Raw genomic sequence first — 275,525 nt, 5'->3', positions numbered from 1 at the left:
AGCGTTGCAGGAATTAGGTGTTCAGCAGAGGGATGACACAAGGGGAAAAAAAATCTACTAATTACATAAACCGAATAAATAAATAAATATGTTAGTTCTATTGTAGTATGTGGCAATTCTCAGAGTAGACTCGTGCACTGTAGGCTTACAGCTTGTATGTTTGTGATGTGGAACTCAACATGTTATTTTTTTCAGAGAAACATGGGAACAAATGGAACATTTAAAAAAAAATGTATTCGTGTATCTGGGATCTCAGTTTATTTTCTCAATTGTAGCAGAGTTGAGTAAATTAAAGCTTTGCAACCCACTTTAATTACCGACTGAGTGGCTTAGCACCCCTGAAGCTAAAATTACCCCTCTGTCTTTGGGGAAGCCAGCACCATTCTGTAAGAAGCTGGTTGGTCCAGGAGTGACAGGAACCTGAAGAAGAGCTTCCCAAAGGCACGGAAAGAACAAAATTGGCTTCTGTAATGAATCAGACAGACACGTTCGAAATGAGACTTTGTGGCAAAAAGAACCAGTTTTGTAGAAGTGGTTAAGGTACAGACTACAAACTGGGCCAATGTGAATTCTAGTTCTGCCTTAGGCATGAAAGATATCTGGGTGACTTTGAGCCAATCATGAGGAGACTGTGAGTTCTAATCCCGCCTTACCTGTTAATGCCAACTGGATGACTTTGGGTCAATCATCAGGAGACCGTGAGTTCTAATCCCGCCTTACCTGTTAATGCCAACTGGATGATTTTGGGTCAATCATCAGTAGACTGTTATTCTAATCTTGCCTTAGGCAGGAAAGCCGACTGGGTGACTTTGGGCCAATCATCAGGAGACTGTGAATTTTAGTCCCACCTTAAACATAAAAGCCAACTGGGTGACTGCAGAATTCAGAATTTCCTTGACCTTCCTTTACGCAGTTATGTAGCCCAGCCAAAGAGTTGCATCTCTTCTTGGGAGCATGCCAGTGCCGTAATGCGACCTTATGAATTTGGATTCCTTGGAGTCAGAGAAGGCACCTGGGCCAACAAGTTGCAGGGCTCAGGGTTTGGCAGTCCATCTGCCGCATTGGGCAGAAAATACGGTGTGGAAAGAGTCAGGTGACCAGGGGTCTGATCCTGGCAGAGGCCCAGGCCCAGGGCACATTGGCAGCTTTGGAGAGCCAAGATGAAACTCTCGGCTTGTTGTCTCCAGAAGCACCAGATCCAACACCCATAACTGGCTTACTTGAGAATGGGCATCACAGCTGGCCCTGTGTAGGAGCAACGTGACAACCTAAGATGTGCTTTGATGTGTTCTTGCTTCCTGCTCTGCTCCAGGATTAGAATAGAATAGAATAGAATAGAATAGAATAGAATAGAATAGAATAGAATAGAATAGAATAGAATAGAATAGAATAGAATAGAATAGAATAGAACAGAACAGAATAGAGCTGGAAGGGACCTTGGAGGTCTTCTAGTCCAGCCTCCTGATCAAGCAGGAGAACCTATAGCATCTCAGATAGGTGAATGACCAGTCTCCTCTTAAAAAATCTCCAGTGATGGAACGCCTACAATTTCTTTCAAGGTTGCTGAAATTTGAATCGTCTGCATTTGAGAACTTCTTTCCCTAGCTTTGGTTGATGCACATTCAGTGGTTGACCCCATACAGGCAGTCTGTCAAGCTTGAAGCTCGCTTTGCTGAAGTAACAATTGTTGCTTCTTCGCTTGCCAATGAACTTGGCAGAGGAGGATGGGAAATTGGAATGCAGGCTACAGAGATAAAGAAGGCTGACCGTGAGAATCAAGGACGATTCACCAGGTGTCTGACCCGACTCAGAGACATTTTCTCATAACAATATAATTGCACCTAATTGGGCAATGTGACCTATTCATAGATGGGAGGGGAAATTCTATTCTTTTACTATAGGGGTTGGGCTGGGAATTTGATAGAACTGATTTTGTTTTCATATGTGCCAAAATAATGTACTCAATAAAGTTTTACTTTAAGAGATCGAAATGTCTCAAAGGTGTTGCTTGGTTGGGTTCATCAATCGGAACCTTGACATAGTCCTTGTTTAGCCACTGCCTCATTTAGCGACTATTTTACCATCACAACGGTGATGAAAAAGCAACTTGATGACCAGTCCTCACATTTACAACCTCTGTAGGCCTTTAATTGCCAAGAAAAGATTATTACATTTTCACTTAGTGACCCATTGACTTAGCCCAAATTGCAGTTGCTAAATGTGGACCAGCTGAAATTAAATCTCACAACCTGCTAAGCCACAAAAGAACATGAGTATCAATAAAGCAGACTATTTGTAGCTCAGGGTTGAAATGAAGCATCCTTGGTGCTCTCTGAGCTTGGTTGTTTTCTTGCAGATGTTTCATTACCCAAACTAGGAAACATCATCACAGTGCTAATAAGCATTGAGGTTTGCTTTCAGTTTATAGACAGTAGCTTGCCCTGCTGGGGTTGATGGAGGCCTAGTTTTTCTCCTTGTAGTTTGCATTTCTTCATCAGCCAACACCCAGATAAGCAAGGATTAACACCAGACAAAGAAGCAAAAAAACAATAATCGAAGAACTACCAAGGAGGAAAACTACACTTCCATCAATTCCAGCATGGCAAGCTGCTGTCTATAGCAGGGAGAAAACCCACACTCTCTCGCACTGATGATGTTACCTAGTTTGGGTAATGAGACGTCTGCAAGAAACCCACCGAGCTCAGAGAGCACCAACGACCCCTCAAGAACCTAATGGGCGAAGTATAGCATGTCCTACCAACCTTTTTATCAGGTCTTCGAGAATCTCTTTGTTGCCTCCCCCCATCTTCATGCATGCCTCCCCTCTTAAGCCACTCTGCGGATGAAGCTCCCTTGTTTTGGGCTGTAACCGCCACCAAAGCCATTCCACCCGGCAGTAGCTCAAAGGACATTATCAGCAGAGTGGGAACCGAAATGCAAGCATCTTCCTGGCAATCCTTTCCTTCACGGCGGGAGGTCTGATTCATCATCGGCTGCTTTTGTGTTTCGAGGGTTTGATGCTCTGCAAAGAACAGCTGGCTTCTCTAACTTAGGGATCAACTTTGAAGAGCTCAGGGCTGTTAATTTTACCCTGGGACAGGCGTCTCTTGCTGGAAGAGCAGGTGCTGAAAGCCCTTTGCAGACAATGAGGTGTCCTTCCACGACTTCTTAGTTAATAAAAGGAGCAGTTAGGGCAAAGAGATGGGGGGGAGGGGGGGGGTCAGGTTGTTTCCACTTCAGTCTGGGGAAAAGCAGGAGAAAGAAAGAAGAAAGACCAACATTTCCTGTTAGATGTTTTGTGCCAGCCATGGCAGTTACCCAAAAAGGTCATCAGATGGAAGCAAAGAGGCTTCTTTGCTTCCACTGATGAGTCAGGGGTCCCAGGCCCCTGCAGCCCCATTGGAGAGAGTGTTTTATGGTTAGGGAGGGGCCGAGACCCCCCATAAATACCTCTGCTCAGGGGCTGCTCTTTGCTTCTTGTTCTTTCTCTCTTGCATGCATTCTCTCTCTATCATACAAGCATGGATGCCTCCATGCCATATAGCTCTTTCTATATAATCTATCGATGAATAAAGCTTCATAATGATTGCATCTCTGCATCCTGCCTCTTTTACTTGGAAGCACCTTAACGACCCATCGATCTCTCGTGAGAGCTGCTTACATTTCCAACAATATATTTGCAGATAAAGCGAACAAGGAAGCGTTGCAAACCTCTGTCCGTACGCACTCGCTCTGCTAGCCAGAGTTGTGAGTAGCTGCCTTCGTTTGTGTTTCACTTTTTTGGTTTATATGAGAGTCAAAATAGTGAAAGAATCTCTCTCGTGCTCATCTTAAAACACGTTGTGCCTAAGTACAACATGCTTAGCCTGAAGTTGCATAAGAGATTGAATGTAGACGTTCCCAGAAGAGAATGTTTGTAGTTCAGGGTTTAACTGTGGGGTCCTTGGGGCTCTCTGGGCTGGGTTGTGGTTTTTTTTTTTTTTTTGCTGACGTTTCATCCCCAAAACTAAGTAACACCACCAGTGCACTAATCAGCACTGTATCTTACCATTGTCAGTGCACTGACGATGTTACCAAGCTGGGTAATGAAATGTCTGCAAGAGAAGAATCGAGTTGGGAGAGCACCAAGGAGCCCACAATGTAGAATTTGTACAGATAGTCCTCGAACATATGACTGTAACAGAACCAGCCTTTTTTGTAGCGGTCATTAGATTTAGATTTTAGATTTTATTAGATTTATATACCGCCCTTTCCCGAAGGACTCAGGGCGGTTTACAGGGCATTTTAAAATCACATCAATATAAAATACAAAGTAAAAAGAGAATTAAAAGATTAAATTATCCCTGGAAATAAAACCCCAGTTAAAATTCTCAGCCTGGGTCAGAGAGCTCAAAGAGCCAAGTCTTCAGGTCCCGGCGGAATGAGCATAGGTCAGGGGCAGTCCTGAGCTCCACGGGCAGCTGGTTCCAGAGGGCAGGCGCACCCACAGAAAAGGCCCTGGGTGTTGTTGTTAGTTGCGAAGTCGTGTCCGACCCATCGTGACCCTATGGACAACGTTCCTCCAGGCTTTCCTGTCCTCTACCATCTTCTGGAGTCCATTTAAGCTCACACCTACTGCTTCAGTGACTCCATCCAGCCACCTCATTCTCTGTCGTCCCCTTCTTCTATTGCCCTCAATCTTTCCCAGCATTAGGCTCTTCTCCAGTGAGTCCTTCCTCCTCATTAGGTGGCCAAAGGATTTGAGTTTTAGCTTCAGGATCTGGCCTTCTAAAGAGCAGTCAGGGTTGATCTCCTCTAGGACTGACCGGTTTGATCGCCTTGCAGTCCAAGGGACTCGCAGGAGTCTTCTCCAGCACCAGAGTTCAAAGGCCTCAATTCTTTGGCGCTCAGCCTTTCTTATGGTCCAACTTTCACTGCCATACATTGCAACTGGGAAGACCATAGCCTTGACTATACGCACTTTTGTTGACAGGCTTCCTGGGTGTTATCCGCCGGCAATCTTTTACCGCCGGCACCCTGAGAAGACCCTCCCTCTGCGAGCGCACTGGACGAAGGGAACTTGATGCTGGCAACAGGTGTTCCCTCAAATATCCCGGACCCAAGCCATTTAGGGCTTTATAGGTCATCACCAGCACCTTGAATCTCTTTGAATCACTTTGAATGGCTTGCTATGAGCAGAGTTTTGTCGAAAACTAGAAACAAGTGCAGTTTTCAGAAAACTGTTGTCAAAGGCAGTCACATGACCACAGGATGCTACAAAGGGCCATACAGCTGTCTCCGTTGCTGAGGGCACAAAGTTGGGTCATGTGACTGCAGAAGGGACTCAACTGTCGGAACTTTGGGTCGTAAGAATCCTTTTTTGGGGTCAGCTGTAAGTTCTAATGGAGATTACCTGCATTTAGTTGTACTGCGTTTCATGTTGAGTTTTGGCATAATTGTCTGGACATTTATAATCAAGTTGGGCCTCCACTAAATCCGGGTTTTCTTCATTACGTATGATCTAGTACCCACTGATTATATCTGCACAACCCTTTAACCTGGTTACTGGATCTAGGTGTCAACATTACAAACGAATTTGGCCGAAGCCATTTTCCCTTCATTTCCGGTTGCCACAGATTTGGGAGGAATATTTTTTTAGCTTAGTCAAAACAATAAATTGTTCTATGGCAGACATGTCAAACTTGCGACGTCACGTCAGTCACGCAACGTGTCGGAACCATGACATCGGGACAGTTTTGCCATTGCCGGCAATGGGGTGGGCGCGGCTTCCATGTGTTGTGTCCAGCTCGTGGGCCAGAAGTTTGACACCCCTGGTCTATGGGAACCAAGGTCATTGCTGATTGCATTTTGGCGGGCTAAGACTTCTGTGAGAAAGCCCCCACAAGTAGTTAATTGGGGGATGTGGTTTATGACACATCATTGGGGTGGGAAGTTCAACTTTGTAACAATGCAACCTGGGGACGCGGTGGCTCAGTGGGTTAGGACGCTGAGCTTGTCGATCAGAAGGTTGGAAGTTTGGCGGGTCGAATCCCGAGTGCCGCATAGCAGAGTGAGCGCCTGTTACTCGTCCCAGCTTCTGCCAACCTAGCAGTTCGAAAGCATGTAAAAATGCAAGTAGAAAAATAGGGACCACTACAGTGGGAAGGTAACAGTGTTCCGTGCGCCTTTGGCGTCTAGTCATGCTGGCCACATGACCACGGAGACGTCCTCGGACAAGCGGGAGGGCCCACTTGACCAAACAGACTCTTGTCCTTACAGGTAGTCCTCGCCTTACAACAGTTCATTTAGTGACCGCTCCAAGTTACAGTGGCACTAAAAAAAAAGCAATTCATGACCACTTTTCGCAGTTACGACCTTTGCAGCATCCCCAGGGTCACGTGATCGTAATTCAGATTCTTGGTAATTGGTTCAAACTTATTATGACCACTGCAGTGCCTCGGGATCACGTGACTCCCTTTGCGACCAGCAAAAGTCAACGGGGGGGGGGGGGAAGCCGGATTCACTTTACAACCAACTGATCACTTGACATCTGTGGCAAGAAAGGTCACAAAATGGGGGCAATTAAGCTGACTTTGTAATAATGCCGCTTAGGGGTGTGTGTGTGAAAGCCCTAATAAGCAGGCATATACATAGAATGAAGGCTACTGCTAAGCTTGTAAGCCGCCCTGAGTCTTCGGAGAAGGGCGGGATATAAATGGAATTAAAATAAAATAAATAAAATAAAAGCACCGAGGTCTCGCTTAGCAACCGAAACGTTGGGCTCCAAAAAGTCGAGGACTACCTGTATGTATATATATATATATATATATATATATGACGGGCTTTTCGAAGGAGAAGAAGCCCCTCATCAGGAAAGTCTTCTGCACATGTTCAGGAGCACCGCCTACCACCCAGTGAAGCCCGGGCTTTCTCTCCGGAGTGCCTCCCCCCCCCCCGCCCCGGCGTTTGGCCGCTGATCGGGATTGCCGAATGGGGGAGACCCACAACGAGGCCCGCAAGCCGGGGTGGGGGTGGGGGGAGAGGCAAGAGGCGGTCCCCGCCAGCCGAGAGGGCTTCCCTCCGGGAAGGAAGCGAAGCCCGGGTGTGTGTGTGTGTGTGTGTGTGTGGAAGAGGCGAGGCCAGGAGGATCTGGGAGGATCTCTAGCGCAGCGTTTCCCAACCTTAGGAACTTGAAGATGCGTGGACTTCAACTCCCAGAATTCCCCAGCCAGCATAGCTGGCTGGGGAATTCTGGGAGTTGAAGTCCACGCATCTTCAAGTTCCTAAGGTTGGGAAACGCTGCTCTAGCGGGTCATCCTCTGGGGGGGCTTTTGCTGCAACCTTCTCTTCTCTTCCACCCAACCCCCCCCCCCGCAGCTCGGTTGTCCCCGCCCCTGGGCTGCACGCAAGGCTCCGGAGGAGGCCCTTTGCGCGCCAGCCCCCCGGATGCATGACTTCATCCTTCCGCCCGGGTTTCCTTTATGATGTAGGGCTGTCCCAAGCGCTCGGCTCAGACGCTGGTCGAGGCTGTTGGACGCCGCACGCCGCTTCCCACCCCACCCCGCCCGCCCGCCCCGGCTGAACCGTGCCGCCTCTCGGAGCCGCCCGCCCTCCCCGCCCTCCTCCTTCGCCAGCCTTCCTCGTCTCCAAGCCGGGCACCCGCACCCGCCGCCGCCGCCGCCGCTTTTTTTGCGCCGCCGACACCACCATGTCTGAGATCCTGCCTTACAACGACGACAAAGTGGCCCGCTATGGCGCCGACTCGGAGGTGGGCGACATCTCCTTCAGCTGCCGCCTCCAGGACACCAACTCCTGGGGCAACCAGTCCAAGCGGCCCCCCAAATTAGGACAGATCGGACGAGCCAAGCGAGGTGAGCCGCGCGTCCGCCGGGACATCGCCGCGAGCAGCCCCCCCTCCCCAAATCCTTGTCCGCCGTCGCAGGAGGAAGGGGGGGGGAGGGAAAGCCAGGCATTTCAGCGCCCTGATCCGCGACTCTTGGGGGGGGGAAACAGACGTGCTTTCTCCCCTCACCCCCCCCCTCCGGTAGCTCCCCTGGCTGAGGTCCCCCTCGCCCCCCACCCTTGGCTGCCGCTGTAATTTTCCCACCCGCAGGTGGATCCTGCCGCAGAAAAGCGGGGAGGGCCGGCCAGCTGGATGGCTTTGTGTGTGTGTGTGTGTGTGTGTGTGTGTGTGCGTCTCTCTCCCACCCACCCCCCAGACCCCCTCAAGGCGCCCGCGTTGAGATCCCCACGACGATCGGGGCTGCTGCCCACCAGGCCTCTTTGGCGCAGGAATCTCGGCGCCCTTCCCAAAAGACGCCCAGCCGCCCGTTCCCCAGCCGCGGCTCACTTGAGCGCTCCGACCGCCTCTCTGCCTCAGCCGCCCCGCTTCCCGCACCGCCCTGGCCTTTTGGAGGGGCTTGACGGCCAGCGGGGATTCCGTCGGCGGGAGGCGACTCGTGTGCTGAGCCTCTGGGAGCCGGGACCCCCAAAGTTGCCCATCCAACCTTCCATCCCCTCCTTCCCTCCCCCTCCCCCCCAGCTCCCAGGGCCAAGAGGCCGAGGGGTGGGGCGGGAGGAAAACCCGGCGCCTCCCGTCCTGACGGCGCCCGTTGGGTTTGTCCTTCCTCCCCCTGCAGTGGTCATCGAAGACGATCGAATAGACGAGGTGCTGAAGGGCATGGCTGGAAAATCGCCGTCCGGGGTATAAAGTGGGCAAAACCGCAGCGCCTGCACCAGCTGCAGCGGATCCCCCGAATTTTTAAGCACTTTTGGCTGTGCATGTTTGTTGGGATTGTGGACAACCAGAAAAAGCACGGAAGAAGATGAGGCTGCTGGCAACACCTTCCACCTCCAACGCGACCCCGGCCCGAAGAGGGAACTGATGGGGGCCGTCATCTCCCCCTCCTCCTCCTCCTCCTCCTCCGCCTTCCACGGAGCGCCGCGGGACGCCCAGACCTTGTCATCCCACGTTGTCCTCGCCCGTTGCCAGACGGGACGATGCCCAATCCCGGAGTTCAAACGACCCTTCTAGGGGGGGAGAAAAAAAAAGAGAGAGAGGCCTCCTTTTTTGGCGGGAGTGGGGGGGGAAGGAAGGGCCGGCGTTGAATGGCGCTCTTGCGCCTTGAGGAGCTGTCCATTTCAGCACCGCCGCCGCCCGGCCCGCCGAGCCCTTCGCGCCTGCAAATGGGGGAGCCGTTCATTTCAGCACCCGCCCCGCTTGGATGCACTGCCTGCGGAACCGTCCACCGCAGCGACTAGGCTATGTTGTCTTGTCCCTAGCATCTTGCCCCTTTTCTCCCTCCCCTCTTCCCCCCCACCCCGACACAGACACACACACACACACACACACACATACACACACAAACACAAAGACACTCTTCCGGTTCACAACAGCAGCAGTTGCGTCCCCCCTCTTTGGTCTTGGGTGACCCCCATGCCACGATATGACGGTGCTGAGCCACAGGATCGCCTAGTGCTCTTAATTTTTTTTTTTAAAAAAAGGGGGGGGTCTCCTTTAGCAATGCACTTTACGCCTTTCACTTTGGGAGGAGGGGTGGTGGTGGCTGCATAGCTGACATCTTGCATAGGCATAGATACCCAGATTAACAAAGACCAGATCCACCCTGTACTCTAAATATAATAATAGGTTTCATCGTGTTTGTATGATAGTTTGCCACTCGATACACACTGATAACTGCTTCATTAGTCTTCACTCCTTTATCCCTTATTCCCCACCTGTAAAAATTAAAAAAAGAAAAGAAAATCTGTTTGCAAAATACCAGCAGTTTGGAAGCAAACTCAAAGCCAGCAGTGCTGAGTGGAAGAAGACACACACACAAAAAAAGATTCTGATTTGGATGGACTATAGTATAAAAGACAGTGATTATTTTGCTGTCAAGAGACATTTTTGCTCCATCTTTTTTGCATGAGCTTCCTGGTCTTGGTGCCACGTCTTGGTGCCACTGGTCATCCCACTATGGCACGCTTCTTTTTAACAGAAAACTCTTCATATTTGTATTTTTATATCTGAATATTTGTTAACAACAATCTGCTAATGTCTAATGTCAAAACGTTGCATCAAAAGATTGTTTGTATTTTTTCTCCATAAAAGGAAAGGCAGACAAGATTTATATGGTGGGTTTCTCATAGGAAGGCAGAAATATTGAAAAAGTTGGCTCTTTTAATTATATCAGTATTGAACAGGACTTACTGAATGTGTTTTGCACTCATTGTTGACAAGAAATGTATTTAATGAATCTTATACTGTGGTCATGGCTTAGTTGATGGACTTTGATGAATTTAGAAAAAAAATTGCACTGTTTATGAATGTGTTCAGATAACTTGCTGGTTATATGATGCCTCTTTCTTAAGAGGGGATATTCAGAGCTGTTTTTAATTTTGTACTTTAATTTATTTTTTTTTTAAGAAGCTTATTGTCTGTTGTGCATGGAAAAAAAATCTTTTCAAGAATATACAATGACATTTTATGAAGACAAGCAAAAAAAAATAAAAGAAAAAAAATGTCATGACATTCTAGGAATGACCCATTGTAAATTTTAATGCCATTTTTCACTGTATTGGTGAACAAAACTCAATGAATAAATACATACATGTATTAAAATGGAAGCATCTGGGTTTGAATCTCTTGTTGACAAGGATCTAGGATGATCTGGAGGCCAGTTGGTAGCGGTGCAAAAAATCCTACAGCAATTCCTCCAGAAATAAGGAATCTCACGGAGCTGGTCTGGCTGACAACTCTGCTAAACTCTTAGCCTTTCAAGACGATTGCTCGGGTACCTCTGTCTTTATCTCCTCTTGGGCAAACTGTTTGGGCTGTAGGAAATGCGGAAAGAGATCCAGAGGTGGGGTGTTTCTTTTTTCTCCCCCCCCCGGGAGGTGGGGAGCACGGTATCTCAGCAAAAGCAAGCTAAAATCCCTGCAGTTGTTTGATTGGAATGGCAAACAGTAAATGACCTAGTTTTTTTCCTTGACAGACAGAAATAGACATTCGGGCTGTTGAGCAGCTTGTAGAAGTTAAATAATTTAACGGAACCTCTCAAAGGACTCGCCCTTTCCTGCCTTTGGGAAAAGGGAGAGATCAATCTGAAAGAAGAAGGCAAAGGGGTGAAGCATGGAGGCCACCCTGGTGGGGCATCTTGGCACGCTGTGGATGCTTGAGAAAGAGGAACCCTACTGGATTCCGGGTTGTTTTTCTACTCAAGAAGGTGAATGGTATAAAGAATGGTCATCTCCAGGACCAAGAGCTGCAGTGGAAGTACAGCACACCTCAGGGTGTAGGGAGAAGCAGAAGGAATGTTTTGTAAACCTCTGGGAAGTGCTGGCACGGAGGGGAAGGATGAGCCGAAGAGAGCTGCCTGTTTGTGTTTTATTTAACTCACCTCAGAAGGAATCTAATTTTCGGTTGCTCTCAGACTGCATGGCATGGATCAGAGGAAGGCTGCGACCGTTTTGTTTTCCTCGCTTGACTCAGAAACATTAGGCTGCAGATTTTCAATATAATGGAGTCCTGCCTGTGGGGTTTATCTCTCTTCCCCCTCCGCACCCCCCCCCCGTTCCCAATAAAACAGAATGAACCATACCCTCTTTATGGGTTGGGCAAACGGCAGGGATTCCTACTGTTATTGCACTGAAGTTGACCTGCCTCTCGTGTTCAGGGTCAGCACACATTCAAAAAAGCTGACCAGATCCTTCTGCGGAGACCCTGCTGGGACACAACAAAACAAGAGAGTCAACACAGAGAAACAAAACAGTATTTTGAGCAAGAGATACTCGTAAAGGATTAGGCTAACCCCCACAAAGGCACATTTGCTTGTGCAAACCAACGTGGAATGCACTAATGATGCGTATGATGCTTCATCCATCGTTAGAGGGGTATAGAACACACTGACTCACATAGATACATAATTCATACACCGAATCCTCTCCAAAGAATCCCAAATAAATCCGCCGCCCCCACCCTTGGGTGCAAGTACACTAAACATAAAGGGTTATTTCTTTCCTCTACGAAAGATCTGCCTCGTTCAGAAAAAAAAGTAATGGGAAGAGAAAGGGAGAAAGAAGGAAGAGGAGTACATATTCTTTGGAACTTATAGCAGGAGAATTGATGGGGAAGGGAAATTGTCTAGGTTTTTTAAAGACCGTGTTATGGAATTCCACGCCATGCCGAACTCTTGAATGGGGCCCTACCGAAGCCCCAGCTAACTTTGCACAGAGTGTGTTTTGCCATCAAATCTTTCTCTTCGTCTCCTCCAAAAGCAGCATTTAATGAAATGTTATCTCCTGGTGTGCAAATCCCACTAACATCTTCCTGGTCTCTTCTCTAGAGACAGCCACATCTGGGGGGGGTTTGTTTGTTTTTTTTAAACTTCTACTTTTATTTTATTCAAAAGAAAGTTAAAATACAAAACTCCGAAAAATTAAAAACAAAACAACAGCAAACCCCACAAAACAATCAAGACATTAGAAAGTGCATTGAAAAGAAAACAACAACAACACATATATGCATGGTATCTCCCCCATTTGAATTCTGATTAATGCATTACTGCAATATTGGTCCCCACTCCTTGTGAAAGAGCCCCCCCCCTTTTTAAACTAGCAAATCTCTTTGCAAATTATTGACCTGCCTTCTATACAGTATATTAATAATGAAATACCGTATTTTCCGGCGTATAAGACGACTGGGCGTATAAGACGACCCCCCAACTTTTGAGGTGATTTTCATGGGTTAAAAAGTCGTCTTATACGCCGGAAAATACGGTAGTTTATGGGAAGAACAATACTTATAAAAAAACACCATAAGGTTAATGTTTCAAAATTCTCTGTTAACAAACTGTGGTTAGGATCCGCTCATAGAAAATTTGCCTTGGCATCTTATCCATCCCAAATCCATCCCAAAAGTTAAGAGTAATTCATTCTGGATCAAATATGAGATAGCCAACTCTTACTAGTGTCACTCCATCACTCGGTGCTTTGTAGGAACAGGTTTGTTAACTTTTCCAAACATTTTCTTTTCCTGGGCACAAGGTTGCCATCATTGCTTCTTGTCTTGCTTTCTGGTGGTTTGGAAAATAGGTTGACACACCCCCCCCTGCTTTTCATTGCAGCAGCCCCTGAAATATTGGAACGCTGCTACTGAGGGCTCTCTTGGGATTTCTTTAAAGTTTCAAGGTGATAGGGAGCGCAGCTACTATTTTTTGATTCATTCTTTTTCCTATCACTTTGCTGGTTCTTACAGCTGCCCTCCCGAAAATTCTCAATCAAAGGTTTGCTTGTTGAGAATTTCTCCCAGGTTGTAATCAGTGGTGGGATTCAAATAGGTGAAGAACCGTCTGGATGCCGCTTCCGGAAGTCCATTCTGGGCCTGGGCAACAAAGAATTAGCTACCGGTTCTGCCGAACTGGTGCAAACTGGCTGAATCCCACCACAGGGAGGAAGGAAGGAAGGAAGGAAGAAGGAAGGAAGGAAGGAAGGAAGGAAGGAAGGAAGGAAGGAAGGAAGGAAGGAAGAGAGGCAGGGAGGGAGGCAGTGGTGGGATTCAAATAGGTGAAGAACCGGTTCTCTGTGTGGATGCCGCTTCCGGAAGTCCGTTCTGGGCCTGGGCAACAAAGAATTAGCTACTGGTTCTGCCGAACTGGTGCAAACTGGCTGAATCCCACCACAGGGAGGAAGGAAGGAAGGAAGGAAGGAAGGAAGGAAGGAAGGAAGGAAGGAAGGAAGGAAGGAAGGAAGGAAGGAAGGAAGGAAAGAAGGAAGGAAGGAAGGAAGGAAGGAAGGAAGGAAGGAAGGAGTGGTGGGATTCAAATAGGTGAAGAACCGGTTCTCTGTGTGGATGCCACTTCCGAAAGTCCGTTCTGGGCCTGGGCAACAAAGAATTAGCTACCAGTTCTGCCGCAAGTGGTGCAAACTGGCTGAATCCCACCACTGGATGTAATACTCAAGCCGGGAGCAACAAAAGTTGTGGATTCCTTTGGCGATACAAACAGGATGCTCTTTTCAATTCTTGGAACTCCTTCATGTGAGGTCAAAGGAAAAATCCTACCCTCCACAAGAATTTAATTATTAATCTTTGTAGAGAGGGGAAGGAAGCAATACGGTCCCACTAACCATATGTTTACGAATTAACCAAATGTGAGGCTTCCACAGTATGAACAGTTCATAAACTAGCTGAGCAGGCAGGCAGCACACATAAAACTCTAGAAGCCTATTCACAAAGCTCACCCAATGGAACATGTGGAAATCAACTGGTGTAAGTGTGCGGTATGAACACAGCCATTGAGAATGGGAAAAGTCTTTCTCAACCACGTCATCTTGAAGATGTGAGGACTTCAACTCCCAGAATTCCCTAAGCCAGCCATGGGGAATTGCTGGGGAATTCTGGGAATTGAAGTCCACACATCTACAAGTTGCCAAGGTTGAGAAACACTGTGTTAAATCAGTACTTGATAGCTGCATTTGAGGGGCTGCCCCAAAGAAGAAAGGGTCAACATTTTCCAAAGCACGAGAAGGCAAGACAAGAAATAATGAATGGAAACTAATGAAGGAGAGAAGCAATCCGGAATTAAGGAGAAACTTCCTAACAGTGAGGGCAATTAACCCGTGGAGTAGCTTGCCTTCAGAGGTCGTGGGTGCTCCATCACTGGAGCCATTTAAGAAGAAACAGGACAGCCATTTGTCTGAAATGGTATAGGGTCTCCTGCTTGAATAGGGGGTTGGACCAGAAGACCCCCAAGGTCCCTTGTTGCTCTGTTCTATTCTACATACTTTCTCACAGTCACTTTCCATTTATCTTTGAAAGTTTCACTGTGACTTCAGAATACTCAAACTAGAGCTTCTCCTTGGAGCACTCTATTAATAAGGGCGTTCTTGAAACCATCATGATCCAGGTTTAGCTCTTGGAGAAATTAATGCTACTCTCCATCTGGCCACATAACCAGTTCAACAGCACTTAGGAAATCACATCTTTTGTGAAGTTGTTCAGCTTTTCTAGAAGGCTTCCAGTGAAAATCCAGCAAAAAGAAAGAGATACGAGGCTGCCCCCCATGAAGGCAACGGAATCTAGAAGTTGAATTTTCAAGTCCCACTGCAGCTGGTTTCAGACCTAAAATGATGTTGGGGTGGGGGAGGCTGAAAGTCACATGCTTCCAGCAGTTCTCTTTGCAGCTGCATGGAAGCAATGGACTGAGTTGATCTCTCTCTCTCTCAGTGCAGAGAAGAGCAACAAAGTGGATTAGGGGACTGGAGGCTAAAAACATACAAAGAAAGGTTGCAAGAATTGGGTTTGTCTACTAAAAAGAAGGAGTAGGGGTGACATGATAGCAGTCTTCAAATATCTGAGGGGCTGCCACAAAGAAGAGGGGGGGGGTCAACCTATACTCCAAAACACAAGAAGCAATGGATGGAAACTAATCCAAGAGAGAAGCAACCTGGAACTAAGGAGAAATTTCCTGACAGTGAGAATAATTAACCAGTGGAACAGCTTGCCTCCAGAAGTTGTGAGTTTCTTAACTTTGGGACACTACAAGATAAGGGAGACCTCATAGCACTAACTAGGGAAGACCTCATAGCAGTGCTCCAATATTTGAGGGGCTCCTCCAAAGATGAGCAGCTCAAACGATTTTCCAAAGCACCAAAAGAGAAGACAAGAAACAATGGCTAGAAACTAACCAAGGAGAGAAGCAACCCAGAACGACGGAGAACGTTCCCCAACGGCGAGAGAGCGATCAACCAATGGAACAGGTTGCCGTCAGAAGTTGTGGGTGCCCCATCACTGGAGGTTTTTAAGAAGAGATTGGACGACCATTTTGTCTGAAATGGTATATCGTTTCCTGCCTGAGCAGGGGGTTGGACTAGAAGGCCTCCAAGGTCCCTTTCAACTCTGTTATTCTCTCTTCCCTCCCTTTAATTTCCACCCCCCCTTTCCTCCACCTACTTTTTCTTCTTCACCTTCTTCCCTGACTTTGCAACCTTCATTTCTTCACCGATGGGGTAGCAGATGTCTGAATTGCTTTTAAAGATGACACTAAGGCACACACATCCTTGATTTAAGCCCCAGACTTTTTATACTTGACAATTTCTGGGAACATTTTGCATCAGTTGCAATAGAACAATGTGCTCTTCCTTCATTACTTTAAAAGTGGCTGTACCATTGTGTTTGCATCTTTTTTAAAAAAGAAAAATAGACATTTTCTTTGAGTCTGTGACATATATAAAAGACTTTCATGTGTTTCTCCTTCTGCTGGTAGCTCCCATGAGCCCATACCTTCAAACTAACAATTCTCATTATTTGGGGTAACTTTCATTGGTTAAATTCACACAATATGTTTAACCCGCTTACTACATTACACAAATGCAATCTAAGCAGGGTTAACCCTAACCGAGATTCGTGTGTTGTAGGAGTGCATCTGCGAAGACAGCCATTGTGTATAACCAGGTGGAGCTTTTTGTTGTTGTTGTTATTGTTGTTTTTCCTACAACTCTGCCTTGGCATTTAGCAACTGCCTGGACAAGTTCCTGCAGTTTTCTTGGCAAAATTTTGCAAGTGGTTTGCCACTGTCTTCTTCTTGGGGCAGTGAGAGAGTGACTGGCTCAAGATAATCTAGCTGGCTTTGTGCATAAGGCAGGACTAGAACTCATGGATCCCACTTTGTAGCCTGCTGACTTAACCCAGAGGTCCCCCAACCTTTTGGGCACTAGGGACCGGTTCCGTGGAGAGAGGTTTTTCCGCGGACCGGAGGGTGCATGGTTTTGTGTGCTGCCTGCATCCTGCAAATGGGGCTTCGCTTGTTTGTGTGGACCGGTTGCTGGCATGCTGTGCCAGATCCTGGTCCATGGACTGAGGAGGGGGGGTTGGGTACCCCTGACTTAACATCTACACTAAATCGGTTCATAGAATTACAGCCACAAGCCATACGGGTGTTTTTTATTTATTTACTTTCATATCAGACACATAATGTTGTTGTTAGTTGCGAAGTCGTGTCCAACCCATCGCGACCCCATGGACAACGTTCCTCCAGGCCTTCCTGTCCTCTACCATCTTCTGGAGTCCATTTAGGCTCACACCTACTGCTTCAGTAACTCTATCCAGCCACCTCATTCTCCCCTTCTTCTCTTGCCCTCAACCTTTCCCAGCATTAGGCTCTTCTCCAGGGAGTCCTTCCTTCTCATTAGGTGGCCAAAGGATTTGAGTTTCAACTTCAGGATCTGGCCTTCTAAAGAGCAGTCAGGGTAGATCTCCTCTAGGACTGACCGGTTTGAACGCCTTGCAGTCCAAGGGACACATAATATTCCCGTAGAATGCTTGCCTTCACTTCCTGTGGATCCTAACAGCCCTAGAACTTTTGGGTTGATCTCACCCCGCGTGCTAACATCTAGCCTGACCAAATCAGTCAGGGAGGGTTAGCCGGTTAAGACAACTATATCATTTGCATATGAAGTATAAAGTTCACAGTTTCCCCCGTCTCAAAAGTACCAGTCAGCCTGGCAACGAGAGAGGGAGATGCTGAGAGTGACAATGTAAATATCTCCAGAACTAAAAGCACCCACTAACTCTGTCATTAGCTCATGTTATTTTACTAGTGCTTGCTTTAGGATTAATAAAGGATAAAGGGAGGCAGTTTGTCTAGTGATTAGGTAGAGGGTTAGAAAGCTGGAAAGCATAAATTCAAGGCTCACTTTAGCCATGAAAGCCAGCTGGGTGACCTGAGGCCAGCCTACCTCACCAGGTTGTTGTCGTGGATAAAATATGAGGAGGAAAATGGATATGTTAGATATGTTCACTGCCTGGAGCTATTGGTAAGAATGCTCAAGGCAGGATATCAATACAGGTAGTCCACTATTGACAATAGTTCGTTTCCTGACCGTTCAAAGTTACAACGGCATAGAAAAAAGTGACTTAATGATCGTTTTTCACCCTTAACGACCGTGGCAGCATCCCCGTGGTCACATGATCAAAACTGAGACACATGGCAGCTGACTCATATTAATGACCGTTCCAGTCTCCCGGGATCACACGATCCTCTTTTTGCGGCCTTCCGACAAGCCAAGCCAATGGGGAAGCCAGATTCACTTAACAACCGGCTTACTAACTTATCAACTGCAGTGATTCGCTTAACCACGGTGGCAGGAAAGGTCATAAAATGGGGCATAACTCACAGAGCCAATGTCTGAATTTGGGCATCAAGCTCGATTGTGGTCGTAAGTCAAGGACTACCTATAAATTAAAAAAAATTAGAGGGATAGTGGCTCTACTGTTAGGCAACCATACTCTCTTCCCCCTCTGCCCCCCCCCAACCCAGTGTCTCCACCACCCACGAATCTTTCATCTCTTTTCCTTCAATTCCTTCGATTTCCCATCTGGGGAAGAGAAGCTTGCCTTTGTGAGCCAATGCATTGTGGTCTTAGCCAGGCTCCCATCAGTGAAGCCAAGGGCAAGTCCAAGCAGAGGACTTAAAGGAAAAGCAGAAAAGGTCTGTTGTGTACGGGGTTCTTTGCAGCAAGCAGGAGACGAGGCGAGAGAGTTCAGGCAGGAACACGCTTTATTGAATGACAGGAACTGAACTGTTAACCAAGGCTTCTATGCAGCTATTTATACTGCTGGCCACTAGGCGGCAGCCAATAGGTTTGAAGGAGCCTGTTGCCGCCCTACAGCCAACCAATGGTGGTCCTGGAGACTGCTTGTCTGAGGAGCTGGCGACCGTTACTCAACTCCCTGATTAAGCAATCTCCCACAGCCATCAACACACGTGGTACAGTTCAAGTAAAACAGGCCCAATACATTACAGGTCAACACCATTCCCCCAAGTCAGAAAAGCTGAGCGAGGCAAGGGCGCAAACCTCGCCCTCTCTAAATCAATGCAACGTCTTGCGAAAGGGCCACCAGCCAGCAGCGCCACCACCGCAGGAGCGGAGCAGAGAGGGATGCTGACAGATCAGCTGTGGCTTCCCGCAGTTCCCATGCTGCGGTTTGAATATCTGTCTAGATTCCTCACTGAGTTTGAACTGACAGTAATGAGACTTCGACCATATTTCACACACACACACACACACACACACACACACAAAAGGAGGGAGGGAAGGAGAGCATAGTCCTTTACCTTCTCGGCATCCTCGCTTAAGTAAAATGGTTGCAACAGATCAAGGAGAAGCGGCGGTGAAAGGGAAGAAAAAAATAGCCCACTCTTTTAAGAAAACTTACAGAATATGGATGAACAGAGTTGGAAGGGACCGTAGAGGTTGTCTAGTCCAATCCCCTCTCCAAGCAGGAAACCTGATCCCATTTCAGACCAATAGCTGTTCAATTTCATCTTAAAAGTCTCCAGGGTTGGAGCATCCACAACTTCTGGAGTCAAGTAGTTCCACTGATTAATTGTTCTGTCAGGGAATTTCTCCTTCGTTCTAGGTTGCTTTTTTTCCCTTGATTCATTTCCATCCGTTGCTTCTGGTCCTGCCTTCTGGTGTTTTGGAGAATAGCTTGGCTCCCTCTTCTTTGTGGCAGCCCCTGAGATATTGGAAGACTGTTAATCGTGTCACCCCTCCTCCTTCTTTTCATTAAACTAGACATACCCAATTCCAGCAACCGTTCCTTATATGTTTTAGCCTCCAGTCCCCTGATCATCTTTGTTGCTCTTCTCTGCACTCTTTCTAGAGTCTCAACATCTTTTCTGTAGAGCTTTCACCCTATTTAGAGTGGAGAGATGTCCATCTCAACCATTTCCTTTTGGTCCTTCACCAGGTTTTTTTTACAGGGTCAGTGTGAGGCTACTTGTCCTGGATCTTAATTCTCACATGTTATTTTTCTGTAATCCCTCTGGCTTGAAAGTTATAAAACAGGGGTCTTCAAACGTGGCCCTTTTATGACTTGTGGACTTCAACTGCCTGGCTGAGGCATTCTGGCAGTTGAAGTCCACAAGTCATAAAAGGGCCACGTTTGAAGACCCCTGTTGTAAGACAATCGCTGTGTCCCCATCCTAGATATAATCAGGTCAATTAAAAGCCAGCAGATGTCCTTGCATAGTAGGGTTATCCATCAAGGGATAGGGATTGATCTGGATTAGGAGTGGGGCAGCGTCTTTTAGATGAACTCTGTCTAGAAAATTTGAGGTTGCAGGTATTCTGCAAATTGCTCCAAATGGGTAAATGTAATTACCGGACAAAGTAGATTGTGTGAATGTAGCTACCATAATACTGTATGTAGAAATGTCCTTTCTTGCAACTGTCACTCCCAGCCTTTGTGGCTTCTCCTATAACCAACTTCCCTCTAAAGTAGAGGTGTCCAGGTTTGGCAATCCTATGACCCGTGAACTTCGGTTCCCAAAATTACCTAGTCAGCATTGCTGGCTGGGGAATTCTGGGAGCTGAAGTCCACATTTCTTAAAAGTTGCCATGGCTGGACACCCCTGCTCTGGAAGAAAGTCTGGGATTTTTTTTCCCCCTGGATATTGCAAACTTCTCTCATTCTTGTTGTTATTTGGGGTACAAACTGTGTGGAGATGATTTCCAGGTAGCAACAATCAAAACAAAAAGCCTCAGGAAATATTTGAAAACCATAATAACCACAGAAGCCCTCCAGTAATGGGAAGGGTTATGACAATTTAATCACCCCTAATTTTCAGCTGTCCCCATTTTCTTGCAAGCCCACTAGCTGAGAACAACCAATAGATCAAATCTACTTTGCCCACCCCCCCACCCCAAGCTGTCCATACTATGCTAGATAGAACAAGTTTAATTGGCTCACCCACAGAGCTAAGCCATCATGCTTTTACTTGGGTTTTGCTAGGCACAATGTGTAGACATTGCCATGCTGGGTTGGAAATATGATTTCTGGCAGGGATACAACATAAAAATAAGGCTTGCAAACTACAAGCGTTCCCTTTCTGGTCTCTAGAGTCTTCTCCAAGTAGGACCAAAAATTCAGCATTATTTTATTTTATTTTTAAAAAAAATCACACATTTGATTGGCAGGGTTAGGCAGCATAATAAACCGGAAACCTTGCAGAGATTTTGTAGAAAGTGTACTTTTTTCCTTCCTTATAAATCTTCAGTCCTTTTAAAACTGTACCCACTTAGATCCCTGACTCGGTTTGTTTTTGACACTGTTCCTGTTGACAAGCTGTTAAAATCCAAGATGGGCCCTTAAGCTAACAAAGTGATGCTTCCGGTCTTATGGCTCCATATTATGTACCCGCTAGATTATAATGGCTTGTTTGACAAAGTATTTTTTGGAAATCAAACCACAGCTTAGTATGATGTCTAAGCTTTAGCCGTAGAATTTAAAAAAAAGGATCCTGGGATTCTTACAAAGAAAAAGGTATTCGTAAATTAGTATTCTCTTCCTAAGAAAAGTGAGTCATGGGCCACCATAGGGAAAAGAGGCTGCTGAACAAAGTTGGCTGGCTAACAACGCGGCATATTTGAAGCTTGAAGCAGTTGCCTCAAATCCATCACAAGCTGTTCTGACAGCTCCAGATAGATTCTGAGCTGTGTTGAGTTCAAAGGGGTCTTTTCAAGCTTCCAGAATGGACAAAGAATCCCATTTTTGAATTTGAAAGAAAAAAAAGAAAATCTAAATCAGAAACGGGGCGTTTGAAGATGGAAACGTTTCAAACATTATAAATTTAAAATATTTGCCGTACCTCCTGACAGTTTACAGGTCTTGCACGTAGAAAAGTCTAATTTGAACACCGGGGGAAAAAAATCTTCTCTTAAATCCTGTGTGTTGCATCCAGTAAGCACAAGTGGAGAAATGTACCACATCGTTGGATGTGACCTCAGAGGCCATCTAGTCCAGCCCTATTCAATGCTGGGAGGAAACAGGAGGCATTCTCTAAAGCCCCTGAAAGCAGGACAAGAAACAGTAGATGGAAAGTAATCAAGGAGGGAAGCCAACCTAGAATTTACTAACAGTGAGAACAACTAATCAGCAGAACAGCTTGCCTTCAAAGGTTATAGGTGCTCCATCACTGGAGGCTTTTTAAGAAGAGTTTGGACAATCGTTTATCTGAAATGGTATAGGGGTTGGACTAGAAGACCGCCATTCTATTATTCCCAGGGCTTTTTTTCTCATAGAACGCTCAGAACGGAGTTCCGGCACCTTTTTTGGATGGAACCTTGTAGGGTAGGCAAGGCGGGTTGTATGACGTGTGTGAGTTCCGGCACCTTTTTCTTTTAGAAAAAAAGCACTGATTATTCCTATCTGACTGTATGTTCCTCAAATCTTTGTGCATGTAGAAAATTAGCAGTTCTTCAAATGACAAGAAACAATGGATGGAAAGTGAACAGAGAGAGAACCCAACCAAGAACTAAGGAGAAATTTACTAACAGTGAGAAACAATCAACCAGTGGAACGTCTTCAGAAGTTGTGGGTGCTTTTAAGAAAGGACCGGACAACCATTTGTCTAAAATGATATAGGATCTCCTGCTTGAGCAGGGGGTTGGACTAGAAGACCTCTGCGGTCCCTTCCAACTCTGTCATTCTGTTACATGTATTTGGAGGACTGAAAACTGAGCGTTGGGTTGGAGACGTTTGACTTATGGTAACTTTATTTATTTTTATTATTTTATTATTTAAATTTATATACAGTACCGCCCTATTCCCGTAGGACTCAACTTTCCCAGAAGAAATACAATCTACAGGGAGTTTTCAATTTACAACCGTTGAAAGTTATAATGGCACTAAAAAACGGCTTACGATCAACCCTCATACCATGGTAGCAGCAATTTCTGCAGTCACATGATCTAAATTCGGGCACTTCACAAGCGGAATATATTTACAACCATCTTAGCATCCCGGGTTTATGTGTTCACCTTTTGAGATCTTCCCAGCCAGCTTCCGACAAGGAAAGTCAAGGGGGGAGGGGATGGATTCACATAACGACCAAGCGAGTCACTTATCAACTGCACTGATTCACTTAACAACGGTGGCAAAAAAGAGTGACCGAGAATTAAAGGTCTTTTCCGTTCAAGCAGTATAATGTCACCATTTGTGTTTCAAAGGCAAAAAGGGGTCTCAATTGTCACACAAACCCTCCATAGCCACTGCCAGGTTTCATCAGGTCAAAAATGTTGTGTCATTCACTTTTTTTGTTTATTGGGGATGGTGAATTTCATACTTGGGCAGGCACTTTTTCACCCATTAAGGCATTCAGACATATCTAGTTCAGGATATGTACTGTAGATGCAGGGGTAGGCAACCTCGGCTCTTTTATGACTCGTGGACTTCAACTCCCAGAATTCCTGAGCCAGCCACACTGAGGGAAAAGGGAGAGGTTTCCAAGCTGAGCCAAGCTGGCACAGGAATTCTGGGAGTTGAAGTCCACGAGTCATAAAAGAGCCAAGGTTGCCTACCCCTGGCCTAGGGGTATGAATGCCTGTTGACACTTTCTCATGTTTCTGGAAACTGGCTAGAAAAATCTGCTCCTGGGAAGGCAGATTTTGCCCTCTTATCTGGACTTTACAAGAACATCCAGTTTGTTCCTGGGTGACATCAGAAGCTAGAAAATAATTATCTAAGGAGTCTCAACATGGCTTAAAGGACGGGAGACCGATGCTTCAATTTGAATGCCCCCCAAATGTAAAAACACCTTTCTCTGTCTTTCCTTGCAGCTGGAAAATTAGTCTCTAGGGATGAAGGAGAACCCAAGGGTATCTTTCTTCAGCTGGAGCTTTCCAGATGTGGTAAACTATCTACCTCACCATAGTCATATTTGCCATAGTCTTCCAGTTCTGGAAGACCTCCGCTGAAGAAAGGTTCTCTTGGGTTCGTCTTCATCCTTAGAGACTAGTTTTCTAGCTGCAAGGAGAGACAGAGGGAAGTGCCTTTATACTGTGGGTCCCAAAGGTGCTTTTTCAAAAGGCAACTGGACTTCGTTTTTCCTTGAAGACGTTTCCTTGAAGAACTAAAGAAGCTTCTTGGATGAGAAGCAAAATATCGTCAGTTGACTTTTGAAAAAGCACCATTGGGAGATAACTGAGAGTCTCCATAGACCTTTAAAATGGGGGGGCGGCGTTCAAGTCCAAACATCTGTCTCCCATCCCTTAAGGCTGTGTTTCCAAACCTTAGCCATTTTAAGGTCTGTGGACTTCAACTCCCAGAATTCCCCAGTCATGCTGCTTGGGGAATTCTGGGAGTTGAAGTCCATGGGCCTTAAAATGGCTGAGGTTGAAAAACACTGCCTTAAGCTGAGGTTTTGCTGCTTGCTTGTCAGTTTCCTCAAGTAGCTCATCCTTAGAGGGAGTTCCTCAAAATCCCATTGCGCCTTCCATGGACATACAGCCCCACAGAGAACTGGACTTTCCCAGAGGTGGGATTCAGCCAGTTCGCACCAGTTTGGCAGAACCGGTAGCTACTTTTTTTTCTTGCCCAGACCCAGAATGGACTTCCGGAAGTGGCACCCACACAAGAGAACTGGTTGTTCACATATTTGAATCCCGCCACTGGACCTGCCCCAAGTTCTTCTTCAGCAATTTTCCATCCACGCTCTCACACCAGAGTGAGGAAAAAAATAAATAAATTCATCCACGTCTTTGAACAAGTCCTTGGCTTTTGTTGCCAAAAGAGCGGGGGGGGGGAAATCCCTGGAGAGCGTATAGAAACAAATCAACTTAATTATCTTCAACTGTTTCCAGAATGGCAGTTGAGAAATGAGGTATTTATTTTCTCCCCCAGCCTGGATAAGGGGGGGGGGAAAGGTATAAATCTGGGTCATGAGTGACACTAATAGGGCTATGCACGCAAATCCTGATTTAAAGAAAAGAAAAAGAAAATGTTACCAAAAAGCAAAAAAAAAGGGCTCTTGTAATGCAGAGTTAATGAAAATAGAACGATGCCTCACAGTTCTGATCAAGCTGGTGTGTGGGTAGGTGGGCCTTTCACACCTTCTGCGGATGGAAGAAAACAGGCATTAGAATAAATAAAGGTGGAGGAAGGGAGCTGAAGGCCTGACAGACAGCTGCAAATGTTGTGCTTTCCCACATTTCTTTCTTCGTTTATCAAATTTGTCAAGCTGCCCATCTCGCAACAAGCCACTGGAATCTTAGCATACGCAGCACTGACTATCACCAGTCCTCAACTTAACAGCAATTTGTTTGGTGACTGTTCGAAGCTGCAACGGCTACAACCGTTGCAGCATTCCCCTCAGGATCACATGATCAAACTTCAGACGCTTGGCAACTGATTCATATTTATGACGGTTGCCAAGCGTCCTGGGGAACCTTCTGACAAGCAAAATCCACGGGGAAGACAAATTCGCTTAACAACCCCGTGACTAAATTTAACGGCTGCAGGGATTCACTTAACAAATGTGGCAAGGAAAGACGTAGAACGGGGCAAAACTCAAGTTCACCACTTTCTCCCTGAGCAACGTGAATTTTCGGCTCAATTGCGGTTGTACGTTGAGGACTACTTGCACCGAGACCATCTACTGCTTAGCCTAAGGAGTTTTTACTTTGCTAGTCATAGCGGTGGCGCTCATCTCCATTACAAGGCCATTGAGCCAATGCTGTCCGAAGACATTTCTGCAGTCGTGTGGCCAGCAAGAGGTCACAGAGCCCTGTTATTACCTTCCCACTGAAGTGGTACCTACTTATCTACTTGCATCCAGTGGCGGGATTCAGCCGGTTCGCACCTCTTTGGGAGAACCAGTGGCTAATTTTTTTGTTGCCCAGGTCCAGAATGGACTTCTGGAAGCGGCATCCACAGAGAACCGGTTGTTCACACTTTTGAATCCCACCACTGCTTGCTTCTGTATGCTATTGAGCTGCTAGGCTGACAGGACTTGAAGCGAGGATGGGAACTCACCTCGTTGTGTGGAGCTTGGGTCTTGAACCGGGCTGCCTGCTTTCCAGCCGTCAAGCCCAGCGTCTTAACCACTCAGCCGCCATGGCACCCTGGGCTAAGCCTAGGAATGCATGTTAAAACAGCGCCTTCAAATTATTCGAGATTTCAAATCCATCTCTCCTCTGATTCACAACATTCCCGGCCAAGCTCTGCTGTTATTGTTTAGTCACTGAGTCATGTCTGACTCTTTGCGACCCCCATGGACTCACAGCTCACCAGCCCTCCCCGTCTCCCATTGTCTCCTGGAGTTGGCCCAAACCCGTGTTCTTTGCGTAGTCCGTGACCACAATTGATCCTCAAATTCCTGTTGCTAAGCAAGACATTGATGTGAACTTGAGTTTTGCCCTATTTTACGACTGTTCTTGCCATAGTTGTTAAATGAAGTTGCTAAGTTAGTAACTCGGTGTGTTACGTGAATCTGGCTTCCCCATTGTCTTTTGTTTGTCAGAAAGTTGCAAAACGGGATCGCGTGACCCTGGGACACAGCGACCGTCATAAATAAATACGAACCAGTGGCCAAGCATCTGAATTTTGATCACGTGACCACGGGGATGCTGCAACGGTCATAGGTGTGAAAAACTGTCATGTCACGTTTTTTCAGTGCCGTTGTAATTTCAAATGGTCACTAAGTGAGCATTTGTAAGTCCAGGACTCCCTGTAGTGGCTCTTACACTGTTGCTCAAGGCCATACCTGCCCTCTCTCTTTCTTATTTCTCTATCATCCGTCCATCCATCCATCCATCCATTTATCCATCCATCCACTATAAGGACAGTTGTTTTCGAATGGAAACACTGCAGCCAAATTCTGTCAACATACTACATCTGATCATTCAACTAGCCCCTTTTCTCTGGGGCCTCCATGTCCGGGGTGTGTGTGTGTGTGTGTTTTCAAAAAAATCAAGGTGGCAGGTATGATTATGCAATCACAGCCCTGTGTCTTCTTACACACAGCTGCCATCTTGAATTTTTTTTGACTTTTGCTGCCAATGACCCTATATTTTCCGCTACAACCCACATCAAAAAGATGCTGAGACTCTAGAAAGAGTGCAGAGAAGAGCAACAAAAATTATTAGTGGACTGGAGGCTAAGACATATGAAGAACGGTTGCTAGAATTGGGTATGTCTAGTTCAGGGGTAGGCAACCTCGGCTCTTTTATGACTCATGGACTTCAACTCCCAGAATTCCTGAGTCAGCTATGTCAGCTATGTCAGCTATGCTGACTCAGGAATTCTGGGATTTGAAGTCCATGAGTCATAAAAGAGCCGAGGTTGCCTACCCCTGGTCTAGTTGAATGAAAAGAAGGACTAGCATTGTCTAAGGGTCTAAGCAATATCTTAGGGGTTGTCACAAAGAAGGGGGGGGGGCGTTCCACCTATTCTCCAAAGCACCTGGAGGCAGAACAAGAACCAATGAATAGAAACTCATCAAGGAGAGAAGCAACCTAGAACTAAGGAGAAACTTCCTGACAGTTGGAACAATTAACCAGTGGAACGGGTGGCTCCCAGACATTGTGAATGCTCCAACACTGGAGGTTTTTAAGAAGAGATTGGACAATGATTTGTTTAAATGGCCCTAGGGTCTCCTGCTTGAGCAGTGGGTTGGACTAGAAGACCTCCAAGGTCCCTTCCAACTCTGTTATTCTGCACCTAATCCAAACGTACTAAGACCTGCAAAGTCTGAAGTTAATATTGATCCTGAAGCGTTGAGTAACGCAGCTGCTGTGTCTTTAACCAGGCTGATAAAACATATTGTATTGCATATGGCTGTCTTTTTTACTCACAATAACTTCTGTTTAGTTGTTCCACAAGAAAAAAAAAAGGTTTACTTCTATAATTCGTGGCAACCCTGCTCCCAGTGAACCTCCTTCAGAGGCAGTGGGATCTGTACCGAAATTTGACACCGTTCAATCACGATGGACAGGCTTCCAAGAGACATTGATGATAACAATGAGCCTTGGTGGAGCAGTGGGCTAATGCCTCCTTAAGTAACACCAGCTGCCTGCAATTAGTGCAGGTTCGAGTCCCACCAGGCTCAAGGTTGACTCAGCCTTCCATCCTTCCGAGGTAGGTAAAATGAGGACCCAGATTGTTGGGGGCAATAAGCTGACTTTGTAATAATGCCGCTTGGGGGGTGTGTGAAAGCCCTAATAAGCAGGCATATACATAGAATGAAGGCTACTGCTAAGCTTGTAAGACGCCCTGAGTCTTCGGAGAAGGGCGGGATATAAATGGATTTTTTTAAAAAAGTGCTGAACGGTCACTGATTTTAAAGCAAGTTTCATTATATTTTTAATGGACATTTTATGAAACAATATCCATTTTAGCCACAGAAAATGTGACGTGCGGGCGTTCTGTGAAATCCAGAATGAACACCTGGGACATTGTGGGCTATTCAACACTTGAAAATAAAGTTCATTTAGCGTCCGTTCCAAATTACGACAGCACTTGAATAAAGTGACTAATGACCATTTTTTCAGAGTTACAACCTTTGCAGCATTCCCAAAATCTTGTGATCAAAATTCAGAGGCTTGCTAACCGACTCATATTTATGACGGTTGCAACGTTTCCGGGGACACGTGACCCCCTTTTGCGACCTTCTGACAAGCGAAGTCAAGGGGGAAGCCAGATTCACTTAACAGCGGTGTTATCAACTTAACAACTGTTGTGATTCATTTAACAACTGTGGCAAGAAACGCTGCAAAAGGGGGCAAAACTCACTTAACGAATGTCTCACTTAACAGAAATTTTGGGCTGAATTGCGGTCGTAAGTCAAGGACTGCCTGTACAAATACAATTCCTTAAGGTTATTAAAATTTATTTATTTATTTTATTTATTAATGGGACTTATATCCCGCCCTATCTCCCGAAGGACTCAGGGCGGCTAACAACAATAACATATAATAAGTATAGAAATTAAGATAAAATTAAAATTAAAGTCATCTGTGCAATAAATTAAAATTAAAAATTAAAAATAAATTAAAAATTGTAAACATAATTAAAATGCCTGTCAGTCCAGGTCAGCCAGGTGGAAAAGGAGTGTTTTGAGGCTGCGGCGAAAGGACTGGAGATCTTGGGCCATCCGAAGCTCAGGGGGGAGCTGGTTCCATAGGACTGGATGTTACTTTACATATGCATTTGTCTATTATCCCATCTTTATTGTTTTTAGAAATAACTGAAGGTGGCATTTTTTTTACAAGGTGGTTAATATATCCAGTACAACTTCTTCCTATTTTCCCCCACAGCAACAACAACCCTGTGAGGTAGGTTGGGCTGAGACAGTGTCTGGCCCATAATCACCCAGCCAGCTTTCATCGATAAGGCGGGATTAGAGCTCACCATCTCCTGGGGATTGGCCCAAAGTCACCCAACCGGCTTTCATGGAAAAGGCGGGATTAGAACTCAGTTCACCATCTCCTGGGGATTGGCCCAAAGTCACCCAACCGACTTTCATGGAAAAGGCAAGATTTGAATTTGTGGTCTCCCGCTTTTTTCTAGCCTGCTGACTTAATCACTGGACCAAACTGGCTCTATTGCTAAGCACATTTGATTTGTGCTTCTTAGATTGTAAGCCGGCCTGAGTCTTCGGAGAAGGGCGGGATATAAATGGGATTAAAATAAAAATAAAATAAATATGTCTCCTCTAGCTTTCTCCTTGTTACTTCTTGCTGCTAATAATTGGCTGTTAATGCAGGGAGCCTTCTGCCTAGTAAATCCTTCCGCAGCTTCTTTGAGTTTGCCCCAAACCACACTTAGGAATACAACTGCGCTGAATTCTTTAAAACAAGCCAGACAGTAAATCGCATCTGACATGCCTTAAGACTGCAGCTATGAAAAAGCTAGGCTGTTTTTTAGGCTCACCGAGCATCTAATTGGCTTGTGAAAAGTTCCTTATGCAACTGTCCATTTCTGGTTTAGGTCCCAGCTCTTGACAACAGCGGCTGCCTTGGTGCAGAGTGAATTCAGAGTGGCTATACTTAGTCAAGGCCATGGTCTTCCCAGTTGCAATGTATGGCAGTGAAAGTTGGACCATAAGAAAGGCTGAGCGCCAAAGAATTGAGGCCTTTGAACTATGGTGCTGGAGAAGACTCCTGCGAGTCCCTTGGACTGCAAGGCAATCAAACCGGTCAGTCCTAGAGATCAACCCTGACTGCTCTTTAGAAGGCCAGATCCTGAAGCTAAAACTCAAATACTTTGGCCACCTAATGAGGAGGAAGGACTCACTGGAGAAGAGCCTAATGCTGGGAAAGATCGAGGGCAATAGAAGAAGGGGACGACCTAGAATGAGGTGGCTGGATGGAGTCACTGAAGCAGTAGGCGTGAGCTTAAATGGACTCCAGAAGATGGTAGAAGACAGGAAGGCCTGGAGGAACATTGTCCATAGGGTCGCGATGGGTCGGACACGACTTCGCAACTAACAACAACAACAACAACATACTTAGAAACTCAAGGGAAGTAAAATTTATTTTTATTTTTTATTTTTTGTAACAAGAAGAGATCTTTTCACAGTGCCAGTACATGTTCCTGTTCTTTCCTTTGTGGCAACACACAAAACAGGGCAAACATGCATGGATCCTGTTCCTAAGCCGCCCAGCGTGACCTCTGGACGAGACGGGTGACACGTCAATCTAACACAGGTAGTCCTCGGCTTACGTCCACAATTGAGCCCTAATGTTTCTCTTGCTAAGTGAGACCATTGTTAAGTGAATTTGCCCCATTTTAAGAAACTTTCTTGCCACGGTGGTTAAGTGAATTGCAAAAGAGGGTCATGTGACACACACACACCCCCGGGACGCTGCAGCCGTCATAAATATGAGTCAGTGGCCAAGCATTTGAATTTTGATGACGTGACCATAGGGATGCTGCAATGGTTGTGTGAAAAATGGTCATAAGTCACTTTTCCCCCCAATACTGTTAAAGCTTTGATGAACTGGTGTAAATTGAGGACTACTTGAAAATAGAAGATTAGATATTAAGAATAGGAACGCCTCCTTTGTTAAGCCCAGGGCTCAGCAACCTGAAACAATGAAAGAGCCATTCGGAACCGGTTCCCTCACAAAAGGAAAAACTGGGAGCCACAAAAAATGTGTGCACAGGCGCGTACATGCGCGCATGCGCAGAACAGGGTTTGACTGAAGAGTGGAGCCAAGGCGAGATATGCACCTACCCTGCATATTTGAATTGATTGGTTGAAATTTTTTAGTCCCACTTTTTCTTTTTTTGGACTGCACATGGCAGAGGACTGGGAGCCGCAGGAGACGGCTGAAAGAGCCACATGCGGCTCCGGAGCCGCAGGTTGCAGACCTGTGGTTAAGCCCAACCATGGAATCATAGACTTGGGAGGGATATTGAAAGTTTTCTATCTAGTCCAACCCTCATGGAACTGTGTTTGCATTTCAGTTTTTCCCCTTCAGCTGTTTAACACAGACCAGCCTGAGTTCAAACAAAATTGGCGTTTTATTGGTTTGTCTGTATTCCACTTTTAGTATTTGATTGATTTGACTTCAGACCTTTATGGATTTCCTCACCCCTTGTTTTTTCAATTTAAAAGATTATTGAGGTGGAGATACAGTGTTTGTTTCTGCAGAATTGGCAATAACGTTTTTAAAGAGGCATTTATTGTTTCAGGAATTGAGGTTTTAAACAGTCCTACGTTTCCCAGAATGTACTGCACCTGGATTTTTTTTTCTCCATAAATGTCTCCCCCCTACCCCGCCGCCCAAATATCTATACCTTGAATATAACATTCCCAGTTCGTGTTACTTTTTTTTCATAATCTTTTAAATCTGTGGATCGTCCTGACGATCGTGTAGTTTCACCTCTGCATATTTTATGTAATTGGGAAGATTGCTATGTACTTGCCAAACATTTGCTCACAGTTGTGTGTTGTAGCCTTTTAGTTTGTTTGTATTCACTGTTTTTTTGGATTCTGCTCCTCTTTGTAGAATTTTGGTGTTTTAATTTAATTGTCCCACCTTTCTTTTTATATTTCTTATTCAATTCCAAAGTTCTCCCATACATTCCTTTTTTTTATTTCTGGGGTATTCTGTTATTCATGCATAACCCACACTATTTTGTACTGGTTAGAAGTGTTTTATTTTATTGAGCACAGTTTTAAAAATATTTGATTCAATTTCAGCACCATCCAATTCCAAAACAACTCTTTTTATTATTCACAGTCAGCCCACCCCCACCCCCACCCCCAAATAGCTTTGTATGAAAAACATTGCAAACTAAGATTCCAGAATAAACTATATAAGGGCGGCATATATTTTTTTCCTTCATTTTCTCAGTTTGGTGTTTATGCTTTTCTTTGTCTTCCAAAAGCAGAGAGGAAAATAATTTCACACGCAACTGCATTTTTTCTGGAAACTATTTTGCACAAAAATGTGGAGGAATACAACTGAAGAGGTTTTAGATTTCCTTCAAACATATTTTCTTCTTATGCAACACTTTTTTTAGCCTCCAGAGGAAAGTTTTATTGAGAGGTGGGCTCACTTTGTACCCAGTTTCTCTTTTAGGAAGTAGAAACCTGTAGTCTTTTTTTTTAAATGTAGAAACCTTAGTCCTTATGCAGTTTTCGTAATGTATATGTTGTTTTCCTTTGATTTAGCACCATCCAGGCATTTTTGGACTACAGTTCCCAGAATTCAACACAACTGGGCAATTCTGAGAGTTGCCATTGGAACATTTGAAGGATTCCAGGTTGATCCCATCAAATCTGCATCATCACATCTGTTCATTGTATTTTTATCATGCCATTTCTCTGATCTTTTTGGATTCACTCCAGGCGGCTGGATGCTGTTTATATTGGTCTTGACATAAAATCAAAGCTAATGGACAGTGACTGGACAAAGCCCACAAAATTAATCTACAAGAAGGCTAATCTTGAAGGCTAATCCCAAATCCAAGTTTCCTCCCCATTCTAGCTGGCTAGGACCTCTTAAGCCATTAAACCACAAGGAATGGATTTCGTCGTATGCAAACGTGAATATGAAAATAGTTCCACTGGATTAAAAAAAAATAGAAGCATGTAAAATGTGCTGTGACATCAACCGAAGACTTCAAAACACATTCCTTGGAAAAGCACCATGATCCAAGATGGTCCATTTGGGGGAAGCAGTTCAAGGTTTTGGGGCAGTCAGTGTCATATTTTTTCCCCCTCATTGCAACTTGCAATGTGTCCATTCTGAGAACGAGCAGCAGAAGCAAAAACAGGATTTATCGAGGAAGAAAGACCAAAGGTCAGATCTTACTCAAAACCCTCCATTAATACGTCTACTGCAGGGGTAGGCAACCTTGGCTCTTTTATGACTCGTGGACTTCAACTCCCAGAATTCCTGAGCCAGCATGGAACTATTTTCATATTCATGTTTGCATAGGACGAAATCCGCTCCTGGTGGTTTAATGGTTTAAGAGGTCCTGGCCAGCTAGAATGGGGAGGAAACGTGGATTTGGGATAAGATTAGCCTTCCTGTAGATTAATTTTAATTTAATAAGAGCCTTGGTGGAGCAGTGGGCTAATGCCTCCTTAAGTAACACCAGCTGCCTGCAATTAGTGCAGGTTCGCATCCCACCAGGCTCAAGGTTGACTCAGCCTTCCATCCTTCTGAGGTAGGTAAAATGAGGACCCAGATTATTGGGGGCAATAAGCTGACTTTGTAATAATGCCACTTGGGGGGGGGGCGAAAGCCCTAATAAGCAGGCATATACATAGAATGAAGGCTATTGCTAAGCACATTGATTTGTGCTTTAGATTGTAAGCCGCCCTGAGTCTTCGGAGAAGGGCGGGATATAAATGGGATATAAATGGGATTAAAATTTTGTGGGCTTTGTCCAGTCACTGTCCATTAGCTTTGATTTTCTGTCAAGAGCAATATAAACAGCATCCAGCCGCGTGGAGTGATTCCAAAAAGATCAGAGGAATGGCAGGATAAAAATACAATGAACAGATGTGATGATGCAGATTTGATGGGATCAACCTGGAATCCTTAAAATGATTCAATAGCAACTCCCAGAATTGGCTGGCTCAGGAATTCTGGGAGTTGAAGTCCACGAGTCATAAAAGAGCCGAGGTTGCCTACCCCTGGTTAAGGTGCCGGCTTAGAAACCAGGAGACGGTGAGGTCTAGTCTGCTTCAGGCATGAAAACCAACTGGCTGACTTTGAGCCAATCACCGGGAGACAGTGAGTTTCACTTGTCACTGATCACAAGTGGCTTACATTGAGTGCTGGAGCCCTCAAAAATCTTCTTCTGTTGCCTCCTCTTCAGCGGCTGAATATGAGGGGAAACATCTTCAAGCAGCTGTTAGCACTCTAAAGCGTGAGGGGAAAAATGCTATTTCTAGGATATCTTCTCATGCATAACGCTTGGATGCTTCTCCTGTTCTCCTTTATGCATGAAGATGGGTTGGGGAAGGACAAGAGATAAGATGGCAGTCATATGGTAGACCTATTTCCTTTTTTTTTCCCTCACAAAGACACCCCCTTGAAGTAGGTTCATGTGAGGGAGATCCCACAGCCGGGACTGTACTTCAGATCACCCTGGCCGTGGTCGGGTCCCTAATCCCTACTTTTTAAAAATTATTTAAAAATCGTTTACAGCTAGTCTTCAACTTACAACATCCATTTAGTGGCTGTTCGAAAACGACATTGGAAAAAAGTGACTGATGACCATTTTTCACACTTAACGACCGCTGCAGCATCCCCAGGTGAACAAAATCCGGATGCTTGGCAACTGGAATGTATTTATGACAGTTGCAGCGTCCCAGGGCCACGTGGTCCCCTTTTGTGTTGTGATTCAGTGTCAGCCTGTGCTCCCAGCAGCTGAGTCCGATGAATCTAAGGAGGAGGAGGAGGAGGAGGGGTTTGGAGAGCCTTTGGTGTCAGAGGGAGGCTCTGATGCACTGCAGGACTCTCAGACTGGCCCCTCCAGTCATGTTCCTCATGAGGCTCAGCTGTGTGAGTACGAGGTGTCGGACTCAGAAGAGTCACAGCTGAATCTGTTCAGAGACGCTAGAAGCAGAAGGCAATCCAGCAGAGCAGAGCAGAGCAGAGAAAATCAATGAGGCAACTCAGTGAGAGGAGGAGAAGGCAGTGAGAAGCCACGCCTTGGGACTGATAATAAAAGGGGAAGGTGTGGGCGGGGCTGGTTGCTGAAGGCAACATTCTAAGAGAATCCTGGTCTGTTCTTGCTACTTCTGTTTAACTCTTCTTTGTTGACTCTTGTTTGATATTTTGAATCATTTATTGAAGGAAATAGTCTGTTGCTTTTTTGTTTGAACTGTAAATAAATTTGGGTTGGGTTTTTCCAGCCTATTGACTGTAAAAAGGAAAAAGGGGTTGTCCCTGACACAAACAGGGCCGGTCGTAGGCTGGAACAGATCATTTTGCGACCTTCTGATTGACTTAAGCACCGTGTTACTAACTTAACAACTGCAGAACAGCGGTAGCAAGCGGGGTCGTATAATGGGGCAAAACTCACTTAACAACTGTCTCGCTTACAAACAGAAATGTTGGCATCAATTGTGGCCGTAAGTCGAGGACTGCTCGTTTGGAAACAGGAAACCTTTCTCCTTTCGTCTCAGGTTCTCCTTCCTCAGGATGCAACCTGAGCATCCCTCTATATTTTAGCAACGCTATATTTCATTGGGGAAAAAAAAACTCACGGCACATTAACAACTTCAACCATTCAGGTATACCAAATATGCATAGTAGAAAATCAATGGCGGAGTTCCAGTTTCAGGTTGCAGAATTAATCTGAGATACTTCAACGGTGGGTGGAAAGGCCACTGCCTCCCAGAGGCATTAGGACTACAATCCCCATCGCTCCCAGCCATTTGAAAGGCACTGAGTTGGAGAAAATTGCTTAAAGAAGCCGGCAGAGAGGACTTCAGTGGCCGGATTCTCACAATAGGTGACGTCCGTGTTAAAATGGGGTTCAGCAGTTCAAGAGTTGTACAGTAAGATGGCAACTAGATTTTGTTTTACTCTTTGTAGAAAATAATTTTTTTAAAAAAAATAACAAAACAAAACCCAAACACCTCACTCCCAGAGGTTGTACAGGCCTCACACACCCTTGATCAGGGGTCTTCAAACGTGGCCCTTTTATGACTTGTGGACTTCAACTCCCAGCGTGCCTGACTGAGGAATTCTGGGAGTTGAAGTCCACAAGTCATAAAAGGGCCAAGTTTGAAGACCCCTGCCCTTGATAGACAGGTTGAGGGTTCCTCCCCAGAAGAACCAGAACAGTGATGACCCTCTAAAATGATCTCTCATTGGAGATCTGGATGGTCTCCTCGTTCATGATTTTTTTCAAAAGGTCTGTGAAAACAGAGGTGGCCGAGAAGAGCCTTGAAGACACTTAATGATTCAAAGCACAGCGGCAAGATTTTTTTTTAAAAAAAAGCCCAAACTCTTCCGTTTCTAATTCCTTCCTTCCCTGCTTTCACCAAATCGGTTCACAACTCTTAAAATATGAGCTTGGTGGGGTGGAAGGGAAGAAAAATGACTTTCCGCAACCAAGTTGGCAGCAGAAAGCGTTCCCATCCAATTCCCCTGAGAACAGGCCACTCCCTTGCCAATTGAAGAGGAGGCTTGATTATTATTATTATTTTAAAAAGAGTATTTAAAATGCAGGGAATTACCCCAGGTGACCTAGAGCAGCGGTCTCCAGCCTCGGCAGCTTTAAGACTTGTGGACTTCAACTCCCAGAATTCTGGGAGTTGAAGTCCACGAGTCTGAAAGTTACCGAGGTTGGAGACCCCTGCTCAAAGCCACTCCCACTTTCCTTTACATCCTGTGCGAACTGAGTTTGCTGTATTGCAACCGTACCTGGTTAAGTTCACCCAGGATGTAAAAGGCTTTGAGCAGGGGTCACCAACCTTGGCAACATGGCTGGCTGAGGAATTCTGGGAGTTGAAGTCCACAAGTCTGAAAGTTGCCGAGGTTGGAGACCCCTGCTCAAAGCCACTCCCACTTTCCTTTACATCCTGTGCGAACTGAGTTTGCTGTATTGCAACCGTACCTGGTTAGGTTCACCCAGGATGTAAAAGGCTTTGAGCAGGGGTCACCAACCTTGGCAACATGGCTGGCTGAGGAATTCTGGGAGTTGAAGTCCACGAGTGTGAAAGTTGCCGAGGTTGGAGACCCCTGCTCAAAGCCACTCCCACTTTCCTTTACATCCTGTGCGAACTGAGTTTGCTGTATTGCAACCGTACCTGGTTAGGTTCACCCAGGATGTAAAAGGCTTTGAGCAGGGGTCACCAACCTTGGCAACATGGCTGGCTGAGGAATTCTGGGAGATGCACCAGTTGTAAAAATTGCTGAGGTTGGAGACCTCTGCCCTAGAGGAGGTATCTTGGTGCGGCCCTTTGAGACTTTTGCCCCACAAGCAGCTCTTTTCCTCGAGGTATTCAGAGCTGAATGTTGAAGAGGTAATTCTCGCAATCTGGCTCCTGAAGGAGGCACACAGGGCTGGGAGGCGAGGGATGCCGATGGAGGGTCTGCCCCAGGGCTATGTCAGAGGGGGTCATCTCCCCACCTTTCTTCATGACGTAGAGGAAATAGTGAAAGTCCTTTCCGTAACTGACATGTTGGATGGACCAGTTGTAGGCACGCTGGGCGTAGTGGCGCTTGCGGAAATGTGGCTGGGCGAAAGTGATGGAGATGAACTTTCCTTGGGGTTGCAAGACTCGGGAGACCTGGGAGAAAATAGGAAAAAGTTACAGAGAAGTCCGGCCCAGGCTAGAATTAACTACTCTGAAGTTAACTGGGTTTGGCATGCAGGTAATCCTTGGTCTACAACCTGTTAAGCTTTGTTGGTGCAACAATTATTGCTTCTTAGCTTGTCAATAAACTTGGGGGGGAGGATGGAGAAATGGAACGCAGGCTACAGAGATAAGGAAGGCAGACCATGAGAATCAAGGATGATTCGCCAGATGTCGGACCAGACTCAGAGACATTTTCTCAAAGCAATATATTTCCACCTAATTGGGCAATGTGACCTGTTCAAGGATGGGAAGGGGAATTCTATACATTTACTATAGGGGTTTGGCTTGGGGTTTGCCAGAGCGGCTTTTGCTTTCATACATGCTGAAATGATGTACTCAGTAAAGTTCTACATTAAGAGATCAGAATATCTCAAAGGTGTTTCCTTGCTTGGGTGCGTCAGTCAGAACCTTGACGCAACTGAGCCCCAAATTTCTGTTGTTGAGCACGTTAAGTGAGTTTTGCCCCATTTTACGAACTTTCTTGACATGGTTGTTAAGTGAATCAAGGCAGTTGTTAAGTTAGTAACAGTGTTATGAAATGAATCTGGCTTCCCCATTGACCTCGCTTGTTTGAAGGTCGCAAAGGGAAATCACATGAACCTGGGACACTGCAATTGTCACGAGTTAGTTGCCAAGCATCCAAATTTTGATCATGTGACCCTGGAGAGGTTGCGATGGGTGATAAGTGTGAAAAGCAGTCATAAGTTACTTCTTTCAGTGCCGTTGTAGCTTCGGTCACTAAATGAATGGTTGCAAGTCAAGGGCCACCTGAGTAACATCTCTGTTGTTTCCTTCCCACACACCTCAGCTGCTCCCTGTGCTGTCATTTGAAATTTCCCACTTGGGCTGTTCTGCAATTTCTCTCTCTGTGTCCTCAGTTTGTGTCCTCTCTCTCAAGGCCCCAGTTTGGTACATTGGCTGACTACAGAGATGCTGGAACAGTCGTAAGTCTGAAAAATGGTCGTAAGTCACTATTTTCAGGGCTGCTCTATCTTCGTACGGTCATTAAAGAAATGGTTGTAGGTCGAGAACTACCTGTAAAATTGGAAGCAATTCACCTTGGTGGTTATTGTGGTCATAAATTGAGGACTCCTTGTATTTTATTGCTTTTGAAAAATGTTCACAGGGCTTGGAAGGTTTAAAGAGCACTATCATCTTGACAGAGAACTTTGCTCATTACGACACAAAAATAAACCTTCACAATCATCCCCAGATTTAAAGTGACAATAAAGATTCTATTCTATTCTATTCTATTCTATTCTGTTCTGTTCTATTCTATGCTATGCTATGCTACTCTGTTCTGTTCTAATTTCTACATTTTTTTCTGTTCTATTCTATTCTATTCTGTTCTATTCTATTCTTATTTCTACATTCTTTTCTTTTCTTTTCTATTCTATCCTATCCTGTTCTGTTCTATTCTGTTCTTATTTCTATATTCTGTTCAGTTCTGTCCTATCCTGTTCTTATTTCTATATTCTGTTCTGTCCTATCCTATCCTATCCTATCCTATTATTTCTCTGTTCTATTCTATTCTATTCTATTCTATTCTATTCTATTCTATTCTATTCTATTCTATTCTATTCTATCCTATTCTGTTCTATTCTGTTCTTATTTCTATATTCTGTTCTGTCCTGTCCTATCCTATCCCGTTCTTATTTCTATATTCTGTTCTGTCCTATCCTATCCTATCCTATCCTATTCTATCCTATCCTATCCTATCCTATCCTATCCTATTATTTTTCTGTTCTATTCTACTCTGTTCTGTTCTAATTTCTACATTTTTTTTATTCTATTCTATTCTATCCTGTTCTGTTCTATTCTGTTCTTATTTCTATATTCTGTTCTGTCCTGTCCTATCCTATCCCGTTCTTATTTCTATATTCTGTTCTGTCCTATCCTATCCTATCCTATCCTATCCTATCCTATCCTATCCTATCCTATCCTATCCTATTATTTTTCTGTTCTATTCTACTCTGTTCTGTTCTAATTTCTACATTTTTTTCTGTTCTGTTCTGTTCTATTCTTATTTCTACATTCTTTTCTGTTCTATTCTGTTCTGTTCTATTCTCTTCCATTCTGTTCTTATTTCTATATTCTGTTCTGTTCTGTCCTATCCTAACCTTATTTCTATATTCTGTTCTGTCCTATCCTATTATTTCTCTGTTCTGTTCTTAATTCTATTCTATTCTATTCTATTCTATTCTATTCTATTCTATTCTATTCCTATTCTATTCCATTCCATTCTATTCTATTCTATTCTATTCTATTCTATTCTATTCTATTCTATTCTATTCTATTCTATTCTATTCTATTCTATTCTATTCTATTCTATTCTATTCCTATTTCTCTGTTCTAGTCTATGACAGAGGCCAAAGGGATGTTTAGCTCTTAACATTCAGTCAAAGCAACAGAGGCAAGCTTTTTCTATGGCAGAAATGCTACAAGGGCTATCGGTAACGGAGACAGCTTGTCTTGGATGGAGATTTTTAAAAAATGACTGCTTCACACACCACACCCTTCTGCTGCTTTCTGGGTTAACTTCAACTTAATGTCATCGAATTATCAATGCTTCCACTCGGCTGGCTTCACCCAGCATGCTAGCATGGCTAGAACTAAGCAAACTGGGGACGTAGGACTAGGCCAGCTGCTAAATCCTTACCCGATTTGATTAAAATGTCTGGCGTCAACCTTGTTGGTCCCGGAGCACCCTGGGGTGATGCTTAATCCAGGACTGGAAAATCGGGGGGGGGGGGGAGAGAGAGGCTTCTCCAACCCCTCCCACCTTCCCACCCCCACACTGCAATCTGAACATATTTGGAAGGTGTCAGACCAGGAACAGTTAAGAGTTGTGGGTGCTTCTAAGGCAGACTTTTTAGAACTCCTGACAAGTTCACCCCACAACTGCACTCTAATAAGGCAAGTCTGGAGACTACCTCTTTCTCCTTTCTCTGCCTCGCTCGGTAAAGGCAGGCATAATCCGCACAACTCTGTGTACTAATGATCCTCCTGTGGAGGTGGTTAGCAGCGTCAAGTTTCAAGGTGTGCAGCTAAGGAGTAGGCTGGCTTCGTCGCTCAACAGCGAGACGCTGGTGAAACGGGCACAGCAGCGCCTGTATTTTCTGCGTCGCATGAGAAAAGCACATCTTCTTTCCCCTCTCCTGACCATTTACAACAGAGGGATGATCGAGAGTATCCATTCATATTGCACTATTGTCTGGTTTGGAAGCGTCACTGCTTCAGACCGGAAGGCGGGGCAGAGTGCTGAGGACAGCTGAAAAGATCATTGGCAGTTCCCTCCCTTCCATCCAGGACGTGGCACAGAAGCGGGGTCCGCAAGATTGTCTGGGATGCTACACATCCTTTTCATGACCTGTTTCCCTTGTTCCCTTCTGGGAGGAGGGGGCTCCGTGGTATCCGAAGCAGAACATCCAGATTCAGTCACAGCTTTGTTCCATACAGCATCAGCCTTATGAACTCTCAAGCTTCCTCTTTCCATTACGTATTCGTGATTAATATTTACATGTATATATGTATATATGTAATAGAGATGCGGTGGCTCAGTGGGTTAGGACGCTGAGCTTGTCGATCAGAAGGTTGGCAGTTTGGTGGGTCGAATCCCGAGTGCCGCATAACAGAGTGAGCGCCTGTTACTTGTCCCAGCTTCTGCCAGCCTAGCAGTTCGAAAGCACGTAAAAATGCAAGTAGAAAAATAGGGACCACTACCGTGGGAAGGTAACAGCATTCCGTGCGCCTTTGGCGTCTAGTCATGCCGGACACATGACCACGGAGATGTCCTCGGACAGCGCTGGCTCTTCGGCTTTGAAACGGAGATGAGCACCGGCCCCTAGAGTCGGAAATGACTAGCACGCATGTGCAGGGGAACCTTTACCTTTACCTATGTATATATGTAATAGGGACGTGGTGGCTCAGTTGGTTAGGACGCTGAGCTTGTCGATCAGAAGGTCGGCAGTTTGGCGGGTCGAATCCCGAGCGCCGCGTAACAGAGTGAGCGCCTGTTACTCATCCCAGCTTCTGCCAACCTAGCAGTTTGAAAGCACGTAAAAATGCAAGTAGAAAAATAGGGACCACTACAGTGGGAAGGTAACAGCGTTCCGTGCGCCTTTGGCGTCTAGTCATGCCGGCCACATGACCACGGAGATGTCCTCGGACAAGCGCTGGCTCTTTGGCTTTGAAACGGAGATGAGCACCGGCCCCTAGAGTCGGAAACGACTAGCACGCATGTGTGGGGGAACCTTTACCTTTACCTTTTTATGTACATATGTATACATATATGTATATAGCATGAATATATGTGTGTTATATATGTGTATAAACAGAATTTCATTTTTAATGTGGGCCAGTGCTCATAGTAAAAACGACAATAAAGTTCATCTTATCTTATCTTATCTTATCTTGTCTTGTCTTGTCTTGTCTTGTCTTGCCTTGCCTTGCCTTACCCTACCCTGTCCTGTCCTATCCTATCCTATCCTATCCTATCCTATCCTATCCTATCCTATCCTATCCTATCCTATCCTATCCTATCCTCTTGCAGCTAAATAGCAAGGATGAAGATTGCTGGAGGTTTTCTTCCTTGATATAGGTAGTCCTCGATTTACAGCATTCGTTTAGTGACCGTTCAAAGTCACAAAGGCACTGAAACGAGTGACTTGCGACCGATTCTCACACTTAAGACCACTGCAGCCTCCCTTTAGTCATGCGATCAAAATTCAGGCGCTTGGCAAACTGACTCGCATTGATGACGGTTGGTCATGTGGTCACCCTTTGCAACCTTCCCACCTAGCTACTGACAAGCAAGAGCCAATGGGGGAAAGCCAAATTTGCTTAATGACCAGATGGCTGACTTAACAACTGCAGTGGACTGACTTTAACAACGGTGGCTAAAAAGATCGTTAAGAGAGAAGCTCCAAAAGGAACTGAAGCGCAGGCTTGAAGGAGAGAAGAGTTGGTAGAAGAAAACTGCATCGGAGTTTGATCTGATCTTGCACGTGCTCCAGACAAGCCTTGCTAGATCTCTTACAGTATTAGTTTCCCTCTTAGATCTCATCTTACTCAGGCCTAACTACTGCTTCCTCGGCTCACCCTGACTCTTTGAATCCTAATACTTTTCTGCAAGACTAATTGTCATGCCGGCCTTTGCTACTGTTCTGTACCAGCCTGCTACCGGCCCTGCAGAAAAGGCAGGGACAACCCCTTTACAACCGGCAAGAGGCTGGAATTACGCCTGCCAAATTTATAGCTACAAAAACAAACAAGACACCAACCAAGAAACAGGAGCTTTAAGAAACATGAACCACCCGAGCGGTTGCCTTCAGCAAACCAGCCCTCCCAGACATTCCCCTTATATAGAGTTCAGGTCGTGGCTTCTCTCTGCCTCCTTCCGAGAAGCCCCATTGCCTTCCTCTGTTTACTCCTAATTGACTGCCTCCTGCGTCGGGCGTCCTTGAACAGGGCCAGCTGTGGGTCATCTTCATCCACACTGTCAGGCTCACACAGCTGGGTCTCCGTGGTGACCAAATGGGAGGGGCCTGGCTGAGGGCTATCATCAGCAAGATCTTCAACCCCCTCAGCAAGGTCTTCAACACCCCCCTCCTCCTCTGAGTTGTCCGACCCAACTGTCGAACCCACAGGCTGACCCTGAATCACAACAGCTTTGCTCTGGCGAGTTCTTAATAAACTGTAAACACCATTTTAAAAACAGGTGTTTTGGTCTCTCTCTCTCTCTCTCTCTCTCTCTCCCTCTCCCTCTCTTTAATTGGATATATACCATTAAACTGTGGTCTCTCCCCAGATCAGGGATGGGCAGCCCTTTTTAGCTTGGGGCGATTTTTTTTTATCTGGGACAGTGGACAGTGGTTCGATGATGTCTCCTTGCCTACATGAGCAATAGATCCATCTAGTGTTTAAAGGGAGTTCAGGACATGGATTTGTCTGTGTTGGTCATTGAAGAGATGGGATAAAAGAGTACTGAGGCCTTTGAACCTTGGTGTTATACAATAAAACAGGGGTCTTCAAACTTGATGGCTTTTAAGACTTGTGAACTTCAACTCCCAGAATTCTGGGAGTTGAAGTCCACAAGTCTTAAAGTCACCACGTTTGAAGACCCTTGCAATAGGATATCATGGAAAAACAGCACAAGTAGTTTAGTGACTGCTCACAGTGGGACTGATGGCCCTTTTTCACACTTACGACTGTTGCCGCATCCTCATGGCCACGTGATTTACAATCAGATGCTTGCCCACTGGTTCATATGTATGACGGCTGCAGTGTCCCGGGATCATGTGACCCTCTTTTGCGACCTCCTGACAAGCAAAGTCAATGGGGAAGCCAGATTCCCTTAACAGCCGAGTTACTAACTTAAGAACTACAGTGATTCACTTTACCACCGTGGAAAGAAAGGTCATAAAATGGGACCAAACCCTCTTAACATCTGTCTTGCTTAGCAATGGAAACGTTGGGCTCCGTTGTGATCTGGAGTCAAAGATCACCTGGACACGGACCACAGAACAAATTAATACAGAATTTTCCTTCATGCATTCACTCTAATAAACTATTCACTGTAAAGTGGAAGCAAAAACAGATTTCTGAGTTATTTGCTCTCTGCATGAGAATAGCAACATATCTCAAAACCAGCCGAAGAGCTTGTTTTCCGTGCAGAACACCATCTGTTGCATTAAATTGAGGGGACCTACTTGAATCTAACCCACAAGCCTACTGTTTGGATACGCCCACTGAAGGATTAAAAATGGGGCTGTGGGTGTAAAACGTGCCTGTAGGCCAGAAGGCCCACATCAGTTTCTGTACCACATCCAGGTAGTCCTCGACTTACGACTTGGTGGCTGTCCAAAGCTACTTATGATCCAGTTCTGAAGTTCCAATTGCTGGGCACCCCACTGTGGTCATGTGCCTGCATGCCGGGTGCTCAGCAACCTGCATTTATGGCCATTTGCAGCACCGCATAATAACGTGGCCTCCTTTTATGACAGTTTTGCCCAAAACCCGGCGTTTTACTTCTGGTTTTCAGCAAAACCAGCCCGTAGTAAACAATGGGTTTGCTTAACAACTGCTGCATAAAAGGTTGTTTAGTCAGGCCGGTCATGCAGGTGATCCATTTTTGTGACCATCATGACTTGTGACCGTAATGGACAGACTTCATTAAGGTCATAAGTCGAAGGACTACCCTGTACCTTTTGGGCACCAGGGACCAGTTCCACAGAGAGAGGTTTTTTTCGTGGATGGGAGGGTACGTGGTTTTGTGTGCTGTTTTGTGTGCTGGGGCTTTGCTTATTTGTGCAGACTGGTTGCTGGCATGCTGCGGACCGGTACCAGTCCACGGACCGGGGATTGGGTGAAAGCTTTGCCCATTGCCACAATCACTCCTGGTGGTAGAAGCTGAAGTCCAAAAAACATCTGGAGAAGATCAAGACTCAGATTAACAGAATAACAGAGTTGGAAGGGACCTTGGAGGTCTTCTAGTCAAACCCCCTGCTCATGCAGGAAACCCTAAATGACTCTTTAGCATGGGCATTCCTAATAGGCATCAAAGGCGGAGGGGGGGGGGAGAGAAACAACATTTTCTAAGAGCTTCAGACACAATGCAGAGTTTCCCTTTGGTCAGAGGGCACCTACAGCTCATCTACAAATGAATCTCTTCTGCCTGAAACAAAGTAAGCCTGTGAAGAGCACCTGGTCAAATCCTGGAGCAGGCAGGCATTCTTGAGTTTAAATTCCAAAGGAAGAGTTTGCTGGAAATTTTTGTTCTTTTGCATTCCCTGGGATCAGTGTTGTGGGGATGGAAACAGATCAACCTAAACTGCAATTGTTAAGTTAGTCACACGGCTGTTCCATGAATCTGGCTTCCCCCTTAAACTTTGCTTGTCAGAAGGTCGCAAAATGGGAATCACACGTGACTCTGGTACACACTGCACACGTCATAGGTAAGAACCGATTGCCCAGCATCCGAATTTTGACCGCGTAGCCGTGGAGGAGGCTGCAATAGTTTGCATGAAGAACTTTTGTAACTCCAAATAGTCACTAAACAAATGGCTGTTAAGTCGAAAAACTACTTGGTAGTTTTTCTCCGAGAACGTATCTCCTGCTTAGATTGCCCAAATCCTTGTCCTTTACTTCACCCTTGTTTTCTTCTTCTTTTCTGACACTTTGTTAACACCCACCCCTACATTTTTCTTCTTTGCTCCCATATGTTCGAGATATTTTGATGGCAATTTGTGACTCGGAGCTTATCCTCCGATAATACGCAGTGCAAGGTTTTATTTAGGTTGCTGCAGAGATCCTGGGCTTAACGCTGCCTTCTATTGCTCCATTAGCAGGAAACAGTAAATTGTTTCCCTTCTTTCGTGTTTGTTTTTATAACCCTGGTTGAAAAGAGCCATCGAAAGATGAAAACAGTCAACCCATCACTTCAGGTGTCCAGTTCAGGATACAGACCCGGTGATAAACGTTCAGTGCTTATCTGTGTTTCATGCTGTTGTATAGAGCTACAAGGGGGAAGACACCTCTAAAGGATCCACACAGCAAAATGCAAGTAGTATATTTTCAAAAAAAAGGAGTTTTCAATCAGGTAAGTGTTAATAAACAATAGATGTACTTGAGGGCTATCTTCCTGGAGTTCCGTAGCATTCGGTGTGAAAAATACATTTTGTCCCACATTTAACACGGTGGATTAGCACAGCAGTTCTTTTAACTGTTTGACCCAGTTACCCCTTTTTCTAGTCTAAATGTCATTATCACTCCACCCCCCCCTTAAAAAAAACAGGCTGTGTGGTTTTACAGGGAGTGCAGAATTATTAGGCAAGTTGTATTTTTGAGGGTTAATTTTATTATTGAACAACAACCATGTTCTCAATGAACCCAAAAAACTCATTAATATCAAAGCTGAATATTTTTGGAAGTAGTTTTTAGTTTGTTTTTAGTTATAGCTATTTTAGGGGGATATCTGTGTGTGCAGGTGACTATTACTGTGCATAATTATTAGGCAACTTAACAAAAAACAAATATATACCCATTTCAATTATTTATTTTTACCAGTGAAACCAATATAACATCTCAACATTCACAAATATACATTTCTGACATTCAAAAACATAAGAAAAACAAATCAGTGACCAATATAGCCACCTTTCTTTGCAAGGACACTCAAAAGCCTGCCATCCATGGATTCTGACAGTGTTTTGATCTGTTCACCATCAACATTGCGTGCAGCAGCAACCACAGCCTCCCAGACACTGTTCAGAGAGGTGTACTGTTTTCCCTCCTTGTAAATCTCACATTTGATGATGGACCACAGGTTCTCAATGGGGTTCAGATCAGGTGAACAAGGAGGCCATGTCATTAGATTTTCTTCTTTTATACCCTTTCTTGCCAGCCACGCTGTGGAGTACTTGGACGCGTGTGATGGAGCATTGTCCTGCATGAAAATCATGTTTTTCTTGAAGGATGCAGACTTCTTCCTGTACCACTGCTTGAAGAAGGTGTCTTCCAGAAACTGGCAGTAGGACTGGGAGTTGAGCTTGACTCCATCCTCAACCCGAAAAGGCCCCACAAGCTCATCTTTGATGATACCAGCCCAAACCAGTACACCTCCACCTTGCTGGCGTCTGAGTCGGACTGGAGCTCTCTGCCCTTTACCAATCCAGCCACGGGCCCATCCATCTGGCCCATCAAGACTCACTCTCATTTCATCAGTCCATAAAACCTTAGAAAAATCAGTCTTGAGATATTTCTTGGCCCAGTCTTGACGTTTCAGCTTGTGTGTCTTGTTCAGTGGTGGTCGTCTTTCAGCCTTTCTTACCTTGGCCATGTCTCTGAGTATTGCACACCTTGTGCTTTTGGGCACTCCAGTGATGTTGCAGCTCTGAAATATGGCCAAACTGGTGGCAAGTGGCATCTTGGCAGCTGCACGCTTGACTTTTCTCAGTTCATGGGCAGTTATTTTGCGCCTTGGTTTCTCCACACGCTTCTTGCGACCCTGTTGACTATTTTGAATGAAACGCTTGATTGTTCGATGATCACGCTTCAGAAGCTTTGCAATTTTAAGAGTGCTGCATCCCTCTGCAAGATATCTCACTATTTTTGACTTTTCTGAGCCTGTCAAGTCCTTCTTTTGACCCATTTTGCCAAAGGAAAGGAAGTTGCCTAATAATTATGCACACCTGATACAGGGTGTTGATGTCATTAGACCACACCCCTTCTCATTACAGAGATGCACATCACCTAATATGCTTAATTGGTAGTAGGCTTTCGAGCCTATACAGCTTGGAGTAAGACAACATGCATAAAGAGGATGATGTGGTCAAAATACTCATTTGCCTAATAATTCTGCACTCCCTGTACACACAAGCGTCTCAGTGGCAGCAGAACCAAACTGGACTCCTAACTAAGCAATACGATATCTTTTATTTCATTTTTAATTATATGATAATCAATATTTGAGAGTCAGTTTGGTGTAGGGATTAAGGTGCTGAGCTAGAAACCAGGAAACTGTGAATTTTAATCCTGCTTTAGGCATAAAAGCCGGTTGGGTGACTTTGGGCCAATCACCAGGAGTTTGGGAGTTCGAGTCCCAGTTTAGGCATGAAAGGCTGGGTTCTTGTTCAGCAGCACACATTTTTGGGGGGTTCCTTGATGTGGGTGTGAAAATAACATAGGCAAGCACTTAAAAATGGTAAAACTGGGCTATTTTAGTCCTTTTGACAAATTATTAAAATCTACCATGACAGAACAGGAGGTAGTCGCTTGACCTGCTAAGACAGTTGCTGAGTAAAATTTGCCCCGTTTTATGACCTTTCTTGCCACCGTGGTTAAGCGAATCACTGCAGCGGTTAATTCAGTAACACGGTTGCTAAGTGAACCTGTCTCCTCCATTGACCTTGCTTATCAGAAGGTCGCAAAAGGGGAATCATATGTTCCCGGGACGCCGCAAACATCCTAAACACATCAGTGGCCTAGCATTCAACTTTTGATCACGGGACCACGAGGATGCTGCAAGAGTCGTAAGTGTGAAAAATGGCCGCAAGTCACTTTTTTCAGTGTTGTAAATAGGAATGATCACCCAGTGAATGGTGGTTAACTCAAGGGCTACTTGTCTCAGAGGGAATGAATGCACAGTCCTAGCCAGTGGGTTTCTGCACGTTCCTGGAAAGACTTGAAAATCGTTCTGGGAGGATACAGTGATTTGCATAAGATTAAAGGTAATATGGTCTCACCCAGTCTCATACCCAGTGAATACAGGAAGTCCTCAGGATCTCACCAATTCCCTTACAACAATTCAAAGTTATGATGGCCACAGAGAACGAAAGCTCTACGGCAGGGGTCCTCAACCGTGGATTTGTGGACTTCAACTCCTAGAATTCCTCAGCCAGCAAAGCTGGCTGAGGAATTCTCAGCGTTGAAGTCCACAAATCTTAAAGTTGCCACGGTTGAGGACCCCTGCTCTACGGCCTTTAAAGCTGCTTCTCATAAAAGGTGGCGCAACCTGCACGCGGTCATGTCAGGCGGATCAGCTTTAAGGCATTTCCATGGCCATGTGACCAAAATTTGTGAGGTTTTTTTAAAAATTATTATTATTGATTTCTAGCCCCCCCAAAAAGCCCCCTCCACCCATTCAAACAAATGGATTTGCTTAGTGCACTGTGAAAAAAAGGCTGGAAAATTACAGCCAGTCGTACAGGTACCTCGACTTACCGCTGCAACGACTTACGACCGGATTTCCAGTACCAACTACAGTCGTAAATCAAGGACTACCTGCAAGTTGAGCAGTCAAAGACTTCCTGAAAACAGGGGGAGGGGGAAGCAAACATGGCAGAGCAGAGAGGCTAAGCCTTACCTAGGAAATCTCTTCTCCCCATTTTTAATGTTATCTACTGGATTCGACTGAGCTTATAGGCTGCTTCGCTTATGGACGCTAAGCAACATCCATTCCAACTTTGTGATGAACTGGGTTAAGAAAAAAAACGATCCAGCGAAAACAAAACAAATCGATGTTATTCCCCAAGCAATGCAGAGGGCTGGGAACAATCATTACAATAATATAAACCCAAATCAAGATCACCACATTCCAGCCTGGAGGGCTTGATGGAATTACCAGATTTTAATGACCTTTGTAGAAACCAAGAGGGAAGCCACGGCTAGCCGGCTCTGGGGAAAAGTGTGAACAGCCCCATTAATGGGGAAAAAGAAGAAAGAAGCTGCTAAGGGTGAACGTAGAATAACAGGCTGGGAAGAGACCTTGGAGGTCTTCTAGACCAACCCCAGGACCATGGGAGGAGATCCATGATGGCGCAGGGGTTAGAATGCAGTTACTGCAGGCTATTTCTGCTGATTGCCGGCTATCTGCAGTTTGGCAGGTCGATCATCACCGGCTCAGGGTTGACTCAGCCTTCCATCCTTTTAAGGTCAGTAAAATGAGAATCCAGATTGTTGGCTGTAAACGGAGAGGGCTGTAAAGCACTGTGAAGCAGTATATGCCTGAGTGCTGTTGCTACCCTATAGGATTCCAAACTTCCTTTGGGCGTGACGGGATGATAGACAGGATCATACAAAGAATAATAGAATATCAGAACAGAACAACGAGAGATGGAAGGGACTTTGGAAGTCTTCTAATCCAACCCTTTTCTCAAGCAGGAAACCCTAAACCAGGGGTAGGCAACCTCGGCTCTTTTATGACTCGTGGACTTCAACTCCCAGAATTCCTGAGCCAGCACGGCTCAGCTTGGAAACCTCTCCCTTTCCCCTCAGCATGGCTGGCTCAGGAATTCTGGGAGTTGAAGTCCACGAGTCATGAAGGGGCCAAGGTTGCCTACCCCTGCATTAGGCCATGTTTCTCAAATGTGGACCCTTGAAAATGTGTGAACTTCAACTCCCAGAATTCCTGAGCCTGCGTGGCTCAGCTTAGAAACCTCTCCCTTCCCCTCAGCATGGCTAGTTCAGGAATTCTGGGAGTTGAAGTCCACGAGTCATAAAAGAGCCGAGGTTGCCTACCCCTGCCCTACACCATTTCAAACAAATAGTTGTCCAATCTGTTCTTAAAACCTCCAACTTGTCAAGGTTCCAATATGTCGAGACCAAACAAATCAGATGAGGCTAGAGATTTCCTCAAAGATCATGTTTATTGGTTAGACAGTATCAGCACGGTCAAAAGTGAAACTAAGTCTGAAATTCCCTCCAAAGAGTTACACTATTACAAAATTAAACTTCCCACCCCTGTGCTATGCAAATAGGTAGATTCTCCAATAGAATAGTTTGGTGGGCTTTCTACCCAACTGCTCCCCCTCCCAATCTTAACTGGCAGAAATGACCTTGGTTCCCACGGGACATTGAATTGTTTAGACTAGCAGAATTCCTCCGCACCCCCTCCGATGATCGTTGTGGCAACCTAGAACAAGCAAGATGGCTGCAGCCAGGTTTGTTGTAGAGTTGACACAATGTTGGAACACCCACAACATCTGGAGGCAAGCTGTTCCACTGATTAATTATTCTCACTGTCAGGAAATTTCTTCTCTGTTCTAGGTTGCTTCTATCCTTGATGAGTTTCCATCCATTGTTCCCTCTCCTGCCCTCAGGTGCTTTGGAGAACAGGTTGATACCCCCCCTCCTTCTTCTTTGCGGCAGCCCCTCAAATATTAGAGCACTGCTATCATGTCACCCCTAGTCCTTCTCTTCATTAAACTGTTGTTGTTGTTAGTTGCGAAGTCGTGTCCGACCCATCGCGACCCTATGGACAACGTTCCTCCAGGCCTTCCTGTCCTCTACCATCTTCTGGAGTCCATTTAAGCTCACGCCTACTGCTTCAGTGACTCCATCCAGCCACCTCATTCTCTGTCGTCCCCTTGTTCTATTGCCCTCAATCTTTCCCAGCATTAGGCTCTTCTCCAGTGAGTCCTTCCTTCTCATTAGATGGCCAAAGTATTTGAGTTTTAGCTTCAGGATCTGGCCTTCTAAAGAGCAGTCAGGGTTGATCTCCTCTAGGACTGACCGGTTTGATCGCCTTGCAGTCCAAGGAACTCGCAGGAGTCTTCTCCAGCACCAGAGTTCAAAGGCCTCAATTCTTTGGCGCTCAGCCTTTCTTATGGTCCAGCTTTCACTGCCATACATTGCAACTGGGAAGACCATAGCCTTGACTATACGCACTTTTGTTGACAGGGTGATGTCTCTGCTTTTTAGTGTGCTGTCTAGATTTGCCATGGCTTTCCTCCCAAGGAGCAAGCGTCTTTTAATTTCTTGGCTACAGTCCCCATCTGCAGTGATCTTGGAGCCCAGGAAAATAAAATCTGTCACTACCTCCATTTCTTCCCCATCTATTTGCCAGGAATTGAGAGGGCCGGATGCCATGATCTTGGTTTTCTTAATGTTTAGTTTCAACCCAAGTTTTGCACTCTCCTTCTTCACTCGCAACAAGAGGCTCTTTAGTTCTTCTTCACTTTCTGCCATTAGAGTGGTATCATCATTAAACTAGACATAGCCAATTCTTTATATGTTTTAACCTCCGGTCCTCTGATCATCTTTGTTGCTCTTCTCTGCATTCCACCAAGGGACTAGCTAGGGAGGAAGGGAATTTGAGGGGACCTCAAATGCAAAATGGCCTCGTTCCCGAGCTTGCCCAGAATCAATGGCCGGAGCGGACGCCCTTCCCAGGCCCACAGGGACAAACTTGATGTGAGTTGTCATATTCCTCCCACTTGAAGCCAAAGGGACAACCTAAAAAACAACAACAAACTTGGACAGCTTCGCAGCAAGGGGAAAAAAAATGAACTGGGGAGGATGGAATGATGACCAAAAGAGGGGGGGGGAAGCATCTTTCTGCCTTCCGGGAACACGTGGATAGTAAACACGTGTGCATGCGCATACACAGTAAAACACCCAAACACACACAAACAGGCCCTGTCTGATTCCTCCTCCCTCCACCCCCCCAACCCTCCCCCCCACAGGCAAATTCAATATGGTTGCTGTAGCTCAATTAGCATCCCAGAGAAAACCTTAGTTCTCTCTCCTCCCCCCCCACACACACCTAGTCAATACCGCCAGTCATGGGGGTTGTCATGGAATGGGGGTTGTCATGGAAACAGGGAGAGCCAGCCGGGCAGATTTTTTTTTTCTTTTTCTTTCCTGGGGAGGGCAGGGAAGAAACCTCCAGCTAATAAGATGCAAACTGGGGAGGAAAAGAGGTGGGGAAGTTGGGCAACTGAGATAAAATGGGGGGGGGAGAGTGTAAAAGGACAAATTCCACCTCCCCCGTGAGACACACTGCACATACCCCCTCCGCTCCAAAAAAAAAAAAAAATCTTGCAAGGCCAGGCTTCTGAGAGAGTGGGAGGGGGCACGTTTTTTTTGGCTGGTTCCTTCCTGCTCCGAATCCTTTGCCAGGGCTGCCAGGCGCTTCCCCGGGGCCGCCGCCCTCCATCAGGAACCTAAAGAGGCCTTGATTGGAATGAGAGGCCCACCATCTGCAAGCTGCTATTTGTGACAGGGAAGCGTTGCCGTGGCAACAGCAGGCAGCTGTGCTTTGTTTTGGTGGCTTTGAGAAAGGGAAGGGCCGGGCGCTTTGGCATGGAGGGAATCTCTTAGGAACGAGGACGGGCGGTTGGCCCGTCCTGCAGGTGCGCACGAAAACGCCACCGTTGGGCTTCCTGGCCAGCCTCTAAAATCGGCCGGGGACGATTGATCCGGTTCCCCCTTTGACTGGAATCTTGCTCTACTACGGGAAGACCTCGGAAAGACCTCCCTAGCTCAAACTTCTGGAAGGACACCGAAATCCATCAGCCACAGTTCCCCCCCCCCCCCGCTGCCAAAATGATGCCAAGGCGGGGAATTTTCCCTCATCCCAAGCCGGGCCTTTTTTTCTAGGAAGGAACGACTTACAGGTGGCCCTTGACTTGCAACAGTTCATTTAGGAACCGTCTGAAGTTACAACAGCGCTGGAAAAAAAAGAAAGAAAAAGGACTTGTGACCGTTTTCCACACTTAACGACCCTTGCAGCATCCCGACGGTCACATGATCAAAATTTAAGACGCTTGGCAAAGTGACTCCTATTTATGACGCCTGCAGTGTCCTGGGGCCGCGCGATCCTCTTTTGCGACTTTCTGACCACCAAAGTCAAAATGGGGAAGCCGGATTCACTTAACAACCGTGTGACTAACTTAACAACTGCAGTGATTCACTGAACGGCTGCAGCAAGAGAGGTTGTAAAACAGGGCAAGATTTACTGAGCAGCTTTGTCACTGAGCATGGGATAGTTTGGGCTCAATTATGACTGTAAGTCGAGGACAACCCTGTAGGGCTTTTTTCCTTGGAAGAAATGAGGCGAAGAGAGGGGGGCTTTATGATGTGTCTTGTCTAGGCCTGAGGGAGAAATGCACCCATCGTTTCTTCTCACCTTCTTTCCTAAGATTTTCTAAGGAAGATCCATTCCTGAAATGGCTGAAAAGGCTGAAGAGCCAAGCTTGCACAGCACACATGATGGGATTAAAATGAGGTGGGAGCATCGGGACTCCTACGTTGTGCAAGCCAGGTGCTGTCTTAGCATGCTGGGTGAAAAAAATTCACAGATGTGATTGAACAGATATGGAACAGAATAACAAGAGTTGGAAGGGACCTTGGAGGTCTTCTAGACCAACCCCCTGCTCCAGCAGGAAACCTTATACCATTTCAGACAAATGGCTTGTCCAGTCTCTTCTTAAAAACTTCCAGTGTTGGAGCATTCACAACTACTGTAGGGAAACTCTTCCACTGATTAATTGTTCTAACAGTGAGGAACTTTCTCCTTAGTTCTAGGTTGCTTCTCTCCTTGGTTAGTTTCCATCCGTTGCTTCTTGTCCTGCCTTCGGGCACTTCAGAGAATAGGTTGACCCCCTCTTCTTTGTGGCAGCCCCTCAGATATTGGAACAAAACTATCATGTCATCCGTTCCTCATTTTCTTTAAAGCAGGCATAGTTTCTCATTTCAAAACTTCTCATAACCATGAGGACTAGAAACATTAAGCAAGATCAGCAGTGATGTCCAACTAAAGCAACTATTTTTCTGCACTGGTGCAACCCACCTTTTAGCTTTTGTTCGGTCAGAAAGGCTCACAGAATGCCTCCCCCGAATTTTGTTTAATCGAGGTGTAGTGGGTTGTGTGAATCCAGCAACTAAGTGACAAAGATTACCTGGAACTTTATTTCACACAAATTGCCCTAAGTTTTTTTTCATGGCTGACACTGGTCAGGTATTTTATTTGGCAGCTCTGAGGGTTTGTGGGACACTGTGTTGGTGGTGGAGAAATCATGTTTAGATGCAAGGAATGGGGGGGGGGGGTTTAGCCCACCGGTTTCAGTTTGGTGCAGCTGATTGGGGATTAGGAGATTTGAGATCCAATCTATCTGGAATGTGAAAATAGCAGTTTAGAATACAGAAAAAACAGCACTGGGTTGGGCGAGGAGCTCTTGGTCGGCGGACCGGAGGGAAAGAGAGGGGGAAGCATTTTACAAGTGTGCATGAACACACACAGACACAGAGGCTGCGAGCACGTGCGACACAAACCGGGTGGTGCTAGCACCAACGTGACACTCTGTAGCACCGCCCTGTTTTTGCTGTGCAGTACCCCGTTTTCGCCGCACATTGCCCCGTTTTCACCACGCGGAGCCCCATTTTCACCGTGCAGCGCCCCGTTTGCATAGCGGCATCGGCGTCAGGGGGAGTGGGAGTGTGAGCGCGTGCACACATGCGCGCGCATTGGCCAGCCTGCTCTGTGGCCCGCTGGCCAGCAGGCCGCAGCCCAATAGTGGGCTGCAGCCCTCAGATTGGGGACCCCTGCTTTAGGATCACCAGAATGAAGAGCTATCTGCAGTTCAGACAAACATCCAGCTCAACTAAAGTATCACTGACTGCCAATTGAATAAAATTACAGATCTGGCTTCAAAATTTCTCAGAACCATGAGGACTAGGAGTATAAGAAAGTAGTTATGTATGTCCACCTGTCTGATCTTTAAGTGGGAAGAGCTGATAGAAGAAACTCTCTAAAGCAGGGATCTTCTAACTTCGTCTTTTTATGACTTGTGACTTCAACTCCCAGCGTGCCTGGCTGAGGAATTCTGGGAGTTGAAGTCCACAAGTCATAAAAGGGCCACGTTTGAAGACCCCTGCTCTAAAGCGAGTGTTTTTCAAACTTGCCAACTTTAGGAGGTGTGGACTTCGACTCCCAGAACTCCCCAGTCACCATGGCTAGCTGGGGAATTCTGGGAGTTGAAGCCCACACCTCTTGAAGTTGGCAAGTTTGAAAAACAGTGCTGTAAATTAGGGGTCCCCAACCCCTGGTCTGTGGACCACTAATGGGCCGCGGCATACCACCAACCGGTCCACACAAACAAGCAAAGCCCCATCCATGGGATGCAGGCAACACACAAAACCACGCATTCTCCGGTCCATGGAAAAACCTTTCTCCACGGAACCGGTCCCTGGTGCCCCAAAGGTTGGGGATCTCTGGTGTAAATGATCCAGAAAACCAGGTGGGTAGCATTTTATCTAGAAGGATCCACGCTACTAACCTCAGTTAACACTTGGTCCAGAAGTATCTTGGCCTCTTGGGAGACATTCCAGAGGTCCTTTTCTTCTACCATGATGGAATCCACAAAGCCCTTCTCCAAGACCACGTCAAAGCTTCCATCCATGAAAGTCAAGAACCGGGCATCCATTACTGCCCAGTGTAAGCCTGAGCAGTGGGCATAACGGTCTTGCATGCTTGAAATGCAGACAGCGGAATAATCTATGTTGGTGATGTCTGTGTATCCAAGTTGGAAAAGATCGTAGCTCAGAGCACTGTTCCCACAACCTGCAGAAGACACCATTGTGAGTCGGTTATTCTCAAAGATTTCGCAGAAGACAATCGGTCAGAGATGCAAGCTGGCAACATCAGCCACTCCAGCTCTTTAAACTTTTTCACAGCAAAATATTTGACATCTATCAAGTCATGTATTTAACAGAACAACAGAATTGGAAGGGACCTTGGAGGTCTTCTAGTCCAACCCCCTGCTCAGGCAGGAAACCCTATACCATTTCAGACAAATGGCTGTCCAGCCTCTTCTTAAAAGCTTCCAGTGTTGGGGCACCCACAACTTCTGGAGGCAAGTCGTTCCACTGGTTAAATTCTTCTGTTAGGAAATTTCTCCTTAGTTCTAGACTGCTTCTCTCTCCTTGATTAGTTTCCATCTATCATTTCTCATCTTGCCTTCTGGTGCTTTGGAGAATAGCTTGACACACACACACACACACACACACACACACAGACACACAAACACACACAAACCCTTCTTTGTGGCAGCCCCTCAAATACTGGAAGACTGCTGCCATATCACTCCAAATCCTTCTTTTCTCTAGACTAGCCATACCCAGTTCCTGCAACTGTTCTTCATATAACCTCTCTGTTGCTCTTTTCTGCGCTCTCTCTCTCTCTCTCTCTCTCTCTCTCTCTCTCTCTCTCCTTTTTTTATAATATAGTGACTGGATCAAGCATACAGGATTGCAAAGGAATCACACTGAAAAATTAAAAAGTAATACTATTCCAGATGTCAAGGAACAGTTGCCAGAAATCTGTGATCTATCTGTTTTGGAAAAGACAGTATTTTCTACTGATCAAAGGATGCAGCAACGTGTGTTACTCTTGTCAGAGAGCTGGCCATACTTTATGCTGTATTTTGTACATATTAGTGTATTCATTAGGAAACCAGCAACTATTGACAAGGTACAAAATACAATGTAGATTCTTTTTTCTTTCCTTTTTTCTCGTACTTCCTTTGTCTAGATCAGTGGTAGGCAACTTTGGCTCTTTTATGACTCGTAGACTTCAACTCCCAGAATTCCTGAGTGTCAGGACCCACCCCAAAAGACGTCTTAGGAAGACAAAACTCTTGGAGCCAAATCTTAGTCCAAAAGGAATCTTTACTATGACATGCTTGGTTGTAGGAACACAAGACAGGACTTAATATTGTTCTACAAACTAAACCCTTATAAAGAGTTCCCGGTTCAACCCCCCCTTAACCCCATTTGGTCAGTCCCCCATCATTCACCTTGTATCATCCCTCTCGTGGGAAAAAGGAACTTAGGACCTTTTATGTTTATTGCTCTCTTCCTTGACAAAGCCTACCCTAACCCCCCCTTTTGTTCCCCCAGTTCAAAAGGCTTCTCTTTTCCTTTGAAATGCCTAATACAGGCTCAATACACATTCGTTCCCTCCTCCTCCTCCTCGGGAGATGGCAGAATCCATGGAATAATGTTTTAAACATACATTTATGAATATGATATAAATGGATTCTGACACTGAGCCAGCATGGCTCAGCTTGGAAACCTCTCCTTTCCCCTCAGCATGGCTGGCTCAGGAATTCTGGGAGTTGAAGTCCACGACTCATAAAGCGGCCTAGGCCTAGTCCAGAGGGGTAGGCAACCTTAGCTCTTTTATGACTCGTGGACTTCAACTCCCAGAATTCCTGAGCCAGCAAGGCTCAGCTTGGAAACCTCTCCTTTCCCCTCAGCATGGCTGGCTCAGGAATTCTGGGAGTTGAAGTCCACGAGTCATAAAAGATCCAAGGTTCCCTACCCCTGGTCTAGATTTTTAGTAACAGTAACAGTTTCTCTGAGGTTGTCTCTTTTCAAATTTTTGAAAGTTTTTTTTTTAAGTTTAAAGATTTTGTTACTCCTATAACATTTTTAGACAGACAGACCGAAAAATAGATAGGTATTTGGTCATGCCAGTCCAATGCTCTCATTAGCTTAATGATGAGAAACGCAAGCTACAGCTTCTGGGTTAAAAAAAACACAAAAAAACCCTACCAAGTAAAAACAGAGCTGTTATATATCGGGGAGTCAAAGTCTCACTTTACCCTGAAATATTTGTATTTTAGTTTGCATCTTAGTTTTCTGTAACGCCAAGCTGTTCAGGAACTTGCATTTCAAAAATTCAACAGCTAAGAGTGTAATGCCCACATTTTATTCCCATTCTGTTTCTAGAAGTGAACGAATCCAGAGCTGCGTAAGGAGAGCACACAGGATCTAAAAAAATAAAATAAATTTTTTTACCAGATTTGTATTCTTAATCTGACAGAAGGGGGAAGTTATTAAAGTCAGATCTGCGGAGAAACAATATTCATTCAATTTAATTGTAACTACCTTTAAATGTATATGGAATGAAACAGTGGTGGGATTCAAATACATGAACAGCCAGTTCAACCAAAAATTAGCTACCAGTTCTGCCAAAATGGTGCGAACCGGCTGAATCCCACCACTGGACTGAAATCAAATGTAGCTTTTGTCCGAGTTTCACACATTATAGTTAGACTTCGACTTATGACCGATCTCTTAGCTGGTTATAATGGACAGCCTCCCCTGCAAAAAAGTACAGGTCGTCCTCAACTTTTAACCGTTTGTTTCATGGCCGTTTGAAGTTACAGTGGAACTGAAAAAGGTGACTTAGGATCCGTTTTTCACACTTACGACCGCTGCAGCATCGCCACGGTAACACGATGAAAGTTCAGACGCTTGGCAACTGGCTCGTATTTGTGAGGATTGAAGTGTCCCAGGGTGGTGTGATCCTTGGGGTGGTGTGATCCCCTTTTGTGATGCAAAGTCAACGGAGAAGCCCTTGATACTAAATGAACACCTGCAGTGATCCACTTAACAAACACGGCAAGAAAGGTTGAAAAATGGAGCAAAACTCACTTAACGACTTTCTCGGTTAGCAACAGAAATTTTGGGCTCAGTTTGGCTGTAAGTCAAGGACCACATGTGGTTAGGATCCAGTTTTGAAGTTATAACGGCCACCCCACCAGTCACGTGTCTGTACTTTGGGCTCTGAGCAACTGGCCAGCATTAATCGCCATATGCAGCATCCCACAGTTATGCGATCATGATTTATGTTGTTTTTGCAAATAAAACAGCATTTACTTCCAGCTTTAGACAAAATCGCCCCATAGCAAACAAAAGGTTCGATTAAACGACTGCTACATTCACTTAACAACAACCTGTGCAAAAAAAGGTTGTAAAAACGGTCTCGTGATGACCCACTTACCACCGGCATGATTTATGACTGTAATGGGCAAACTCTGTTGCGGTTGTAAGTTGAGGATTCATTTTATTTTCTGGAGCATGGACAGAGTTCACTGGGTCGGATTTATGTTATCGAACGCTTTTCTGTGGAAATGTTCTCGGGTTATAAAAGTTTAGCATGTCAAGGTTTATTAGTCTATCCTCATAGCTTTGCTTGCTTTCTACATGCAGGGAATATTTTTCTAGAGAAAAAGATTGCAGGAGGACAATCCAGACATAGATCTAAACTGAATGAAAACATTAAAAACAACAAACAGCCAAAACTCTTGAGCTAGGATTCTTTCTGGAACCCAGAATGCTTCTGAGCACGTCCAGAGTGCATGCCTGAAATGCACAGTGGGCCTTTGCTGAGAGTCAAGCAACAGGAGATCTCTCTCTCTCTCTTTCTTCCTCCTGTTTAAGCCAGAGCTAGAGACCTTTCTGCTTCCGAGAACAGAACCCACCACCCTGTTTGCTTGTCCAATTCCAGTGGTGGTCAGTTTAATGAATTTGCAGCCTCAATATTTCTCTGAGTAGATGCCCCGTATCCAAAGAAACACAAGTGGCAGGACGGCGAGGAGAAGAAAAGAAAGGAAATGGGGGCAGAGTGGGTGCTGCAGATCACAATTAACCTAATTAGTGAGGAAGCAGCGGTTAATGAGTGGGTTGCAATAGGCACTTTAATTACTTTTGCACAGAGCTTGCAAATTCATACGTCTGGCACCTTCTCGGAGGGAGAGAAGGCACAGAGGCCTGGCATCTAAAGGCAAGACACCTGGATCAAGTTGATCCTTGGATGCTTGATCCAAGGGGTCCCCCAGCTCACCTCCTCGAAGCTAATATGCAACCCCCAAAGTAATACGCAGAAGAGAGCCGTGCTACTGCACGGGATTTGGAGCAGAATTCTCCTGCTTTCTGCTTGGCAAGTTTCTAGTGCTCATGAGTGGCGAGAGCAGCTGACTGATGTGGCAAACACCGCCACCAAAGGACACATCAAACAGGGGAATTCCTGCTACCCCCAAACCAAGGAGAGATAAAAGAGGCTTAATGTATTGTGCAAAGCAGGAGCTGGCCAGGAGCCACTGGCCTCTGAAAGTGCAGAAGCTTCAGCTTTTAGTATAATCCCCGCCACAAATCCCATCATTCAGAGAAGAGCAACTAAGATGATCAAAGGCCTGGAGACTAAACCTACGAAGAACGGCTGTGGAACTTGGGTCTGGCCAGTCTAAAGAAAAGAAGAAATAGGGGAGACATGATAGCAGCAGTGTTCCAGTGTCTGAGGGGCTGCCACAAGGCAGAGGGGGCCAGGTTGTTCACCAAAGCACCAGAGGGAAGGACGAGAAATGATGGTTGCGAACTGATCAAAGAGAGAAGCAACCTGGAACTAAGGAGAAACTTCCTGACAGTGAGGACAATTAACCAATGGAACAGCTTACCCCCCAGAAATTGTGGTTTTTAAGAGGAGACTGGACATTCACCTGTCTGAGATGGAGTAGGTTCTCCTGCTTGAGCACGGGGCTGGACTAGAAGACCTCCAAGGTCCCTTCCAATTCTATTCTATTCTATTCTATTCTATTCTATTCTATTCTATTCTATTCTATTCTATTCTACTCTACTCTACTCTACTCTACTCTACTCTACTCTACTCTACTCTACTCTACTCTACTCCACTCCACTCCACTCCACTCCACTCCACTCATTTCTGGTCTTCCACAAGACCAGAAATGGTCAGAACATTTCTCTTCTGCTTTACAAACCAGGGTTGTTTCCATGCTGACTCCACGTTTTGGAGGAACAAAAAATGGGAAATAAATTGCTTTCTTCTGTAAGGGGCAATTGTGATAAAGCGTAAAAAAAAAAGTCCAACGTCTTGCCCACTCAACCCTGATTCCCAGTGTGCACATTCAAAGTTTCATAAAAGCGATTCGTATTTGCCACGTTCTGGTACATAAAAAAAATACAGGTAGTTTTTGACTTACGACCCCAACTGAGTCCAAATGTTCTGTTGCTAAGTGAGACAGTGGTTAAAAGTGAGTTTGGCCCCGTTTTATGACTTCTCTTGCCACAGGTGTTAAGCGAATCACTGGAGTTAAAGTCAGTAACACGATTGTTAAGTGAACCTAGAACTAAGAACTAGAACGATCTGGAACTAAGAAGAAATTTCCTAACGGTGAGAAGAATTAACCAGTGGAATGCCTTTGCCGTCAAGAGTTGTGGGTGCCCCATCACTGGAGGTGTTTAAGAAGAGACTGGATAGCCGTTTGTCTGAAATAATATAGGGTTTTCTGCTTGAGCAAGGGGTTGGACTAGAAGACCTCCGAGGTCCCCTCCCAACTCTATTGTTCTATGTTCTGAATCTGGCTGCCCTGTTGACTTTGCTTGTCAGTAGGTCGCAAAAAGGGATGACAAGACCCCGCCCCCCCCGGGACACTGCAATCGTCATAAATATGAGTCAGTTGCCAAATGTCCGAATTTTGATCATGTGACCATGCAAGATGCTGCAATGGTCATTAAGTGTGAAAAAAATCACTTTTTCAGTATCGCTGTAACTATCCAGTCTAGTAATTCTCAACCTCTGCAGTCCCAAGATATATGGATTTTAATGCTGAGAATTCTGGCGGTTGAGGTCCACGGATCTTATAGTTTATTTTTATTTTATTCTTTATTTATATCCCAGTTCTTATTATTTTTAAAAATGACTCAAGGTGGCAAGCGCATCCAATACACCTTCCTCCTCCTATTTTTCCCACAACAACCCTGTGCTCAACCAGTTGGCTTTCACGACTAAGGCGGGACTCGAACGGATGATGGTCTCTTGATTTCTAGCCTGGTCTCTTAACCACTAGACCGGGAGTAGGCAACTATGGTTTGCGGACTTCAATTCCCAGAATTCCAACATTGTGGCTCAGGAGTTCTGGGAATTGAAGTCCAAAGGATGTAAAGGGGCCACAGTGGCCCATCCGTGCACCAGCCCAAACTGGCTCTCATCTGTAGTTTGCTAAAGTTAAGAAACTGGTCTAACGAACAACTGTGAAATTTTTAGTCTCCCATCCGAGACTAAACCAGATCGGACCCTGCTTAGCTTTCAAAAGCAACCCAGGTTGGAGATGTAAAGCCAGCCTATGTCAGTGTATGTAGAGGCAGGGATAAAAATAATTATAATGCCACCGGCAAGGAAAAAAAAAATCTCTGAGCCATCACTGACAACCTCTCTGTATAAAACAAAGACCGCTTGAGGATATGATGGCTTTTAAGCTACCCATTTGATGCCAGAACAAAAAAAGCATAAGTTGTTCTTGTGGAAGCAATATTGTCGCATACGGCCACCACCCAATAGGAACAATTCCAATGCTTGTCTCTGGATCCGGCTCAAAACAAGCCTTGGTGGAATCCTGATACCCAGAGGGAGTGTGTTATAATGATGATGATAAAGTTGGAAGGGACCTTGGAGGTCATCTAGTCCAACCCCCTGCTCAGGCAGGAAACCCTATACAATTTCAGACAAATGGCTGTCCAGTCTCTTCTTAAAAACTTCCAGTGTTGGAGCATTCACCACTTCTGGAGGCAGGTTGTTCCACTGGTTAATTGTTCTAACTGTCAGGAAGTTTCTCCTTAGTTCTAGGTTGCTTCTCTCCTTAATTAGTTTCCATCCGTGGCTTCTTGTTCTGTCTTCGGGAGCTTTGGAGAATAGCTTGACTCCCTCTTCTTTGTGGCAGCCCCTGAGATATTGGAACACTGCTATCCTGTCCCCCCTCATCCTTCTCTTCATGAAACTGGACATACCCAATTCCATCAACCGTTCCTTATATGTTTTAGCCTCCAGTCCCCCAATCATCTTTGTTGCTCTTCTCTGCTCTTCTCTACTTTTTTCACCATTGAAATGATGGATGGAAACTAATCAAGGAAGAGAGAAGCAACCTAGAACTCAGGAGAAATTTCCTAACAGAAGAATTTAATCAGTGGAACGACTTGCCTCCAGAGGTTGTGGGTGCCCCAACACTGGAAGCTTTTAAGAAGAGGCTGGACAACCCCTTGTCTGAAATGGCACAAGGTCTCCTGCCTGGGAAGGGCGTTGGACTAGATGATCTCCAAGGTCCCTTCCAATTCTGTTGTTCTATTAAATACATGACTTGATAGATCTCAAATATTTAGCTGTGAAAAAGTTTAAAAAGTTTCATTTGGTTAGATAGTGCCCAATGTTCAGGTCTCTCATAGCATTTGATGGTATACAGGTAGTCCTCGACTTACAACCACAATTGCTGGTAAGCGAGACAGTTGTTCAATGCATTTTACCCCATTGCACCACCTTTCTTGCCACCGGGGTTAAGGGGATCCCCGCACTTGTTAAGTCAGGGCTTTTCAACCAGTGGTACGGGTACCACCTGTGGTACCTTGGCACCTGGCATGTGGTACACGACCCTCCTAGAAAAGTGGTAGCGGGGGAGGGGAATGAGCTGAACCGGTGGCAGCACTGCACAAGCCTGAGCGAGAGACGGCTGGAGCTGTAGGGCTGTCAGGGCTCAGTGGAAGCGCCAGGATCAGTGCCAGGCTCTAGCTGGAGCTCGGCGCTGATCCTGGCGCTTTTGCTGAGCCCAGAAGAAGCGCCGATCAGCTGGAATGTTGCAGCATCTCCAAGGTCTTGTGATTTACATTCAGATGCTTGGCAACTGATTCATATTTATGACGGTTACAGTGTCCCAGGGTCATGCGAAGCGAACAAAACCTGCTGCAACCATCCAGCAGATGGGGGGAATAAAAACCAAGCACACACACACTCACACACCCCTGCTGCCAATCCTCAACAGAAATGCTCACAACAATGAAACCCTCGGACAGGAGGAAGAGCGCCGCCGGGCGGGCAGGCAGGTGTCTTGCTCGGCTGTGGCTTGGGGGGCACTTTTTTCAGTGCCATTGTGACTTCGAACACTCACTAAGCGAACTGTTGTAAGTTGAGGACTACCTGTACTTCATCACTTTTTTCCTTTTTTTTTTTTTTGGTCATCAAGTTTTTGACACCTTACTAGGCGACTGGTGGTACTCGGATGTTGCCATATCCTAAAAGTGGTACAATGGCTGAAAAGGTTGAAAAGCCTTATGTTAAGTTAGTAAACATGGCTAAGGTCGCAAAAAGGGGATCGCGTGACCTCCAGGACAAAGCAAACATCATAAATACGAACCAGCTGCCAAGCTTCCAAATTTTGATCACGTGACCCTGGGCGACGCTGCGAAGGTCGTACCTGTGAAAAAGGTCATGAGCCGCTTTTTGAGGGCTGGTGTAACTTTGAACGGTTACTAAACGAACTGTTGCGAGTCGAGGACGGCCTGCAGTGCCAGAGCTAGGTTCTTATCATGCTTTGCTGGGAGCAGATTAGCCTTCAAAACCTCAACTTCTGCAGTGATGGGTTAATTGGGAGACTGGAGGCCTCCCTCCCTCATCTCACCCCGGGATCCTTTGTGCCACTTTCTAACCAAGGATGCATCTTCTCTTAATCACCGATCAGACAGACGGGTCCCCTAACAGGATCAGGGAATTAGTCCACATTAATCTCAGAGTGCTTGGGAAAGGAAGCCTTTCTCTCTTGATCAGATTAAGGAAGGTTCGAGCTAAAAGCTGGAGCAAAATAATCAGATTAAAGAGATAAACCACTCTAGGTCAAATAGAGGCGCGGAGCTGTTCTGAGGCTGCTGGGGTTTCCCAACCAGCAAAGTCCTACGGTTGTTTGTTTTTTTAAAGCTTATAGATCCACGAGAAACAGGAAGCCCAGGAAATCGGCAACGGTGCATTAAATCCTTCCTAGAAAAATTGGAGACACAACTGGGGTGCTCAGGAAGTCCGATCGGCATAACCAAGGACGGCGCCTGAGGACCTCTCGGGAAGTCCGATCGGCATAACCAAGGACAGCGCCTGAGGACCTCTCGGGAAGTCCGACCGGCATAACCAAGGATGGTGCCTGAGGACCTCTCAAGAAGCCCGATCGGCATAACCAAGGACAGCGCCTGAGGACCTCTCGGGAAGTCCAATCGGCATAACCAAGGACGGCATCTGAGGACCTCTCGGGAAGCCCGATCGGCATAACCAAGGACGGTGCCTGAGGATTACCTGTACTTCATTACTTTTTTCCTTTTTTTTTTTTTGGTCATCATGTTTTTGACACCTTGCTAGGCGACTGGTGGTACCATATTTTCCGGCGTATAAGACGACTTTTTAACCCATGAAAATCACCTCAAAAGTTGGGGGGTCGTCTTATACGCCCAGTCGTCTTATACGCCGGAAAATCAGTGGGTGGCGTCTGGCGGGAGCCGGCAGGGCAGTCCTGCGCACGCGCGCACTCCCCGGCTGCTCCTTAGCAGCTGGGGAGTGCGCGCGTGTGCAGGACTGCCCTGCCGGCTCCCGCCCGATGCTCTTCCCTCTTGAGGCAGCATCGCTCCCCGGCTCCTAAGGAGTCCTCGGGGATGCTGCCTCAAGAGGAAAGAGCGTCGGACGGGAGCCGGCAGGGAAGTCCTGCACATGCGCGCACACGCAGGACTTCTCTGCCGGCTCCCGTCCGACGCTCTTCCCTCTTGAGGCAGCAGCTGCCTCAAGAGGGAAGAGCGTCGGACTGGAGCCGGCAGGGAAGTCCTGCTCCCGTCTGATGCTGCGCTGATGCTGCCGGGCGGTGCTGGCCGAGACGAGCCAGCAGGCAGCCGCCGTGAGCGCGGCGCTGAGGGGCAGCGGCAGGACGGCCCAGAGCCTGCAGGACGGCCAGCAGCCCCACGCGCAGCAGCAGCCGCCGGCTCAGCAACAGGTCCGAGCGCAGGAGCCGCACCGCCAGGCTGCCCAGGAAAAGCAACCACAACGAGAGGCTGCACGCCCAGTCCAGCTCCATGAGGGGCAGGGTGGGAAGCCAGCCGGGAAGAGGGACCGGGAGCCCGGGCCGAGCGCGCATCGGCCAACGGTGAGAGGGAAGCGGCACATGAAAAAGAGGCTGCGGGCGGAGCTGCCCCGCCCTGCGCCAAATGGAAGAAGTTCAAGGCCTGGGGGGGGGGAAAGCAGGAGGGGCGCCGGCCGTGGCAGGGTGGCAGCTGTCCTCTGGCGCTGCCTGCCGCCCGGGAAACGCTGCGCCTCGGGGGCCGGCAGAAGCACGGGAGCAGCGGGAGGGCCGGCGGGGCCAGTCGGGCCTTCGCCTCCTCTGCGACGGACAGGGAGGGCAGGGCATGTAAGTATTTTCCGGCGTATAAGACAAAAAACCTTGAAAAACTTCTTAAAAGTAGGGGGTCGTCTTATACGCCGGGTCGTCTTATATGCCGGAAAATACGGTACTCGGATGTTGCCATATCCTAAAAGTGGTACAATGGGTGAAAAGGTTGAAAAGCCCTGGACTAGAAGACTTCCAAGGTCCCTTCCAGGTCTATTCTGATTGACTGATTTAGCACCCTGGAGCATTGGGGATCTATGGTTGGGGACCACTTTTTAATGTGGAACAAAGAGGGACCGAAACCTCTTTAAAAAGGTAACCCCCCCTTACTGCTTCTGTCCAGCCCATCAATTTCCACATTCAGACTGAGGGAAAGCAAAAGAAGAGAGACGCTGTCCTGAGCAAGCAAGCAAGCCAAGCCAGACGTTATTATTAAGTTTTGCCCCATTTTACGACTTTTCTTGCCACAGTTGCTAAGTGAGTCACTGCAGTGGTAAAGTGAGTAACACGGACGTTAAGTGAATCTGGCTTCCCCACTGACTTTGCTTTGTCAGCAGGTCGCAAAAGGTGATCATGTGACTCCGGGACAGTCATAAATACGAGTCACTGGCCCAGGGTCTGAATTCTGATCACATGATCATGGGGATAGTGCAGGGGTAGGCAACCTTGGCTCTTTGATGACTCGTGGACTTCAACTCCCAGAATTCCCGAGCCACCCATGCTGAGGGGAAAGGGAGAGGTTTCCAAGCTGAGCCGTGCTGGCTCAGGAATGCTGGGAGTTGAAGTCCACGAGTCATAAAAGAGCCAAGGTTGCACTACCCCTGGCCTAGGCCGCTTTATGACTTGTGGACTTCAACTCCCAGCATTCCTGAGCCAGCCACGCTGAGGGGAAAGGGAGAGGTTTCCAAGCTGAGCCATGCTGCTCAGGAATGCTGGGAGTTGAAGTCCACGAGTCATCAAAGAGCCAAGGTTGCACTACCCCTGGGATAGTGCAATGATCGTTAAGTATGAAAAATGCTCGTCAGTCATTTTTTTCAGTGCCGTTGTAATGGTCACTTAAAGGAATAGTCGTAAGTTGAATGCACCAAGGAGAGAAGGAAAATTAAATTTAAATAATAAAAATAAATAAATAATCTATTTGGATGCCAAGGTGACTACTGCAGTATTGTCAAGTTCAGAGACATCTCTGGAAATCTTCTCTGCAGGGCGGTGGAGGACAACACTTTCTTGGAAACACTTGAGAACTAGAAACTTGTGACCACCCTTCTTCTAACCACCAGGTACAAAGATTCCACGGAAAAGCCTCCGCAAAAGTGAAACGCCAGGACAAAACCATTCCCGTTGTCTCTCCTGTGTTCCAGAAAGCTATTTTCCAAGTATTAAATATTGCATATTTGTTTAACGGAGGAGGGACGGACAAGAAGCCTGAATTTTGACAATATTATTTTTAAGGGAATACGATTTTACAGGAAAAGTGCCTGAAATTCTGGATTAAGCCTCTGAGTCAGGGTATAATTTTTTTAAAAAAATTTTTTTTAATGGACACGTCATTTGCTGGTAAATACTAAAATAGGTGTATTTTTATTAGTGAGACACAGACCAAGTTGACGCCAATATTAAAGACTCGTGAATTAGCAATCCGCATATCATTTTTATGGCAGATGTCAAAGCACCCTTGGTGAAGAAATTATTCTTACTCCACAATACATGCTGGAAAAGCTGTGGGTGAAGAAATCTGAGCCAGATTTTAAAATAATCCTGACACATGAGCTCAAATCACGTGTACAGTGAACAACGAGCAAAGCAAAACACCACACCAGGAAGGAGTGTGTGTGTGTGTCTGGTTTGTGGTTTTTCCTGCTTTTTAAGCATCATTTTTTCAGTTTTAGCAATCACAAGGAGGTGAGTCCACATGTCCATTTTGATTTTTCAATTTCTCTCTCCAAAGAACAACAACAACAAATCATGTTTTTTTGGTCCCAAATACTTGGTGAGTGATTTGAGAGCTTGTTTTTTTTCTATCTTTGCTTTACATCCAAGCCAAAGCCTTGGTGTGCTATTCCATGGTTTTAGAAAGTTTAAAGGTACTGGAAATGGAAAGTAAGTTTCTAGTCCTCATTTTGTTACAGGAACATAGAAACTAAGGCAGAAATCCAAAGGTGGATTCTCCCTTGTATCCATTCATCAAAGTAAGTTCAGAAACCAGACAGACTAATTTTTCCATATTTGTAAGGATATTCTTATTGTACCTATATGATAAGAACAGATTAACTAAGATCCAATTTAGCTAAAAAAAGGAATGAGTAGCATGTACACTATCTTGAGTTTCTGGAAAATGGAAGAAATAAACCCCACATACTATTAAGAAAGCTAGACAGAGGGTCTAGGCCAAACCTGACGACCTTAAAGAGGTGTGAACTTCAACTCCCAGAATTCCCTAGCCAACTGACTAGAGAATTCTGGGAGTTGAAGTCCGCACTTGAGAATTCTGGGAGTTCTGCGAGTTGAAATCCACACTTTTTCAAGTTGCCACGGTTGATTCGGCACAGCTGAGGTTTTGAGAGAATGTTATGGGTGCTTTCACAAAATGGCAACTATGGTGGGTTTGGACAAACGCAACATACCTATAACCCAAAAGCTAAACATGGCTGCTGTCCAGCCTTTTTCACTCCTCAGATACTCCTAACTTGGTCCTTTTTTTCCTTGAAGGTGGGCACACTTCCAAGCCAAGTGTGAATCTGGAACTAGTTTGCTGATGGTTAAGGCTCCAAGCTAGGAACTAGGAGACGGTGAGTTCTACTCCTGCCTTAGGCATGAAAGCCAGCTGGGGAACTTTGGGCCAATCACCAGGAGATTGTGAGTTCTAGTTCCGCCATAGGCCTGAAAGCCAGCTTGGTGAATCTAGGTCAATCGCCCGGAGACTGTGAGTTCCAATCCCACCTTAGGCATGAAAGCCAACTGGGTGACTTTGGGCCAATCAAGCAGGAGATGGTGAGTTCTAGTTCCACCATAAGCCTGAAAGCCAGCTTGGTGAATCTAGGTCAATCGCCCGGAGACTGTGAGTTCCAATCCCACCTTAGGCATGAAAGCCAACTGGGTGACTTTGGGCCAATCAAGCAGGAGATGGTGAGTTCTAGCCCCGCCTTAGGCATGAAAGCCGGCTGGGTGGGTCAATCACCCGGAAACTGAATTCTAGTCCCGCCTTAGGCATGAAAGCTGATTGGGTGACTTTGAGCAAGTCACTCTCTCTCGGCTCAACCCACCTCACAGGGTGGTTGTGGGGAAAATAGGAGAAGGAAGGAGCATTAGATGTGTTCTCTGCCTTGAGTTATTTATAAAACTAATAAAGGCAGATATAAGTAAGTAAGTGCCAGCTCCTGGCCTTCATTATTTTCCAAGAAAGGTTCTAAGATCTACGTAGGGCAGAGGCGTTAGAAATAGTTAATGCCTGAGGCTCTGACATGCTTTTCAGCCTATTTAGCCTTTTTAAAAAAATAAAATAAAATAAAATAAAATAAAATAAAATAAAATAAAATAAAATAATAAAATAAAATAAAATAAAATAAAAGACTCACAAAATAAAATGAAGTGGGGCAGAATCTGATTGCTCCCGGGCACCACGTTGGGGGATTCATAAATTAGTGCATCCCTTATGGAGAATCCCATACTGCCCCCTAGTGGTCATAAGGAGCAAGTGGATATTCTTTATTTTACCAGAAATTTTACCAGACTGAAAGCTGTAGCTAAAAAGAGAGATTTAGCAAGCTAACCTATTTGCTTATCTACGGTTTATTAAATAAACCACAATTCAATAGAATTTATATGTGATCTTTAGTCATAAACCATTGTTGAAGAACCACAATGGATGGTTTTGCATTAAAACAAGTCACATTATGGCTTAGCATGAACCTTGCCTAAGGCGAAAATATAAGTGAAGTCAACAAGGACATCTCTTTCCTTGCTTATGTTTTGTTCCTGAATTTTGCAGAATTTGGAACCGTTCCCAGATCAAGAAACAATCAGATTACATATTGCTCGTTTAAGGAATCTGGCAATTGCCAAATTTATTCAAGCTACTTATCTCAGACTTCACCTGGAAATTGCAGGATTGCCACACAGAGGTAAGCACTGGTCATATTGCATGGTTATAAAGAGATGAGTAGTCCTCGGCTTACGTCTGTAATGCCACCTGCCAATTACAATCATAAATCGTGACAGTTGTAAAGTGGTCATCACGTGGCCATCCCAAAGTTATGCCTTTTTTTCTGGCAGTGATTGTTAAGTGAGCCCATTGTTCATTAGGGAACGATCTTGCCAAAAATTGGAAGTAAACGGTTTTTGGCAAAAACATCGTATATCGCTGTCAGGTGATCGTGGGAACCTGCAAACAGCCATAAACGTGGGCCAATTGCCGAGCACCAAAAATGCGGTCGTGTGATCATGCGGGACTCCCTTAGCTATTGAAATTTGGGAAATTGGATTGTAAATACTTTGGGGGGGGGAGCCACTGTAATTTCAAATGGTTGCTACGTGACCGGTTGTAAGTCAAGGATGTCTTGTAAGGTATGTGTCTTTTGTGGTTCAGTCCAAACAATATTTCAATTTGTTAAAAAAACAACAACAATTTCCTTGGTCATTTGAGCCTCTGCTGGGCTTCACAACCACCCTGTGAGGTATTCCCCTCAGAGGAAGAGCAATAAAAATGCGAGTTTGATCCATCCCATCCATCATTCTGTCTGTCAGAATCCATTTATATCATATTCATAAATGTATGTTTCAAACATTATTCCATGGATCCTGCCATCTCCCGAAGAGGAGAGAACGGATGTGTATTGAGCCTGTATTAGGCATTTCAAAGGAAAAGAGAAGCCTTGTGAACTGGGGAAACAAAAGGGGGGGGGGGGTTAGGGTAGGTAGCATCTGGCTTGTGTCATGGAAGAGAGCAATAAACATAAAAGGTCCTAAGTTCCTTTTTCCCACGAGAGGGATGATACGAGGTAAATGGGGGGGACTGACCAAATGGGGTTAAGGGGAGTTAAACCGGGAACTCTTTATAAGGGTTTAGTTCGTGGGACAATATTAAGTCCTGTCTTGTATTCCTACAACCAAGCATGTCATAGTAAAGATTCTTTTTGGACTAGATTTGACTCCAAGAGTTTTTGACTTCCTAAGACGTGGTTTGGGGTGGGTCCGGACACTGTGACTGATTCACACATTGCACAAAATCAGGGTTGAAAAACAAATCGGAACTGATTTTTTGGACGAGCTGTAGTAGCCTGGTTTACATACCATGCTAAAAGATAATGGATGCGTTTATGCGTGGCCAAAATGAAGCCACATCAGGGCAGCTTTTCCTGACTTGCTGTGTTCTCTTAAATCCTTAACTAAGTTTAAGACCAGGGTTCAAATCCACCATTTTTACGATGTTCTCCAAGAACCTCTTTCAACACAGAGGGGTAATCAAATATGATGGGTGAATCTGAAGCCTCAATCCTTTGGAAAAAGTGCAAGGAAGATGACTGAAGGCCTGAAGACTAAAACATATAAAGAATGGTTGCAAGATTTGGGTTTGGGTAGTCTAGAGAAAAGAAGGACTAGGGGGGGGGGCATGGTAGCAGAATTCCAGTATTCGAGAAATTGCCACAAAGAGGAGGGGGGTCAACTTATTTTCCAAAGCACCAGAAAGCAAGACAAGAAACAATGGATGGAAACTGGATGGAAACTAATCAAGGAGAGAAGCAACCTGGAATTAAGGAGAAAGTTCCTAACAGTGAGGACAATTAACCAGTAGAACAGCTTGTGACCAGAAATCATTGGCACTCCATCACGGGAGGTTTTTAAGGAGAGACTGGGCAGTCACTTGTCTGAAATGGTATAGGGCAGGGGTAGGCAACCTTGGCTCTTTTATGACTCATGGACTTCAACTCCCAGAATTCCTTAGCCAGCCATGCTGGCTCAGGAATTCTGGGAGTTGAAGTCCATGAGTCATAAAAGAGCCAAGGTTGCCTACCCCTGGTATAGGGTCTCCTGCTTGAGCGGGGGGTTGGACTAGAAGACCTCCAAGGTCCCTTTTCCAGCTCTATCGGATTATCTAAGGGAGCACCTGCTGCCAGTGTCAATTTCCCATCGTCCTGTGCGCTCCCACAGGGAGGGCCTCCTCAGGGTACCGCCGGTCAAGGATTGCCGGCGGGCGAGACCCAGGGGGAGGGCGTTCTCTGTGGGCGCGCCTGCCCTATGGAATCAACTGCCAATGGAACTCCGGACTGCCCCCGGCCTTCGTTCATTTCGCCGGGACCTAAAAACCTGGCTCTTTCAGCTATCTGGTCTGGACTGAGGGGTTTAATGTTTTTAAATTGTGATTTAATTTTTGTGGCTAGACTTAATTTAATTTATTTTAATTTATTTTAATTTTATATTGGATTTTTAAATTTTGCCTTGTAAACCGCCATGAGTCCTTTGGGAATAGGGCGGTATATAAACCGAATGAATAAATAAATAAATAAATAAAATATTTGATTGATTGAATCTGAAGGGGCTACCAGTTAGAATATGAGTGCTACGGACCTCTGATTATGGGTAGTTCTCGACTTACAACCATTCATTTAGTGACTGCTGAAGTTACAATGGCCCTTATGACCGGTGCTAGCATTTACAACCGTCACATCATCCCCGTGGTCACATGATCAAAATACGGGCACCTGGCCCCTGGCATCCCAGGGTCATGTGATCACCATCTGTGGCCTTCCCAGCCGGTTACGATTAGTGGGAAGCCGGGTTTACTTCACAACTGGATGATTCACTGAACAACTGAAGTGAAGTGAATAACAACTATGTGTCAACCTCCACTTGAATATCCAAACAAAGTCCAGGATTTGTTTCCTTTCTGAAAATCTTACTAAATTATGCAAATAATTTTTGTGTAATACCTTCCCACACTTTCAGTTTCTTAACAACTGGCATGCAGTGACTAGACCAGGGGTAGGCAACCTTGGCTCTTTTATGACTCGTGGACTTCAACTCCCAGAATTCCTGAGCCAGCCATGCTGAGGAGAAAAGAAGAGGTTTCCAAGCTGAGCAGTGCTGGCTCAGGAATTCTGGGAGTTGAAGTCCACAAGTCATAAAAGAGCCAAGGTTGCCAATCCTTGGACTAGTTGGAGGCTCCTGTGGCTTTTGTTGAGTGACTGATCTGTCTTTTCAGTCTTGACACCATGGCAAAAAAGACCATAAATTTGGGCACGACTCTTAGCGACTGCCTTGCCTTAACAATGGAAATTCCGGGCCCAAGAGTGGTCGTACGTTGAGGACTGGCTGTAGGTTTCCAAGGCAAAATTATGACCAACGGCTGTTGATGACCAGCCCCTCTATAAATTGGTCTAATCTACTATTTCTCAAACTGTGGTCCTAGGACCCCTGAGGAGCCTCCAAACACTCTCTCAGGGGCCCTCAAATCAAAATTATTTGCCAACCTGTATTGAAAAACAGGTTTTTCAGGGACGCAGTGGCTCAGGACGCTGAGCTTGTCGATCAGATGATCAGTAGTTTGGCGGATCGAATCCCGAGTGCCGCATAACAGAGTGAGCGCCTGTTACTCGTCCCAGCTTCTGCCAACCTAGCAGTTCGAAAGCACGTAAAAATGCAAGTAGAAAAATAGGGACCACTCCGGTGGGAAGGTAACAGCATTCTGTGTCCCTTTGGCGTCCAGTCATGCCGGCCACATGACCACGGAGATGTCCTCGGACAAGCGCTGGCTCTTCGGCTTTGGAACAGAGATGAGCACCGGCCCCTAGAGTCGGAAACAACTAACGAACCCCTTTCCGATCCACTTCTCTGATTCCCCCCCTCGTATTTACTATACCAGTTATTTCTCAAGCGGGCAAACTTTTAAAGAGAGGTGTGGACTTCAACTCCCAGAATTCCCCCGGCTCTGAGAGGAACAGGAAGCGCACCCGTCGGCGGTCCACGTGCGCCCCTTGAGCCTCCGCTTCTTACACCGTCCCAGCCAGGGTTGGAGGCGATCGCTTACCCAGCACCAAGATCCGGTCCCCCGGCTTCAGTTCCGCCTCCAGCTCTTCGCGGAAACGCTCCAAGCCCCCGAACCACTCGGTGGGCTCGGCCCCCTCCTGCTCGTAGCGCGCCTCCCAGAAGCCCCGCTCCCGGTACTTGGCGTTGGAAAGCGGACGCTGCCTCCGCGGGGCTTCCTCCATAGGGAAGCCGAGGCTGAGCCGCTCCGCCGCCGCCGCCGCCTGAGCCTGGCAGCCCCGTCCACGTGGCCTGCCCAAAACCACGTGGAGTTTCCGGTTGCCGAGCGGGGGGGGGCGGGTCAAAGCGCTCCCCCCGGAAACGCGACCCCGGAGGTTTGGGTTCCGTGCGAGCGGCTGTCCGCTGCTTTCCGGGCTGCGGCGTTTCCTCCTTCAAGGCTGAGGCTCCTGAGAGAGTTGGACGTCCGATACAGGGGGATGTTTGTAGCTCCGGGTTGAAATGAAGGCTCGGTCCTTGGTGCTTTCTGAACCTGGCTGTTTTTCTTGCAGACGTTTCCGTTAGCCAGCTAGCCTTGATCGTGTTACCTGGTTGGGGAATAATAATAATAAATAATAAACCTTTATTGTCAAAGTACAACATGTGTACATTGAGATTAGCTGAGCCTCCCCCGTGCTCTCTCCCCCCAACACACAGTGACAACAAACCCTCCATCCCACCACACTATGTTAACCAACTACACCACACACCAGCCTTCCAAGTCAATTCTGCATAAGATTATGTCCCATTTAAAAGCCTAACAGCCCACGGATAAAAGCTATTTTTCAGCCTGTTGGTACGGCTGGCTATATTCCTATATCTCCTACCGGATGGTAGGAGAGTAAAGAGATACCGTCCAGGGTGTGAGTCATCCCTGAGAAGACTGCAAGAAAACAGCCAAGTTCAGAGAGCACCAAGGACCCTCTCAGTTGGGGATTTGCACAGGCTGCTGATGCTATGATAGACTAGGAGATTTTAATGCCAATTGAGCTTAGTACATTGTGGATGAATACTTGTAAAAAACCCTATGTAAACGCAATAAAAACGTGTTTCTGGGTTAAATGTCTGGCAACGTTAATAAATAATATAATGGGGTAGGCTCTCGTACAGCGCTCTCTCCCTCCTCCAGCCCCTCCCTCTCCCCCGTCTCCCTCTTTCGCCTCCCGCCCCCCTTCCCCGTGTCTGATAATCGTGCAGTACGTTCTGCTGTAAAGATTTATTTCCCTTCAATTTTCATTGTTTTATTTTACTGGAGTAAAGTTGGGACGCTCATAAGGCTGCAGGTAAAAATCAAGCACATTCTTACAACACCTTTACCGTGGATTCAGCTCTTGGTAGCCATGACAGAGCTGTGGCAAGCCAATAAGTGGGCATGGAAAGGACACCACCAGGAGAGCCTCTGGTTCTTTGGCATCTTGGGTGAAGGAAAGGGGTGGGGGTGGGGGAAACGCCTCGCGCATTCTTTATTTTTTATTGAAAAGTTTTTCAATACATTTTATCTTTAACAAAACCAAACCCCTCCCAACCCACCCCCCCTTCCCAACCCAGCCCAACCCTCCCTCCCTCCCTCCCCTTCCCCCCTCCCCGACTTCCCAGAGCTAAATACAAGGTATAAAAGTAAAAACAATCATAATCTACCATATGCTAACAACGAGTTATTAAGTCTATCACACTTTAACTCTTGTAAAATGACTACAAGCTATATAGATATCACATCAATACTTATTCAAATGCTAAATGAAACTTTTTAGTCCCATATTTATTCTGGATGTAATCAATCCATTTTTTCCACTCCACAATATATCTCTGTTGCGAATGGTCTCGCGCATTCTTGCAAAGAAAACCACCCGTCCAGTTGCAGACTTGACAAACGCTCGGCTTAAGACAGGAGTGCTGAGCTGGCTTTGTTTGACCTCCAGCTGGACGGGAGACCACCGGGGAAATCCCAGAGCTGCGGCACCCCCGGGCAGCCTTCGAGGACGGGACGAACCTTGTGTGTTGGGGGGCACTTCCGCGCCCGGAACTGTCGACGCCGGGCGAGGCCAGGAGGGGGAGCGCTTTGGCGGTGGCACCAGCGGGCCGCAGTAGGGCTATGGCGCCGGCGCCAGGGCCGCGGAGGAAGGGGGCGGCGGGGCCAGGATACCGGGTCTTGCTCCGGGTCCTGCGCCGGACCTGGCAGGAGAAGCACCTGGTGCTCTTCGAGCCGCGCTTCACCCCGCTGGTGGCCGCCTGCCTCTGCTTGGCCGAAGTGGGGGTCAACTTCTGGGTCATCCAGAGGGTGTCGTGTGAGTCGGCGGGGTGGGGGGAGGGAGCTGCCCCTCCTTGGGCATCCCAAAAGGGTTGGATTCCAGTTCCCATAATGAGTGCAGGCTCGGGTAACGGGGGACTTGGCCAGATCCATTGGGAGGACGCCCCATTGGTGGGGGAGAGAGGAAGGGAGGGATGACCGGGTGCAGGTGGGGGTCTGGGGGATGTACTTGGGTGCATTGATAAACCTTGAGGACTAGAATCTTGATGAGTAGAGGGATGTCGACTTAGAGTGGGTAGGCGAGGGGGCGCCAAGAATAGAATTCGAGCCGTGCAGGTGTATTTTTGGCCAGCCCATAGTCTAAACCAGTGTTTCTCAAACTTAAAAAATGTATGGACTTCAGTTTCCAGAATCTCTTAGCTGGCCAGGGGATTCTGGGAGTTGAAGTCCGTAGATATTAAAGTTGCCCAGGTTGAGAAACACTACTCTAAACTGCTGTGCCCTTCCTTATACTTTGTGGGTGTGTGGCAATCATGGTATGCGATAGTGTGTTGCTAGTTTCAACAAGGCACGATCGCAAGAAATATTTCTTTTTCCCTCCACTTGTAATCTTGAAGAAAGAGGGGAAGAATCTCTCCACCTCGTTCATAATTTTAACCAGGCATTGTGCTTTGATTATTTTTTTATTAAATAGCTGGAACCAACTCTTGTAGATAAGTTGGATCTCTATCTAGAATAGAGGGGAAAAGGGGAAAAGACATTCGGATGTTACGTATTTTGAACTCCTCTACCTCAAGAACCAGTTCTTCAGAGGGTTCCCCCCCCCAAAAAAAAAAACCCTGGGCATTCACACAAGCTGTCAGTATTAGCAATCTGAATGTTAAAGGAAAAAGTCCTTAACAGTAAGTAAGGTTTGACAGTGAACCAATTTCCAATAGAGGCAGGGGATTTTGGGGACTTGATTTAATTAATTTTTAATCTGATTTTAATTTTTGTATGTTTGTTTTTAACCCTCCCTGTAAACCGCCCTGAGTCCTACGGGAATAGGGCGGTATGTAAATTTAATAAAAATAAAATAAATTTCTCTTCAGTGGACAGACTGGACAGCCATAGTCCAGGTTGATTTCATTTAGATTCTTGCACTGAGGAAGCATACGTGTGTCTGTGTCTCTGAGTGTGCATTTGACAACCTCAGTGACCCTTTCCAGCCTTTGCGTTACAATCATTCTTGGTCAGTTAACGATCAAGCAGAGAGGCTTTTGCATGTACACTAAACGTAGTATTCACGTTAGACGTTTTTATAGCATAGCATGTGTTTGCAAACCTAACTTATTAGTTCACTCTCTTATATCAATTCTGAAAATGGGTTAATCAGTAACCAGGTTAGGTGTGTTGGTGAACATACCCAGTAACTTTCTGAAGTCAATGGAAATAAGAGTTCACATGTTATTTTAAACTAAAATCATGAAATCAGTTTCGTGAGCCTGTACCATGTGTGCAGAAGCCATGCAGAGTAAATTTTCTGTCAATTAAATCAGTAGTATTAGCACAGTTTAGGGCAGTATTTTTCAGTGTTGGCAACTTTTAAAAGATGTGGACCCCAGATCCTCTGGCTGCTGAACTGATGAGCATCTGTGTACTTTCCCCACAGATACTGAGATTGACTGGAAAGCCTACATGGATGAAGTGGAGGGGGTTGTGAATGGGACCCTGGATTACACCCAACTAAAGGGGGAGACAGGCCCCCTTGTGTGAGTACTTTACTTACTGAGGCTCCTGTGGGTCCGTCATCATCAACATAATATATCAAACTTGTATGGTACCCAACATCTCCCAATGATTCTGGGTAGCTCACAACAATCAAAATTCTGTTACTGGCAGTCCTCGACTTACGTTCATTTAGTGACTGTTCAAAGTTACAACGGCACTAAAAATAGTGACATGGCCATTTTTCACACTTTCGACTGTTGCAGCATCCCCATGGTAAAAATTCAGACACTTGCCTGAACTGACTTGTATTTATGACGGTTTCCATGTCCCGGGGGTCACGTGATTACCTTTTGCACCAAGTCAACCGGGAAGCCAGATTCATTTAACAACTGTGTTACTAACTTAACTGCAGAGATTTACTTAACAACTGTGGTAATGGGGGAAAACTCATTTAACAACCGTCTTGCTTAGTGGGAATTTGGGGCTCGTAAGCCTTCTCAACAATTCAGCTCTTAATAATTCTTCTAAACAACAGCACAGTGGGGGCCACCTAGACTTTTGGGGGCACCTTATTCCAGAGAGCAGGCGCTGCTGCAGAGAAAATGCATTTTGGGGCTCTTGAGATACGACATTGTTTAATCGAAGGGACCCTAAGCACATCAGCCCCACAGGATCGAATTGGTCAGCTGATTCTATGGGAGACAGTCCCTCGAGCAACCAGGCGCAGTTGCTGTGTAGGAGTTGTGAGTCAGGGACAGAGGGAGGGAGGGAATCCTGTCCTGGGAAAAAAGAGAATAATAATAATAATAATAATAATAATAATAATAATAATAATAATAATAATAATAATAATAATAATAATAATAATAATAATGATGATGATGAAGAAGTTGGAAGGGACCTTGGAGGTCATCTAGTCCAACCCCCTGCTCAGGCAGGAAACCCTATACCATTTCAGACAAATGGCTGTCCAGTCTCTTCTTAAAAACTTCCAGTGTTGGAGCATTCACCACTTCTGGAGGCAGGTTGTTCCACTGGTTAATTGTTCTAACTGTCAGGAAGTTTCTCCTTAGTTCTAGGTTGCTTCTCTCCTTGATCCGTTTCCATCCGTTGCTTCTTGTCCTGCCCTTCGGGCGCTTTGGAGAATAGCTTGACTCCCTCTTCTTTGTGGCAGCCCCTGAGATATTGGAACACTGCTATCATGTCACCCCTCACCCTTCTCTTCATTAAACTACACATACCCAATTCCAGCAACCGTTCCCTATATGTTTTAGCCTCCAGTTCCCCAATCATCTTTGTTGCTCTTCTCTGTACTCTTTTTAGAGTCTCGACATCTTTTTTACATCGTGGTGACCAAAACTGGATGCAGTATTCCAGGTGTGGCCTTACCAAGGCATTGTAAAGTGGTATTAGTATTTCATGCAATCTTGATTCTATCCCTCTGTTAATGCAGCCTAGCACTGTGTTGGCTTTTTTGGCAGCTGCAGCACACTGCTGGCTCATATTTAAGTGATTGTCCACTAGGACTCCGAGATCTCTCTCACAGTTGCTACTATTGAGCAAGGTACCACCTATACTATACCTGTGCATTTGATTTTTCCTGCCTAAATGTAGAACCTTACTTTTTTCACAATTGAATTTCATTTTGTTAGATAGTGCCCAGTGTTCGAGTCTGTCCAGATCCTCCTGTATCTTAAGCCTATCTTCTGGAGTATTGGCTATTCCTGCCAGCTTGGTGTCGTCTGCAAATTTGATGAGTTCCCCATCTATCCCCTCATCCAAATTGTTGATGAAGATGTTGAAGAGCACTGGGCCCAGAACAGAGCCCTGGGGCACCCCACTACACACTTCCTTCCGTGTAGATGCAGTTCCATTGAGGACCACACGCTGAGTACGGCCTGTCAGCCAGCTACGAATCCATCTGGTGGTGATGCTATCTAACCCACATTTTCCTATCTTATCAAGTAGTAGGTTGTGATCTACTTTATCAGATGCCTTACTGAAGTCCAAGTAAATTATATCTACAGCATTCCTCTGGTCCACTAGTTTTGTCACTTGGTCAAAGAATGCAATAAGATTTGTCTGGCATAATCTGTTTTTGACAAACCCATGTTGGCTTTTAGTGGTAACTTTGTTCGCATCAAGGTGTTCGCTGATTTGTTGTTTGATTGGGCACAGCAAGTGTCAGGCTTGTTCCAGCTTGAGCATTTAGCAAAGAAAGACCCTTGACTCCATTCCTAGCAACAGATATACTTTTACTAAAGTCAAGTGCTTTCAGCATAGGCAAAGCCGGGTCTTGAGTATTCCTGCTCAAAACCTGCCTTTTCCCCAATTCCTGCCCCCTCCCTTCTTGACCAATTCGTGCGTGGCCAATAGTATTCCGATTTGGTGTTGGGGTAACCGCTTTAAGGTTTGGCATCTCTTTGGTGTACTTTCACATTGCGTTCTCACCCTTCCTGTATATGCTGGTCTGTTCCAGATTGGCATCTGGTTTCTGTCATCCTGTCATCCCTCCCCCCCTACATTCTCCTCCTTCCCCTTCCCACAATTTATAGCAGGATGCCAGTGAAAGGAAGCAGGCTGAAGCTTTGACACTGGCAGACCTGACACCAAGGAAGTTTCTCTTTGTTTCTTCTTTAAATCCCCCTTTCTCTCTCCCCCAACTGCAGGTACCCTGCTGGCTTTGTTTACATCTTCATGGGCCTGTATTATGCCACCGACCGAGGCACCAACATCCGCCTGGCGCAGTACTTCTTTGCCGCCCTGTACCTGATCACCCTGCTGCTGGTTTTCCGCATCTACAGCCGCACCAACAAGGTCAGGAGCTGTAATGGGATTTCTGGAAGCTCTAAAGCCCAGCAGAGAATCTACTGTATATGGCTAAAAGCAAAGGATTAATGGGAGCAGTTCCCCATTATTGATTTTACGGAGCATCAGGCATACAACGTACATTGCAAGTCAAATAAAAATTAAAAAAAACGTTGTTTTTTGCCACCGCAAAGGAAGTCCGGTGTTAAGTATAGGTAGTCCTTGATTTACAACCGAACCTTCCAAAAAGGCACTTAATCGAGTTCTAAAGTTCCAGTGGATTCTCTCCCCGGCCCCGTGGTCACGTGAGCATATTTTGGGCCCTCGAAAACTGGCCCGTATTTGTGGGAGTTTGTAACGTCCCGTGATCACGTGACTCGATTCACAGCATTTTTTGCTGCAAATTGGTGTTTAACCTCTAGCAAAAACATCCCCTGGCAAACACTGTGTTCACTAACCCCTTTGGTGTTCGGCTTAACAATCACCGATGATTGATTGGTCAGGCTGTGATCCTGTTTTATGATTGCAGGCAGGCTCCCTTACAAGTCGTAAATTGAGAACTTCCTGTAACGCTGCGGAATTTATGTGAAGCTTTTTCTTTCCCCCACCCCACCCCTCCCTGAGTTTTTAAGCCACTCTGCTTTTGTGCTGAAGGGTTACACATAAATCCCTGCATTGGAAACAAAAATAGAGCTGTGACACATTTGGTCACCGCTGCTGGTAAAAGCAAGGTCGAATCTCCTTGTGTTGATTTTGACTCCTGGTGAATGTACGGGAACATGCCTTTTAGTGGGATTTTTTTTTTGTTTTCAGCTTCCAAGTCTAAGCTACAGCCCTGTGATTTCCTAGTGGCCTCACATCCAGGGACTAATTTGAACCCACCTCGTTCAGTTATTTAAAGAGCGGCCCAGCTATTGTGACCTGTGCCAGGGGTTTGTCAAACAAAAGAAAGCCAGGGTTGCCCTTGTGGGGGTTGGAACTGAGGCCTTCACTCTGTATGGAAAGGAAATCGGGGTGTCCCGTTAAAGTGAACTGGGTGGGAATACAGGTAGTCCTCGACTTAGGACCACGGCTGAGCCAAAAATTTCTGTTGCAAAGTGAGGCATTTGTTAAGTGAATTTTGCTCCATTTTTATGACCTTTCTTGCCACAGTTGTTAAGGGAATCACTGCAATTTTTCTTAAATTAGTAACAGTTGTTAAATTAGCAAAAGTGAAGGGAATCTGGCTTCCCTGTTCACTTTGCTTGTCAGAAGATTGAAAAAGAGGATTCCGGGACACTGCGACCGTCATAAATATGAATCAGTTGCCAAGCGTCTGAATTTTGATCGTGCGTCCACGGGGGATGCTGCAGTGGTGGCGAGCGTGTGAAATAGACAAAAGTCCCTTTTTTTTCAGTGCCGTTGTAACTTTGACCGGTCACTAAACGAACTGTTGTAAGTCAAGGACTACCTGTAATGTAATTTCTTTTGAGGGTTGTGAGCGACCCAGAATCGTTGGGAGATGTCAGGTGCCGTACAGGTTTGATAAATTACGTTGGTGATGATGATGATGATGAGGGATCCACAAGAGCCTCAGTAAGGTTGGAAGTTGATAAGTACTCTCCCAAGGGGTCCTGTGTCCCCTTTTAGTTGGGTGTAATCCGGGATCCCATTCACAAGACCCTCCACTTCATCCATGTAGGCTTCAACCACCTGTATTGCTCCCTCAGACCTCAGTCTCTGCTGCACTGGTGGTGGGTGAGCCTGACTCCTCACCGCCCCCCCCCCAACCAATTCTATGTGGGACAAACAGGAAGGCGGTTGAAAACAAGGGTTTGTGAACACCAACTAGCAGTTAAACGGCACGAGCCAAAATCCCTAATCTCAAACCACGTTGATAATAAACAAGACCAGTTCGAATGGGAAGGAACACAGATCATTGGGCCTGCCAGCACCCGCCACACACGTGAATTGATGGAAGCCTGGTATTCTAGCAAAGGAGCAATTAACAAGTATGCTGGATCTAGATCAGGGGTAGGCAACCTTGGCTCTTTTAGGACTGGTGGACTTCAACTCCCAGAATTCCTGAGCCAGCACGGCTCAGCTTGGAAACCTCTCCCTTTCCCCTCAGCCTGGCTGGCTCAGGAATTCTGGGAGTTGAAGTCCACAAGTCATAAAGCAGCCTAGGCCAGGGGTAGAAAACTTTGGCTCTTGTATGATTCTTGGACTTGAACTCCCAGAATTCCTGAGCCAGCACGGCTCAGCTTGGAAACCTCTCCCTTTCCCCTCAGCATGACTGGCTCAGGAATTCTGGGAGTTGAAGTCCACAAGTCATAAAGCAGCCTAGGCCTAGGCCAGGGGTAGAAAACCTTGGCTCTTGTATGATTCTTGGACTTGAACTCCCAGAATTCCTGAGCCAGCACGGCTCAGCTTGGAAACCTCTCCCTTTCCCCTCAGCATGACTGGCTCAGGAATTCTGGGAGTTGAAGTCCACAAGTCATAAAGCAGCCTAGGCCTAGGCCAGGGGTAGAAAACCTTGGCTCTTGTATGATTCTTGGACTTGAACTCCCAGAATTCCTGAGCCAGCACGGCTCAGCTTGGAAACCTCTCCCTTTCCCCTCAGCATGACTGGCTCAAGAATTCTGGGAGTTGAAGTCCACAAGTCATAAAGCAGCCTAGGCCTAGGCCAGGGGTAGAAAACCTTGGCTCTTGTATGATTCTTGGACTTGAACTCCCAGAATTCCTGAGCCAGCACGGCTCAGCTTGGGAAACCTCCCCCTTTTCCCTCAGCATGGCTGGCTCAGGAATTCTGGGAGTTGAAGTCCACCAGTCATAAAAGAGCCAAGGTTGCCTACCCCTGCATTAGGCCATGTTTCTCAAATGTGGTCCCTTGAAAATGTGTGAACTTCAACTCCCAGAATTCCTGAGCCAGCATGGCTCAGCTTGGAAACCTCTCCCTTTCCCCTCAGCATGACTGGCTCAGGAATTCTGGGAGTTGAAGTCCACGAGTCATAAAGCAGCCTAGGCCTAGGCCAGGGGTAGCAAACCTTGGCTCTTGTATGATTCTTGGACTTGAACTCCCAGAATTCCTGAGCCAGCACGGCTCAGCTTGGGAAACCTCTCCCTTTTCCCTCAGCATGGCTGGCTCAGGAATTCTGGGAGTTGAAGTCCACCAGTCATAAAAGAGCCAAGGTGGCCTACCCCTGGCCTAGATCCAGCATACGAATAGATAAGAAACCAGGCCATTCGAACGACCAATCAACGAGAGCCAATCAGCTGCTCAGAATTTAAATATAGCTCCACACGAACAACCAATCACGTGTCCCAACTGACCACGCTGGTACACAAGACGTTTATAAGCCAAGGAGAATAGGGCCCGAACATCCTGCTGATGATGTTGCCTAGTCTGGTAACGAAACGTTCAGAAACTCAACTGCAACGAGCTTTGGAGAGCGAGCCGCTGCCAAAATCTTAAAACCCCCAAGCTAGGCGTGTTTCCTGTTATCATCCCTGCCCGCTCTTCTGCAGGTCCCTCCCTACGTGTTCTTCTTCATGTGCTGCGCCTCCTACCGCATCCACTCCATCTTCGTCTTGCGCCTCTTCAATGACCCGGTGGCCATGGCAATCCTTTTCCTGGCTGTCAATCTCTTTCTGGAGGATCGCTGGTCCTGCGGCTGCTTCTGCTTCAGGTGAGCAATCCCTGGGGTCCCCTTTGCTGGTTAGGGGCAGGGTGGGGCAAGGGAGCACCTTGCAGACCTGGCCCATCTCAAGCTTGGTAGGCTCAGGTCCTCTGTTTCTGATCAGTTGCTCACGGTGGAAAAAGCTTCACCTTCTGGGCTGGAGTGTGTGTGTGTGTGTGTGTAGGGTAGGTCTCCAACCTTGACAGCTTTAAGGCTTGTGGACTTCAAGTCCCAGAATTCCCCAGCCAGCCGTGCTTGGAGACCCCCTGGGCTAGAGACGGGTGTTAATCCTAAGAGGGTTTGGCCCTTGATTGGCTGTGTTTCCTTCAGTTCAAAGTCCTGTGGTCTGGGTGTTGGCTTGACAAAACCCCTGCACTCCTCACTGGGGGGGGGGGTGTCATTAACCAGGTTTAATGCCTTGGCGTGATAAAAGATGCTCGGCCCTTTTACCCTAGTCAGCAAGCTACCGGTAATCCTCAACGACCGCAATTGAGCCCCAAATTTCTGTTGCTAAGCGAGGCAGTTAAGCGAATTTGGCTTCCCGATTGATTTTTTTGGTTTGTCAAAAGGTCACAAAGGGGGAATCACATGACCCTGGGGAGGCTGGAACAGTCACGGGTGTGAAAAATGCTTTGAAGTCACTTTTTTCCCAGGCCCTTTGAAACTTTGAACCGTCACTAAAGAAATGGATGTAAGTCGAAAACCACCTGTACAAATTTATTCATTTAAAAAAAAAAAAAAAACCCAGTGTATTCAGTTCTGTCCATGTCACTGTCACTGTTTACGACGTTCTAAAGGCAAAATATAAAACAACAAAAACATTAAAAGCATTCAGTGTTCCAAATGAAAACGTTAAATTTAAAGGAAACGGGTCTCGCCCTGGCACTAATTTATAACATTTTTGCCACCAAAAAAAAAATTAGTATATACCCTCCATGGTGGTTGGTTTTTTTTCCCACCCAAAAATTGCACATTCGTTGATTCCCGAGCATCGTATCCTTTCTTGTCTCAGCCTCAGTTTTGCCTGCCTTGTATTCCAGTCGTGACTTAGGCTGGGTTCATAGATTAGACCAGGGGTAGGCAACCTTGGCTCTTTTATGACTGGTGGACTTCAACTCCCAGAATTCCTGAGCCAGCATGGCTCAGCTTGGGAAACCTCTCCCTTTCCCCTCAGCGTGGCTGGCTCAGGAATTCTGGGCGTTGAAGTCCACGAGTCATAAAAGAGCCTAGGTTGCCTACCCCTGAATTAGACCAAGCCATCACTGATTTAAGGGACGCGGTGGCTCAGTGGGTTAGGACACTGAGCTTGTCGATCAGAAGGTCGGCAGTTTGACGGGTCAAATCCCGAGTGCCGCGTAGCAGAGTGAGCGCCTGTTACTTGTCCCAGCTTCTGCCAACCTAGCAGTTCGAAAGCACGTAAAAATGCAAGTAGAAAAATAGGGACCACTCCGGTGGGAAGGTAACAGCGTTCTGTGCGCCTTTGGTGTCTAGTCATGCCGGCCACATGACCGCGGAGACGTCCTCGGACAAGCGCTGGCTCTTCGGCTTTGAAACGGAGATGAGCACCGGCCCCTAGAGTTGGAAACGACTAGCACGCATGTGCGGGGGAACCTTTACCTTTACCTTATCACTGATTTAGCTTCATGTATGTGTAAATCTAGCCAGTTGTGGTTTCTTCAGTTAGATCAGGGGGTCTTCAAACCTGGACCTTTTATGACTTGTGGACTTCATGGAAGGGCAGAGATTGTCTCTGGTTGCTGCTCGGATGGTGTTTAAGCATAGATGTAGCCTACAGAGCTGGCGTTCATGGGAATGGGGCTGGCCACTCACCCATCTAACATCCCTCCTGCCTTTCGCCTTTCAGCCTGGCTGTGTCTGTAAAAATGAACATCCTCCTCTTTGCGCCAGGCCTTCTCTTCCTCCTCCTCCGGTGTTTTGGACTGCGAGGTGCCATCCCAAAGCTCGCCATCTGCGCCCTTCTGCAGGTAAGTTGAGGAAAGACTGTCCCTCAGGATTGGAGGACCTGCTTTGTAGCAGCAAGGCCTGGGGAGAGGGGGGAGGCTGGGAAGGGCTGCGTAAGTGGAAGGAGAAATGGCCTGGGTTCATAAATGGTTCCTCTCCCTATGTGCAAGTAGTGTCAGACAAGGGACTTTGCTCACAACTGGACTCTGACTTGTGTTGTGTCACCCTTCATTGTTCCTTTGAGCTGGAGGACTTCAGAGTTTTAGTTCCCATTGAAAGCCATTTGTATACGTCAATTAATTCGATAATTGCCCAGAAACAAAATTGCATCTTCCCATCCATCCATTGCCAACAAATTGAGGCCTTTGAACTCTGGTGCTGGAGAAGACTCCTGCGAGTCCCTCGGACTGCAAGGCGATCAAACCGGTCAGTCCTAGAGGAGATCAGCCCTGACTGCTCTTTAGAAGGCCAGATCCTGAAGTTGAAACTCAAATACTTTGGCCACCTAATGAGAAGGAAGGACTCACTGGAGAAGAGCCTAATGCTGGGAAAGATTGAGGGCAATAGAAGAAGGGGACGACGGAGAATGAGGTGGCTGGATGGAGTCACTGAAGCAGTAGGCATGAGCCTAAATGGACTCCAGAAGATGGTAGAGGACAGGAAGGCCTGGAGGAACATTGCCCATGGGGTCGTGATGGGTCGGACACGACTTCACAACTAACAACAACATCCATCCATGCATCCATCCTCCCATTTATCATTCCTATATCCTTTCTCCTTTCCTCCCTCCCTCCATCTTCAACCTACTTCAGAGATGATTTGACCATGGGACGTCCAAATAATACTGAAAACGTCGTGTCATCAGCATTTCTCTTGCATTATTTTTTCCCACCACCTTATTTTCCCCTCTTTAGTCATCTGCTTTCAAATCTGCAGATTTCGAGGGTTGAATAACTCGAGGGACAAGTTACACCAGGGGTCTTCAAACTTGGCCCTTTTATGACTTGTGGACTTCAACTCCCAGAATTCCTCAGCCAGCTATGCTGGCTGAGGAATTCTGGGAGTTGAAGTCCACAAGTCATAAAAGGGCCAAGTTTGAAGACCCCTGAGTTACACGAAGGAAGCCATGGGACCAAGGGATTTCTTCTCCAATGGGGGATTACTTCACAATTTTTGCAGTTGGCATTCTTTATGCAATAGTTGTGCAGAATCGTCATCAGCTGCCCAAAAGAAAAACCGGGGTATTTCTCCATAGAATTTTTGTTTCTTAAACAAGGGAGAGAAAATCTTAACAGATAGTCCTCGCGTTACGACCACAATTGACCTCAACGTTTATGGTGCTAAGTGAAACATTTGTTAAGTGGATTTTGCTCCACCTTACGACTCTCTCTTGCCACAGTTGCTAAGTGAACCATTGCATTGGTTAAGTTAGTAAGACGGTGATTAAGTGAATCTGGCTTCCCCGTTGATTTTGCTTGTCAGAAAGTCGCAAAAGGGGATCGCAGGATCCCAGGCCACTGCAGTGGTCGTTAAGTGTGAAAAATGGCCATAAGTCACTTGTCAGTGCTGTTGTAACTTTGAAAGGTCACTAAATGAACACAGGGCTACCTGTGTTTATGAATGTGAAGAAAGCAAACAAACAGGTTTTTCAGCAGAAGTTGGAGAAAAGAATTGTACGGGCATAGCTCGTGAAAAGCTTTTTCGGCAGGGGGAAAACCTGGGGCCTGTTACTGGGTTGTTATAACCCTGGAGAAATGAAGGTTAGATTGCCAACATTAAATGCCAGGAGCTGCCTAACAACCTCTCGGAGGGTGGGGTGGGGAAGCTAAATTCCTGCAAGGTAAGAGAAAATGGGTGGATCCTCTACCCCTTTTTTAAACCATCTATTCCACTGCGGGAGCACTGCATCACAAACTGACAACGGTAACAGATAGATAGACAGGAGATAGGGGATGACATTTTGTGATGACCCAGGGCCCCGAACGGAGGCAAAGCAGTCAGCTGGCAAAGAAACAGTTCTTTAATCACTGCCCAAGTTCCCCCAAAAAGCTCCCACATAAGCTGGCAAGAGTTCAACAAATGCACACACGGGCAAGACAGATAACACAAAAAACGTAAAACAGTCCTTTTTAACTCTCGGCTTGCCTGCAGTCTGCAAAGAGAGACTTTAGAAAATGCCTTCTGTGGTTGTGAAGCAGGAAACCAACCGGTCCAGATTTCAAAGGGTCCAAGTTAGACAAGAGCACAATTCACTATCTCGAGATAACACGTTTGTTCCCAGCAAATGCCCCACCCCACAGCGTCTCCTTATATCTTAGTCCCCAGGTGCGCCTTGTGAAGTGGGGCAGGACACAATTGAGCCTGCCTCCGTTGTTCTCTCCTCCACTCTGGTCTCCTTGCTCTAGGATCAGGGGTGTGGGTGTTGGGGGGGGGGCTTGCTCCTCACCTGCACTCTGCCTTCCCTGTTCCACACCTGAAGGACCCTGGTCTGCCTCAGCCTGCTGTTCCCTACAGTCCTCTGAAGCCACGGACACCCCCTCCCGAGCCTTAGCAAAGCACTCCACGTCATCCTCAGAGTCAAGCTCAGACAGAGGCATGACACATTTCAGGAGTCTTTGTAAAATGGAATGTGAAAATGGAATGTGAAATAATGGAGCAAATGCACACTTTAGAACAGGTGCCACAATGTGGATTTTGATGCATGGGAGGCAGGATGGCCTAGCCTGGTGATTCTTGGCAAGGCCATTGCAAGCTCTCTCTCTCTGTGTGTGTGTGTGTGTGTGTGTGTGTGTGTGTGTATGCTCTGTGTGTGTGTGTGTGTGTATATATGTATACAGCATATATATATATATATATATATATATATATATATATATATATATATATATACATACATACAGTGAAGAAGAACTAAAGAGCCTCTTGTTGCAGGTGAAGAAGGAGAGTGCAAAACGTGGGTTGAAACTTAACATTAAGAAAACCAAGATCATGGCATCTGGCCCTCTCAATTCCTGGCAAATAGATGGGGAAGAAATGGAGGTAGTGACAGATTTTATTTTCCTGGGCTCCAAGATCACTGCAGATGGGGACTGTAGCCAAGAAATTAAAAGACGCTTGCTCCTTGGGAGGAAAGCCATGGCAAATCTAGACAGCACACTAAAAAGCAGAGACATCACCCTGTCAACAAAAGTGCGTATAGTCAAGGCTATGGTCTTCCCAGTTGCAACGTATGGCAGTGAAAGTTGGAGCATAAGAAAGGCTGAGCGCCAAAGAATTGAGGCCTTTGAACTGTGGTGCTGGAGAAGACTCCTGCGAGTCCCTTGGACCGCAAGGCGATCAAACCGGTCAGTCCTAGAGGAGATCAATCCTGACTGCTCTTTAGAAGGCCAGATCCTGAAGCTAAAACTCAAGTACTTTGGCCACCTAATGAGAAGGAAGGACTCACTGGAGAAGAGCCTAATGCTGGGAAAGATCGAGGGCAATAGAAGAAGGGGACGACAGAGAATGAGGTGGCTGGATGGAGTCACTGAAGCAGTAGGCGTGAGCTTAAATGGACTCCAGAAGATGGTAGAGGACAGGAAGGCCTGGAGGAATGTTGTCCATATGGTCGCGATGGGTCGGACACGACTTCGCAGCTAACAACAACAACAACAACAACATACACATACATACATATATACACACACACATATATAGATATAGATATAGATATATAGAGATATAGATATAGATATATATTTATTATTATTATTATTTTTATTACATTTATATCCCACCCTTCTCCGAAGACTCAGGGCGGCTTACAAGCTTAGCAGTATATATACATATAGATATATATATATACATGGTGCTCATCTCCATTTCAAAGCCGAAGAGCCAGCACTTTTACGTGCTTTCGAACTGCTATGTTGGCAGAAGCTGGGACGAGTAACAGGCACTCACTCTGTTACGCGGCACTTGGGATTCGACCCACCAAACTGCCGACCTTCTGATCGACAAGCTCAGCGTCCTAACCCACTGAGCCACCGCGTATACATACATACATACATATCTTGCAGGTGGCCCTGGGCTTGCCGTTCCTGATGGAGAACCCCGTGGGGTACGTGTCCCGTTCCTTTGATTTGGGTCGTCAGTTCCTCTTCAAGTGGACCGTAAATTGGAGGTTCTTGCCCGAAGAGGTTTTCCAACACCGGGCTTTTCACCTGGCGCTCTTGGTCCTCCACTTCACAGTCCTGGCTCTCTTTGCACTAAACAGGTGGCACAGGTGAGAAGTGGCAGTTCGTGGGGAAAGGAGCTACGAAAAAGAGGCCCTTTTGCCTCAGGCCTTAACAGAGTTGGGAGGGACCTTGGAAGTCTTCTAGGCCAGGGGGTAGGCCACCTTGGCTCTTTTATGACTCGTGGACTTCAACTCCCAGAATTCCTCAGCCAGCCTGGCTCAGCTTGGAAACCTCTCCCTTTCCCCTCAGCGTGGCTGGCTCAAGAATTCTGGGAGTTGAAGTCCACAAGACATAAAGCGGCCTAGGCCAAGGGTAGGCAACCTTGGCTCTTTTATGACTCATGGACTTCAACTCCCAGAATTCCTCAGCCAGCCTGGCTCAGCTTGGAAACCTCCCTTTCCCCTCAGTGTGGCTGGCTCAGGAATTCTGGGAGTAGAAGTCCACGCGTCATAAAAGAGCCAAGGTTGCCTACCCCTGTTCTAGTCCAACCCCCCCTTCCCCCCCCCCAAATATACCATTCCACACATGGCCATCCCGTCTCTTCTTAAAAACCTCCAGTGATGGACCACCCACAACTTCTGGAGCATGAGTCACTTAATGACTGCAATGACTTGCTTAACTGTGGCAAAAACCTCTGGAGGCAGGATGTTCCACTGGTTAATCACTCTCACTGTCTGAAATTTCTCCTTAGTTCCACCAGGTTGCTTCTCTCCTTGACGAGTTTCCATCCGTTGCTTCTTGTCCTGCCTTCAGCTGCTTTGGAGAATAACTCGACTCCCTCTTCTTTGTGGCAGCCCCTCAAATATAGGAAGGCTGCTATCATGGCAGCCCTAGTCTTTCTTTTCTACATTGATGGAAATGGTTTAAAATTTTCTGCCACTATCCTCAAAGAGAAAGATATATTTGTTGCATTTGCCTTGGGCTTCGTTGCATGTAGAAAGTCAACAGTTCTGGAACGAAGGCAGTCATCAACCTAGGATCTCATGTATTGATGGGGTTAATCCTGGCAACTAGACCACCGTGAAACTGACCTATTTTCTTACTGGTCCCCTACAGATCTGATGAAAACTTCTTGAGCCTATTAAAGGATCCAGCCAAGAGGAAGGAGCATCCAGAACCCCTTTCAGCAAATCATATCCTTTTACTGAAGATGGGATTTTCTTGAAGTACGTTATGAGAAGAATTGATTACCCAGTTAGGGGTGTCCAACAGCTCTGTTCCTTATGCCATCCATCTTGCCAATTCGCAGGATTTCTCCCCCCCCCCCCGCTTAAATATATATTTAAGGTGGACAGTGTTTAATATGTAGGGGTGTGGGTCTATACATATGTTGTATATAGTATGTTCAGGTGTGTGTCATGTATGTGCTTCACTTTGAGAGCGGGCAAGTAAATTTCATTTTTGATGTGCCGTTGTGCCCACAGTAAAAAAAATAATGACAGTAATAGTTATCTTTAATGTATGCTGATTAGTGTACATTTAAAGTGACAAATTATTCTATACTGTTCCATTCCATTCCATTCCTTATTCTATTCCATTCTATTAACCTTAACAACTTAAGACTTCCGAATTCTGGCAGTTAAAGTCCACAGGTCTCAAAGTTGCTAAAGTTGGACATCATTGGTATATATATATATTATTTATTTATATATATATATTATTATTTATTTATTATTTTATTTAATACTATTTCTATACCGCCCTTCTCCCGAAGGACTCAGGGCGGTGAACAGGGCAAGAATATATATATATATATATATATATATATATATATATATATATATATATATATATATATATATATATATATATATATATATATATATATATATATATATATATATATATATATATATATATATATATATATATATATATATATATATATATATATATATATATATATATATATATATAAGCTGAGCCGTGCTGGCTCAGGAATGCTGGGAGTTGAAGTCCACAAGTTGAAGTCCACAAGTCATAAAAGCTAAGGTTTTCTACCCTAGGCCTAGGCTGCTTGATGAATTGTGGACTTCAGCTCCCAGAATTCCTGAGCCAGCCATGATGAGGGGAAAGGGAGAGGTTTCTAAGCTGAGCCGTGCTGGCTCAGGTATGCTGGGAGTTGAAGTCCATGAGTCATAAAAGAGCCAAGGTTTTCTACCCATGGTATAGTTCAATGTGCATGGCAATGTTGCTATAGCCCTCCGAGTTTTGCACGATGCAGTCTGTCCTTAACCAAAAGCCACAGGTCATTTTCACCCTCTTTACCTCCAATTTCATTGGTGTTTGCTTCAGCCGCTCCTTGCATTACCAGTTCTATGTCTGGTATTTCCACACCTTGCCCTACCTGCTCTGGTGCACACCACCCAAGACGCTCGCCCACCTCCTGAAGTAGGTATTGTCTTCCTGGAGCTTGTGTGTGGGGGGGGGGATAGGACCCAAGGATCTTTTGTCGTCTTTCAGAGTCTCTTCACATGGGCCAGCATTGCCCTTGTTCTCTTCGTACTGGGAACATTGTCTGGTAGATGGAGTTGTGAGCTGCACTGCTCGTTTCAGTGGGAGTGTGTTTCTGTGTGTGTGTGAGAACAGTTATCCAGCCACTGAGATTTCAAAAGAATTCCCTTCCCCCTAGAGGTGGTGGTACAGGTAGTCCTTGACTTACAACAGTTCGTTTAGTGGCAGTTCGAAGTTACGATGGCACCGGAAAAAGTGACATGACCGTTTTTCACACTTCAAACAACCGTCGCAGCATCTTCATGGCCAGCCGATCAGAATTCGGAGGTTGGGCAAATGACTCATATTTATGACGTTTGCAGCATCTCAGGAACCATGTGATCCCCCTTTTGCAACCTTCTGACAAGCAAAGTCAGTGGGGAAAAGCCGGGGTCCCTTAACAACCGTGTTAGTAACTTAACAACTGCAGCGGTTCGCTTAACAAGTATGACAAGAAAGGTCATAAAAAGGGCGCAAAACTCAATTGACAAATGTCTCGCTTAGCCATAGAAAATTTGGGCTTAATTATGATTGTGAGTCAAGGCCTACTTATAATGCATATTCATGCCCTACGTGACCAATGTGTATCTTGCAGTTTGTTTTTGTGAATCGTGAGGGAGTGTTGTGATCCTAGCCACAAGGTGGTAGGAAGTGATCCTTCATTTATCTTACTTGAATGAGCAATTTCAGCGGGTGTGGAGGATGGGGTTGGGGGAAGAGGAGTGGGCAGCCTAAAATCCCAAGTTGCTAGTGGCCATCTAGATATTTATCCGATATTGGTTGCCCTGTTCCTACCATTTTAAAGCTGGAAAACCCAAAGAGCTTGTTATACAGTATATCCCAAAATACAGGCAGTGACTTGACTTACGACTTCAATTGAACCCCAACGTTTCTGTTGCTAAGTGAAATAGTTGTTAAGTGAGTTTTTGCCCCCCACGTTACGACTTTCCTTGCCACAGTTGTTAAGGGAATCCCTGCAGTTGTTAAGTTAGCAACATGGCTGTTAAGGGAATCTGGCTTCCCCCCTTGACTTCGATTGTCAGAAGGTCGCAAAAGGGGGAGCGCGAGACCCCCGGGAGACTGCGACCGTCATAAATATGAGCCAGTGGCCAAGTGTTTGAATTTTGATCAGGTGACCGTGGGGAGGCTGCAACCGTGGTCAGTTTGGAAAATGGTTGTCGGTTCCCTTTTTTCAGTGCCATTGCAACTTTGAACGGTCACTAAACGAGTGGCTGTAAATCGAGGATTACCTGTAAGCTTAACAGGTAAGGCCCTTTGTATGCATGTGACAGTCTAAGGCAGAGGTCCCCAGCCTGTTGGGCACCAGGGACCGGTTCCGCAGAGAGAGGTTTTTCCACGGACCGGAGGGGGCGTGGTTTTGTGTGCTGCCTGCATCCCACGGATGGGGTTTTGCTTGTTTGTGTGGACCAGTTGCTGGCATGCTGCGGCCCAGTACCAGTCCATGGACCGGGGGTTGGGGACCCCTGATATAAGGGATATCATTTCTTCCCAGAAATAGCCTTCTTTCCAGGCCACTCAATGAATCCCAGGCTTATTCATCTATCCTGCATTCAGGTACATATTTTCACCGCAGCGGGGAATAACTGGAAAACTACTTCCTTTCCTATTAGCTGGCAGGTCACCTTTTTGTGTGTGTGTGTGCTTTCTGCCTCAAGCTAAATCGTGGTTTTCTTCTCTCGGCTTTGCTTTCAGAGTGCTTCTTCTAGGCTTAGTTGAGCTTTCGTGGAACACGTATCCCTCGACGGTCTACAGCTCAGCTGCTCTTCACGTGTGCCATGGAATCATCCTTCTGCAGCTCTGGTACGGGACAATGTCTTCTCCGGAAGACAAGCCACCGTCGAAAAAAGTGGAATGAAAATGACTCCGAAGAGGGACAATACAGCTTGGACTAAGATTGGATGTTGCTGAGGACAACTGACAAGGGCTGTTCATAAATCTGCCTGATGCAGGAGGTGGCACACGGCCTTCCCTTCCTGGTGGCTGAAGGGTGGCGCAGAGTGGGACTTGATAGAGGTGATCGTCACACCAAAGATAATGTGGAATATCCTGAATAAAGGACAGTAAATGGTTTGATACAAGGCTTCCCATGGCTGCAATGTATATATTGTCATAGGATGTGATATCCTCCAGAGTCTTTTTTTTTTTTAAAAAAAACAAGTGTTTTTCGCTTTTTAATGTGGATCAAACACACTTACCACGAGTTGTAACGAGTCAGGGTAAGGTTTTTATAAGATGCCCTGTGGCAAATTGCGTCCTCTAGTAAAGGGGGTCCCCACAACCTTGGCCACTTTAGGACTTGTGGACTTCAACTCCCAGAGTTCTGGGAGTTGAAGTCCACAAGTCCTAAACTGGCCAAGGTTGGGCACCTCTGCTCTAGTAGTGCTCAACGTACAGCTGCAATTGAGCCCAAAGGTGAGACATTTGTTAAGTGATTTTTGCTCCATTTTGCCACCTTTCTTGCCACGGTTGTCAAGCGAATCCCTGCAGTTGTTAAGTTAGCAACGCGGCTGTTAAGGGAACCTGACTTTCCCCATTAACGTGACTTATCAGAAGGTCGCAAAAGGGGATCACATGGCCCCAGGGCACTGCAACCGTCATAAATAAGAAGTCAGTTGCCAGGTTTCCAAATTTTGATCGCGTGACCGTGGGGAGGCTTGCAACGGTCGTGTGAAAAGCGGTCATAAGTCACTTTTTTCTGTCTGTCTTAAGCGTGTAATATGCCTACTGCTTTTTCCTAGCATGCCAATCCATGTTTGAACAGCCCAAGGACAATGAAAAATTCCCAGTCAAACTTGGTCATTAAGTGAAACAGTCACTAAATGAATACATGTCAGAGGTGGAGAGGTTCTTTGTTCCTGAATTGCTTTTCTTCACAGCTTAGGGTTTCCCTGAAACAGTGCTAAGAGTAAGTTGGGCTGAACTTTGTGATCTCAGTTGAATCGAAATCTCTGGCCAGCTGGAGGTGATGCCTGAAACTGACTAGGTCTTAATCAGTTTCAAACCGAAGGGTTTTGTTGTCATAAATGTGCACGATGCCATTTATTAACTGTCATATTTGCAAATGGTGCTACCTGAGGCAATTGCTAAAAAAGGGTTACCGGTATTGTAACATGCTTACGACGCCGTGTCCTGATCGGGAAACTAAATAAGGACTGGATCGTGAAGTTACCTTCGAATACAGAGATTCTCGGAGGAATTCTGGCATCCTCCTAGGGTTCTGTTGAGAGTCGGATGAAGGCTCAGAAGATGTGGGTCATCAGAAAAAGAACGATGTGGTAAGCTGGGTCAGTGACTTGGCTCAGCCTGGAGGCTCTCCTATATTCTCTGAAAGCTCACAGGTGTCGTAGTTACACATTTCATCCATTCGGCAAATTTTTCAAATTGGGCTGACTGCTAAAAAGAACGGTGGCTCCTTTTAGAGCAGGGGTGTCAAACTGCCGGCCCGCAGGCCGGAGCGTCACAGAGAAACCGGGCCCATTCCATTTTCGGCAATGGGAAAAAGTTCCGATACGTCACGCGACGTCATGTGACGTCGCGAGTTTGACATGCCTGTTTTAGAGTGATCTTTTCCACTGTGCTTGTCAAGCCTACAGATATCTGAATCTTTCTGTTCAAAATCACACAATGGGCAGTTTGCTGAGAGCGGCCAAATTTTTCAGTTAAGTAGTCCTAATCAGCCTTCCTCGTCCCTGAAAACAGGCAGTCCTTTGATTTTCAATCGTTCGTTTAGTGGCTGTTTGAAGTTACAACTGTACTGGGGGGGGAAAGTGACCTATCACCTGTTTTTCACACAACCGTGGCAGCCTCCCGACAGTCATCTGATCAAAATTCGGACCCTCGGCAACCGGTTCGTATTTATGACGACTGCCGTGTCTCCTGACTCACGTGGTCACCTTTTATGACCTGACAAGCGAAGTCAATGGAGGAAGCCATATTTACTTAACAACCATATGTTACCAACTTCACGGCCGTAGTGATTCGCTTAACAACTGTGGCAAAGAAGGTGGTAAAATGGGGCAAAACTCACTTAACGAGGGTCTCGCTTAGCAACGGAAACGTTGGGCTCAATGGGGGTCGTCAGTCGAGGACTACCTGTGCCTCGATTATACACTTTTCGTAAAGCGGCAGACCGGATGGGGGTGGGAGAATGGCCTTGGGTGGTGGGATTTTTTTTGAAGCTCTCCACCATCAGCAAAGTAATCCTTTTTTTTCCCTCCCGGCCCGCGAAAGAACCTCATCAGCAATACAGACTCTGGATTCCAGAATCCTCTTTAATTGGCCTCGTGAAGCTGATCAGCCTTGCCTGCTAATCACATGTCATTCGGGTTGTAGCACAACATGTTCAGCTTGATGTTCTCGTCCCAGTGGCGGAGCAGCAGGAAAAGCTGGCGGGCTGCTCCTTTCAAAGTAGCCACGTCCAGGCCTTCGGGCAGCTGCTGGCCACGCAGCCAGGAATCCGCTTTGGCTGCCAGCAGCTCCCATTCCACAAAAAAGCTGGCGCAACGATGCTCCAGCCAGGCCAGGGCCACGACGGTGGCCCAGCTCGTGCTCTCTAAATCGCCCTCCTCGGCCTCCAGCCCGGCCTCCTGCAGGCTGAGGCTGGCTTCCGAAGCGTCTGGCGAATGGTCGCAGGCGTCGGTTTCCGAGCCCCTGCCGCTGTCTGCCTGGGCCCACACGACGGCGCTCAGAACATCGGAGCAGGTGCTGGGCGAGTGTGGGGAATCCGGCTCCGTCCCCTGCGCTTTGCTCGTCCTGACTCCCTCTTCGTTGTCTTCTAGGGGAGGCTGGCTTGCTGGTGGCTTTGGGGTGTTCTTGGCGATCAAAGCCCACGGAGAGGTAATGGAGGCAGGGCTGAGGCTGGCCCGGTGGGAGGGATAAGGAGAGGCCCGGCACAAGCGGTCCAGGGGGATCTGCACCGCCTCTGAGAAGGCCTCGTTCAGCTGGAACATGCCTGGGGCTTGCTGCAGCTGCACCTGGGGAGGTATCGATAGAAGAGAGAGTACCTGTAGCTCAGAATTGAACTGCGGGGTCCTTGGCGCTCTGAGCTTGCTTGCTTGATTTATTTCATTTATATCTCAACTTCTTAACCCCCCCATCTCCTTCAGGGAAGGGCTAGCCCAGGCGGTGTACAATTTAATCGGTAAAATTAAGCGTTAAAAAGAGAACAATTTTAAGATTTTTTTTTAAAAAAAAGATATAAGCCAACGTGATAAAATTAGAAAAGAGAGGATTCCAAGATGGGGAGGTTAGCAGCTTTCTTGCAGATGTTTCACGGCCAAACTTGGAATGTCATCGGTGCTAGAAGCAAGTGGGACACGTTCCTTACCTCTACTAGCACTGATGGTGTTACCTAGTTTGGTCATGAAACGTCTGCAAGGAAGCAATTAAGCTCAAGACAGAACCAAGGGTCCCCAGTTGGATGTATATTTCAGCTTCCCTTCTGAACTGAGTCACAAGAATTTAGGCAGTTTGGCTGTGCCGGGAACCATTTTTAATTTCAGGAATTTTGCCCAGCCCAACTTTGCCCTGAGTTCTAAAGAGGGATAAACAGTCCCAAAGCACGGTTCCCATTCATTATCATGGCGGGAAGACTGGAGTCTCAAGCCAAAGTCTAGCAATAAAATAAAATAAAAATAAAAATGGACAGAGCTTGATTGGCTTACGCTCCTGTGTTAACAAGCACACAAATGGAGAGAGGGGTCTTACCAGGGGGAGGTAGTTGTGAGTGGCACTTTCACAACCTGCCGACAGCTCGCTTTCTGGGCTCAGGCACTGCGGGCGTAAAGCTAAGCCGTGGCGTCTCAACTGGCCACTGAGTCTGCAGAGACAAAAGCCGCCTGGGTACAAACCAAGAACTGTAGTCTCCCTTCTTGCCTAACCAGCATGTAAGTTAGCCTTCCCTTTCTTAGTTACCAGCCAAGGAAAGGCAATGAACGAAAGCCATACCCAGTTCCTGCAACTGTTCATCATGTTTTTTTAGCCTCCAGGCCCCTAATCGTCTTTGTTGCTCTTCTTTGCATTCTTTCTAGCCTCTCTGCACCTTTTTTTTTAAATAATGTGGCGGTCAAAACTGGAGGCAGTATTCCAAGCGTGGCCTTACCAAGGCATTGTAAAGTGGTATTAACACTTTGCGCGATCTCGATTCTCTCCCTCTGTTAATGCAGCCTAGCACTGTGTTGGCTTTTTGGGCAGCTGCAGCACAGGGCTGGCTCACACTTAAAGTGATTGTCCACTAGGACTCCTAAGATCCCTCTCACAGTTACTGCTGTTCAGCTGTCATGGGCCGACTGACACTTTGCTCCAGTGTCCATCAAAGAACGATCTTTCTGCCCAAACAACTCTTTGCCCCATTTGTGCCCTCCCAAGTGGCTCCTCTCCCGGAGAGGCGAGGTAGCTTTGAAAGAGTCACCTGCGGCCTAGGAAACTCTCGACTGACTTCAAGGAGCCTTCAGAGGCAGGAGAAGCACTGGAACTGGCTCCTATGCAGTGAGAAAGAGAAAGAGAAAGAGAAAGAGAGAGAGAGAGAAACTCATGAGGGCTGGGAAACAGGTGCAGGGCTCCCAAGCATATCGATCTGGACTCTAGGTGTCACATGATTTATTTGGTTTTGTTTACTGATCCCTCGGGGGTCAACCAAAAATGCAAGGCTGTATGTGACTTGGGCTACTTCCTCCTCAATACACCCAGGTTAAAATGAGAATGTTGGAGTTAACACGGAGAGCCAATTTGGTCGAGTGCAGGGATAGGCAACCTTCCACTCCCAGAATTCCTGAGCCAGCTGTCATGGTTCCAATGAATGAGACAAATCAAACAGATTGGAGGCATATTATTTATCTAAAAAGTCTTAGTAATGAAACGAAACATCGGCACTCATGGAGGGATGCCAGATTCTGAAATCTCCTCCCCCCAAACCCATCATAACACACACACAATCCCCGCCCTTATCTACACGTCATAAATCACATTATCCAATTAGTTTTACATATGAGGGTTCACTTCCCATTCTGTACGGGGCTTTTTGCAATCTTATCACCACTTCCGGGTGATTCCTCCCTCCCAAATGAAGCAATTAAAATAACAGGCTGTCTCTTATATTGTCAGTGCAAAAACATGTCAGTGTTTGCAGCATTGACACCAGCCACGCTGAGGGGAAAGAGACAGGTTTCCAAGCTGAGCCAGGCTGGCTCAGGAACTCTGGGAGTTGAAGTCCACGAGTCATATAATAGCCAAGGTTGCCTATCCCTGACCTAGGCCTAGGCCGCTTTATGACTCATGGACTTCAACTCCCAGAATTCCTGAGCCAGCCATGCTGAGGGAAAAGGGAGAGGTTTCCAAGCTGAGCCAGGCTGGCTCACGAATTCTGGGAGTTGAAGTCCACGAGTCATAAAAGAGCCAAGGTTGCCTACCCCTGGTCTGCACCAGGCTTGAAACCAGGAGACTGTTTGAGTATCTGTAGAGAGTCTTAGTCATCCACGTCATGGTTGTCCCAAAGCTGCTTTTTCAAAAAGCACCAGGACTTTCTCTTTTTTTTTTCCTTGAAGAGGTTTTGCTTCTCACCCAAGAAGCTTCTTCAGTTCTGAAGAAGTGAAGAAGCATTTTAGATGAGAAGCAAAACGTCTTCAAGGGAAAAAAAACAAAAACAAGCTCCGAGTGCCTTTTGAAAAAGCAGCTTTGGAACAGGTGACTGTGAGTTCTAGTTCCGCCAAAGTCACGGTAGCTGGCTGAGTGACACTGGGCCAATCACCAGGAGAGGTTGAATTCTAGTTTTGCATTAGGCATGAAAGCCAACTGAATGACTTTGGGCTAGTCACTCTCTCTGAGCCCAGCCCACCTCACAGGGGAAAGAAGGAGGAAGGAGGAGTATATTAGATATGTGCACCGCCTTGAGTTGTTTATAAAAAAATAAAAGTGGGATAAAAATAAATGAAAATGAAAATAAACCTGACTTAGTAGGAATTGTGAAACCCAGCCTTGTACTCTTCTTCAATTTTACACAAGCGTACTTCCACAAGGGCATTTGATAAATACAGAGGTGATCATCTAAGTATTATCTACCCCCTTTTATTGGTATCATTATATATAGTAATAATGATATTACTATACATTACTCTGTATATGCATAGTATATTACTCTGTTGCTTTGTATATACACAGAACCTCTGCACCGGAGACAAAATTCCTGGAATTGGGTATGTCTAGTTTAATGAAGAGAAGGACGAGGGGTGACATGATAGCAGTGTTCCAATATCTCAGGGGCTGCCCCAAAGAAGAGGGAGTCAAGCTATTCTCCAAAGCACCTGAGGGCAGGACAAGAAGCAACGGATGGAAACTAATCAAGGAGAGAAGCAACCTAGAACTAAGAAGAAATATCCTGACATTTAGAACAATTAACCAGTGGAACAACCTGCCTCCAGAAGCTGTGAACGCTCCAACACTAGACGTTTTTAAGAAGAGGCTGGATAGCCATTTGTCTGAAATGGTATAGAGTTTGCTGCCTGAGCAGGGGGTTGGTCTAGATGACCTCCAAGGTCCCTTCCATCATCATCATCATCATCATCGTTTTTGTTGTTATTGTTGTTGTTGTTATTATTATTATTATTATTATTATTATTATTATTATTATTATTATTATTATTATTATTATTATTAATTATTATTATTATTATTATTATTATTATTATTATTATTATTATTATTATTCACACTTGGGCAATAAAGTATTCTAATCCTAATTCTAACATTCTAAATTCTAAAATTTTAATTCTAATATTCTAATTCTAATTCTGTTCTATTAATTTTCGACACCGAAGCCTGAAACCTGAATACAACCCTGGACATGGACTACCAGATCTTCCTTGTTTCCCAGACTCCATAGTGAGTAAGGCTTACCACTAGGACAGCTCGGCCTGGCTTGGGTGGCTGAAGAAAGACTGACTGGTGAAGGAGGAACCTCTTGTTCTAGGAAGCAAAGAAAGATGCAGGTGTTAAGTGGGCATCCATTGCCAAAACACAGGATGTTCTCATGATGTTCAGCCTATTCTCTTATTGGAAAGCTTTTGGACAACGGTGAAATGAAGAAAGTTGGATTTTTTGGCCCAAGAGAAGATCAGAAGAAGCACCTGGAAACCAGAAGCCAAAGTGCCTCAAAGTTCAAGGAACAGCCAGACATGGCAGATATATATGTGAAATGAATTCCTTCCAAGAAAGCAGAACAAAAATATATATTTTTTAAAAAATAAATAAGCTGGGCTAGGAGTTCTTAAAGAGAGAAGGGTCCCTGAGACTCTTTCAGGGGCCCCACAAAGTCAAATGCATATTTTTTTTAAATTTCTCAGTTTTAATTTCAAGTACAATAAATGTTGATAGATACAACTATCTGTCTAAACCAGGGGTCTTCAAAGTTGGCCCTTTTGTGACTTGTGGACTTCAACTCCCAGAATTCCTCAGCCAGCGTGCCTGGCTAAGGAATTCTGGGAGTTGAAGTCCACAAGTCATAAAAGGGCCAACTTTGAAGACCCCTGGTCTAAACCAATAGATTGATATTGATAGATATAGCTCATGCAAACTTTGGAGTCCTCAATGATTTTAAGAATGTAAGGGTGTCCCAAAGCCAAAAGGTTTGTGAATTGCTCAGCCTAGGTTAAATGGGAAATTGAGTACTTTATGGCTTAGCACTTTTTTTTTTTTGGTGAGAAGGAATTCAGCCAATGTCTTAGCGTAAGGTATTATCTAGATCAATTTTTCTCAACCTCAGCTGCTTTAAAATGCATGGACTTCAACTGCCAGAATTCCCCAGCCAGCTAATTGAAGCCCACCCATTTTAAAGCGGCCAAGGTTGAGAAACATCAACAAGCCGTACAATTTGGGCAACAAATTATGATGTGAGCTTGGCAACAGTGGCTTTCTAGTGTGGTTTTGGCTTAAGCATGTTGCCTTGTTGCAGAGAGTTAAAATAATGCAGGCTGGCTTCTCTGCAGATTGGGCCAGAACTGCTCACCCAATCACCTCGTCCAACATTCCCAGTTTTAATCACTTGCCGTTTCCCAGCACTTGTGCTATTACGTGCAGTTGCTGGGAAGCACAGCTATTTCTCACTCCGGGGAGTATAAATAGGAACCAGATAGAAACAGCCTTTTTTTTTCCCCCTTCAGAATTTAGCTGCAGCAGAAGGAGGCTCTGAAACTTAATTGAGGCATAATGCCAGGGCTGATGCCCACCCCAGAGCAATTTGCTGGGCGAGGGTGGGAAAAGGAATATTTTTAGCAGATCAGAGGGCTTGCAGAAAAAACTGTGAAAGGAGTTATTCCACAGTGAAGCGAAAAAAATAAAAATCAATCAACATTTAAAAAGAGGTAGTAGTCGAATGTGTGGGGTTATCATTCCCACATTGCCAAACCAGCATATTCACCTAATTCCTTGGATCAAGGAAGGTTGTCCAAGTAGGGATAACTTTACAAAATGTGCACATGACCCACTGGATGAAACCCAGAAGAATAGAGCTAAGTTTGACCCACACATCCCTTCCCACCTTCTGGACATTTTTTTTAAGCCCTTCGCTACTTGAGCTGTATTCCTGCCCCCTCCCTCTACTGATGTGCACTCACTGGCTGGGAGGGCGGGAGCTCACCCTGTCATGTGGTGCTTGGGTCTCAAATCTAGGCTGCCGGCTTTCCAGCTGACAAGCTCAGCTAACATCTGAGCCACTGTGCCGCCCGTGTAATTTCAAATTAAACCGATGACGTGAAGTTTGTACCTGCAGCAGCAAGAGCATCATCCAAGTCCTGTGAATCCTGCCTCTGCCCCAGGCTTAGCGAGTAACTCTGATGACGCTGATTGAGTAAACGGGACCCTTTCTGATGACTGTTTATACCGTCTGGGAGAAAGCAGAGTCAGGCTGATCAGACGTATTTCCGGCTATCCCGCTACCATTTCAGTGATGAACATTTGCTCAGGTCTGCTCAGGGTCCCACCGGTAAGAGATTGCCGGCGGGTGATACCCAGGGATAGGGCCTTCTCAGTGGGGGCGCCTGCCCTCTGGAACCAGCTGCCAGTGGAGCTGAGGACTGCCCCGGACCTCCGGTCATTCCGCCGGGGCCTGAAGACCTGGCTCTTCGAGCTCTCGGGCCCAGGCTGAGGAGTAATTTATTTTAATCGGGGTTTTAATTGCACAGGGTTAGTTTAATCTTTTTTAAATTGGTTTTAACTTTTGTATTGCTGGTTTTTAATTCCCTGTAAACCGGCCTGAGTCCTCAGGGAAAGGGCGGTATATAAATGTAATAAAATAAATAAATAAATTTTTCTGAAGCAATACTGTTTTGTTTTTTTAATTCCCACAGCTCTGGAGGTCAAAAGCAATCCTCTGTTCTTTAAGTCAGAGGCTAAGATAGCAAATATTGTCACGAGCAAAAAGACCAGGCCTTTTTAATAAAATGAGCAAATGAGAGTCAAAAAAAAAAGGGTGGGGGGGGGGGAAAGCTAGCTTAACATTTTGAAGAAAAATTCGAAAAGGAATCTTTCATATTATAAATTTGCTACACCCAGTGTCCAAAATTATTGAACTATAGAACTGAACAAGTTTGTTTCCATTTATTTGTTAATAAGAGTTTAATAAATGTTTATTTGTGAGGCAACTAATTACAAAAAGGAGGAAAACTGGCATTACTGGACAATGCCAATATCCTGGAACCATCGATCTACTTTATGCCATTGTTTCTATCGATCTACTTTATGCCATTGTTTCTATCGATCTACTTTATGCCATTGTTTCTATTTCTCCTAGGATCTAGGAGAAATAGCTTACAGGTAGTCCTTGATTTACAGCAGTTCATTTAGTGACTGTTCGAAGTTAAAATGGCACTGAAATAAGTGACTTAGGACAGCTGTTCACACTTACAGTCATTGCAGCATCCCCATGGTAACCTGATCAAAATTCAGACGCTTAGCAACTGACTCATATTTATGACGGTTGCAGTGTCCCGGGGATCATGTGATCACCTTCTGTGATCTTCTGACGAGCAAAATCAATGGAGAGGCCAGATCCACTTATTATTACCTTAAGAAGGCTGGTGAGTCACTTAACAAGTGTGACAAGAAAAGTTGCAAAATGGGGCAAAGCTCACGTCTCGCCTGGCAACCAAAATTTTGGCCTTAATTGTAGTCGTAACTTGAGGACTACCTGTATTTTCTTCTAGATTGTAGTAATTCTGAATCTTGATAAATAGGAATTGTTTTATCTCTTGGGGAAAAACGGGGGGGGGGAATGAGAGAGAAATGAATTTTAAAAAAAACGTGCATCTAATTTTAAACATAAAATAATATAATGAATTCTCCGGATTCTGCTTCAATGCTTACAGTGGAATTTTTCAGCCAGGCAAGGAAGATATGATATGAATTTCGACTGGTGGGGTCTCGGAAGAGAGCTTTCTCTGCCAGAGACCCTGCCCTATGGAGCATCTTACCCACCTCTCCCCCCACCGCCCGGAGGAGGGGCAATGCCTCACTCTCCTAGCCCTCTGGAAGAACATTAAGACCGAGCTCTCCCAACTGGCTTGGGGGGGGGGGTCTAAGAGCATGGCTTTTCGACCTTTTTACAGATTGTACCACTTTTAGGACATGACAATATTCGAGTACCACCTGTTCTGTACCAGCCTGCTACCGGCCCTGCAGAAAAGGCAGGGACAACCCCTTTACAAATGGCAAGAGGCTGGAATTACGCCTGCCAAATTTATAGCTACAAAAACAAACAAGACACGAACCAAAAAACAGGAGCTTTAAGAAACACGAACTATCCAAGCAGTTGCCTTCAGCAAACCAGCCCTCCCCACACATTCCCCTTATATAGAGTTCAGGGCGTGGCTTCTCTCTGCCTCCTTCCGAGAAGCCCCATTGCCTTCCTCTGTTTACTCCTAATTGACTGCCTCCTGCGTCGGGCGTCCTTGAACAGGGCCAGCTGTGGGTCATCTTCATCCACGCTGTCAGGCTCACACAGCTGGGTCTCCGTGGTGACCACATGGGAGGGGCCTGGCTGAGGGCTCTCATCAGCAAGATCTTCAACCCCCTCAGCAAGGTCTTCAACACCCCCCTCCTCCTCCTCTGAGTCGTCCGACCCAACTGCCGAACCCACAGGCTGACCCTGAATCACAACACCACCAGTGCTTAGCAAGCTATCAAAAACGTGATGACCAAACAAAAAAACCCCACCAAAACAGGTGGGGGGATTTGGGGCTTTACTGGTTAGATTCATTTGTTGTTATAGAAATGTCTGGTTTATATTATGGAAAAGTAAAAAGTTGAGGTTTGATGTTAATGCTTCCTTCCCACTATAAGAGTGGAACTCAGAAGTCAATGCCTTTTCTTTTTCCCTTCTCCCCTCCCTTTACCCCTTTTTCTCTCACCCCCCCCGCCCCCTCAACCTTTGCTAGCAAAACCCTCCAGCTTGCTCTCCTTCGCTTACACCTTGCTCGCACAAGCTTTTCTCTTGCTCTCATTCACACCCACGGCTGCTCACAAAAGCCCCTCGCTCGCTCTTTCACTCGCCCTCCGCTCGCAAAGGCCGCTCACTCGCTCTCTCCTCACCGCTTCACTAACAAAAGCCTCTTCTGTTCTCTCTCTTTCTCCGCGTATGTTTTTTTCCCTCTCCCACCAAAACCTGCTCCTTTTATAGCTTCTCCTCTTTCCGCCTCCTCTTCCTCCCTTTCTCTTCTGGGTGTGGCAGAAGTTCCAGTCAACAAGCAGCCGGGCGTGCAGATCCTGGGGCTTCTGCCGAGCCCGGCAACTCCAGTTGGTCTCCTCCAGGTCTGTACGGCACCCCTTTAGCTGGTTCCCTCCCCCACTACACTTGGCTATGGGTCACGTACCACCTGCCAGGTGTTAAAGTACCACCGGTGGTATGCGTGCAACCGGTTGAAAAGCCCTGTCTAAGAGTACGGGTTGAAGGTGTTTCCTCTGCCTTTTAACTCTGCAATCGTTCTTATTAACTCTGTTTTGATTTGGCTTTTAACTTTGTTTTTAACTATGGCATTTATGTGGGTTTTTAACTGTTTGACTTATAAACCGCCCAGAGTCGCGCAAAGGTGATCGGGGGGTTTATAGAAATTAGATAAATAATTACACTCCCATTCTGGGTAGTCCTACCTGGGCTGCGAACTTGAAGTGCCAAAGGCAAGGTCTCCTTAGTGGAAGAGTCTACAGGCACCGCGGAGGTAAACGTGGATGGGAGATTGCAAGCCTTGCTGGACTGGACAGCTTTAAGACGGAACCTTCGGAAGAAGCCTAGAGAAAAGAAGAGAGAGAGTTATTTTGTTGGTTTATTGAATGCGTTTTAGAATTGTGGTCCCATTCAGTTAATACTCAGCCTCTTTATGGCAGAACCACAAAATAGCATTAAAAATTGCAAAAGATAAAGAGGAAGCGTTGAAGGTCTGTATCAAGAGAGACCACCAAGGAGACCTCAGATGTTCTTGAGGTACTGTCAGCAGCCATCCTTCAAAACTGGCCATTCTGTTGGCTAGAAAAGATGTTATAAACAAATACTATTATTATTACGTGTCACGCTAGAAAGGTATGATGAGGATCTTGCATGTATTAACAGTAGTAAGAATTGTATCTGTATAGTGTGAGAAAAATGAAGAAATCTTACTGGAAGAAGAGAAGATCAAGAAAGCACTGGATTGTGTTGTATTGGACAGGTTTATATTGTGCAAGATGTACTACTGAGTAACAAATGGACCCAAACAACATGTTGTTTACTAAGCACTTATGAGTTGGAAAAACAGAAAATTTATCAGACCGTGCACAGTTTCATTGTGCAAGATAACCCAGGAGTAAACAGTGGTCTATAGTAAATGGTGGTTTATCTTGCACCATCTACAATATTATACACCAGGAACAATATACACACATACTGTATGCTAATACAGCCGGATCCAACAAACCACAGTTACAGCAGGAAACGGAAGAGAGAGAACACATCAGCAGAGCCTTCCCTTTAGACAAAGGCTGTTAAAGAGACACAGACCCTGCTGAGACATTCCCATCATTACATCTTATATCTTACATTACATAAGCTGGTTAGCTGTTAAATCAATACCTTGACAAAAATTATATATATATATATATATCGCGAGACCCCCAATTTCACCCCCAAAAACTGGAAAAAGTTATTGACTCGAGTATAAGCCGATCCGCCGTTCTGCAAGCCTCTGCCACCGGCCTGAATACACAGGAATACCCTGTGTGGCCGCGGCTCTCGGGGAAGCCCTGGCTGTCCGCTTCCTCGCTCCACGCTGCCATTCGGGGCCCGCGCGTTCCCCGGGCAAATCGCCTAGCCCAGTAGGCGAGGAAACACGCCCGCTCCAGTCGCCCCCCCTTCCCTCAGGAGACGCGAAGCAAGTGACCGCCCGGAGGTTACCGAGGACTTGCGCGCGGCCGAGGCTTCGGTGCTTCCAGGATCGCGCGCACCTCTCCCAAGCCGCCGCCGTCCGGAGACCTGCCGAAGTTTGGGGAGGTTTGGGGAGGTGCACGCGCGCCTCCCCAAACCTCCCCAAACGTCGGCAGGTCTCCGGACCTCCGCGCCCTGCCTGCCTGCTTCTTTCCGCAGCGGAAAGAAGCAGGCAGGCAGGGCGCGGAGGTCCGGAGACCTGCCGACGTTTGGGGAGGTTTGGGCACCTCCCCAAACCTCCTCAAACTTCGGCAGGTCTCCGGACGGCGGTGGCTTGGGAGAGGTGCGCGCGATCCCGGAAGCACCAAAGCCTCGGCCGCGCACAAGTCCTCGGTAAGTTTTTTTGTTGACTGGAGTATAAGCCGAAGTGGAATTTTTCAGCCCAAAAAGTGGGCTGAAAAATTCGGCTTATACTCAAATATATACGGTGTGTGTATATATATATATATATATATATATATATATATATATATATATATATATATATATATATATATATATATATATATATATATATATATATATATATATATATATATATATATATATATATATATATATATATATATATATATATATATATATATATATATATATATATATATATATATATATATATATATATATATATATATATATATATATATATATATATATATATATATATATATATATATATATATAAAATGTTTGTTAAGCATTCTTCATTAGCAAGCCAAAAAATTTACATACACACACACACACACACCCCTAATAACTTTAAAAAAGTGAATCCCAGGCATAGAGCCTTGGTGGAGCAGTGGGCTAATGCCTCCTTAAGTAACACCAGCTGCCTGCAATTAGTGCAGGTTCGCATCCCACCAGGCTCAAGGTTGACTCAGCCTTCCATCCTTCCGAGGTAGGTAAAATGAGGACCCAGATTGTTGGGGGCAGTAAGCTTTGTAATAATGCCACTTGGGGGGTGTATGAAAGCCCTAATAAGCAGGCATATACATAGAATGAAGGCTACTGCTAAGCTTGTAAGCCGCCCTGAGTCTTCGGAGAAGGGCGGGATATAAATGGAATTAAAATAAAATAAAATAAAATAAATTTGTGTTAATGGTATAAAATCCTCAAACTCTGGGATAAATATAAAACAGCTATTTATTGTTAAAAATAATAAAAACAATGAAAACAATGAAAACAACCATTTATAAAACCTAAATATCCACTGTCTTAGCTTTCGCTGGTGTGCTGCCAGCATCATCAGAGTAAGCATTGGGGGGTGGAGAGTTTGCTTATAAGCCTAATTGACTCCGCGTTCTACCGATCGATCGTGTAATGGCAGTGGAACTGCGAAAGCTAAGACAGTGGATATTTAGGTTTTATAAATGGTTGTTTTTATTGTTTTTATTATTTTTAACAATAAACAGCTGTTTTATATTTATCCCAGAGTTCGAGGATTTTATAACATTAAAACACACACACACACAAATTCCCTAGAAGGATTCCACATTGGTGTTACAGGAAGTTCTCGACTTACAACCTCAGCTGGGACCAGAATTTCTATTGCTAAGCACAGCAGTTGCTACGTGAGTCATGCCCAATTTTAGGTCACAGTTCTTAAGCAAATCACTGCAGATGCTAAGTTAATCATGTAGCCGTTAAGCAAATCTGGCTTTACCTATTGACTTTTGTCAAGGTAATGATTTAATAGCTAACCAGCTTATATAATGTAAGATGTAGGATGTAATGATGGGAATGACTCCGCAGGATCTGTGTCCCTTTAAGAGGCAGCAGGGTCTGTGTCTCTTTAAGAGCCTTTATATAAAGGGAAGACTCTGCTGAGACTAGACAGCCATTTGTCCGAAATGGTATAGGGTTTCCTGCCTGAGCAGGGGGTTGGACTAGATGACCTCCAAGGTCCCTTCCAACATTATTATTATTATTATTATTATTATTATTATTATTATTATTATTATTATTATTATTATTATTATTATTATTATTATTATTATTATTATTATACGTGTATGTATATTGTTCCTGGTGTATGATATTGTAGATAGTGTAAGATAAACCACCATTTAATGTAGACCACTGTTTACTGTGTTTACTCCTGGGTTATCTCGCGTGATAAGACTGTGCACCCTCTGACAACTTAGCTAGCTGGAAGCTCGTTGGAAAGGTTACAAATGGGGATTGCATGATTCCTGGATGTTGCAACTGTCATGAATACATGCTGGTTAACAAGTGCCCAGATGATGCTGTGACTCTACCTCCAGACCGGTTGTTAGTTAATAATATACCAAACTTGAAGGCAGGAAGACTTGAGGAAAAGGAGCATTTACCGTGTTCCACTTCTGCTTCTCTCTGAGCCACAGTCTCGTTATCCCGGATAACGGAGGCAGCGGTCAGACGGTGAAGTAACTTCTCCAATCCCGGGTTTTGCTGCTGCTGTCCTTGGGAATGTTCCAGGCTGTCTTTGGGGAGGAACAAGGAATCCAGGCCACCGATCACCTCCCAGGAGACGGGCTTCCCTGCACTGAGGGCATGGATCACCACCTGGCATTGGAGAGGAGGCAGGGGGTTGCCATCGGCCATTCCTTGCTCCAAGGCTGGTGATGGGCTGAAAAGGTAGGGGGGATCCAACAGCATATCCCAGTCAAGATGGGCAGGTGACAGCAAGTTGCCTAGAAAAGAGTAAGCCATTGGGATGCAGAGGCAAGGTTTTGCAACAGGACACGACTTGCTCAGATAATTCAGAAAGCGGGGTCCTCGGTGGTCTCTGAGCTTACTGTGTTTCCCCCCAAAATAAGACCCAACTGTAAAATAAGCCCTAGCGTGATTTTTCAGGATGCTTGTAATGTAAGCACTACCCCCCAAAATAAGCCCCAGTTAAGATTGTCAGCCAGACGGATGCATTTACTACGTTGTTTCCCCGAAAATAAGACCTAACTGGAAAATAAGCCTTAATGTGTCTTTTGGAGCAAGGTCTTATTTGGGGGGGAAACACAGCAGTGGGATTTTTTGGGGGCAGATGTTTCATCACCCAGCTAGCATTGATGTTGTTACGTAGTTGGTTAATGAAACGTCTGCAAGAAAACAACCAAGCTCAGAGAATACTAAGGACCCCACAGTTCAACCCCGAGAATATTCTCTTCTATTAGTACCAAGCCCTGATGTTGGTTAGTTGGGACATGAAATGTCTGCAAGAAAACCACCATCCACAGAAAACACCAGGGACCCCTCTGTTCAACCCCAAAGTACATATATTCTCTTCTATTAATCCCGAAAGGTGAAGCAAGTCAGAAGCATTCCTACTGGTTACTGCTAGCATTGGACCTCATGAATATTCATTTCCCCACGTTTGGAACCCTGGCATAGTGCTGATTTGTAAACCCATTAGAAGATCCCTGCCACTGACGTGGGTCTGCTTCAGTGTAAGCCAGAAGGAAATCTACCTTACCATTTTTCAAATGTTGCATTCATTTGTTGGGTCTGTATCGTACCCTTTTGTCCCGTTTTTGAAGGCAGCTTACGTGGGGAACTTCATTTTTATCCCCATATGCTGTGGGGTAGGTTGGGCTGAGCATGTACAAGTGGCCCAATGTCACCCAGTGAATTCCCACGCCCGAGAGTAGATTTGAACCAAGGTCGACCTGGTCCTGGTTCAACACCTTAACCCAGTGTTGGGATTCAAAAGTGTGAACAACCGGTTCTCTGTGTGGATGCCCCTTCCGGAAGTCCATTCTGGGCCTGGGCAAGAAAAAAAAAATAACTACTGGTTCTGCCGAACTGGTGCGAACCGGCTGGATCTCACCACTGCCTTAACCACTTCATAACACTCACTTTCTACTTTTTTACGCGCTGGTAAAAATCTCAACCTTTCCAATTTGTCCTTATCGTCCTGTTCCTCAACTTTCTCCATCCCCCTTCACTCACTGGAATCGGCAGCAGCCTTGGGCTTCTTCTGCAGCTCAGGCCCAATCTCATCCAACTGCCCTTCCAGAGATCGATTGGGTTTTTGGGATACTTTCTCCAGGGCTCGGCGCAGCCGATGGGCATCCAACTCGCCATGTGGGGAAGAGAAGCTACGTCCAGACATGGCAGTCTTAGCCAGGGCTTTCTTCTTTCGCATCAACTCTTCAGAGCTCAGGGCAATGGATACCTTCAGAGAGAGGAAAAGAGGTAAAGGTAAAGGTAAAGGTTCCCCCGCACATGCGTGCTAGTCGTTTCTGACTCTAGGGGCCAGTGCTCATCTCCGTTTCAAAGCCGAAGAGCCAGCACTTGTCCGAGGACGTCTCCGTGGTCATGTGGCCGGCATGACTAGATGCCAAAGGCGCACGTAATGCTGTTACTTTCCCACTGGAGTACTTGCATTTTTACGTGCTTTCGAACTGCTAGGTTGGCAGAAGCTGGGACGAGTAACAGGCGCTCACTCTGCTACGCGGCACTCGGGATTCGACCCGCCAAACTACCGACCTTCTGATCGACAAGCTCAGCATCCTAACCCACTGAGCCATTTTTGGACAAGGGTCCAAAAATGGAAACCTCAGGAAATGATGTAAGAAAGACAAATGATTTTCCTCATACGGATCCATGAAGGACCTAGATGTCCTTTATGCAAGAGTGATGATAATGATGATACCAACAATAACAGAAGAGCAGAGTTGAAAGGGACCTTGGAGGCCTTCTAACCCAACCTCCCGCTCAGGCAGGAAATCCTGTACCATTTCAGACAAACGGTTGTCCACTCTGTCTTTAAAAACCTCCGGAGTTGGAACATCCACAACTTCTGGAGGCAAGTCGTTCCATTGGTTAATTGTTATAAATGTCAGGAAATTTCTCCTTATTTCTAGGTTGGTTCTTTTTTTCCTTGATTAGTTTCCATCCATTTCTTCTTGTACTGCCTTCAGGTCCTTTGGAGAATAGGTTGACCCCCCTCTTCTTTGCTGCAGCCCCTTAGACATTGGAACTGTTGTAATTCAGTGTCAACCTGTGCTCCTAGCAGCTGAGTCTGAGGAATCTGAGGAGGAGGAGGGGTTTGGAGAGCCTTCGGTGTCGGAGGGAAGCTCTGATGCACTGCAGGACTCTCAGCCTGGCCCCTCCAGTTGTGTTCCTCATGAGGCTCAGCTGTGTGAGTACAAGGTGTCGGACTCAGAAGTCACAGCTGAATCTGTTCAGAGACGCTAGAAGCAGAAGGCAATCCAGCAGAGTAGAGCAGAGAAAATCAATGAGGCAACTCCGTGAAAGGAGGAGAAGGCATTGAGAAGCCACGCCTTCTGCAGATAATAAAAGGGGAAGGTGTGGGCAGGGCTGGTTGCTGAAGGCAACCGTTCGGAGACACTCAAAGAGAATCCTGGTCTGTTCTTGTTAATCTGTTTGACTCTTGTTGGACGTTTTGAATCATGTATTTTTTGGTTGAAGAAAATATTCTGCTGCTTTTTTGTTCGAAAGACTTTATTATTTGGAACTGTAAATAAATTTGGGTTGGGTTTTTTTCCAGCCTATTGATAGTTAAAAGGAAAAAGGGGTTGTCCCTGACACACAAACAGGGCCGGTTGTAGGCTGGAACAGAACAGGAACACTGCTGTCATGTCATAGCAGAAATGACCGTCATCGCCATCGTTGTAAAGCATAGATGGGGGAAATAATGAGTTCAGCATTCAGAGAAAGAATTGAAGCCTTCCAGGAATTAATTGCACGACTGACTGAGTAATGGATGGAGACTAATCAAAGGGAGAAGCATTTTCTAACAGAAGAATTAGTCAGGGGAACATCACTAGAGGGTTTTTTTTAAAAAAAATGGACAACCCTTTGTCTGAAATGTCACAGGGTCTTCTCCTGCTTGAGCAGGGGCTTGGTTGGACTAGAAGACCTCCAAGGCTCCTTCCAACTCTATTATTCTGTGGTCTCTACAACATGCTGGAGATGGTGAGAGTTTTGGGGTTCCTCACCTTAGCTGCAGCCCTAGCCTGAGTCTGGGTTACTGGAGCAGACTTAGTGGAAGAGTTGCAAAGAGACGCACTCTTCTTCTGTCCTTGCTGTGAGGTGCTTTCAAGAGTCTGGGCTAAGGAGCCTTCCTCTGGAGGTACATCTCTGGAGCCGGTAGACTCACTGCTGGTAGAGCTGTGGCATAAGCCCTGGCTAGGGTCAGTGCTGACTGAGCAGTGAGTAAGCACATATTGCTCCTGGATGTAGGAAGGCTGGTAAATCCGCTTCCAGATGTCTCCTCCAGACACAGGATCTCCACCTGTCAGGGAGAACAATTTATGGTGACCGGCTTGGAGAAATTTGCCAACTTATTTTCTATCCCACACACCCCCTCAGCTGGAAAGGTCAAGAAGAGAATTAGATCTTTCTCTAGGCCAGGGGTAGGCAACCTCGGCTCTTTTATTACTCCTGGACTATGCTGACTCAGGAATTCTGGGAGTTGAAGTCCAGTTGCCTATCCCTGCTCTGGGCAAAGATGTGCTCCAATTAAAAGCACCTCTTTTTTTGCGCCTTGATTAATTCAAAGGGGAAATTCACTGCACGTGTAAGTGCGGAGATACGTAAACAAAAGCCTCAGGGTCCCCCTCTCACCTCGGAAAGCCTCAGGGATAAGATATCGTTAAGGGTGAGAGTGATCGTGGCTGCAATTAGGACTTTTAATGTTCCTGGGATCGTTTATTAAATTGTCACCTTCATTTTTAATGGGACCCGAAAGGGAAACTATCAAACGAGTGGCCAGTTAACCCTTTTCGCTGTAGTTTCATTTTCATGTCGTGTAAATGAAAATAAAATTACATTGCAAGGGTGTTTGTTGGTTTGTTTGTGTCCTATTTTGGCAACGTGGACCTTCAGCGCCCTGAAGCACCCTCCATCTGGCAAAAAGTGTGCACCCCACTGCATTGTTGTTATTGTTAGCTGCGAAGTCATGTCCGACCCATCGCGACCCCATGGACAATGTTCCTCCAGGCCTTCCTGTCCTCTACCACCTTCTGGAGTCTATTTAGGCTCACGCCTTCTGCTTCAGTGACTCCATCCAGCCACCTCATTCTCTGTCGTCCCCTTCTTCTCTTGCCCTCAACCTTTCCCAGCATTAGGCTCTTCCCCAGTGAGTCCTTCCTTCTCATTAGGTGGCCAAAGTATTTGAGTTTTAGCTTCTGGATCTGGCCTTCTAAAGAGCAGTCAGGGTTGATCTCCTCTAGGACTGACCGGTTTGATCGCCTTGCAGTCCAAGGGACTCGCAGGAGTCTTCTCCAGCACCACAGTTCAAAGGCCTTTCTTATGGTCCAACTTTGACTGCCATACATTGCAACTGGGAAGACCTTAGCCTTGACTATACACACTTTGGTTGACAGGGTGATGTCTCTGCTTTTTAGTGTGCTGTCTAGATTTGCCATGGCTTTCCTCCCGAGGAGCAAGCGTCTTTTAATTTCTTGGCTACAGTCCCCATCTGCAGTGATCTTGGAGCCCAGGAAAATAAAATCTGTCACTACCTCCATTTCTTCCCCATCTATTTGCCAGGAATTGAGAGGGCCAGATGCCATGATCTTGGTTTTCTTAATGTTAAGTTTCAACCCAACTTTTGCACTCTCCTTCTTCACCTGCAACAAGAGGCTCTTTAGTTCTTCACTGCATTAGCTCTGCAGCAAACTCTGTATTTTTTTAGACTGAGCTCCACTCACAAGCACTGATGATGTTGCCTAATTTGGGTAATGAAATGTCTGCAAGAAAACAACCAAGCTCAGAGAGTACCAAGACCCCTGATCACTATCCAATTCCCAAGTTGCTCCTTTAAAATGGTTATGAATATTGCCTGCACTTACTCTTCATAGACTCATCGGTGTCCCCAGGTGAAAACTTGGTGGATATTTCCTGGGAAATGTCGTGAAGGCCCTTGCAGCACTCTGGATTATCTCCAGCTAAAGGTGGGAGGGCTCCATCCTGTCCTTCTACCTCCTCCTGGGATGGAAAGGCTGGCCCTGCGGATCCTCTAGAGAAACTTCGACAGATTTGCTCTCTGCCCTAAGGAATACGGTAACCAAAAAACAATACGGGTAATCCTTGACTTACAACCATTTGTTTAGCGACCATCGGGAGTTACAGAGGCACTGAAAAAAAAGTGACTTATGACCATGCCTCGCATTTATGGCCATCACAGCCACCCCCCATGGTCATGGGATCAAAATTCAGGTGCTTGAGCAACCAGCGTGTTATTGACAGTGGTTGCAGGGTACCCGGGTCATGTGATGGCCATTTGCAACCCCTGGAATCCCGGCGAGCCAAGTCAACGGGAGAAGCCAGATTCACTTAAGGACCGTGTGGCTCACTTCATAACTTCAGTGCTTCGCTTAACAACTGCAGCAAAAAAAAAAAACACCACAGCAAAGTTGCAGGCTGACTTAACCACCAGCTGGCTTAGCTAGAGAAATTCTGCTCCCCATTGTTAAGTCGAGGGTCGCTTGTGCATTTGTGCACGCATGAAACGAAAAAACCCCTGATGCGGAGAAAGAAATAATGGCTCTTCCCCACCAAGGATTGCCACAGGCCAACTAAGGTTTTGAGGGGTGTTGGATCCAGGGGTTGATCACAAAGTGAAACCAGGGACGATATATATATATATATATGTCATCTACTTTTGAAGGAAACAATTGCTCAACTGTTGCTTTCTTGTCCCGGAAGCTGGCAATGTGGTAGAGGGTGCAGTAGCTGATGAGACGGTCTCCGGGATAAAGGGCCGCAATCTCGTTGGGTGACAGCAGGGCCTCCATGGTGTCAGGCACATACCAGTCAATGGTGATGTCACTCACAGCTGGCTCAATGGCTTTCTTCAAAGACTTTATCAGCTGGGGGCAAAGCATATTGAAGGTTCACCTACGGCAGTCCATGCTCTACTTAACGGACCTGGAGGCAACGAGGTTGAGTTCTCCACCAATCGAGTGGAGCTCAAAATATCATGGGCAACAAGGAAGGAGAAGTCCACATTTTTTAAAAAGTGTCTGGGGAAAACTCCAGGAGGTGACAAATGGAAGGAGATGGCGGTTTTGTTGAATGTAATATGCCTGCTCCCAAGGGTGCTTTTCCAAAAGGCAACTGGACTTTCTTGGTTTTCTCCTCGAAAAAACATTTCACTTCTCATCCAAGAAGCTTCTTCGGAACTTCTTCCAGCGAAATATTTTTCAAGGAAGAGAACCAAGCAAAAAAGTCCAGTTGCCTTTTGGAAAAGCACCTTGGGGACAACCATGACTGGATGATGGAGAATCTCCATAGACATTTAACATGCCTTGGTTACTGTATTCTTCCTCCTGTCCAAAGCCCTCACTCGTTGGGCCCAACTTGTCTGATATTCTTATTGTCACAGCCCTTTCAGCCGTCATATGCCAAAAGATTTTTGGAAAATGATCTCTGTGCCTTCTAGGAATAATAATAATAATAATAATAATAATAATAATAATAATAATAATAATAATAATAATAATAATAATAATAATAATAATAATAATAATAATAATAATGATGATGAGGATGAGGAGGAGGAGGAGGAGGAGGAGGAGGAGGAGGAGGAGGAGGAGGAGGAGGAGAAGAAGAAGAAGAAGAAGAAGAAGAAGAAGAAGAAGAAGAAGAAGAAGAAGAAGAAGAAGAAGAAGAAGAAGAAGAAGAAGAAGAAGAAGAAGAAGTTGGAAGGGACCTTGGAGGTCATCTAGTCCAACCCCCTGCTCAGGCAAGAATCCCTATACCATTTCAGACAAGTGGCTGGCCAGTCTCTTCTTAAAAACTTCCAGTGTTGGAGCATTCACCACTTCTGGAGGCAGGTTGTTCTACTGGTTAATTGTTCTCACTGTCAGGAAGTTTCTCCTTAATTCTAGGTTGCTTCTCTCCTTGACTAGTTTCCATCCATTGCTTCTTGTCCTGCTTTCAGGTGCTTTGGAGAATAGCTTGACTCCCTCTTCTTTGTGGCAGCCCCTGAGATATTGGGACACTGCTATCATGTCACCCCTCACCCTTCTCTTCATTAAACTACACATACCCAATTCCAGCAACCATTCCCTATATGTTTTAGCCTCCAGTCATTAGCAATGACATGTTGATAATATGGTGAAGACAACATTTCTCATAGGTGACACATAGTTCATCAGCCTTGGTGCTCTATAATGCGCATGATCTGATGATGGGTTAAATGCCTACCACCCGAACTTGGTGATTGGGAACCTATGATCAAATAAAAAGCATTATCCAAGGAATAAGAGCCCCACCTTAGGCTGCAATCTTTCTCCTGGGCTGAGGAATTCTGCCTGGCCTCTGCTAACTTTGGCCAATCTCCTGAGGAGCTGATGGCAGGCAGCAGACCCCAGGCCAAAAGTGAAACACCTGTAAGAAAGAAAGGGCTGGACTTCAGAGACAGAACTGCCACTCCTTTGTATTCACCCCATTCTAAATTGTGCACATTGCGTACACTGGTCCTGTCGTGCCACATCTTTATGGCTGGCTGCCAAATGCTACAGCTGTCCTTATCAGCCATTTGTAGAAGTTGAGGCTGCGGCTTCTTAATTCCAACTGTTCTTCGAGCATGAATTGGCCGAACTACAAACGGCATCATAAAATAATAACAGAATAACAAGAGTTGGAAGGGACCTCAGAGGTCTTCTAGTCCAACCCCATGCTCAAGCAGGAAATCCTATAACATTCCAGACAAATGGCTGTCCAATCTCTTCTTAAAAACCACCAGGAATGGAGCACCCACAACTTCTGAAGTCAATTGTTCTCTCAGGAAATTTCTCCTTAGTAGTTCTAGGTTGCTTCTCTCCTTGACTAGTTTCCATCCGTTGCTTCTTGTCCTGCTTTCAGGTGCTTTGGAGAATAGCTTGACTCCCTCTTCTTTGTGGCAGCCCTTCAAATATTGGAAGACTGCTATCATGTCACCCCTGATCCTTCTTTTTCTTAAACTGGACATACTTGATTCCTGCCACTGTTTTCATATGTTTTAGCCTCCAGCCCCCTAGATTTGTCTCATCACACAAATGATGCAGATTGTATCATTTGGGACAGCTGTGTTATGCAGTGGGCAACAGTGGCATGCTCCACATCATTTGGGCGATGCTATTGGGATCCCCTTTCCGGTTTGAAAGTGTACCACATTGTGCCCATCCATGGGAGGGGGGGAGGTGTCCCTCCTCAGGGTCTGCCAAATTGGTTCTACAAGTTTTCAGTCTGGTTTATTTTGAACTCCCAGTGAGTTGTTTGTGGCAGCTATCTGTTGGCTTAAACCTCACAATATGGAAATTTCTCTTCCTCAGGGTGATTCTAGGGCCAGACATCTGGGTAGATAAATGCACAGCCTGGGAACAAGAAAAGCCTAAAGTTTGTGGCCAGTTTGTATTACCGTATTTTTATGGGTATAAGAGGCTGTCTTTTCCTGCAAACACCCGCTTCAAAAAAATCAGGTGCGTCTTAATACACGGGAAAATAATGGTAACCTCCGCAGCCCAGGGTGTGCATGTGTGCATTGCCATGCCACCTGGGGCAAGTGTCAAGCCCCTCTGGGCTTGCCACTAATGGGAGTGGGGAGGGGGCAAGATCTTTGGCTGGCTGAACTTGCGGATTTGCCGGCTCAGCTGCTGGGCGCTCCGCCGAAAGGCTGATCAGCGGAGAGAGCGTCTTATAACAAGGGTGCATCTTATAGACGGACAAATATGGTACTCCATACCTGACAGTGCTTGCTTGTCTCCTGACTAGCTCAATAACCTTGCCTGGGTTTTCTACGCTGGAATCCATCAAGATAAAGAGCTGCCTTGGATATCCGCGGTGGAGAGGCTGTCCCAAACTCCAGTTCAGAGCGGCAAGGAGGCTGGTCCCGCTCACATCAGCCCGTAGCTTCTGAATATATTCGCAGGCCAGTCTAAGGATGTCCTGGGGAGACAAAGAGACGTTTACAGAGACAATCTAAGGCAGAGGGGTCTTCAAACGTGGCCCTTTTATGACATACCCAACCTGGGTTAATGAAGCAGAGTGGCCGTGGGTCCCATAACCAGCTGGGTCTGGGCTAACCATAGACCCCCAAGCCTCTTGATGTTGGAAAAGGCTCCCCCCAGTTTTAACAACATGAGTGTTTTGCCAGACTCTTGGTATGTGTGGATGAGACGGGCAGACTTTTCCGTAGACGGTTTGCAAGAGTGCAAAAACTCTTTTTTTTTTCTTCCTAGCTGCGAAATATAACATTTGAGCCTGCCCTGGGTTTAACCGCACCCTTCTTAACCTCTTCAAAAATAAACTCCAATCATGAGACACAGCAGTAGGCAATTTACAGATTTTAATTTTCACTCTTTTGTTAAAGGGGCAATGAGCCATTTTTTTAAAAGAAAGGAAGACTCTAAAAAATGTCTGAAGCGTTTAAGGCAGGGGTCTTCAAACGTGGCCCTTTTATGCCTTGTGGCACGCTGGCTGAGGAATTCTGCGAGTTGCAAGTCCGTGAGTCATAAAAGGGCCACGTTTGAAGACCCCTGCTGTAAAGGGTAGCAAAGCCAGGCAGTAATTGGCCAAACCAGGGTCTCCTGGAAGAAACACCGAGTTCTGCCCGGATTCCCAGCTCAGCTCTGGGATGGTTCTGCCAGCTTGGAGAAGAGGTACTCACATTATTACAAGGCTTGCTCGTCTTGAAGGCGGGTCTGAGGTTGGGCCCAAAGCCCGCCACATTCAACAAGCTGCTGGAAGGAAGGCTCTTTATGGCCACTAGCAGAGCATCCTGCACAGGAAAAGGGAGAGAAAGTCAAGGTCACCGTCTGGATGTATTTCTTGCCTTTCCTCCAGGTGCAAAAGATGGTATGATGGGGGTTGACATGATAGCATTCTTCCAATATTTGAGGGGCTGCCCCAAAGAAGAGGGGCTCAATTTATTTTCCAAAGCACCTGGAAGCAGGAGAGGAAGCAACAGATGGCAGCTAATCAAGGAGAGAAGCAACCTAGAACTAAGGAGGAACGTTCTGACAGTGAGAACAATTAATCAATGGAATGACATGCTTCTTGGGAGTTGTTGGCGCTCCATCACCGGAAGTTTTCAAGAAGAGATTGGACAACCATTTGTCTGAAATGGTATAGGGTCTCCTGCTTGAACAGGAGGCTGGACTAGAAGACCTCCAAGGTCCCTTCCAACTCTGTTATTCTGTTATTTCTGTTATCATCACTGGTGGTATCCATGCAATCTATTTAACCAGATAAGACCTAAGAGAAGTATTTGCACAACATGCTAAACTTGGTAACTTTGTGGGGTGGGGGGGTGAGTTGATGGTGGAAGAAGCTTAGCATGCCATGCAGACATAGTCATGCAAACTGTGGTTTGTTGATAGTTCAGTGCAATCTACAAGCCTGTAAAAGAGTTAATTGAGTAACCACCTTAAATGTTTTGTGTAAATTCAACCTGAAAATTGAGCATTTTGTGTGTCAGGCGCAAACAACCAGGCCAACACATCTAGAGTATAAACTAGCTACTTTATTGCTGAAGGCTATTTCACATCAATCTTCTCAGATTGGCAGTTTGCCCTGGGGGAATAAAACTAGATAAATTTCAACAGCCTTCAAATGGAGGGTGAAACTTGCTCTCTTGTGCTTATGTAATGATTCCAGACTGATGCCCCGCTTGACCCCTCCTTCTGACTGGGACAGTCTCTTTTTGACATCATGCGAATATAGTCCATGAATCTATAGCACACACTTATCCCCACCACGACAACTACATGAAAGGAGGCAGGGCTGAAAGGCAGCAACTAGTCCAAAGCCACTCAGAGATTTCTGTGGCTGAGGGGAGACCAGGAACTTCCTGGCACCAATTCACTTTCACCACTTCACTACACTTTCGCTTGGGCCGGGATGGAGACCAGCCCGAAGACCTTAGAGAGCTTCTGTAGCTAAGGGAGGACTTGAACCTGGATCTCCCCGTTCGTAGTCCAGCACCTTCATCAGTAAACCATTTTGGCTCTGAGTCTGAGAAATTGAATTAAAAGATGGCACGAGAAGACCATTGAACAAGGGGAATAACAGTAAAGGTCCGACTCCCTTATACTACTTTGAGGACCTTGAACAAGTTGGAGATTGGAGCACTTAAGTGTAAGACCAATATGCTCAAGTGGAAGCTGTTAGCGGATAACCACACACCGAGTCAATGCAGAGAGAAGCAGATCTGCCATGGTATGTTGGTTAACCAGAAACATGTACCGAAAACGGTTTATTTTTGACCCGACGATCAAACCAGGAAGGGGGCTTCATTTTGGCAGTCTAAAGTTTGATTTGAACACAGAAGAAGGCTGAAAAATAAGAATTCTCAAAGTCACCCAATAAGCTTCTGAAGGACCAGAACGCAGGTCTCCCTTCACCGCTATGCAACTCTCAATTTTCTAGCACTTAATTTATTTATTTCAATTTCTATAACTACCCATCTCACGCAAGCAACTCTAGGAGGTGACCAAGCCCATTGAAAGTGCTTTCTGAGAACAATGAGGGAGATAAAAAAATAAAAAATAAATTTTTTTTTTTAAAAAAAAATCCAAGTCACGTGGCAGCATCCAGCTGCCTTGCTTCATTCACCTCATAAGGCCAGGTAAAGCCAAACCTGGCTAGCAACTGAAGGTGAGCTTATCAGAAAAACCTAGGCCAGGCAGATGTGCTGAAAAAAGAAACATCATGGAAGATAGCAGTGACAAATCACTTCTGCACTGAGGCTAAGAAAACTGGATGTGAGGCTCAAGTCTAAGGAAAATTGACTTTACTCTTCACATTAACCTTGGGACCACAAAAATCACAATCCAGATTAAGTCCCTTCATGCTTACTTTTTAGTTAGGAAAAAAAACACCGCATCGCAGTTAGTATTTTTTAAAAAAAAATGTCTAAAATTGTCCATCTGGGACATTTTCCTCACTCCACAAGACAACTTCCAAAAGTTGTCCATTAAGTAATAACTGTAGTGTGACAGAAGGGGCAAACTGTTAAATACGTGCTTGGGGAATAATCATATTAAAGAATGCCAGGCAATGAAATTAGACTAATTCATTCCATAAGATCTGCAAAGAGAACTGCCTGGATACAGTCATGGAGTTGGGTTGAACTCAACTCAAGGGTGTCTTGATCCAACGGTCTGGGCCCGTGGTGGCGAACCTATGGCACGTGTGCCACAGGTGGCACGCAGAGCCCTCTTTGTGGGCACGGGCGCCATCGCCCCCAGTCCTAGGCCTTCAGTTGGGTTTTATAAAACCTTTTCGCTTTAGGCCTCCGCTGCCATGTGCAAAAAAAAAAAAGGTTCAATCAATCAATCAATTTCAATTTCTCACAGGAAAAAAAAGATCTCGCAAAGTTGGAATTGATTGAACTTTTTAGTCCCACCCAGTCTGTTGTTACCACTGCAGCCACGCCCACCCAATGGGCCACACCCGCCCAATGGGCCACGCCCACCCAATGGGCCACGCCCACCCAATGGGCCACACCCACCCAATGGGCCATGCCCACCCAGCACCCGAGGATACATAAGTGGGTTTTGGGTTGCAGTTTGGACACTCGGTCTCTAAAAGGTTCTCCATCACTGGTCTGGGCTCTCTAAAAGGCCACTAGTGCAAGATTCCATTTACTTTGATCCCATCGATGCTGGGGCCACTTGCGCTTCCTGTCTGGCCAATGAGGAAGAAGATCTCCCTGGTCACCGTCTGAATGTCAGTAGAAACGCTGCTTATGCTGGGGCAGAAATTCAGCATCAGGACCGGATTGTAGAAAATGTCTTTGTGGAATCTCTTCTGGACAAAGGCAATCTAGGAGCAGAGACAAGAAGTTCCATAAAGGCGGTCTTAAAATCTGGGATTTTGTTTTGCTGAGATGGACGTGCTTTAAAGCTCTGGCCAATTGTGAAGGATCCAAATCTCTTGATGGTTGCATCAGGGAAAGTCTGAAATGGTGTAGGGTTTCCTGCCCGATCAGGAGGTTGGATTAGATGACCTCCAAGGTCCCTTCCAATATTATCATCATCATCATCATCATCATCATCATCATCATCATCATCATCATCATCTAAGTCCAACTAGCTGATCATGTTTCCATGTGCCTCTCCAGAAGTTTTTAAGTAAACCTTTCTTTCCACCAACTTCTTTGGGGAGTTGTATTTACATTAAAACCATAGAGCAATGGTCTTCAAACTTGGCTACTTTAGGACTTATGGACTTCAACTCCCAGCCAGCCGGCTGAGGAATTCTGGGAGTTGAAGCCCACAACTCTTAAAGTTGCCAAGTTTGAAGACCCCTGAAATAGAGGCTCCACCATTTATCTATCATGGGTAGCGGGCATTGAAAGACCTGTCCCTAGATGGAACTATTAAATAGAGGTAATCCTTGACTTACAACCATTTGTTTAGTGACTACTCGAAGCTACAACAGCACTGAAAAATGCGACTAACGACCGTCTTTCACACTTACGACCATTGCAGCATCCCCGTGGTCACACGATCAAACTTTGGGCACTTGGCAACGGGCATGTACTGTATTTATGATGTGTGCACTGTCCTGGGGCCACATGATCGCCATTTGTAGCCCTTGAGTTTACAGTCTTTTTTGGCCAAGGACGTTGTTCAAGCAAACCCTGCAGTTGCTAAGTGAGCCACATAGTTGTTAAGCGAATCCAGCTTTCCCCATTGACTTTGCTTGTCAAAAGTCAGCTGGGAAAGCTGCAAATGGTAATCATATTTATTTATTTATTTATTTAATCATATGGCCCCAGGACAGTGAAGCCGTCATAAATTACGTGCCAATGGCTCACTGCCTGAATTTTTACCATTTGACCATGGGGATGCTGTAATGGTTATAAGCGTGAGGACTGGTTATAAGTCACTTTTTCCTTCTCCTGTCATAGCTTTTGAATGGTTGCTAAAAAAATAATAATAAAAAAAATGGCTGTACGTGCTTCAGCTTCAAATGAATCTCTAAGCTGGATGTATTGTTGAGAGGTTTACAAGGAATGCTGCTAGAAGGAACATCAAACACAAATCCCTCCAAGCCGTACTCAAGGAAAATAAATGGACCGCATCCCCCCTCTCCATTTTTGAGTCACCGTCTCCTGGAAAACAGCAGCAGCTGGACGCAAAGGGGAAATGACGTGTACCATCTGTCCCGAACACGAAAGCAAACACTCGTGTCCCAGGATAAAGTTGCAGGATGCAATCTGAGTTGGTCACCAGGACCAGAGGTTGTTGGTTTTTAAAAAAAAAAATCTTCCGAGCTTTCGGATTTGGGCTGGAGCCCAACCTCAGGGAACTCGTCCCTCACCAGAATGTCTATGGAGATTCTCAGTCCTCCCAGTCAGGGTTGTCCCAAAGGTGCTTTTTCAAAAGGCCAACTGCCTTTTCTGACTGTTCGGTCAGAACGGAAGAAGTTTCCTGTGTGAGAAGCAAAATGTCTTCAAGGAAAACAAAGGAAGTCCAGTTGCCTTTCGAAAAAGCACCTTGGGGACCCTCGCCAGAATGTTCTTTCTTTCTTTCTTTCTTTCTTTCTTTCTTTCTTTCTTTCTTTCTTTCTTTCTTTCTTTCTTTCTTTCTTTCTTTCTTTCTTCCTTCCTTCCTTCCTTCCTTCCTTCCTTTCTCTCTCTCTCTCTCTCTCTCTCTTTCTTTCTTTCTTTCTTTCTTTCTTTCTTTCTTTCTTCTTTTTCTTTCTTTCTTTCTTCTTTTTCTTTCTTCTTTCTTTCTTTCTTTCTTTTTCTTTTTCTTTTTCTTTCTCTCTTTCTCTCTCTCTCTCTCTCTCTCTCTCTCTCTCTCTCTCTCTCACACACACACACACACACACACACAGAGAGAGAGAGAGAGAGAGAAAGAGAAAGAGAGAGAGTGAAAGAGAGAGAGAGAGAAACAGAGTCTGGAGATTAAGAGGTTCCTTGAGGATGGGCTCCAGCACAAGATTGGATCCTACCATCTGTCATTTTTACTCAGCTTTCTTTGCCTGGGGTACAGACCAGGGCAGTTACAAGAATAACAAGCGTTGTGATCCCTTCCGCTGTGTTTTAAAGCATTTGTCAGCTTGTAGGAGAAAAACAACAAGATCAAAACTGTTGTGAAGGGGGGAATCCAAGAAGCCATCAAGCTACTTTGCCCCTTTATATGGACCTCTGAATAGACTGTGGTTATCAACTGAAGCCCAGCAGCTAGAAGGCAGATCATTGAAGAGTTTCCAATCAGTAGGAAAAAAAGGCCTCCCACAAACTCTGCGGACCTTCGTTATTGCAAATGGAAATATTGCTTTTCATTTGGAGTCAGATATTCCGCTGTTGAAACAAATGCCGGAAATAAATCAGCTCGACTATGATCACAGATGAAGACGACAGATGAGATGGGAATTGGAGCTGAACAAACATCCCACATGAAAGTACCTCATCTAAGGGATTGCTAGGGGGTCCTTATCATTCAAGTCTATCTTTACACCAAACGTACATGGCCCGGACAAGGCACTTACCTGCCTCTCTCCATCGCTATCCTTTTTGGCAATCCGTGCATAATCCCAGCGGTTCCTTATGTGTGCCTCATATTCGTGATAAGTCATGGCGCCATCTTCAATGATTAGGTGGGGCTGATGAGGTTCTTCAGGGAAAAAGGGAGGAAGATACACCACCATCAGAATAATTCAAGCAGGGGACCCTATACCATGTCAGATAAATGGCTGTCCAATCTCTTCTTTAAAAAATTCCGGTGATGGAGCACCCACAACTTCTGGAGACAAGCTGTTCCACTGGTCGATTGTTCTAACTATCAGGAAATTTCTCCTTATTTCTAAGTTGAATATTGTTCACTTCATCGTCTACTGGTTTGGGCTAAGCAATGTAGGTTTAAAATTCCTTTCAGGCAGGTTAAAGGAGGTAAACGTGCATCAGAAATGGCTAAAAGGAGTGGTTTAAGAACAGCTTCAATCATAGAAGCCCAGAGAGATTCTGGACCAGTCCCTGTGTTTTTTATACCAGCCTACTCCAAAAATTGTTGTCATGGAGAGAGAAAAAAAGGACAAAAGGAAAAGTAGGATACTGTAAAGGTAAAGGTAAAGGTTCCCCCGCACATGCGTGCTAGTCGTTTCCGACTCTAGGGACCGGTGCTCATCTCCGTTTCAAAGCCGAAGAGCCAGCGCTTGTCCGAGGACGTCTCCGTGGTCATGTGGCCGGCATGAGTAGATGCCAAAGGCGCACGGAACGCTGTTACCTTCCCACCGCAGTGGTCCCTATTTTTCTACTTGCATTTTTATGTGCTTTCGAACTGCTAGGTTGGCAGAAGCTGGGACGCGTAACAGGCGCTCACTCTGTTACGGGGCACTCGGGATTCGACCCGCCAAACTGCCGACCTTCTGATCGACAAGCTCAGCGTCCTAACTCACTGAACCACCGTGTACTGTACATACATCTAATAAATAAAAGGTGACATGTTGAAAAGATATACAGGTAGTCCTTGACTTACAACCATTCATTTAGTGACCGATTGAAGTTACAAGAGCATTGGAAAAGCAACTTATGACCATTTTTCACACTTACGACCCTTGCAGCATCCCCGTGGTCAAGTGATCAAAATTCTGATGCTTAGCAACTGGTTCATATTTACGAGGGTCGTAGTGTCCCGGGGTCATGTGATTACCTTTTGCAATCTTGTCGCAAGAAAAGTCAAAGGTTGTACAATTGGGTTACTAATTTAACACCTGCCGTGATTTACTTAACTGTGGCAAGAGAGGTCCTAAAATGGGGCAAAACCTAACACTTAACAACTATCTCACTTGGCAACATAAATTTTGGAGTCAGTTGTAATCCTAAATCAAGGGCTTCCTGCATTGTGAAGATCATTCAATTATATGGTTTTTGATAATACAGGTAGTCCTTGACTTATAACCATTTGTTCGGTGACGGTGGTTCCAAGCTACCACGGTGCTGAAGGAAGGGATTTATGACCGGTTCTCATAAATCCAGCAAGACTTTCTGACAAGTGACTTTGGTTCATGAAGGAAAAGGTTTGGGAAGCGCTGCCTTAGTTGCTATACCCCAGGACCTTGTTTAGACGTGATCACGTGAAGTGTTAATACCACTTTACAAGGCCTTGGTAAGGCCACACTTGGAATACTGCCTCCAGTTTTGGTCACCGCAATGTAAAAAAGATGTTGAGACTCTAGAAAGAGTGCAGAGAAGAGCAACAAAGATGATTAGGGGACTGGAGGCTAAAACATATAAGGAACGGTTGCTGGAATTGGGTATGTGTAGTTTAATGAAGAGAAGGATGAGGGGGGACATGATAGCAGTGTTCCAATATCTCAGGGGCTGCCCCAAAGAAGAGGGAGTCAAGCTATTCTCCAAAGCGCCTGAAGGCAGGACAAGAAGCAACAGATGGAAACTAGTCAAGGAGAGAAGCACTAAGAACTAAGAAGAAATATTCTGACATTTAGAACAATTAATCAGTGGACACACCTGCCTCCAGAAGCTGTGAATGCTCCAACACTGGAGGTTTTTAAGAAGAGACTGGACAGCCATTTGTCTGAAATGGTATAGGATTTCCTGCCCGAGCAGGGGGTTGGACTAGAAGACCTCCAAGGTCACTTCCAACTTTACTATTATGATTATGATTATGATTATGATTATGATTAGACCACTGGCTTTGAGGGATCTTCTCACCAGACGGATGCAAGATGATTTCCAGATTCTTGTCATAACGGTGCTTATCTGCCAAGGTAATGCATATCGTTGATGCGGAACTGGCGTATGGATTTGCATCAGCCCGAAGGGCATGAGAAGGGCTTTCTAGTCCTGCAGGAATGAAGGAAGAGGAGAAAGAGAAATATTGACTTGCCGAGATGTCAGGTACTTGAAAACAAAAAAAAAGGTAAAGGTTTCCCTCTGAGTTGGGTCTGACTTCGACTCTAGGGCATAGCGTTCGTCTCCATTTTTTTTGGCCGAGGGAACCGGCATTGTCCAAAGACATTTTCCATGGCCATGTGGCCAGCATGGCTATACGCCATAGGCACACAGAATGCTGTTACCTTCCCACCAAATTGGTACCGATTAATCTACTCGCATTTGCCTGCTTTCGAACTGCTTGGTGGGCAGCAGCCAGACCAAATAACGGCAGCTCTCGCCATTGCATTGGGTCTCAAACCTGGGCTGTCAGCTCTCCAGCTGACAAGCTCAGTGTTAATTTAACCCTTGAGCCATCGTGCCCTTTTAACTATCAGGTGAAAAACAGTCACTCTTCGGTTACTCCACGAGTGACGCTTGATTCATACAGCTGCACAAGGGTTGATTTGCAAGCATCAAAAATTTTACTACAATACTGGTAATGATAAACCAGCTAATTTACAGTGTTTTCGTGGTATGGAATAAATTCTCAAGCCAACATTTATTTTTTTTCCATTTTAGGTTCAATCCACCAAAAAGCTTTTCCTTATTCCAGGAGTACAGTATGTTTTGATTAAATTGAAGCCCGGTGAGACCACAAAGGCAGCGTTTTTCAAAGTCCTGGGACTCAAGCCAATTCCTAATGGGATTACTTCTTTCTAGGTCTGAAATATATGTTCCGAACTGGCAGACGTGGCTTTCACTCCCTGCGTAGATCATCCTTTCATGAGATGCTACAGACTCAGCAATGAATCTTTAAAAAAAAATAAAAATCCTGCCTATGAAAAAGAAGTCTGCCCTCTTCTCTCCCATTTTCAATGAGCTACTCCATAGATCTTCCACAAGCTATAGTCCTCAGTTTACAACCTTTCATTTAGTGACAGTTCGAAGTTACAATGGCACTGAAAAAACTGACTCATGACCGTTTTTCCACTCTTGCGACCGTTGCAACATCCCCATGGTCATGGGATCAAAATTCAGATGCTTGTCTCACCTCTGGCTCACATATATGATCGTTGCACTGTCCCGGGGTCACATGATCCCTTTTTGCCTAATTCCCACAACACTGTCTTATGACTAAAGATATTTAGCCATGTAGTAGGGCTATTTTTTTATTTTTTTATTTTTAATCCCATTTACATCCCGCCCTTCTCCGAAGACTCAGGGCGGCTTACAATCTAAAGCACAAATCAATGTGCTTAGCAGTAGCCTTCATTCTATGTATATGCCTGCTTATTAGGGCTTTCACACACACCCCAAGCGGCATTATTACAAAGTCAGCTTAATTGCCCCCAACAATCTGGGTCCTCGTTTTACCTACCTCGGAAGGATGGAAGGCTGAGTCAACCTTGAGCCTGGTGGGACTCGAACCTGCACTAATTGCAGGCAGCTGGTGTTACTTAAGGAGGCATTAGCCCACTGCTCCACCAAGGCTCTATATTGTTATTATCCTTGTCATCTTCTCATCTTTCCTACTATCTTCTCCTATTGGTATCTTATGATTTATCACTTGTCGTTTGTATCTTATGATTTATGATTATATGATTTATGATCTATGACTATTACTTTGCTGATGGTATGTACACTGAGAGCTGATGCAACCGGAGACAAATTCCAATCGCACTTGGCCAATAAAGAATATTCCTAGAGCAGGGCTTTTCAACCAGTGGTACGGGTACCACTTGTGGTACATTGGCACCTGGCAGGTGGTACACGACCATCCCAGAAAAGTGGTAGCGGGGGAGGGGAATGAGCTGAACCGGTGGTAGCACCGCACAAGCCTGAGCGAGAGATGGCTGGAGCTGCAGGGCTGTCAGGGCTCAGCAGAAGTGCCAGGATCAGTGCTTCTTTGGGGCTGTCAGGGCTTAGCAAAAGTGCCGGGATCAGTGCCAGGCTCTAGCTGGAGCTCGGCACTGATCCCGGTGCTTCTGCTGAGCCCAGAAGAAGCGCTGATCAGCTGGAATGTTGCAACATCTCCAGGGTCTTGTGATTTACATTCAGATGCTTGGCAACTGATTCATATTTATGGTGGTCACAGTGTCCCAGGGTCATGTGAAGTGACCACAACCTGCTGCAACCACCCAGCAAAGGGGTGGGGGGAGATAAAAACCAAACACCACTCCCACCCCACCCCTGCTGCCAATCCGCAACAGAAATGCTCATAACAATGAAAATCTCGGACAGGAGGAAGAGTGCCGCCGGGCAGGCAGGCAGGTGTCTTGCTTGGCTGTGGCTTGGCGGCACTTTTTTTAGTGCCATTGTAACTTCAAACAGTCACTAAGCAAACTGTTGTAAGTCGAGGACTACCTGTACTTCATCACTTTTTTCCTTTTTTTTTGGTCATCAAGTTTTTGACACCTTGCTAGGCAACTGGTGGTACTCGGATGTTGCCATATCCTAAAAGTGGTACAATGCCACTAAATGAATGGTTGTAAGTTGAGAACTACCTGTATGCTGATTAAAATTTAGGACCGGACCTGGGTTAAAATCTGGACGGGAGATCACCAGGAACCAACCCCCTTAAGGGTAATGCTAACCGTTTTCCTAATCTCTTTGTAGTTGTGCCCCAAGAACCACAGGAGAACAAACGCCGTTTCCTACCTGCCAGCAAACACGGTCCATTAACCAACATCTTGAAGCTGAACTCATAGGGGAAGGGATTGTAAACGTCACCTCTGAAAATGTCGGACTCCTTGGGAGGCATATAAAAAGACGGGTCACTCTTCAGACTAGCCGAGCCAAAACAACTCGTGGAGCTGAAGCAGAAGAGAAAGTGACACTGCTGACTGCCACATCCCATTTTTCCTGTGAAACTTAGAAATGATTGTTAGGAGATAAGACATATTTCTAGGCCTCTTCAGAAGTTATTTTCTCGGGGTGGGAGAAAGAAAGGTGTCAACGCTGCTAACATCGGATGTTCTTGCTTTGACAACAGATGGAAATGCAGCCATTTTCCTCTATTGCTTTTAGAGTTAGTCGATGCTGGGAGGGGGAATGTGGATGAGAGTCCAGCTAGTCATAACAATAATAACTCAGCCGTGGGAACCCAAGGTCATTGGGCCCAGAGTTGATCAGAATTTTGGCAGGCTGGAGAGCTGGGGAGAAAGCCTGCACTTCAAGCTAATTGGGGAATGTGATTTATGACTGTTTATTGGAGAAGGTAATTGTGCTGTTACTTTATGCCCAGGGGAGGAGAATTTAGTTTTTGGCCTCGATTATGTAAGTGCCGGTACTTTGTTTCTCGAATAAAAGATTCTTTAAGGTAAACAATGCCTCAAAGTTCTTTTGAAGAGTTTCATCTGTCGGAACCATGACAGAAGGAAGGAAGGAAGGAAGGAAGGAAGGAAGGAAGGAAGGAAGGAAGGAAGGAAGGAAGGAAGGAAGGAAGGAAGGAAGGAAGGAAGGAAGGGCTTTTTTAAGTGAATGTCACCAGAAAAATTATTATTTTTTAATTGAATTTCTATACCGCCCTTCTCCCGAAGGACTCAGGGCGGTGTACAGGGCAATAAAAGCACTACAAAAATTACAAAAGTTAAAAGTTAACTTTAATTGTTTAAACCCCATACTTGCCCATTTACTATACGTTGATTTCAATATTGTGAAAATTACAAAAAACTTGGAGAGGTATTATCTGAAGTATATCTGGGCTTGAAACCATTACATATAACATTTGTCCGGCGGGGGGAGGGAATTTTACAGGAAGTTTTCTTTACAGTGTTTTGGAGTTAAGGTTCACATAACCAACATTTAACATGTCAATCTGACCATATGACGAAATTTTATAGAGATTTGGGAGGCGAACAAGAATACGTTTTGTTCCTACTTGGTAATCAAAATTTTTTCCCTACTGGATGCATAGAGTCCGCACAGAGGAGAGCTCCCCAAAGGGTCAATGGGACTATCCACTGTTATTTGTAGTTCTATTAGTTACAATGGTATTTGTTAAAATTTCATATAACTTGGCACACTAAATCCACTAAATACAAAAAAGATGTTGAGACTGTAGGAGGAATGCAGAGAAGAGGAACAAAGATGATTAGGGGACTGGAGGCTAAAACATACGAAGAACGGTTGCAGGAATTGGGTATGTCCAGTTTAATGAAGAGAAGGACGAGGGGGGACAGGATAGCAGTCTTCCAGTGTCTCAGGGGCTGCCCCAAAGAAGAGGGAGTCAAGCTATTCTCCGAAGCACCTGAAGGCAGGACAAGAAGCAACGGATGGAAACTAACCAAGGAGAGAAGCAACCTAGAACTAAGGAGAAATTTCCTGACAGTTAGAACAATGAATCAGTGGAACAACCTGCCTCCAGAAGTTGTGAATGAATGAAGATTTTAAGAAGAGATTGGACAGCCATTTGTCTGACATGGTTTAGGGTTTCCTGCCTGAGCAGGGGGTTGGACTAGAAGACCTCCAAGGTCCCTTCCAACTCTGTTATTCTGTTATATGAAGAACAGTTGCAGGAACTGGGTAGGTCTAGTCTAAGAAAGAGGTCTACGATGGCTGGATAATTCTGAGAGTTGAAGTCCACACATCTTAAAGCTGCCAAGTCTGAGAAAAACTGCATAGGGTGTTTGCCTTACTGGCTGACTTACACTCCCCAAGGTCTCTATTTGTTTGCTCTGCAGGAAGCAGTCACACATTTGCCCTCCACTATGGCTCATTCAAATGACTTTGAGCCTCAGGTTGAAAGTAACGGTGAATTTTATGAGTGGAGACTTAAGCTTGGACATCAAAAGTGGAGCCCTAGCACACTTATGGCTTACTCAAAACTGTTGAAAGAGCTTTCCAAACTAGCTAAGATGTGAGGAGATAACTTATCCCTTTTTTCTCTATGATTGCCCTAGTTATTTTCTAGCTCTTAATAATCTTCAGCCTGTGAGGTACACAAAAAATGCCTTGGTGGAGCAGTGGGCTAATGCCTCCTTAAGTAACACCAGCTGCCTGCAATTAGTGCCGGTTCGAGTCCCACCAGGCTCAAGGTTGACTCAGCCTTCCATCCTTCCGAGGTAGGTAAAATGAGGACCCAGATTGTTGGGGGCAATAAGCTGACTTTGTAATAATGCCGCTTGGGGGGGGGAAAGCCCTAATAAGCAGGCATATACATAGAATGAAGGCTATTGCTAAGCACATTGATTTGTGCTTTAGATTGTAAGCCGCCCTGAGTCTTCGGAGAAGGGCGGGATATAAATGGGATTAAAAAAATGTACATGTTGTAATTTTCCATTTCTGTTAGGGCAGAGGTAGGCAACCTTGGCTCTTTTATGACTCGTGGACTTCAACTCCCAGAATTCCTGAGCCAGCATGGCTCAGGTTGGAAACCTCTCTCTTTCCCCTCAGCATGGCTGGCTCAAGAATTCTGGGAGTTGAAGTCCACGAGTCATAAAAGAGCCAAGGTTGCCTACCCCTGGAATAGGCATATGGAGGCACTTAGCTAAGGTATTTTTAGGAAAGGAGATGTAGTAAACTGGAGGAACAGAGAGAAACTATATACACTGACTTAAAGTATACTTTTCGAATAGTGCACACTATTGTAGAATAGCATATAGCTTACAAATAACACATTATTCATTTATATAAGGTTTATTCTTTATAAAAACTGCCTAGAGTTAGTATTTTAAAGTATAACTATGAACCAAAGTGCAGCCATGTTTAACCGAAGCATGAACTCTGTTACACACATTGCTTCTAGATGCAAAGCAGGCATTCTTATAAATAAACAAGGGAAGACACAAATCCTTTATCATTGCAAATATTCAGTATGGGTGGCCATTCATCTTATAGATACTGTAAGCTATACCCCGAGTTAGTAGGATGTTACAAATCATGCCACAGAAAAAGGAGGGAGGATAAGACAGGAACAAAGGGAGCTTTTTTGAGCTAATAGTTGGAGGGTTTGGTAATTGTAATGGTGGCTAGGTGGTCGGAAAGCATGTGACCGGGTGGGCCTATCAACTGGGCTCACTTTAGAAGGATGTGGCGCGAAGCACGGGGCAGGGTAAAAAAAAACCTATGTAGGACCACCTGCTGCTGGTGTCAACTCCCCTCCACCCTGTGCGTGCCCACAAAGAGGGCCTCCTCAGGGTGCCTCCGGTCAGGGAATGTTGACTGGCGGCCCTCAGGGGGAGGGCCTTCTCTGTGGGCGCTCCGGCGTTATGGAACCAACTGCCGGTTGAGCTCCGGATGGCATCGGACCTTCGCTCCTTCCGGCGCGGGCTGAAGACCCACCTATTTGAACTAGCTGGTCTGGCCTGAGGGGGAACATTAGGGTTTTTTTAATGGGTTTTTACTGTTTTTATTGTTGTTGTATTTTAATTGGGCATTGTTTAATTTCTTTTTAATTTTTGTACTGTTATTTATACATGCCCTGTCAACCGCCCTGAGTCCTTCGGGAGAAGGGCGGTATACAAATTGAATAAATAATAATAATAATAATAATAATAATAAAAATTGATCCATGTGTGGACTCTGGGATTTTGCCATTACCAAGAGTTCCACCGCTTTTGCAAGAGCTTTAATTAAAACTTGTGTTGTTTTCCAATATCCCCCTTGGGAGTTGATTTTTTACCCCTTGCAAGCCCTTCAACTTTTCTCCAAATACCATGAAAGCCATGAAAATCACCATAGGGCCAACCTGTCGTCACACAAGCTTCCTGTTTCGCTTTCACTTTCAGGCACGGCTACAACTAAAGGCATGAGTACGGATGGGAAGCAGACATGCATGCCACCGTTGGGCAGGGTTGCCAGCTCCTGGCTGCTGCTGAAGACCACAGTCAGAGTTGCCGAGGGCTCAATGAGGCCTGTGCTGATGACAAACGTAGACCGTGCCTGGTCTCCATCAAGGATCAAGTGTCCTGGGTAGAAGAGAGAAAGCAGTTAAGAAATATCCAGCACCGGGGGAAAAAAGATGATCTGCATAGAGGTGTCAAACTCAATTTCATTGAGGGCCGAATCAGCATTGCGGTTGCCCTCAAGGGGCCGGGTGGGTATGGCTAGAGTGGGCGTGGCCTACTGGATGGGCGTGGCCAGAGTGCGTATGGCCTACTGGGTGGGCGTGGCCAGCTCTACATCGTTCGCATGAAGGGTGCCTATGGGGGCCTGGGCAGGAGTGGGACAGATCTGAGGGTCTCTGGCAGAAGGAGGGTCTCTGGGCCAGGGCCAAGGCAGCGGGGGCCGTTCCCTCACTGTTTCCAGGATGGCTTTGCGGGCCACATGAAACCACTTCGCGGGCCGGATCCGGCCCCCGGGCCTTGTGTTTGACATGTCTGGCATAGAGAAAAGGGGAATCGTTGCACACTTTCTTCCTCTCCTTATTTGACCACGGGCATTAGAGTGGCGAGATTTAAATACAGGTATTGAAGTCATTTCATCTTACTGAAAACATGGCGCAGAATAGTTAAAAAAAGAGGGCGGGCAAAAATCCTGTTGAGCAGAGAGGATACCGTTTTAAAAAACTGTCTTTCAACAGAGTCACTTAAACCAATGCTATCATGCATCCCCTATAGCGAGGGGCCTTCAAACGTGGCCCTTTTATGTCTTGTGGACTTCAGCTCCCAGAATTCCTCAGCCACCGTGCACGCTGGCTGAGGAATTCTGGGAGTTGAAGTCCACAAGTCATAAAAGGGCCAGGTTTGGAGACCCCTGCCCTATAGTAAGACTTAAGCTACGCTGATTGAGGAATTCTGGGAGTTGAAGTCCACAAGTCTTAAAGTTGCCAGGTTTGAAGACCCCTGCCCTATAGTAAGACTTAAGCTACGCTGATTGAGGAATTCTGGGAGTTGAAATCCACAAGTCTTAAAGTTGCCAGGTTTGGAGCCCCATGCCCTATAGCCGTGGTGGCAAACCTATGGCACAGGTGGCATGCAGAGCCTTCTCTGTGTGGCACGCGCACCATCACCTCAGTCCTAGGCCTTCAGCTTTAGGCCTTTGTCGCCATGTGCAAAAAGAAAAAGGTTCAATCAATCAATTTCAACTTCTCACAAAGCTGGAATTGATTGATTGAACTTTTTAGTCCCACCCTGTCTGCTGTTACCACCGCAGCCACGCCTACCCAATGGGCCATGCCCACCCAATCGGCCACGCCCACCCAGCACCTGACAATATATAAGTGGGTTTGGGGTTGCAGTTTGGGCACTTGATCTCTAAAAGGTTTGCCATCACTGCCCTATAGCATAGATCACCCTTTCTTTTACCCTGGAGCAGTGTTTCTCTACCTTGGAAACTCGATGTCTGGACTTCAACTCCCAGAATTCTGATCAGTTTTGTCTGGTTTGGTTGAACCTCTGGTAGGGCTCTCATCTTCCTCACAGCATGCAAACCCCAAAACCATCTGCTGCCTTGTATTCTTCCTACAGTCTTTGCAGTAACCTCTGCTTGCTCAACAGGAATAAACCACTCAGTCACCCATAATGGATCGTCACTATGCCTCACGGCACTCCTATAGGACATTCAGGATACTGAATTCTGGAAGTTGAAGTCCAGACATCTTAAGAGTTGTCAAGAAACGTTGCCCTGGAGGAACTCTTGAAATAATCTGTAGATCTTGGGGAAGCCCTGCGTAAAATTCTCTATTCTATAGTCCATTCCATTCCATACTCCATTCCATTCTATTTTTATTCTGTTTTATTCCAATTTCATTCCCATTCTTATTCTAAGCCTAGTCCTAGTCCTAGTGTCTACACGCTACGCTACATTACACTGCACTACAATCATCATTCAACAAATGTATGCTGTGCCTACAGCTTATGTTTTGCAAGCAAAATTTAAAAGAAAGCTTTTTTTTCAACCATAATTTCCTGCAGAGCCCCCATGACTTCTCACGAATCCTGGAATTTTGTGGGATCTATTCGAGAGAGGTTGGTACAGATGCAGTGCTTAAGAAGCGTGCTTTGACTGAGATAACAATGCATGTTGGTTTGTGTTCATGGAGCCACTGAGATTTGTGCTTTGCTCATAACCCACTATCCCCTCTATTGTGCCTCTCTAGTGGGCTGCTGAAATAGGGACACGGTGGCGCAGTGGGTTAGGACGCTGAGCTTGTCGATCAGAAGGTCGGCAGTTTGGCGGGTCGAATCCCGAGTGCCGCGTAGCAGAGTGAGCGCCTGTTACTCGTCCCAGCTTCTGCCAACCTAGCAGTTCGAAAGCACGTAAAAATGCAAGTAGAAAAATAGGGACCACTACGGTGGGAAGGTAACAGCGTTCCATGCACCTTTGGCGTCTAGTCATGCCAGCCACATGACCACGGAGATGTCCTCGGACTTTGAAACGGAGCTGAGCACCGGCCCCTAGAGTCGGAAAACGACTAGCACGCATGTGCGGGGGAACCTTTACCTTTACCTAGTAGGCTGCTGAAATCTGATGCTCTTAGAACCAGGACCCTATCATTCTTTATACGGAGAAAAGTCACCTTTCGGGACCTTTCCACATCAAGAAAATGCTTTGGGGAGTCCATCCAGAGCAGGTTCAAGCCCCATCTGACTATTCTTTTCAGCAGTCCTGGGTACAGAGCTCTCTGAGGCAATATGACCCCCACCAACCGTTACTGCAGCGGAGCGGCTGGTTGCAATTCATGTTACAGTCAAGGCAGCAATCATCCACCGGAGGTCGGGTCTGGATCTGGAAGGTGGAGGTTCTGTTTCCTGTCTTTGCTTCAAAGCTTGAGACCACCTCGGTCTCCTCCAATGGATAGACGAATACTCCTGTGCCAAAGAAAGCAGGTCATATAAACTGACTGTGCATCCCTTAATATCAGCATTTCTCAACCTTGGCCTCTTTAAGTTGGGTCGACTTCAACGCCCAGAATTCTCCAGCCAGCCATTCCGGCTAGAGAACTCAGAGAGTTGAAGTCCGCCCATCTTAAAGTTTCCAAAGTTGAGACAGGCGTTAATCTTACATACCTTCTTATTGTGAATAATCCTGAAGAGATAGCCAATGACCTGCACTGGAGCCATACCTTCTTGGGAGCATCCAGGATGAAAATTATGGAGGCTGGAAGTTGATATATAGATCAGGTCTGATGTTGTTAATGACCAGCTTGGCCAAAGCGAAGGACAATGGAAACCATGGTTCTGCTACATGTAGAGAACTATCCTATAAAGAGCTCTGGTTGCGCAGTGGCTAGATTGCAGGCTAAAACTGCTGACTGCCAGCAGTTCGATCCTGAGTGTCTCAAGGTTGATTCAGCCTTCCATCCTTCCGAGGTCGCTAAAATGAGGACCCAGATGGTTGGGGGCAAATATGCTGACTCTGTAAACCACTTAGAGAGGGCTGTAAAGCACTATGGAGCGATATATAAATCTATGTGTTATTGCTCTAAGTTGTAAAGCGCTGTGGAGCAATATATAAATCTAAGTGCTATTGCTCTAAGTTCCCACTTTTGCTATACTATATATCATGTTTCTGGCACTAGAAGTTATTTACCTGTTCCTGCAGGAATAGCTGGAGAATCAGTACCCAGTCTATTAAAAGCAGGAATGAAACATATAAACTATGCTTATGTAACATAGTTTTATAAGGTGTTGGTTGTCACCATTAAAGCCCTTCATGGCTTGGGACCAGGTTATCTGCCTCTTGCCGGTCACATCCACCCAACCCACTAGAGTGGGGAGGCAACAAATGTTGTGGGTCCTGTCCCCTAGGGAGGTACATCTGATGGGACCCAGAAAAAGGGCCTTCTCCGTGGTGGCTCCCTTCCTCTGGAACATCATCCCTCCAGAACTTAGACTGGCCCCCATCACTGACACTCTTTCAGAAGACCCTGAAGATGTGGTTTTGCCAGCAGGCCTGAGGAACCCAGAATGGGACGGAGCCCATTAAATGGCTGATATGAGTGTGTGTTGTCGCCAAGGAGGAGGTTATTGTTTTATTATTTTTATTCCTCCTACATTGCATTTTTATTTTCTGCAAGCCATCTAGAGCAGACATGTCAAGCGCGTGACGTCATGTGACGTCGCGCAATGTATCGGAGCTTTTTCTCCATTTCCTGGTGACGCGTCCGGCCTGTGGGCCGGCAGTTTGACACCCCTGATCTAGAATCACTGGGACTGAGTAGGCGGCTATATAAATTTTCCAAAATAAAATAAATAGCTTTGGAACTCTAAAAAAAACCCAAAACCGTCACCTTCCACGGGTTGCTGCTCCAGATTGATGTAAGTAAGGCTAGCAGTGATGCCCAAGGTATAGCCATTGGCACAGGCCTTCACACATGAGCTCCGCAGAGGAAGGGCAGTCCAAGAAGGCAAGCAGTACAATCCTGGCATGATCTTTGGGTCAAGTGAAGAGTCCTCAATTTCTGCAGTTAGCTGAGAAAAGGCAAAGAACACAGGGAATGCCTGGTGAATCTAACCCCCGAGTTGAGAATTGATTTAAAAATGGAGGCAGCTGTCATTCAGAGTGGATCTAGATCAGGGGTGTCAAACTCGCAACGTCACATGACGTGTCAAGACGTGTCACGACTTTTTTTTGCCATTGCCGGCGATGGGGGTGGGTGCAGTTTCACCATGATGCATCCGGCTTGCGGGCCGGCAGCTTGACGCCCCTGATCTAGATGAAAACAGGACGTAATTGAGCTTTATTTCAAGCCGTTAATGAAATGGCAAAACAATTTGGGAACTTTTACATGAGGGCTCCGGGCCAGTTGGAAAGCAGCTCCAGATGTCTGTGATCCCACAGCATCAGTGGGTGTCGGCAGGCCGAGCCAAATTTCTTCCAAGTCAGCTGTGATGTTGCCGACCACATAACAAAGTTTTTCCTGTTGCAAGATTGTGAGATGAAGACTATGGAGCTTTGGGAAGACCCATTTACCCATGTAAAAAAGTAGCACTTGACATCTCTTCCTGCTTCTGAACCTCAGGCATCTTAAGAAATCCTGCTACTTTGAAGGCTTCGCAGCCCCCTTTTAACACAACAAGCAAAGACAACAAGCACGTTTCTTCTTGGCTACATTAAAAGTGTTTTCTTCCATTAGTTTCTTAGTCTGGCCATAAAGTACAAAGGCACAGAGCATACTAACCCAACAGCCAAGATCTATCAGTCTTCCAATATTTGAGGGGTTGCCACAGAGAAGAGGGGATCGACCTATTCTGCAGAGAGCACCTGAAGGCAGGATGAGAAGCAACAGATGGAAACTGATCAAGGAGAGAAGCAACCCAGAACTAAGGAGAAATTTATTTATTTATTTATTTATTTATTTATTTATTTATTTATTTATTTATTTATTTATTTATTTATTTATTTATTTATTAAATTTTTATACCGCCCTTCTCCCGAAGGACTCAGGGCGGTGTACAGGGCAATAAATATTAAAAAGCAAAGTACAAAAGTTAAAAAACAATTAAATAATTTATGCCCGATGTATACAAAAGTTAAAAGTTAAAAGCCATATTAAAAACCCAACCCCAAACCCATCAGACCAGGCCGGATTGCTCAAATAAATAGGTTTTCAGACTATCCATGTTCTCAACATTTTTCCCATGCCAGCTGTGTCTCTAGTGGGTCTTTTGATAGCTAGCCAAGCTGCCTACAAAGGCAAAAATGTTCTTCAGGAAGTAACTATTTTTTCACTTCTGCCTGAGCAGGAAAATAGTCTTGTATGCAATGACAGTTTAAGTCAAAAATGTGTGCCTTTCCCTCCCTGATTATTTTTATGACACATAATCAGGCCTTCATTATGTTGTGAAGTACAATGCATTTCAAAGTTGTGGTACTGACAGTTTTACTTGGGAGAGGCCGCTTGGCACATTACTGAGCAAGCATTTTTTTTTAGTTTAAGTTTAAGCCTTGAGAACTGGACCTTGCTAAGATTGCGAGACAGTTAGTCCTCGACGTACGACCACAACGGAGCCCAAAATTTGTGTTGCTAAGTGAGACAGTTGTTAAGTGAATTTTGCTCCAATTTACGACCTTTTTTGTCACAGTTGTAAAGTGAATCACTACTGTTAGATTAGTAGCACGGTTGTTAAGTGAATCTGGCTTCCCCCTTGACTTTGCTTGTCAGAAGGTTGCAAGAGGGGATCACATGACCCCCAGAACACTGTGACGGTCATAAACATAAGTCAGTCGCCAAGCGTCTGAATTATGATCACGTGACCCAGGGGGATGCTGCAACAGTCGTGAGAAAAATGGTTATAAGTCACTTTTTTCAGTGCTGTTATAACTTTGGAACGGCCAGTAAATGAACTGTTGTAAGTTGAGGACTACCTGTATTGTGAAACTGTGAATGGGTAAAGCACCAAGAAGATGATTTGAGGAAAGGGGACATGACTTATCCTAAAGTGAGCGAGAAAAGATTGATATCTCATACCCTCAAATGTCCAGGAACAAGGACTGATGGTTTGAGCTTGTGTTCATGGAGAATTGGACTACACCAGGGGTCTTCAAACTTGGCCCTTTTATGACTTTTGGACTTCAACTCCCAGAATTCCCCAGCCAGGCATGCTGGCTAAGGAATTCTGGGAGGTAAAGTCCACAAGTCATAAAAGGGCCAAGTTTGAAGACCCCTGGACTACACAGTCCCGCAGGAGTCTCTACCTGCAATGCTATCGATTGTCTGAAACCGGCAGCTCCTAAATTTTTTCACTTGCAAGACAAGAGTCCTCTTGCTTACATCTGACACACAGATAATGCATATACACTTTCATTTGTCATGAGCCGTACTACTGTAAATCAAAACTCATCATGGAAAGTTGTCGGCCCACAGCATGACATGCATGCAAGAGTTTCAATGTTTATATTGGTTATATGGGTACTAGATATTTTCAGATGAGACATCTGGTCCTTGTTGATTGCTGCAAAGAATGCTGAACTGGGTGGAATTTGGCATTTCTATATTCCCAGTTATGAAAACAGGGGTATGCTCATTAACCAATTAAAAGGAGCATTGGAATATTATTGTCCTTACCCCCCCCCCCATCAATGTGGTGGTGGAATCATGAAATAACTCCTAATCTCCATACTTTTGTGGATATTTCCACCCCCAAAACCTGTTTTCTTTAAACATTCTTTGAACGTAAAGATCTCATGTGCAGGGTTAACACCATAACTCAGCCTGTGGGGCAGTTGAAGGGATTGTATTTAGTTCAGCTTGTTTCAAGAATGGTTTGGGCTTCACTAATTAATTAAGCACCTGAAGGCAGGACAAGAAGCAACAGATGGAAACTAATCAAGGAGACAAGCAACTTAAAACTAAGGAGAAATTTCCTGACAGCGAGAACAATTAATCAGTGGAACGACTTGCCTCCAGAAGTTGTGGCTGCTCCAATACTGGAAGTTTTTTTAAGAGATTGGACAACCATTTGTCTGAAATGATATAGGGTTTCTTGCCTGAGCAGGGGGTTGGACTAGAACAGGGGTAGGCAACCTTGGCTCTTTTATGACTCATGGACTTCAACTCCCAGAATTCCTGAGCCAGCATAGCTGAGTTTTTCTGAAGCATAGCTGGCTCAGGAATTCTGGGAGTTGAAGTCCATGAGTCATAAAAGAGCCAAGGTTGCCTTACCCTGGACAAGAAGATCTCCAAGGTCCCTTCCAAATCTGTTATTCTGTTATCGTTTAATGTCCTAGTTCCTTGCTACCCTTTCTCTCTTGACAAGTCCCGGCTATATCACCCAGGTGATCCAGGTGGGTGGCTTATGGAATTGGAACAGGTGATGCTGCCCTAGGAAACCAGGCAACCACGGTGATTTCAATCCCTCAGAGTTGTCGAGCCCCACTGACAGCTCAAGCGAATTGGAAGATGATCCATGTTCCGAAAATAATTCTTTGTTTCCAGGTGACCTCGACTCTACCTTGCCCACGTAGCGCAAGGTGCAGTCTGAGAGGTCTCCGCCAGCTGTCATTGTATGCGAAAGATGGCATGGAAAAACAAACAAGAGATACTGTGCCAAGCTGCTAGTCAATCCTGAGCACGGAGAGATGTAGCACTTGTATTTCTCTCTGCAGTGTAAACTCCCAACTAGCTGAAACTGTTGAGGAGAATTGCTATTATGATAAGGTTCTGGTTATAACTAGCTTATGCTAGTCATCCACAGCTGTATTGACTGAAGATGACAGAAACTGAAATCTGTCATATTCTATTAGATGGCGTGCTCTCATTATGAAACTCTAGGATAGAAGATTTTGGGGCCAACACCCAACGCCCACACACACATCCCTCATAAAATATAAGAAAAAGGTAGTGTCTCGTACAAAAGAAAAGTTACAGGAGCTAGGACTAAGCTTGCAAACTTTAAATGAGCCATTCATCAACTGAAATGGGAATTGTTTAATACCACCATATGTAAGTTAAGAATGCTTATTCTCAAAGTAATTTGGAAATTGCATTTATTTGTATTCCACCTGTATTTTTGCAAACAACTCAAGGTGGTGAGCATATCATCTCCTAAACCTTCCTCCTCCTGTTTTTCCCCACAGCAACCCTGTGAGGTAGCTTGGGGCTGAAATTTTCCACTTCTTTCAGCTGGATCATCATGCTAGTCCAATTACCCCTGCACAAAACTTCTGATTTACACTGAACTGCAGATTGTCCTTATGACCACAACTGAGCCCCAAATTATTTGTTGTTAAGTGAGACATTGATTAAGTGAATTTTGACCTACCTTGACATGCTTACTAAGTGACTCATTGCAGTTGTTAAGTTAGTAACACCAATGTTTAAGTGAATCTGGCTTCCCCATTGACTATGCTTGTCAGAAGGTCACAAAAGGGGATCACGTGACCCCGGGGCACTGCAACCGTCATAAATACAGTTGCCAAGTATCTGAATTTTGATCAGGTAAGCAAGGAGATGCTGTAAAGGTCGTAAGTGTGAAAAATGTTCATAAGTCACAGTTCTTAGTGCTGTTGTAGCTTCAAATGGTCACTGAATGAATTGTGGTAAGTTGAGGACTACCTGTAGTAATTTCCAAACTGGTAGGGCATGATGAAAAAAACCCAAATCCAATAATTTCAGGCAAAATGCCTATGAAGCAAGCTATGGTCATGCTGACTTGTGATTTTGTTTCTTACCAGTTAGCATCTGGTGCAGAGGCCCCCAACCTTTTGGGCACCAGGGACCGGCTCCGCGGAGAGAGGTTTTTCCATGGACCGGAGGGGGTGTGGTTTTGTGTGCTGCCTGCATCCCTTGGATGGGGCTTTGTTTGTACAGCCTGGTTGCTGGCATGCCATGGCCCGGTACCAATCCACGGACCGGGGGTTGGGGACCCCTGATCTAGTGGGTGTGAATAATTCTCTCCTGGACAATTTAGATGCAGTTATGACAGAAACGTGTCTAATTTCCTACAAGGTTGCCAACTGCCTATCACACAACTTTGAATATGGTTCCTCCATCCAGAATCTTTCTGCATCCATACCAGTATGGCACATTTATTACGGAACGGGAGGGAGGGGGTGGATATATAAAAATTCAGTTTTATTTCCAATAGAGTGGAAAGCAGTCAATTGCAATTTCCCTTACAGAGGAATCTGTATAAGTGCTTGGAACCACTCCAACTGGAAGTAGACCTAGATTTATCTTAGAGGCCTTTTCCATTCCTCTCTCTGTGAGCTGAGTGCTCCTTTATCAAAACGGGGACTCCAGCAGACTGGGGGTGGGGGTGGGGTGAAACAACCCTGTTTTTAATCTAACAAGATTTGTGTTAAAAGGGACAAGCACCGCTTGCTCACTCGCCTACCCTTTTCTCATGGGCAGCACTGAAAATTTGGTCCCTGGGGGAGGAAAAAAAATGAGGAAAAGCAAGGGCTAAATGATTAACAGAACATTTTGCCCAGATGTTAGGACGCTGAGCTTGTCGATCAGAAGGTCGGCAGTTTGGCGGGTCGAATCCCGAGTGCCGCGTAACAAAGTGAATGCCTGTTACTCGTCCCAGCTTCTGCCAACCTAGCAGTTCGAAAGCATGTAAAAATGCAAGGAGAAAAATAGGGTCCACTCCGGTGGGAAGGTAACAGCGTTCCGTGCGTCTTTGGCGTCTAGTCATGCCAGCCACATGACCACGGAGACGTCCTCGGATAAGCGCTGGCTCTTCGGCTTTGAAACGGAGATGAGCACCGGCCCCTAGAGTTGGAAACGACTAGCACACATGTGCGGGGGAACCTTTACCTTTAAGCTAACATCATCAAAGTGGTTTGAACTAAATCTATTTGGGAAGGTTAAAACATCCAGATGCCTCGGCGCTCTTGTGTTAGAAACCAAACTTGGGGAGCTGCAGGAAGCCACGGAAAGCATCTCTTACTGTCTGAAAATTCCTCTTAGTTCTAGGTTGCTTTTCTCTTTGCTTAGCTCAGTGATGGCCCGTATTCAACACGGGCTTGCTAACCTCCAACCCAGCATCCTAATTATGTGAGCCACCATGCTCCTGACTCTGTGAGGTGGGTTGGGCTGAGAGAGACTGTCCCAAAGTCTCCCAGTTGGCCTTCAGAGCTAAGGTGGGACTTGAACTCAGGGTCTCTTGCTTTCTAACCGGGCGCCTTAACCACTAAACCAGTTACCCAACCTTTTCCCAACTAAGATGATCCAAGACCTGGAGACTAAAACATATGAAGAATGGCTGGAGGACTTGGGGTTGGCTAGTTTAAAGAAAAGAAGAAATAGGGGAGACATGATAGCAGTGTTCCAGTGTCTGAGGGGTTGCCACAAAGAGGGGGTCATATTATTCTCCAGAGCATCAGAGGGCAGGACGAGAAACAAAGGTTGGAAACTGATCAAAGAGAGAAGCAACCTGGAATTAAGGAGAAACTTCCTGACAGTGAGGACAATTAACCAGTGGAACATCCTGCCTCCAGAAATCGTGGGCCCTCCATCACTGGAGATTTTTAAGAAAAGGCTAGAGTCACCTGTCTGAGATGGTATAGGTCAGTGATGGCGAACCTTTTAGAGACCGAGTGCCCAAACTGCAACCCCAAACCCACTTATGTATCATTGGGGGGCTGGGTGGGCGTGCCCCATTGGGTGGGCGTGGCCCATTGGGTGGGTGTGGCTGCAGTGGTAGTGGCAGACTGGGTGGGACTAAAAAGTTCAAGCAATCGATTCCAACTTTGTGAGATCTTTTTCCCCCCCGAGTAGTTGATTAATTGAACCTTTTTTGGGCAGTACATGGTGGCGGAGGCCTAAAGCGAAAAGGTTTTATAAAACCCAGCTGAAGGCCTAGGACTGGGGCGATGGCATGCATGCCCACACAGAGAGGGCTCTGCGTGCCACCTGTGGCACCCGTGCCATGGGTTCGCCACCATGGGGTTAGCTTGTTTCCTGTGTTGCCTTCTGGTGCTTTGGAAAGCAGGTGGACGCCCTCTTCTTTATGGCAGCCCGTCAGATATAGGAAGACTGCTATCGTGTCTCCCCTAGTCCTTCTTTTCATTAGACTAGACATACCCAATTCCTGCATCCATTTTTCCTATGTTTTAGCTTCCAGTCCCCTAATCATCTTTGGAAAGAGTGCAGAAAAAAGCAACAGCATCTCGTCCAGAAGCTTTGTGCAATCTCAGGAGCCTGTGCTTAACCATCCAATTAAACATCCCCTTTAATTGCCATGACACTGACTAGCTACAACCTCCAACGAATTGTTGACCAAAGGCTTATCAGGAAACTTCCACAGGCTGCTTTCATGTGATTTAATCATCAGTACCCTTTACCTTTATCTTTTCAAAGTAAACAAGACCCATCTGGTCTGGATATGTTTTATGTAGGCAGCTGGGAGGCAGTTTATAATGAATAAATGCAAACAGATTCTCAATTCTGTGATTTTCCTTTCTTTTGCTTATCAGTCACGGAGGAAATAGAGCACCCTGCAATTTTATTTATTTATTTATTTATTTTAATTCCATTTATATCCCGCCCTTCTCCGAAGACTCAGGGCGGCTTACAAGCTTAGCAGTAAGTAAGCAGTTATTAATGTTGTTGAGGCTCCCCATCCCGGTTTTCAAAGATCCCCTTTCACCTATCCAGCTGAAGTGGAAGGTCTGAACACAACCTACGTGTGTACACAGAAGGCAGGTGACATTTTTTCTTAAAAGCTATCTCACTTTGGTTCAAAGACAATTAAACCTAGATTCTCAAAATCTAGGTTCCCAAATGGACATTTTGCACGTAAATTGCTTAGGTTACGTACCTTTAAGAAATGAATGTTAATGAATTCACGAACTGAACTGGACATATGAACAGTTGCAAGAACTGGGTTTGTCTAGTCTAGTGAAAAAGAAGGACTAGCGGTGACATGATAGCAGTATTCTAAAATTTGAGGGGCTGCCATAAAGAAGAAGGGGTAAAAATTATTCTCCAAAGGACCTGAGGGCAAAGACAAGAAGCAACGGATGGAAACTAATCAAAGAGAGAAGCAACCTAGAACTAAAGAAAAATTTCCTAACAGTGAGAACAATTAACCATCTTGCTCATTATGAATCTCATAGCATGAGTACAGTATTTAACCAGGGGGGACAATTTATGTAAATGTCTGTTTTGTTTATACACTTTTTTATGTAGTCTTGTTTAACTTTTTGTTTTGAGTTTGTATTTTAATTTTTGACTAAAATAAAAATCTTTTTTTAAAGAATCTCAAAGCATTAAAATTTTTCCTGCTTTATATGTGCCAGGCTTTTTTTTAAATTTTTAGGTTGTAGTTTTTCCAGGTTTCCTTGGAAAACCTAGGCTCTGAAGGACGTATCATAAAATTCAAAAATCTCCAAATCTTTTTACAAAAAACAACAATTTTCCCTGTTAAGATTGGGGTAGAGAAAAAAAAATGAAACTCAGGTTAGTAACAAAAGGAGAAGGAGGACATCTGAATGTTCTGTGAATTTATTTTAATGATATATAATCCATTCGTGTTACAAGCTAGGGGCAAAAATGAAGTACCTGTCACCCTTGGGTCACAAAGTCAAAAATTCCAAATTTTGCTTAAATCCACCTTTCTTCTACTGCAATCCAATTTATCTAGATAACACATCATTCCCTCTGGGCTTTTGTTCCTTCTTATGCTTTCATATTCCAGCTAGATCTTTTATTTCCATACCGTTTTATTATGATGATGCAAATAAAGATCAGAGGACATAGAGCTACTATAGCTTCTATCACTCTAGGCCAGGGGTGTCAAACTCAATTTCATTGAGGGCCGCATCAGCATTGCAGTTGCCCTCAGGGGGCCGGGTGGGTATGACCTGGGTGGGCGTGGCCTACTGGGTGGGCGTGGCTAAAGTGCGTATGGCCTACTGGGTGGGCGTGGCCAGATCTACATCGTTTGCATCAAGGGTGCCTATGGGGGCCTGGGCAGGAGTGGGACAGATCTGGGGGTCTCTGGCAGGAGGAGGGTCTCTGGGCCAGGGCCAAGGCAGTGGGGGCTGTTCCCTCACTGTTTCCAGGATGGCTTCGCGGGCTGCATGAAACCACTTCGCGGGCCGGATCTGGCCCCCGGGCCTTGTGTTTGACATGTCTGCTCTATGAAGTTATCATCCCATCTTTCCCATCCTGCTTTGTTCTGTTTGTCTATTTAGCCTTTTAAGTTCATTGTCATTGCAAACATTTTACGATGGAAAGCAACAGGACTAAAACAGCTGAAGAGATGAAGACAGAAAAACCAACAGATCCTTCCATACTGAAGCAGACGTATTTAAAAGTTTTCAAAATTCAGAAAGATACAGAAAAAAAAAAGCTCTGGGTAGGAATGCATTAATGGTAATATCAAGATTGACAGAGTTCTACCACGAAGTGTGAACTTTATGGAATTCTCTCCCCCAAGATGTGAGTACATCCAATGGTCTTGGATGGCTTTAAATCAATGTTTCTCAACCTTGGCAACTTTAAGATAGGGGGACTTCAACTCTCAGACTTCTTGAAGTTGCCAAGGTTGAAAAACACCACTTTAAAGGAAGACTACATCTTTCCTTCATTGCTGTAACTCCACACAGTGACCAGCACTGGTAGGAAATCAGAATAACAGAATAGCAGAGTTGAATCGAGGCCTTTGAACTACGGTGCTGGAGAAGACTCCTGCGAGTCCCTTGGACTGCAAGGCGATCAAACCGGTCAGTCCTAGAGGAGATCAACCCTGACTGCTCTTTAGAAGGCCAGATTCTGAAGTTGAAACTCAAATACTTTGGCCACCTAATGAGAAGGAAGGACTCCCTGGAGAAGAGCCTAATTTGCTGGGAAAGGTTGAGGGCGAGAGAAGAAGGAGACGACAGAGAACGAGGTGGCTGGATGGAGTCACTGAAGCAGAAGGCATGAGCTTAAATGGACTTCAGAAGATGGTAGAGGACAGGAAGGCCTGGAGGAACGTTGTCCATAGGGTCGCGATGGGTCGGACACGACTTTGCAGCTAACAACAACAACAACAACAAAGGGACCCTGGAGGTTTTCTAGTCCAACCCACTGCTCAGGCAGGAAACCCTGTACCATATCAGACAAGTGGTTGTCCAGTCTCTTCTTAAAAACCTCCAGTGATGGAGCACCCACAACGTCTGCAGCAAGTTGTTCCACTGGTTGATTGTTCTCACTGTCAGGAAATTTCTCCTAATTTCTCCTTAGTTCCAAGTTGCTTCTCTCCTTGGTTAGTTTCCATCCTTTGCTTCTTGTTCTGCCTTCAGGTGCTTTGGAGAATAGCTTGACCCCCTCTTTTTTATGGCAACCCCTGAGATATTGGAACACTATTATATCACCCCTAGTCCTTTCCATTAAACTAGACAGTCCCTGCAACCATTCTTCATGTTTTAGCCTCCAAACATCAAATGTCATCCTGAGAGACAATAATTACTCTGTATGTGGAAGAGAAACAAGGTGGAAAGCAATCAATCATTATGAGAACCTTAAGATATTCTCAGAATGATGAATGAAATGTATCCTAGACTATAGAGCACAGCAATTCCTAGCTGCTAATGTGTAAATCGGATATCAATTACATTTCTTCTGTTGGGAAGAGGGAAAAATAGCTGGTAGAATATTCAGGTCTATGGATTGGTGCCATTTCATATCTATTGCTGTTGGAAATTGTTTAAGGCAGTTTCTCTCAACCTTAGCAACTTTAAGATGGGTGGACTTCAATTCCCAGAATTCCCCAGCCAGTTTTGAAATCCACCCATCTTAAAGTTGTCAATGTTGTGAAACACTGGTTTAAGGTATACAGAAGTGTTCCTTTTTATTCTCATGACCCCGTCACTTAAAAAAATTATGGAAGACCACAAAAGTGCTTTCCCCCCCCCCATATATCAACCTTTACTGTACCATTTCTCACAATTGTTTGATAGGATTTTTAAAATTGTACTATTTTTCAATTTAGCTTGCCAAAAACACTGTAATAGAAACATCTACTATTAGAATGAAACCAAGAGGACCCAAGTGAGAGAGACAAGAACTCAGATGATGCGATGTCAACATTTTACATGAATTTGCCCCTTTATTGGAAGTCACCTCAACCCAGTCCCCTCCCTCAATACCGGTAGGTTCTCGACTTACAACAGCTCATTTAGTGACCAAAGTTACAACACAGCACTGAAAAGCGTGACCTATGACCGTTTTACACACAACCGTCGCAGCATCCCCATGGCCACATGATCAGAACTGAGACTCTTGGCAACTGACTCATATTTATGACGGTTGTGGGATCCCGGGGTTATGTGATCAGCTTTTGCAACCTCCTGATCAGCAAAGTCAATGTGGGAGCTGCTTTCACTTAACCACCGAGTTACTAACTTAACATCTCCACCATTTCACTTAACAGCTCTGGCCAGAAAGGTCGTAAAGCGGGGCAAAACTCACTTAACAGGTGTCTTACTTAGCAACAGAAATGTTCGGCTCAGTTGTGGTGGTAAGTCAAGGACTACTTGTAGGGACTCTACAATGGCTTCTCCGGCGCAGAGAACTCTGCTCGGAGTTTCCTACAAATTGAGCCTGGCTCCTAACAACTTCATGGACACGTCCCTATTAAAGGAGAGTTTACTATTCCCAAAGTTAAGCTGCTGCACTGTTGGACAATTCTTACCGGTAAGAAGTTTTTCCAAAACGTTAGCAGAAATGCGTTTCTTTGCAACATTCACCCATTAGTTCCCGGGCACAACAGAGGACATCTCCGCTTGATCTTTCACATGGCAAACTCTTCGGGGCGAGTGTTTGTTAAATGACAGGCTGCTGCTAGCTGGTTGCTACTAGGAAGCCAAGTCCTGCAACATGACTAAAGTACACACCCAGAGGATCTAGCTTTGCCTGGCATAAGAACACCGCTCTGGCTTACTCTAGGGGTAGTCCTTGACTTACGACCATAACTGAGCTCAAAATTTCCATTGTTAAGCAAGGCAGCTAAGTGAATTGTGTCATAGTTTCCCTTTTTGTTTTTTGCCCTAGTTGTTAAGCAAATCACTGCAGTCATTAAGCGAATCTGGCTTCCCCCATTGACTTTGCTTGTGGGAAGCAGTGCAAGTGTGTCATAAATACATGCCAGGTGCCAAGTGCCCAAATTTTGATCACACAACTGTGGGGATGCTGCGATTGTTGTCAGTGTAAAAAACCCATCACGAGTCGCTTTTTTCAGTGCCACTGTAACTTCAAACGGCCACTTAGCCAAGGGTTGTAAGTCAAGGACTATTTTCTCTGGCTTCCAAACTATTTGTAATTCTTTTGTTTTGCCCAAGCAAAAGTAGCAAAGACAAAGAGAGAAATCTGTTGAGCAGGAGGGGATCAGCATTTGCAAATGCATCTTGAATGTCTCTACATTAATGCTTTGGAAGCCTTTCAAAATAAACTGGGAACAATGAGCCAAAGGGAAAAAAAAACACATAAGGAGATTTTGCTGCAGGACTGGGACATACTGTAACAATTGCACTAAGTCCGGATCTGAGAAATTTCACTAACTCTATTTTTATAATTTTCGCCCCGTGCGCTTCCTTCCTAAAACGTTTGGATCACGTCAATCACATTGTGATACTGGCATAATCTATCTCTCTTAATCACAGCAGGACTTAAGGGTGCTAAACTGAGAAACAGAATTTGGGCTTGATGATTTAAATAACTGCAAGAATCAAATTAGACATTAAGATAGGGCTTCTCGTTTGTTCTCAGATGTTCCATTTAGACAGGAACCCCAGCGCGGCATAATGAATTAGAATTCGAATAACAGAGTTGGAAGGGATCTTGTAGGTCATCTAGTCCAACCCCCCCCCCCGCCCAAGCAGTTAAGTGGTTAAGGCTCAAGACTAAAACCATGAAAATCCAGGTCCACATCCACCCTTAACAGAAATTTCCAGTCTATTTCACTGGGTTGTCATGAGGGGGGAAATGGAGAAAGGAATACTATGTAAACTCATGATCAACACTTGGAAAAAAGTGGAATATTATTATTATTATTATTATTATTATTATTATTATTATTATTATTATTATTATTATTATTATTATTATTATTATTATTAATTTTATTTATATACCGCCCTTCTCCCGAAGGACTCAGGGCGGTGAACAGGGCAAGAATAAAAAATACAAAGTTACAAAAGTTAAAAAAGAATTAAATATATGCCCACTAAAAACAGTAAATACAAATATTAAAATAACAATAAAAAACCCCACCAATCCCCCATCAGGCCAGGCCGGCTTGTTCAAATAAGAATAAATAATTACATTCAAATAAATGTAATAAGCAAACAAATTAGAATTTAAATCTGATGCATGCACAACCCACGAGCCAAAATGAATACCCGTCAAAAGTTATTTTGATTTGTGATGCCTTCAAGAACCCAAGGGGTGAATGGGCCATAAAGATGGATTCCTTTCACCTGAATTTATGAAGTAAAAGTCCACCAAGGAAACAAGCCAAATAAAATTTAGGAGAGTTAATGAATTACCAAGGCAAATTTGAGCCCTCAAACTGGACCACCTGAAGGCCTTTGCTCCATATCGCCTTATTTCTCTTTGGAAGCAACCATTTGTCCAACCTCATATGCCTACAAGCGGAAGATTTTTACAACAGAGACTCAAAACATTTTGTGGGACATTATATTACAGTAAATAATTAATATGGTAGATGTGCAGTACATAACTACAGGTCTATCTATGATGCTGCAGCAAGACTATTTCCTGATATACCCAAGTATATGGGTCATGTCCTTCTGTTCAAAAAAAAATATATATGGGTCACATCTGCATTAAGAGTCTCTTGATCATTAAAACGTCTACCTAGCAACTAAGCATTTTTTCTTTTAAAACAACTAGTAAGTTATTCATTACTCAAGAGTTTTGCTCAGGAATATCCAATCCTTAAAATCCAGGATCCCAGTACTTTGTGTCTCTTCGTACAATCCAGACCCACTTATTCTACCGCTCTTCGAAGTTAGCCAATAAAACTGACATTTAAGGGCTTACCTGGAGAATGTCACACAATCCACAGTCTTAACCAGCTTGATTTTGGATGAATTAATAAGGCTTGGGCATCGTCCCACTTTGGGGTGTACTCCTGTCATCAAGAGTGAGCAGAAGTCTGATTTTGCAAGCCCCCAGCTTCTGTCTTTTCCCTTTCAAGGGGGAAAACTGGCAGATTTCCCACTTCTCTGTGCATTTGCTCGCCCATACACTCACACCCTCTCTGCTGCAGACTCTCTTCGCTACTAGCTTCCTCAGTGCTGTAGCACTATATCTCTGCTTCCTCTCTGCCAGAAGAAAAGGAACTGAGCAGGTCCAAGCATATCCCAGTTAAAGGGCCAGGACATCTGCATAACTCTGCTAACAGAGAGAAGAGGACACCTCAATTCTCAGCAAGTGCAAGTTTTGCCTTTATCCAGATGATGAAGTACACATGTCAGAATTAAGCTTGGAATCAGGAAGAAAGCCTTTGAAAGGCATCTGGGCTAGAGACAAGCCCCCCCCCACCTCTCCAAATTACAGGTAGTCCTCAACTTACGGCCACATGTTGAGCCCAAAATTTCGGTGGCTAAGCAAGGCATTGGTTAAGTGAGCTTTGCCCTGCTTTTTACAACCTTTCTTGCCGCAGTTGTTCAAGGGAATCGCCGCAGTGGTTAAGTGAATCTGGCTTCCCCACTGACTTTTGTTTGTCAGAAAGTCGCAAGAGGTGATCACATGACCCCAAGAACACTGCAACCGTCATGGATACTAGTCCTTTGCCAAGCTCCTGAAGTTTGATCACCTGACCATGGGGATGCTACAATGGTCATGTGAAAAAACAAACGTTAAGTCACTTTTTTCGGTGCTGTTGTATCTGTCAAGCTTCCAACGGGAGGAACTCTTCATAGAACTCTGAGGCATTGTTTACCTTAAAAGTCTTTATTAGAGCAATATAACATTCGGCAATACCTGGTTAAAGCCAAAACTTGGATTCCCCTCCTTAGCTTAACCTGCCAGTTCTTATCACCTCTTATTACATACAACCTTCAAAGCGCTCTGCTGCTGTGTTACTGTATTATGTCTAATCCCCCATGCATATTCTTCCTTCCCCCTCCCACCTTCATCTAACTTTTAACTCTCAAAGTGTTGCACAAGTAGAAACATAAAATAGCGGCTTCTTCGTCTTTTGTCAAAGCAAGACCATCCGATGTTAGCAGCATTGACAGTATCTGTGAACCGTCGCTAAACAAACTGTTGCAAGTCAAGGACTTACCTGTACGCAATTTGGACCCAAAGCCTGGTTTTTACCTCCAAGAAAAGGCAGACCTTGTGCCTGGAATCTTTACGCTGTTTTGTTTAAAAAAAAAAAGATGCCAAGTTGATTTACGTTCAACCTTCCAGTGTAGTTTCTGCTAACTTAAGGAATTAGCAGATGGCAACAGATCTTGGTACCGGAGAAAGGTCCAGAGTGTTAAAAGGAGAGATTTAAGCACCTCAGGTACTGCACACCAGACATTCTCCTTTGTCCAAAAAGGAAATGAAAACACGAACCTTATTTTCAACTTTATAGACAGGATTCCTTGTGAGGTTGATCACTTTGCTCCCCAGTAGACAGCTCAGTTTAAACAAGGGCAATTTAGAATTGCCCTTGGAAGTCGGAGTCTTGCAATAACAATAAAATGGTTTCATATCCTTACAGGGTAATCAATCTTGCACATCTATTGGTTCAATTTACTTTACTCAGGGTGATGAGTCTCTCTGTGTTTGTGTGTGTTTGTGTGTGTGTGTATGTGTATATATACATATACATACATCACATCGTGTGCTTTATAATAATCTGCTTCCTAGTAGAACTATATCAGGTTTCCCCCCCCCCTTTTCAGGCTTCCTCTCCTTGAATGATGGGTGAACTAAACACTAAAGAGCTTCCGCCCAATCTGGGTAAGAGTGGGGCTTCCTAACCGGACCTATTTGTGCTGCAAATCATTTGGATAAGCACAAGACAGTAGGAAAGCTACAGAAAAAAAATGCACGTCTGGCGGACACCTGAAGATTGCTTGGATTTTTGCAAGCCGAATACAGTGGACCTGCTGAAACAATGACGCGTCCAGAGCTGAAACCTCAGCTCCACCCATCCTTTATCTTGGTGACTCCAGACAGTTTTCTACATCCTGGCTCCAGTCCTGGGGCTAAGCCAAGAGCAAAGTTGCCAATAAAATACAGGAGGTAAATCACAAGAATGGCATAGTTTTTGTCAAGGAAAACAAGCCACTGCTACTGTCTTCGGCAAGTTAGACTTCAGGGCCCTCTACAGGCAATCCTCAATTTACAACCATTTGTCTAGTGACCGTTTGGAGTTACGATGGGAGTGAAACTTGACTTCGGACTGTTTTTCACACTTGTAACTATTGCAGAGCAGAGACATCACCCTGCCAACAAAAGTGCGTATAGTCAAGGCTATGGTTTTCCCAGCTGCAATGTATGGCAGTGAAAGCTGGACCATAAGAAAGGCTGAGCTCCAAAGAATTGAGGCCTTTGAACTATGGTGCTGGAGAAGACTCCTGCGAGTCCCTTGGACTGCAAGGCGATCAAACTGGTCAGTCCTAGAGATCAACCCTGACTGCTCTTTAGAAGGCCAGATTCTGAAGTTGAAACTCAAATACTTTGGCCACCTAATGAGAAGGAAGGACTCACTGGAGAAGAGCCTAATGCTGGGAAAGGTTGAGGGCAATAGAAGAAGGGGACGACAGAGAACGAGGTGGCTGGATGGAGTCACTGAAGCAGTAGGCGTGAGCTTAAATGGACTCCAGAAGATGGTAGAGGACAGGAAGGCCTGGAGGAACATTGTCCATGGGGTCACGATGGGTCGGACACAACTTCGCAACTAACAACAACAACAAACTATTACAGCATCCCCGTGATCACACGATCAAAATTCAAATGTTATATAACCGACTTTATGATGGTCAACAGTGTCCTGGGGTCAAGCGACCGCCTTTTGTGACCTTCTGACAATCAAAATCACTGGGGAAGCCAGATTCATTTAACAAGAGGTGTTACTAAATGAACAACTGCAATGATTCACTTAACAACCTTGGGAAGAAAGGTCATAAAATAGCAACACTCACTTAGCGATTGTCTCGCTTAGCAAAAGAAATTTTGGGCTCAATTGTTACAGGTGGTCCTTGACTTAGGACCGCAAAGGAGCCCCAAATTTCTGTTGTTAAGTGAGACATTTGTTAAGTGAGTTTTGCCCCATTTTTCCACTTTTCTTGCCATAGTTCTTAAATCAATCCCACAACGGTTGATAAGCTAGTAATCCAGTTGTTAAGTGAGTCTGCTTTCCCCATTGACCTGGCTTGTCAGAAGGTCACAAAAGTTGATCACATGACCTTGGGACACAGCAACGGTGACATAAATATGAATCAGTTGCCAAGCATCTGTATTTTGATCCCATGATTGTGGGGATGCTGCAAAGGTTGTAACTGTGATAAAAACAATTCAGAAGTCACTTTTTCCAGGGCCACTGGAACTTTGAACAGTCTCTAAACCAGACATGTTAAACTCGCAACGTCACGTAATGTCGCGTGACGTATCGTAGCTTTTTCCCCATCGCCAGCAATGGGGTGGGCAGAGTTTCCTGGCGACGTGTCCGGCCTGCCGGATGGCAGTTTGACACCCCTGCTCCAAATGAACTGGTGTAAGCCGCAAGTGTTCCTTTGACTTTCAGTTTTCACACAAGCATCTGCAAAAAGAAATCAGAATAAATCACCTATAGACAAGTCCGGAAGTTCATTTATCAATAATCCTATCTCTGGATTTGGTTCTTCTTAGCACAACCTGAGAGAGGGATGGGGGGGAGAAGGGGAGGGGGGGGGGAGAGAGAGAGATCTTCACCTCCAACTGAAACTCCATCAAGGCAAGGGCACCTCTCAATGTTGGGAGGTTCATCTCAACTTACAACCATAATTGGACCTGCAACTTCTCTTCCGAAGTGATACAGTCATTAAGTGAGTCAGACCTGAGTTTTACAACCTTTTTTCCTGCGGTCACTAAGCGATTCTGGCTTCTTTGCTTGTGGGAATCCCCCGAGAAGTGGCAAACAGTGATCATGTAACCCCGGGATGCTGCAATGGTCATAAGTACAGTTAGTCCTTAACGTACGACCACAATTGAGCCCCAACATTTCTGTCGCCAAGTGAGACATTTGTTAAGTGAGTTTTGCCCCATTTTATGACCTTTCTTGCCACAGCTGTTAAGTGAAGTACTGCGGTTGTTAAGTTAGTAGCACGGTTGTTAAATGAATCTGGCATCCCCATTGACTTCACTTGTCTGAAAGTTGCAAAAGGGGATCACGTGACTCCGGCACATTGCAACCGTCATAAATATTAGTTGCCAAGCACCCACATTTTGATCACGTGACTATGGGGATGCTGCAATGGTTGTAACTGTGAAAAACAATCGTAAGTCACTTTTTTCGGTGCCGTTGGAACATCAGTCACTGAATGAACTATTGTAAGACGAAGATTACCTATACAGGCCGGTTGTTGAGAATTGTGAATTGTGTTCATGTGGCCGCGAAACGCCGCAAGAGTCACAAGTGCGAGGAGTGGTTGCAAGTTGCTTTTTTTCAAACTCGTAACGTCAAATGGTCATTAAACAGATGGACATAAGTTGAGGATTATCTGTATATGGCTTACTGCCAAAGTCTGTCCATGGTCCACTTCTATGCTGATGAACAGAAGAACGTATGAATCTTCAGCCTTCAGAGCATGGAGGTGGATGAAACGGTTAGAACACAGTCACTGACTGGCCTATGAGCCTCCCACTGCAGTCATTATGCACAATTCATGCTCCACTCTCTGAAATGAGGACAATTCTGCTGACTCTAGCACAATGAGATAGGAGCTCTTTGTCTGCCCACCCTGACAATACATGGCGACTGGCCCACCAATAAACCCACTGTATCTACAATCTCATTAGAGTTGCTTGCATTAGAAAAATAATTTCCCTTGACCTGTTGCACAACAAGACTCTCAGCATCTGCTCTGATGGTGCAACTCAAGGAGGAAACTCCAGATGAGATTTACACGGATGTTTCCTCCTCCACCTTTCAGAAATTAATTTAAGAATTAGGTCCCACTGGACACTAACATTTTGCTCTCCTAGATGTGTGCTGTCATATATTTCAACCTCATCGGGATATAGATTACTATTCTATTTTAACTGATGTTAGAAACAATAGCCAACTTTTAGAATACCGGTATCCACCTCTACTTGAGATTGACTCCTTGAGTTTACACGGACAAAGCTAACCGCCAGTTCTCATTTCTCAGGGTAGGTTACGACCCTGGGGATTTTTGGTTATCATGCTTTCCCTTTTCCTTGCAAATGAGGGCATGTGACATATTTATGTGTGCTGTTATTGTTGCCATTATCCCGTATCTTGTTCAGTAGCGTATTGAAATCTTCTACAAAATATAGAATGCAATCAAAACTGTAAAAAAAAAGGAGAATCTGGTAAGATTACTAAGACACTTAAAAGCCCTGGATGAAGACAGAAAGCCATATAAAAATGTATCAGATTTACGCATTTCAGGGAAATAACATTCACCGTTGAGGAAAAACGACTTTGAGTAGCCATGAGATTACACTATAGCTCTAGTCTAGGCCAAATTCCATAGCTTACCTGTGAACCAGTATGGCATAGTGATGGAGGTGCTTGCCTACAAACCAAAAGATTGTGAATTCTAGCTTTCTTTAGGTAGGAAAGCTGGTCTGGTGACTTTGGGCCAGACATTCTCTCTCAGGTCAGAATTGCAGAAAGTCTTCGGCTTGCAATCATTCGTTTAGTAAACAAAGTTGCAGCAGCGCTGAAAATAAGTGAGTTATGACTTTTTATCACACCGCCATTGCAGCATCCTCATGGTCAAATGATCAAAATTCGGACACTTGGCAACTGGCATGTATTTATGACAGTTGCGGTATTCTAGGGTCATGTAATCACCTTTTATGACCTTCTGACTAGGGAAGCCAGACTCATTTTACGGTTGTGTTACTAACATAACTACAGTTGATTCACTTAACTGTGGCCAGAAAGGTCATCAAATGGGGCAAACCTCACTTAACAACTGTCTTGCTTTTGCAAGGTAAAACTATTCCTATTTATTTATATTGAGAAAATGCAAATTACATGGGACTGGGATCCAAAATTTACAGCAACATTTTATCCCACAAAATATCAGCATTCTACCTTCTCAAACATTCTGAGGCCAAATTTGGAATTGTATAAAATTGTATAAAACAAGACATGAGCTCTTCAACAGCAGTTCACAGGTGTTCTCCCTTGATTTTTAATACACAGCTGTTCTGGAGATGACCTAGCAACTCTAATCTTGCATAGGAATATTAAACAGCAGAAGGTGCAAAATGACAAGGATCTGTTAATCCCCAGACTGCACAAAAGGAGTAAAATGTTTTACTGGAAAAACATGACTTGCTGTCCCAAAGGTGCTTTTCAGAAGGCATCTAGACTTTCTTTGTTTTTTATTGTATTTTTTTTCCTTTCTGAACTAAACATGTTTCTGGGATTAGAAGCTGAACATTTTCAAAGACAGAAAGTCCAGTTGCCTTTAGAAAAACACCTTTTGGAAATCCATGACCCCGTTTACTGAGAACATCTATACAGACACAATAGTTTTAAGTATAAAAAGAAAGTCTTGTACCATTAGGTAAGAAAATACTGTGAATTCTAGCATAAAACATGAACATCAAAGGAACCAGGTAGTTCTGCTCCACTCCTGGAAAAACAATATTCTGTAAGTTTGCCTTTGGACACAGTTCACTTCTCTCAATACCACCAGCCTAACAAAGTGAGGAAAATAGGAAAGAATATTAGGATTGCTGACCAATTTATGACAATAAAGGTGGGATATAACTTTCAACAAAAAACACAGAACTACATTCCGTTCCGCAAGCTGAACCTACATCCAAAGGCTGAAACTGGAAGGGAAAGGAATGGGAAGCCGGTGCGGATGAGGAGGAAGAGGAAAACGAAGGAACAGAGGAAAGGTACCAGTTTGCATGGGAAGAGAACCTGAACAGTGTGCAGTTCACTTCACAACTGCCTACCATAGCAAGGGAAACTTAGGGTTGAATAGCAGGATTAAGAAACGGAAGGGCTGCATAGCACAAAACTTAGCTTTTTAGATCAACCCGACTGAGCAGCCATTGAGCGTTCAAGCACAGGGCGGACGGAGAGAGGCGGGGGCAAAAGCATACAGCACCCGGTATTCCCAGGCGGTCTCCCATCCAAGTACTAACCAGGCCTGACCCTGCTTAGCTTCCGAGATCAGACGGGATCGGGCACATTCAGGGTAGTATGGCCGTAGACGCCACTCCAGCTGCTGGCCGCTGCCTTTAAGCCACCTGCAGCGCCCCCTGTTCATGTCCTAGCCGGGAATGCCGGCCGCAGGCTCCTCGCATGCACTCAGGCCCATCCTTGACGCTTTGCCCGCTGTTGCTGCAGCCGCTCAGCCCGTCTCCCCGGCACACATTGGCTCCGGGGCTGGGCCTCTCGAGCTCTTCCCGCCATTCCATCCTTCTCCCCGCAACCTAGTATGCCTGGTTACTGAATGGCCGGCTCAAGGGCCAGGCCAGGCTGCTGGATTCCTTTCCGAGAGAACCTGCAGGAAAAATGCAGCTGCCACACATGCTGCCTTGCAGTGCAGGCCGACCCCACTCTAAAGAAGCAGACACAAAGGCCAGCTACCCGTCAGATCTTGATTAGGGTGCAAAGATAAGCCAAAGAAGGCTGGGATTCAAGTCTTGGCTGGAGCCTTTTCTCTCTTTAAAGGGAGTCCTCGACGGACAACAGTTCGTTTAGGGGCCGCTCGAAGTGACAGTGGCACCGAAAAAGTGAGTTTTTAGGACCGTTTTGCACACGGCCCTTTCGGCCTCCCCACGGTCACATCATCAAAATTCCGACACTTGGCAAATGGCTGATATTTACGACGGTTGCCTTGTCCCACAGTGACGAGATCTCCTTTTGCGACTTTCTGACAAGCATAGTCAATGGCAAGCCCCATTCAGTTAGCAACCGTAATATTAAGTTAAAAACTGGGATGGTTCACTTGAGAAACATGGCAAACCAAGTCACACAGCGGGGCAGAAGTCAGGTAAGAAATGTCTCCGTTTGCCTGGCTGATTCGGCACCCAGGCTCTGAAAGTGGCAGCAAAACGAAGGGGAGCTGGTGCGGGTGAGGAGGAGGAGGAGGAAGGAGAAAGAGGGAAAGGGGGGAGGCGGGGGCAAAAGCCTACAGCACCCGGTATTCCCAGGCGGTCTCCCATCCAAGTACTAACCAGGCCTGACCCTGCTTAGCTTCCGAGATCAGACGGGATCGGGCGCGTTCAGGGTAGTATGGCCGTAGACGCCGCTCCAGCTGCTGGCCGCTGCCTTTAAGCCACCTGCAGCGCCCCCTGTTCATGTCCTAGCCGGGAATGCCGGCCGCAGGCTCCTCGCATGCACTCAGGCCCATCCTTGACGCTTTGCCCGCTGTTGCTGCAGCCGCTCAGCCCGTCTCCCCGGCACACATTGGCTCCGGGGCTGGGCCTCTCGAGCTCTTCCCGCCGTTCCATCCTTCTCCCCGCAACCTAGTATGCCTGGTTACTGAATGGCCGGCTCAAGGGCCAGGCCAGGCTGCTGGATTCCTTTCCGAGAGAACCTGCAGGAAAAATGCAGCTGCCACACATGCTGCCTTGCAGTGCAGGCCGACCCCACTCTAAAGAAGCAGGCACAAAGGCCAGCTACCCGTCAGATCTTGATTAGGGTGCAAAGACAAGCCAAAGAAGGCTGGGATTCAAGTCTTGGCTGGAGCCTTTTCTCTCTTTAAAGGGAGTCCTCGACGGACAACAGTTCGTTTAGGGGCCGCTCGAAGTGACAGTGGCACCGAAAAAGTGAGTTTTTAGGACCGTTTTGCACACGGCCCTTTCGGCCTCCCCACGGTCACATCATCAAAATTCCGACACTTGGCAAATGGCTGATATTTACGACGGTTGCCTTGTCCCACAGTGACGAGATCTCCTTTTGCGACTTTCTGACAAGCATAGTCAATGGCAAGCCCCATTCAGTTAGCAACCGTAATATTAAGTTAAAAACTGGGATGGTTCACTTGAGAAACATGGCAAACCAAGTCACACAGCGGGGCAGAAGTCAGGTAAGAAATGTCTCCGTTTGCCTGGCTGATTCGGCACCCAGGCTCTGAAAGTGGCAGCAAAACGAAGGGGAGCTGGTGCGGGTGAGGAGGAGGAGGAGGAAGGAGAAAGAGGGAAAGGGGGGAGGCGGGGGCAAAAGCCTACAGCACCCGGTATTCCCAGGCGGTCTCCCATCCAAGTACTAACCAGGCCTGACCCTGCTTAGCTTCCGAGATCAGACGGGATCGGGCGCGTTCAGGGTAGTATGGCCGTAGACGCCGCTCCAGCTGCTTGCCGCTGCCTTTAAGCCACCTGCAGCGCCCCCTGTTCATGTCCTAGCCGGGAATGCCGGCCGCAGGCTCCTCGCATGCACTCAGGCCCATCCTTGACGCTTTGCCCGCTGTTGCTGCAGCCGCTCAGCCCGTCTCCCCGGCACACATTGGCTCCGGGGCTGGGCCTCTCGAGCTCTTCCCGCCGTTCCATCCTTCTCCCCGCAACCTAGTATGCCTGGTTACTGAATGGCCGGCTCAAGGGCCAGGCCAGGCTGCTGGATTCCTTTCCGAGAGAACCTGCAGGAAAAATGCAGCTGCCACACATGCTGCCTTGCAGTGCAGGCCGACCCCACTCTAAAGAAGCAGGCACAAAGGCCAGCTACCCGTCAGATCTTGATTAGGGTGCAAAGACAAGCCAAAGAAGGCTGGGATTCAAGTCTTGGCTGGAGCCTTTTCTCTCTTTAAAGGGAGTCCTCGACGGACAACAGTTCGTTTAGGGGCCGCTCGAAGTGACAGTGGCACCGAAAAAGTGAGTTTTTAGGACCGTTTTGCACACGGCCCTTTCGGCCTCCCCACGGTCACATCATCAAAATTCCGACACTTGGCAAATGGCTGATATTTACGACGGTTGCCTTGTCCCACAGTGACGAGATCTCCTTTTGCGACTTTCTGACAAGCATAGTCAATGGCAAGCCCCATTCAGTTAGCAACCGTAATATTAAGTTAAAAACTGGGATGGTTCACTTGAGAAACATGGCAAACCAAGTCACACAGCGGGGCAGAAGTCAGGTAAGAAATGTCTCCGTTTGCCTGGCTGATTCGGCACCCAGGCTCTGAAAGTGGCAGCAAAACGAAGGGGAGCTGGTGCGGGTGAGGAGGAGGAGGAGGAAGGAGAAAGAGGGAAAGGGGGGAGGCGGGGGCAAAAGCCTACAGCACCCGGTATTCCCAGGCGGTCTCCCATCCAAGTACTAACCAGGCCTGACCCTGCTTAGCTTCCGAGATCAGACGGGATCGGGCGCGTTCAGGGTAGTATGGCCGTAGACGCCGCTCCAGCTGCTGGCCGCTGCCTTTAAGCCACCTGCAGCGCCCCCTGTTCATGTCCTAGCCGGGAATGCCGGCCGCAGGCTCCTCGCATGCACTCAGGCCCATCCTTGACGCTTTGCCCGCTGTTGCTGCAGCCGCTCAGCCCGTCTCCCCGGCACACATTGGCTCCGGGGCTGGGCCTCTCGAGCTCTTCCCGCCGTTCCATCCTTCTCCCCGCAACCTAGTATGCCTGGTTACTGAATGGCCGGCTCAAGGGCCAGGCCAGGCTGCTGGATTCCTTTCCGAGAGAACCTGCAGGAAAAATGCAGCTGCCACACATGCTGCCTTGCAGTGCAGGCCGACCCCACTCTAAAGAAGCAGGCACAAAGGCCAGCTACCCGTCAGATCTTGATTAGGGTGCAAAGACAAGCCAAAGAAGGCTGGGATTCAAGTCTTGGCTGGAGCCTTTTCTCTCTTTAAAGGGAGTCCTCGACGGACAACAGTTCGTTTAGGGGCCGCTCGAAGTGACAGTGGCACCGAAAAAGTGAGTTTTTAGGACCGTTTTGCACACGGCCCTTTCGGCCTCCCCACGGTCACATCATCAAAATTCCGACACTTGGCAAATGGCTGATATTTACGACGGTTGCCTTGTCCCACAGTGACGAGATCTCCTTTTGCGACTTTCTGACAAGCATAGTCAATGGCAAGCCCCATTCAGTTAGCAACCGTAATATTAAGTTAAAAACTGGGATGGTTCACTTGAGAAACATGGCAAACCAAGTCACACAGCGGGGCAGAAGTCAGGTAAGAAATGTCTCCGTTTGCCTGGCTGATTCGGCACCCAGGCTCTGAAAGTGGCAGCAAAACGAAGGGGAGCTGGTGCGGGTGAGGAGGAGGAGGAGGAAGGAGAAAGAGGGAAAGGGGGGAGGCGGGGGCAAAAGCCTACAGCACCCGGTATTCCCAGGCGGTCTCCCATCCAAGTACTAACCAGGCCTGACCCTGCTTAGCTTCCGAGATCAGACGGGATCGGGCGCGTTCAGGGTAGTATGGCCGTAGACGCCGCTCCAGCTGCTGGCCGCTGCCTTTAAGCCACCTGCAGCGCCCCCTGTTCATGTCCTAGCCGGGAATGCCGGCCGCAGGCTCCTCGCATGCACTCAGGCCCATCCTTGACGCTTTGCCCGCTGTTGCTGCAGCCGCTCAGCCCGTCTCCCCGGCACACATTGGCTCCGGGGCTGGGCCTCTCGAGCTCTTCCCGCCGTTCCATCCTTCTCCCCGCAACCTAGTATGCCTGGTTACTGAATGGCCGGCTCAAGGGCCAGGCCAGGCTGCTGGATTCCTTTCCGAGAGAACCTGCAGGAAAAATGCAGCTGCCACACATGCTGCCTTGCAGTGCAGGCCGACCCCACTCTAAAGAAGCAGGCACAAAGGCCAGCTACCCGTCAGATCTTGATTAGGGTGCAAAGACAAGCCAAAGAAGGCTGGGATTCAAGTCTTGGCTGGAGCCTTTTCTCTCTTTAAAGGGAGTCCTCGACGGACAACAGTTCGTTTAGGGGCCGCTCGAAGTGACAGTGGCACCGAAAAAGTGAGTTTTTAGGACCGTTTTGCACACGGCCCTTTCGGCCTCCCCACGGTCACATCATCAAAATTCCGACACTTGGCAAATGGCTGATATTTACGACGGTTGCCTTGTCCCACAGTGACGAGATCTCCTTTTGCGACTTTCTGACAAGCATAGTCAATGGCAAGCCCCATTCAGTTAGCAACCGTAATATTAAGTTAAAAACTGGGATGGTTCACTTGAGAAACATGGCAAACCAAGTCACACAGCGGGGCAGAAGTCAGGTAAGAAATGTCTCCGTTTGCCTGGCTGATTCGGCACCCAGGCTCTGAAAGTGGCAGCAAAACGAAGGGGAGCTGGTGCGGGTGAGGAGGAGGAGGAGGAAGGAGAAAGAGGGAAAGGGGGGAGGCGGGGGCAAAAGCCTACAGCACCCGGTATTCCCAGGCGGTCTCCCATCCAAGTACTAACCAGGCCTGACCCTGCTTAGCTTCCGAGATCAGACGGGATCGGGCGCGTTCAGGGTAGTATGGCCGTAGACGCCGCTCCAGCTGCTGGCCGCTGCCTTTAAGCCACCTGCAGCGCCCCCTGTTCATGTCCTAGCCGGGAATGCCGGCCGCAGGCTCCTCGCATGCACTCAGGCCCATCCTTGACGCTTTGCCCGCTGTTGCTGCAGCCGCTCAGCCCGTCTCCCCGGCACACATTGGCTCCGGGGCTGGGCCTCTCGAGCTCTTCCCGCCGTTCCATCCTTCTCCCCGCAACCTAGTATGCCTGGTTACTGAATGGCCGGCTCAAGGGCCAGGCCAGGCTGCTGGATTCCTTTCCGAGAGAACCTGCAGGAAAAATGCAGCTGCCACACATGCTGCCTTGCAGTGCAGGCCGACCCCACTCTAAAGAAGCAGGCACAAAGGCCAGCTACCCGTCAGATCTTGATTAGGGTGCAAAGACAAGCCAAAGAAGGCTGGGATTCAAGTCTTGGCTGGAGCCTTTTCTCTCTTTAAAGGGAGTCCTCGACGGACAACAGTTCGTTTAGGGGCCGCTCGAAGTGACAGTGGCACCGAAAAAGTGAGTTTTTAGGACCGTTTTGCACACGGCCCTTTCGGCCTCCCCACGGTCACATCATCAAAATTCCGACACTTGGCAAATGGCTGATATTTACGACGGTTGCCTTGTCCCACAGTGACGAGATCTCCTTTTGCGACTTTCTGACAAGCATAGTCAATGGCAAGCCCCATTCAGTTAGCAACCGTAATATTAAGTTAAAAACTGGGATGGTTCACTTGAGAAACATGGCAAACCAAGTCACACAGCGGGGCAGAAGTCAGGTAAGAAATGTCTCCGTTTGCCTGGCTGATTCGGCACCCAGGCTCTGAAAGTGGCAGCAAAACGAAGGGGAGCTGGTGCGGGTGAGGAGGAGGAGGAGGAAGGAGAAAGAGGGAAAGGGGGGAGGCGGGGGCAAAAGCCTACAGCACCCGGTATTCCCAGGCGGTCTCCCATCCAAGTACTAACCAGGCCTGACCCTGCTTAGCTTCCGAGATCAGACGGGATCGGGCGCGTTCAGGGTAGTATGGCCGTAGACGCCGCTCCAGCTGCTGGCCGCTGCCTTTAAGCCACCTGCAGCGCCCCCTGTTCATGTCCTAGCCGGGAATGCCGGCCGCAGGCTCCTCGCATGCACTCAGGCCCATCCTTGACGCTTTGCCCGCTGTTGCTGCAGCCGCTCAGCCCGTCTCCCCGGCACACATTGGCTCCGGGGCTGGGCCTCTCGAGCTCTTCCCGCCGTTCCATCCTTCTCCCCGCAACCTAGTATGCCTGGTTACTGAATGGCCGGCTCAAGGGCCAGGCCAGGCTGCTGGATTCCTTTCCGAGAGAACCTGCAGGAAAAATGCAGCTGCCACACATGCTGCCTTGCAGTGCAGGCCGACCCCACTCTAAAGAAGCAGACACAAAGGCCAGCTACCCGTCAGATCTTGATTAGGGTGCAAAGATAAGCCAAAGAAGGCTGGGATTCAAGTCTTGGCTGGAGCCTTTTCTCTCTTTAAAGGGAGTCCTCGACGGACAACAGTTCGTTTAGGGGCCGCTCGAAGTGACAGTGGCACCGAAAAAGTGAGTTTTTAGGACCGTTTTGCACACGGCCCTTTCGGCCTCCCCACGGTCACATCATCAAAATTCCGACACTTGGCAAATGGCTGATATTTACGACGGTTGCCTTGTCCCACAGTGACGAGATCTCCTTTTGCGACTTTCTGACAAGCATAGTCAATGGCAAGCCCCATTCAGTTAGCAACCGTAATATTAAGTTAAAAACTGGGATGGTTCACTTGAGAAACATGGCAAACCAAGTCACACAGCGGGGCAGAAGTCAGGTAAGAAATGTCTCCGTTTGCCTGGCTGATTCGGCACCCAGGCTCTGAAAGTGGCAGCAAAACGAAGGGGAGCTGGTGCGGGTGAGGAGGAGGAGGAGGAAGGAGAAAGAGGGAAAGGGGGGAGGCGGGGGCAAAAGCCTACAGCACCCGGTATTCCCAGGCGGTCTCCCATCCAAGTACTAACCAGGCCTGACCCTGCTTAGCTTCCGAGATCAGACGGGATCGGGCGCGTTCAGGGTAGTATGGCCGTAGACGCCGCTCCAGCTGCTGGCCGCTGCCTTTAAGCCACCTGCAGCGCCCCCTGTTCATGTCCTAGCCGGGAATGCCGGCCGCAGGCTCCTCGCATGCACTCAGGCCCATCCTTGACGCTTTGCCCGCTGTTGCTGCAGCCGCTCAGCCCGTCTCCCCGGCACACATTGGCTCCGGGGCTGGGCCTCTCGAGCTCTTCCCGCCGTTCCATCCTTCTCCCCGCAACCTAGTATGCCTGGTTACTGAATGGCCGGCTCAAGGGCCAGGCCAGGCTGCTGGATTCCTTTCCGAGAGAACCTGCAGGAAAAATGCAGCTGCCACACATGCTGCCTTGCAGTGCAGGCCGACCCCACTCTAAAGAAGCAGGCACAAAGGCCAGCTACCCGTCAGATCTTGATTAGGGTGCAAAGACAAGCCAAAGAAGGCTGGGATTCAAGTCTTGGCTGGAGCCTTTTCTCTCTTTAAAGGGAGTCCTCGACGGACAACAGTTCGTTTAGGGGCCGCTCGAAGTGACAGTGGCACCGAAAAAGTGAGTTTTTAGGACTGTTTTGCACACGGCCCTTTCGGCCTCCCCACGGTCACATCATCAAAATTCCGACACTTGGCAAATGGCTGATATTTACGACGGTTGCCTTGTCCCACAGTGGCGAGATCTCCTTTTGCGACTTTCTGACAAGCATAGTCAATGGCAAGCCCCATTCAGTTAGCAACCGTAATATTAAGTTAAAAACTGGGATGGTTCACTTGAGAAACATGGCAAACCAAGTCACACAGCGGGGCAGAAGTCAGGTAAGAAATGTCTCCGTTTGCCTGGCTGATTTGGCATCCAGGCTCTGAAAGTGGCAGCAAAACGAAGGGGAGCTGGTGCGGGTGAGGAGGAGGAGGAGGAAGGAGAAAGAGGGAAAGGGGGGAGGCGGGGGCAAAAGCCTACAGCACCCGGTATTCCCAGGCGGTCTCCCATCCAAGTACTAACCAGGCCTGACCCTGCTTAGCTTCCGAGATCAGACGGGATCGGGCGCGTTCAGGGTAGTATGGCCGTAGACGCTGCTCCAGCTGCTGGCCGCTGCCTTTAAGCCACCTGCAGTGCCCCCTGTTCATGTCCTAGCCGGGAATGCCGGCCGCAGGCTCCTCGCATGCACTCAGGCCCATCCTTGACGCTTTGCCCGCTCTTGCTGCAGCCGCTCAGCCCGTCTCCCCGGCACACATTGGCTCCGGGGCTGGGCCTCTCGAGCTCTTCCCGCCGTTCCATCCTTCTCCCCGCAACCTAGTATGCCTGGTTACTGAATGGCCGGCTCAAGGGCCAGGCCAGGCTGCTGGATTCCTTTCCGAGAGAACCTGCAGGAAAAATGCAGCTGCCACACATGCTGCCTTGCAGTGCAGGCCGACCCCACTCTAAAGAAGCAGACACAAAGGCCAGCTACCCGTCAGATCTTGATTAGGGTGCAAAGATAAGCCAAAGAAGGCTGGGATTCAAGTCTTGGCTGGAGCCTTTTCTCTCTTTAAAGGGAGTCCTCGACGGACAACAGTTCGTTTAGGGGCCGCTCGAAGTGACAGTGGCACCGAAAAAGTGAGTTTTTAGGACCGTTTTGCACACGGCCCTTTCGGCCTCCCCACGGTCACATCATCAAAATTCCGACACTTGGCAAATGGCTGATATTTACGACGGTTGCCTTGTCCCACAGTGACGAGATCTCCTTTTGCGACTTTCTGACAAGCATAGTCAATGGCAAGCCCCATTCAGTTAGCAACCGTAATATTAAGTTAAAAACTGGGATGGTTCACTTGAGAAACATGGCAAACCAAGTCACACAGCGGGGCAGAAGTCAGGTAAGAAATGTCTCCGTTTGCCTGGCTGATTCGGCACCCAGGCTCTGAAAGTGGCAGCAAAACGAAGGGGAGCTGGTGCGGGTGAGGAGGAGGAGGAGGAAGGAGAAAGAGGGAAAGGGGGGAGGCGGGGGCAAAAGCCTACAGCACCCGGTATTCCCAGGCGGTCTCCCATCCAAGTACTAACCAGGCCTGACCCTGCTTAGCTTCCGAGATCAGACGGGATCGGGCGCGTTCAGGGTAGTATGGCCGTAGACGCCGCTCCAGCTGCTGGCCGCTGCCTTTAAGCCACCTGCAATGCCCCCTGTTCATGTCCTAGCCGGGAATGCCGGCCGCAGGCTCCTCGCATGCACTCAGGCCCATCCTTGACGCTTTGCCCGCTGTTGCTGCAGCCGCTCAGCCCGTCTCCCCGGCACACATTGGCTCCGGGGCTGGGCCTCTCGAGCTCTTCCCGCCGTTCCATCCTTCTCCCCGCAACCTAGTATGCCTAGTTACTGAATAGCCGGCTCAAGGGCCAGGCCAGGCTGCTGGATTCCTTTCCGAGAGAACCTGCAGGAAAAATGCAGCTGCCACACATGCTGCCTTGCAGTGCAGGCCGACCCCACTCTAAAGAAGCAGACACAAAGGCCAGCTACCCGTCAGATCTTGATTAGGGTGCAAAGATAAGCCAAAGAAGGCTGGGATTCAAGTCTTGGCTGGAGCCTTTTCTCTCTTTAAAGGGAGTCCTCGACGGACAACAGTTCGTTTAGGGGCCGCTCGAAGTGACAGTGGCACCGAAAAAGTGAGTTTTTAGGACCGTTTTGCACACGGCCCTTTCGGCCTCCCCACGGTCACATCATCAAAATTCCGACACTTGGCAAATGGCTGATATTTACGACGGTTGCCTTGTCCCACAGTGACGAGATCTCCTTTTGCGACTTTCTGACAAGCATAGTCAATGGCAAGCCCCATTCAGTTAGCAACCGTAATATTAAGTTAAAAACTGGGATGGTTCACTTGAGAAACATGGCAAACCAAGTCACACAGCGGGGCAGAAGTCAGGTAAGAAATGTCTCCGTTTGCCTGGCTGATTCGGCACCCAGGCTCTGAAAGTGGCAGCAAAACGAAGGGGAGCTGGTGCGGGTGAGGAGGAGGAGGAGGAAGGAGAAAGAGGGAAAGGGGGGAGGCGGGGGCAAAAGCCTACAGCACCCGGTATTCCCAGGCGGTCTCCCATCCAAGTACTAACCAGGCCTGACCCTGCTTAGCTTCCGAGATCAGACGGGATCGGGCGCGTTCAGGGTAGTATGGCCGTAGACGCCGCTCCAGCTGCTTGCCGCTGCCTTTAAGCCACCTGCAGCGCCCCCTGTTCATGTCCTAGCCGGGAATGCCGGCCGCAGGCTCCTCGCATGCACTCAGGCCCATCCTTGACGCTTTGCCCGCTGTTGCTGCAGCCGCTCAGCCCGTCTCCCCGGCACACATTGGCTCCGGGGCTGGGCCTCTCGAGCTCTTCCCGCCGTTCCATCCTTCTCCCCGCAACCTAGTATGCCTGGTTACTGAATGGCCGGCTCAAGGGCCAGGCCAGGCTGCTGGATTCCTTTCCGAGAGAACCTGCAGGAAAAATGCAGCTGCCACACATGCTGCCTTGCAGTGCAGGCCGACCCCACTCTAAAGAAGCAGACACAAAGGCCAGCTACCCGTCAGATCTTGATTAGGGTGCAAAGATAAGCCAAAGAAGGCTGGGATTCAAGTCTTGGCTGGAGCCTTTTCTCTCTTTAAAGGGAGTCCTCGACGGACAACAGTTCGTTTAGGGGCCGCTCGAAGTGACAGTGGCACCGAAAAAGTGAGTTTTTAGGACCGTTTTGCACACGGCCCTTTCGGCCTCCCCACGGTCACATCATCAAAATTCCGACACTTGGCAAATGGCTGATATTTACGACGGTTGCCTTGTCCCACAGTGACGAGATCTCCTTTTGCGACTTTCTGACAAGCATAGTCAATGGCAAGCCCCATTCAGTTAGCAACCGTAATATTAAGTTAAAAACTGGGATGGTTCACTTGAGAAACATGGCAAACCAAGTCACACAGCGGGGCAGAAGTCAGGTAAGAAATGTCTCCGTTTGCCTGGCTGATTCGGCACCCAGGCTCTGAAAGTGGCAGCAAAACGAAGGGGAGCTGGTGCGGGTGAGGAGGAGGAGGAGGAAGGAGAAAGAGGGAAAGGGGGGAGGCGGGGGCAAAAGCCTACAGCACCCGGTATTCCCAGGCGGTCTCCCATCCAAGTACTAACCAGGCCTGACCCTGCTTAGCTTCCGAGATCAGACGGGATCGGGCGCGTTCAGGGTAGTATGGCCGTAGACGCCGCTCCAGTTGCTGGCCGCTGCCTTTAAGCCACCTGCAGCGCCCCCTGTTCATGTCCTAGCCGGGAATGCCGGCCGCAGGCTCCTCGCATGCACTCAGGCCCATCCTTGACGCTTTGCCCGCTGTTGCTGCAGCCGCTCAGCCCGTCTCCCCGGCACACATTGGCTCCGGGGCTGGGCCTCTCGAGCTCTTCCCGCCGTTCCATCCTTCTCCCCGCAACCTAGTATGCCTGGTTACTGAATGGCCGGCTCAAGGGCCAGGCCAGGCTGCTGGATTCCTTTCCGAGAGAACCTGCAGGAAAAATGCAGCTGCCACACATGCTGCCTTGCAGTGCAGGCCGACCCCACTCTAAAGAAGCAGGCACAAAGGCCAGCTACCCGTCAGATCTTGATTAGGGTGCAAAGACAAGCCAAAGAAGGCTGGGATTCAAGTCTTGGCTGGAGCCTTTTCTCTCTTTAAAGGGAGTCCTCGACGGACAACAGTTCGTTTAGGGGCCGCTCGAAGTGACAGTGGCACCGAAAAAGTGAGTTTTTAGGACCGTTTTGCACACGGCCCTTTCGGCCTCCCCACGGTCACATCCTCAAAATTCCGACACTTGGCAAATGGCTGATATTTACGACGGTTGCCTTGTCCCACAGTGGCGAGATCTCCTTTTGCGACTTTCTGACAAGCATAGTCAATGGCAAGCCCCATTCAGTTAGCAACCGTAATATTAAGTTAAAAACTGGGATGGTTCACTTGAGAAACATGGCAAACCAAGTCACACAGCGGGGCAGAAGTCAGGTAAGAAATGTCTCCGTTTGCCTGGCTGATTTGGCATCCAGGCTCTGAAAGTGGCAGCAAAACGAAGGGGAGCTGGTGCGGGTGAGGAGGAGGAGGAGGAAGGAGAAAGAGGGAAAGGGGGGAGGCGGGGGCAAAAGCCTACAGCACCCGGTATTCCCAGGCGGTCTCCCATCCAAGTACTAACCAGGCCTGACCCTGCTTAGCTTCCGAGATCAGACGGGATCGGGCGCGTTCAGGGTAGTATGGCCGTAGACGCCGCTCCAGCTGCTGGCCGCTGCCTTTAAGCCACCTGCAGTGCCCCCTGTTCATGTCCTAGCCGGGAATGCCGGCCGCAGGCTCCTCGCATGCACTCAGGCCCATCCTTGACGCTTTGCCCGCTGTTGCTGCAGCCGCTCAGCCCGTCTCCCCGGCACACATTGGCTCCGGGGCTGGGCCTCTCGAGCTCTTCCCGCCGTTCCATCCTTCTCCCCGCAACCTAGTATGCCTGGTTACTGAATGGCCGGCTCAAGGGCCAGGCCAGGCTGCTGGATTCCTTTCCGAGAGAACCTGCAGGAAAAATGCAGCTGCCACACATGCTGCCTTGCAGTGCAGGCCGACCCCACTCTAAAGAAGCAGACACAAAGGCCAGCTACCCGTCAGATCTTGATTAGGGTGCAAAGATAAGCCAAAGAAGGCTGGGATTCAAGTCTTGGCTGGAGCCTTTTCTCTCTTTAAAGGGAGTCCTCGACGGACAACAGTTCGTTTAGGGGCCGCTCGAAGTGACAGTGGCACCGAAAAAGTGAGTTTTTAGGACCGTTTTGCACACGGCCCTTTCGGCCTCCCCACGGTCACATCATCAAAATTCCGACACTTGGCAAATGGCTGATATTTACGACGGTTGCCTTGTCCCACAGTGACGAGATCTCCTTTTGCGACTTTCTGACAAGCATAGTCAATGGCAAGCCCCATTCAGTTAGCAACCGTAATATTAAGTTAAAAACTGGGATGGTTCACTTGAGAAACATGGCAAACCAAGTCACACAGCGGGGCAGAAGTCAGGTAAGAAATGTCTCCGTTTGCCTGGCTGATTCGGCACCCAGGCTCTGAAAGTGGCAGCAAAACGAAGGGGAGCTGGTGCGGGTGAGGAGGAGGAGGAGGAAGGAGAAAGAGGGAAAGGGGGGAGGCGGGGGCAAAAGCCTACAGCACCCGGTATTCCCAGGCGGTCTCCCATCCAAGTACTAACCAGGCCTGACCCTGCTTAGCTTCCGAGATCAGACGGGATCAGGCGCGTTCAGGGTAGTATGGCCGTAGATGCTGCTCCAGCTGCTGGCCGCTGCCTTTAAGCCACCTGCAGCGCCCCCTGTTCATGTCCTAGCCGGGAATGCCGGCCGCAGGCTCCTCGCATGCACTCAGGCCCATCCTTGACGCTTTGCCCGCTCTTGCTGCAGCCGCTCAGCCCGTCTCCCCGGCACACATTGGCTCCGGGGCTGGGCCTCTCGAGCTCTTCCCGCCGTTCCATCCTTCTCCCCGCAACCTAGTATGCCTGGTTACTGAATGGCCGGCTCAAGGGCCAGGCCAGGCTGCTGGATTCCTTTCCGAGAGAACCTGCAGGAAAAATGCAGCTGCCACACATGCTGCCTTGCAGTGCAGGCCGACCCCACTCTAAAGAAGCAGGCACAAAGGCCAGTTACCCGTCAGATCTTGATTAGGGTGCAAAGACAAGCCAAAGAAGGCTGGGATTCAAGTCTTGGCTGGAGCCTTTTCTCTCTTTAAAGGGAGTCCTCGACGGACAACAGTTCGTTTAGGGGCCGCTCGAAGTGACAGTGGCACCGAAAAAGTGAGTTTTTAGGACTGTTTTGCACACGGCCCTTTCGGCCTCCCCACGGTCACATCATCAAAATTCCGACACTTGGCAAATGGCTGATATTTACGACGGTTGCCTTGTCCCACAGTGACGAGATCTCCTTTTGCGACTTTCTGACAAGCATAGTCAATGGCAAGCCCCATTCAGTTAGCAACCGTAATATTAAGTTAAAAACTGGGATGGTTCACTTGAGAAACATGGCAAACCAAGTCACACAGCGGGGCAGAAGTCAGGTAAGAAATGTCTCCGTTTGCCTGGCTGATTCGGCACCCAGGCTCTGAAAGTGGCAGCAAAACGAAGGGGAGCTGGTGCGGGTGAGGAGGAGGAGGAGGAAGGAGAAAGAGGGAAAGGGGGGAGGCGGGGGCAAAAGCCTACAGCACCCGGTATTCCCAGGCGGTCTCCCATCCAAGTACTAACCAGGCCTGACCCTGCTTAGCTTCCGAGATCAGACGGGATCGGGTGCGTTCAGGGTAGTATGGCCGTAGACGCCGCTCCAGCTGCTTGCCGCTTCCTTTAAGCCACCTGCAGCGCCCCCTGTTCATGTCCTAGCCGGGAATGCCGGCCGCAGGCTCCTCGCATGCACTCAGGCCCATCCTTGACGCTTTGCCCGCTGTTGCTGCAGCCGCTCAGCCCGTCTCCCCGGCACACATTGGCTCCGGGGCTGGGCCTCTCGAGCTCTTCCCGCCGTTCCATCCTTCTCCCCGCAACCTAGTATGCCTGGTTACTGAATGGCCGGCTCAAGGGCCAGGCCAGGCTGCTGGATTCCTTTCCGAGAGAACCTGCAGGAAAAATGCAGCTGCCACACATGCTGCCTTGCAGTGCAGGCCGACCCCACTCTAAAGAAGCAGGCACAAAGGCCAGCTACCCGTCAGATCTTGATTAGGGTGCAAAGACAAGCCAAAGAAGGCTGGGATTCAAGTCTTGGCTGGAGCCTTTTCTCTCTTTAAAGGGAGTCCTCGACGGACAACAGTTCGTTTAGGGGCCGCTCGAAGTGACAGTGGCACCGAAAAAGTGAGTTTTTAGGACTGTTTTGCACACGGCCCTTTCGGCCTCCCCACGGTCACATCATCAAAATTCCGACACTTGGCAAATGGCTGATATTTACGACGGTTGCCTTGTCCCACAGTGACGAGATCTCCTTTTGCGACTTTCTGACAAGCATAGTCAATGGCAAGCCCCATTCAGTTAGCAACCGTAATATTAAGTTAAAAACTGGGATGGTTCACTTGAGAAACATGGCAAACCAAGTCACACAGCGGGGCAGAAGTCAGGTAAGAAATGTCTCCGTTTGCCTGGCTGATTCGGCACCCAGGCTCTGAAAGTGGCAGCAAAACGAAGGGGAGCTGGTGCGGGTGAGGAGGAGGAGGAGGAAGGAGAAAGAGGGAAAGGGGGGAGGCGGGGGCAAAAGCCTACAGCACCCGGTATTCCCAGGCGGTCTCCCATCCAAGTACTAACCAGGCCTGACCCTGCTTAGCTTCCGAGATCAGACGGGATCGGGCGCGTTCAGGGTAGTATGGCCGTAGACGCCGCTCCAGCTGCTTGCCGCTGCCTTTAAGCCACCTGCAGCACCCCCTGTTCATGTCCTAGCCGGGAATGCTGGCCGCAGGCTCCTCGCATGCACTCAGGCCCATCTTTGACGCTTTGCCCGCTATTGCTGCAGCCGCTCAGCCCGTCTCCCCGGCACACATTGGCTCCGGGGCTGGGCCTCTCGAGCTCTTCCCGCCGTTCCATCCTTCTCCCCGCAACCTAGTATGCCTGGTTACTGAATGGCCGGCTCAAGGGCCAGGCCAGGCTGCTGGATTCCTTTCCGAGAGAACCTGCAGGAAAAATGCAGCTGCCACACATGCTGCCTTGCAGTGCAGGCCGACCCCACTCTAAAGAAGCAGACACAAAGGCCAGCTACCCGTCAGATCTTGATTAGGGTGCAAAGATAAGCCAAAGAAGGCTGGGATTCAAGTCTTGGCTGGAGCCTTTTCTCTCTTTAAAGGGAGTCCTCGACGGACAACAGTTCGTTTAGGGGCCGCTCGAAGTGACAGTGGCACCGAAAAAGTGAGTTTTTAGGACCGTTTTGCACACGGCCCTTTCGGCCTCCCCACGGTCACATCATCAAAATTCCGACACTTGGCAAATGGCTGATATTTACGACGGTTGCCTTGTCCCACAGTGACGAGATCTCCTTTTGCGACTTTCTGACAAGCATAGTCAATGGCAAGCCCCATTCAGTTAGCAACCGTAATATTAAGTTAAAAACTGGGATGGTTCACTTGAGAAACATGGCAAACCAAGTCACACAGCGGGGCAGAAGTCAGGTAAGAAATGTCTCCGTTTGCCTGGCTGATTCGGCACCCAGGCTCTGAAAGTGGCAGCAAAACGAAGGGGAGCTGGTGCGGGTGAGGAGGAGGAGGAGGAAGGAGAAAGAGGGAAAGGGGGGAGGCGGGGGCAAAAGCCTACAGCACCCGGTATTCCCAGGCGGTCTCCCATCCAAGTACTAACCAGGCCTGACCCTGCTTAGCTTCCGAGATCAGACGGGATCGGGCGCGTTCAGGGTAGTATGGCCGTAGACGCCGCTCCAGCTGCTTGCCGCTGCCTTTAAGCCACCTGCAGCGCCCCCTGTTCATGTCCTAGCCGGGAATGCCGGCCGCAGGCTCCTCGCATGCACTCAGGCCCATCCTTGACGCTTTGCCCGCTGTTGCTGCAGCCGCTCAGCCCGTCTCCCCGGCACACATTGGCTCCGGGGCTGGGCCTCTCGAGCTCTTCCCGCCGTTCCATCCTTCTCCCCGCAACCTAGTATGCCTGGTTACTGAATGGCCGGCTCAAGGGCCAGGCCAGGCTGCTGGATTCCTTTCCGAGAGAACCTGCAGGAAAAATGCAGCTGCCACACATGCTGCCTTGCAGTGCAGGCCGACCCCACTCTAAAGAAGCAGACACAAAGGCCAGCTACCCGTCAGATCTTGATTAGGGTGCAAAGATAAGCCAAAGAAGGCTGGGATTCAAGTCTTGGCTGGAGCCTTTTCTCTCTTTAAAGGGAGTCCTCGACGGACAACAGTTCGTTTAGGGGCCGCTCGAAGTGACAGTGGCACCGAAAAAGTGAGTTTTTAGGACCGTTTTGCACACGGCCCTTTCGGCCTCCCCACGGTCACATCATCAAAATTCCGACACTTGGCAAATGGCTGATATTTACGACGGTTGCCTTGTCCCACAGTGACGAGATCTCCTTTTGCGACTTTCTGACAAGCATAGTCAATGGCAAGCCCCATTCAGTTAGCAACCGTAATATTAAGTTAAAAACTGGGATGGTTCACTTGAGAAACATGGCAAACCAAGTCACACAGCGGGGCAGAAGTCAGGTAAGAAATGTCTCCGTTTGCCTGGCTGATTCGGCACCCATGCTCTGAAAGTGGCAGCAAAACGAAGGGGAGCTGGTGCGGGTGAGGAGGAGGAGGAGGAAGGAGAAAGAGGGAAAGGGGGGAGGCGGGGGCAAAAGCCTACAGCACCCGGTATTCCCAGGCGGTCTCCCATTCAAGTACTAACCAGGCCTGACCCTGCTTAGCTTCCGAGATCAGACGGGATCGGGCGCGTTCAGGGTAGTATGGCCATAGACGCCGTTCCAGCTGCTTGCCGCTGCCTTTAAGCCACCTGCAGCGCCCCCTGTTCATGTCCTAGCCGGGAATGCTGGCCGCAGGCTCCTCGCATGCACTCAGGCCCATCCTTGACGCTTTGCCCGCTGTTGCTGCAGCCGCTCAGCCCGTCTCCCCGGCACACATTGGCTCCGGGGCTGGGCCTCTCGAGCTCTTCCCGCCGTTCCATCCTTCTCCCCGCAACCTAGTATGCCTGGTTACTGAATGGCCGGCTCAAGGGCCAGGCCAGGCTGCTGGATTCCTTTCCGAGAGAACCTGCAGGAAAAATGCAGCTGCCACACATGCTGCCTTGCAGTGCAGGCCGACCCCACTCTAAAGAAGCAGGCACAAAGGCCAGCTACCCGTCAGATCTTGATTAGGGTGCAAAGATAAGCCAAAGAAGGCTGGGATTCAAGTCTTGGCTGGAGCCTTTTCTCTCTTTAAAGGGAGTCCTCGACGGACAACAGTTCGTTTAGGGGCCGCTCGAAGTGACAGTGGCACCGAAAAAGTGAGTTTTTAGGACCGTTTTGCACACGGCCCTTTCGGCCTCCCCACGGTCACATCATCAAAATTCCGACACTTGGCAAATGGCTGATATTTACGACGGTTGCCTTGTCCCACAGTGACGAGATCTCCTTTTGCGACTTTCTGACAAGCATAGTCAATGGCAAGCCCCATTCAGTTAGCAACCGTAATATTAAGTTAAAAACTGGGATGGTTCACTTGAGAAACATGGCAAACCAAGTCACACAGCGGGGCAGAAGTCAGGTAAGAAATGTCTCCGTTTGCCTGGCTGATTCGGCACCCATGCTCTGAAAGTGGCAGCAAAACGAAGGGGAGCTGGTGCGGGTGAGGAGGAGGAGGAGGAAGGAGAAAGAGGGAAAGGGGGGGGCAAAAGCCTACAGCACCCGGTATTCCCAGGCGGTCTCCCATCCAAGTACTAACCAGGCCTGACCCTGCTTAGCTTCCAAGATCAGACGGGATCGGGCGCGTTCAGGGTAGTATGGCCGTAGACACTGCTCCAGCTGCTTGCCGCTGCCTTTAAGCCACCTGCAGCGCCCCCTGTTCATGTCCTAGGCGGGAATGCCGGCCGCAGGCTCCTCGCATGCACTCAGGCCCATCCTTGACGCTTTGCCCGCTGTTGCTGCAGCCGCTCAGCCCGTCTCCCCGGCACACATTGGCTCCGGGGCTGGGCCTCTCGAGCTCTTCCCGCCGTTCCATCCTTCTCCCCGCAACCTAGTATGCCTGGTTACTGAATGGCCGGCTCAAGGGCCAGGCCAGGCTGCTGGATTCCTTTCCGAGAGAACCTGCAGGAAAAATGCAGCTGCCACACATGCTGCCTTGCAGTGCAGGCCGACCCCACTCTAAAGAAGCAGACACAAAGGCCAGCTACCCGTCAGATCTTGATTAGGGTGCAAAGATAAGCCAAAGAAGGCTGGGATTCAAGTCTTGGCTGGAGCCTTTTCTCTCTTTAAAGGGAGTCCTCGACGGACAACAGTTCGTTTAGGGGCCGCTCGAAGTGACAGTGGCACCGAAAAAGTGAGTTTTTAGGACCGTTTTGCACACGGCCCTTTCGGCCTCCCCACGGTCACATCATCAAAATTCCGACACTTGGCAAATGGCTGATATTTACGACGGTTGCCTTGTCCCACAGTGACGAGATCTCCTTTTGCGACTTTCTGACAAGCATAGTCAATGGCAAGCCCCATTCAGTTAGCAACCGTAATATTAAGTTAAAAACTGGGATGGTTCACTTGAGAAACATGGCAAACCAAGTCACACAGCGGGGCAGAAGTCAGGTAAGAAATGTCTCCGTTTGCCTGGCTGATTCGGCACCCATGCTCTGAAAGTGGCAGCAAAACGAAGGGGAGCTGGTGCGGGTGAGGAGGAGGAGGAGGAAGGAGAAAGAGGGAAAGGGGGGAGGCGGGGGCAAAAGCCTACAGCACCCGGTATTCCCAGGCGGTCTCCCATTCAAGTACTAACCAGGCCTGACCCTGCTTAGCTTCCGAGATCAGACGGGATCGGGCGCGTTCAGGGTAGTATGGCCATAGACGCAGTTCCAGCTGCTTGCCGCTGCCTTTAAGCCACCTGCAGCGCCCCCTGTTCATGTCCTAGCCGGGAATGCTGGCCGCAGGCTCCTCGCATGCACTCAGGCCCATCCTTGACGCTTTGCCCGCTGTTGCTGCAGCCGCTCAGCCCGTCTCCCCGGCACACATTGGCTCCGGGGCTGGGCCTCTCGAGCTCTTCCCGCCGTTCCATCCTTCTCCCCGCAACCTAGTATGCCTGGTTACTGAATGGCCGGCTCAAGGGCCAGGCCAGGCTGCTGGATTCCTTTCCGAGAGAACCTGCAGGAAAAATGCAGCTGCCACACATGCTGCCTTGCAGTGCAGGCCGACCCCACTCTAAAGAAGCAGGCACAAAGGCCAGCTACCCGTCAGATCTTGATTAGGGTGCAAAGATAAGCCAAAGAAGGCTGGGATTCAAGTCTTGGCTGGAGCCTTTTCTCTCTTTAAAGGGAGTCCTCGACGGACAACAGTTCGTTTAGGGGCCGCTCGAAGTGACAGTGGCACCGAAAAAGTGAGTTTTTAGGACCGTTTTGCACACGGCCCTTTCGGCCTCCCCACGGTCACATCATCAAAATTCCGACACTTGGCAAATGGCTGATATTTACGACGGTTGCCTTGTCCCACAGTGACGAGATCTCCTTTTGCGACTTTCTGACAAGCATAGTCAATGGCAAGCCCCATTCAGTTAGCAACCGTAATATTAAGTTAAAAACTGGGATGGTTCACTTGAGAAACATGGCAAACCAAGTCACACAGCGGGGCAGAAGTCAGGTAAGAAATGTCTCCGTTTGCCTGGCTGATTCGGCACCCATGCTCTGAAAGTGGCAGCAAAACGAAGGGGAGCTGGTGCGGGTGAGGAGGAGGAGGAGGAAGGAGAAAGAGGGAAAGGGGGGGGCAAAAGCCTACAGCACCCGGTATTCCCAGGCGGTCTCCCATCCAAGTACTAACCAGGCCTGACCCTGCTTAGCTTCCAAGATCAGACGGGATCGGGCGCGTTCAGGGTAGTATGGCCGTAGACACTGCTCCAGCTGCTTGCCGCTGCCTTTAAGCCACCTGCAGCGCCCCCTGTTCATGTCCTAGGCGGGAATGCCGGCCGCAGGCTCCTCGCATGCACTCAGGCCCATCCTTGACGCTTTGCCCGCTCTTGCTGCAGCTGCTCAGCCCGTCTCCCCGGCACACATTGGCTCCGGGGCTGGGCCTCTCGAGCTCTTCCCGCCGTTCCATCCTTCTCCCCGCAACCTAGTATGCCTGGTTACTGAATGGCCGGCTCAAGGGCCAGGCCAGGCTGCTGGATTCCTTTCCGAGAGAACCTGCAGGAAAAATGCAGCTGCCACACATGCTGCCTTGCAGTGCAGGCCGACCCCACTCTAAAGAAGCAGGCACAAAGGCCAGCTACCCGTCAGATCTTGATTAGGGTGCAAAGACAAGCCAAAGAAGGCTGGGATTCAAGTCTTGGCTGGAGCCTTTTCTCTCTTTAAAGGGAGTCCTCGACGGACAACAGTTCGTTTAGGGGCCGCTCGAAGTGACAGTGGCACCGAAAAAGTGAGTTTTTAGGACTGTTTTGCACACGGCCCTTTCGGCCTCCCCACGGTCACATCATCAAAATTCCGACACTTGGCAAATGGCTGATATTTACGACGGTTGCCTTGTCCCACAGTGGCGAGATCTCCTTTTGCGACTTTCTGACAAGCATAGTCAATGGCAAGCCCCATTCAGTTAGCAACCGTAATATTAAGTTAAAAACTGGGATGGTTCACTTGAGAAACATGGCAAACCAAGTCACACAGCGGGGCAGAAGTCAGGTAAGAAATGTCTCCGTTTGCCTGGCTGATTCGGCACCCAGGCTCTGAAAGTGGCAGCAAAACGAAGGGGAGCTGGTGCGGGTGAGGAGGAGGAGGAAGGAGAAAGAGGGAAAGGGGGGAGGCGGGGGCAAAAGCCTACAGCACCCGGTATTCCCAGGCGGTCTCCCATCCAAGTACTAACCAGGCCTGACCCTGCTTAGCTTCCGAGATCAGACGGGATCAGGCGCGTTCAGGGTAGTATGGCCGTAGACGCCGCTCCAGCTGCTGGCCGCTGCCTTTAAGCCACCTGCAGCGCCCCCTGTTCATGTCCTAGCCGGGAATGCCGGCCGCAGGCTCCTCGCATGCACTCAGGCCCATCCTTGACGCTTTGCCCGCTCTTGCTGCAGCCGCTCAGCCCGTCTCCCCGGCACACATTGGCTCCGGGGCTGGGCCTCTCGAGCTCTTCCCGCCGTTCCATCCTTCTCCCCGCAACCTAGTATGCCTGGTTACTGAATGGCCGGCTCAAGGGCCAGGCCAGGCTGCTGGATTCCTTTCCGAGAGAACCTGCAGGAAAAATGCAGCTGCCACACATGCTGCCTTGCAGTGCAGGCCGACCCCACTCTAAAGAAGCAGACACAAAGGCCAGCTACCCGTCAGATCTTGATTAGGGTGCAAAGATAAGCCAAAGAAGGCTGGGATTCAAGTCTTGGCTGGAGCCTTTTCTCTCTTTAAAGGGAGTCCTCGACGGACAACAGTTCGTTTAGGGGCCGCTCGAAGTGACAGTGGCACCGAAAAAGTGAGTTTTTAGGACCGTTTTGCACACGGCCCTTTCGGCCTCCCCACGGTCACATCATCAAAATTCCGACACTTGGCAAATGGCTGATATTTACGACGGTTGCCTTGTCCCACAGTGACGAGATCTCCTTTTGCGACTTTCTGACAAGCATAGTCAATGGCAAGCCCCATTCAGTTAGCAACCGTAATATTAAGTTAAAAACTGGGATGGTTCACTTGAGAAACATGGCAAACCAAGTCACACAGCGGGGCAGAAGTCAGGTAAGAAATGTCTCCGTTTGCCTGGCTGATTCGGCACCCATGCTCTGAAAGTGGCAGCAAAACGAAGGGGAGCTGGTGCGGGTGAGGAGGAGGAGGAGGAAGGAGAAAGAGGGAAAGGGGGGAGGCGGGGGCAAAAGCCTACAGCACCCGGTATTCCCAGGCGGTCTCCCATTCAAGTACTAACCAGGCCTGACCCTGCTTAGCTTCCGAGATCAGACGGGATCGGGCGCGTTCAGGGTAGTATGGCCATAGACGCAGTTCCAGCTGCTTGCCGCTGCCTTTAAGCCACCTGCAGCGCCCCCTGTTCATGTCCTAGCCGGGAATGCTGGCCGCAGGCTCCTCGCATGCACTCAGGCCCATCCTTGACGCTTTGCCCGCTGTTGCTGCAGCCGCTCAGCCCGTCTCCCCGGCACACATTGGCTCCGGGGCTGGGCCTCTCGAGCTCTTCCCGCCGTTCCATCCTTCTCCCCGCAACCTAGTATGCCTGGTTACTGAATGGCCGGCTCAAGGGCCAGGCCAGGCTGCTGGATTCCTTTCCGAGAGAACCTGCAGGAAAAATGCAGCTGCCACACATGCTGCCTTGCAGTGCAGGCCGACCCCACTCTAAAGAAGCAGGCACAAAGGCCAGCTACCCGTCAGATCTTGATTAGGGTGCAAAGATAAGCCAAAGAAGGCTGGGATTCAAGTCTTGGCTGGAGCCTTTTCTCTCTTTAAAGGGAGTCCTCGACGGACAACAGTTCGTTTAGGGGCCGCTCGAAGTGACAGTGGCACCGAAAAAGTGAGTTTTTAGGACCGTTTTGCACACGGCCCTTTCGGCCTCCCCACGGTCACATCATCAAAATTCCGACACTTGGCAAATGGCTGATATTTACGACGGTTGCCTTGTCCCACAGTGACGAGATCTCCTTTTGCGACTTTCTGACAAGCATAGTCAATGGCAAGCCCCATTCAGTTAGCAACCGTAATATTAAGTTAAAAACTGGGATGGTTCACTTGAGAAACATGGCAAACCAAGTCACACAGCGGGGCAGAAGTCAGGTAAGAAATGTCTCCGTTTGCCTGGCTGATTCGGCACCCATGCTCTGAAAGTGGCAGCAAAACGAAGGGGAGCTGGTGCGGGTGAGGAGGAGGAGGAGGAAGGAGAAAGAGGGAAAGGGGGGGGCAAAAGCCTACAGCACCCGGTATTCCCAGGCGGTCTCCCATCCAAGTACTAACCAGGCCTGACCCTGCTTAGCTTCCAAGATCAGACGGGATCGGGCGCGTTCAGGGTAGTATGGCCGTAGACACTGCTCCAGCTGCTTGCCGCTGCCTTTAAGCCACCTGCAGCGCCCCCTGTTCATGTCCTAGGCGGGAATGCCGGCCGCAGGCTCCTCGCATGCACTCAGGCCCATCCTTGACGCTTTGCCCGCTCTTGCTGCAGCTGCTCAGCCCGTCTCCCCGGCACACATTGGCTCCGGGGCTGGGCCTCTCGAGCTCTTCCCGCCGTTCCATCCTTCTCCCCGCAACCTAGTATGCCTGGTTACTGAATGGCCGGCTCAAGGGCCAGGCCAGGCTGCTGGATTCCTTTCCGAGAGAACCTGCAGGAAAAATGCAGCTGCCACACATGCTGCCTTGCAGTGCAGGCCGACCCCACTCTAAAGAAGCAGGCACAAAGGCCAGCTACCCGTCAGATCTTGATTAGGGTGCAAAGACAAGCCAAAGAAGGCTGGGATTCAAGTCTTGGCTGGAGCCTTTTCTCTCTTTAAAGGGAGTCCTCGACGGACAACAGTTCGTTTAGGGGCCGCTCGAAGTGACAGTGGCACCGAAAAAGTGAGTTTTTAGGACTGTTTTGCACACGGCCCTTTCGGCCTCCCCACGGTCACATCATCAAAATTCCGACACTTGGCAAATGGCTGATATTTACGACGGTTGCCTTGTCCCACAGTGGCGAGATCTCCTTTTGCGACTTTCTGACAAGCATAGTCAATGGCAAGCCCCATTCAGTTAGCAACCGTAATATTAAGTTAAAAACTGGGATGGTTCACTTGAGAAACATGGCAAACCAAGTCACACAGCGGGGCAGAAGTCAGGTAAGAAATGTCTCCGTTTGCCTGGCTGATTCGGCACCCAGGCTCTGAAAGTGGCAGCAAAACGAAGGGGAGCTGGTGCGGGTGAGGAGGAGGAGGAAGGAGAAAGAGGGAAAGGGGGGAGGCGGGGGCAAAAGCCTACAGCACCCGGTATTCCCAGGCGGTCTCCCATCCAAGTACTAACCAGGCCTGACCCTGCTTAGCTTCCGAGATCAGACGGGATCAGGCGCGTTCAGGGTAGTATGGCCGTAGACGCCGCTCCAGCTGCTGGCCGCTGCCTTTAAGCCACCTGCAGCGCCCCCTGTTCATGTCCTAGCCGGGAATGCCGGCCGCAGGCTCCTCGCATGCACTCAGGCCCATCCTTGACGCTTTGCCCGCTCTTGCTGCAGCCGCTCAGCCCGTCTCCCCGGCACACATTGGCTCCGGGGCTGGGCCTCTCGAGCTCTTCCCGCCGTTCCATCCTTCTCCCCGCAACCTAGTATGCCTGGTTACTGAATGGCCGGCTCAAGGGCCAGGCCAGGCTGCTGGATTCCTTTCCGAGAGAACCTGCAGGAAAAATGCAGCTGCCACACATGCTGCCTTGCAGTGCAGGCCGACCCCACTCTAAAGAAGCAGGCACAAAGGCCAGCTACCCGTCAGATCTTGATTAGGGTGCAAAGACAAGCCAAAGAAGGCTGGGATTCAAGTCTTGGCTGGAGCCTTTTCTCTCTTTAAAGGGAGTCCTCGACGGACAACAGTTCGTTTAGGGGCCGCTCGAAGTGACAGTGGCACCGAAAAAGTGAGTTTTTAGGACTGTTTTGCACACGGCCCTTTCGGCCTCCCCACGGTCACATCATCAAAATTCCGACACTTGGCAAATGGCTGATATTTACGACGGTTGCCTTGTCCCACAGTGACGAGATCTCCTTTTGCGACTTTCTGACAAGCATAGTCAATGGCAAGCCCCATTCAGTTAGCAACCGTAATATTAAGTTAAAAACTGGGATGGTTCACTTGAGAAACATGGCAAACCAAGTCACACAGCGGGGCAGAAGTCAGGTAAGAAATGTCTCCGTTTGCCTGGCTGATTCGGCACCCAGGCTCTGAAAGTGGCAGCAAAACGAAGGGGAGCTGGTGCGGGTGAGGAGGAGGAGGAGGAAGGAGAAAGAGGGAAAGGGGGGAGGCGGGGGCAAAAGCCTACAGCACCCGGTATTCCCAGGCGGTCTCCCATCCAAGTACTAACCAGGCCTGACCCTGCTTAGCTTCCGAGATCAGACGGGATCGGGCGCGTTCAGGGTAGTATGGCCGTAGACGCCGCTCCAGCTGCTTGCCGCTGCCTTTAAGCCACCTGCAGCACCCCCTGTTCATGTCCTAGCCGGGAATGCTGGCCGCAGGCTCCTCGCATGCACTCAGGCCCATCTTTGACGCTTTGCCCGCTATTGCTGCAGCCGCTCAGCCCGTCTCCCCGGCACACATTGGCTCCGGGGCTGGGCCTCTCGAGCTCTTCCCGCCGTTCCATCCTTCTCCCCGCAACCTAGTATGCCTGGTTACTGAATGGCCGGCTCAAGGGCCAGGCCAGGCTGCTGGATTCCTTTCCGAGAGAACCTGCAGGAAAAATGCAGCTGCCACACATGCTGCCTTGCAGTGCAGGCCGACCCCACTCTAAAGAAGCAGACACAAAGGCCAGCTACCCGTCAGATCTTGATTAGGGTGCAAAGATAAGCCAAAGAAGGCTGGGATTCAAGTCTTGGCTGGAGCCTTTTCTCTCTTTAAAGGGAGTCCTCGACGGACAACAGTTCGTTTAGGGGCCGCTCGAAGTGACAGTGGCACCGAAAAAGTGAGTTTTTAGGACCGTTTTGCACACGGCCCTTTCGGCCTCCCCACGGTCACATCATCAAAATTCCGACACTTGGCAAATGGCTGATATTTACGACGGTTGCCTTGTCCCACAGTGACGAGATCTCCTTTTGCGACTTTCTGACAAGCATAGTCAATGGCAAGCCCCATTCAGTTAGCAACCGTAATATTAAGTTAAAAACTGGGATGGTTCACTTGAGAAACATGGCAAACCAAGTCACACAGCGGGGCAGAAGTCAGGTAAGAAATGTCTCCGTTTGCCTGGCTGATTCGGCACCCATGCTCTGAAAGTGGCAGCAAAACGAAGGGGAGCTGGTGCGGGTGAGGAGGAGGAGGAGGAAGGAGAAAGAGGGAAAGGGGGGGGCAAAAGCCTACAGCACCCGGTATTCCCAGGCGGTCTCCCATCCAAGTACTAACCAGGCCTGACCCTGCTTAGCTTCCAAGATCAGACGGGATCGGGCGCGTTCAGGGTAGTATGGCCGTAGACACTGCTCCAGCTGCTTGCCGCTGCCTTTAAGCCACCTGCAGCGCCCCCTGTTCATGTCCTAGGCGGGAATGCCGGCCGCAGGCTCCTCGCATGCACTCAGGCCCATCCTTGACGCTTTGCCCGCTCTTGCTGCAGCCGCTCAGCCCGTCTCCCCGGCACACATTGGCTCCGGGGCTGGGCCTCTCGAGCTCTTCCCGCCGTTCCATCCTTCTCCCCGCAACCTAGTATGCCTGGTTACTGAATGGCCGGCTCAAGGGCCAGGCCAGGCTGCTGGATTCCTTTCCGAGAGAACCTGCAGGAAAAATGCAGCTGCCACACATGCTGCCTTGCAGTGCAGGCCGACCCCACTCTAAAGAAGCAGGCACAAAGGCCAGCTACCCGTCAGATCTTGATTAGGGTGCAAAGACAAGCCAAAGAAGGCTGGGATTCAAGTCTTGGCTGGAGCCTTTTCTCTCTTTAAAGGGAGTCCTCGACGGACAACAGTTCGTTTAGGGGCCGCTCGAAGTGACAGTGGCACCGAAAAAGTGAGTTTTTAGGACTGTTTTGCACACGGCCCTTTCGGCCTCCCCACGGTCACATCATCAAAATTCCGACACTTGGCAAATGGCTGATATTTACGACGGTTGCCTTGTCCCACAGTGGCGAGATCTCCTTTTGCGACTTTCTCACAAGCATAGTCAATGGCAAGCCCCATTCAGTTAGCAACCGTAATATTAAGTTAAAAACTGGGATGGTTCACTTGAGAAACATGGCAAACCAAGTCACACAGCGGGGCAGAAGTCAGGTAAGAAATGTCTCCGTTTGCCTGGCTGATTCGGCACCCAGGCTCTGAAAGTGGCAGCAAAACGAAGGGGAGCTGGTGCGGGTGAGGAGGAGGAGGAAGGAGAAAGAGGGAAAGGGGGGAGGCGGGGGCAAAAGCCTACAGCACCCGGTATTCCCAGGCGGTCTCCCATCCAAGTACTAACCAGGCCTGACCCTGCTTAGCTTCCGAGATCAGACGGGATCAGGCGCGTTCAGGGTAGTATGGCCGTAGACGCCGCTCCAGCTGCTGGCCGCTGCCTTTAAGCCACCTGCAGCGCCCCCTGTTCATGTCCTAGCCGGGAATGCCGGCCGCAGGCTCCTCGCATGCACTCAGGCCCATCCTTGACGCTTTGCCCGCTCTTGCTGCAGCCGCTCAGCCCGTCTCCCCGGCACACATTGGCTCCGGGGCTGGGCCTCTCGAGCTCTTCCCGCCGTTCCATCCTTCTCCCCGCAACCTAGTATGCCTGGTTACTGAATGGCCGGCTCAAGGGCCAGGCCAGGCTGCTGGATTCCTTTCCGAGAGAACCTGCAGGAAAAATGCAGCTGCCACACATGCTGCCTTGCAGTGCAGGCCGACCCCACTCTAAAGAAGCAGGCACAAAGGCCAGCTACCCGTCAGATCTTGATTAGGGTGCAAAGACAAGCCAAAGAAGGCTGGGATTCAAGTCTTGGCTGGAGCCTTTTCTCTCTTTAAAGGGAGTCCTCGACGGACAACAGTTCGTTTAGGGGCCGCTCGAAGTGACAGTGGCACCGAAAAAGTGAGTTTTTAGGACTGTTTTGCACACGGCCCTTTCGGCCTCCCCACGGTCACATCATCAAAATTCCGACACTTGGCAAATGGCTGATATTTACGACGGTTGCCTTGTCCCACAGTGACGAGATCTCCTTTTGCGACTTTCTGACAAGCATAGTCAATGGCAAGCCCCATTCAGTTAGCAACCGTAATATTAAGTTAAAAACTGGGATGGTTCACTTGAGAAACATGGCAAACCAAGTCACACAGCGGGGCAGAAGTCAGGTAAGAAATGTCTCCGTTTGCCTGGCTGATTCGGCACCCAGGCTCTGAAAGTGGCAGCAAAACGAAGGGGAGCTGGTGCGGGTGAGGAGGAGGAGGAGGAAGGAGAAAGAGGGAAAGGGGGGAGGCGGGGGCAAAAGCCTACAGCACCCGGTATTCCCAGGCGGTCTCCCATCCAAGTACTAACCAGGCCTGACCCTGCTTAGCTTCCGAGATCAGACGGGATCGGGCGCGTTCAGGGTAGTATAGCCGTAGACGCCGCTCCAGCTGCTTGCCGCTGCCTTTAAGCCACCTGCAGCACCCCCTGTTCATGTCCTAGCCGGGAATGCTGGCCGCAGGCTCCTCGCATGCACTCAGGCCCATCTTTGACGCTTTGCCCGCTATTGCTGCAGCCGCTCAGCCCGTCTCCCCGGCACACATTGGCTCCGGGGCTGGGCCTCTCGAGCTCTTCCCGCCGTTCCATCCTTCTCCCCGCAACCTAGTATGCCTGGTTACTGAATGGCCGGCTCAAGGGCCAGGCCAGGCTGCTGGATTCCTTTCCGAGAGAACCTGCAGGAAAAATGCAGCTGCCACACATGCTGCCTTGCAGTGCAGGCCGACCCCACTCTAAAGAAGCAGACACAAAGGCCAGCTACCCGTCAGATCTTGATTAGGGTGCAAAGATAAGCCAAAGAAGGCTGGGATTCAAGTCTTGGCTGGAGCCTTTTCTCTCTTTAAAGGGAGTCCTCGACGGACAACAGTTCGTTTAGGGGCCGCTCGAAGTGACAGTGGCACCGAAAAAGTGAGTTTTTAGGACCGTTTTGCACACGGCCCTTTCGGCCTCCCCACGGTCACATCATCAAAATTCCGACACTTGGCAAATGGCTGATATTTACGACGGTTGCCTTGTCCCACAGTGACGAGATCTCCTTTTGCGACTTTCTGACAAGCATAGTCAATGGCAAGCCCCATTCAGTTAGCAACCGTAATATTAAGTTAAAAACTGGGATGGTTCACTTGAGAAACATGGCAAACCAAGTCACACAGCGGGGCAGAAGTCAGGTAAGAAATGTCTCCGTTTGCCTGGCTGATTCGGCACCCATGCTCTGAAAGTGGCAGCAAAACGAAGGGGAGCTGGTGCGGGTGAGGAGGAGGAGGAGGAAGGAGAAAGAGGGAAAGGGGGGAGGCGGGGGCAAAAGCCTACAGCACCCGGTATTCCCAGGCGGTCTCCCATCCAAGTACTAACCAGGCCTGACCCTGCTTAGCTTCTGAGATCAGACGGGATCGGGCGCGTTCAGGGTAGTATGGCCGTAGACGCTGCTCCAGCTGCTTGCCGCTGCCTTTAAGCCACCTGCAGCGCCCCCTGTTCATGTCCTAGGCGGGAATGCCGGCCGCAGGCTCCTCGCATGCACTCAGGCCCATCCTTGACGCTTTGCCCGCTGTTGCTGCAGCCGCTCAGCCCGTCTCCCCGGCACACATTGGCTCCGGGGCTGGGCCTCTCGAGCTCTTCCCGCCGTTCCATCCTTCTCCCCGCAACCTAGTATGCCTGGTTACTGAATGGCCGGCTCAAGGGCCAGGCCAGGCTGCTGGATTCCTTTCCGAGAGAACCTGCAGGAAAAATGCAGCTGCCACACATGCTGCCTTGCAGTGCAGGCCGACCCCACTCTAAAGAAGCAGGCACAAAGGCCAGCTACCCGTCAGATCTTGATTAGGGTGCAAAGACAAGCCAAAGAAGGCTGGGATTCAAGTCTTGGCTGGAGCCTTTTCTCTCTTTAAAGGGAGTCCTCGACGGACAACAGTTCGTTTAGGGGCCGCTCGAAGTGACAGTGGCACCGAAAAAGTGAGTTTTTAGGACCGTTTTGCACACGGCCCTTTCGGCCTCCCCACGGTCACATCATCAAAATTCCGACACTTGGCAAATGGCTGATATTTACGACGGTTGCCTTGTCCCACAGTGACGAGATCTCCTTTTGCGACTTTCTGACAAGCATAGTCAATGGCAAGCCCCATTCAGTTAGCAACCGTAATATTAAGTTAAAAACTGGGATGGTTCACTTGAGAAACATGGCAAACCAAGTCACACAGCGGGGCAGAAGTCAGGTAAGAAATGTCTCCGTTTGCCTGGCTGATTCGGCACCCATGCTCTGAAAGTGGCAGCAAAACGAAGGGGAGCTGGTGCGGGTGAGGAGGAGGAGGAGGAAGGAGAAAGAGGGAAAGGGGGGAGGCGGGGGCAAAAGCCTAGAGCACCCGGTATTCCCAGGCGGTCTCCCATCCAAGTACTAACCAGGCCTGACCCTGCTTAGCTTCCGAGATCAGACGGGATCGGGCGCGTTCAGGGTAGTATGGCCGTAGACGCCGCTCCAGCTGCTGGCCGCTGCCTTTAAGCCACCTGCAGCGCCCCCTGTTCATGTCCTAGCCGGGAATGCCGGCCGCAGGCTCCTCGCATGCACTCAGGCCCATCTTTGACGCTTTGCCCGCTATTGCTGCAGCCGCTCAGCCCGTCTCCCCGGCACACATTGGCTCCGGGGCTGGGCCTCTCGAGCTCTTCCCGCCGTTCCATCCTTCTCCCCGCAACCTAGTATGCCTGGTTACTGAATGGCCGGCTCAAGGGCCAGGCCAGGCTGCTGGATTCCTTTCCGAGAGAACCTGCAGGAAAAATGCAGCTGCCACACATGCTGCCTTGCAGTGCAGGCCGACCCCACTCTAAAGAAGCAGACACAAAGGCCAGCTACCCGTCAGATCTTGATTAGGGTGCAAAGATAAGCCAAAGAAGGCTGGGATTCAAGTCTTGGCTGGAGCCTTTTCTCTCTTTAAAGGGAGTCCTCGACGGACAACAGTTCGTTTAGGGGCCGCTCGAAGTGACAGTGGCACCGAAAAAGTGAGTTTTTAGGACCGTTTTGCACACGGCCCTTTCGGCCTCCCCACGGTCACATCATCAAAATTCCGACACTTGGCAAATGGCTGATATTTACGACGGTTGCCTTGTCCCACAGTGACGAGATCTCCTTTTGCGACTTTCTGACAAGCATAGTCAATGGCAAGCCCCATTCAGTTAGCAACCGTAATATTAAGTTAAAAACTGGGATGGTTCACTTGAGAAACATGGCAAACCAAGTCACACAGCGGGGCAGAAGTCAGGTAAGAAATGTCTCCGTTTGCCTGGCTGATTCGGCACCCATGCTCTGAAAGTGGCAGCAAAACGAAGGGGAGCTGGTGCGGGTGAGGAGGAGGAGGAGGAAGGAGAAAGAGGGAAAGGGGGGAGGCGGGGGCAAAAGCCTACAGCACCCGGTATTCCCAGGCGGTCTCCCATCCAAGTACTAACCAGGCCTGACCCTGCTTAGCTTCCGAGATCAGACGGGATCAGGCGCGTTCAGGGTAGTATGGCCGTAGACGCCGCTCCAGCTGCTGGCCGCTGCCTTTAAGCCACCTGCAGCGCCCCCTGTTCATGTCCTAGCCGGGAATGCCGGCCGCAGGCTCCTCGCATGCACTCAGGCCCATCCTTGACGCTTTGCCCGCTGTTGCTGCAGCCGCTCAGCCCGTCTCCCCGGCACACATTGGCTCCGGGGCTGGGCCTCTCGAGCTCTTCCCGCCGTTCCATCCTTCTCCCCGCAACCTAGTATGCCTGGTTACTGAATGGCCGGCTCAAGGGCCAGGCCAGGCTGCTGGATTCCTTTCCGAGAGAACCTGCAGGAAAAATGCAGCTGCCACACATGCTGCCTTGCAGTGCAGGCCGACCCCACTCTAAAGAAGCAGGCACAAAGGCCAGCTACCCGTCAGATCTTGATTAGGGTGCAAAGACAAGCCAAAGAAGGCTGGGATTCAAGTCTTGGCTGGAGCCTTTTCTCTCTTTAAAGGGAGTCCTCGACGGACAACAGTTCGTTTAGGGGCCGCTCGAAGTGACAGTGGCACCGAAAAAGTGAGTTTTTAGGACCGTTTTGCACACGGCCCTTTCGGCCTCCCCACGGTCACATCATCAAAATTCCGACACTTGGCAAATGGCTGATATTTACGACGGTTGCCTTGTCCCACAGTGACGAGATCTCCTTTTGCGACTTTCTGACAAGCATAGTCAATGGCAAGCCCCATTCAGTTAGCAACCGTAATATTAAGTTAAAAACTGGGATGGTTCACTTGAGAAACATGGCAAACCAAGTCACACAGCGGGGCAGAAGTCAGGTAAGAAATGTCTCCGTTTGCCTGGCTGATTCGGCACCCAGGCTCTGAAAGTGGCAGCAAAACGAAGGGGAGCTGGTGCGGGTGAGGAGGAGGAGGAGGAAGGAGAAAGAGGGAAAGGGGGGAGGCGGGGGCAAAAGCCTACAGCACCCGGTATTCCCAGGCGGTCTCCCATCCAAGTACTAACCAGGCCTGACCCTGCTTAGCTTCCGAGATCAGACGGGATCGGGCGCGTTCAGGGTAGTATGGCCGTAGACGCCGCTCCAGCTGCTTGCCGCTGCCTTTAAGCCACCTGCAGCACCCCCTGTTCATGTCCTAGCCGGGAATGCTGGCCGCAGGCTCCTCGCATGCACTCAGGCCCATCTTTGACGCTTTGCCCGCTATTGCTGCAGCCGCTCAGCCCGTCTCCCCGGCACACATTGGCTCCGGGGCTGGGCCTCTCGAGCTCTTCCCGCCGTTCCATCCTTCTCCCCGCAACCTAGTATGCCTGGTTACTGAATGGCCGGCTCAAGGGCCAGGCCAGGCTGCTGGATTCCTTTCCGAGAGAACCTGCAGGAAAAATGCAGCTGCCACACATGCTGCCTTGCAGTGCAGGCCGACCCCACTCTAAAGAAGCAGACACAAAGGCCAGCTACCCGTCAGATCTTGATTAGGGTGCAAAGATAAGCCAAAGAAGGCTGGGATTCAAGTCTTGGCTGGAGCCTTTTCTCTCTTTAAAGGGAGTCCTCGACGGACAACAGTTCGTTTAGGGGCCGCTCGAAGTGACAGTGGCACCGAAAAAGTGAGTTTTTAGGACCGTTTTGCACACGGCCCTTTCGGCCTCCCCACGGTCACATCATCAAAATTCCGACACTTGGCAAATGGCTGATATTTACGACGGTTGCCTTGTCCCACAGTGACGAGATCTCCTTTTGCGACTTTCTGACAAGCATAGTCAATGGCAAGCCCCATTCAGTTAGCAACCGTAATATTAAGTTAAAAACTGGGATGGTTCACTTGAGAAACATGGCAAACCAAGTCACACAGCGGGGCAGAAGTCAGGTAAGAAATGTCTCCGTTTGCCTGGCTGATTCGGCACCCAGGCTCTGAAAGTGGCAGCAAAACGAAGGGGAGCTGGTGCGGGTGAGGAGGAGGAGGAGGAAGGAGAAAGAGGGAAAGGGGGGAGGCGGGGGCAAAAGCCTACAGCACCCGGTATTCCCAGGCGGTCTCCCATCCAAGTACTAACCAGGCCTGACCCTGCTTAGCTTCCGAGATCAGACGGGATCGGGCGCGTTCAGGGTAGTATGGCCGTAGACGCCGCTCCAGCTGCTTGCCGCTGCCTTTAAGCCACCTGCAGCACCCCCTGTTCATGTCCTAGCCGGGAATGCTGGCCGCAGGCTCCTCGCATGCACTCAGGCCCATCTTTGACGCTTTGCCCGCTATTGCTGCAGCCGCTCAGCCCGTCTCCCCGGCACACATTGGCTCCGGGGCTGGGCCTCTCGAGCTCTTCCCGCCGTTCCATCCTTCTCCCCGCAACCTAGTATGCCTGGTTACTGAATGGCCGGCTCAAGGGCCAGGCCAGGCTGCTGGATTCCTTTCCGAGAGAACCTGCAGGAAAAATGCAGCTGCCACACATGCTGCCTTGCAGTGCAGGCCGACCCCACTCTAAAGAAGCAGACACAAAGGCCAGCTACCCGTCAGATCTTGATTAGGGTGCAAAGATAAGCCAAAGAAGGCTGGGATTCAAGTCTTGGCTGGAGCCTTTTCTCTCTTTAAAGGGAGTCCTCGACGGACAACAGTTCGTTTAGGGGCCGCTCGAAGTGACAGTGGCACCGAAAAAGTGAGTTTTTAGGACCGTTTTGCACACGGCCCTTTCGGCCTCCCCACGGTCACATCATCAAAATTCCGACACTTGGCAAATGGCTGATATTTACGACGGTTGCCTTGTCCCACAGTGACGAGATCTCCTTTTGCGACTTTCTGACAAGCATAGTCAATGGCAAGCCCCATTCAGTTAGCAACCGTAATATTAAGTTAAAAACTGGGATGGTTCACTTGAGAAACATGGCAAACCAAGTCACACAGCGGGGCAGAAGTCAGGTAAGAAATGTCTCCGTTTGCCTGGCTGATTCGGCACCCATGCTCTGAAAGTGGCAGCAAAACGAAGGGGAGCTGGTGCGGGTGAGGAGGAGGAGGAGGAAGGAGAAAGAGGGAAAGGGGGGAGGCGGGGGCAAAAGCCTACAGCACCCGGTATTCCCAGGCGGTCTCCCATCCAAGTACTAACCAGGCCTGACCCTGCTTAGCTTCTGAGATCAGACGGGATCGGGCACGTTCAGGGTAGTATGGCCGTAGACGCTGCTCCAGCTGCTTGCCGCTGCCTTTAAGCCACCTGCAGCGCCCCCTGTTCATGTCCTAGGCGGGAATGCCGGCTGCAGGCTCCTCGCATGCACTCAGGCCCATCCTTGACGCTTTGCCCGCTGTTGCTGCAGCCGCTCAGCCCGTCTCCCCGGCACACATTGGCTCCGGGGCTGGGCCTCTCGAGCTCTTCCCGCCGTTCCATCCTTCTCCCCGCAACCTAGTATGCCTGGTTACTGAATGGCCGGCTCAAGGGCCAGGCCAGGCTGCTGGATTCCTTTCCGAGAGAACCTGCAGGAAAAATGCAGCTGCCACACATGCTGCCTTGCAGTGCAGGCCGACCCCACTCTAAAGAAGCAGGCACAAAGGCCAGCTACCCGTCAGATCTTGATTAGGGTGCAAAGACAAGCCAAAGAAGGCTGGGATTCAAGTCTTGGCTGGAGCCTTTTCTCTCTTTAAAGGGAGTCCTCGACGGACAACAGTTCGTTTAGGGGCCGCTCGAAGTGACAGTGGCACCGAAAAAGTGAGTTTTTAGGACCGTTTTGCACACGGCCCTTTCGGCCTCCCCACGGTCACATCATCAAAATTCCGACACTTGGCAAATGGCTGATATTTACGACGGTTGCCTTGTCCCACAGTGACGAGATCTCCTTTTGCGACTTTCTGACAAGCATAGTCAATGGCAAGCCCCATTCAGTTAGCAACCGTAATATTAAGTTAAAAACTGGGATGGTTCACTTGAGAAACATGGCAAACCAAGTCACACAGCGGGGCAGAAGTCAGGTAAGAAATGTCTCCGTTTGCCTGGCTGATTCGGCACCCAGGCTCTGAAAGTGGCAGCAAAACGAAGGGGAGCTGGTGCGGGTGAGGAGGAGGAGGAGGAAGGAGAAAGAGGGAAAGGGGGGAGGCGGGGGCAAAAGCCTACAGCACCCGGTATTCCCAGGCGGTCTCCCATCCAAGTACTAACCAGGCCTGACCCTGCTTAGCTTCCGAGATCAGACGGGATCGGGCGCGTTCAGGGTAGTATGGCCGTAGACGCCGCTCCAGCTGCTTGCCGCTGCCTTTAAGCCACCTGCAGCACCCCCTGTTCATGTCCTAGCCGGGAATGCTGGCCGCAGGCTCCTCGCATGCACTCAGGCCCATCTTTGACGCTTTGCCCGCTATTGCTGCAGCCGCTCAGCCCGTCTCCCCGGCACACATTGGCTCCGGGGCTGGGCCTCTCGAGCTCTTCCCGCCGTTCCATCCTTCTCCCCGCAACCTAGTATGCCTGGTTACTGAATGGCCGGCTCAAGGGCCAGGCCAGGCTGCTGGATTCCTTTCCGAGAGAACCTGCAGGAAAAATGCAGCTGCCACACATGCTGCCTTGCAGTGCAGGCCGACCCCACTCTAAAGAAGCAGACACAAAGGCCAGCTACCCGTCAGATCTTGATTAGGGTGCAAAGATAAGCCAAAGAAGGCTGGGATTCAAGTCTTGGCTGGAGCCTTTTCTCTCTTTAAAGGGAGTCCTCGACGGACAACAGTTCGTTTAGGGGCCGCTCGAAGTGACAGTGGCACCGAAAAAGTGAGTTTTTAGGACCGTTTTGCACACGGCCCTTTCGGCCTCCCCACGGTCACATCATCAAAATTCCGACACTTGGCAAATGGCTGATATTTACGACGGTTGCCTTGTCCCACAGTGACGAGATCTCCTTTTGCGACTTTCTGACAAGCATAGTCAATGGCAAGCCCCATTCAGTTAGCAACCGTAATATTAAGTTAAAAACTGGGATGGTTCACTTGAGAAACATGGCAAACCAAGTCACACAGCGGGGCAGAAGTCAGGTAAGAAATGTCTCCGTTTGCCTGGCTGATTCGGCACCCAGGCTCTGAAAGTGGCAGCAAAACGAAGGGGAGCTGGTGCGGGTGAGGAGGAGGAGGAGGAAGGAGAAAGAGGGAAAGGGGGGAGGCGGGGGCAAAAGCCTAGAGCACCCGGTATTCCCAGGCGGTCTCCCATCCAAGTACTAACCAGGCCTGACCCTGCTTAGCTTCCGAGATCAGACGGGATCGGGCGCGTTCAGGGTAGTATGGCCGTAGACGCCGCTCCAGCTGCTGGCCGCTGCCTTTAAGCCACCTGCAGCGCCCCCTGTTCATGTCCTAGCCGGGAATGCCGGCCGCAGGCTCCTCGCATGCACTCAGGCCCATCCTTGACGCTTTGCCCGCTGTTGCTGCAGCCGCTCAGCCCGTCTCCCCGGCACACATTGGCTCCGGGGCTGGGCCTCTCGAGCTCTTCCCGCCGTTCCATCCTTCTCCCCGCAACCTAGTATGCCTGGTTACTGAATGGCCGGCTCAAGGGCCAGGCCAGGCTGCTGGATTCCTTTCCGAGAGAACCTGCAGGAAAAATGCAGCTGCCACACATGCTGCCTTGCAGTGCAGGCCGACCCCACTCTAAAGAAGCAGGCACAAAGGCCAGCTACCCGTCAGATCTTGATTAGGGTGCAAAGACAAGCCAAAGAAGGCTGGGATTCAAGTCTTGGCTGGAGCCTTTTCTCTCTTTAAAGGGAGTCCTCGACGGACAACAGTTCGTTTAGGGGCCGCTCGAAGTGACAGTGGCACCGAAAAAGTGAGTTTTTAGGACCGTTTTGCACACGGCCCTTTCGGCCTCCCCACGGTCACATCATCAAAATTCCGACACTTGGCAAATGGCTGATATTTACGACGGTTGCCTTGTCCCACAGTGACGAGATCTCCTTTTGCGACTTTCTGACAAGCATAGTCAATGGCAAGCCCCATTCAGTTAGCAACCGTAATATTAAGTTAAAAACTGGGATGGTTCACTTGAGAAACATGGCAAACCAAGTCACACAGCGGGGCAGAAGTCAGGTAAGAAATGTCTCCGTTTGCCTGGCTGATTCGGCACCCAGGCTCTGAAAGTGGCAGCAAAACGAAGGGGAGCTGGTGCGGGTGAGGAGGAGGAGGAGGAAGGAGAAAGAGGGAAAGGGGGGAGGCGGGGGCAAAAGCCTACAGCACCCGGTATTCCCAGGCGGTCTCGCATCCAAGTACTAACCAGGCCTGACCCTGCTTAGCTTCCGAGATCAGACGGGATCAGGCGCGTTCAGGGTAGTATGGCCGTAGACACCGCTCCAGATGCTTGCCGCTGCCTTTAAGCCACCTGCAGCGCCCCCTGTTCATGTCCTATCCGGGAATGCCGGCCGCAGGCTCCTCGCATGCACTCAGGCCCATCCTTAACGCTTTGCCCGCTGTTGCTGCAGCCGCTCAGCCCGTCTCCCCGGCACACATTGGCTCCGGGGCTGGGCCTCTCGAGCTCTTCCCGCCGTTCCATCCTTCTCCCCGCAACCTAGTATGCCTGGTTACTGAATGGCCGGCTCAAGGGCCAGGCCAGGCTGCTGGATTCCTTTCCGAGAGAACCTGCAGGAAAAATGCAGCTGCCACACATGCTGCCTTGCAGTGCAGGCCGACCCCACTCTAAAGAAGCAGGCACAAAGGCCAGCTACCCGTCAGATCTTGATTAGGGTGCAAAGACAAGCCAAAGAAGGCTGGGATTCAAGTCTTGGCTGGAGCCTTTTCTCTCTTTAAAGGGAGTCCTCGACGGACAACAGTTCGTTTAGGGGCCGCTCGAAGTGACAGTGGCACCGAAAAAGTGAGTTTTTAGGACCGTTTTGCACACGGCCCTTTCGGCCTCCCCACGGTCACATCATCAAAATTCCGACACTTGGCAAATGGCTGATATTTACGACGGTTGCCTTGTCCCACAGTGACGAGATCTCCTTTTGCGACTTTCTGACAAGCATAGTCAATGGCAAGCCCCATTCAGTTAGCAACCGTAATATTAAGTTAAAAACTGGGATGGTTCACTTGAGAAACATGGCAAACCAAGTCACACAGCGGGGCAGAAGTCAGGTAAGAAATGTCTCCGTTTGCCTGGCTGATTCGGCACCCAGGCTCTGAAAGTGGCAGCAAAACGAAGGGGAGCTGGTGCGGGTGAGGAGGAGGAGGAGGAAGGAGAAAGAGGGAAAGGGGGGAGGCGGGGGCAAAAGCCTACAGCACCCGGTATTCCCAGGCGGTCTCCCATCCAAGTACTAACCAGGCCTGACCCTGCTTAGCTTCCGAGATCAGACGGGATCGGGCGCGTTCAGGGTAGTATGGCCGTAGACGCCGCTCCAGCTGCTGGCCGCTGCCTTTAAGCCACCTGCAGCGCCCCCTGTTCATGTCCTAGCCGGGAATGCCGGCCGCAGGCTCCTCGCATGCACTCAGGCCCATCCTTGACGCTTTGCCCGCTGTTGCTGCAGCCGCTCAGCCCGTCTCCCCGGCACACATTGGCTCCGGGGCTGGGCCTCTCGAGCTCTTCCCGCCGTTCCATCCTTCTCCCCGCAACCTAGTATGCCTGGTTACTGAATGGCCGGCTCAAGGGCCAGGCCAGGCTGCTGGATTCCTTTCCGAGAGAACCTGCAGGAAAAATGCAGCTGCCACACATGCTGCCTTGCAGTGCAGGCCGACCCCACTCTAAAGAAGCAGGCACAAAGGCCAGCTACCCGTCAGATCTTGATTAGGGTGCAAAGACAAGCCAAAGAAGGCTGGGATTCAAGTCTTGGCTGGAGCCTTTTCTCTCTTTAAAGGGAGTCCTCGACGGACAACAGTTCGTTTAGGGGCCGCTCGAAGTGACAGTGGCACCGAAAAAGTGAGTTTTTAGGACCGTTTTGCACACGGCCCTTTCGGCCTCCCCACGGTCACATCATCAAAATTCCGACACTTGGCAAATGGCTGATATTTACGACGGTTGCCTTGTCCCACAGTGACGAGATCTCCTTTTGCGACTTTCTGACAAGCATAGTCAATGGCAAGCCCCATTCAGTTAGCAACCGTAATATTAAGTTAAAAACTGGGATGGTTCACTTGAGAAACATGGCAAACCAAGTCACACAGCGGGGCAGAAGTCAGGTAAGAAATGTCTCCGTTTGCCTGGCTGATTCGGCACCCAGGCTCTGAAAGTGGCAGCAAAACGAAGGGGAGCTGGTGCGGGTGAGGAGGAGGAGGAGGAAGGAGAAAGAGGGAAAGGGGGGAGGCGGGGGCAAAAGCCTACAGCACCCGGTATTCCCAGGCGGTCTCGCATCCAAGTACTAACCAGGCCTGACCCTGCTTAGCTTCCGAGATCAGACGGGATCAGGCGCGTTCAGGGTAGTATGGCCGTAGACACCGCTCCAGATGCTTGCCGCTGCCTTTAAGCCACCTGCAGCGCCCCCTGTTCATGTCCTATCCGGGAATGCCGGCCGCAGGCTCCTCGCATGCACTCAGGCCCATCCTTAACGCTTTGCCCGCTGTTGCTGCAGCCGCTCAGCCCGTCTCCCCGGCACACATTGGCTCCGGGGCTGGGCCTCTCGAGCTCTTCCCGCCGTTCCATCCTTCTCCCCGCAACCTAGTATGCCTGGTTACTGAATGGCCGGCTCAAGGGCCAGGCCAGGCTGCTGGATTCCTTTCCGAGAGAACCTGCAGGAAAAATGCAGCTGCCACACATGCTGCCTTGCAGTGCAGGCCGACCCCACTCTAAAGAAGCAGGCACAAAGGCCAGCTACCCGTCAGATCTTGATTAGGGTGCAAAGACAAGCCAAAGAAGGCTGGGATTCAAGTCTTGGCTGGAGCCTTTTCTCTCTTTAAAGGGAGTCCTCGACGGACAACAGTTCGTTTAGGGGCCGCTCGAAGTGACAGTGGCACCGAAAAAGTGAGTTTTTAGGACCGTTTTGCACACGGCCCTTTCGGCCTCCCCACGGTCACATCATCAAAATTCCGACACTTGGCAAATGGCTGATATTTACGACGGTTGCCTTGTCCCACAGTGACGGGATCTCCTTTTGCGACTTTCTGACAAGCATAGTCAATGGCAAGCCCCATTCAGTTAGCAACCGTAATATTAAGTTAAAAACTGGGATGGTTCACTTGAGAAACATGGCAAACCAAGTCACACAGCGGGGCAGAAGTCAGGTAAGAAATGTCTCCGTTTGTCTGGCTGATTCGGCACCCAGGCTCTGAAAGTGGCAGCAAAACGAAGGGGAGCTGGTGCGGGTGAGGAGGAGGAGGGAGAAAGAGGGAAAGGGGGGACAGAAGCCTACAGCACCCGGTATTCCCAGGCAGTCTCCCATCCAAGTACTAACCAGGCCTGACCCTGCTTCGCTTCCGAGATCAGACGGGATCGGGCGCGTTCAGGGTAGTATGGCCGTAGACGCCGCTCCAGCTGCTTGCCGCTGTCTTTAAGCCACCTGCAGCGCCCCCTGTTCATGTCCTAGCCAGGAATGCCAACCACAGGCATTGTGGGCATTCGCACATTCGCATGCACTCAAGACCTTTTGAGAAGGACAGTCATTGTGTAAGCCACAAATCTTGGCTTGAGTGTTTTCTGTCTTTAAAGGAAGAGAAGAACAGGGTATGCCTGGGTGGGGTTGGAGGCATGGGCAAAAGTCTTCAGTAGCTGGTCTTGCCAGTTGTTCTCCCATCCACTTTCTTTTCACCACTGTGCCAAAAAAAGAGGTGTGAAGTTAACAACCATGTTATTAATTTTACAGTTGAATGGCCTGACCCTGCTTACCTTCTGAGATCAGAGGAGATTGGGAATTTTCAGGATAATGTGGTGTGTTGTCTCAGTGTGACACACACACACACACATATATACTGAGGTTGTAAGGCATCTTTGTTAAGTGTTTTGGTATTCTCCATCAATGGCAGGGCAAAGCAAGGCAAAAGGCAAGGCAAGGCAATGAAAAGGTACGGCAAAGGCAACAAGTGAAGAGACACGATGCAAAGTTTAAGGCACATTTGATTTGTGCTTAGATTGTAACCCGCCCTGAGTCTTCGGAGAAGGGCCGGATATAAATGGGATTAAAATAAATAAATAAAAAAGAAGGCAGGAATTCACCGGAAGAAAATGAAGACATTGTTGCCAACATAGTCTCCATGTGTCTGCTGTGCTAAATAGCCAGCTTCGGACCGTTATTATTTTCGTTTGTGTTTTCTTTCTTTTTTTTAAAGAAAAAAGTGTCTCCTCAGCCGGCCTCCTTTTTTTCCCGCTCTGGAAAAACCAACGGTCGCGACTTGCCGCCTGAGGCGGGGACGCGAACGGCGCAGGCGCAGCTCTGCTCGGCGTAGTGGGTGGGGCCCGCGGGGATACTTTTTTCCCAGGGAGCTTTTTGCGCGCGCATTCTTTCTTCTGCTCCGGAGCTGGCTGGTAAGTTTTTTTTGTCCCGGAGCGGATTTCGCCTTTGTGATTTGCCCGCCGAGGGGAATTGCAGATCTTTGCTTTTTTTGTTTAGCGGGGTTGCGAATCTGCGCCCGATGCTTAAGCGAGTGAAGCGAAACTTAAGTAACGGTTCTATTTTTTCCCCCGCAACTGCTCCGTATGAAAAGTTGCGGAGTGCCGGGTTCTCATTTGTATCGTTTGATGATAAAGGCGTGAGAATTCTAGCGGAGGTAATGGGGTCGGGGTCCGGGAAAACCTGGGATGGCTAAAAACTCTGCATGGAGGCAGGTCGACGCATTTCACCGAGCTCGGATGCTTTAATCCTGGCTTGTGCTGGGTTTGCACCGCTCGAGGTTTGTTTCTATGTACTAGACTTTAACTCTCGTGCATAACTTTACTACGAGGAGGAACTATTGGAATATTACAATATTATCGCAATGTTTACATATATATATATATATATATATATATATATATATATATATATATATATATATATATATATATATATATATATATATATATATATATATACACACACACACACACACACACACACACACACACACACACACACACACACACACATTGATATATTGAGAGATGTTGCAATATTAAAACTAGTGTGACCGGTGGTTCCCATCCAAAAAAGAGAAAAAAAGTGGGCTCGCTTTGGAATAGTTAAGAATACGATGCTCTCCAACTCATCATGGACTTTAAACATAGGTTATGGCTGTATTTTTGTAATGCATCTGGGAAAATGCAAGAAGTCTAGAGCCTGAACAGGTTTAAAGGATCTACCTCTATAGGTAATGGGAGAAACGGAACGTGGGAGAAATCAAACCGGACGTCAGGAAGGTGGGTTTCCTTCCTGATGGTCGTTTTATAAGGAGAGCCCTCGGGGCTGTTAAGATTTCGTCTTGCAAAAAAAGCAGCCTTGAAAAGCAGTTGTCCTGCTGGCAGCAATCAAACTCATTAGATTTGGGGAATAAGCTAGGATAAGCAAAGGTGTTGTTTGTTAGCTGCGAAGTCGTGTCCGACCCATTGCGACCCCATGGACAACGTTCCTCCAGGAATTCCTGTCCTCTACCATCTTCTGGAGTCCATTTAGGCTCACACCTACTGCTTCAGCCACCTCAATCTCCGTCGTCCCATTCCTTTCCCAGCATTAGGCTCTTCTCCAGTGAGTCCTTCGTTCTCATTAGGTGGCCAAAGTATTTGAGTTTCAAAAGTGAAGGTAGGAACAGGATGAACTTACTCTATAGCAGGGGTCTTCAAACTTGTCCCATCTGTGACTTGTGGACTTCAACTCCCAGAATTCCTCAGCCAGGCGCCTGGCTGAGGAATTTGGGAGTTGAAGTCCACAAGTCTCAGATGGGACAAGTTTGAAGACCCCCTATTCTAGAGGTTGTGTGTTGGGGAGGGAGCAGCTACGCGAGCACGTAGACATTGTGCATTCCTCCTTTCCAGTTAACCCCCCCCCAACCAAAATTGAGCTAAAAATTTCTGTTGCTAAGCAAAACGGTTGTTAAGTGAATTTTGCCTCATTTTACGACCTTTTTTCACAGTTGAGTGAACCGCTGCAGTTAGTAACACAGTTTGTTAAGTGAATCTGGCTCCCCCCCCCATTAATTTTGCTTATCAGAAGGTCGTTGCAACTGTCCTAAACACATGCCAGTTGCCAAGTGTCTGAATTTTGAGCATGGGGATGCTGCAACAGTCGTAAGTGTGAAAAATGGTCATAGGTCACATGCAACTTCAAACGGTCACTAAATGATTGGTTGTTTGGCGAGGACTACCTGTAGAATTCTTAATGGTGAGTTCTTCCTTCTGCTTCTTCCGGAAAAGAGGTGGAGCCTTTCTACTAGGTGTATTCTCAAAGGAAAGAGATGCTATTCTCTCCTGCCTTGAGTCAAGGGCAGAGCGAGATTTTGGACTTGTAGGATGAAGGGTGAAGCTGCCACAGATCCTTAGCTCCATTCATTGGGAAGGGTATAATTTTATTAGAATAGAAGAGAGTAGAGTAGAGCAGAATAGAATAAGAATAGAATAGAGTAGACTACAGCTGGAAGGGACCTTAGAGGTCTTCTAATCCAGCCCCCTGCTCAAGCAGGAGAACCTACTATTTCAGACAAGTGACTGTCTCTTCTTAAAAACCTCCAGTGATGGAGCGCCCACGATTTCTGGAAGCAAGCTGTTCCACTGGTTAATTGTCCTCACTGTCAGGAAGCTTCTCCTTAATTCTAGATTGCAATTTACATTTGGATGTTTGCTTCATAGTTATGACGGTTGTAGTGTCCTGGGTTCATGTGATCAACTTTTGAGGCCTTCTGACAAGCAAAGTCAAGGGGGAAGCCAGATTCACTTAACCATTTTAACAGTGGCAGGAACTAGAAGCATTTGAAATGTGGATTTACAGGTGGCTGTTATGTATAAGCTGGGTTGACGAGATTAGAAAATGAGGAGGTGATGAGCCGCCTGGGAAGGCCAAGGGAAATCATCAAAACAATTAAAAAATGAAAGTTAGAATATTTCGGACATGTGATGCGACACCCAGAAAAATACGGCATACTCCATTTAATCCTCCAGGGAAAGATTGAAGGCAAACGAGGTCCAGGCAGAAGAAGAACATCATGGCTTCAAAATCTAAGGGACTGGTTTGGACAAAGCTCAGCAGCGCTTTTTCATGTGGCTGCTGATAATTATTATTATTATTATTATTATTATTATTATTATTATTATTATTATTATTATTATTATTATTATTATTATTATTATTATTAAATTTGTATACCGCCCTTCTCCCGAAGGACTCAGGGCGGTGAACAGGGCAATACACAATAAAAATAGAATACAAAAATTAAAAAGCCATTAAACATTATGCCCATAAAATTAATACATATTAAAATTAAAACTATTTATAAAAACCCAACCCCATCCCGTCAGACCAGGCCAGCTTGTTCGAAAAAGAAAGTTTTGAGATCGTGCCAACATGATCGCCAACGTCCCATAGTGGATATGGCACAAGATGAGGAAGAAGAAATGATTCACTTAACAAATGTGGCAGGAAAAATTGTAAAATGGGTCAAAACTCAACAAATATTTTACTTAGCAGCAGAAAGCTCCGTTGTGGTCATAAGTTGAGGACTACTTGTACAGTGCAGAACTCAACCTGGGTGTAAACTCGATATACGGTAAAACGTTTTTTCCCCCCTTAGCGATAGAAAAGTCCACTGCAGAAGCAGCAGCATGCTGAGTGTTAAGCCCAGACATGCCTTTCTAGCCTTGTGTCATGTCTCCCAATCCGTCCCTTGTTTTCATTGTTAGTTTAGTTCTTCCTCAGCCTCACCCAGCAGCTGTTCCAAAGCTGCATCTGGTTAGCATTAACAAAGAACAAATGGTAAATTGGGATTTTGGAAGTTGGGCTTTGGAAGAAACTTCTAGGGGCATTATTTATGAAGTGGCGAGGTCTAGGTTGTACTTTGTGAATCAAAAAAAAAAGGTTAAGCCTTTGCAATGGAGAGAGGAAAAAAGGTTTGAAAGATTTTCTCGTGTTTTTTTTTCTCACAGCTCTTTCTGTCGAACTTTGGAAGAAATTTCTAGTCTAGGAGGACTTACTTTTTAAGCAAGGAAGCCTACAGTTGTACTTTGTCAATCAAAAAAAGGTAAGTCTTTGCAATGCACACACACAAAAAAGTTTAAGAGATTTAGTTGGGTTCCTTCTCAGAGTTATTTGGAATATTTGCAGGCAGCAGAATGGGGGAGTTGGTGAGTTGGATGCAGAAGGATGCATTTTTCAGAATCACATTTCTTTGTCTTAATATCTTAATTTGTCTTTTACATAGGCTATAAAAAGAGCCACTGTATGAATATAGCAAGTATAACACATTGAATTTCCAACTACTGTAAAGTTTATAAACTTTGCCTTCGTTTATTACTTTTTCTGCCTTCCCAAAAAGTTTATCAAGTGTAGAATGTTGAAAGACTTTACAGAGGTTATATATATATAAAATTATTTTTATTCTTTACATACATATGTTAATTTTCCAAACAACGCGTGAACTGAGTTTATAGTTCATTAATACATATACAAATCTCACTCTTTGGTTCTTTTTTCCAACCATTTATAAAATAAATTCCAGCTTTCATAACATTCCGTTTCTTCTTTGCTTTTTAGTCTCACAGTTATTTTCATTTTGATTTTTTCCCATACAGTTATCAAAGCATTTCTAAAACAGTGGTTTTGAAAATATCCATGAATTTTGTTTTTCCCATACCATAAAAACGCGTGCCATCCCAACTGTAAGTCATGTCCCTGCAAGCATAACAACCTTTTATTCCTATGCATTATCCGTTCTTTCACCCATATCAATACTGATGCTTGATAATACAAAGTCCACTCAGGTAAACCAAACAGGGTTTTTTTTATGATGAATGCAAATGTGGGGCTTTTTTAGCTTTCGTTTATAGCTTTGGAGGGGAAAGCAGCGTTGAAGGAAAAGTCTTCATCGTGGTTCAGTCCAAGCCGGGAATAAACAACATGGCGACTGCCTTAGAAAGAAGGTTGCAGTTTATTGAAGAGGAGAGCCAGACAGAAAGATGGCTCTGGAGGAAAAGAGAGAAGGAGCAAATGTAGGGAGTGGGTTTTTATACCCTCTGGGGCGATTGAGGTTGTTTCCTGTTCCTGTTTGAAGCTTTGTATTTCCTGTGTCCTGTACTTTGACCTGAGTCTGAGTGTGCCCCTTTGGCATCTGTGGGTTAATCCTATTTATTATTTATTTATTTATTATTGGGACTTATATGCCACCCTATCTCCCGAAGGACTCAGGGCGGCTAACAACAATAAAATACAATAATACAGAAGTTAAAAAGAAATTAAATTAATGGCCCCAGTAGAATACATTAAAATTAAGTTAAAAATTAAAAACATAATTAAAATCCCTGTCAGTCCAGGTCAGCCTGATGGAAAAGGAGTGTTTTGAGGCTGCGGCGAAAGGACCGGAGATCCGGGGCCATCCGAAGCTCAAGGGGGAGTTGGTTCCATAGGGCTGGCGCTCCCACAGAGAAGGCCCTCCCCCTGGGGGTCGCCAGCCGACGGCACCCTGAGGAGGCCCTCTCTCTGTGTGAGCGCACTGGGTGATGGGAAGTCGTTCCCGGCAGCAGATGGTCCTGCAAGTATCCTGTCTGTTTCCTGTCATAGAGTTTGGGTGGGATATGTCGATTTTAGGTGTCTTTGTCTTCTTAAGCTTCTAGCTGGAGGGCTACAACCTTCCTGAATGGATTATTACATCTGCATTTCTACAGAGCTGGTTTCTGCTTGGGGGAGGGAGACTTGGGGCTATTAAGAAAAACTGGGCATGCTTTTCTGCCTCTTTAAGATCCTTTGAGTAGTTATAATATTCTGCCCTTTTAATATTTCCTTCTCTGGGCGGGTGGGGGTGCTGACTTCCCACAAGCACTATATGGGGAAGTTCTGCCTGACTCTCAGGAATGGGCAGGAATGTCTCATTTGTGAAAGGACGAGGAAAGCGTGAGGGGGAGAAAAAGCTAAGAATGCTTTTACCTTCCACTAGTTTTGTCTACCTGCCTTCAATAGCAGCAGTTAGGTCTAGTGGTTAAGGCACCAGGCTAGAAACCAGGAGTCTGTGAGTTCTAGTCACCGCTTAAGACATGAGAGCCAGCATTGGTATATACCAGGGGTCTTCAAACCTGGCCCTTTCATGACTTATGGACTTTGACTCCTAGAATTCCTCAACCAGCGTGCCTAGCTGAGGAATTCTGGAAGTCGAAGTCCACAAGTCAGAAAAGGGCCAGGTTTGAAGACCCCTGGTATATAAGCTCTGGTTCTGCCTTTGCTCAGGGCCACCCAACAAACTGCCAATCGTTTGCTAGGAGCCTCTTTAAGATCCTTTGAGGAGATATATTTTTCTGCCCTTTTAATATTTCCTTCTCTGGGGGGCTGGCTTCCCACAGTAGGAAACCATGTATAACTTCTAACACCTTTCACTTGTAGTTGTTGCAGGAGAATGAACTGGGTGGTACCTTTAATCGCTGAGGCTGATTTTATACTTTAGCGTTGGGAGAGCCCGTAAGTCATCTGACCTAGTCCATTTAACAACAATTCAACAATAACCGTCCACTTAACAACTCAAAGCTACAATGGACCTGAAAAAAGTGACTTTCAACCAGTCTTCACATTTACATCCAGCACACTGGTCATGTTTATCAAAATTCAGGCACTTGGCAACCAGCCTGTAATTTATGTTGGTTTTGTGTGTGTGTGTGCGCGCGTGCGAGAAATAAAGCCTTTGTATTTACAGGGAGGAGTGAATTAAGCCTTTTTTTGTACTCCTGAATCGTAATGCACTTCATTTGGTTTGAATTCAGTTGTGGCTTATAAAACTATGGGTTATTTTATATTTGCATATATTCCGCTTTGGTAAGTTTTAACTGTTTAGTGTTAACTGTGGCTTCACATATTGAGCAAAGTTGATTAGGTTATATTTTGGAGTTGTGCCTGAGTTGAAATGCAGAGGCATGTAGCTGCAAAAGTAGTTTCATCCTTGACACTGTGTGATTAAAATGACCTCGTTGGGGAGCTCAAAGGAGCTTTTCAAAAGGCAACTAACTGGACTTCAGTTTTTTTTCCCTTTGAAAATGTAACGCTTCTCATCCAAGAAGCTTCTTCAGTTCGGACTGAATGGTAGGGAATGGAAGGATTTATATTATTTGCAGTCATCTGGTTGTTACCATCCTCTGAATGGGAGCTGTAGTCCAGCTATTCAGGGAATAAAAACAGGTTATAAAGCAGGCAATAGTCTGGAAACAGGCTAGAGACAAACAACATTCAGGAATGTGTTCATTTTTGTTTTTATTTCAAGTCACATAGAATTAGGGGGAGTCTCACGGATGGTTGAAGGCCCTGCTGCTTTCAGAGGAAAATGACTCTTTGTGCGTGTACAAAGGGGTGTGCCCACCTCTTTCCAATTTGCTTATGTGTGCAGTCAGCAGCACGTATACAATCTCATTCAAAATGCTGTAGGCTGGCCGTGAGGTCGGTTGAGAAAGCTTCTAGAGTAGTTTAGATACTTGTCCAATTAGGCTTACTTGCAGACTTAGACCCAAATCAAAAGAAAGAGGGGGGGGGGGGAAATGGGGACAGGCACCCATTTTTAGAGTTAAGTTGTAGATAGTGTTAGATTGGCTAAAATGGATTCAGTCATTGGAGAGAAGCTGTATAAGAAGGCTTGAAACCTAGCCATGAAAGATGCTTGGATTCTTTAGGTATTTTTTTAAAAATCCCATTTATATCACGCCCTTCTCCGAAGACTCAGGGCGGCTTACAATCTAAAGCACAAATCAATGTGCTTAGCAAGCAGTTGTCATGGTGAGGCCCATGTTTCTCAACCTCGGCAACTTTTATGATATGTGGACTTCAACTCCCAGAATTCCCCAGCCAGCCTTGCTGCCTAGGAAATTCTGGGAATTGGGAGTCTGCAGGTCATAAAGTTGCTGAGGCCGGGAAACATGGAGTTAGTTGTATGTGGAACATGGTCCGTTGTGACTGTCAGTCCTGCCTCTGCTTGAACCTTAAGCAGTACAGGTAGTCCTTGACTTACAGCCACAACGGAGCCCACAATTTCTGTTGTTAAGCGAGAAGTTTGTTAAGTGAGTTTTGCCTCATTTTATGACCTGTCTAGCTACAGTGGCTAAGTGAATCATTGCAGTTAAGTTAGCAACCCGCTTGTTAATGAACCCAGCTTCCCCCCCCCCCCCCGCTGACTTTGCTTGTCAGAAAGTCACAAAAGGGGATCACATGACACACACACCCCAGGGAGACACTGCAGCCGTTATAAATGTGAACCAGCTGCCAAACATCCAAATTTTGATCACCTGGCCACGGGGATGCTGCAGCGGTCGTAAGGTTGACAAATGGCCGTAAGTCACTTTTTCTCAGTGCCGTTGCAACGGTCACTAAACTGGTAAATGGAGGACTCCCTGTAATGATCCATGACTCCATTTTTATGACAAAGGTGTAGTATACTAAGGTATAGTGAAGGATAGTAAAGCAAAGCTTGTTGTTGTTAGTTGCGAAGTCGTGTCCGACCCATCACGACCCCATGGACAACGTTCCTCCAGGCCTTCCTGTCCTCTGCCATCTTCTGGAGTCCATTTAAGCTCATGCCTACTGCTTCAGTGACTCCATCCAGCCACCTCATTCTCTGTCGTCCCCTTCTTCTATTGCCCTCAATCTTTCCCAGCATGAGGCTCTTCTCCAGCGAGTCCTTCCTTCTCATTAGGTGGCCAAACTATTTGAGTTTTAGCTTCAGGATCTGGCCTTCTAAAGAGCAGTCAGGGTTGATCTCCTCTAGGACTGACCGGTTTGATCGCCTCGCAGTCCAAGGAACTCGCAGGAGTCTTCTCCAGCACCAGAGTTCAAAGGCCTCAATTCTTTGGCGCTCAGCCTTTCTTACGGTCCAGCTTTCACTGCCATACATTGCAACTGGGAAGACCATAGCCTTGACTATACGCACTTTTGTTGGCAGGGTGATGTCTCTGCTTTTTAGTGTGCTGTCTAGATTTGCCATGGCTTTCCTCCCCAGGAGCAAGCGTCTTTTAATTTCTTGACTACAGTCCCCGTCTGCAGTGATCTTGGAGCCCAGGAAAATAAAATCTGTCACTACCTCCATTTCTTCCCCATCTATTTGCCAGGAATTGAGAGGGCCAGAAGCAAAGCTAGATGGGCCAAATTCCCAACTGTAATTCCACCCCTTGGTTCCTGTTTGTCCAATCGCGTTCAAATCAGATGTTTTGGGAATGGTTGTTCTTGGTGTGCAGCTGCACTCTCTCACACCGGCTGTCCTTGAAACCTTGTCTCTTGGCCAGCAAGGTGAAAAGTCAAGTTCTCCCCCACCCCAATCGGTTCCCCACCCACCCACCCACCTCCGACATCTACATTTCTTATGACCACAATTGAGCCCAAAGTTTTCTGTTGTTACAAGCGAGACATTTGTTAAATGAGTTTTGCCCCATTTTATTTATTTTATTTTTATTTTAATTCCATTTATATCCCGCCCTTCTCCGAAGACTCAGGGCGGCTTACAAGCTTAGCAGTAGCCTTCATTCTATGTATATGCCTGCTTGTTAGGGCTTTCATACACCCCCCCAAGCGGCATTATTACAAAGTCAGCTTATTGCCCCCAACAGTCTGGGTCCTCATTTTACCTACCTCGGAAGGATGGAAGGCTGAGTCAACCTTGAGCCTGGTAGGACTCGAACCTGCACTAATTGCAGGCAGCTGGTGTTACTTAAGGAGGCATTAGCCCACTGCTCCACCAAGGACCTTTCTTGCCTCGGTGGTTAAGTGAATCACTGCAGTTAGTAACCCGGTCGTGAAGCGAATCTGGCTTCCCCCCCCTCCCCTTGACTTTGCTCGTCAGAAGGTCGCAAAAGGGGATCACCTGACCCTGGGACACAGCGGCGGTCATAAATGTGAACCAGTTGCCCAGCGTCTGAATTTTGATCACGTGATCATGGGATGCTGGAAATGGAACTGTGAAAAATGGTCACGTCCCTTTTTTTCGGTGCTGTTGTACATGGTCACTAAGCGCGCTGCTGTTAAGTCGAGGTTTACCTCCAAGATTATCTGTAGATGACCCTTTTTTTGTCTTCATCCATTGATAAATAAAAGGCAGCAGATATAAACAACTTGCAGAGCAGGAATATTAGAAAATGATTTCCTAGGTGTCTGTCAATCTACATTAACACTCTCTCTCTCTCTCTCTCTCTCTCTCTCTCTCATTCTCCCTTCTCACTCTTTTCTCTCTTCTGTCTCTTCTTTATTTCTTCCTCCTCCTCCCTCTCTTTCTCTCCTCCCTCAAAATATTTGCAGAGCAAGAATTTGAAAAATGGGGAGGCCCAGGAAAACATCGGATTCTGCTGCATCTCCACGCCCAGCGGCTACAGCCCCAAAGGCAGGTCCGGGAGCTCCTCGCTCATCGGCCTCCTCCAGGACCATCACTGCGACCGCTGCAAAGCCGACGGCTCCGGCTCCTAAGAGCGGAAAGGGTAGCGGATCAGGCGCAGAGAAAGTGGCTTGTTCCACAAAGCCTAGAGGAGCAAGGGAAAGTGGCCAGCTCAGCTCCGCAACACCTTCTGATGGCCAACGAGGAGGTACAGGAAGGAAGAGTGAGGGAACAGCAGCCAAGAGCGCCACGGCATCAGGTGGAGCAAAGGCTTCCGATGCCGTAAGACAAACCCAAGGCAAAGCGAGGGGCCTGCCTGCGCCCCTTCCCCCTGAAAAAGTGGCCGAGGTCGAGAGGGAAACGCGGGGTCAGTGGAGAAACCCTGAATGGCACAAGTGGCGCGAGAACCGCATCACGGCCTCCATCGCTCCCAAGATCTCCAACAGCAAGTTTGTAAACGGCCGGACCACCGAAGTGCCTCAGTCGTACCTGAAGGCTGTGGTGGGATTGGGCTCTGGGGTACAGACCCCGGCCATGTCTTGGGGGGTCCGCAATGAGAAGAAGGCAGTGGAAGCTTATGAAGCCCTCAAGTCCAGCACGGCAAAGAAGCCGGTGAAGGTGAAAGATTGCGGCCTCTTTGTCGACAAAGACAAGCCCTGGCTGGCTGCCAGCCCCGATGGCATTATCCAAGAAGTAGATACCGGCAAGAATCTTGGTCTCTTGGAGGTGAAGTGTCCCTATAAACACAGAAACAAGACAGTGGCCGAAGCCTGCAAAGATAAAACGTTCTGCCTGGAAAAGGAGGGCAGTTCCTACTCCTTGAAGAAAGAGCATCCCTATTATACCCAAGTTCAGTGTCAGATGAAAGTCTCCGGCCTGGGCAAAGCTGATTTTGTCGTTCACACCAACAAAGAAACTGCAATTGCCCCGGTAGATTTTGACCCGGTTTTCTGGAAGCAAACAGTTCCCAAGCTGCAGAAATTCTACACGGATGCTGTGCTCCCTTATCTGGAGGAGGAGAAATGCTCTGCTGCCTGGGCCAATGAAGAGTGAAGCTGTGGGAAATTTCTGATTTTCTTCTTTTTTTTTCCAGAGATGCGCCTTCAACCTGTTTACCTGTTCTCCTTTATTCTGTCTTCTCCAAGAGGACAGAATCAGCTGCAGCTTTTGTGTCTGAAGGCAGCTTTGTAAATTCTGTAGAGCTGCCTACACAGAGAGAGAGAGAGAGAGAGGTTTCTCAATCTGGGCAATTTTCAGGTATGCGGATTTCCAACTCCCAGAATTCTTCAGCTAGTCTAGGTGGCTAGAGAATTCTGGGACTTGGAAGTCCAAACATCTTAAAAGTCATCAAGATTGAGAAACGCTGGCCTAGAGTGTGCAGCCTGCCTTGCCTCTCTGTGTGTGCCTGTCAGCTAGCATTTTAAACATCTGCGTTCCTCCTGGGAATGTGCAAAGCGCCTTCAGCCGGCTAATCAAACCAGACCAACCTCTCTAGAGCAGCCCCAATTATTCTCCTCCTGCTGAGCATCATGGTTCATTCTCTTTTTATCTGACCAGGCAGTAGGACATTGTTGTTAAAAAACAAACAAGCAAACCATTGCTGCTTTCACAATTCCAGTTTGATTTCCAGCTTTCTTCCATGCTAGACGCATTGGGAAATGAAAAAAATGGATTTTTCCTTGAGATGTAGTAACTTAACCAGAAACGCTAAAAAGGACCTGGGGCATTATATGCTTATAACGGAATGATGTTTAAATTCATGGCAGAGCTAAATTGCCCTCATCTAACGTGTGGCCAGTATTTTCTGCAACTTTTGTTGGCCAAGAAATGCCCAGTGTGATAACGAAGGCGGCAAGTTGCATGGAAGATGATGTTAATCCGGTTAATTAAGAACTGCAGGTTTTGAGCATGGATCAAAAACCAAAGGAAATCCTTCCATTTCCTGCTGTAAATGGCACGCTCTGTTATATACCCAGAATGATGTTATCCAGTGGTAAAAGAGAAAAAGTGAGATTGTCGTTTAGGCAAGCCGATCGATACGCTGACCCGGTTCTATTTCAGCACAGGTGAAAAGTGCATCTTTGCTTAGGGAGTTTATATAAAAGGAAATTTTTTTTAAAACAAGTAATTTTGAGGGAATTGCAACTGAGTTTTTGAAAAGAAGTGAAGTTTAAATAATTGTAATTAAAAATGTGATTTTTGTTGGGGGGGACTGCAATTGGCTTTTCATGAAGAGGAAGTCTTGTGGTATTTTTCTTTGGGATGTGGTAAAAAAGCAATTCCTTCTGTTTGCCACCTGGCTTTGGTTATGAAAATAAAAATAAACTTTGCTGGATGTTGCCCCGTGCTTTTTAATGCAACCAGAAACAGAAATGAGAAAACGGGATGTACATGCCTCATTTGTTCTACTTATTTTTATTACCCACGGCTAACAGTATTCTGATATCTTTTTGTTAAGGCATGGGGATTGCCTTTCTGCTCAAAGAGAACATGGGATGACTGGAAGAGAAGCTTTAAATGCAGGAAGATTTGGAAAAGGTGCAATGGTATTGCCATCTGTATTTTAACCCTAAGGCTGAACCATTGAGCCCGCGATTCCAAACCTGTCTTTAAAGCTTAACTATTAATGGGATTATGAATGTTAACATGCCAAAGGAGGAAACAAACCAAGGATTACACTTACTCTAGGAAGATCCGCTCTTTAAGGGACTTAATGTAGCATCCCAATTTCCAACTTTACTTTTTGAGTTACACGACAGGTAGTCCTTACGACCGAGTCTAGCAGTTAAGAGTCCTGAAGGTTGTAAAGCAAGTCACTCATGTGACTGACCTGATTTTATAGCCTTTTCTTGTAGCAGTCATTAAGCAAACCCATTGTTTGCTGTGGGCCAGTTTTTTGCTGGGAACTTGGAAGTAAATGCTGGTTTCTGGCAAAAAAAAAAAGTATATCCCTGTGGGAAAGGCAATAAGAGGAATCGAGAACTAATTGAGAAATACAAGTGCATGAGAGAAAGTATTACATTTAAAGGGGGGGGCGTCGTATTGGACAAACTGAAACGACAAGGGCCTAGTGCAGGGGTAGGCAACCTGGGGTTTTTATGACTCGCGGACTTCAACTCCCAGAATTCCTGAGCCAGCCATGCTGAGGGAAAAGGGAGAGGTTTCCAAGCTGAGCCATGCCGGCTCAGGAATTCTGGGAGTTGAAGTCCACGAGCCATAAAAGAGCCAAGGTTGCCTACCCCTGGCCTAGGCCGCTTTATGACTCATGGACTTCAACTCCCAGAATTCCTGAGCCAGCCATGCTGAGGGAAAAGGGGGAGGTTTCCAAGCTGAGCCATGCCGGCTCGAATTCTGGGAGTTGAAGTCCACGAGTCATAAAAAGAGCCAAGGTGGCCTACCCCCTGGCCGAGTGTGCAAAGGAGGCCCATTGATAAAGCAGTGGTTTGATTTGCATTGAAATGAAGCACCAAGAGCTGCTTAAAAGTATTTTAATCTATACGTATCACTCAGTATATACCCAGTATACAGCATGTACTGTGCTACCTTACATTTTTATAGAGACTAACTGTAAAAATGTAAACACTCAAGGGGAGCAGAGGTACTGATGGGATCATGTTAGGTCTGGTGTTGTTGTTTTTTTTGCTTTCAGCTGTGACCTGGTGCCTATTCCAAAGTGGGCAAAACCTACATTGTAAGACTACTGCATATTCTGTGGGCCCTCAGAATAGAGCTTTTAGATTGACGCGTAGCTGAAGGATGAAATGAAATAAAGGCACATGGGTCAAACCAGAAGAGGCTTAGTGGAGCGGGGAAAGAGTGGCAATCCCCTCCAAACAAGCATTTGCTTGCTGGCACAATTTCCCAGTAGTTTGCATAGTACGCAGATCTCTCTTTTTTTAAAAAAACAAGACCCCCAGATTGCTCTTCCAAGACAAGCAGGACCCAATCTGCTTCTGAGGTGCCTCACCACCCATCTCCCCTTTTAGCTCCCAAGGCGGCTTTACAGCTACTGTACTACCATCGCCGTTCCCCGGGTTGCTGTCCTCCCAGCCCCACGTTCCCTTCAAACAAGACAGTAGTGCAACTGGAAGTCTAGGCTAGGTCAGTGAGTCGAGTAGATAACAGCTAGATATTTTCTAAGCCTCTGCATAACAAGTATGTACAGTTGGGGAATATTATCACCCCTTTCCTGGTCCAATAGTGACTAGCCTGGCTGTCGCGCGGCATCTCGCTCAAATGCTGAAAGGGTGGGAAGCTCTGACTGCCAGCTGTCCTGGGGACAGAGAAGAGCCCTCTCCAAGCTGTGTGTGTGCGTCCGTGCACAAAGGGGAAGGGACTCGGCCCCCTTGAAGTGTGCTTTTGGGAAAGGAGTTGACCCACCAAGGGGCAAAGAGCAACCACAAAATCGGGGTGCATAATCCGACCCAGCTCAAGGCCGAGCAGCTAGCATACCACAGGAAAATTCTGCTTGGGCCCCACTCCCTTTAGGCTGCCGAGAAAAGGCACCTCTGCGCAAGGGCAGAGAGACTACTGGCTGACTTAGTGCATTGCCTGAAGCAATCCCTCCACCCCACCCCCCACCCCGCGCCACAGTCGCTTGTGTCTGCCAGGAGTTTGTGCATTTGCTGCTCTAGCATAACCCTGAGATCTCAACAGCACCTTGGTGTCTCCTCTTGCCCAGTTTCAAAACATTTTGGAAGTTCTCTGGTCTCCTCCCCGGGGGCAGTTCCTGCATTTTGATTGTCTTGGCAGCAGAAATCCCAACTGAAGCTTCTGAGGGCGGCCCTTGGTCCCTCCCGGCTGCGGTCAATCACAGAAGCGCTTGCGGGGGACGGTCCGGGCTCTGTTGGACCGGCGGATCTCTTGTTTCGCGTCGCGGCAGCGTTGGCAAATGAAGACATCGGGCACGTTGGACTTGCGGATCTTGGCGCAAGAGAGGTGTATCCAAGTCGTGCACTCGTTGCATTCGATCATGGGTCTGCCAGCAAAAGGCTTTAAGCAGAAGCAAGTGATTAAGTCCCAAGCGTCGTCTTCTGCGTAGCAGGGGAAAAAAAGGAACGTTTTACGGACAGCAACCTTGCTTGTTTTATTCAGCCAGCACACCCCAATGTAACGTCGTGGTTAGCGAGGTTATTTTTCCCCCCCCTTAGGTTCCTTAAGAGATGGCTGTAAAATTAGCTTTTTTAACTTCCCTTTGCTTCCAACCCACTTCCTTTATGCAAAAAGCTTTAAATGACGTGCCTCTTGTGATTGAATGAGCCAGAAACGGCAGTGTTTCTCAACCATGGCCATTTTAGGATGTGTGGTCTTAAGTTCCCAGAATTCCCCAGCCAGCTCAGCATTCTGGGAGTTGAATCCCACAAGCTTAAAATTGCCAGACTGAGAATTGTGGCTCTCTGGGCTCATTAAAACATCCAACTGAAATGCATTTGCTCCCTCCTACTGGCAGTTGGCAATATTACCCTTAACTTACCATCTGTTTTAGTGTCTGAGGCTGCAGTAAACTCCTTGGGCAGATCTGCAAGAGGGGGAGAGAAAAATATCAGAAAAGAGTGACCACATTGTGTTGCTCACTGCCTGGATTTGCACAGCATCCTTCAACCTAAAAGACTAGGCCACAGAAAACTTGATAAAAAACAGCCACAATAGCTTTAATTGATGTTAAGGAGCCGACCATTCTAAATCCAAGAGATTCGTGAAAAATTCTTGCAGCTTATTGGATCCTGACGTTACACTGTAAATGTTGCCTAATCTCTGCATGCACAAAAACTACTAGCAATGGGGAAATAATATCATTTGGCACTCCTCAGAGTAATCGGATCACTCCCAGGGCAGACACAAAGCCAAGTCATTTCCACCAGTTCTCTAGGGCAGCGATTCTTAGCCCAGCTTTTAAATTGGTAAGATTTCAACTCCCGGAATTCCCCAGCCAGCATCGCCAACTGGGGAATTCTGGGAGTTGAGTCCCAAGTAACTAAAAGTTGCTGAGGTTGGAAAACACTGTTTTAGGGAACTGTGATGTTAAAAGACCTGTGCGCTAGGCGGATCAAGGTTGGCTGCTGCATCTGGTTAAAGTGGTCACCCCCTGTTGGAATTGCTTCTAAAAGCACCAGTGCTTGCAGACTTACTGCTGAGTGGAGGGACCTCTCCTGCAGATTCTTCCGCGCTTTGCTCCGCCAGGTCCCAAGAGGCAGAGTTGGTTCTCTCCTCTTTGCAGGTCCCTTGTTCCTCGGTCTTCTCTTCAGCGTAAAGTCCAGGGAGAAGGTCTTTCTCCGTTTGCTCCAGGAGAGGTCTGGATGGCAGCTCTTGGAGACAGGATTTCAGCTCCTTCACCTCCTCGCAAGCCTCCAGTGTTCTCTGCGTATGGTCCTTCAGGGGCATCAAGCCCTTGTCCACCACTTGGTTCACACTGAGTTTCTTTGATGATGGCTGCTTTCTCTTCTTGGTTTGCTGGTGCCGGCCGGTGCAAAAGCTACCGGTTATGTTAGGGTAGTTCAGCGTCTCTCCTGTCCCCTTGTAGGCCGTGTTCCTGCTTCCTCCGTCATCTGAAAGCACTTGAAAGTCGCAGGACTGGGACGATCCCCAACTGTCACTGTCTTGGGTGCTTCCAGTGCTGTTCTGGGGGCTCCTGTTGCCTCGGTATGTCCACGGCTCATTCTGGGGATGGAAAAAGAAAAAGACGTGTGATCTGTTTTATTGCAGATGGGAGAGAGTGGGGATGCCCAGCACCCAGGACAAGAAAGCAGATTCTATGACCAACATTTTCTTACCTCCTTTGGGTAGGGAATGTAGCCTGCGTAGGCTAGCACAAAGGTGCAGAATTGATTGAAGTCTTCTACAGTTCTCTGCCTTTTCTGGGGTGGCTGCAAAGATACGTGGGTTTACAAGCCTGGATCTCGATATCCTTTTACAATGTTAACCAACCAGTCGAGCATAAGTAGTAGAGCGTTTCTAGAACATTGCCCCAACAAGTGGAATGTCATTAAGAACGCAGCCAATGCAGGTTGATTTGACAAAACCCTAGGCTAACCCCATTCAGTTCCATAAATCATTGCCCGCCCTACTCATATCAGAAACCTACCATCTTGCCAGTGTTATCCTTGGTCAGCATTGTGAGCAAAATACCTTTCAAGGTGGATTGCTTGCTATCCAAATGTAAGCACCTCCCTCCCTCAGAGACAGGCCATTGATTATCCTGCTCAATATTACTGACAAGTCAATACCAGGTCAGGAGAAAACGTGTGCGCATCTCAAGGACCAGTTAAGTTTGGTTTGTGTGGGAGATTCTGGTGTGGCACCAACAACACAAGAGGATCCCTGACCTTCTGGATCACACAGGGGACATCTGAATGCCTTTAGAAAGCTCACCAGCCTGGACTCCCCACTTCCTTCCACTGTGGCTTCCCAACTGCACATATTTCAAGCCTTCAGCCACAAATGCAGGATGGTGCCCACAGCCTTCAATTTGGATAGCCACGTCCCCTTTAGTTCCTTCTCGAACCATCCAAGTTGCTGATCATTCCATTATTTGTCAATCAATCAAACGTGTGGCTGCCCATCTCACAAAAGGCAACTCTGGATGGCTCGCAACAATATTTAATTATACATCGGGTAGAAAATGCTTCCTCTTCTCAGTCCTGAATCTCATGTTTAGGTTCATTCAATGACCTTGAGTTCTGACACTACTCATCCTTTTTGCCCAATATTTAAGGTTTGTGTGGTTTCACACACTTCCATCTCTATCTTATTTTCCTTTATTATCTTTCATTCCAAGCTAAAGGGCCTCCGTTATTGTACTCTTTTCTTGTAAGGCAGCCAGTGCAGCCTCCTAATTATTTGGAGTGAGCGGCTTCCAGCCCGGTAAGGATGTCCTTAAGGGGTGGGCCGACCACAACTGTACACTGAACACCAAGTATTGTCACATCACAATGTTGTTTAAATCCAACCTATATTCTTCAGTTTTCAGTGTTTCTCAACCATGGCAACTTTAAGATGGGTGGACTACAACTCCCAGCATTCTCCAGCCAGCAGGGAAACAAACAGGGAAAATCGGTTTTTTCAAAGACCAGGTAAAGAGATGATGTGGGAATACAGCCACAAGGTATTTTATAGCCAAAACATGCTTTCTGCCTCAGTGAATACCATCACTGCCCTGAGAATCCCACTTTCTCTTAACAGGAGGAAGGAAATTTGTTTTTTTTTGTTTTTTGTTTTAAACTTCTGGGACATTGAGCTTCCCAAGATATTATAAACAAGGAGAAAAAAAACGTAGGCCACCCAATCTCTTATCACGACAGAAAGCACAGTTTGGCCTTGTGGTTTTTCTTGCTTCCAAATCCGAAGAGAAAGAAGAGTGAATTCCAGCAGTAAATCTCAGAGCCGGGATCTCCAGGGAAAAAGGAACTCTCCTGCTATTTAGTGGGGAAGATGATAATAACAATGATAATGGGGTGGAAGTGTGGAGACATTTCCCTGCAGGCACACAGTCAAAGCAAACAAGCAGGCTTGCCCTGCAGACAAAGGAAAGCTGGAGATCAGATTCCAGCCAAAACAAGGGAGATTTCGCTGAATTCTTAATATCCTCCCTACCCAATTTGAAGCATGCCAGGACAGTCAGGTTTTTTTTGTTTTGGCAAAAGCCTGGGCTTAAATTCACCCAATGTGTCATTTGATAGCGAGATGGGCAGCATATAAATTTAATAAATAATACTGATGAAATGCCCTGGCAAGCCCCCAAAGTTGAGAAGGCGAGGCAGGACAGATACGGTCTAGAGTGTAGGGAATACACTTCGTTCCTTGCCCCATGTCCATAAGAAACTCTAAAAGGTAAAGGATTCTGTCAGTCATGCCTGACCCTAGGGCACAGGTAGGCAACCTCGGCTCTTTTATGACTCATGGACTTCAACCCCCAGAATTCCCCTGCCCTAGGGCATGGTGCTCATCTCTGTTTCTTGGCCTAGAGCATTGTCCAAAAGATAATTTCCTTGGTTATGTGGCCAAAAGTGCACGAAATGGTGTTGCCTTCCCAGTAAAGTGGTACCTGCCTATCTACTAGCATTTGCATGCTTTCAAACCGTTAGGTTGCCACCAAGAAGAGGGAGTCAAGCTATTCTCCAAAGCGCCCGAAGGCAGGACAAGAAACGTGGGATGGAAACTAACCAAGGAGAGAATCAACCTAGAACTAAGGAGAAACTTCATGACAGTGAGAACAATTAAAAAATCAGTGGAACAGCCTGCCTCCAGAAGTTGTGGGTTGCTCCAACACTGGAGATTTTAAAGAACAGGTTGGACAACCATTTGTCCGAAATGGTGTAGTAGGGTCTCTTGCCTAAGCAGGGGGTTGGACTAGAAGACCTCCAAGGCCCCTTCCAACTTGGGTTACTCTGTGTTCCGTTATCCATACTAAGAAAAAAGGATGCCGCTCCTCAGGGAGATTCTTTTATTCAATTTATGGGCCACCCATCTGGCTCTCCAGACCATCCCCCCCCTTACAGTTTAGAGAAGAGGAAAGTTGTCTGAATGGATCCAGGCCAAGAACAGGGGGGGGGGGTGTTCCCTAAAAAGCAGGCTTTCCTGCCACATCCCAAAACAGGAAAGGGGCAGCAGATGTGAACTGGGAAGAAGAAGAAGGAGAAGGAGAAGGAGAAGGAAGAAAGAAGAAAGAAGGAGGAGAAGGAGAAGAAGAAGGAGAAGAAGAAGAAGAAGAAGAAGAAGAAGAAGAAGAAGAAGAAGAAGAAGAAGAAGAAGAAGAAGAAGAAGAAGAAGAAGGAGGAGGAGGAGGAGGAGGAGGAGGAGAAGGAGGAGGAGGAGAAGGAGGAGAAGAAGGAGAAGAAGGAGAAGGAGAAGGAGAAGAAGGAGAAGAAGGAGAAGGAGGAGGAGAAGAAGAAGAAGAAGAAGAAGAAGAAGAAGAAGAAGAAGAAGAAGAAGAAGAAGAAGAAGAAGAAGAAGAAGAAGAAGAAGAGACACTGGCCTAACTTCAATCTTTTCAGGGACGGAGGGAAGGCGATAAAGCCACCAGGGTGACCCTGAGACAGAAGGGGCGGATCCACCAAAAGCCTGGAAATAATTTTCCCTTTTTTGGGAGGGGGGGAGAGAAAGAGAAGAACTGTCCTCTCCACACATCAAGACCTGAGCAGAGGCGGGGGGGGGGAGGGGGTGCAAAACCTTCTCCCACCCACCCCCCAAAAAGAGGGGGGGGCAAAATTCTCTGAGGGGGAGGGAGCAACCCCCCCTACCCCACCCCCAAATGCCACCCGGTCGTGCCGCGTCAAACACGACGACGGGAGCTGAGCGCGAAACACCCTCCTCGCCGCCGCCGCCCCCTCCCCAAAAAGGGGCCAAGCGAACTTTCCGGCCCCCCCTCCTCCTCCACACACACCCTTCCCGTACCCGCCGAGCCGGCTCGAGCCAAGGGGCAGCGGGAGAGTCGGCCTCCCCACACGCTTCTCCCCGCCGCCGCCGCCCCCCACTCCCCGGGGTGGCGCTTAAGATGGCGCCGGCGCCGCCGTCCTGGGGAAAAAGAGCCGGGAGGGCCCGGGGAGGGGGGGAACTTCGCCGCCCACCGGCCTCGAGAGTCTCGCCTCGCGGGCTTCCCCCGCGCAAAAAACAAAAAACAAAAACCAAAACCAACCCCCCCCCCCAAAAAAAACACCTCCCCGGCTGAAGAAAACGCGGGACGGCGCTGCCAAAACTCCCGCTCGGGCTCCGGAGCCGGGGCGGAGCCGCCGTCGCGCCAAAGGCAGCCGCGAGCGCCGCCCCCGCCGGGGAGAAGCACGCTCTCCGCCCCGCTCCGAAAGCGAGCGCCGAGTCTCCGCGGGGCCAGCCCCCCACGCCGCCCACCCCCCATTCGGAGACCGACCGACCGGCCGGCCGGCTTGGGAAGAAGGGGGTGGGGTGGTGGGCCGGCAGCGGCGCAGATGGAGCGGGTCTCCCGTCTTCTTGCCCGCCCGGTTTCTCTTCTCCCTGCCCCGCCGCTGCCCGGCCCTCCCTTCCCTTCTTCCCTTCCCCGCCGGCTGGGACTCGTCTGGAGCCGCCGCCGCCGCGCACGGACTCACCTCGTCGAAGGGGCGGAAGCCCGGACTGGGCACGGGGCTGGCAGCTGGAAAAAAAAAAGAGAAGGGCCGGTTAGATCGTGCCGGGAAAGCAGCCGCCAGCCCGGAGCCCGGAGCCCGGAGCCCGGCGCCCTCCGCCCGGCAGGCCGGGCCCGCTCTGGCTCCCAGGCCGAGCTTCCCTTTCGCCAAGCCGGCTTCCCGCCCTCGGTCCGGCGAAACGGGGCGGCTGCCCGGCTGACCCACCTGCGTCCTCCTCGGGGCTGTTCATCCCCCCCAGCCGCCTCCGCCGCTCGAGCCGGATCGCTCGGCTGCCCTTCCCTCGTTTCGGCCGCCGCCGCCGCTGCTCAACCTCGGGCGCGAGCAGGGATCGGGGCGCGGGGTTGGGGAGGGTTAGGCCGGCGGAGCGAGCGAGCGAGAGAGCGGGCGGCAGCGAGGCGCTTCTTCTTCTTCTTCTTCTTCTTCTTCCTCCTCCTCCACCGGCGAAGACGCAACGAGGGCTGGCGGGACTCTCTGGCTGCCCCCTCCCCTCGCTGTAACCGGCGCCGGCTGTTGAGCGCCAACTCCGCCTCCCGCCGGCCGGCTCCGCCCAGCCAGGATTGGCGCGGGAGGCAGTACCACCTGGGGAGGAAGGGGAAGGGGAGGTGGCGGGCGCGCGGGAGCCGGCGCGCGAGGGGTGGGTGGGGTGGAAGCTTCGATAGGGGTGTCCTCCCGCGCGCGCGCGCCCGACCCCCCCCCCCGCCGCTCGCTCCCTTGGATTCGCCTCCCAGCTGGAGCGCTGAGGAGAGGCGGGGGAGGGGCTGCTTTGCCCGCCCTCGCCGGACATCTCGGCCCTCGCCGGGCTGGGTGAGGGTGCCGCTTTAGGAAGGGAAAGGTGCCCGGCTTTTGCGCTCGGATCTCCTGGCAGAGAGATTTGTTTTTTTCCTTTCCTCTCCTCTTGTCATCGCCTCTCTTCCTTCCCTTTTTTCCCTTTTCCTTTCTTTCAGTCTCTCTCTCGCTCTTTCTTTCTTTCGGTCTTCCTTCGCTCCCCTCCCCTTTCCTCTCCTCTCTTCTCTCTTCCTTCCCTTTTTCCCTTTCTTTCTCTCGCTCTTTCTTTCTCGCTCTTTTGGTGCTCCTTCCCTCCCCTCCCCTCTCTCCTCTCCTTCCCTTTTTCCCTTTTCCTTTCTTTCTCTCGCTCTTTCTCGCTCTTTCGGTCCTCCTCCCCTCCCCTCCCCTTTTTCCCTTTTCCTTTCTTTCTCTCGCTCTTTCGGTCCTCCTTCCCTTCCCTTTCCTCTCATCTCTTCTCTCCTTCCCTTTTTTCTTTTCCTTCTCTCGCTCTTTCTTTCTCGGTCTTGTGGTCCTCCTTCCCTTCCCTCTCTTCTCTCCTTCCCTTTTTTCCTTTTCCTTTCTTCCTCTCGCTCTTTCTTTCTCGGTCTTGTGGTCCTCCTTCCCTTCCCTCTCTTCTCTCCTTCCCTTTTTTCCTTTTCCTTTCTTCCTCTCGCTCTTTCTTTCTCCGTCTTTCAGTCCTCCTTCCCTCTCCTCTCCTCTCTTCTCTCCTTCCCTTTTTTCCTTTTCCTTTCTTTCTCTCGCTCTTTCTTTCTCGCTCTTTCGGTCCCCTTTCCCTTTCCATTTCATTTCTCCCCCCCTTTTTTGTTTTCCTTTTCCTTTCTTTCAGTCTCCGTCGCTCTCTCGCTTTTCCTTTTCCCTTCCCTTTCCTTCTTTCACTCTCCCTCCCTCCCTCCCTCCCTCTTTTCTTTCCTGACAGCCGCGGGGATTTTCCAGCCGGGGAGCCAGAGGTGCCGGGTAATGGCGCTTCCACCCCCCCCACTTTGGCCGAAGGCCCGAGGCTCCTCTGAAACGGCTCGCCAGGACCTTTTTTTTTTCCCCACGTCGCCATTGGGACCTTCCGGAGAGGGGCCCGACTCCAGTTCCCATCCTTCCCAACCGGGATAGCCGAGTTGCCAAGAGAGAGCGGGGAAAGAAGGGGACGGAAGCCGCCATCGCCATCCGCGGGGCGCAGAAAGCCCAGCCGGTTCCTGCTCCGGATGGAGGTTGGGCGCGCGGGTGTCGAGGAAGGCCGTTGCACAACGAGCCTTGCTTTGCTTGCGCCCTTGAAAATCTGCTTTTTACTTACCTGGGAGGATGAAAAGCCGGTTGGTGACCTGCTTAAGGGGGAGGGGGGGTTTCACGCAGTCTGCAAAATGCACAGAGGCTTCTGCTGCTGGGTGTAAAAAGCCCGAGGGATCCTGCCCAGCCTTTGGTGGCCCTTCAAACTTTAATATTAGAGTCTGGGATCTGAGCGACTGCTTGTGTGGGATTGATTGCTCCTGGGTCTGGGGCTCAAGGGAACTGCTAAACAACCCCCTCCGTCCCCTCCCCCAAGCACCTTTAAAAGATCCTTTGATTATGTGTGCTCACGGATCATTTTGCAAACAGGATCTTACCAAGAGATCTTGGGGTGCCAAACGAGAGGGAGACTATCATTTTGCAAACAGGATCTTACCAAGAGATCTTGGGGTGCCAAACGAGAGGGAGACTATCATTTTGCAAACAGGATCTTACCAAGAGATCTTGGGGTGCCAAACGAGAGGGAGACTATCATTTTGCAAACAGGATCTTACCAAGAGATCTTGGGGTGCCAAACGAGAGGGAGACTATCATTTTGCAAACAGGATCTTACCAAGAGATCTTGGGGTGCCAAACGATAGGGAGACTTATCATTTTGCAAACAGGATCTTACCAAGAGATCTTGGGGTGCCAAACGAGAGGGAGACTATCATTTTGCAAACAGGATCTTACCAAGAGATCTTGGGGTGCCAAACGAGAGGGAGACTATCATTTTGCAAACAGGATCTTACCAAGAGATCTTGGGGTGCCAAACGAGAGGGAGACTATACTCAGGAGGGGGGGGATGATCTATGTGTGCAAATGACTTTGAGTGGAGCATTTGGATAGACCAGGGGTAGGCAACCTCGGCTCTTTTATGGCCCGTGGACTTCAACTCCAGTTGAACTACCAGTTCTTAGCCACATACTTCCCCCACACTTACGACGACAAGAAGCTCTCTTTCAGGAGTATAGTAAGATCCTGCTAAACTCCTCTCTACCCATTCATACCTGTACCTCTGATCTCTTAAGATGTCGATTAAAGTCAAGAAATCCACCACACTTCACAGCGCTTAAGCTGCTGGCCGAACATCAGAGCACTATACAAAAGTGGATGGAAGCATGGAGTAGCTATACCTCCCAAGATATTTCTGAGCATATTAATCCTAATAGTATACCTCCAGGATTTAATCTACCCCGACACATATGGGTGACATACAATAGAATTAGAACGACACATGGGGGGTGTGCTGATTCTCTGTATAAATGGGGAAAGACACCTTCAGCACAATGTGATTGCGGGGCTCCCCGACAGACTATCCAACATATAGTGAGGGAATGCACTAATAGAAGATACCCAGGAGATTTTAAGGACTTCCTCTGCCTAACAACGGCGGCTACTGACTGGATCTCTAAACTCGACATTAAACTCTGAAATGTTATTTCTGTTTTCCTCTTAGGTTTTATAATTGCTTTTTTAAAAAAAATTGTTTTAACTGTTCTAACTTGTAAATATGAAGTGCTTTTAATTCTGTGTGTGACCAGCCATACGCTAAATAAATAAATAAATAAATTCAACTCCCAGAATTCCTGAGTCAGCTGACTCAGGAATTCTGGGATTTGAAGTCCAGAGTCATAAAAGAGCCGAGGTTGCCTACCCCTGGGATAGACTTTGCTTGCAATGCTGCACTTTAACCTCTCTGCCACCTTGGGCTCCTTTCAAGCATTTAAGAGAATTTAACATTTAACAGACACTTGTCTGAAATGGTATATAGGTTCTCCTGCTTGAGCAGGGGGCTGGATTAGAAGACCAGCTCTATTCCTATCCTATTCTATTCTAAACAGAGTTGGAAGGGACCATGGAGGTCCTCTAGTCCAACCCCCTGCACAAGAAGGAGACCCTAGGGCAGGGGGAGGTAACCTTGGCTCTTTTATGACTTGTGGACTTCAACTCCCAGAATCCCTGAGCCAGCCATGCTGAGGGGAAAGGGAGAGGTTACCAAGCTGAGCCATGCTGGCTGAGGAATTCTGGGAGTTGAAGTCCACGAGTCATAAAAGAGCCAAGGTTGCCTACCCATGCCCAAGGGGTAGGCAACTTTGGCTCTTTTATGATTCGTGGACTTCAGTATGGCTGGCTCAGGAATTCTGAGAGTTGAAGTCCACGAGTCATAAAAGAGCCAAGGTTGCCTATCCCTGCACCATGTCAAAATGGTATTGGGTTATACCAAAATGTAATTTTGCTGGAATAATAAATCTGGACTGTCCAGTTTCAGACTGTAGATTTTTTTTTAAAATCCCATTTATATCCGGCCCTTCTCCGAAGACTCAGGGCGGCTTACAATTTAAGCACAAACCAATGTGCTTAGCAATAGCCTTCATTCTATGTATATGCCTGCTTATTAGGGCTTTCGCCCCCCCCAGCGGCATTATTACAAAGTCAGCTTATTGCCCCCAACAATCTGGGTCCTCATAAGCAGCCTTATCAATAAACAGTGTTCTCAATAGTTTAGCATTTATGTTTATGCTTATTGCAATTGCCTTCTATTATAACGTCTTACGATCTTAATTGTAACATCTATCCCATTGTGTCTTTATGGTGCCACATTATGGTGATTTTCTTATGGTTTTATCTTAATATTTTATCTCATGTATTGTTCACATAGCTATATATATGCTTTATTTAAACTTGTGTTTCTACAGTATATCAGTGATTGCACGACCTCTGTAGATGCCACGTGCTAAATAAAATAAATGCAATTGCCTTGGTTTTGATACATTAATTCCTCATTAGGTGTATCTAACATCCATTACAAATTACTCAGGTTCTCACCTCATTGTTTGTGTAAAAAATGGACACGTTTGTTTTCCCCCTCAAAACTTACCTTGCCTTTTGTTACAAATGTCCTTTAGGCATTTAGCATCCATGAATCTATTGAGCAGTCAAAGAATAACCCATTTTATGTATTTTAATGTATTTTAAGTTTTTGTTATTTCTTTCTGTAACATAAGGTAATACTAATAGTAGTGTTGTAGCTAGGGAAGTTGAGTCATGTCCACTTTTGTTTTTAAATGGACATTTAATAAAATTTTCTAAAAAAAAAAAGAACAACCCATTTTTGTTTCATTCCTTGTTCAATGTTGGCCTATCCAGTAAAGTCACACAGACTTTACTTCCGTAAATTGCTATTAATAACAAGTCCATCTGCCAACTTTCAAATGTGCGACACGTAATTCAAGTCTATTTGCTTTTTCTAAAGCAGAAAATGTGCAACCAACTTTCCTACTTTCATAACATTTCCTAGAGATGTGCTGAAAAGTCAAAACGTGGTTTTCCCATCTACTCAGCGCAGAGCCACGCAACACTTTCCGAAGTGTTATTTTATTGTCATCTTGTACCTTTGTGATCAGAATTCTTTCAAACAGCTTTCCCTGGTACATTTAAAATAGTCCTTTTCAAGTTTTATGGTTCACGTGGATGACTTTTTCCTTTGCATAAGGCAGCAATCACAGCAAACTTTTGGCACAGATGTAGTATTCACCCAGCTCTCTCTCTCTCTCTCTCTCTCTCTCTCTCTGTGTGTGTCTATGTTTTTGTAGATTTTCACGTGTACATGTATGTAGATCTTGGCGTATTCGGGACCTAGTCGAAACGTCGCCAAGACACTCTCAATCTTACACGGGAAAAGACCCGAATACGCCAAGACCTACACACACACACACACACACACACACACTGTAGATGTAGTATTCACACAGAACTCTATATGCAAACCACATCTGTATTTTAACATTTCTTCGGCTACATTCCATCTCTGAAGCGTGTTGCAACATGTAACATGTTACTAGTAATGGTAAAACATGTTAACAACACTTAAGTCTTCCTTTCCATCCATTTTTTTTCTTGAACGTTATTTATTTATATCCTGCCTTTATCTTATTTCAAAAATATAATGCTCAAGATGGGTGAACATATCCAATATATTTTCCTCCTATTCTTCCCGCAACAACAACCCTGTGAGGTGGGTCGGGCTGAGAAAGACTGGTCCAGTCATTCAGCTGGCTTTCATGTCCAAGGCAGGACTAGAACTCACAGTCTCCTGGTGATTGGTCCAAAGTCATCCGACCAGCTTTCATGCCAAGAGTGGAACTAGAATTTACAGTCTTCTGCTTTCTAGCCTGATGCCTTAACCCAGGGGTCTTCAAATTTGGCCCTTTTATGACTTGTGGACTTCAACTCCCAGAATTCCTCAGCCAGGCACACTGGCTGAGGAATTCTGGGAGTTGAAGTCCACAAGTCATAAAAGGCCCAGGTTTGAAGACCCCTGCCTTAACCACTTAGCTGTTTCAGTGGCACCATCTTTCTCATACAAAACTAATATACTCTGGATAGCATCCCATCCAAATCTTTTTTTTTTATTTTCAACTCCACCCGCTGTGCTAGAAGCTTTCCATTTAGCTTTCTTCCTTGGCTTCCAAGGTGTACCGTTGACACTTCCCCAAAATCATGTGTCCCTCTTCAGAGCCAGTCCTTTCGTATCCCCCTTCGCTAATCATTCTGAATCTTTCATAATACATTTTAAATGTAAACTTTTCGTTCATGCTTTTCAACGTCTGTTCATTCTGTTGACCAGGAGCATCCCACCCGATCAGGTGGAGTTGACATGCTGTGGTTCCCATCCCCTAATAGCTGTGTCATCTGATGGGATCCAGGAAACAGGCCTTCTCTGTCACAAAGCCTGTCCCCTCAGTCCCCCAGAGATCCATTTGTGTTTCCACAGTATTAAGAGTCTTGGAATGCTGGCTTGTCCTTCAGTCCATTGGCTAGGCCAGGGGTAGGCAACCTTGGCTCTTTTGTGACTCGTGGACTTCAACTCCCAGAATTCCTGAGCCAGCATGGCTCAGCTTGGAAACCTCTCCCTTTTCCCTCAGCGTGGTTGGCTGAGGAATTCTGGGAGTTGAAGTCCACGAGTCATAAAAGAGCCAAGGTTGCCTACCCCTGGGCTAAACCGAGTGAGTGCCAGTTCTTTTGTATATGTCAACCTCACTAGTTAGAACAGGTCAGGAAATCAACTCCCTAGGAAAGCTGAAATTACTTTGATTGAGAATGGTTATAATTACGGGACCTTGGAAATCTGCTTCTGCTGTGTGCCGCCTCCTTTTTCTTCTACTCTGGTGAATTAGGGAGGTGTCTGTGCTGCTTACAAAGGCTATCTGCCCTTGGTGGATTTAAGATAGGTTTCCTCCCTTGTTCCTTTGATAAGAGTTTGCAAATCTCCTTCAAGGTCAACTTTGTTACTTGGCAGCCTTGCATGGCTTTTAGAGTGGCTTTAACAACAACAACAACAAACCCTGGATGTGTGTTTTCACTAGTATTTTGAGTAATATCTGTTGCCCAGAGTCCTATAGAATTGAGTAAACTTGTACATTTAATAAATAAACATTCTAAATAAATAATCATCAGGCACCCTTCTCATTTAGTCTTGGGTCTCCAACTAGCACGGTTTTCTATACTCGTCTTCATGACCCCCCAAGTTCTTCTCTTGAATTGCACTCATTCAGGATGCTGCGCAACCTCCCCTCAAGCTTTTCTCTTCAAGTATCACTATTCACTACAGTACAGCATAACGTGCAGCTATCTGCCATTTAAGCCATGGATACTGAAATTAAGCTAGAGAAATAAAGAGGAAGGCAATATAATATCCTAGGCATCCCCGAAAGCTTCTCATGAGTTGGTGCACAATTGGCTACAATTTATTGAAAAGGAACAGACCCAAGAGAAGACGGCATGTTGCATTGCATTTAAAGAAAGGAACATACACAGAAATTCAAGAGTGGAAAGTCTACTTGAGTAAGAATAAAGAGTGAGGAGAACAAACTACCATTGGGCGATTATTACAGACCACCTTTCTTCATCAGGCGAACAGCATTTGGGCAAAATAAACTATCAAAGTGGCCCTTATAAAAAGTAGACATTCACGGGCCCATTGATGCAGGAGTTTTGTTTTATTTTGGGGGTTTCATTTGTTTGTAGAGGTTTCATCCAACGTGTTTAACCAGAACGGTTAAAGACCCAGCTCAACATGATGGTCTGTCTGAAATGGCATAGGGTTTCCTGCCTGAGCAGAGGGTTGGACTAGAAGACCTTCAAGGTCTCTTCCAACTCTGTTATTCTGTTCTGGTTAGCAAAGGTAAAGGTTCCCCCGCACATGCGTGCTAGTCGTTTCCAACTCTAGGGGCCGGTGCTAAGCTTGTAAGCCGCCCTGAGTCTTCGGAGAAGGGCGGGATATAAATGGAATTAAATAAAAATAAATAAATAAATCTCCGTTTCAAAGCCGAAGTCAGCGCTTGTCCGAGGACGTCTCCGTGGTCATGTGGCCGGCATGACTAGACACCGTTACCTTCCCACCGTAGTGGTCCCTATTTTGCTACTTGCATTTTTACGTGCTTTCGAACTGCTAGGTCGGAAGAAGCTGGGACGAGTAACAGGCGCTCACTCTGCTACGTGGCACTCGGGATTCAACCCGTCAAACTGCCGATCTTCTGATCGACAAGCTCAGTGTCCTAACCCACTGAGCCACCGTGTCCCTCTGGTTAGTAAAAGCATGGCTAAATTTTGTGGCTTAGTAAGCTGGGAGAACAAGCCTGATTAGGTTATTGTGCACGTAAAAGATGGCTTACTTTGATCGACAGGCTCAGTACCTTGAGTGAATGTAGACATTCAAGCCAGCGTTCCGACCTGTTTCTTGACATGCAAATATTGGTTTATATTCTTAATGCCCAGCATACACTCAATGAGTATAGGGAACCCCGTTCCATTTAATGAGCGTTCAAAGTTACAACGGACCCCCAAAAAGTACCGACGACCTGGATTCAAAGTCCCAACGGCTGGCCTTTCCATTAGTCACGCAACTGCATTTTGGGTGCTTGGCAAGCAACCTGCATTTATGGCCATTTGCAGCATCGGTGGTCAGGTGACTGCAATTTTACGGGTTTTTTTTGTTGTTGGAAAAAGTTATTTGTTTACTTCTGGTTTCCAGCAAAGAACACTAATTGGAGACAATGGGCTCACTCAACGTTTGAGGATTTGTTTAATGACCATGGTGCTGTAGGCTGCAAAAAAAGTCCTAAAAATTCAGATGCTTGGCCACTGGTTCATACTTATGACCGTTGCTCTTGTCCCAAGCTCATGTGATCCCCTTTGGCGACCTTCTGACAAGCAAAGGCAATGGGGGGAGCCCGATTCACTTAACTGCGTTACTAACTTATCAATTGCAGGGATTCACTTAACAACCGAGGGAAGGTCGTAAAATGGGGCAAAACTCACCTAACAAATAAAATTTGGGCTCAGTTGTGGCCGTTAAACGTCGAGGACGATCTGTATTCTTCCAACTTTTTCAGGACTGTTTCCAAGAAGTTTAGCGAACACTGGACAGATTCTGCACTGTCAGTTCCAACACACAAATGCGCTTTGTGACTTTGTGTACGGATAGTCCTTGACTTACGACGGTTCCTTTACTGACCACTTGAAATGAGAACAGCTCTGCAGTGATTCATGGCTGTTTTTCACGTTTACAACCACTGCGGCGTCCCCAGGATCATGTGATCAAAACTCCGATGCCTGGCAACTCATGCAGGGGTAGGCAACCTCAGCTCTTTTACGACTCATGGACTTCAACTCCCAGAATTCCTGAGTCAGCATTCTGGGAGTTGAAGTCCATGAGTCATAAAAGAGCCGAGGTTGTCTACCCCTGCCCTAGTGTGACCGTGACCTTCCGATAAGCCAAGTCAAGAGGGAAACCAGATTCACTTAACAACCGCGGTATATAAATCGAAATAAATAAATAAACTTAACAACTGCAGTGATTCGCTTAACAACTGCGGCAAGAAAGATTGTCAAATGGGGCAAAACTCACTTAACAACCATCTCGCTTAGCAACAAAAATTTGGGGCTCAATGGAGGTTATAAGTCGTGGTCTACCCGTATGCACTCAACTCTGGTGGATACTTCCCCCCTCCCGCCCCAGGCCAGGGTAAAACTGCTAAAATAAAATAAAATAAAATAAAATAAAATGAACTGCAAGACCAGAGAGATCCATTTTATTTACAGGGCGATTTCAGTGCTGATGAACAGGGGATTGAAAGTGTATGTTGCAGTGTAAAAACCACGTAATTTTATTACCAAGACATGGTGCGTTAGCTGGGACAGATCTTAGCCCTACATGGAATTTCGACCTTTAGAGACTCGGGAGACTAAGGTGGGCACGTGGGCCGTTTTTAGATATTATAAGCCCCCCCCAAACAGAACAGCCAAGGCCACCCCCTTCTGTCAGGAGAAACTGCCGCAATTTCCACCATCCTGTACCCTTGCGTACAGTAGTGTCACTTTTTGTATTGTGTTTACCTCGTGTTGAGCTCACGTCCGAGAACAGAAATGAAGACGGTCTCCTATCCCCTTACAAAAAGCGTCAGCATCTGAGTTGGGGTGGGTGGGTGGGAATTTAAGGCTTTTATGCCATGAAAAAAAGAAGCCATTTCAACAGAACCTGGCTTGCTTGCTGGAATGGTGCCGCACCTCTTCCCAAAAGGCAGAGGGGAAGGGAAGAAACGATCCGCTTTCCAAAGGACGGCTTGCAGCTCCAGCCCATTCCCAGAAGAAGCTACTCAACGTGCAACATTTAGCAGCGTCTGACACCCGAAGCCTTCTTAACATTCCTCGGCGGTGGGTTCAGTTCTACAAACAGGCAGGGGGAGAGACAGGACAGCTTGGAAGCAGCCATATCTCTTCCCCACCCCAGCTCCCTCCACTAAAACAGCCCCCACCCCCACCCCACCTCTCCCTTTGCTGTCCCTTCGGTCCCTGCCCAGCAGAGACTTGGCACAGATCCAGCACGGGAGTCGGCAACTTGGTTACTTTCCTCCTCTCTTCCCAGCAGATGCTGGTTTCTTGGGGAAGGGGGGGCGGTCGGCTCGGCAGTTGGCACAGCCGACGTTCGCCCAATGGCAGTGGAATCCCCTGCGACTCCGTCGGGCGAGAGGCAGCTGCTGCACGGCGCGTTCTGCTCCCCACCAGCTCACGCACACAGTCTGGGTGGCCTTATAGAAAACCTTCTTTCCGGAACTGCTCTTGCAAGATGTCTCTGTACTCGTCGAAACCGCCCTCGATACGCTGAACGGTGCCGCTGCCGCACACCCACAGCTCCTTGCACACCAGCCGGATGAACCGTTCGTCGTGCGAAACCAGGATCAAGCCGCCCTAGAAGGAGAGGGAGCCTCACATCGCAACTGGGGAGAGCTTAGGTCGCGAGGTCGGCTGTTCCCTCACTGCAACTTTCCTGCTGTTTGGTTCTGAATACGGCTAAAATCCCTTGGCGCTCTCTGCGTTGGGTTGTTCTCTTGCAGAGGTTGCATTACTTAACTCGCTAACATCATGCGTCAACGTTAACACTGATGAAGTTGCCTAGTTCAGGTAAAGAAATGTCTGCAAGAAAACAGCCAAGCTCAGAGAGCACCGAGGACCCCTTTATTTCAACCCTGAACTACAAATAGTTTCCTTTAGCAATAGCACATAGACTTATATACCGCCCTACAGTGCTCTAAGCCGTTTACAAAGTAAGCCTCTTGACCCCCAACAATCTGGCTCCTCATTTTACCAACCTCGGAAGGATGGAAGGCTGAGTCAACCTTGAGCTGGTCAGGATCGAACTCCTGGTGTGTGGGCAGAGTTAGCCTGCAATGCTGCATTCTAACCACTGTGCCATCAGGACTCAATTAAAATCCCCCTTGCCATTAGTAGAATTTCTATTTGAAGGTCTGCTCTGCATTATGACCTTCACATTCTTACACGGTTGACAACAGCTGGTGGACCTTATCTGGGCCTGGAAGTCAAGCAATATTAGGAGTTGGATGAGAAACCTTTAGGAATACCAGTCTATAGATTAGATTGGATTGGTAAATTGGACCAACATTCCTGGTAAGGGCAAATTGTAAGCCGCCCTGAGTCTTTGGAGAAGGGCGGGATATAAATGGGATTACAAAAAAATCATCTCCAGACTGTTGGGTTGCGGAAGTTGTCTGAGCTTAGGTTTTTCATTTCCAAATATTTCCTCGCCTACCTAGGGCACACCTGTAATAACCTGTCTGCAAATAAAAACCGAAGCTGAAAACTTCTACAATCTAGCTAAACTGCTCTTTAATTATAGTTGAGAACAACACTACATGGATGCATCTATGATGACCCCAGGGCGGAGCTTGATTTGGCACTTTTACTTTCATCTTCAATATAAAGCAAACAATGAGGAAAGCCCAGTTAGCCATGCCCAGCCTGGTGTTTTCTGGTGTGCTTAGAAAATGTGGAGACTGTTAATTTCAACAAGTCTGGAGAATAACACCTTGGGGAAAGACTGTGCTAATCTCCACTGGCTACAGTGGACTGCTACTTACTGTGTGTATTAAACTTTGGGCTAATAGTCCTATAAAGGTTTAAGGTACAGAAGGATCTGGACAGACTTGAACATTGGGCGCTATCTAACAAAATGAAATTCAGTGGTGAAAAATGTAAGGCTCTACATTTAGGCAAGAAAAAACAAATGCACAGGAACAGTATAGGTGGTACCTTGCTCAATAGTAGTAACTGTGAGAGGGATCTCGGAGTCCTAGTGGACAATCACTTAAATATGAGTTAGCCGTGTGCTGCAGCTGCCAAAAAAGCCAACACAGTGCTAGGCTGCATTAACAGAGGGATAGAATTAAGATCATGTGAAGTATTAATACTATTTTATAATGCCTTGGTAAGACCACACTTGGAATACTGCATCCAGTTTTGGTCACCACGATGTAAAAAAGATATTGAGACTCTTGAAAGAGTACAGAGAAGAGCAACAAAGATGATTAGGGGACTGGAGGCTAAAACATATAAGGAACGGCTGCTGGAATTGGGTATGTCTAGTTTAATGAAGAGAAGGACGAGCGGTGACATGATTGCAGCGTTCCAATATCTGAGGGGCTGCCACAAAGAAGAGGGAGACAAGCTATTCTCCAAAGGCAGAAGGCAAAGACAAGAAGCAAAGGATGGAAACTAATCAAGGAGAGAAACAACCTGGAACTAAGGAGAAACTTCCTGACAGTGAGAACAATCAATCAGTGGAACAACCTGCCTCCAGAAGCGGTGAATGCTCCAACACTGGAAGTTTTTAAGAAGAGACTGGACAGCCATTTGCCTGAAATGGTATAGGGTTTCCTGCCTGAGCAGGGGGTTGGACTAGAAGACCTCTGAGGTCCCTTCCAATTCTGTCATTCTATAATATTCTATAATATATTGGGCAAGCTTTAAAGGGAGCTATTGTGCAAGACAAATCATCAAAAATCAAGATAGCCTTTGACCTTGTCTGCTATGACATCCGTTTTTCCACTTGCCCTTCTGTTTCTCAAAGGAAAAAAAACACTACAAAATGGGATTTGGTTATGATTAAACAGGCTCTGCAGCATTTTGTTTTCAACCTACTAAAAGTTGCTTTGGAGTGGGAAGTTAGTGCCAATTTTTCCTTGGGATTTGTGTGACAGATTGTACAGCAGTGGAAAAATACAGGGCTGCGTTAAGCTGTTACAGATAGATGCTACATGGTGTGAAGCATCCTTTGAGATCCAATTTCAAGCACAGACCTATCATCAGTTCACAATTTCCCCCCCTAAAACTACGTTTTGCAACAAAAGAATCCATTAAATGTGCAGTTGCTGCACAAAGCTAGCGCGGTAGGCTTACCCGGAATTTGTTGAGGGCATCTGCTAGAGCTTCAATGGTTTCCATGTCCAGGTGGTTTGTTGGCTCATCCAGTATATAGAAGTTGGGGCTATGAGGGAAAAAAATAATTGCAATTATGATACAGGTAGTTCTTGATTTACAGCCTGTTCTAACTGAGGCTGGAATTATGACTGTCAATCACGTTGGTTGTTCAGTGGGGGTCAGCACGGGCCCATGCCTGATTTTGCTATCTTTTTTTTTCCTCCAGTGGTTGTTAAGGGAATGTGGCGGTCGTAAAACAAACGCTGCTGTCATCAAGCAAAGCCATTGTCCACCATGGGTGGGGTGTTGTTGTTTTTTTTGCTAGAAAATGGAAATAAATACCGGAAAAAAAAAGTCATAAATTGCATTCTTTGACGGCGGGTCACTGCAAATGGCCATAAATATGGACTGGTTGGCTGAGTTGCAAAAATTTGACCTTGTCCCCTCTCCGTGTTAAGGACACCTCCTCCGCCCCCTAATTGAACAGTGAAAAACAAACAAACAAAACAACAACAAAAAAACAACAACCACCCCAGCAAGATTACCAAGGCATGGTCATCTGGGCAAACGCCACCCTGCTCTTTTGTCCCCCGGATAGGCTGGCGACGGGGCGGACGGCCAATTCCCCGGAGACTCCGTAGCACCCCAGTTGATGACGGTACTCCTCCTCCGACTTCCCTGAATATCACGTGGGGCAGAAAGAAAAACGTGACGTTTATGCCTTAAAGCAGTGATGGCGAACTTTTTAAGAGACCGGCTGCCCCCAACCCCCCCACACCCTGCTCCAGCACCGCCCGCAAGGCCACCCACCGCCTCCACGGCCCGCCACAGCAGATCGCCCAGGCGGCCACGCCCTCCGCCCGCGCCCCACAGCATCATCTGCGCGTGATGGGGCGCGCGTGAGAAGAGTCTTGTCCCCGCTGCCCGGCTGCCATGTCCTTGGCTGTGCTGCTTTGTGTGGTTCGCACCTGGGGGCGACTCTCCTCGGGGGGGGGGCTGCTGGTGAGGAGAGGGCCGTGGAGGGGAGGCGGGGCTGGGGCAACGGCGCCCGTGCCCTCAGAGAGGGCTCTGAGTGTCGCCTCTGGCACGCGTGCCACAGGTTCGCCACCCCTGCCTTAAAATTGTTGTGAGGCAGGATAGCTAAACCAAATCTCCTTATCCCAATTAACCAGCTGCGAATGGAAAGCCACGCTGGGGGATGCTCCTGGCCATGCTGATAAGGGGCTGTGGGGGTTAAACATCGTTTTGAACATTGATTTGTGACTGCATTCGTACAGCATCTTAAAAGGGATTTTGTTTTAAACATGCTCTGCTGAGGCAAAAAAGGTCTAACATTAAACCACACCACCATGGTTTAGAGACTGCGGAGACCTTGGCGCTCTCTGCGATTGACTGTTGGCTTGCCGACGTTTCGTCACCTGACTTGGTAGCATCATCAATGCTGGTGAGTGTGGGGTTTGCTCCCTGTTTATATACAGTAGCTTGCCCTCCCTGTGTTGATAGGGCATGGTTTTCTCCTTGTTAATGTCTACTTTAGGCTATTGTTTTCAGCTTGATTGTTTGTCCGGGGTTAATCTCTGCTTATCTGGGTGTTGGTTACAACCGAGCTCCGAGAGCACCACAGGCTCCACGGTTCAACCCAGAGCTATGGATATTCTCTATTGGTTTGCAAACTCTAATGGGCCAATTTATTCACAATGGTACGAATTCAGCCACGGTGCCAGACAGACCATGATTTCTGGCTTATTCAAGGAGATGCATAAAGTGGGACCAGGGGCCTACAGAGCTCACCAGCATGCTCTCTGCCCCTCATTCTCAATGAGAATAGATGAGCCAAAAGCAGAGTAATACCCCGCCACCCCCTTTTCTGTGTTAAGAGATGGAAAGAGGAAAAATGGGTGCCTTAAGACCAACGCCGTAACATCAGTGCCTTCTGACAGGCCAGACAAAATTCAGTCTGGCCTACTGATGGATAAAAGTTGCTGCTGGCTTAACGTGTTCCCGGAGCCCTTGCCAATAAACTCAGGATAAAAGCTGTGTCTTAGAATGAGGCTATAACGCAAGTCACTGTCTTCATTGTTCAGTAAACAGAGCAGGGCAGGGCAGGGAAAAGTGCTCTTAAGGTCTTCTGATTGTTAACTATGAGGGCCACGAGACTGCGAGAGCCGAAATCAAACAAATTGCGAGGGGGGGGGGCAGGTGGCAACTTACCTGGAAACTTTTTCGCTAGCAGTTCGGTGGCACTAATGTCCAAATCCAGCTGATCGACGTGATGCTGGCTGAAATAGCCAATTTTAAGATTTCTGCCGGGCAGGAAGAAACCAGCGTTACAAATAGAGTTTAAAATGGCCTATTATAGATTTTATTTTCCCGGGCTCCAAGATCACAGCAGACCGGGACTGCAGCCAAGCAATTAAAAGACGCTTGCTCCTCAGGAGGAAAGCCATGGCAAATCTAGACAGCACACTAAAAAGCAGAGACACCACCCTGTCAACAAAAGTGCGTATAGTCAAGGCTATGGTCTTCCCAGCTGCAATGTATGGCTGTGAAAGTTGGACCATAAGAAAGGCTGAGCGCCAAAGAATTGAGGCCTTTGAACTATGGTGCTGGAGAAGACTCCTGTGAGTCCCTTGGACTGCAAGGCAATCAAACCGGTCAGTCCTAGAGGAGATCAACCCTGACTGCTCTTTAGAAGGTCAGATCCTGAAGTTGAAACTCAAATACTTTGGCCACCTAATGAGAAGGAAGGACTCACTGGAGAAGAGCCTAATGCTGGGAAAGGTTGAGGATGAGACAAGAAGGGGACGACAGAGAATGAGGTGGCTGGATGGAGTCACTGAAGCAGTAGGCGTGAGCTTAAATGGACTCCAGAAGATGGTAGAGGATAGGAAGGCCTGGAGGAACGTTGTCCATGGGGTCACGATGGGTCGGACACGACTTCACAACTAACAATAACAATTATAGAAAAAGGTTAGCCAAAGGAATAACTCACTCTTTTGCAAGATAAATGTGTTTCCCTGCCTGACGAGAGAATAAGGAGGATCACTTGAACCGCGCCTCTGTTACTTAACGAGGCATATTCCTGACTGCTGTTCTATCAGGGCTGTGAAACATTTTGAGATCCAATTCCAAAAAAAGGGACTCTCCTGCACAGCTTGTGCTGACATCGTATCTAATCTATAACACTTCAAGGAATCCACATTTCCCCCCCCCCCCCACAGGATCACTTGACAACAGCAAAGGGCTGTGTCTTTTTCAAGGTCAGCCTTGCCTCCTGGTAAGTTTCCCTCCGATATGGGAGGGGAATAGGAGGAGACAAGGCTGGCACTGCTCAGGGCCTTGTGTGCTGCAGCCCTTAAGAGCAGTGTTTGGTAATTTTAAGATGGATGGACTTCCAACTCCCAGAATTTCCCAGCCAGCCATGCAGGAAAGAAGGGTAGAGATAGGAAGCTGCAGCGGCATTTTATCTCCCAGCTAATGTTGACAAGCTAAGGGTAGCACATACCTCCTCTAGTGAAGGAAGGAAGGAAGGAAGGAAGGAAGGAACCAGCGGGGGGAAAAAAGGAAAACATAGCTTTGTTCAGCTATTGAACGGATAGGTCTTGACCAGAACTGTGATGGTGCTTTAAAGTGGAGCATAGTCGCACACAATGGGGTGCATGTGGCCTTCAGCCTGTGAATTCGAGACCCCTGCTCTAGTCCAGCGTTCTGAGAGGTTAGCCAAAGCTTCCCCATCTTTGCAGAGAGTTTAAAAAAACTATCTCCAAAGTACACGGAAAGCAACACCAAACAACACTGGTGCCTCAGGAATCTAGGGACAGGGCTTTTCAACCAGTGGTACGGGTACCACTTGTGGTACATTGGCGCCTGGCAGGTGGTACGCGACCATCCTAGAAAAGCGGTAGCAAGGGAGGGGAACGAGCTGAACCGGTGGTAGCACCGCACAAGCCTGAGCGAGAGACGGCTGGAGCTGCAGGGCTGTCAGGGCTCAGTGGAAGCGCCAGGATCAGCACCAGGCTCCAGCTGGAGCTCGGCGCCGATCCCGGCGCTTCTGCTGAGCCCAGAAGAAGCGCCGATCAGCTGGAATGTTGCAGCATCTCCAGGGTCTTGTGATTTACATTCCGATGCTTGGCAACTGATTCATATTTATGACAGTCACAGTGTCCCAGGGTCATGTGAAGTGACTAAAACCTGCTGCAACCACCCAGCAGACGGGGGGAGTTAAAAACCAAACACTCCCCACCCCACTCCCGCTGCCAATCCTCAACAGAAATGCTCACAACAATGAAACTCTCGGACAGGAGGAAGAGCACCACCGGGCGGGCAGGCAGGTGTCTTGCTCAGCTGTGGCTTTGGGGGGGGGCACTATTTTCCGTGCCACTGTAACTTTGAACAGTCACTAAGCGAACTGTTGTAAGTCGAGGACTACCTGTACTTCATCACTTTTTTTCCTTTTTTGGGGGGTGGGGGGGTGTCATCAAGTTTTTGACACCTTGCTAGGCGACTGGTGGTACTCGGATGTTGCCATATCCTAAAAGCGGTACAATGGGTGAAAAGGTTGAAAAGCCCTGGACTAGGATACGCTGCATTACGTAGCAACAAGTCAGCAATTTTCTACAGCGTGTACTCTCCTTCCCGTTCCACCATATCTCTGTGAGGTTCCCTTTTTGGTTTGAAAGCTACCTGTGAGCATGTCTAATCCCTCGCACAGGTGCCAGGTCTCCCATCAGGATCTTCAGCATGGTAGATTTGCCAGCTCCGTTCTCTCCAACCTAGGAGTAAACAACGTATAAATTACAAAAAGGTCTTCCCAAACTCTATTTAAGGATTCTAGAACTCAAGAGAAACAGGAGCAATCATACTCTTGATGTGTGCACGTTGAGTTCTGTTCTATTCTGTACTTCTATTCTATTCTGTTCTGTTCTGTTCTGTTCTACTCTACTCTATTCTAGTTAATTGTGAGATTATTTCTTAATATGTAACTCTGCACTGGTTGCCAGTTTGCTTCTGGATCCAATTCAAGGTGTTGATTAAAGAAAGCCCTTTATGGCATGGGACCAGGTTACCTGATCTTGCTTCAATGGGACTGGCCTGCTCCAACCATGCAGGCAGAAAAGGCCTCATTTGAACCCTGTCGGCCAAGGAATTTCGGTTAGTGGGGCCAGGGAAACCTGTGAAACATCTTGCCTCTGGAGGCGAGTTCTGTCTCCAATCTGTTTGGCCATTAAGCAGAGCCTTAAAACCTGGCACTGCCGGGATCCTGATAGGGGCGCATTTATGTTGCAGGTCAGCTGTCTTCAAACTTGGCCCTTTTATGACTTGTGGACTTCAACTCCTGAGGAATTCTGGGAGTCGAAGTCCACAAGTCATAAAAAGTCCACAAGTTTGAAGACCCCTGTTGTTAGGTGGTTGATTGTTTGTTTGTATCCCGCCTTTTTACAAATAACTCCAGGCGGCAATCATATTCCTTCCTCCCATTTTCTTCATAACAACCACCCTGTGAGATGAGTTGGGCTGGGAGGAAGTCCCTGGCCCAAGGTTACTCAGCTGGCTTTCATGGCTACGGCTGGACTTGAACTCATGGTTCTCCTGCTTTCTAGCCTGGTGCCTTAACCATTAGGCTGACTGATGGACGGACTGAGTGAAAGACAAAGTGCAAGCTTTTACTTAATTGTCACTCATCTTAATTTTAACGCTTTTAATGTTTTTACATGTATGGGTTTACATGTTATTGTAAGCCATCCCAAGTCACTTGGCACGGTGAGGTACTGTATGTGTTTCATAAAATCAATCACTCAAAACCATTTTGGAATCCGGTGAACTGAATTAGCATCTGCTGAGCATCAGTTTTTATAAGCTAAGAATCTCAAGTCTGTCTTTCCACTGATGACATCTCTAGTGCCTATATGAGAAAATTCCCTTCTACTTACTCAAAAGGAAGAATTCAAAGGTGTAAAGTTTGGGATATTAAGATTATGCTGAGAATGACTGACCTATCAGTTTTTCAGGCTAAAACATTTCTATTTAATTATTTATCAAATTTACATGCTGCCCATCTTGCTAAAGGTGAAAAATATTGTTTTATAAATAGAATTCTCACTATATTAGTATGCTTTAATCTGTGTGTGCAGTCTTTATGGGAGTCCATTAAAGTAGCAAGGAGCTTCAATTGCACGCCCTATGAAATTTGAATAAAGCTTATTTTGTGTGTGTGTTACACAAACCTGTCTTTTGTGTGTGTTACACAAACCTGTCTCTTGGTTTATTTATGCTCACTGAATAGTGCTACTCCAAAAATGGGTTAATTCAGTAAGCAGGTTAAGCATGTTGTATGCACGCAGACCAGAAATATTTCTGCTGAGCTGGTAAGAGCAGCAGCAATAGTAATAGCATTTAGAATTATATACTGCTCCATAGGGCTTTACAGCCCTTTTCTAAGCAGTTTACAGGGTCAGCAATATGGGCCCTCATTTTACTGACCTCAGAAGGATGGAAAGCTAAGTCAACCTTGAGCTGGTCGGGATCGAACTGCTGGCATTGGGCAGTCACCCTGAAATACTGCATTTTAACCACTGCGCAACCACAGCTCTTAGTTCTTATTAGGCCCTTCTGTTAAAAACACTTGCAGCATTTCTTTTTTTTTTCCTTGGGTCTTTCCACGGGTACAAAACAATTGCTGAGCTCCTGGATTTTGGCTTGCTTGTGAGAGCGAACGCTTTATTGCTTCCACATAATTAACCTTTTTTCCCCAAAGATTTCATCTTACCACACAGATGCGAGAGTCCAGGTCAGCAGAGACAGAGAGGGAGCAGAAGATAGGGTTATTGGGTTCATAGTAAAAGTCCACTTCGTCAAGCTGTAAGATGGGAGGAGAAAACTTCTCAAAGCCATCTGGAAACCTACAAAGGGAAAAAAAAAGGCCAGGGGAATAAGCAAAAATGGAAGTGGTCAAAAAGGACCCTCATCGCTTCTGTTAGATCAGGAGAATCAGCTTTGCATTAATTTTGCCTTATGCAGAACACATTGTGCTAGGAATACATAGCACTTGCATTATATGATGTTATTTTTAATGCATTAATCACTATGAATTGCAGATATAATAATAATAATAATAATAATAATAATAATAATAATAATAATAATAATGATGATGATGATGATGATGATGATGATAATGATAATAATAATACGATGATGATGATGATGTTGGAAGGGACCTTGGAAGTTTTCTAGTCCAACCCCCTGCTCAGGCAGGAAACCCTATACCATTTCAGACAAATGGCTGTCCAGTCTCTTCTTAAAAACTTCCAGAGTTGGAGCATCCACTGCTTCTGGACGCAGGTTGTTCCACTGATTGATTGTTCTCACTGTCAGGAAATTTCTCCTTAGTTCTAGGTTGCTTCTCTCTTTGGTTAATTTCCATCCATTGCTTCTTGTCCTGCTTTCAGGTGCTTTGGAGAATAGCTTGACTCCCTCTTCTTTGTGGCAGCCCCTGAGATATTGGAAGACTGCTATCATGTCCCCCCTGGTCCTTCTCTTCATTAAACTAAACATACCCAGTTCCAGCAGCCGTTCCTTATATGTTTTAGCATCCCGTCCCCTGATCATCTTTGTTGCTCTTCTCTGCACTCTTTCTAGAGTTTCAACATCTTTTTAGAGGTATGGCCTAAGGTGCATAATACTGCTATTTTGCCGAAGCTGCACAGCCCTACAAAAATAGACTTTGCTGAATGAAGAAAACCTTCATTATTAAATAATGAAGTAGCTCGATTCAATCCTTATAAAATCCACACAGGACAGGCCGACCTCACCATTGCTAAGCTTGTAAGCCGCCCTGAGTCTTCGGAGAAGGGCGGGATATAAATGGGATTAAATTGCTGTCTTGCAAATCAAGTGCGGAGGCTGGGTGAACCTAAGGCAGGATTTCTCGACCTCAGTCATTTTAAGAGGCATGGACTTCAACTCCCAGAATTCCCCAGCCAAATGGCGATCACCTGATTGCAGGATGATGCAATGGCCAGAACTTTCAAGACTGGTTATAAGTATCACTCACTTACCACTGTTGTTGAATGAGTGGTTGCTAAGTCTGAGAAAGCAGGCAGGTGAGTAAGAAGACATCTGCCCTTTTTTTTCTTATGAGAAACTAGAAAACTGGGCTTCTTTGTGCCCGTCACGATTTACTTACTTCATTATCACCTCAGATTCTTTGTCCACTGGCTTCAGTTTTGGCCTGAGAGAAAGAAAGGGACCAATCAGTCTTGTTGCAGTAAAAGATAGGTTATCGAATATTCCAATCACTAAGCAGCCACTCGGAAGCAGATAAATTCTCAGGACCGAGCCCTTAAGAACTACTATATTCACTGGATTTTGGTTATTTTTTTAAAAAAGAGCTTATTTTCCTTTACAGGTTATTCCCCCCGCCCCTCAATTTTTGTCCTTTAAGTGTAAAAGATTTTAAAAAAGAAAACAAGAGATCACTATTCTCTTGGTTCAGTATGAAAACCATTTAACACGATCATCTGAGATGGTCTTTATTTCATCTTTTATGGGAGACTAGAATTTTCGGAATTTTTTTTTCCAAACCCCCTAATAGTGGAGACAAGAGGAAGAGAGATAAAGAGAAATTATTGGGCGAAAACCAACCAATTAGCTATTTCTAGTTTTTTGAATCAGAAATCCCTATTTGTTTTCCCCCCATTCTTTGACAGTGGTTTGTTGTTGTTGTTGTTAGTTGTGAAGTCGTGTCCGACCCATCGCGACCCTATGGACAATGTTCCTCCAGGCCTTCCTGTCCTCTACCATCTTCTGGAGTCCCTTTAGGCTCACGCCTACTGCTTCAGTGACTCCATCCAGCCACCTCATTCTCTGTCGTCCCCTTCTTCTCTTGCCCTCAACCTTTCCCAGCATTAGGCTCTTCCCCAGTAGAGTCCTTCCTTCTCATTAGGTGGCCAAAGTATTTGAGTTTCAACTTCAGGATCTGGCCTTCTAAAGAGCAGTCAGGGTTGATCTCCTCTAGGACTGACAGGTTTGATCGCCTTGGCAGTCCGAGGGACTCGCAGGAGTCTTCTCCAGCACCAGAGTTCAAAGGCCTCAATTCTTTGGCGCTCGGCCTTTCTTATGGTCCAACTTTCACAGCCATACATTGCAACTGGGAAGACCATAGCCTTGACTATACACACTTTTGTTGACAGGGTGATGTCTCTGCTTTTTAGTGTGCTGTCTAGATTTGCCATGGCTTTCCTCACGAGGAGTAAGCGTCTTTTAATTTCTTGGCTACAGTCCCCATCTGCAGTGATCTTGGAGCTCAGGAAAATAAAATCTGTCACTACCTCCATTTCTTCCCCATCTATTTGCCAGGAATTGAGAGGGCCGGATGCCATGATCTTGGTTTTTTTGACAGTGGTTGGTGGAACTTAAAATCAGGTTCTCCTCAAATTGAAGCAAGCAGCTCACGTTTTTCTATTTCTACAAACACCCTGTTGATATATTTTTCAGCGGAAGTAAGGTTGAAAGCAAGACTCTCCAAACCTGACAACTTTCAAGACTTCAGGACTTCCAACTCCCAGAATTCCCCAGCCACTTTAAGACTTGGACTTTAACACCCAGAATTCCCCAACCAGCCTGACTGGCTGAGGAATTCTGGGAGTTGAAGTCCACAAGTCTTAAAGTTGCCAGATTTGGAGAGCCCTCCTTTAAAGAGATAAGCCTTTGCCTGAATACTGTTGATAACATTGTTTACTGCTCTAATGATAATACAATGATTGAGAGACATCTGGGGGCTGAAATGTGTCAAGGAGCAATCTTCCCCTATCCAAAAAAATACATCCAAATAATGAGAACTAATTAGTGCAAAATATCACTGGAGTTTATACATTTTGAGACTAATGCTGTGTATGCCATGAGCAGGCCTTGAACCGCCGTTTATGAAACTGTTCTAAATCAGCTCCTCAGTCTGTGTGATCCTGAAATGATCAATTCTTAAATAGACCTAGGCCAGGGGTAGGCAACCTTGGTTCTTTTATGATTTGTGGACTTCAGCTCCCAGAATTCCTGAGTCAACTGACTCAGGAATTCTGGGAGTTGAAGTCCACAAGTCATAAAAGAGCCAAGGCTGCCTACCCCTGGCCTAGGCAATCCACCCAGATGTTCATTTTCTTTTGGATACTCACAGCTTCTCCAACAGTTTGAGTTTGCTCTGAACTTGAGACGCCCTGTTTGCATTATAGCGAAATCGATCGATAAAGACCTGTGGGGGAAAAGCAGAGCTGATTCACTTATGCAAAAGGACGCATCAGCTGCTGCAGAGACACAGTCTGGCAAATGGAAGTTTTGAGCCAATGAACCAAACTAGTTTATTTATGTGAGTGTTGCCACAGAGGTTTGTAACAGAAGGATTTTTCAGAACTGCACACCCTGAAGCGATAATAAGAAATGATTCAGATATCCCGTCCCTTTCTGATAGCCAAACAAAGCATTAGGATGATATACAGTGGAGGCTGAAGAAAGTAAATTTCTGTGTGTATATGAAGGGCAGATGTAGTTTTCAAAATATTATTTATAATGTTCTTATTGCTGGGTGCAGAAAAAAAAAATCTAAGCTTTTGGTCTACTCTAGGAATAAAGCTGAAACAGAATGAAAAAAAATCACAGCAGTCTCTTTAATAGCTTACAGAGACTTAGAACTTAATTTGTAATAAGAGATCCAGTTTGGTCCAGTGGTAAATGCACCAGACTAGAAAGCAGGAGACTGTGAGTTCAAGTCCTGCCTTAGCCATGAAAGCTGGTTGGGTGACATCCTCTCTCAGCCCAACCCACCAGGCAGGATTGTTGTTGTGGAGAAAATAGGAAGATTAATAAAGTTTCGACGTTTGTAAAGCGGCATCTCTGTGCGAGGTGGGCGACTCGTAAATTTAAGTGAATAAACAAATAATTTAGCTGGCTTTTGTGGTTAGATAGTACTACACAGAGCGGAGCATGTGAGAGGACGCAGTCCCACTTTTTGTCTGGTACCCAGTGTAACCCCCCCCTTATTTTAAAGAATTGTTCACACCATCCCATCCCATCCCATCTCTCATATACAATATACCACATCATACAACCTGCCTCCAGAAGTGGTGAATGCTGGAAGTTTTTAAGAAGAGACTGGCCAGCCATTTGTCTGAAATGGTACAGGGTTTCCTACCTGAGCAGGGGGTTGGATTAGATGACCTCCAAGCTCCCTTCCAATTTCATATTATTATTATACAGCATGCATCCTATCCTATTTTATATTGGCACCGCTGGATAAGCATCAGCTCCACGGCTAGCTACTCCGCTCTCTGACCTGGATATGCTCCCGGTATTGCTGCTGTGCCTCGTATTCGCGCTGCTGGTTTTTCAGCCGTTCTTCTTTGATCTTGACAAAGTTCTCGAAGTCCCCACGGTAGCAGTCAAGCCGCTGCGAGTGCAGGTGGATGACGTCGGTGGCCACGGCGTTTAAGAAGTTCCGATCGTGAGACACGACGAGGATGGTGGACTGCCAAGTCTGGAAGGGCCCAGACGAAAAAGGGGGGCAAGATGAAGGCCTCAGCCAGATTTAAAAGTCCCAAGCTCTATAGCTATTTATTCCCTTGTTCCCCCCCCCCTCCACCGTGGATGGCTTTCCAAATTTGGATGTTTGTAGCATTTTATTAAGGGACGTGGTGGCTCAGTGGGTTAGGACGCTGAGCTTGTCGATCAGGTGGTCGGCAGTTTGGCGGGTCGAATCCCGAGTGCCGCGTACCAGAGTGAGGGCCTGTTACTCGTCCCAGCTTCTGCCAACCTAGCAGTTCGAAAGCACGTAAAAAAATGCAAGTAGAAAAATAGGGACCACTCCAGTGGGAAGGTAACAGCGTTCCGTGCGCCTTTGGCGTCTAGTCATGCCGGCCACATGACCACAGAGACGTCCTCGGACAAGCGCTGGCTCTTCGGCTTTGAAACGGAGATGAGCACTGGCCCATAGAGTCAGAAACAACTAGTACGCATGTGCGGGGGAACCTTTACCTAACATTTTATTAAATTACAGGATAAAATAGAAAAATACAAAAGCAAAGAGTAGGACACAGTGGGGAGGAAAAAGGGAAAGAAAAGTGAGGAGGGAAAAAAAAAAGGCGCTGACTTCTGATTCCCTCGGTTGCAGTAGAATAAAGCATTAACGTCGAACCACAACTTTTCCCTTTTCCCTAATGGTATAAGCTAGCCATTTCTATAACAACAAATCAATCTAATCAGCAAAACCCAAAATCAAAAGTTTCTTTTTTTTTCCCATCTCAAGCACGAAGTCCAGTAGAAACAGAAGTACTTATATTCCAAATTTTGGACCGACCTGCAAATAGTTTTCCAGCCAGATGATGGCCCTCACATCCAACATATTGGTTGGCTCTGGAAGAGAATTGAAAGAAGCCAGTTAAGCACCCAGTGCTTTTGGGCAAAATTCACAGGGAAAGAGGTATAGGTAGTCCTCACCTTACGACCATAATCGAGCCCAAAATTTCCACTGCTAAGCAACAGTGGTTAAATGAGTTTTGCCCCATTTTACAACCTTTTCCTGCCAGAGGTGTATCACGATTGCTAAGTGAATCTGGTTTACCCATTGACTTGGCTGGTTAGAAGGTTGCGAAAGGGGATCACGTGACCCCGGAACACCGCAACCGTCCTAAATATGAGTCACGTTGCCAAGCGTCGGAATCTTGATCACATGACTGTGGGAAATGCTGCAAGGGTTGTAAGTGTGCAAAATGGTCATAGGTCACTTTTTCAGCGCCGTCGTAACTTCAAACGGTCACTAACCAAATGGTAAACGTTCACGATGCAATGGCCAAATTTTGAATTAAACAGCTTGAAGAAACAATGCCTCAACAGTTCTAATATGGCTGGAACATGATTAAAGCCAAACAAAGAAAATGAGTTAATTTAAGATAGCTCCTATGCAACACTTGTGAAATAGTTTAAGGAGCGGGTGGAGCTAACGCTTTTTGGTGGACATTGATGAGGCTTTACCTGATGAAATGGGTGCCTAAAATCTTGCAAAGGCTTAGGAATCCATTTTTTTTTCCTCATTAACCTTCCCCCCCCCCAATTTAAGCCGATTTTGGGGTGGCGGGTTACTTTGTTACATGGGTGCCTGAGCAAGGCTTAAATGAGAAGAAGGACTAGGTGGGGCATGGTAACAATATTCCAGTATTTGAGAAGCTGCCACAAAGGGGGGGTGTCACCCTATTCTCCAAAGCACCAGAGGACAGAACAAGAAACAATGGATGGAAACTAATCAAGCAGAGAAGCAACCTGGAATTAAAGAGAAACTTCCTAACAACAAGGACAGTTAATTGGTGCAACAGCTGCCTTCAGAAGTCGTGGGTGCTTCATCACTGGAGGTTTTTAAGAAAAGACTGGAATAGCCACTTGTCTCAAATTGTATGTCTCCTGCTTGAGCAGTGGGTTGGACTAGAAGACCTCCCAAGGTCCCTCCCAGCTCTATTTAATCAATTAAATCTTCAAAGTTATCCCTTACAATAGAGTCTTCCAACTTTGGGCCAGCTTGTGACAGAGATGCCAATATAACTCTGACAACTGCCAACTGCAAGAAAATTAGCCACAAATCCTGGCGGGTCGCATGCGTCCATTTGCCAGGAATGGTTGCAGCAAAGTTTTCCAATCTAGGGAGCTTCCCAAATGTTGGGTGTGCGTGGACTTCACTTCCCAGAATTCTAAGTAACAGCCATTTGGAAACACTGGCTCAGAGCAATTGGGAGATCAGCGATCCACCAGCGGATGGGGCGAAAAGGTTACGTCAGTATGCCCTGGATAATTCTTTGAGGTGGGTTTACACCCCCTTCCTCCTTTCTGTCTACATATATCCAGAAAAGACTTACCATCAAGCAGGAGAAGGTCAGGCCTGGGAAAATTAAAATCAGCAGAAGGGGAAAGGGAGACAGAAGTATTATTAGCACAGCAATCATAAATTCTACTTTGGCATTGCTTTGATAGTAAATTTCTCACAACGCTTTCTCTGCAATAACTCTGCTCTCTCCACAGTTTCATTATCATCACTAAAAGCCAATCACAACTAGTCCATTCAAGTCCTATTATCTTTGACGGGGACATTCTTAAAATTCCTCATGCCGGGCGATTTTGATACAAGTCTGCACTTTTTATACCATTGCGGAAAAACTTGGCAAAAGGTTTCACTGCTCTAATGTTTAATTATTAAATTTATATACTGCCGATCATTCTCACAATCAAGTGACTTAGCTTCAAATTCATAGGTGAACACCTAGAATTTGAGGGGGGGGGGGGAGAAAAGAACTCTGTCCAACTTTTAAATTGAGAAAATTCATTACATGGGCATTTAAAAAAAGATGAATGTATTTTTAGTCAATGAGAAATGGGGTCATCTGGAAAGGTCAGTAAGAAAGAGACGTTAATTTTGTGCTGCAGGATAAGACTGATTTTTCTCACTGCAATGGAAAGCCCCTGTACTTTTTTTAAAAAAAAAAAGTTTCCAATTTCTCAGGAGAATGGGGTCCGTGATTTAAGCATTCTTTTTCTTTCTGTCCTTTAAATTCTGGAACAACTTAAAAACTGTAATTATCCCCAACTGATATGTATCTTTTGTGCACAAGACACATAGAGGTTAGTCCTCGACTTACAACCATTTGTCTAGAGACTGTTCAAAGTTACAACGGCACTGATAAAAGTGACAGACGACCGAAAGATGTTTTTTCACGAGGGAACTGGACTTTCTTAATTTTTCTTTGAAGCTGTTTCACTTCTCACCCAAGAAGCTTCTTCAGCTCTGCTGAAATCAATCAAGGAGTGAAACAACCTTGGAATTAAGGTGCCTCCAAGGACACACATAAACCTCCAAGTGGCCTCAAGGATTCTCAGAAAGAATGCTAACGACCGGATGACTGCAAAGAATATAAATCCTTCCATTCCCCACCATTCAATCAGAGCTGAAGAAGCTTCTTGGATGAGAAGCGAAATGCTTTCAAGGAAAACCAAGGAAGTCCCGTTGCCTCCTTGAAAAAGCATCTTTGGGACAGCCATGACCTGGATGTCGGAGAATCTCCACAGACATGACCTTTGCAGTATCCCACGGTCAGGGGCTTGGCAACTGGTGTGAATTCAAGACTTTGTAACTTCGATCACTTCGACACGGTGGCTCAGTGGGTTAGGACGCTGAGCTTGTCGATCAGAAGGTCGGCAGTTTGGCGGGTCGAATCCCGAGTGCCGCGTAACAGAGTGAGCGCCTGTTACTCGTCCCAGCTTCTGCCAACCTAGCAGCTCGAAAGCACGTAAAAATGCAAGTAGAAAAATAGGGACCACTACGGTGGGAAGGTAACAGTGTTCTGTGCGCCTTTGGCGTCTAGTCATGCCGGCCACATGACCACGGAGACGTCCTCGGACAAGCGCTGGCTCTTCGGCTTTGAAACGGAGACGAGCACCGGCCCCTAGAGTTGGAAACGACTAGCATGCATGCGTGGGGAAACCTTTACATTTACCTTTAACTTCGATCACTAAACAAATGGTTGTAAGGCAAGGATTACCAGTACTCTCATCTTCCCCCCCTAACGCAGTCTGTTTCTAGATCCTTGCTCAACACAGCTAATCAGGATTAAGACTTCAACTGACTTTTGACTCCGCCACTCTTACTATCAACCCATTTTCTGGAAAAGTATTTTGAGAGGGAACGAAGATCCTGGAGACTCACCGGGCAAAAAGAGCACGAGCCAAAGCCAGCCTCATTCTCCAACCTCCAGAAAACTCTCTAAGGAGAAGGAATAAAGTAGAGGTCAGTTCCCCTGGGCCAGCCGGACCCCAGTTTGCCTGTAGATACGGAAGGTCGCCTTACATTTTTCAAAGGTTGGTGTCAGAGATGGCCAAGTTCACTTCCCCAATTCTATCACAATTGTAATGTGAAGGGACAGCTACCAAGCTTCCTATCTCTGGAAGCGCCCCTCTGTCCCAGCACCTAGCAGTAGGCAAGATCAAAAAGAAAAAAAAAATATCTAGGATCCCATCGTTCAAATCACAGAAGGGAAAAAAAAATTCAGTCTTGGCTAAAGCCCACTTACTTGGTGGTCTGTTGCTGCATCTTTGCGCTGAAACCCAACCCAGCCAGGATAACGGACGCTCTGCAGGAGGAAGAGGAAAAGAAGTGTGATTTCTAGATCCCAGAATCTGGACTAGGCGCTCACTTCGGATGTGTTCTGAAAAGAGACTCGGAAAGGCTTCCGGAAAGGCAGCGGTATCTGAACTTGGAAGAAGAATCGATTGGAAGTAGGAGTGATTTAGGGTAAGAGCCTTGGTGGAGCAGTGGGCTAATGCCTCCTTAAGTAACACCAGCTGCCTGCAATTAGTGCAGGTTCGCATCCCACCAGGCTCAAGGTTGACTCAGCCTTCCATCCTTCCGAGGTAGGTAAAATGAGGACCCAGATTGTTGGGGGCAATTAAGCTGACTTTGTAATAATGCCGCTGGTGTGTGTGTGAAAACCCTAACAAGCAGGCATATACATAGAATGAAGGCTACTGCTAAGCTTGTAAGCCGCCCTGAGTCTTCGGAAAAAGGCAGGATATAAATGCAATTAAAATATAAATAAATAAATAAATAAATAAATAAATAAATAAATAAATAAATAAATAAATAAATAAATAAATAAAGGGCACTAGCCAGAAAGGGTGACCTGACAGCTCAGGAGTTAGGATGCTGGGTTTATCAGCTGGAAAGCTGGCAGCCCCAGTTCGAGACCCGAGCGTCGTGCGATGGGGTGAGCTCCCGTCCTCGCCTCAGCTCCTGCCAACCTAGCAGTTTGAAAGCACGCAAGTGCAAGTAGATAAATAGGTACCACTTTGGCGGGAAGGTAACAGTGCTCCGCGACATTATGCTGGTCACCTGACCGCGGAAATGTCTTCGGGCAGCACTGGCTCAATGGCCTTGAAACGGAGATGAGCACCCCCCCCTGTAGTCAGCAACGACTACCGAGTTTTCCCGAAAGTAAGACCTAGCCTTCTGGAAAGGCCTTTGACTGTGAAATACAGGCCGGAGCTCCATTCTCAGCTGCAGAAAGAAGTGGGCCGGCTGGGTGGGGCTGTTGGTGCTGGAGGTGAGTGGAAAAGCCCCCCCCCCAACTCATGACGGTTGAAATGTCCTGGGGTCATGTGATCATCATCTGTAACCTTCCCAGTCGGTATCCGACAAGCAAAGTCGATGGGGGAAGCAAAATTCACTTAACAATGAGGGCAGTGTTCTGTTTAATAACTGTGGCAAAAAAGGTCGTAAGAAAGGGCGCAGCTCACTTCACAACTGTTTTGCTTAGCTTAGCGACATAAATGTTGGGCTCAACTGTGGTTGTAAGTCAAGGACTACCTGTACTCTTTCCTTTAGAGCAAGGGACCCCAATCCCCGGTCTGTGGACCACCAGTACCAGGCCGCGGCGTGCCAGCAACCGATCCGCACAAACAAGCAAAGCGGTCTCTAGGGGAATGCAGGCAGCACATAAAACCACGCACTCTCTGGTCCGTGGAAAACCTTTTCTCCACAGAACCGGTCCCTGGTGCCCAAAAGGTTGGGGGCCTCTGCTTTAGAGCAAGGCTTTTCAACTTTTTCACCCATTGTATCACTTTTAGGATATGGCAACATGAGTACCACCAGTCGCCTAGCAAGGTGTCAAAAACTTGATGACCAAAAAAAAAAAAAAAGGGCTGAAGTACAGGTAGTCCTCAACTTACAACAGTTCGCTTAGTGACTGTTTGAAGTTACAATGGCACTGAAAAAAAGTGTCCCCCAAGCCACAGCCGAGCAAGACACCTGCCTGCCCGCCTGGCGGCGTTCTTTCTTCTGTCCGAGGTTTTCATTGTTGTGAGCATTTCTGTTGAAGATTGGCAGCGGGGGTGGGGTGGGGTGGGGTGAGGGTGTTTGGTTTTTATTCCCCCCGTCTGCTGGGTGGTTGCAGCAGGTTTTGGTCACTTCACATGACCCTGGGACACTGTGACCGTCATAAATATGAATCAGTTGCCAAGCATCTGAATGTAAATCACAAGACCCTGGAGATGCTGCAAGATTCCAGCTGATCGGCGCTTCTTCTAGGCTCAGCGGAAGCCCCAGGATCAGCACCGAGCTCCAGATGGAGCCTGGCGCTGATCCTGCCACTTCCGCTGAGCCCTGACAGCCTTGAAGAAGTGCTGATCCTGGCGCTTCCGCTGAGCCCAGACAGCCCTGCAGCTCCAGCCGTCTCTCGCTCAGGCTTGTGTGGTGCTGCCACCGGTTCAGCTCATTCCCCTCCCCCGCTACCACTTCTCTAGGATGGTCACGTACCACCTGCCAGGTGCCAATGTACCACAGGTGGTACCCGTACCACTGGTTGAAAAGCTCTACTTTTAGAGAACCGGAGAAGCAGCCAATTTTCACCTGGGATTTAGGAAATTTGCATTCTTGGTGCAAATGTATTGATCTCGGTTGATGGAGAAATGGCCTTTTCCTACTCACACGTTATCCAGAGACTTTTAGACCTGGATCTTGCAAGTCTGCTATTTTACCAGAATTCACCGACTATCGAGCATGTCAGTTCAGAACTGTATCTACTCCTACAGAGTTTTGTTTTACCTTGCTGGGGCTTTGTCTGCCTCAATCTCTTCTAGCCTGGCGTAGATTTCGGACAGTCGAGCCCCTTCTGTGCCTACTCCCCTGGAGGGGAAAAAAAAGACAGAAAAGCAGGATGGTAGTTTGTAAGTGGCCAAACTAGCTCTGTTCTGCATCTGAATTAGACGGTCTTCCTCGGGAGCAAGCTTACCTTCCAGAGTTAACCAGGGCGGTCAGCTCTTTCTCCTCCGTCAGCAGCCCTTCGCGAACCGTGTCACATTCCAGCACGCTCTGCAGGGCTGGCGTCTCATCCCCGGCCACCTCCTGCTCCACGTGAAGGATGCTGATATGCGAGGGGATGCGCAGGTTACGGCTGGCGATCATCTTCAGCAACGTGGTCTTGCCTAACCCGTTCCGGCCCACCAAGCCGTATCGCCGGCTGTAAGCCAGGTTCAGGTCTGCTCCTGTGAGGAGGACCCTGAAAGAGGAGAGACAAAGGAGAACTGTACACGGTGCATAAAACAACGCAACGTTTTCGAGACCGATCTTTAGACACCTCATTTGTGCCGGGTAATTTTAAATAAATAAATGACTTTTTCCCCCAAAATCCAGCATTAATCCTAAGCTATACTCAGCTCTGTTCAACAGAAATACTAACATCTTTCCTCTGCAATGACGTTTGGGTTGGGGTAACGACGAGTTAGCTTACTAGGTGTAAGCTAGGTGTAACCATGAGTTTAGTTTACAGGGCCATCCTCAAAAAAGTCTAAATTGCCAAATCAAAAGATGCTACAGAGCATGACTCTTTTTAACATGGAGACTCACCGCTCACCAAAGGACACATCAAAGTTTTCAATGCGTACGTCATAGGACTTGTTCTTGCCTGACAGTTCTAGGCGGTTCTCTTTCTTACTGGCAGCTTGGCTGGCGGATGCTTCTTCGAGAACCCTGCCACAACCAGAACAAAATCAGAAACAACCATTAAGGCAAGGCAGAGTACATGTTCCTTCCCTTTTGTTCGAAGGGCCAGTTTCCCACATGCACACAATGCGGTTCGGTCCCTGTTTAATGTCTGCACGGAAATCCTGGCTGAGGTCATCTCTTGGCTTGGGGCCAGATATCCTCCATATGCTAGGTAAAGGTTTTCCCCTGCCCAGTCGTGTCTAACTCTAGGGAAGTGATGGCGGACCTTTTAGAGACCGAGTGCCCAAACTGCAACCCGAAACCCACTTATGTATCACTGGGTGCCAGGTAGGCATGGCCCATTGGGTGGGTGTGGCTACGGTGGCAATGGCAGACTGGGTGGGACTAAAAAGTTCAATCAATCAATTCCAACTTTGCGAGATCTTTTTTTTCCCCACGAGAAGTTGAAATTTTCTTTTTTTTTTTTGCACACGGCGGCCGAGGCCTAAAGCGAAAATGTTTTATAAAACCCAGCTGAAGGCCTAGGACTGGGGTGGCGATGCGCGTGCCCAGAGAGGCCTCTGCGTGCCACCTGTGGCACGCGTGTCATAGGTTTGCCACCACGGCTCTAGGGGGTGGTGCACATCTCTGTTTCGTAGCCAAGGGAGCCAGCGTCGCCCAAAGAATAGTTCCGTGATCATAGTGGCCATACTATACGCCGAGGTACCTATTTATCTATTTGCATTTGCCTGCTTTTGAACTGCTAGGTGGGCAGGAGTCGGAGCAAGTAACGAGAGCTCACCCCATCGTGCGTTGCTGGGGTCTCGAACTCTGGCTGTCGGCTCTCCAGCTGACAAACTCAATATTTTTAACTGCTGAGCCATTATTATTATTATTATTATTAATTTTATTTATATACCGCCCTTCTCCCGAAGGACTCAGTATGGGCTGCTCCCGAAGGACCCATCCTCAGTATGCTGTTACCTAATTATACATCTTGACCCTCAGCTACTCAGGTGACATCATCAGCATCTTTTTCCAATATCTAAAAGCTACAAGGATATGGATGGTGGCTTAATCCTGAAAAGACTGAATGGCTGTGAGTAGTTGGACTCCCCCCTCCCCCATCTAGGAACTCTCCATCTTTAGAGCTGGATGGGACAGCACTTTCCCACTCAAGACAGGTGTGTAATTTGATGTTTTTCTTGGATGTGCAGCTCCTGCTTAAAGAGCAGGTGGAAGCTGTAGCCAGGAAGACATTTGCATACCATGTTTCCCCAAAAATAAGATCCAGTTTTATTTTTATTTTTTTGGCCTCCAAAAGAGGTACCAGGTCTGATAGCCGCGCACAGGAAAGTATTACAGAGGGTAGTGAGCACAGCACAAGACATGTTGGGCTGTGCCCTGACACCACTGGATGACCTCGCCAGGGCTCGCTGCCTTGGAACAGTGAGAAAGATTCTCAGGGATGACTCACACCCTGGACGGTATCTCTTTACTCTCCTACCATCGGGTAGGAAATACAGGAGTATAGCCAGCCATACCAACAGGCTGAAAAACAGCTTTTATCCGTGGGCTGTTAGGCTTTTGAATGGGATATAATCTCTGTGAACTTAGGCAGAATTGACTTGGGAGGCTGGTGTGTGGTGTAGTTGGTTCACATGGTGTGGTAGGATGGAGGTTTGTTGTCACTGTGTGTTGGGGGGAGGGAGCACGGGGGGAGGCTCAGCTAATCTCAATGTACAAATGTACTTTGACAATAAAGGTCTATTCTATTCTATTCTATTCTATTCTATTCTATTCTATTCTATTCTATTCTATTCTATTCTATTCTATTCTATTCTATTCTTATTCTAATTTCCTATTCCTATACCACTCTATCCTGCTTTATATCAGTCACAACCTGGTCTACTGTATTTTCTTCCCCCTAACCAGCGGAAAGACCTGGGCATTAAGAAACTGAATCTGCTGCAATTAGTTCTTGGCAGATCCTCCCGATGTTCAGAAACAGGTGCCCCGTTCAAAGATGATCGCCCTTCACTCACAATGGGCTCCCAGATTTGACAGAATCTCGCTCCTGCTTCTTGCACTGCTTCGCTTTAAGGCGGGCCTCGGCTTTCTCCAACTTTTTGGCATTCACCATCTACAAAGCAAGGAGAAGGACAGCAAAAGCAAACAGCAGAGATACCCACCAGCAGCCAGACAGAAGTTCAAAGAAGAGGATAAGCAGGTGACAGGTAGTCCTCGACTTACAACCGTTTGCTTAGCGGCTGTTTGAAGTTATGACGGCACTGAAAAAAGTGGCTCGTGACCTTTTTTCCCACACTCGCAACCAATTGCACCATGCCTGCAGTCACGCGATCAAAACTCACACGCTTGGCCACTGGTTCATATTTACGATGGTTGCAGCGTCCCCGGGGTGTGTGTGTGTCAGGTGATCACCTTTTGCGACCTTCTGACAAGCCAGGTCAATGGGGGAAGCCAGATTCATCTCACAATTGTGGCAAGAAAGGTCACAAAATGCAGCCAAACTGTATTTTAACAACGGTCTCACTTAGCAACAGAAATTTTGGGGCTCAGCTGTGGTCGTTGAGGACTACCTGTATTTGGTCTGCTCTTATTACAAGGAGTTTGATTTGGGGGTTGTTGGTTTTTTTGGGTGGGCTCCATCGGTATTGTGATGACAAGGATGACAACATAACTAAATTCTGTTTCTGTGGATAAAAAGGCCAAAGCACGCCGGCAAAAATAAACTGTTTGCCTGGAGCCCCGAAGCAAAGATTGGGAGCTGGTGCATCTCCCGATGGTTTTGGAGCTCCCAGCATCCCACAGTAGGAGCCAATACTAGCTGGTGCAACTAAGAGGTTCCCCACCATGTTCCAGAATGTGAGAGATCCAGCTTTGAAACCTACAGGCTCAATTGTTGGGGATCAATAGTAACAAAAACTGCCGTGATGGCACCCTTACCGAACTTTGATCTCTCTTCAACAGCAGTCCTGGCAACAGGTCCAAGTTAGAATCTGCAACCGACAAAAATAAATAAATAAAAATTCTTGCTTCAAGAATCCCAGCATGAATTCAGATCCTTTCCCCACTTAATTCTATAAGAAAATGCGTACGACGGTGTTTCCTCAACCCTGGCCGTTTAAAGACATCTGGGCTTCAAGCCCCAGAATTTCCCAGCCAGCCCTGCGGAATTCTGGGAGTTGAAGTCCAGACATCTTCCAAGTGGCCAAGGTTGAGAAACACTGTCATAGGCAATAAATATGGAAACATTAACTTACTGATGCATTTATCACATCAGATATTTAACGGGTCACCCTACTCTGTCTTACCTTGATATTTCTAGGTTTGGCATGCTGCAACATGGCAGCCACATCAAGCCTCTGTGTGTGTGTGTGTGTGTGTGTGTGTGTGTTTCAAAATCTGTGTAAAATCCTCCCCTGCTTCTCCCACCGATTATACTTCTTGTTGTTTCCACAACTTGCTTTTCATAAAAATAGTTGTAAAATCAAGTCCAGTCACATATGACTCAACTTATAACTGCAATGACTTACAATCGAAATTCCAAGCTTAAATGTGATCGTAAGTCAAGGATTACCTTATTTCCTCCTCTCTCCCCCATCCTCCCCCAAGATTTATTTGGCAGTCTTGAAAAGCTTGGGTTGTTTTCTGGAAGCAATTTTTTTGGGATCCTTTTCAAAGCATACAATCCCAAGAGAAGGAAACTACATGCCTCTCAGTGACGTCTGGTTGATTATAGGTAAAAAAATGAATAGGATCCACATAGTTCTTCCATTCTGAGCCCTGTAAATGCAAGAGGCTTCACTGCTACACTACTCACCATAATTGTCAGTGATCTTAGAAAGCTGAATTGGGGCATCCAGGAGAACCTGCCGGCTGCTCGGAGAGTTTTCATTGTCCCTGTCCAGATACAAGAGTTGTTACAGAACAACACTCTAGATTTTCCCCCCAGCTCCTCATCCCATCGTTGTAAACCTCTCTCGCATTCGGGGAAGCTTCTGCAGTCAGTACCATAATAACGGGTATCCTGGTCTCCTTGGTACATACAATTAAAATAAACCCTGGTGGTGCAGCGATTGAAGTGCAGTATTGCAGGTAAACTCTGCCCTATAGCCTGGAGTTCGATCCTGACCAGCTCAAGGTTGACTCGGCCTTCAATCCTTCTGAGATTGGTAAAATGAGGATCCAGATTGTTGGGGGAAATATGCAAATAATGCTTATATTCTAAACCGCCCAGTCAGTGCTGTAAAGTGCTACGGGGTGGTATATAAGCCTAAATGCTATTGCTATGACATGTAAATGTTGGTTGGATTCTAAAGTTCTTCCCAAAGGTTCTGGGTGGATTCCGGACCTCTAGTGGCTGCTTTATATATTAAATATATCATCACAAATGAAAGCTTATCTGTTTTGTTCTCCACGAACCCCTTTTAATCAGAGGCAACTTACAGATGAAGGGTGTTGAACATACGCTGGCAGATTGCACGGATGTCCACGTCATCTTTCGAGTCTCGGGAGACATCTTGCAAGAGCTCGCCAACGGCTTCAAAGAGATCGTCCACCGTCTCAAAATCTGAGCTGCCGCTGTGCAGGACCCCTGCCAAGAAAAAAAAAACAAGTGTTAGTGTGCAAGGCTGAGACCCAAAGGCATACAGGCTGAAGAACTCAAGAGAGTTGAAGTCCACACTTCCTAAAGTTGTCCAGGTCGAAGAACACTGTTTTAGAGGCTTAGCTAGCAAAATGCTTGGAGGAGGAAAAGAATCTCATTTTGGCTTGAATTTGGCTTCCCCATTGACTTTGTCAGAAAGTCGTAAGACACTGCAACCATCATAAATATGAGTCAGTTTCCAAGCATCTGAAAATTAATCACGCAATCATGGGGATGCTGCAACGGTCGTTAAGTGTGAAAAAAAGGTCGTCACTTTCTCCAGTGCCGTTGTAACTTCGAACAGTCACTAAATCAACTGTTGTGAGTTAAGAACTACCTGTAGTGCAGATTTGAACTACAGTGCTGAAAATGAAACAGATTTAACCCAGAGGGCCTGGAAGAGCAGAATCCATGTCTTGAAACAAAAAGCAGCATCTCAGAGCTTTAGTACCCTGAATTCAACTCAACAAAAACCTAACTGAAATAGAGTTGCTTCAGTGAAAGCAACTACTGAACTGTGGTGAAAATGAAACACGAAAAGAAAACCGCCAAATACTTAGTTGAGATCGACAGCTGAAAATATAGATGCAGCAAAAATTAGGGAATAGCACCCTTGGAAAACACACATATACTCTTTTTTTTAATATATGGTATTTCTTCCATTGTAACGTATGAGCTTTTCACATTGGTGCTCAAATTTTTCTTACAGAGGTCACAGGCTAAAAATACATGAGAACGTCTACTCTGGAATAAGATATTGGACTTGCTTTACGAGCACCCAGCTAATATCTGCTTACATTTATCCGGTGCTTTTGAGTATATAAATCATTTCACATTTATGACCTATTGCATGACTATCTAAGGGAACACCTGCTGCCGGCATCAACTTCCCATCATCCTGTGCGCTCCCATAGGGAGGGCCTCCTTAGGGTGCCGCCGGTCAGGGAATGCCGGCGGGTGATCCCCAGAGGGAGGGCATTCTCTGTGGGCGAGCCTGCCCTTTGGAATGATTTACCTGTGGAACTCCGGACTGCCCTCGACCTGTGCTCGTTTCGCCGGGACCTGAAAACCTGGCTTTTCGATCTATCCGGCCTGGACTGAGTGGGGGGGTTAGTTTTAAATTTTAACATTGTTTTATTGTTGGGCTATTATTAATTTAATTTTTTTTAATTCTATTTTTATCTTAATTTATATTGTCTTTTAAATATTGCCCTGTAAACCGCCCTGAGTCCTTCGGGAATAGGGCGGTATAAAGGGAAAGGTAAAGGTTCCCCCGCACATGCGTGCTACTTGTTTCTGACTCTAGGGGTCGGTGCTCATCTCCGTTTCAAAGCTGAAGAGCCAGCGCTTGTCCGAGGATGTCTCCGTGGTCATGTGGCCGGCATGACTAGATGCCAAAGGCGCACGGAACGCTGTTACCTTCCCACCATGGTGGTCCCTATTTTTCTACTTGCATTTTTACGTGATTTCGAACTGCTAGGTTGGCAGAAGCTGGGACGAGTAACAGGCGCTCTCTGTTACGCGGCACTCGGGATTCGACCCACCAAACTGCCGACCTTCTGATCGACAAGCTCAGCGTCCTAACCCACTGAGCCACCGCGTCCCTTAGGGCGGTATAGAAAACTAAATAAATAAATAAATGATATGGCACCATTATCTCCATATTTCAGAGGGCTGGAGAGCCACGGCCGTTAAGAGTTGTGAGAACTGATGGTAAAAGAGACGTTGACAATAAATTTACTCTTTCCAATAAATTTACTCTTTCCGTAAGATGGCCTTTGCTCACAAACCCACAGACTTCCAACCACTTACACACATCTATTTCAAACCAATTTCCAGTCAAGATAGCTGGGAGGGTGGGTGGCGTAAGTTGTTCAGCACCCCTGCTGAAAGGAGGGCAGCTTCTAATCAGAACCAGATCTTCCACTTCTGAGCAGAATTTGTGAAACCTTCTGGGCAGGCTGGGAGAGAAACTGACAAAACACTTAAGAGATAAAAGATTTTGTGCCATGAGCAAATTGCAGACATAAGAACCTGCCTGTTTTAACAGGGTCCTGCTGATCTGGATGGGACGCCAGCAAGAATATGACAGCCTGTCAGAATCCATTTATATCACATTTCATAAATGTATGGTTAGAATATTGCGCTTATTCTCGGGATTCTGCCATCTCTCCGAGGTGGGGGGGGGAGAGGATGGTTATTCAGATTGCAGTAGGCTGTTTCCAAAGACCAGGAAAGCTTTTGATCTGGGGGGAACAGGGGGAGAGAGAGAGATCTGGGTTGCATCTCCATTTGGAACTGAAAGGAAAAAAGCAATAACAATAAGCACAAGGAGATTTCCCTTTCCCACGAAAGGGCCTGACACCTAAGTAAATGAAGTGAGCCTGACCAAATGGATTTGAGGGGAGGGGGTTGAAAGGGGAATGCTTTATATAGTATTGAAATGTAACTCAATGTCAGATCCTGTCTTGTATTGCCACAACCGATCTCATCCTAGTAAACTTTTCCTTTTGGACAAACTTGGATCCAGGAGTCCTTATTTCCTAAGATGTGGATTGGGGTGGGTCCTGACACAGCCGATAAGTGAGTTTGAAAAACCATCTCAAAACAAAGCAATATCAAACCGTTTCTGTATTGCTGGCAAGAAAACCTCACAGTGACACTCCTGTATAAAACAAACCTGATCTTACCTTTCTCCTAGACCACCTGGACATCTCTCTCTATTTTTTTTAATAAAGTAAATGTGAAATGGTTTGATACTGCTTTCTTCTCAGGGGTGTGGGGGTGGGTGGGAGGGGTTGAGTCCACCCAAACTCCAGAAGTTTTTTTTTAAAAAAAACCACACAAAAAATAGAGAATGCAGCTTTCTATCAGTGTTTCTCAACCTTGGCAAGATATGTGGACTTCAAGTCCCAGAATTCCCCAGCATGGCTAGCTGGGGAAACTCCGGGAGTTGAAGTCCACATATCTTAAAGTTGTAAGACTGAGAAAGACTGCTTGTTAGGTATGGAAAGTTAATAAATAAGATGGACTTATAAGTTGGTTCATCAACTCATCTGAATTGAGTTTTTAGGCCCTGGGATTCAACCCTTTTTCCTCAAGCTCTGAATTTCACCCCATACTCCTAAAGGTGGAAAAAATGTCCCAGGAAGGGAGACCACTAGGAAATCTCAGGAAAGGATGGAAGAAGTTGCCAGCAGTTGAACTCAACAGGAAGGTGCTTTTACCAGGATTAGAACTTGGAGAGAGAGCTTTCTCTGTCTCCTCTTTGCCCAATTTCGGGCTTCCAAACCAGCCTTACATACAGCTAGTCCTCAACTTACAGCAGTTTGTTTAGTGACCATTCGAAGTTACAACAGCACTGGAAAAAAAGTGACTTATGACCGTTTTTCACATTTACGACCCTTTGCAGCATCCCCATGGTCACGTGATCAAAAGTTGGCAACCCACTCTTATTTATGACGCTTGCGGCGTCCTGGGGGTGTGTGTCATGTGATCGATCCCCTTTTGCAACCTTCCGACAAGCAAAGTCAATGGGGGAAAAACCAGATACACTTAACAACCGTGCTGTTAATGTAATTAACTGCAGTGATTCGCTTAACAGCTGTGGAAAGAAAGGACGGAAAAACGGGACACTTAACAACTGAAATCTGGGGCTCAATTGCGGTCGTAGGTCGAGGACTACCTGTACTGGAAAGCGCAAATTCTTCGTTGATCTGGACAGCAAGCGCGTCCCCTGGCAAAAGGCACCCCCCCTTTTCTAGGCATGGACTAGTCCAGGGACCCGCGGACCACAAGGGCCAGAATACAGGCAGGAGATACCAATATACTGGGGTGGGGGTGGGGGTGGAAGAGATCCAGAAATCTCGTGATCCTCCGAGCCCACCGTGCGATGTTCGAGCGGTCCCTCCTTCCCTTCCAGTTGCCCTGAGGAGGCTCCACCGCCGGCGCAGCCTAACGACCCTCTTCAGAAGCCGGAACAGCCACCCTGGGAACGGGGAACCGAGGCCTAAGCTGACCCCAGAGGCCTAATCCTTCGCCGCCTCAGCCTCACCCACCGGTCACATATTCGAACATCTCTCCGTCGAGTTCCGGGAACTCCCTCCGCAAAATCTCCGCGCAGGAGGCCGCCATAGCAGCCCGGCCGCTGGGCCCCTTCCTCCCTCAGCCGCCGGCCGCCGACTGCAGCGTTGGCTGCCGCGGTGGTTCTTGGGAAATGTAGTCCTCTGCGTTAGCCGTAGGGCGGCGCAAAAGGCTTCTGGGAAACCGAGGCCGTTGGAGTTGTGGCGGAAGGCCCTTTTTTGCTTCGTTTTTTTTGGGAGTTCAGAACAAAATGGATTAGTGGACACCATCGTTAATGACCAGACGAGGCCGCTATGCGGATCTCTTCTCGTACCGCAGCTGGCAGCAATTCCTGGTTGATATCTAAAAGCCAAATAAAGTTAGGCTGGTGTAGCGCTTGGTTAGGAGACTTTTAGGGAAGCCCAGGGCTAAACTGGGAAATTTACCTTGGAAGAGGATGTTGGGGAATCTTTTGGCAAGAGAATGAAATAAGCATCAGAAATTGATTATAACTCACAAGCCTTGCATAGCGGACAATCATAATATTATCAGTTAACTGCAAAATACAGCTCATATCCTGCAACCATACCTCTCTAGCACCATAAATGAAACAACGTTTCTCAACGTTGGCAACTTTTAAGACCTGAGGACTTCAACCTGGCTGTCTGGGGAATTCTGGGAACTGAAGTCCTCGCTGCCATAAAACATCAACACCTGCCTATTGCAGGTCCTTGGGAAGGGCTTGAGAGGTGGATGAAAGTGCCAAATCCAGTCTGAACTGAAATCCAAGCTGACCGTGATGAACCACAATAACTACAAGCAAGGACTGGTGGGACCACAAAATAGACTGACTTAATAGAAAATGGGGAAGCTAAGTTCAAACAGATAAGCATTTGCCACACAACACCTCAAACTTGGTAATAAGAAAGAAAAAGTTTTGCACAGAGGACAAGATGGTGGGTTTGTTGTCAACTGTGAGTTGGGGGTGGGGCACGAAGGGAGGCTCAGCCAATCTCAACGTATACATGTACTTTGACAATAAAGGTTCGTTCAGGATGTGACAGCATCTGGAGACAGCAGAATAGAAAAGAAAGCACAGTGCTGGAGAAAATTACAAAATACAAAGAACTGTAAATAAAAGTAGAATGACTGGCAAAAAAAGGGACATCAATGTTAATAACCAGACAAGGTCTCTGTGTGGAAATATAGTACCAATAGTAATAATCCCTTGGATGCAATCCCAAAACATCGAGAGTGCCAGTGGAATATTATCGGCATTGAAAACCACTTTCAGTCAATTGCAAAAGGCAGCTTTACCTGGAACAGCTTACATCCAGCGATGATACCTTTAATACCATCAGACAGTAACATCTGCCTATCTCAGGTTATTGGGAAGGACTCAAAAGGTGGACAAAAAAGCCAAATCCAGTCTGAACATCTGGCTGACTATCAGCTTGGTTGATTTTCAACTCTCTGACGAGGTCAGGCTTAATGCTTGGATGGGAGGCCACCAGGAAATCAGGATCAGGCAGTGGTGACTCTTTTTTACATGGTTATCAAAAAGCTGCAGTGAATCTTATAACTTGTAAGCCATGCAGAATCACCTTGTAGAGAAGATGGATGGCATAAAAAATTAATAAGTAAATCTCAATTTGGAGATTTTGTTTTTCAACTTTGCCTAAAAACACTCAATTAAGCATTTCTTCTGGTTTTACTTTGGCTAATTTACCAAACAAGCAGTAACAAGGCACACAAAAAAAGGAAATACGTATACCTATGTAAACTCCAGATTAGAGCAAATGTTGAAATGAAAATATGAATATAAAACATTGCAAATCATGGTTATGTGACAGTGAAACCCTTCAACGTCCTAAGTGGGAGCCAGTTGCCAAGTGCCCAAAATGTGGTTATGTGACCATGGAGGGGTTGACATGACACTTTACGATGGCCAGAAGTCTTTTGTTCAGTTGTAAAGTACCCTTTCTGAGGCTGTTGTAATTCCAAACTGTCATTAAATAACTGATCACAAGTCAAGGATTATCTGCAATTAGGATGGGATTTACTTATTCTATTGCACCAAAAAGAAGTTAAATGTTTTTTTTCCTTTCTTTTCCCCTTTCCCTTACATATTTTCCTTTTTCCCTTCCCCTGCCCTGTTTTCCCATTATTTTCATTTTCTTTCTTTGTATTTTTGTATTTCATACTTTAAATAACAAACTAATAAAAAGTTGAAACTCTAGGATGGGATTGCCTGATGAGGTTTTGCACCCACCTGCAGAAACTTTGGGAGTGGATGGTGTAACAGTTAAAAGAAGGAAAGAAAATGATTGTTAGGCTCTTGGTCACAACTGATAATGGATGAATTCGCAGGAGATATGTTTTAAATTCCAGGCACCAAGATGAATTCCTTCTCCTGCTTGACCTGAAGAACACCTTGAAGGCATCTGCTGGTCCATGCTGACTCAGTGGGGACACCAGGCTGAGTCAGTAAGGACTTTTTGGACATTTTGGCTTTCTTTCTTGTCTGTTCCATCAAACCAATCTTTTGATAACAGGCCACTGGGTTCTTGGGACAATTAACTTGTCACAACTTGTTAAGCCATTAAACTGAACAGACATAATTTTATACATATCTGATCTTGCAAACTATAAAGGAATCCACAATCAAAGCCTATTTTCCAACTGCAAGAACCCTCCCTCCACCTCCCACTCTGCTTATGAAATCACAGGTGATATCAAACACGTAATTAATATTTAGGGTTGATTTTAGTTAACTTAATTGTCCTTTGATGCTTGACTATAACCAGGGCCAGATGTGTCCTTTCCCAGCTCAGGTTGATGAGGCATAGTCAGTGCTTTTTTTTTTGTAAAAAAAAAAAAAGGTGCGGGAACTCACACACGTCATACAACCCACCTTGTCTACCCTACAAGGTTTACCTTATATAGTTAAAAAAAACCAACTTCAATTTTTAGTGTATCTAAAAGACTAGGATTTTGTTCAAGGTAAGTTAATACTATTAATGTTACCATGCACTGTGTGGCTTTAAATTACAAGAAGGCATTTTATTAATCTTTTGGGACGTTTACCACTGGCGTACCCATTTAGTTTAATGTGTGGAAATGTCAGCTTTCTATGTGGAGTGAAATTGGCCCAATAAAACGAAATGTGGTTGCTTGTAAAAGGCTGAATTATTTTTAAGAAGTTGTCAAACAAGGTGGAAAAATTTACATTTGGAGTTTAATATGGATATTGACTTGGAACGAATTAAAGTTGAAACTTTGTCAGCGAACAGATTACTTTTAACGCTTAGGTGTCTCCCACCGCCACCATCGGCCTCCACACCACATGGACCGACCCGGCCAATCAAGCCACGCTCTGGCTGTGGTGTTCTGGCGCCTCATGGCTCCTCCTAGAGGAGGCAGACAGCGCCCGGAGGGGACCCCGCTCGCACCGTACTGCGAGCGGGGAATTTTCAAAAACAAACGAGGATAGGAAGGGCAACAATAGGAAAAGAACGCAACTCTAGAAAATCCGTCGAAAAAAAGTGCCGGAACTCTGTTCCGGTGCATCCTATGACAAAAAAAGCCCTCGGCATAATGACACAGAGCTGATGTAGTTAATAGTTATGCGCTTCATTTTGATTACCACAATTGGTTCTCCATGTTAGCTGAATAACATTTTCTGCTGTGCGACCTGCCAAGTTCCTCCATGGAAATTTTGCTCATTGCTTCACATTCAGGACTTGGTGGGAGCTTTTTCAATAGCTTTTACGTTGGTGATGACTTTTTATGATTTTTTAAAAAGTTTATCTTAATATAAAGCCCAAATGATGTTTAAAATCAACAAAGGTGGAAGTTGAAATGGAAGGACATTTTGATTCCCACAAGGGACGAATGGCTGCTAAAGTTAGCAGAGATGGCTAAGCTGACTTCTTTGATTAAAGAAAAAAAAAAACCCAACACAATTCCTTTTGTTACTATTTGGAAACTGCTTCTGGACTTTGTGTTTGAGGTGGAAAAAAACCCGAAACTTTGATTTTGGGTTTTACCGATTAGATAGGTTTGTTGTAGTAGAAATGGCTACTTTATACTATTAGGTAAAAGTAAAAAGTTAAGGCTTAAAGTTATTATTTATTTATTTATTTTAATTCCATTTATATCCCGCCCTTCTCCGAAGACTCAGGGCTGCACCAAAGGGAGTTGGACGTCAACATCTTTTCTTTATTTCCCTCCTTTTTTCTACACTTTCCCCTTCCCTTTTCCCTCCCCGATTTCTTCTACTATTTCCTTTTGTATTTTATAAACTAATAAAAAATGAGGAGGAAATTGAATTGGTTTCAGAATTTTATCTTCCTTGCATCAAAAAATTGTTCAACACCTGAATATTAACAGGATAACCTTAGGCTGCATTGCATTGGTTACCATAAATAAGATCTGGGAAAGCAGAGATATTGATATAAATACAAAAAGCAGGCTAGTTAGAGCATTAATCTAAGAACGGCTGATTGAAGAAGAATTGATTGCCATCACTGGAGATTTTTAAAAAGAGGCTAGACAGTCACTTGTCTGAGATGGTATAGGTTCTCCTGCTTGAGTAGGGGGCTGGACTAGAAGACCTCCAAGGTCCCTTCCTATTCTATTCTATTCTATTCTATTCTATTCTATTCTATTCTATTCTATTCTATTCTATTCTATTCTATTCTATTCTATTCTATTCTATTCTATTCTATTCTATTCTATTCTATTCTTTTAAATAGTAGAGGGCAGGGGTCTTCAAACATGGCCCCTTTTATGACTTGTGGACTTCAACTTCTTCTTCCTCTTCTTCCTCTTCTTCCTCTTCTTCTTCTTCTTCTTCTTCTTCTTCTTCTTCTTCTTCTTCTTCTTCTTCTTATTATTATTATTATTATTATTATTATTATTATTATTATTATTATTATCAAGTTCGCAGATGATACAACTGTGGTGGGTCTTATTACAGGTGGGGATGAGACAGCATATTGGGCGGAGGTACAAAAACTATCCATATGGTGTAGTAACAACAACTTGCACCTAAACATCGGCAAGACGAAAGAGATGGTGTTAGACTTCCGGAGAAAAAAGGAGGAACCTGCCCCACTTCACATCGGAGAGAACTGTGTAGAGAGAGTTTCCTCCTTTAAATTTCTGGGAGTCTACCTCTGTGAAGATCTGACCTGGAAAATTAACACAACTCAGGTGGCTAGAAAGGCCCAACAGAGGCTTCACTTTCTTAGGGTCTTGCGGAAGAACAGGGTAGAACAACAGCTAATGACCCTCTTTTACCGGTCTACTATAGAGAGCGTCCTCTCATATGGTATTGTGGTTTGTTATGCTGGTCTGACAGCCGCGGATAGGAAAGTATTACAGAGGGTAGTGAGCACAGCACAAGACATTGTGGGCTGTTCCCTGACACCACTGGATGACATTGCCAGGGCTCGTTGCCTTGGAAGAGTGAGGAAGATTCTCAGGAATGACTCACACCCTGGACGGTATCTCTTTACTCTCCTACCATCCGTTAGGAGATATAGGAATATAGCCAGCCGTACCAACAGGCTGAAAAATAGCTTTTATCCGTGGGCTGTTAGGCTTTTAAATGGGACATAATCTTATGCAGAATTGACTTGGAAGGCTGGTGTGTGGTGTAGTTGGTTAACATAGTGTGGTGGGATGGAGGGTTTGTTGTCACTGTGTGTTGGGGGGAGAGAGCACGGGGGGAGGCTCAGCTAATCTCAATGTACACATGTACTTTGACAATAAAGGTTTATTATTATTATTATTATTATTATTATTATTATTATTATTATTATTATTATTATTATTATTATTATTATTATTATTGATCATCGCACAGTCAGCCAGATGTTCAGATTGGATTTGGCATTTTTGTCTACCTATCGAGTCCTTACCAAGGACCTGGGATAGGCAGATGTGGATGTTTGATGGTATTACAGATATCATTGCAGGAGGGAAGCAGTTCCTAGTAAGGCCGCCTTTTGCAATTGACTAATGGCCAATTTGTCAATGCCAATGGTGTTCAAGTGGTACTCTAGTTGTTGTTATTATTATTATCATCCTGATGCATTACATCATCCTACAAGAACGTATTTGAAAGCCAACACTAAAGAACTGACAACTGTGAGTTCACATTATGTGCCACTAATCTGTGACTTACAACCACTCATTTAGTGATCATTCAAAATTATAACGGCACTGAAAAAAGTGACTTTCGACTTTTTTATGCTTAAAATCATTGCAGCATCCCCCTGGTCAAAATTCGGATGCTTGGCCACTGGTTCATATTTAAGACGGTTGCAGTGTCCCAGGGTCATGTAGATCCCCTTTTGCAACCTTCTGACAAGCCGAGTCAATGTGGGAAAGCAGATTCACTTAACAACCGTGTTACTAAACTAAACAACTGCAGCGATTCACTTATCAACTATGGCAAGACAGGTCATAAAATGGAGCAAAACTCACTTCCGGTTTGCCAAGTCAGCCGACAGAGACGTCTGGAGGACAGCTCTCATCTTCCATGTCCAGGGGGTCCTAAAAGGGCCAAAGAGTCACACTGGAGGGGCGACCAGAAAGAAGGGGCTTTTGCAGAATCGCGGGGGAGCCGCAATCCCCCCATTAGTGCCTGCATTCCCTTCGTACCGGCGGACGAAAGACTGGCCATAGGAATATGGCCAGTTACTAGGCTGCAGACAGCTGAAGTCAAACTTACCATCAGGCAACATTAAAGCAGCGTGGAAGAGACGGGGGTAAGATTCCTCTCTTATACCTTAATCTTCTTCTTTTCACCTAAATAAGCTGCTAAGTACCTTCCCCCCTGTGGAGAGGGAGGGGGGAATTCAACCCTCCCTTCAAATAAGCTGCGAGCAAGCCCAGGGGTGTTTTAAAAAAAATGTTGAAAAAAGAAACGGACTAAAAGAAAAGAATTTTCAAAGTACTTGGGGG

The 275,525-nt window shown here is 47.1% G+C and overlaps 7 protein-coding genes across 14 annotated transcripts; 3 read left to right on the top strand and 4 right to left on the bottom strand.

Moving 5' to 3' along the window:
* Positions 1 to 7,687: 7,687 nt before the first annotated feature.
* On the top strand, positions 7,688 to 9,024 carry CAMK2N2 (calcium/calmodulin dependent protein kinase II inhibitor 2; the record flags this gene model as incomplete). The annotated part of the gene is made up of 2 exons (XM_081328281.1): positions 7,688 to 7,850; positions 8,619 to 9,024. The coding sequence occupies 2 exons, from the start codon at positions 7,688 to 7,690 to the stop codon at positions 8,687 to 8,689; spliced, it is 234 nt and encodes a 77-aa protein (XP_081184407.1). The 3' UTR covers positions 8,690 to 9,024.
* Positions 9,025 to 36,622: 27,598 nt separating this feature from the next.
* Positions 36,623 to 75,091, bottom strand: EEF1AKMT4 (EEF1A lysine methyltransferase 4). The gene is made up of 3 exons (XM_081329834.1): positions 74,886 to 75,091; positions 56,159 to 56,442; positions 36,623 to 37,532 (listed from the first exon to the last, which is right to left on the bottom strand). The coding sequence occupies exons 1-3, from the start codon at positions 75,064 to 75,066 to the stop codon at positions 37,245 to 37,247; spliced, it is 753 nt and encodes a 250-aa protein (XP_081185960.1). The 5' UTR covers positions 75,067 to 75,091; the 3' UTR covers positions 36,623 to 37,244.
* A 1,841-nt stretch (positions 75,092 to 76,932) lies between these two features.
* ALG3 (ALG3 alpha-1,3- mannosyltransferase) lies at positions 76,933 to 96,155 on the top strand. 2 transcript variants are annotated; one of them, XM_081329629.1, is made up of 9 exons: positions 76,933 to 77,163; positions 78,778 to 78,877; positions 81,506 to 81,653; positions 85,152 to 85,312; positions 87,168 to 87,288; positions 91,324 to 91,529; positions 92,539 to 92,616; positions 93,730 to 93,873; positions 95,689 to 96,155. In XM_081329629.1, exons 1-9 carry the CDS (start codon positions 76,971 to 76,973, stop codon positions 95,849 to 95,851), a joined length of 1,314 nt encoding a protein of 437 aa, XP_081185755.1. In that variant the 5' UTR covers positions 76,933 to 76,970; the 3' UTR covers positions 95,852 to 96,155. The 2 variants fall into 2 exon arrangements, with proteins under 2 accessions (XP_081185755.1, XP_081185756.1); XM_081329630.1 differs by lacking the exon at positions 76,933 to 77,163 and adding an exon at positions 77,378 to 78,028 and having other exon boundaries at positions 95,689 to 96,154.
* A 2,114-nt stretch (positions 96,156 to 98,269) lies between these two features.
* On the bottom strand, positions 98,270 to 155,927 carry VWA5B2 (von Willebrand factor A domain containing 5B2). The gene is made up of 22 exons (XM_081329173.1): positions 155,596 to 155,927; positions 141,388 to 141,568; positions 139,805 to 139,966; positions 136,903 to 137,122; positions 132,873 to 133,027; positions 130,053 to 130,184; positions 127,871 to 127,995; positions 125,015 to 125,191; positions 122,034 to 122,144; positions 121,110 to 121,312; positions 119,659 to 119,773; positions 118,066 to 118,251; positions 117,232 to 117,430; positions 115,375 to 115,670; positions 113,360 to 113,585; positions 111,766 to 112,107; positions 108,130 to 108,267; positions 104,750 to 104,869; positions 102,886 to 102,954; positions 100,406 to 100,475; positions 99,703 to 99,814; positions 98,270 to 98,969 (listed from the first exon to the last, which is right to left on the bottom strand). The coding sequence occupies exons 2-22, from the start codon at positions 141,524 to 141,526 to the stop codon at positions 98,307 to 98,309; spliced, it is 3,960 nt and encodes a 1,319-aa protein (XP_081185299.1). The 5' UTR covers positions 141,527 to 141,568; positions 155,596 to 155,927; the 3' UTR covers positions 98,270 to 98,306.
* Positions 155,928 to 205,536: 49,609 nt separating this feature from the next.
* LOC308668865 (uncharacterized protein) lies at positions 205,537 to 217,742 on the top strand. 4 transcript variants are annotated; one of them, XM_081329119.1, is made up of 3 exons: positions 205,537 to 205,672; positions 209,013 to 209,107; positions 215,335 to 217,742. In XM_081329119.1, exon 3 carries the CDS (start codon positions 215,351 to 215,353, stop codon positions 216,458 to 216,460), a length of 1,110 nt encoding a protein of 369 aa, XP_081185245.1. In that variant the 5' UTR covers positions 205,537 to 205,672; positions 209,013 to 209,107; positions 215,335 to 215,350; the 3' UTR covers positions 216,461 to 217,742. The 4 variants fall into 4 exon arrangements, with proteins under 4 accessions (XP_081185245.1, XP_081185244.1, XP_081185243.1 ...); XM_081329118.1 differs by lacking the exon at positions 205,537 to 205,672 and adding an exon at positions 208,782 to 208,842; XM_081329117.1 differs by lacking the exon at positions 205,537 to 205,672 and having other exon boundaries at positions 208,863 to 209,107.
* Positions 217,743 to 218,881: 1,139 nt separating this feature from the next.
* On the bottom strand, positions 218,882 to 228,320 carry LOC308669053 (PHD finger protein 13-like). Its single transcript, XM_081329514.1, has 6 exons — positions 226,702 to 228,320; positions 226,462 to 226,505; positions 222,178 to 222,270; positions 221,536 to 222,064; positions 220,881 to 220,925; positions 218,882 to 220,440 (listed from the first exon to the last, which is right to left on the bottom strand). The coding sequence occupies exons 1-6, from the start codon at positions 227,279 to 227,281 to the stop codon at positions 220,214 to 220,216; spliced, it is 1,518 nt and encodes a 505-aa protein (XP_081185640.1). The 5' UTR covers positions 227,282 to 228,320; the 3' UTR covers positions 218,882 to 220,213.
* Positions 228,321 to 236,614: 8,294 nt separating this feature from the next.
* ABCF3 (ATP binding cassette subfamily F member 3) lies at positions 236,615 to 268,681 on the bottom strand. 4 transcript variants are annotated; one of them, XR_014026610.1, is made up of 22 exons: positions 268,547 to 268,681; positions 264,290 to 264,437; positions 263,664 to 263,743; positions 262,787 to 262,839; positions 261,865 to 261,962; positions 259,742 to 259,864; positions 259,128 to 259,394; positions 258,941 to 259,021; positions 256,413 to 256,472; positions 256,049 to 256,105; positions 254,208 to 254,230; positions 252,662 to 252,717; positions 251,642 to 251,842; positions 250,488 to 250,564; positions 248,504 to 248,548; positions 247,085 to 247,217; positions 245,002 to 245,090; positions 242,530 to 242,621; positions 240,864 to 240,996; positions 240,298 to 240,385; positions 239,152 to 239,262; positions 237,675 to 237,792 (listed from the first exon to the last, which is right to left on the bottom strand). XR_014026610.1 is itself a non-coding variant. In XM_081329153.1 (22 exons), exons 1-21 carry the CDS (start codon positions 268,620 to 268,622, stop codon positions 239,157 to 239,159), a joined length of 2,058 nt encoding a protein of 685 aa, XP_081185279.1. In that variant the 5' UTR covers positions 268,623 to 268,681; the 3' UTR covers positions 237,675 to 237,792; positions 239,152 to 239,156. The 4 variants fall into 4 exon arrangements, 3 of the variants coding, with proteins under 3 accessions (XP_081185278.1, XP_081185280.1, XP_081185279.1); XM_081329153.1 differs by having other exon boundaries at positions 239,152 to 239,234; XM_081329152.1 differs by lacking the exon at positions 239,152 to 239,262 and having other exon boundaries at positions 236,615 to 237,792.
* Positions 268,682 to 275,525: the final 6,844 nt, after the last annotated feature.

The sequence above is a fragment of the Vipera berus genome, assembly GCF_964194415.1.
Source record: "Vipera berus genome assembly, chromosome: 5".
Classification (NCBI taxonomy): domain Eukaryota; kingdom Metazoa; phylum Chordata; class Lepidosauria; order Squamata; family Viperidae; genus Vipera; species Vipera berus.
The sequence above is the reverse complement of the archived record's forward strand: the minus strand, read 5'-3'. Positions and strand labels throughout refer to the sequence as shown.

Bases quoted from the DNA above. Each gene is read 5' to 3' on its own strand.
- EEF1AKMT4 (XM_081329834.1), bottom strand. From the start codon at position 75,066: ATGGAGGAAGCCCCGCGGAGGCAGCGTCCGCTTTCCAACGCCAAGTAC. The intron at 56,443-74,885 runs GTAAGCGATCGC...TGTCTTCTGCAG, and splicing joins GGACCGGATCTTGGTGCTGG to GTTGTGGGAACAGTGCTCTG. The intron at 37,533-56,158 runs GTTAGTAGCGTG...ATTTTCTCCCAG, and splicing joins TGGACCAAGTGTTAACTGAG to GTCTCCCGAGTCTTGCAACC.
- LOC308669053 (XM_081329514.1), bottom strand. From the start codon at position 227,281: ATGTCCGGCGAGGGCGGGCAAAGCAGCCCCTCCCCCGCCTCTCCTCAG. The intron at 226,506-226,701 runs GTGGGTCAGCCG...TTTTTTTTCCAG, and splicing joins CAGCCCCGAGGAGGACGCAG to CTGCCAGCCCCGTGCCCAGT. The intron at 222,271-226,461 runs GTGAGTCCGTGC...GTATCTTTGCAG, and splicing joins GCTTCCGCCCCTTCGACGAG to CCACCCCAGAAAAGGCAGAG.
- VWA5B2 (XM_081329173.1), bottom strand. From the start codon at position 141,526: ATGCCAGGATTGTACTGCTTGCCTTCTTGGACTGCCCTTCCTCTGCGG. The intron at 127,996-130,052 runs GTGAGAAGATCC...TTTTCCCTGAAG, and splicing joins AATCATCTTGCATCCGTCTG to AACCTCATCAGCCCCACCTA. The intron at 112,108-113,359 runs GTGAGTGAAGGG...ACTCTTTTCTAG, and splicing joins CAAGGCTGCTGCCGATTCCA to GCAACTTGCTGTCACCTGCC.
- ABCF3 (XM_081329152.1), bottom strand. From the start codon at position 268,622: ATGGCGGCCTCCTGCGCGGAGATTTTGCGGAGGGAGTTCCCGGAACTC. The intron at 247,218-248,503 runs GTAAGTAAATCG...TTCCCTTTGTAG, and splicing joins GAATCTGAGGTGATAATGAA to GTTTCCAGATGGCTTTGAGA. The intron at 245,091-247,084 runs GTAAGATGAAAT...GTTTACTCCTAG, and splicing joins TGGACTCTCGCATCTGTGTG to GTTGGAGAGAACGGAGCTGG.
- ALG3 (XM_081329629.1), top strand. From the start codon at position 76,971: ATGGCGCCGGCGCCAGGGCCGCGGAGGAAGGGGGCGGCGGGGCCAGGA. The intron at 77,164-78,777 runs GTGAGTCGGCGG...CTTTCCCCACAG, and splicing joins GGTCATCCAGAGGGTGTCGT to ATACTGAGATTGACTGGAAA. The intron at 91,530-92,538 runs GTGAGAAGTGGC...GGTCCCCTACAG, and splicing joins GCACTAAACAGGTGGCACAG to ATCTGATGAAAACTTCTTGA.
- LOC308668865 (XM_081329119.1), top strand. From the start codon at position 215,351: ATGGGGAGGCCCAGGAAAACATCGGATTCTGCTGCATCTCCACGCCCA.